Source organism: Heteronotia binoei, chromosome 20 (assembly GCF_032191835.1).
Source record: "Heteronotia binoei isolate CCM8104 ecotype False Entrance Well chromosome 20, APGP_CSIRO_Hbin_v1, whole genome shotgun sequence".
Classification (NCBI taxonomy): Eukaryota; Metazoa; Chordata; class Lepidosauria; order Squamata; family Gekkonidae; genus Heteronotia; species Heteronotia binoei.
The window spans coordinates 1,936,918-2,174,997 of NC_083242.1; the positions used below are offsets into that span (position 1 = coordinate 1,936,918).

The 238,080-nt window shown below is 50.9% G+C and overlaps 4 protein-coding genes across 6 annotated transcripts; 1 reads left to right on the forward strand and 3 right to left on the reverse strand.

The window, feature by feature from the left end:
• Window positions 1-3,971: 3,971 nt before the first annotated feature.
• TSC2 (TSC complex subunit 2) lies at window positions 3,972-74,209 on the reverse strand. The gene is made up of 42 exons (XM_060260963.1): window positions 74,166-74,209; window positions 69,103-69,266; window positions 68,110-68,196; window positions 66,444-66,554; window positions 65,588-65,732; window positions 65,357-65,474; window positions 64,997-65,045; window positions 64,339-64,464; window positions 63,167-63,240; window positions 61,339-61,465; window positions 60,512-60,655; window positions 59,599-59,736; window positions 58,831-58,934; window positions 57,086-57,167; window positions 56,336-56,491; window positions 54,817-54,933; window positions 54,595-54,717; window positions 53,195-53,301; window positions 50,768-50,906; window positions 48,491-48,613; window positions 46,310-46,444; window positions 44,138-44,327; window positions 43,311-43,404; window positions 41,625-41,727; window positions 38,255-38,349; window positions 35,925-36,056; window positions 31,881-32,045; window positions 30,665-30,817; window positions 28,254-28,366; window positions 25,967-26,182; window positions 24,285-24,500; window positions 19,976-20,044; window positions 16,087-16,247; window positions 13,895-14,400; window positions 10,776-10,851; window positions 10,353-10,439; window positions 9,007-9,193; window positions 8,740-8,879; window positions 7,285-7,363; window positions 6,991-7,082; window positions 6,256-6,354; window positions 3,972-5,641 (listed from the first exon to the last, which is right to left on the reverse strand). Exons 2-42 carry the CDS (start codon window positions 69,238-69,240, stop codon window positions 5,477-5,479), a joined length of 5,481 nt encoding a protein of 1,826 aa, XP_060116946.1. The 5' UTR covers window positions 69,241-69,266; window positions 74,166-74,209; the 3' UTR covers window positions 3,972-5,476.
• A 24-nt stretch (window positions 74,210-74,233) lies between these two features.
• Window positions 74,234-88,234, forward strand: NTHL1 (nth like DNA glycosylase 1). Its single transcript, XM_060260960.1, has 6 exons — window positions 74,234-74,357; window positions 77,982-78,238; window positions 78,364-78,534; window positions 82,994-83,153; window positions 86,337-86,442; window positions 87,778-88,234. The coding sequence occupies exons 1-6, from the start codon at window positions 74,252-74,254 to the stop codon at window positions 87,899-87,901; spliced, it is 924 nt and encodes a 307-aa protein (XP_060116943.1). The 5' UTR covers window positions 74,234-74,251; the 3' UTR covers window positions 87,902-88,234.
• A 5,865-nt stretch (window positions 88,235-94,099) lies between these two features.
• Window positions 94,100-198,951, reverse strand: NHERF2 (NHERF family PDZ scaffold protein 2). 2 transcript variants are annotated; one of them, XM_060260893.1, is made up of 7 exons: window positions 198,737-198,951; window positions 176,257-176,514; window positions 110,442-110,621; window positions 102,033-102,186; window positions 98,450-98,493; window positions 97,431-97,493; window positions 94,100-94,569 (listed from the first exon to the last, which is right to left on the reverse strand). In XM_060260893.1, exons 1-7 carry the CDS (start codon window positions 198,908-198,910, stop codon window positions 94,411-94,413), a joined length of 1,032 nt encoding a protein of 343 aa, XP_060116876.1. In that variant the 5' UTR covers window positions 198,911-198,951; the 3' UTR covers window positions 94,100-94,410. The 2 variants fall into 2 exon arrangements, with proteins under 2 accessions (XP_060116876.1, XP_060116877.1); XM_060260894.1 differs by lacking the exon at window positions 97,431-97,493 and having other exon boundaries at window positions 94,408-94,569.
• Window positions 198,952-215,743: 16,792 nt separating this feature from the next.
• On the reverse strand, window positions 215,744-219,489 carry MSRB1 (methionine sulfoxide reductase B1). Of its 2 annotated transcripts, XM_060260717.1 has the most exons (4): window positions 219,385-219,489; window positions 217,964-218,106; window positions 217,671-217,785; window positions 215,744-216,029 (listed from the first exon to the last, which is right to left on the reverse strand). In XM_060260717.1, exons 1-4 carry the CDS (start codon window positions 219,437-219,439, stop codon window positions 216,007-216,009), a joined length of 336 nt encoding a protein of 111 aa, XP_060116700.1. In that variant the 5' UTR covers window positions 219,440-219,489; the 3' UTR covers window positions 215,744-216,006. The 2 variants fall into 2 exon arrangements, with proteins under 2 accessions (XP_060116700.1, XP_060116701.1); XM_060260718.1 differs by lacking the exon at window positions 215,744-216,029 and having other exon boundaries at window positions 217,673-217,785; window positions 217,981-218,106; window positions 219,385-219,439.
• Between the last annotated feature and the right edge of the window lie 18,591 nt (window positions 219,490-238,080).

The following is a 238,080-nucleotide window of genomic DNA, read 5'->3' on the forward strand; positions in this document are numbered from 1 at the left end:
TTTCACCTTAGCTAATTTTTAAAAAGAAATGTACTGTCAGATGGAGGGGTTGTTCTCCCCCACCCCAGGGATCTGCTCCATATTGGGCTGACGGCTCAGTTCAAAACGGTGCTCCGCCGTGCCTGAAGATGGCAAAGCACCCAAGGTCAGCCAGGGCCTAGAAATTTGGAACTTGGGGGGAGGGCTGGGGGAGGGGCTTGCTGGTTGAGCAGGGGCCCCAAGAGCTGGCCTCGCTGGGTGAACCCGCCAACTCGCTGTGCTCCTCCCCTAGGACAGGCAAAGGGGTGTTGTATAATGTTATAGTTCTATTTTATATATATATATGTGGGTTTGTGTGTGTGTGTGTGTGTGTATATATATATATATATATATATTTGGTTTACAATCTGCATGTACTGCCTAGCACTTTAATCAGCGCTTTCCTTAGCTAACGGCACATGCAGCTTTTGAAAACAAGAGCAGGATAATATATCACGGAAGCAGTATTTTGTCGTTGAGCATAAAATCGAACAGGCCGGCGGAATAGGAGCGCAGACTCGCGGCTCGCTGTATTCGTTTACCCTGCCTGCCTGGCCCGTGTCAGAAGGCGCTCAAGCGCATGGAACGAAGCCCCATCACAAGGGGAACTGAGCTCAGGCAAAAGCGCACGGGGACAACCTGCACCTTGGTTAAATTCATTTGCCGCTTTTGCAAAGTGGCAACGCAAGAACTGTGCAAATTTGGCAACACAGCCCTGTGTAAGGTGAGAGCCAGTCTGGTGTAGTGGTGAAGTGTGTGGACTCTTATCTGGGAGAACCGGGTTTGATTCCCCACTCCTCCACTTGTACCTGCTGGAATGGCCTTGGGTCAGCCATAGCTCTGGCAGAGGTTATCCTTGAAAGGGCAGCTGCTGGGAGAGCTCTCTCAGCCCCACCCACTTCACAGGGTGTCTGTTGTGAAAGAGGAAGGGAAAGGAGATTGTGAGCTGCTCTGAGACTCTGTCCTTGAAAGGGCAGCTTCTGGGAGAGCTCTCTCAGCCCCACTCACCCCACAGGGTGTCCGTTCTGGGGGGAGAAGATATAGGAGATTGTAAGCCGTTCTGATTCAGAGAGAAGGGCGGGGTATAAATCTGCACTTCTGTATATGAGGTGCCTTGTGGGGGCCACGTTCCCCCAGGCCAATTCTTTTGTGGTGTGGGGGGATGTATGGCAAAGTCTAACCATGGGCCATCTGTGCAGCTGATTTCTATGCCAAGTTAACTTCCTTGAAAACGTTGGAAGGCCAAAATGAACCATTTGGATGAAGAGCGCCCCCCAAAAAGAGATCTCCGAGCGATCCAATGGGCGGAGCCCACAAAAAACTGCCTGGAAGTTCCAGTTTTACTTGCTGACTTTGTGGACTCCAGAGAGAAGACACAGCGGACTTCGGAATGAAACGCAGACGGAACGTGGTTTCAAAAGGTAGCCACATTGGCCTGAAGTTAGAACAGCAGGACTCAAGTCCTGTTGTCCCTTGAAGACCAATAGCGTAATCAGTTTTTGAGAGTCGAAGGACACCCAGCAAAGGGATATCTGAGAAGGGGAGTGTCACCTTTCGAGAGCTCTTACCCCCCAAAATCTTGGTTGATCTTTTAAGGTGTGCCCTGGACTCGAATCTTGCTGTACAGGCTGAACGTGGCTGCTCCTTTTGGAGGCCAGAATTCGTTCTGGTCGTTCTGCTTTGATAAAAACCAGCAGGACTCACTGAGACCCTGTGCCACTGGGTCTCTTCTTTCTCTGTCCCGCTTAAGAGACTCCCTCTCCCGTGTGCTTCCAAGCAAGGAAAAGTCTCCCTGAAGGACAGAACAGCAGGAGCAAATGAGCAGAGAGGTCTCCTTCCCAAAACAGAGAAACAGCAGTGTTTCTGTACCTGGAGAGTGTCAAAAAAACTCTGGTGCAAGATTGATCATTTCCCAATCGATCCCCCCTCTTAAAAGAATCCTTCCCTGGGGAGATGCAGCTGGTCTGCGTACATCCTCGGTCACCCCTTCATTCACCTCTCTTGCCTCTTTTGGGGGGGGGGGGGCTTCCTCTCCACCCCCCCATGATAATCCTGTCTGCATATTCCACCGGCCAGTTTAATTTTATGCCTATTGTAAGTAATTTATACAGGATTTTTACAAGAAGAAAAATAATGTATATTTTTGTATATTTGCTATATTTTTATAGCGTTGGTACCTTTGTTGCTTGACATGTATAGGATATGACTTTATTTAAAAGGAAAAAAGGAAAAGGTGTGAAAGGCTTGAAGACGTGTTGGCGGGTGTGTGGGTGTGTGGATTTGTGCCAAAGGAGACTTGGGAGGGGGCGGGGAAATCTTGTTCCCCATTACCTACGGCGGGGGGCAGGATCTCCCACAATGCACTAGGCCGTAACTTCTCCAAAACCTTTACTAAATCGAAAAGGATGGCAGAAATCTGAGTGGGTTTCCGCGTGTTCGCCTGTCGTCATTGGCCAGAGCCACAAACGTGGATTTTTTTTTTTTTTAAAGACAGATGGCAGGTTTGTTTGTTTGTTGTTTAAAAAGCTAGGATTTTGGCTATCTGGATCCATCGCGAAACAACAACAAAAAGCGGTTAATCTTTTGATTATGTTCCATTATTTATAAGGGTGCTATTTTAAAACGAAGACTCTTTTTTTATATATACTATTCCAAGCTGCTTTTATTATCGGGTACGGAGAAAAAGGGCACTTGCTTCCTTCTCTGATGGGACCAGGAAATGTTTGCAGGAGGTCGGTGGGGGGGGGAAGGCAGCTGGGGAAGAGGAAGGGGGCGGCAGGTGAGGGGGGATGACTATGCTCAGGGGGGTGACGTCACCGAGGGAGAAAAGAAGAAAGGGAACGAATGGTGGGCCAGGTTGGGCCTCAGCTGGTGCAAGTGGAGCAGGGGTCCCCAGCCTTTTTGGACCAATGGGCCTTTCTGGAATTCTGGCCTATTGCAGTGGGCACAGCCACAAAATGGCCGCCTGAGGGGGCGGAGCCAGCCACAAAAAAATGGCTCCTGCAATAGGCCACCTTTCAGTCCCACGGTGAAGATCCTTGTGCTGTGGGGGAAGCCGTGTTTTTAAGAATCTGTGCAGCCAATCAAACATCCGGTGGCCAATTAGAAGCTTGTCTTTGCAAAAGCCCCACCCACTTCCTAATAAGACTTGGCGGGCCCCAGGAAAGGTGTAGTTGGGCTACGTAGCCCCCAAGGCACCACACGGACGACACCTGGACTAGAGAAACATAAAGTTAGACTTTGGATCCAGGGAGGGGGGGGGATGCTCCTAAAATCCTGCAGGCAACCAGGGGTCTGACTTGAACTCAACGAAGGATTTTGGCCCCCGTTGGTTCTGCCAAAATCGAGAGTTCTCCGTGGGGTTTTGCTTTGCTCACCCCCCCCCCCCAAATGGTGGGATTTAGGAGGGCTAACAGAGTGATGTCAGGGAAGCAGGTGCCTTTCGCACAACAGCTGAGCGGGTGGGGAGAGAAACTTGTGTACGTTGTGCGTGTGTGTCCGTGGCGCTGAGCGCCTCGTCCGAAAGGAGCAGAAAACGCTTTTTTTGGAGCAAAAGGGATGATTGCGAAGGGGCTTGGGCTGTTTTGGGGCAAAGGTTTTGGAAAGATGTTCTCCAAACATGTGAGTTTTTGGTGCCTTGTGGCAGATGGCACTCTTGAACATCAACTCTTGGTCCCCCCCCTTGCAGCCAAATGGGGCCTTGAAGCCCCCCTCTCTGAAGGCCGGCAGATTTGTGCTGCTTGAGGGAACCTCTGGTGTCGGGTGGGGTGGGGGGATGCTTTGTCAAAGCCCCCTCTAGCAATGACACAAGAAGAAACAGATGAGCTTCGATGGTAAACATTCACAAACGAAATAACTTTTTCTTTCCTCCCCCCTCTAATGGTGGAGAACGTTTCCTTTAAAAGAAAAATGACAAAGTCAAATTAAAAAAAAAAATCATTGACGGCTAAATCAATGTTTGTGTGTTTTATTTACCTCAGTGCGACGGCTTTAGTTCACTTCATTCGATTTCTTCGAATAAACCAGGAGATCATTAAGAGTAGGAGCTTTTGGGGGGGGGGGTTGTTTTAAAAAGTCAGTGCAGGGACGGGAAAGGGGGGTTGTCATGGGAAGGGATCCCAGGCCCAGGAAACTTGTCCCACTTGGCCCAGTAGCCCCCCTTGATCCCCACCCCCAAAGGCATACAAGAAAGGGCGCTCAGGAACCGGCCTTCTCTCAGCCGGAAGCCAGGAAGCCATACAAATGCTTTATTCCATTGCAAACTTCTTTTGTACGATACTCGGCAGCGACACAGACACAAGGAACGGGAAGGACATCTTCAGCTGGCAGGGAGGGGTCTCTCCTGCTCCCTCCCCACACAAATCTGCCTTTCATGCCACAAGGGGGGATTTCACCAGGCCCCACTGGCCTGCCGCAGCAGCATGAACCTCCCCGTATGCTCCATGGAAAACGGTGGGGTCCTCAGTAGGTGACGCCCACTGCAAATCCCCCTGCTCAGTTGGGATTCCAGCAAACAGGCAAAGAGACGCCCTAAGACTGCAGTGAGTCCCGCGTGCAGTACAGAGAGAGGCCGACTGCTCTGTCGTCCATCCAGGCAAGGAACAGGCTTCAGCCTGGAAATGACTTTGTCCTGTGGCCAAATGTCACTAAGACCCCTTTCAGACCACGTGGGCCCCACGCATAGCACAGCTTAGAGCTGGCGACAAAGCCTCTGCCCACACGGAGAAGGCCGTTTTCTGCTTCTCGCCCGATGAGCGAAGAGAAGACGTGCAAAAGAGAAAGGGGATGGACTTCCTGTCCCCCAGCCCTCCTTCCTCTTCTCTTCACCTACCTGTAGGTGGCAAAGGTGGGTGTCGACATGTCTGAGATCTGCCCTGAGCAAAAAAGCCTTCTCAGAGTCAGGCCAAATGTCTCTTTGAGTGGGGGCAGGAAGACAGTCCATCGACTTTCATCATCTCTGTCAGCCTCACAGGGCAAAGGTCTCTCTAGGAGGGCCTGCAGAGCCAAACACTTCCCCCCGCCCACCCCCACTGGCCAGCTGCCCACAGAAAGAGAAAGAAACCTGCCAAGCTGCTCTACAGAAACTGCGAGTCCTTCAGAGGGCCTGCTGAAACAAAGTCTCTCCTTCCAGGATGCAGAAAATACCTTCCCGGCTGGCACGTCTTCAGCCTGTCTCCATTGATGAATCCCAAATGTTTGATGGGGGGAAAAAAACAGAAATGGAAGAGCAAGGGCTCCTCCTCTGGTCAACAGGGCAGTGGTGTTCCAAGCCACCATTCCTGGGCCGTCAAGGGTTCTGCCACCGCAGCTGGAGAGAGGGGGGTGCCAAAAGCGCAATCTTCTCTTCATAGCCACCGGCCAGAAGGAGAAAGACAAGTTCAATGCCTCTCAGGGCAGATGGATGAGTGGGCAGACAGACAGGCAAGACGGGGTGGGGGGAGGGGGGCAGTGTCCGGCCTCACACAAACTCCGTGAAGTCGTCCACAGAGGAGATGAGCCGTTTCCTCTGCCCCGTCTCGTAGGAGGGCGCTGGGTCTTGGGCAGCGTGGGCCGATACTTTGGCGGGCGCGGGGGGATGCATGGTGGGGAAGCCGGATGACTGGTACTGGGTTTCTTCTCGGATCTGAAAAGAGGAAGAAATATTTCTTAAGCGTTTCACAGGGATTTCCCTCACAGAAACATACATAAGAGAAGCCATGTTGGATCAGGCCAGTGGCCCCTCCAGTCCAACACTTTGTGTCACACATAAGAACCTTAGAGAAGCCATGTTGGATCAGGCCAATGGCCCCTCCAGTCCAACACTCTGTGTCACACGTAAGAACATAAGAGAAGCCATGTTGGATCAGGCCAGTGGCCCATCCAGTCCAACACTCTGTGTCACATAAGAACATAAGAGAAGCCCTGTTGGATCAGGCCAATGGCCCATCCAGTCCAACACTCTGTGTCACATAAGAACATAAGAGAAGCCATGTTGGATCAGGCCAGTGGCCCATCCAGTCCAACACTCTGTCACACATAAGATGCCCAACCAAGCGCAGGATGGAGGGAGCGACGTTTCCAAGGTCACTTTGAGACTCAGTTTCCTCAGCTGGGGTCCTCCGTGGTCACTTCTCTCCCCCGACCCCCGCTTCTGATTTTGGGTGCCAGGAATGCAAAGAATCACATGCGGGCAAAAGCCTCCAAGATGGGGAAGAAGCAGGGAAACGAGACCCCCCCTTCCCCCCTCTCCCCACTTACCCTGTGGCGAAGCCTTTTGATGTGGCGCAGTCGGGCGATCCACTTGGAGGGGTAGGTGTCCGTGGGGTTGGAGCGGCTGTGGTGGACCTGGGAGGCCATCTGAGGGGGGAGGAGAAAGCGGGGTCAGCACTGGCCGGCCTGCGTGGCAAGATATATATATATATCCCTACTGTGGCTAATAGCCACTGATGGACCTCTACGCCATATTTTTATCCAATCCCCTCTTGAAGGTGACTATGCTTGTAGCCGCCACCACCTCCTGTGGCAGTGAATTCCACATGTTCATCACCCTTTGGGTGAAGGACTTCCTTTTATCCGTTTTAACCCGACTGCTCAGCAATTACATTGAATGCCCACGAATTCTTGTATTGTGAGAAAAGAAGAAAAGTACTTCTTTCTCTACTTTCTCCATCCCATGCATAACCTTGTAAACCTCTCTCATGTCACGTTTCTCCGAGCTAAAGAGCCCCAAGCGTTTTAACCTTTCTTCATAGGGAAAGCGTTCCAAACCTTTCATCGTTCTAGTTGCCCTTTTCTGGACTTTCTCCAATGCTATAATATCCTTTTGGAGGAGCGGTGACCAGAATTGTACACAGTATTCCAAATGAGGCCGCACCATCGATTTATACAGGGGACTGGCCAAGGCAACCTGCTGAGCGACCAATCCTTGGCTTAGCCTGTGTGCATGGTGCCCCTCCTCCCCCCCCACCCCCCTCGTGTGCCAGGGGCACTCACGTTGGCATGCAGGGCCATCTGCCGGGCCACAAACGGGAGGTTCTTGTCCAGGACAATCTTGGCCACGCTGGTGTCCACCAGCCCTTCCATGTCTGCATGCGGGGAGAGAGACAGGAGGAGATTACAGCTTGCCTTTCTTTTCAACTGGCTCAACCAGCGGAGTAGAGCAGGCAGAAAGCCCCACAGGACCATGAGCTCCCAGCCCAGCCCCACCAAGGCCTCTGAGAGAATGGGGCACAGGGGGTCGTCCTCCCAGTCCGGCGAGGGGCCCACAGAGAACAGCCCCGCCCTTACCCTTCCGGCACTGCAGCGTGATCAGGTTACAGCTGTAGTCCAGCGGCTTGATAACCACGTGTACGAAGTTGAACTGGCCCTAGAAGGGAAGATGAAGAAGAGGATATTGGATTTATATCCCGCCCTCCACTCCGAAGAGTCTCACAGCGGCTCACAATCTCCTTTCCCTTCCTCCCCCACAACAGACACCCTGTGAGGTAGATGAAGATATTGGATTTATATCCCGCCCTCCACTCCGAAGAGTCTCAGAGCGGCTCACAATCTCCTTTCCCTTCCTCCCCCACAACAGACACCCTGTGAGGTAGATGAAGATATTGGATTTATATCCCGCCCTCCACTCCGAAGAGTCTCAGAGCGGCTCACAATTTCCTTTCCCTTCCTCCCCCACAACAGACACCCTGTGAGGTAGATGAAGATGTTGGATTTATATCCCGCCCTCCACTCCGAAGAGGCTCAGAGCGGCTCACAATCTCCTTTCCCTTCCTCCCCCACAACAGACACCCTGTGAGGTAGATGAAGATATTGGATTTATATCCCGCCCTCCACTCCGAAGAGTCTCACAGCGGCTCACAATCTCCTTTCCCTTCCTCCCCCACAACAGACACCCTGTGAGGTAGATGAAGATATTGGATTTATATCCCGCCCTCCACTCCGAAGAGGCTCAGAGCAGGTCACAATCTCCTTTCCCTTCCTCCCCCACAACAGACACCCTGTGAGGTAGATGAAGATACTGGATTTATATCCCGCCCTCCACTCCGAAGAGTCTCAGAGCGACTCACAATCTCCTTTCCCCTCCTCCCCCACAACAGACACCCTGTGAGGTAGATGAAGATATTGGATTTATATCCCGCCCTCCACTCCGAAGAGTCTCAGAGCGGCTCACAATCTCCTTTCCCTTCCTCCCCCACAACAGACACCCTGTGAGGTGGGTGGGGCTGAGAGGACTCCCACAGCAGCTGCCCTTTCAAGGACAACCTCTGCCAGAGCTATGGCTGACCCAAGGCCATTCCAGCAGGTGCAAGTGGAGGAGTGGGGAATCAAACCTGGTTCTCCCAGATAAGAGTCCGCACACTTAACCACTACACCAAACTGACTCTCCAGTTTGAGAGAACGCGAGTGGGTCAGAAGGAAGGCCAGGCCAAGAAGTTCTGCCTCGCGGGCCCTCGCTCGGTAGGCAGGGCCGAGGGAGCTCTTGGAGAACTGCTCCAGAGAGAACAGCTCTGAGAGAACCCAGCTGCCTGCATGTGGAGGAGGAGCGGGGAATCAAAAACCCAGTTCTCTAAGTCCGCCGCTCTCAAACACTACATCACACTGGCTTTTCACAAGCCAAGCTGCCACCGCAGCCAGCATCAGGGAAGCTCCCGCGGGCATGAAACATGGGCTGCCAGGACAGGCGGAAAACCTGGTCCCAAGGAGGCCACCCCCTTCAGGCCCTGCCCAGACGCCCCCCATCACCTTGATGGTCCCCAGCTTGAATTCTTCCCCCGAGTCATTGTAGATGATGGAGACGAAGTCGTTCCCCAGGTGGCGCTTCTTGTCGCAGCGGTATTTGTCCAGGTCTTTGGTGGGCATCAGAGTGGCGATGTGGAAAATGGCTGGAACCCCAAGCGAGGACTGGGGGTCAGTCGGGAACGGCAAAGCACAGACCCTGGGAACTCCGCCCGGGGCTCTTCCGGTCCCCAAAGGGAAGGGAGACGGGAGGGAGAAGGTGGCGGGCCGCACCTTGCATGATATCGTCGTGCCAGCAGTAGGTGAACTGCCCGTCCTCCCCGCACACGTCCAGGCCGCCGAGGTAGATCTTGTCCGGCTGGCAGTCCTTGAGCTCAATCAGTTTGCCCAGCCCCGTCAGGAACTCCGTGTAGCGGTAGGAGCCGTGCTCGTTGGACAGGATGGCCAGTTCCTGGTTGCTCTGTGGAGACAAACAGCGGCTGGGGCCAGGGGAGGCGCCTCGGAGCAGAACCCGGGGGGCTCACGCTGCAGCAGGGCTGTCTCAAGCTGCTTCGTAGGAAATGGCACACGCGAAGCCCCTCCCCCCCCAAAGAAGCTGAAAAGATTCCTGCATGTAGAAAGCTAAATGTGCAGGGACACAGGTGTAACCTCACCTGCCTCCCTCCCAAACTTAGATGGGCGGCCCTATTTAATCACATCCAGGGAGGGGGCAGAAACAAAACCAGACCTTGACCCGCCCAGCCATCCTCTCTTGGCCTAACCTACTTTGCAGGGTTGTTGTGTACAGGGGTGAACCATGTACACTTCCCCGAGCAATACAAACGTTAACTATTTGGGGAGGTGACCATTTGCGACCTTATCGCATGACGGTCCTTTTACAAGACCAACCTGTCAGGCGGAGTGGATGGGATACCCAGAGAAACTGGTTTCAAACAAAGACGGGTATCCCGACTTGAAAGACAGGCTAATCTCACACCATAAATCAGGGGTGGTCGACGGTAGCTCTCCAGATGTTTTTTTTGCCTACAACTCCCATCAGCCCCAGCCAGCATGGCCAATGGCTGGGGCTGATGGGAGTTGTAGGCAAAAAACATCTGGAGAGCTACCGTTGGCCACCCCTGCCACAAATGAATGCACATGCAGAATTAATACAGTGATATGTATATTACTCATAGACATCTTGCTGTACTTATTGCAATTATATATCCGTAGAGTTGGATGATAAAAATCCAAGTGAGCTATGCAATCTAAAAACTTTTCCTTCCTTCCTTCCTTTCTTCCTTCCTTCCCTCTTCCTCCTTTTTCTTCCCTCGCGCCCCCCCTCCCCCGACCCTTTGGAAAACTCAGTAAAATCTGTGTTAAAAAAAAAACCCCTGAAGGGAGGACATCAGAGAGGATAGCCAGTGGGGCATAGCAGTTTGAGTGCCGGGCTGTGAGCAAAGAGGGCCAAAGGAATGCAGCCACAGACCCAATTCTTTAGCACCACCCCAGGGTGCAAAGCGGCAGGTGACTGCACCGCAGGAGGAGATTTCCCCGGAGGGAGCAGCCTCTTGAATCTCCGTTGCTGACACAGGGTTTGTTTCAGGCACAAGGCTTCACAGCACACACACAGCCCTTACCTGGCCTTCGCCCACGTAGAGGACGGCGATCTTGTGTGTGTCGTAGGGAGGAATCTGATCCAGGAGCTGCACGGACCTCTCAAAGCTCTAAGGGTGCAGACGGAACCAGAGCTCTTGAAGCCCGCCTTGCGGAGCTGCTTTGCGAGGTCACGCCCTCCCTCCCTCCCTCCTTCCTTCCTCCCTGGGACATTTTGTGTGTTTGTGGGGAGTGCTGTCAAGTTGCAGCCAACTTTGGGGGGGCGGGGTTTCGAGGCAAGAGAGAGGTGGTTTGCCATCGCCCGCCTCTGTGTAGCGACCCTGGGATTGGAGCCAGCTGGCATGTTCCATGTTCCGTCCACGGCTGCCGGCGCCCCACTCACCTACAAAACGCATGGCCCTCTGCTGATCTGCCCTCGCACGTCTTTAACGACACACTCGGCTTACCTCGTTGGGCAGCAAGAGCGGCTTGTTGGATTCGTCGCCAAAGAAAGGCGAGTGATACAGCTGCAGGAACACGAAGCTGGGGAGGGAAAAGGAGGTGCCTGTTAGAGAGCCGAGGGTTCCTGCCTTCCTGGCCACCAGAGGGAGGGAGGGAGGGAGGCAGGCAGCCGGCAGACACAGCACTCAGACCCCCCCTGCCCTAACAGGACGAGAAGACCAGAAAAAATATGTCTCTCTCTCAGCACTGCTCAGGAGTTTACAAACCTCCGTCCCATCCCAGCTGCCTTTGACCTTCGTCCCTGGCCCGCAAATCCTTCTATCCCAGCCAGAAGGCAGAAGGGGTGCTGCAAGGAAGGCAGTCAGGGTGCAGAGTTACGAGGCGCATATGACCGAGGACCTGCCTACCTTAGGGACCGTCTCTCCCCATATGTACCCCAGAGGGTGCTGAGGTCAGTTTCACAAAATCTACTGATGATCCCCGGGGCCGAAGGAGGCCAAACTGCAAAACTACAAGGGAAAGGGCCTTCTCGGTCGTGGCTCCCCACCGGTGGAATCAATTACCAGAGGAGGTGCGGGCCCTGCGGAGCCTTGCTCAGTTCCGCAGGGCCTGCAAGACTGCCCTCTTTCAGCCGGCCTTTGCTTAAGGCGGATTCTGCTGTACCGTCGTTACGAAAATCTGTAAATGAGCAAGATCGGAAATTTTTGAAAATGCAGCACCGAGTGCGGTCGCATGAAATGGTTGGTTTTAATTAGAGGGTTTTAAGGGAATTTTAAGGAAATTGTACAGTGTTGCAGATTGTTGTTTTATTATGTAATATTTGTATTTTATATTATGTTGTGAGCTGCCCTGGACCTGCGGGGAGGGCGGGATATAAATTAAATGATGTTATTATAATTATTATTATTATCGCCTTCTGCTTGGTTCGAGGGACACGGGGTTCTTATGAACATATGAAGCTGCCTTCTACTGAATCAGACCCTCGGTCCATCAAAGTCAGTCTTCTCTACTCAGACTGGCAGTGGCTCTCCGGGGTCTCAAGCTGAGGTTTTTCATGACTGCTTGCCTGGACCCTTTTGAGTTGGAGATGCCGGGGATTGAACCTGGGACCTCCTGCTTGCCAAGCAGATGCTCTGCCACTGAGCCACCATCCCTCCCCAATCTCACTACAGAGGCTCGTGTTCTGCCCCCAGCATCTCCTCGCTGGTCTCTTCAAGCTGGTTTCAATGTGTATTGATCAAGAGGGTTGTTTTGAAAAGATTTTAATAAAAAAATTCAGTATCCAGACAGGTTAACCAGAGTCTGATTTTAACACCACCACTTCTTTTTGGGCCAAAAACTACTCTGTGAAATGTGCCCTTTCTGCCAAGGATGCCCTTTATTTAGTTTTATCGTTCTGCTGTTTGGTTTTATTGTGTTGTTTTAAAACTGACTTGTTGGTTTTTATTGTCTAACCTATGCTGTGATCCGCCCTGAGCCCATTAAGGGAAAGGGCGGAGTATAAATTCACTACATTAATCAATTAATTAATTAATCTGACTGTAGCAGCAGAAAAGAGCAAGAGTCAGGCAGCACCTGAAAGACCAGCAACGTTTCTGGCAAGGGAGAAGAGCTTGGGAGATGCGTCTCACTTTGTTAGTCAAGGAGGAGGAGGAAAGATTGGATTTATACCCTGCCCTCTGCTAGCCAAAGGAGCCTCAGAGCGGTTTACAAATCTCCTTTCCCTTCTCCTCCCCGCAGCAGACACTCTGGGAAGTAGGTGGAGCTGAGAGAGCTCTGACAGAAACTGCTCTCAAAAAGAACAGCTCTGCTAGAACTTGCGACTGACTCAAGGTCACCTCAGCAAGTACATGTAGAGCAGTGGGTTCTCCCAGATTCAAGGCTATGCTTTCAACCTCTACAGCAAACTGGCTTAAGGTGCTACTGGGCTCTCGCTCTTTCCTACTACGGCACACACTGGGCCTCTGCATCCTGACACCCTTCTCGGCAAAGCCCCTCCCCCCTTCCAACTGGGACAGAAGGCCTCTGGTGAAGGGAACTCTGGCTCTGGGAAACTCAACTCCCGAGAATTCGGTGGGCTCTAAAGGTGCTCCTGGATGACTCAGCTCTTGCTTTTCTACTTAGAACGACACGGTTCCCTTCCAGGGGTGGAATTCTAGCAGGAGCTCCTTTGCCTATTAGGCCACACACCCCTGATGTAACCCATCCTCCAAGAGCTGACAAGGCTCTTTTTTGTAAGCTCTTGGAGGACTGGCTACATTGGGTGTGTGTGGCCTAATAGGCAAAGGAGCTCCTGCTAGAATTCCACCCCTACTCACAAGTCTTAATGGCACACACAATGTACCACCTGAGAGGACCAATTTACTATACTTGAAGGCAGGGGTGGAATTCTAGCAGGAGCTCCTTTGCCTATTAGGCCACACACCCCTGATGTAACCCATCCTCCAAGAGCTGACAAGGCTCTTTTTTGTAAGCTCTTGGAGGACTGGCTACATTGGGGGTGTGTGGCCTAATAGGCAAAGGAGCTCCTGCTAGAATTCCACCCCTACTCACAAGTCTTAATGGCACACACAATGTACCACCTGAGAGGACCAATTTACTATACTTGAAGGCAGGGGTGGAATTCTAGCAGGAGCTCCTTTGCATATTAGGCCACACACCCCTGATGTAACCCATCCTCCAAGAGCTGACAAGGCTCTTTTTTGTAAGCTCTTGGAGGACTGGCTACATTGGGGGTGTGTGGCCTAATAGGCAAAGGAGCTCCTGCTAGAATTCCACCCCTACTCACAAGTCTTAATGGCACACACAATGTACCACCTGAGAAGACCAATTTACTATACTTGAAGGCAGGGGTGGAATTCTAGCAGGAGCTCCTTTGCATATTAGGCCACACACCCCTGATGCAGCCAATCCTCCAAGAACTGACAAGGCTCTTTTTTGCAAGCTCCAGGAGGACTGGCTACATCGGGGGGGGGGGTGGCCTAATATGCAAAGGAGCTCCCGCTAGAATTCCACCCGTTCCCCTCCAAAAAGAAAACTCGCAGGATTTCCCGAGGACGCCAGACACGCACGCTGGAGGCAACAGGGCTTGACCCAACGGCACCCACCCTGCTGCCTCGCTCACCTGGGGTTGATGCCGGGCACTTTCTCTGCGGCGTTGGAGGCTGCTGCCCTGCCCTGGAAGGGCTCCTTCTCAACCCTCTTGCCCCTCCTCGAGGGCGCCGAGTCCGAGATGGTGTAGCCCCGGGGGCGGTGGCCACTGGGGGAGCGGGGAGAAGAGGCGGGGCCGCTGCCCTCCAGCCTGGCCGCCCCGGGGGCCCGACCCTCCTCTCCTCTTCCCACCCAGCCGCCCACCGCCTCCCCTTCCAGGTGGCCCGACTGGGACTTGGATTTCAGGTCGCTGCTCAGCTTCCCGGCTGCCTCTTCACCGCTGGCGTCTTTGAGGACCTCCTGGAGGGTCTGGAGCTCCGGCGAGGAGCTGGACTTGCTGAGCGGCTGGGAGGGCTGGAAGGAGAGGGCCTCGAAAGCCCGGCTGTCTCCCAGCGGCCGGCTCCTCTCGATGGGGATGCTGACGGAGGCCAAGTCTTCCGGCTTCAGGGCTTTCTCCTCTTGGCTGGACGTCGAGGAGGACTGCGGGGAACAGCGAGGGGAGAAAAGCAGCTCTCTCAAGCAGCCGGTGATCTTGAAGGTGGGGGGGAGGGGGTGGCCACAAGGCCCACCCAGCAAGGCAGCTGGACACCCCCCCCCCTCAAGTGCCTACATCAGACGTCTACAACCTTTCAACGCCTGGAGGCACCTTTGGGATGATCAGTAAACACTGGAAAACTGCGTTGCACAATAATAATGTACCAGTCAAGAACAATTAGGTCAACAAATCCTGTGCCCGACCTCTAGGATATTGTAATAAAGAAAATAAATGTGGCCGGCAATTTGTATATTCGCAGTTTGTATGTTCATAAATGAAGCACTGTCCTTGTGATGAAACAAATAATGTCTGTAAACAACACCAGGGCATAGACATAAGAACAGAAGAGAAGCCCTGCTGGATCAGGCCGGTGGCCCACCCAGTCCAACACTCTGTGTCACACAGTGGCCAAAAAACCCCAGGGGCCACCAGGAGGTCCACCAGTGGGGCCAGGACACTAGAAGTCCTCCCACTGTTGCCCCTCCCAAGCACCAAGAATACAGAGTATCACTGCCCCAGACAGAGAGTTCCAACAATATGCTGTGGCTAATAGCCACTGATGGACCTCTGCTCCAGATGCTGATCCAGTCCCCTCTTGAAGCTGGCTATGCTTACAGGAAGAAAAGTACTTCTTTCTTTGCCTTCTCTATCCCGTGCATAATCTTATAAAACTCTATCACATCACCCTTGAGTTGAAGTTTCTCAAAGCTGAAGAGCCCCAAGTGTTTTAACCTTTCTTCATAGGGAAAGAAGAAGATATTGGATTTAAATCCCGCCCTCAGAGTCTCAGAGCAGCCTACAATCTCCTATACTTTCTCCCCCCACAACAGACACCCTGTGAGGTGGGTGGGGCTGAGAGGGCTCTCCCAGCAGCTGCCCTTTCAAGGACAACTCTTGCAATAGCTATGGCTAACCCAAGGCCATTCCAGCAGGTGCAAGTGGAGGAGTGGGGAATCAAACCCGTTTCTCCCAGATAAGAGTCCGCACACTTCACCACTACACCAAACAGGCTCTCCAAAAGTGTTCCAACCCTTTAACCATTCTAAGTTGCCCCTTTCTGGACTTTTTCCAAAGCTATAATATCTTTTTTGAGGTGTGGTGACCAAGTCCTGTTCCAGAATTGTCCTGAAGTGGATCATAAACATGAAGAAATCACCAAGGAAAGAAACCTGCAGCCAAATGAAGAAACTCAGGACTGGTTTCGGTGAAGACGCCTTCTTCAGCTTTCAGGCTCTACCTGTAGCAATTACAGTTCTGAATAGCTGCTGGCTATGGAACAATTCCAAACTGTGGTTCTTACTTGGTTTTGCTTGACCTTTGGAATTATGACACAGCGTGGTGGGCGCAGCCACAAAATGGCCGCCACGGCTTACCTTCAGTCACACAGTGAAGATCCTTGTGCTGGTGTGTCACAAGGCCAAAAAACAACGTTTTTAAAAACCCTCACAGCCAATCAAATCTACAGTGGCCAATCAGAAACCCTGCCAGGCCAAAGTCCCACACGGACTTGCCCACGTTCTGAAAACACTGGGTGGATCCCAAAAAAAGTGTCCCGTGGGTGTCGTGGTGCCCTCACCCTGAGGTAATTCTTCCCACTGACTTCAGCCCGGGCCAGAGGGGAGTGTTCTTACCCTGCTATACATCCTGTGGGCCTTGCCTGACTTCTCCTCACTCACAACATGATCCGGACACACAGCCTTGAAATCTTTGATCTCCTGAGACTCTGGCAGGGCCTCCCTTTCTTTCAGGTCCGCTGTGGGTGGGCTTCCTTCTTCCGGAACGACAGACGATTCTACCAAAAGACACACAACAGAATGTCTGACCCCCAGAGAAAGAAGAAAGAGGGTCAAGCTCATATCCTCCAACGTCCCAGCCCTTCTCAGACACAGGATTTGAGCAGGCAGCTAATGTCGAAAGAGCTTTGGTGGGTCTCACGTCCCCTCAGAGTCAAGAACGCGTTTCTTTTGGGTCGCTTCGTGCCAAGATATCCAAAGTAGGCCCGAGGCCTGCAAATGTCTAAGGAAATGGCAACAAAAGCGAGGTAGGCTGGTTTCAGCTCGTTTGTTAACTGGCACACAACATTTTTAGGTTTTGAGTGAGTGAAAGGGGCGGGGGGGGGGGGGATAATCTTCAAAGTTATTGGCGTTTGATGCATTTCAGAAAAGAACCCCCAAAGAAACAAGGACAATCCTGAAGATTCTCAAAAGGTTCCCCTCTGAACTTCTACAGGAGCTCCCCACAGATAACAGGCATTATCTGGAGGGACCCAAAAATGATCACAGCACACAAAGATTTATGTCAGTTGTCGGGTGGGAGGTGGGAGCTTCCCATCAGACCCCAGAAGTTACACCTCCCCTCCTAAACCTCTCTCTCCCTCTCTCAAAAAAAGACCCTCGCACTTCATCCAGAGAGGGGGAAATGATATCCCAGTGCCGTTAGCAAGGCTGAGAGAGGCCCAGAAAGGAAGACAGCATTCCTAGAAATGCTGAAAGCACATTTTTCTTAAAAACTGAATGGGCAGCCATCCTCTGCAGTAATTAAGACGCTTGCTGTCCTTTACAGACACACAAGTGTGTGTATGCAAAACAGAAAGAAGGTTCAAGTGCTTTAAGCCTACTCAAAAGCAGCAAGACAACTAGGTTTTATCAAAGTTCAGCCTGCGCTAGAAATCCTTAAGATGTTTCCTAAACTCGACATGTTGTCTTTTGAAGAGACATGAACGGTCAGGTTTGAAAAAGAGAGAGGGCTGCCGTTTGTAAGTCTATTCAAAGGCTTTTAAGCAGCGAGGCAGCTAGCTTGCATTAAAGTTTAGCTCAGGCTAGAAGTCCTTACGAAACTTCCTAAACTCGACAGGTTGTCTTTTAGAGACACACGAGTGAGCATCTGTGAAACAGAAAGAGGGATGCAGTTCTTGAGTCTACACAAAAGCAGCAAGGCAACTAGGTGTCATTAAAGCTTTGTTAAGAAGATGACGACTGCAGATTTATACCCCGCCCTTCTCTCTGAATCAGAGACTCAGAGCGGCTTACAATCTCCTCAATCTTCTCCCCCCACAACAGACACCCTGGGAGGAAGGTGGAGTTCTCTCCCCGCCCCCCCCCCGCCCACTTAAACAACAATTTCTTTCTTATGTACCCTTAGGGCTGCCTGGCAGAACTGCAGATTAGAAAGACAACATTTTTTAAAAGTAGCAGCAGTGCCATGGCGCTCGGAAGCCCTTTGCCTATGTCTTGTGGTGCTCAAGTTGATCGCCAGCCTGCCAGGCAGGCTAGAGGTGCGATCTTCTGCCTAAGAGTTGCTGCCAGCAAGTGAGAGCCAGCCTGGAGCCGGGCCAGCCTAGGATCTCGGGAGACCCAGGTTCGAATCCCCCGCCCTGCCAGGGAAGCTCCCCAAAGTGCCTTCACGCCAGCCACCCCCTCCCACCCTCGCCTGCCCCCAAGGATTGTGGGGAGGAGAACGATGTTAGCTTATCTGCCTCCCCATTGGGGAGAAAGCCGGGGTGAAAAGGAAGTCAAGGAATAAAGAGGCAAGAGCAAGATCTGAACTGGGGCCTTGCTAGAGTTGCCAGGTCTGTGGTGGAAGATACCTGGAGACTTTGGGGGTGGATCTGGGAAAGGGCAGAGTTTGGGGAGGGGTGGGGCCTCAGCATGGCGCAATGCCACGGAGCCCACCCTTCCAAGCAGCCGTTTTCTCCCGGGGAGCTGACCTCTGTCAGCTGGAGCTCAGTTGCAAAAGCAGGAGATCTCCAGGCCCCACCTGGAGGCTGGCAACCCTAGGCCCTGCTGATTCACAGCTCACACATGCCCTGCCCATTCTTCAGCTGAGCAGCACCTGCTGGAGGCAGCGGAGAGGATTCTGCATTGAGCACAAGCAGCTGCCGGCGTGCCTGAGCAGATGGAAGGGCGGGGGGCGAGGCAAGCAGCATTTGAGGAGGGGGGAGATTTTTGTGCAGGTGGGAAAAGGCTGAAGGTACAAGCAGCTGACACCCCCCCCCCACCACCAACAAGGTGCACAAACCAGAACCACAAGCACAAAGGGTTTTTTTAAATTTTCTGCACACACACACGCAAAAAAAGACCAATCCACAAATGAGCAAAATGCCACTGAAGCAGCTTCAGTGGAAATCAGCTTGCAATATCAAGAAAGACTCAGGCCAAAGCAGCAGTTCAGCATTAGCATCGCGCGCCACGTGCAGGCGTCTTCCTCAAGCCTCCAAGCCAGAAGTCTCCTGCCAGCTCCTCTGAGGACACCCCCCGCCCCTTGCCTGGCCTTCCCTCCTCCCTGGATCGAGAACCACAGCCAGTTTAAGCAAAGGACCCCCCCCCCCCCCCCCCGTGGGCAAATGAAATCCCCTCAGCAACTGCAGAGGAATTCTCTGCCTTCGTGGCTTGACCTTTTTACAAGCATCTGGCTGACAATAGAGTGATTAAAAGGACCTGGAAATAATTCCATGCTGGAATTTTACATGGATTTTCTTTTTAAAAGCATTTTGAAAATCAAGTCCGCTGTAGCTTCAACGTGTGTTTTTCACTTTCTGGTCCACTGCTTTCCAGATTTGCCCATAAAATGGCAAGACACCGTTTTCTGAGCTCCTCTGTATTGATTTAGGTAAATCAAATGAACAAACAAAATAAGAGGTAGGCTGTGGCTGGTTGGCTGTGTCAGAGCCGGCTGAAATTATATACCAGGGGTGGCCAAACTGTGGCTCGGGGGGGCCACACGTGGCTCTTTCACACGTATTGCGTGGCTCTTGAAGCCCCCACCGCTCCATCAGCCAGCTTGGAGAAGGCATTTGTCTCTTTGAATCGCTTCTCTGAGGCAAGGCAGCTGGTGGCTTGGAGAATGCACTTAAAGTTGCTTTCTTTCTGCCTCTCTCTCCCTCTCCTTTCCCATCTATTTGCCTCCCTCCCTCGCAGCTCTCAAACATCTGACGTCCATGTCTTGCGGCTCTCAAACATCTGACATTTCTTTTATGTGGCTCTCATGTTAAGCAAGTTTGGCCACCCCTGTTAGATACTGTATGCTTTTATGACGTTTTTACATTTTAATCTGTAGGTGTGTTGAATTTCTGTCGTAAGCCGCCCTGAGCCCGCTTGTGGGACAGGGCGGGATATAAACCTAAAAATTAAATTAAATTAAAAATTGTAGACCTCACGTTTGTGGAGGAGAAAAAGACCAGTTTGAAGGCTCAGAAAAATGGCAGGCCGACAGAAGGATTGTGAGTTTTTTCTCTAGGCAAGGTCATAAAGCTGATCTGTTCTCCGGGACAGAATTCACCTATGAAGACCCCCCCCCCCCACCTCCTTTGCAAAATGAAGCTGGGGCAAAGGAGACCACCTCTGGCTTGGACTGGCTCGTGCTAGTGGAATCCCATCAGCTGTCAAGGGCCACGAGACCACGGTAAGGCAGGGAAACACGGAGGCGGGAGATGGGGGCAGCTTCCACAAGCCAGCGCTGAGTTTCTTTCTCCCCCGCCCTCTCCCTTGTCCGTGAAACTCCTTTAAAGATAGGTGAGTATACCTGCCCAGGATATGCTCCTGTGCAGCCTCTCTTGAGAACTGGTCAGGCACATGGAAGAGAAAGAGGCCACTGCGGAGGGAAAAACCAAGGGAGGCGGCACATTAAAAGAGGGAGGGGGGAGAAAGACACAGAGAGGGAGGGAGAGAGAGAAAGAAACCAGAGGGAGAAAATAATATTTTCAAAACGCAAGAGAGAGAGAAAGAGGTGCGAGCAGGGGGAAGAAATACACCGGAGGAAAAGTGCGTTGGGGGGGGGGAGCATATATTTGGGGCACCAGAGGGGATAGGCAACTCTGACTTGCAGGGCACCATCAGCTAAAGGCAACGCTGACAGCACACGGGGGCGGGGGGAGGAGCCATTTCAAGGCCCCTGGCATCTTGGGCTGGGCCTGAATTGTGCAAAACCTGGACTGGGAAACCGGAGGGGCAGGAGCCAAACACAAGTTCCCTCGTGCTGAGTTGGGAGGTCTGGGTCAGGAAAGGCACAGCGTGGGCAGCACAAGATTCCTTCCACCCCAGCCCTTCAGGCATCCCTGCACAGGGCCTTTGTTTTGTAGCAGGAACTCATTCGCCTATTAGGCCACCCACCCCTGATGGAGCCAGTCCTCCTGGAGCTTACAGGGCTCTTCTGACAGGGCCTACTGCAAACTCTTGGAGCAGGAGTGGCCGAACTTGCTTAAGGTAAGAGCCACACAGAATAAACGCCAGATGTTTGAGAGCTGCAAGATGTGAATGTCAAATGTTTGAGAGCTGCAAGATGGAAGGGAGGGAGGGAGGGAAGAAGGAAGGGAGGAAGGGAGAAAGGAAGGGAGGGAGGCAGGAAGGAAGGAAGGAAGGAAGGAAGGAAGGAAGGAAGGAAGGAAGGAAGGAAGGAAGGAAGGAAGGAAGAGAGGGAGGAAGGGAGGGAGGGAGGGAAGGAGGGAAGGAAGGAAGGAAGGAAGGAAGGAAGGAAGGAAGGAAGGAAGGAAGGAAGGAAGGGAGGGAGGAAGGAAGGGAGGGAGGAAGGAAGGGAGGGGAGGGAGGGAGGGAAGGAAGAGAGGGAGGGAGGGAGGGAGGGAGGGAGGGAGGGAAGGAAGGAAGGAAGGAAGGAAGGAAGGAAGGAAGGAAGGAAGGAAGGAAGGAAGGAAGGAAGGAAGGAAGGAAGGAAGGAAGGAAGGAAGGAAGGAAGGAAGGGAGGGAAATGCGGGAGAGAGGGGGGTGGAAATAAAGCAACTTTAATTTTAAATGCATTCTCCAATTTGCTGGCTTGCTTGGCTAGGCGCAGTGATTGCAAGAGAGCACTGCCTTCTCTGAGCTGGCTGAGAGCGCGGTGGGGCTTCAAGAGCCACACAATATGTGTAAAAGAGCCACTTGCGGCAACCCAGCCACAGTTTGGCCACCCATCTTGGAGGATTGGCTACGTCAGGGAGGTGTGGCCTAATATGCAAAGGAGTTCCTGCTGCAAAAGAAGCCCCGCAGACAAGCGCAGTCCACCACAAATCATGGGGTCGATCTCATCCTGCTAGGCGAGTAAAGACCGGACTGCGGCCGGGGGGGTGGGGGTGGGGTGGGGAGGCTGCTAATTTCTCACGGCCGAGGAGCAGGAAAAGCCTCTTCGCTTGCATTTGTGCATCGCAGCAACGGCTGCCACTGGGCACTGTCAAATCTCCACTTGTGAAGGGGCAGGATTTTGTGCTGAGAATCTCAGTATTTGGTTTTTAAAAACATGGAAGGTACAACCCCACTGGCGTGCAAGCAGAGGCCAGGATTCGGCCAGAGAAGGGAAAGCCTGCAGAATCAAGAACAGTGTTTTGCTTGTGGGGTTTTAACAACCCATAAGCAAGCTTCGAGCTCTTACGCTCACAAAGTTATGCTCTGAAGCATGGAGAGAGTGCCTGGCACAACTGTAGAAGGCAGGGGAGGAAGACGACTTCCGGTGGGTAGGGGGCAGGCAAAGCTCCAGAGCCCCCCGGAGCCGCGGCCCACTAGGCACAGAAGGAAAACTTGCCGGAACACCAGCTGCCGTAGCTTCACCCACACAACTCCCGCAGCTCCCAGGCTCAGAGGGACTTTAGTGTTTAAATAGCCCGGTCCTGTGTATTTCAGGGCTCTGTGCCACTCTCGGCCCATCTTGTTCCCTCTAAGCTGCAGGGTCTTGTGAGCAAAACTGCTGCTTTGTGAGCTACTAGCATTAAAGTTGAGAGCTGCTGCATCCATTAGTGTATTCTGGGGCCATTTCCCCCAAAGTCAAAAACGTGTGAGCCGGAGGCTAAAAATCTGTGAGCTAGCTCACGCTAACTCAGCTTAGAGGGAACACTGCACATCACCAGAATCATTTATTCCAGATGCATTTTTTAAAAAAAAGAAGTGTGGAATATCCTGGACTTATCCCCAACAAACAGGAGAGCCTTTCCCAGGAGAAAAGAGCCAGGCTCCAAGAGCACCATAAAGACCAACAAAATCTGTGGCAGGGCTTCGGGAGTCCCGGCCCACAAAAGCTCCTGTCCTGCCCCAAATTTATTAGTCTTCCAGGTGTTGCTGGACTCTGGCTCTTTCCTTCTGCTCCAGACGGACCAACACGGCCGCCCATCTTGGTCTTTTTCAGGAGAGCATTTCCCGTCTCAAGTTTGCTACTTCCCTCCCCCTGGCGCAGCCTGCCAGTTTTGTGCCCGATAAAGACAGCACAACCGAAGTTATAGTGACCAAATAACTAAGAATGTATCGAAACAATATCACACAAATAGGTTCAATACAAGACTAAATAGCAATAACAATTGCCCAAAAGTCTCACCGTCCCGTCAGTCCCAATGAACAGGAGGTCCACTTGATTATACCTGCTTCAAATCCTCTTCTAGCATAAGGCGCTCCAACCGCATCTCTCAACCAAAGGCAAAAGCTGAGGGAAAGAAATATCAAATTGTTTCTGAGGCATCGATAAGCTGCAAACCCCACAGGATTCTTTTTCACTGCGTCCAGGGACTGCAAGAATTCCCAGTGGACAAATGGGACAGAAAGTCTCCAGTAAGATTTCAAAAGGGCACGACACTCCAAAAGGCTCAAGGCCACTGAAAAAGAATCTGAAAAAGAATCTTGTGGGTTTTGCAGCTTTTTGCAACTTATTGATGCATCAGAAACAATTTGATATTTTTTCTGAGCTTTTGCCTTCGGTTGAGATACGTGATTGGAGCACCCTAGAATCATAAGAGTTGGAAGGGACCTCCAGGGTCATCTAGTCCAACCCCCGGCACAATGCAGGAAACCCACAAATACCTACCCCAAATTCACAGGATCTTCATCGCTGTCAGATGGCCATCTAGCCTCTGTTTAAGAGCCACCAAGGAAGGAGAGTCCACCACCTTCCAAGAAAGCCTGTTCCACTGAGGAATCACTCTAACGGTCAGGAAGTTCTTCCTAATGTTGACCCTATGCTAGAAGAGGATTTGAAGCAGGAAGTCGACCTCTGGAGAGCCAGTTTGGTGTAGTGGTTAAGTGTGCGGACTCTTATCTGGGAGAACCAGGTTTGATTCCCCCCTCCTCCACTTGCACCTGCTGGAATGGCCTTGGGTCAGCCATAGCTCTCTTATCTGGGAGAACCGGGTTTGATTCCCCACTCCTCCGCTTACAGCTGCTGGAATGGCCTTGGGTCAGCCATAGCTCTCTTATCTGGGAGAACCGGGTTTGATTCCCCCCTCCTCCACTTGCACCTGCTAGCATGGCCTTGGGTCAGCCATAGCTCTGGCAGAGGTTGTCCTTGAAAGGGCAGCTTCTGTGAGAGCCCTCTCCAGCCCCACTCACCTCACAGGGTGTCTGTTGTGGAGGAGGAAGGTAAAGGAGATTGTGAGCTGCTCTGAGACTCTTCGGAGCGGAGGACGGGATATAAATCCAATATCATCATCTTCTTCTTCTCCTGTTCATTGGGACTCCTTTGATGGGACTGTGAGACTTTTGGGGAATTGTTAGACCACCCCGTAAAAAAAAAGTCTGCCGTGAAAACGTTCTGAGAGCAACCCCAGAGTCGGAAACGACCAGTGCTTGCACAGGGGACCTTTCCTTTTCCTTTCCTATTGCTATTTAGTCTTCTATTGAACATATTTGTATGATATTGTTTCGATACATTCTTAGCGATTTGGTCACCATAACTTTGGTCGTGCTGCCTTTATCCTACAAGTGAGCTCTCTCCCTTTACCAGTTTTGGGCCTGAGGCAACTAACTTCCACAAAGGCTGCCCGCCCTCCCAACCCCCCCCCCCAGGGCCCCCGTTTTCGCTTGGCCAGAGCGGCTGCGGTCCTGCTGTGCTCCCGTCCTTCCGGCCAGCTGGCGGTGGGGCTCACCTGTGTTGGAGCGCTGCAGGAGGGAGGCTTTGGTGGTCCCGGTGGGGAGGTGGGAGGAGGGCACCGAGAGGGACTTGTAGAGGGCGGTCTCGCGGTGCTCCTTGAAGCGCTCGGCCGCCATCAGCGCGTTGGAGAGCTCCTGCAGGGGCATGTTGTCGATATCGGAAGAGAAGGGGCTGAGCGGGTTCTCCAGGCTCATCAGCCAGCTGGTGTTACCTGCAAGGGCAGCGAGACGGAAACCACTGCTGAACAGGCCACAGGTCAAGTTCGGGCAGAGACAAAGCGCAGACAACCAAAGTGACGGTAAACACGGGGAGCGCTTTTGAGATCCGCAGAGCTCTTAGGCTAGATCACGGGTCACCCGCCCAGTGTTTTTAGAAAGCGGGCGGGGCCTGGTGGGGATTTTGCCCAGCCGGGCTGCCGATCGGCCCCTGGAGCTGCAAAAGGCTGCACGAGTTTTCGGAGATGTCGCTTTGGCAGCAGCTGCCCCCGCAGCACGAGGACCTACAGCGCAAGGATCTTTGCCGAGGGACTGAAGAGGAAGCTGTGGCACTGTTTTGCGGCCGCCTCCGTTTCCTGCAACAGTCCCTGGATGGCAGTAGGGTTGCCAATCCCCAGGTGGGGGCAGGGGATCTCCCGGTTTGGAGACCCTCCCCCCAGCTTCAGGGTCGTCAGAAAGCTGGGGGGGGGGGGAAGTGGAGGGAAATGTCTGCTGGGTACTCCATTATTCCCTATGGAGATTTATTCCCATAGAAAATCATGGAGAATTGATCCGCAAGTATCTGGGGCTCTGGGGGGCCTGTTCATTGGGGTAGAGGCACCAAATTTTCAGTATAGCATCTAGTGCCTCTCCCCAAAATACCCCCCATGTTTCAAAATGATTGGACTAGGGGGTCCAATTCTATGAGCCCCAAAAGAAGGTGCCCCTATCCTTCATTATTTCCTATGGAAGGAAGGCATTGAAAAGGTGTGCCGTCCCTTTAAATGTGATGGCCAGAACTCCCTTTGGAGTTCAATTATGCTTGTCACAGCCTTGATCTTGGCTCCACCCCTAATGTCTCCTGGCCCCACCCCCAAAGTCTCCTGACTCCACCCCCAAAGTCCCCAGATATTTCTTGAATTGGACTTGGCAACCCTAGACGGCAGCCCCAAGGCCTCTCTGCCTGCATCGAAACCACAGCCCAGAAATTCCCCTGCGCCCCTCGGAGGCCTGGTCTGCCTCACAACCGGGGACTGATGCTGCCTCCTGACGCTGGGATTCAGAGACGGACTGCCCCTGAACATGGAGGTTCCCCTCAGACCCCATGGCAAGGAGTCACGGATGGACCCATCCTCCAGGAACCGACCAGTGTCTTCAGCAGGTTGCGAAGGCCGCAGTATCGCTTCACCCCCCCCCCCACCAGGGGGCTCCTATTGCCAGCATTCTTTTGCTGTGAGAGAGGGAAGAGGACCACCACCAAAAAGGCTACGCTGGAGATCGCAGGACCCCAAAGGAAAGAAGCCACCCAAGATGAGAGCTGCCGCGCGGGACGGAAAATCACACACGATGGGGCAGAGCAGTTGGAAGGGGTCAACCCCCTACGTGGCAGCGTTACGACCAGGGCAGTGGATCCAAAGTTACAGAATGGCTGATAAAATGCCCCCACCCCGATAAATGGGGCCCCAGCATCTCTGCTGCCTACCTGTTGGCCTCCGGACCAGGATCTCCGCCCAGCCCTGGGTCAGCAGAGGGACGTAGGCAGCCAGGTTGGCCTTCTCCTTCTGCAGAGGCGGCTGGGGGCTGGGAACGGCCTTTTCTGTCCGAGCGGCGGGAGAACTCTGCACCCCTGGGGGCATCGAGCTGGCAGGGAAATGAGGGGCGGAGCCATCGAGTGCCCCAACCCGCAATGCGTGGCCACCTGTGCGGCAAGAGAACGTCTGGGCTGAGCAAGAGAGGCGAATTCTCAGAGCACACTGGGGGGGGGGGGTTGAGCCCAGGGTGAGCTGCAGTCTCTAGAAAGCATCGTCTTCCCTTTCATCCCCAAGAAGTTCGAGGTCAAGGTCCCCAGTGTGGGGCCCATGGAAGCCATGGTGCTAGCCAGCAAACACCGGGAGAGGCCAGGTGGGGCTTCTAATGGGGCACGGAGCACCCGATTAGCTGTGCAGAGAATAACAACGACATCGTTTCAGTCAGAGCTGCCAGCAGGGCGTTGGTTTCATTTTCTCTCACTCCTCTTTCCCAGAGCATTTTTTAACTTATCCCTTTTATCCCCTGCACTTGGGCCTCCTTTCTGGGTTTGGCTCTACCTGGCCATTTTGTGTATGGCTCCGTCTCCTCTTGTTGCCATTTTGTCTAGGCTCCGCCTCCTCTAGAGGCCATTTTGTGTATGGCTCCACCTTCTCTAGTGGCCATTTTGTGTATGGCTCCGCCTCCTCTAGTGGCCATTTTGTGTATGGCTCCGCCTCTAGTGGCCATTTTATGTATGGCTCCACCTTCTCTAGTGGCCATTTTGTGTATGGCTCCACCTTCTCTAGTGGCCATTTTGTGTATGGCTCCGCCTCCTCTAGAGGCCATTTTGTGTATGGCTCCGCCTCCTCTAGTGGCCATTTTGTGTATGGCTCCGCCTCTAGTGGCCATTTTATGTATGGCTCCACCTTCTCTAGTGGCCATTTTATGTATGGCTCCACCTTCTCTAGTGGTCATTTTGTGTATGGCTCCGCCTCCTCTAGTGGCCATTTTGTGTATGGCTCCGCCTCTAGTGGCCATTTTATGTATGGCTCCACCTTCTCTAGTGGCCATTTTATGTATGGCTCCACCTTCTCTAGTGGCCATTTTGTGTATGGCTCCGCCTTCTCTAGAGGCCATTTTGTGTATGGCTCCGCCTCCTCTAGTGGCCATTTTGTGTATGGCTCCGCCTCTAGTGGCCATTTTATGTATGGCTCCACCTTCTCTAGTGGCCATTTTATGTATGGCTCCACCTTCTCTAGTGGTCATTTTGTGTATGGCTCCGCCTCCTCTAGTGGCCATTTTGTGTATGGCTCCGCCTCTAGTGGCCATTTTATGTATGGCTCCACCTTCTCTAGTGGCCATTTTATGTATGGCTCCACCTTCTCTAGTGGTCATTTTGTGTATGGCTCCGCCTCCTCTAGTGGCCATTTTGTGTATGGCTCCGCCTCCTCTAGTGGCCATTTTGTGTATGGCTCCGCCTCCTCTAGTGGCCATTTTATGTATGGCTCCGCCTCCTCTAGTGGCCATTTTGTGTATGGCTCCGCCTCCTCTAGTGGCCATTTTGTGTATGGCTCCGCCTCCTCTAGTGGCCATTTTGTGTATGGCTCCGCCTCCTCTGGTGTTCATTTTGTGTATGGCTCCGCCTCCTTTAGTGGCCATTTTGTGTATGGCTCCGCCTCCTGCGGCAGTCATACTGTGGTTGGCTCCACCTCCTGCGGCAGCTAGTTTGCAGTTGCACCCACTGCCCTTGGTCAGAATTCAAAGGCCCCTCTCTGTTCTAGGCAACCCAGGGGTTTCTACTCTATGATACCTGAAACACTGGCAGGGGGAGGGGTGGAAATCAGGGGAAAGGAGACAATTAAAGACACCAGCTGCATAATCCTGCCCCAATCCCCACCCCACCCCGATTTCAGGGCTGGCAGAACACCACCCACTGGAGGCTCAAACATGTGCAAACCCACAAATTAAAAGGCATGCGGGGACGCTCAGGGAATATATCCGTCACCACCAACTAACAGGGGAAGGGGCAGAAGGCTGCTGTCGTGGCACCTTTGACTGTTGCCAACAGATGAACGACAGGTCAAGAGTGAAGCCCGTCACTTCCTCACTGGTACCACCCTGGCACTCAGATACAACAAGACCCCCAACAAAGTGGAAGATGCCAGAACCTGGAACTCTGTTCCAGCAAGCACCCAAGCCCCTAAAAGAGAAACCTGGCATCTTTGGTGGTCCTGAACGCCAACTGCAGGGCGGCTCCTTACCAGACATCGACCTGACTCTATTGCGGGATCCTCGAACCACTTGTGGGCCAGCTTGGGACTCCAGTTTGGCTGGGGCTTCTTTCGTCTGCCTCACTTGCGAGACGGGGTCTGGGCTGGGAATCAAAGCACACGTGTCAGAGACTCAGAGTTAATGGGCCCGTCTGCTCTTCTCAAGGTTATTCTCTCTGAAATACGGAGTTCCCCTATGGTTGGGATGTACCTTTACCATTCTCTGATGTGCAACACCCACAAGGCAAAGGAAAGACACAAAATGCAGAACGCCGCGTGAACATATGAGGCTTCCCTGACAGTGAATCAGGCCCTCCATCCACCAAGGACAGTCTTGTCTACTCAGACTGGCAGCAGCTCTCCAGCGTCTCAGGCACTAAACGGTCTTTCCTCTCCCCTACTGCCTTGTTATTTTTAACAGAAAACAAACCGAGAGAGGTCACTATAATGGATAACACAACAAAAAAATACAAACGTGACCAATTTACTAAGAAATATATAAAAACCTGTCCAAATGACCAAAACATGTACATTCAAGTCCCAAAGTAGTGTGGTGACAAGCCAATCAATTAAGTACTTGTTTCTTTCCAGTCTTCATCAGACCTGGGACCGGTATTGATTCAATTATATAGATTCTTTACATAATTTTTAAAAAAGGGAATGCAGAGCATCTCCAACAGCAATTTCACAACGGCTACAGCTCAGTATAAAGCTTCGTTATTTTTAACTGCAGAGGCCAGGGAGTGAACTTGGGACCTTCTGCATGCCAAACGGAGGCTCTGCCACTGAGCCACAGCCCCTCCCTAATCTTATGAAGAAGAAGATATTGGATTTATATTCCGCCCTCCACTCCGAAGAGTCTCAGAGGGGCTCACAATCCCCTTTACCCTCCTCCCCCACAATAGACACCCTGTGAGGTAGATGAAGATATTGGATTTATATCCCGCCCTCCACTCCGAAGAGTCTCAGAGCAGCTCACAATCTCCTTTACCTTTCTCCCCCACAACAGACACCCTGTGAGGTGGGTGGGGCTGGAGAGGGCTCTCACAGCAGCTGCCCTTTCAAGGACAACCTCTGCCAGAGCTATGGCTGACCCAAGGCCATGCTAGCAGGTGCTAGTGGAGGAGTGGGGAATCAAACCCGGTTCCCCCAGATAAGAGAGCTCTGGCTGACCCAAGGCCATTCCAGCAGGTGCAAGTGCAGGAGTGGGGAATCAAACCCGGTTCCCCCAGATAAGAGAGCTCTGGCTGACCCAAGGCCATTCCAGCAGGTGAAAGTGGAGGAGTGGGGAATCAAACCCGGTTCTCCCAGATAAGAGAGCTATGGCTGACCCAAGGCCATTCCAGCAGGTGCAAGTGGAGGAGTGGGGAATCAAACCCGGTTCTCCCAGATAAGAGAGCTCTGGCTGACCCAAGGCCATTCCAGCAGGTGCAAGTGGAGGAGTGGGGAATCCAACCCGGTTCCCCCAGGTAAGAGAGCTCTGGCTGACCCAAGGCCATTCCAGCAGCTGCAAGTGGAGGAGTGGGGAATCAAACCCGGTTCTCCTAGTAAGAGTCCGCACACTTAACCACTACACCAAACTGGCTCTCCACACATACATGAAGCTGCCTGCACCCTCAATTGCACCGTTGGTCCACCAGTGTCCATCTTGTCTGCCTTTCACATCACCCGAACCCTGAACTTAACTGGAGTTGCTGGGGATTGAACCTGGGACCTTCTGCATGCCAAGCAGAGGTGCTTTCGCTGAACCACAGCCCCACTTCATGGCTCTCCAGGGTCTCAGGCTGAGGTCTTTCCCATCCCCTCCTGCCTGGTCCTTTCAACTGGAGATGCCGGGGATTGAACCTGGGACCTTCTGCATGCCAAGCAGAGGTGCTTCCGCTGAGCCATGCAGCAAAAGCAGCAGCAGGAGGTAGGAGAGAAGAGGGAAGTGACATCAGCACAAGCAAGGCGGCGAGGGAGAAGAGGGGGCACAGCAGTGGCGGCAGCAGCTCCCTCTTTGCCTCTCTTTTTTTTAACAGCCAAGTTCCTGGGCCATCTGGTTGAAAGAGACGCAGGCTTGCAAGCCTGTGAGAGAACCCAGGATGAAATTTCAGAAACGCTGGGGAAGGGGCAGGGAGAGCAAAGACAACTTCCAGAAGCCAAGGGGAAGAGGCGTCAGTCTCCTGACTCTTATTTGGCTCAGAGGTCAGTGCCAGCGACCGTCTCCCCCAGGGCCCAAATCCTGCCAGCCAGCTCACATAACCTGCAACTAAAACTTTTATCGCGGCATCAAAAGACGTTGCGCTGCTCCATCTGGAGCAAGAACATTCTTTTGACTGTGCCAAAATCCCTGGTCCCCTAGCCTCCTCCGTTGCGTTTTCAAAAGCATAAGGGGAGGGGGGGGGGAGACCCGGGCTTACCGTGACTCCGGGCTGCTCTGCTGCTCCCCCAAGTCCAGGCCCAGGAGCGACCTGGTTCCTGTCCCGACGCTCGTCATGATTGTCACAAGTTTGTTGCCCACCAGCCATGTCTTGGTCCTCCCTCCGGCCAGCAGAAACTCCCCCACCGGAGACCTAGAAACACAGACAGGAGGGTCAGAGCAAAAAGCAATGGCGTAAGAAGACGACCGTAGATTTATACCCCGCCCTTCTCTCTGAATCAGAGTCTCAGAGCGGCTCACAATCTCCTTTATTTCCTTCCCCCACAACAGACTCCCTGTGAGAGAGTGTGGGGCTGAGAGAGCTCTCCCTGAAGCTGCCCTTTGAAGGACAACCTCACTGACAGCTATGATCCAAGGCCATTCCAGCAGCTGCAAGAGGAGGAGTGGGGAATCAAACCCGGTTCTCCCAGATAAGAGAGCTCTGGCTGACCCAAGGCCATTCCAGCAGCTGCAAGCGGAGGAGTGGGGCTGCACCCTACACAGCCATTCCACTGACAGCCGTGCCATCCTCTTGTGAGACGCAAAAGGCAACCCACACTGGAGGAAGGCGCCGTTGTTAATGGGATGGATCGAGCCCAAGGGTCCCTCTGAAGGGAGGAAAGAGGTCCAGCTTTGTCTGCCAATTTGGGAGTTCAGGATCAGAATTCTAAGAAATCCCACAGTAATTTTGGGCTGGAAGGAGATTTTGTCCAAGAAGGAGGGGAGGGGAGGAGAGAAGTGGAGGGGAGAAGATGGGAGGGGAAGGAAAGGGAGGAGGGGAGAAGAGGGGAGGGCAGGGGAGAAGGGGATGGGAAAGAAAGGGAGAAGAGGGGAGGGAAGGGAAGGGGAGAAGAAAGGAGGGCAGGGGAGAAGGGGAAGGGAGAAGAAGGGAGGGGAAGGAAAGGAAGAAGAGGGGAGGGAAGGGATGGGGAAAGGGAGGGGAGGAGAGCAGGGGAGGGGAGAAGAGGGGAGAGCAGGGGAGAGGGGAAGGAAAGGGAGAAGAGGGGAGGGAAGGGGAGAAGAAGGGAGGGGAAGGGAGAGCAGGGGAGAAGAGGAGGAGAGAAGAGGGGAGGGGAAGGAATGGGTGAAGAGGGGAGAAAAGGGGGAGAGGGGAGAAGAGGGGAGGGAGGGGAGAAGAGGGGAGGGAAGGGAAGGGGAGAAGGGAGGGGAGAAGAGGGGAGGGAAGGGAGGAAGGAGAGGGAAGAGGGAAAGTTAACCTTTTGGGCACAGCTGTGAAGTTCGAGAAGACGTATCGGGCCATCATATCGAGGCACGTCTCTGTGAGCTCCAGATGGAGGTTCTTCAGGCTGTCGTCTGCCTGGGCCATCGAGTTCTCGTCCGCAGAGCCCAGACTGGAGCTGGTGATGGAGGTCTGGATCCGGCTGCAAAGATGGTGAGGGACGGGGTCAGGGCCAGGTCACGGCAGCAGAGGGCCCCAAAGCCAGTCGGCCGCCTCCATCCGGTCTCCGGCATGCAGCAGGCTAAAGGTGAGCGGGGGGGGGGGGAGGGGGAGGCCTGGCTGTTTCCATGGCTACCCAATCCTGGATCCCTGCTTGCCTGGCCCCACAAAGGACACACCCCAAAGCTGGCCCAGGGGATTTCCCAGGAAGAGGGCAAGAACAGGGTGGTCCGTGCGTCCTGAAGCAGAGCGGGGGGCAGGGCTATCCAATCGTGTCCGTCTAGACTGGTGGTTTGCCAACTGCAGGTGGGGACCCCACGAAGCATCTCTGTTTGCCTTTTCGGAATGTGCAGAAAACCAGCGGAACACAGACTGGTGCTCTGCAACAGTATATAGGTGTATTTATAAATACTAAAAATTATTGGTGGAACCAACTGCCGGAGGCGGTCAGAGCCTTGGGGGGCCTCGGCCAGTTCCGCAAGGCCTGCAAGACGACACTATTCCGACTCGCCTTTAACCGAATTGCCGACAAAGCAGCATAAAAGGATACCTGAGAGCACGGAATGCCGTCGGAAATTAAATGGCATCAGCACCAAATGGTTTTAATCGTCTAAACTGTTTTAATTGTTAAATCGTTGAGCGGATGATTTGTTTAAATGTTTAGTCAACGTTTGATTGAACTGAACTGTGTTGCTGTAACGTATTGCTTTTATTGCTTGTGAGCCGCTCTGAGCCTGCTTCGGCGGGGATGGCAGGATAGAAATCCAATAAATCCAATCCAATCAAAGGTAAATAAACTTAGCTCCGTGTCAACTGATGCAAGATTTTGAGCCAGGAAGGAGGGCGAAAGAAACACGGAGTTACTTTGCGCGTAGGTCCTGAAAAGGTACAACTCATTTAGAAGGGTGTCCTGGCTTTGTGAAGTTTGAGAACCACCAACCTAGATACCGCTACACAACCCATTCCAACACACAGGAAAGGAGGCGTGGGGGAGGACGGAAAGCAGCATCAGGGGGCCACCCCCCCCCCCCGGCCTGGGCTGCATCCCCAAAGGAGCCCAATAAGAGGCCCCTCTGCCAAACAAGGTCTTAGAGTTTAGTTCTACCAGAGCAGACCCACACAGCTACCACAACCACAACCTCGGGAACAACAGCAGCAACAAAATCAATTTCTACTATCGAATATAATGTGGAGCCACCAGACAAGGAATTGTTGGTCTTCAAAATTAATGGTGCCTTCTAGACAAGCGTCCCCATCACTATAAAGAAGAAGACGACGACTGCAGGTTTCTACCCCGCCCTTCTCTCTGAATCAGAGACTCAGAGTGGCTTACAATCTCCTGTATCTCCTTCCCCCACAACAGACACCCTGTGAGGCGGGTGGGGCTGAGAGAGCTCTGACAGAAGCTGCCCTTTCAAGGACAACTCCTACAAGAGCTATGGCTGACCCAAGGCCATTCCAGCAGCTGGAAGCGGAGGAGTGGGGAATCAAACCCCATTCTCCCAGATAAGAGTCCACACACTTCACCACTATGGCTGACCCAAGGCCATTCCAGCAGCTGCAAGTGGAGGAGTGGGGAATCAAACCCCGTTCTCCCAGATAAGAGTCCGCACACTTCACCACTATGGCTGACCCAAGGCCATTCCAGCAGCTGCAAGTGGAGGAGTGGGGAATCAAACCCCATTCTCCCAGATAAGAGTCCACACACTTCACCACTATGGCTGACCCAAGGGCATTCCAGCAGCTGCAAGTGGAGGAGAGGGGAATCAAACCCCGTTCTCCCAGATAAGAGTCCACACACTTCACCACTATGGCTGACCCAAGGCCATTCCAGCAGCTGGAAGCGGAGGAGTGGGAATCAAACCAGGTTCTCCCAGATAAGAGTCTGCACACTTAACCACTACACCAAACTGGCTCTCTAATTCTAAGAACAAACGAACGTCAGAAGTTCAAGGTGTCCAATTCCGCTGATCTCCTTCTTGCAAGAAACTGACTGAACAAGGGAATATACTTGTCTCAGTGGCTTAGCAATCCAAGAAAATTCATTCTTGCAGAGACCCACATTTCAATTTGCGGGGAAGACATTACTTTCCAATCCCTTTCCAAACTAGGTGATCTAACAGCTGGAAGATGTTTTCAGAGGCACTTAAAGGCCAACCTGGGCACCGTTTTCCTGAAAACCAATAAAGGTCCGCAACTGAATTTCAGCAAAATGTGGCCTGCAAATCCAGAACCAGCCTAGGAACAGCATTTCCCTGCTCCAAGCGCTTCCCTCGTCAAGGCAGAAGATTTTCCCTTTCCTTCGTGGCTTTTTCAACCTGGCTGCAGCAAGGCTAACCAGGGGCTTAAAGAGCCCTTTCCAAACCACCGCCTGAAAAACCCCCAGTTAATGGTGATCCTGGTCTAGCAATCCCCTTCTGCCTAGCTCAAATGAGGGCAAACACCCCACCCCCCGCCCCAAGGCTGGCTTCCAGTTACAAGCAATGGTTTGTAGGGAGTGCAGGCTACGTCTAATGCAGAAGGCTTGTAGGCTGTTCACACGATGCTCATGCAACATCATGAACTGTAAAAAATAAGGCACCATACAGTCCACCATACAGAAGAGATGATCAGAGACTACTAAGAGGTTTCTAACTCCATATGGTCAAGGGGAGAGGCTGTGGCTAAGTGGTAGAGGCGTCTGCTTGGAACACAGAAGGTCGCTGGTTTGGCTCCCGGTAGCGGCTCCGCTTTAAATAAACCAATTCATTTGTGGCAGTGACTCTTTGGAATTTGTATGTCTCTACTGACAGCCACGGAGGCACTGGGTTGATGAGAACCCAGAAGAAAAAAGGCCTCCTGCTTAACACAGAATTCAGTGGGAAAGACCCTGAGGAGACACTGCAGGCTGAAATGGACAATTCTGGGCAAAATGGACCAACCGTCTGACTCCACACGAGGTGGCTTCTTTGCTTTTCCACAGCCAAAATAGCCTGGCGACAACTGCTTAAGCTATGCGGCGCTATCCAATTCGGCCTCAAAGCTTGGCTTTTCAGATTAACTCAGGTTTGCTTGAAAAGCGAATACGTGTCAGTGAATCAACACTGTAGCTGCACTGGCAACTCTGCCCCAAGTTTCAGCTTCCAGGTCTGTAAGAAGAAACAGAAGAGCCCCGTGGCGCAGAGTGGTAAAGCTGCAGTACTGCAGTTGGAGCCCTCTGCTCATGCCCTGAGTTCGATCCCAGCGGAAGCTGGTTTCAGGTAGCCGCTCCAGGTTGACTCAGCCTTCCGAGGTGGGTAAATTGAGTACCCAGCTTGCTGGGGGGGGGAAGCGTAGATGACTGGGGAAGGCAATGGCAAACCAACCCGTAAAAAGTCTGCCGTGAAAACGTCGCCCCAGAATCGAAAACGACTGGGGCTTGCACCTTTACCTTTTAAAGAAGAAACAGAGCTATCTTCCTGGGAATTTTTGGAGGATGGATGTACTAAATAGATCTCTAAGATACCACGGTAGTAAAGACAATTATCCACAGCTGGAAACAAGGGTGGCCCTGGAAAAAGAGATCCCTCTCTTAAACCCCCACTGAGCCACAGACTTTTTTGGGGGGGGGGGCGGGAGAGGTCTAAGCAAAACCAGGAGTCGTAGGATAAAGCCAATATTTCTGAGGTAAAAGCGTGCAGGGGAAGGGCTTTCAAAGCTCACGAGGCCAAGCAGGTGGGGCTTCGATTCTCTGCTAAGGGAGTCATGCAAGGATCTCGCCATGCAGGGGCCCCCCCCTCGCCACCCCATCATTGCAAGCAAAGCAGCCAAGAGCCTCCCCATCCCCGTCCTTCCCTCCCTCCCTCCCACCCCTCTTGGCCCTCCCTTTTCCAAGCGTCTCTACCTGCGGGCTGCTTGGTCAGATACGCTGATGCTGCGGGAGCGGAAGGCATCGGCTGCTGCGGAGGAGTCTTTCGTCTCTTTCACGGGCGGGGGGCTATTCAAACCCGGCCGGGCATTTTTGGCTATTTTAAAACTACTAAGGGGGGGAGGAGAAGCAGCAGCAGCACCGAGACCGCCCCCCCCCAGACAAAGAGGGTGTGATTGGCACAGTCAAGAAATCGTTGGAAGGATGGAGGACGGAAGGCCAGAAAAGTCCCGGAGGGTGAGGTGGAAACAAAACCGAAAAGAAAGAATGCGAAAGGAACAAAAAATGAAAGGAAGGGGAGGGGGGGAATTAATAAAAAACAATAAGCAAAACTTGAAAGCAATATAAAACACAAAACAACATTTCGGAAACAAAAAAACAAGCACAACACCAGGAAGACAACACACCTCCCTCCCCTTTTAGAGATTTAAGAAACACTACACACAACTCCCTCCCCCCCTCCAATTAAATCAGCAAGCAAGTTCAACACCAATCGAAAGGGAGGAATTGGAATACGACCGCCTCGTGAGCCGAGAGAGCAAAACACAACAATTGTTCGGCGGGGAGGTCAGGGCACTCCGCATACGCTCAGAGGCACAACTTCCCACCATTCGTCCAGAGTGGGGGGAGAGATGGAACTCCAACCAATTTAGCTGTGAGATTCTGAACACTCTGGTTGGGAAGCCCAGCATCGATTTCGGGAGCAGATTTCAAAAAACAAATCGTGGGTGACCAGAGGTGTTGGAGGAACCCCCAGCCAAAAATATCTGCACGCCTGCTATCTCCCCTTGGCCAAAGGCCTCCAGGAAGACTCTGTTGCTTTGGTAGAGATTTCCATCCCCCAGGGAGTGAGAGAGACATGAGGGGCTGGGAGGGAAAAGGCAGATCCGGTCCATTTCCCTCTGCTGCAAGGAGGCATCAGCGGGAGGCGCTGGGGGAAACGAACAGGCGAGACCCAGCCCCAGGCCACGATGCAGCCAGTTAAACATGCACTCCCAAATTTTGGGCCTGAACCCAGATGGAAAGTGGGTTCCCAGGAAAAGGCCCTGCCTCCAGCCCGGTTCTGGCTGTCCAGTCCCGAACGTGCTTTTGGTTTCCTTTTCATGTTTTCTAAACTATCCGGGTCTGCCGTTAGGGCAACTCTTTAAAAAAAACCCAACAACCCAGGAATATTTGTGGTGCTGTTTTGAAAACAGCCAGCAGGAAGCTTCGGAGAGCCGTCGTATTCCAACTGCGGTGTTAAAAATTAAGAGGCGGTGACCGCGGGAAGGAAAAAACACATAAGGAGAAAATGGTGCATCTCAGACAGCCGATTGAAGGGGGGGGGGAACCAAACCAAAGGGATGATCCGGTGTTGAAGAAATGGAGGGGTTAGGGAAGTCTAGAGAACTTGCAGACAGAAAAACCCATTCACGGTGCAGCACTAGAGGGAACTGACCGCTTTGGATCCTGGCTGGACTCTGTGAGACCCTCTGCCTATGGGGCTGGGGATCCACTCTTGGAAGGGTTTGGGGGCAAAAGACTTGGGAGCAGCAGCCTCACTGAGAAGGAAAGCCCCTCAGCCGTCTCCCGGCGGGGCCCCCAGCTAAGCCGAGATTTGAACCTGGTGTCCAAACTTAGCCTTCTGCCTAGAGCATCACATCGGTTCAGGAAACCGTAGGATGCAACCGCAGGCTTCGGAGAAGAGAACGGAAGGTTCTCGCGCACACAGCCCCTCACGCACGAAAGCACCCCCCACGCGCGACGTTAGCTGCGGCTGAAGCACAGCGGGCTGACCGTTAAAAGAAGCCAGCTTCTGCAGAGCTCCTTGAACGCCGTTCAGTCAGCTATCGAAGGATAACCCCTCGCCAGGATCTTGTTTGCCTCCCTCCCCGCATTTCCCCAACAGCTGGAGCTAAGCTGTTTCTAGCAGTGTGTGGGGAAAACGGAGGATGTGTTCAAAAGTCACAGCAGCGGCAGAAAGGTACGCTCGAGGACCCCTTAATGCACGGCCATTTCAGGATGAAATAAAGGGCCAAAAAAAATAAATAAAAGACTCTTAATCAGCCTAGTCTGCTATTGTCAAAAAAAGGAGAGAGCAAAGCGTTAACGTTATCAAGCGTTCTTTCCTGGCCAGACGGCTTCACTGATACAGATTTCAGGGTAACCTCCAAAGGGAAACTGCAGCAGCCGCATTAGAACGACCGTCAAGCCTCCGGAGGACAAAAAAAGCCTTGGGGCAGAAATTCATCACATTGCAAAATCACTGCAAAGAGCTGTCAAAAGAAACCTTCTCTTCCACATTAAGAAGGGGTTGGTTATCTTACCTCTTGGGTCTTTCGTTCAGACTCGTGCTCCGGGCCCGGAAGCTGTCCTTCTCCGGGGTGTCGTCAAAGGAAAGGAGGACGTTGGACCGCAAGCCCTGCCGGAGAAAGAAACCAAGAAGGCTGATGGGGCAGGGACATGCCCTCTTGGTGCAGCCAGCTTGGTGTAGTGTAGTGGTTAAGTGTGCGGACTATCTGGGAGAACCGGGCTTGATTCCCCACTCCTCCACTTGCAGCTGCTGGAATGGCCTTGGGTCAGCCATAGCTGTCGCAAGAGTTGTCCTTGAAAGGGAAGCTTCTGGAGAGCTCTCTCAGCCCCACCTACCTCATAGGGTGTCTGTTGTTGGGGGAGAAGATATAGGAGACTGTAAGCCACTCTGAGTCTCTGATTCAGAGAGAAAGGCCTCTTCTTCTTCTTCTCTTGCCTCCCAGGCAACCTCCTCTGAGATTTAACATACAGCAAGCAGTGCTGCCGGGTTCTCACGAAGGCCGGATGTGCAAACAACAAGCGAGCTGCCCAAGCATTCTGCCACACTGAGAAATGTGAGCTGTGGGCTCAGTGGCTTTGTGAGCAGAAGGTACCGGGTTCAAAACCCCACATCTCCCGTTACAAGTGCCTGGTTGCAGGTAATTTGAAAATGAACCAAAAATGTAGGGGGAGGGGGGATGATTTCAAACAGGTAAGCAAAAAAGGTGCATAAAAAGAAAAACCTTTTATATGGCTATCTCAGTATCAACTGCAAAAAAAGCTAAAATTATATTTGTGGAGAAACGCCATTTTAGTCAGTGGTGGTGCTTCATTTGGCAGGGGTCAGTAAATCCCTCAGCAGGCTTTGTAGCCTTCCCCTCACTCCCCCCCCTCCCTTCCAGAGCCAAACCAACAACGCTAGGGGGAAAATCTCCTAGAGAGGCAGGAAGTGCTGTTGTTCCTTGCATGTGTTAGGCAGGAAGAGAAGCGAGATTTGAACTGGGGCTCGAGCGAGCATTTGGTGAGCCATGGAGGCTCCTGCCTGGGAGCCCCCAGGCAGGCAGACTAAGTAAGTAATTCACAAGACAGGGCAAGTTTAGATCAGGGCCAGCAGGACGCGTTTATAACACATTTTGTTTGTCAGGCTGTTTGCTGTGCTGTGCTGGGCTAACTTTTTAAACGCAACTGTTTTTGTTTTGTTTTTCTTTTCCTATCCTTTTCTCTTTTAAATAAATGTTTTTTCTGTTTAAAATGCTGGCAGTCAATCTCTGTACCACCTAGATCCCCAGACCGCTTTAGACCACGCTGTGTTAAGAAGGGGGCCCCAGGAGAAGGGGGGAAGGCATGCAGTTGGATAAGGTGCCAATCCTCCAGGGGTGCCCCAAAGAAGCGCTGAGGTCTCTGTGAAACCCAAGTGCAGGGTGGCAGAGGACCTGGAGGCCTAGCCTCACAGCTGGAGAGGGGGATTGGAAGTCCTGTTCCTCTCAATCTGAACCCCGGGACTGAGCAGGTGGTGGCAGCGAGCCCAAGGGGCAGGAGGAGAAATAGCTCCCTCCAGGAGTTGGCGACTCAATAGGGAGCTGACGGGACCGGGTCTGAAGGCAGAATCGGGCCGGTTCCGTCACAATATTAAATGAAAAAATTACAAAGGTTTTAATCAAACTGGAAAAATTGTCACATGCCTAGAGGCATCTTTCCTGGCACAGCTACCAAGAACAGAAAATATATGTAAGCCAAATGCGTATTCGGCGTGCATAAGTTCAATGTTACTAAAAAGGAGGTTTTTCATACTAGAGAAAGTACTTATACGCGTGACCAGAATTGGCAGATTTTGATGCACAGTTTTTAATAATTACAATTTCATTACCGCTTTTGTGATTTAATAAAATTTTAGCTTTTTTTTTTTTTTTGGAACTAACATTGTTATCTCCACACATTGGAGTGAAATGGACAAACTTACAAGAATCTTAAAAGAACAAGATTTAGCGAAGTTTAAAAATGACTGGGAAAAGTTTCAAAAATATATTGAAAAACAATGGAATGTTAAAGGACATTTGGTGATCTTTGACAATGGTTAATTTTTAAAGAAACGATACAAGGATTACAGTTTAAAAAATATGATTATTGGATTATAACTTTTTCTCTTTTTTTCCCCCCAATGAATAAGAAGAAATATCATGAAGAGGGATTATAATTGCAACCTTTGGGTTTTTGGGAGAAAGATTCTTTAATAGATAGAATTTATTACCTTATAACAAATCAGATTAAACAGTAATAAAAGGATGTTTGCCAAGGGGGCATGCACTGCCGGGGGTCACAAAAGAGGAAGGTGGGGTGGAGAAATGTTATATATGTGTACTAACATTTAATAACAAATGACGACACGTTATCACAATACATTACATTAGAATAAATTGTTTTTTTAAACAGACATTGTTATCTCCATGCACCAGGTTTTTCTTCCTCCCCCCCCCCCCACCTTTTTGGTTACCTTGCAAGTCCCCTGAAACACCTCTGTGCTGGAGACCCTGGAGAGCTGCTGCCAGTGAGAGGAGACAAGACTGACTTCCTCCTACTCCGAAGACTCCCAGTCATGGGACTGTGGTGGGGCGGCCAAAACCCTCTCTTCCCCCCTCCCCACACTGTCAGAAGAAAAGGGCCGCTGGGGAGACGCTGCAGCCATGACGGCCCCACCCTTTCCGCTTGCTCTCATAAGAACATAAGAGAAGCCATGTTAGATCAGGCCAACGGCCCATGCAGTCCAACACTCTGTATCACACAGTGGCCAAAAAAAAAATTATATACCGTGTATATATATATATATATATATATATATATATATATATATACACACACACACACACACACACACACACACTGTCGCTAATAGCCACTGATGGACCTCTGCTCCATATTTTTATCTAACCCCCTCTTGAAGGTGGCTATGCTTGTGGCCGCCACCACCTCCTGTGGCAGTGAATTCCACATGTTAATCACCCTTTGGGTGAAGAAAGACTTCCTTTTATCCGTTTTAACCTGTCTGCTCAGCAATTTCATCAAATGCCCACGAGTTCTTGTATTGTGAGAAAGGGAGAAAAGAACTTCTTTCTCTACTTTCTCCATCCCATGCATAATCTTGTCAACCTCTATCATGTCACCCCGCAGTCGACGTTTCTCCAAGCTAAAGAGCCCCAAGCGTTTCAACCTTTCTTCATGGGGAAAATGTTCCAGCCCTTTAATCATTCTAGTTGCCCTTTTCTGGACTTTCTCCAATGCTATAATATCCTTTTTGAGGTGCGGCGACCAGAACTGCACACAGTACTCCAAATGAGACCGCACCATCGATTTATACAGGGGCAACACAGCCCACCTGGTTCCCGACTGCCGGTCCTCAGACATAATTACCTTGGTAATGAAGGGCACAAAGTCTTTCCGGAAGGGAAGACGGCACTTGATAAACCACACCGCTATCACGTGATGCGCCAGGCATACGATGTACTGGTTAAATCTGGGGGGGGAGGAGGGAAAGAGGTAAGAGGGAGAAAGCGAGAGCTCAAGAGACCCGAAAGCAACGGCGGCAGAGGAGAGAACTCACAAGGATGGGTTTCTGTTACAGGCACAAAGGTACCAGCCGGATATTCAGGGAAATGTTTTTTCAGTAAGAGTCGTCCAGCAGTGAAAAGGTTGCCAGGGGAGATGGTGAGCTCTCCCTTGCTGGCAACAGCAGGATGAACATTTCGCAGGGATGCTCTAGGCTCATCCTGCACTGAGCAGGGCATTGGCCTATATCAGGGGTGGCCAACAGTAGCTCTCCAGATGCTTTTTTTGCCTACAACTCCCATCAGCCCTAGCCAGCATGGCCAATGGCTGGGGCTGATGGGAGTTGTAGGCAAAAAAAAGCACCTGGAGAGCTACCGTTGGCCACCCCTGATATAGGAGATTGTAAGCTGCTCTGTCTCTGATTCAGAGAGAAGGGCGGGGTATAAATCTGCAGTTTCCTCCTCCTCCTCCTCCTCCCTCCTTCATTCTTTCTTCTTTCTCCTCCTCTGTAGTGTCCCATCTGGAGAGCCACTGTTCCCCACCCCTGGCCTAGATGGCCCGTACGGCCTCTTCCAACTCTATGATTCTATGAGTTTTTATAATTTGTATTGGTTTTAACTACAAAAAAGATAAAGCAGTGCAAAAGATACATAAAAGGGGGAAAGGGGCATTTACACAATGGGGAAAGCAGAAACAGAAAAAAGTACAAACATATCAATTATAATTCTACCTCCAAATAGACTACCCCGATCATTCTACCTGCAAGTATAAAGATCTCCATGTATTTTACCATCCTTTCTTTCATTACAGAAAATTTTTGACAAACTAATACTAGCAATATGGATCTAAACAAATCTTCTTGAACACAAATAAGTATATAAAGTTAAGAAAAAAAAATTCAAATCCATCTTAGCACCAATTTTGCCTGATTTAGCTTAACCCTATTTAAGCACAAATTAAATTGTTGGTTTAACAAAATCCTTATTAAAATAAACACATCGAAATCATACCTTTATCTTTAACAAATTACAAAAAAATACAACTTAATAATTTGTCTATCTCAGTCTAAACAGTTTCTCCAAAGAGGCATGTTAGAAACAAATCTACCAGATTACAAAACAATTGTGCTGTCTACCTTTTCAACAATTAATCCAACTCTCATATCAATATGAGCATTTTCACCAATTAAACAGACTATGAATAAATCTGATATATATTTAAAAAAATGTGTTATCTGCACTCTTTAGCATTAATCCAAATTAACTATATATTTAATTAAAGTTTTAACAATTCCCTTCCTTCTTTAGTCTCTCCCATGTTCTTTTAAATTCCCAACTCTATGATTCTAATGCAAAACAGAGGAAGAGTGAAAGGAACTGCGGGCTACACAGGGTGCAGTCCTAGACAGACTGAAGAAGAAGACCGCCAACTTACACCCCCCCCCCTTCTCTATGAATCAGAGTCTCAGGGGGAAAATGATGAGCCAGCAAAGGGGTTGGGCAAACTTCAGCCAAGCCCAGCGAGTGCTTCACAGAAAAGCAGCCGACTTACTTGGAGGGGTTTGTGTAGGGCAGGGAGATGGCGAAGACGCTGGCGTACTGTTCGGCTGCAAAGTTCCTGTAGAGGTGCGGCAGGCGGGCCAGGGCTGGAATAATTGAACAAGAAAAAAAAAAGGAACAGAGATTCGGTGAAGAAGAAGAAGAAGAGTTGGTTTTGTACCCTGCTCTTCACTATCCAAAGGAGTCTCGGAGCGGCTTACAACTGCCTTCCCTTCCTCCCAACGGGCACCTTGTGAGGCAGGCAGGACTGAGACAGCTCTCAGGGAACTGGGATTGACCCGAGGTCACCCAGCTGGCTGCATGTGGAGGAGGAGGAGGGGGGAATCCAACCTGGATCTCCAGATTAGACCCCACCACTCTTAACCACCACACCATGCTGGCTCTCCGCTTGACGCTGTTCACATGGGCTGCTTTGCATGTGGGCACCTTGTTTCCTGGGGGGGGGGGAGGGGGAGCTGTGCTGGCCTGGCTGAAAGCCATGAAAGAGTTTTTGCTGCCAGGGCTCCAAAACTCCCTCCAGGGGGAAATTCATCTGCCTCCTTCTATAGTGTCTTTCGCCAGCAGATGAAGACCTTTTGGTTTTGCTTGGCATGCCCCAGTAATAGTCTTGGTCAGGGCCTTTTTTGTAGCAGGAACTCCTTTGCCTATTCGGCTACACACCCCTGATGTAGCCAGTCAGCCTGTGACCCTGGAGAGCCGCTGCTAGTCTGAGGAGACAAGACTGACTTTGATGGACCGAGGGTCTGATTCAGTAGAAGGCAGCTTCATATATGTTCATATCTTGTCCTCATCATCCTGAGAGAGAGGCAGACCACTTACTGGAGAGGAATTCCAGGAGAGGGATAGCCATGTTGGCTGTTGCCGAAATGTGAGTCAGCTTGACAATCAGAACGGGCAAGGCCTTGATGATAATCTCGGGCATCTCGACGCTGCAAATGGAGAGCGCCACGACACACTGGTTGGCGCAGCGGTAGATCAGGCCATGTTCCAGGCAATACACCATCTCCCGCTGGAAAGGGAGAACAAAAAGGGGAAAGAGGGCAGCGAGAGAGGAAAGGCAAAACTGGCACTGACTCACCGGTCATACGGAGGTCTGGCATACAATCATAGCGTTGGAAGGGACCTCCAAAGTCATCGAGGCCAACCCCCTGCAGAATGCAGGAAATTCACAAATACCTCCAAAATTTGCTGCCCCAGAAAAAGCCAGATATATGTGGCTTGCTCCATAAAGGAAAGAAAATGTATTGCAACAATGGGTGATGAGTTTGCTCCCTGTAATAGCTAAATTGCTTGGAGAGAAAAGTTTTGGGTCCTTGAAATGCAGCACATTAGTTCATAAACAACCTGTATTAGAGTTTTGTTATTTATATTTCCAAGGTGGTTCCTTCATGAAGCCTCCGTGCCTCAGTATCCAATTTGTATGAAGAGTATTGCGGCCAGCAACGCAGCGGAAGGCTTGGCTATGCTTCTAGTAAAAGGAACTGGCTGGCTCCCTTGTAATACGCAGTACAAGTGGAAGACATCGTAATACTGACGAGGTGGAACACGAAACGCGTTAATTATTATTAACTAGTGATGTGTATGCCATATCAGTAAATCACTATGGGCTCCGTTGATAAGGACTCAAACGCATTTTACGGTTGTCAATGTGAACTTTTAAAGGGGCAAAGACACTGATTACCGTATTTTTCGGACCATAAGACACACTTCCCCCCCCCCAAAAAAAAAGTGGTGGGGGGGGGAATGTGTGCGTCTTATGGCCCGAAGGTACGTACCTTCGGGGGGCAAGGGGGCGATCTGCTGCCTCTTCCTCCGATCCGGCGCTTCCCCCGCGCCTGCTTGCCTGGCTCCATCTTCTTCAGGCAAGCGTGGGATCGCTCCACGTGGCCCCAGCGCTTCGCAAGTGCCGGCTGCGGAGGGGGCAGCGTGCTTCCTACTTCCCTGTGTGCCTGCCTTCATCTGTGATGTTTAAAGCAAGTGCTGATATCGCTCCCTCCCCCCTCCGATCCCAGCGCTTGCTTTAAACATCACAGATGAAGGCAGGCACACAGGGAAGTAGGAAGCACGCTGCCCCCTCCGCAGCTGGCACTTGCAAAGCGCTGGGGCCATGTGGAGCGATCCCACGCTTGCCTGAAGAAGATGGAGCCAGGCAAGCAGGCACGGGGGAAGCGCCGGATCGGAGGAAGAGGCAGCAGATCGCCCCCCAGGAGGAAGGTGCATCCTATCCTCCGGAGCGCCTTATGGTGCGAAAAATACGGTACGTCTGAAGCAGTTTTACATTTAAAAAGCATGCAAACATATTTAAAAATTATTAAAAAGTCTGGTAGCCTGTTCATGTCACAGACATGTATTTGGGGTTTTTTTGTATCTATCCTCAACTGGCCTGGAGAAAAATGACTGCCCCTGAGCGGGTAAGAAAGGGCTATGAGCTCTAAGCACTGATGCAACCCTTTCTGCTCTCCCTCTCACGATCTGCCCAATTCACAGAATCGGCATTGCTGAAGACAGCCATCTAGCCTCTGGGGCAGGGAAGAAAAGCCATTCTATTCTATTCTATTCTATTCTATTCTATTCTATTCTATTCTATTCTATTCTATTCTATTCTATTCTATTCTATTCTATTCTATTCTATTCTATTCTATTCTATTCTATTCTATTCTATTTAGTATATTTCCATTTCCCCGTAGGGCTCAGGGTGCAGAACGACATATCATAAAACAATAAAATACAATAAAAAACATTTTATGAACAAACAACTCAACAGCACTCAGAAAATTTCCACATCATCACAACATTGCCCAGCCTATAATATTGCCCGTTCTACGTCTGTGTACAGAAAACTTGCTGGACTTGAATATGCCAATCAACCTGTGGCGCTTTATCCTGCAAATCGGTTCCGGTTTTTTTGCTGGAGAGGAAAGAAAGAGACAGAGCTCTTGGCCCCTTCCTGACCACACAAGCCCTGCTGCGACCTCTCCACACGTGCCCTACCTGTTTGGCTTTGTCCAGGTAGCTGTGGTAAGAGATCAAAGCTGTCAGAACGGGGACCACGGCCAGGTGCAGGTCGTTGCGGGAGAATCCTTCCGGGGTGCCCCGCAGCCGCTCTGCCATCTTCTTGTCTGTGAGCTGGCAGAGAGGCAGTTGTGTTACAGAATTACATCGCAGAGCCACGCAGCCTCGGAGGGGCTGGACAGCCCTGTGAACGCATCAAGCTTGTCCCGAATGTCCCTTCAGTTTCAAGACACAGAGCTCTCTCTCAAAAGACAGAGGCTCAACCAGCTGGACCATTTTAGCCTTCCTTCTCTTTGCTTTTTCCAGGTCTCCAATAGTCTCAGTGAGATAGTGGTGGGGCAAAGCACCAACCAGTTGCAGCTGACTCACAGCACTTGGTAGGGCAGGGGTGTTAAACATGCGGTCTGCGGGCTGAATCAGGCCCCTGAGCAAGTGGCTATCATCTGCTTCCTTCTCCCTCTCTCTTGCTTCCTTATGGCTTGCTCAATTGCACAAGAGATACAGAGCAAAGTCTCTGTTTCTCTATTAGCTGAGGCTCCTCCCTTGGGGAGGAAGTGGGGAGGGAGAGCTTGCTTTGCCAGGCTCTCTCAATTGCAAAGCAGAGCTACTGAGCCAAGCCTCTCTTCCTTCTATTGGCTGAGGCTCCTCCCCCTCCTGGTCCCCTGGGGAAGGAAGGAAAGAGCCAGAGCTTCCTTTGCCCGGTTCCCTGGATCCCACGGGAGAAATACAAAGAAAGCACCTTTAAGACCAACAAGTGCTAATGTTTTATGCATATTTTAAGTCTTTTTAAAAAACATTTGTGTTTGTCTGTGTCCTTGAGGAAGTTTCTATCTGTGCTACCTAATCTTAAATAGGTACACACACAGCCCAGCCAGACATGGCCTGGGCCGGCAAGGTCTCATTTATGTCAGATCCGGCCCTCATAACAAATGAGTTTGACACCCCTGCCATAGGTTTCCAAGGTGAGAGATTTCTCTTGCCTGCCTCTGCGTAGCAACCCTGGTCTTCCTTGGGGGTCTCTCAGCCAAGGGCAAGAAGGGCCAACCCTACTTCCTTTTTAAGATCCGATGAGATCGGACTATCTAGGTCAGGGAGGGGAACCTGACCTGTTAACGCTCTGGACTGGAATTCTGCCAGGCAGGAAGCTGGAACCCAGGCCTAGAAAGCACATCCCTCAACCTTGGCATTTGGGTCAACTGAGGGGGGCAGGAGTGGACAGCGAGACCCCCAAAGAAGACAACGACGACAACATCCTGCTCTCCACTCTGAATCAGAGTCTCAGAGCAGCTCACAATCTCCTTTTGTCTTCCTCCCCTACAACAGACACTCTGAGAGGTGGGTGGGGTTGAGAGAGCTCTTACACAGCAACTGCCCTTTCAAGGACAACTCCTGCCAGAGCTCTGGCTGACCCGAGGCCATTCCAGCAGCTGCAAGGGGAGGAGTGGGGAATCGAACCCGGTTCTCCCAGATAAGAGAGCTCTGGCTGACCCGAGGCCATTCCAGCAGGTGCAAGTGGAGGAGTGGGGAATCGAACCCGGTTCTCCCAGATAAGAGAGCTCTGGCTGACCCAAGGCCATTCCAGCAAGTGGAGGAGTGGGGAATCCAACCCGGTTCTCCCAGATAAGAGAGCTCTGGCTGACCCAAGGCCATTCCAGCAGCTGCAAGTGGAGGAGTGGGGGAATCAAACCCAGTTCTCCCAGATAAGAGAGCTATGGCTGACCCAAGGCCATTCCAGCAGCTGCAAGTGGAGGAGTGGGGAATCCAACCCGGTTCTCCCAGATAAGAGAGGTCTGGCTGACCCAAGGCCATTCCAGCAGCTGCAAGTGAAGGAGTGGGGAATCAAACCTGGTTCTCCCAGATAAGAGTCCGCACACTTCACCACCACACCAAACCGGCTCTCAAACTCTCAAAAGGAGAGTTTGAGCAGCATCTTGCATTGTTCCACCAACCAAACTCAGGGCAAAAGAGCCCAACAGGTCAACAGCGAGGCTGCCTCTCTATTGAGGACTGGTACTGCGTGCAAAGGAACGTCCAAAGCTGCAATTCACCAGCTGCAGTAAAAGGCCTCCAGCAGGAAGCGGGGAAGTGGGGGGGGGGCTCCAGGGCTGATGCCAACTTCCCCTGGCAGGGAGGAGGCCCCGGAACCAGCTGTGAGCATACCATGGAGCACAGCGCGGATGACAGCAGATCGACGCTGCAAGGGGAGGTCAGGTACAACACTTTGCACTGCAGGGACTCCGGCAGCTTGTTGAGCACCAGCTTCAGCACCTTCCAGTCTGTCTCCTGGAGACGAAGGAAGGAAGGAAGGAAGTTAAGGGCGTGCCCAGGGCTTTTCTTGTAGCGGGAACTCCTTGGCATATTAGGCCATGCCCCCCTGGTGTAGCCAATCCTCCTGGAGCTTACAGGAGGCCCTGTATAAGAGCCCTGGAAGTTCTTGGAGGATTGGCTACAGGGGTGGCATTTCAGCAGGAGCTCCTTTGCCTATTAGGCCACGCACCCCTGATGTAGCCAATCCTCCTAGAGCGAGGGGGTCAAACATGAGGCCCAGGGGCCATATCAGGCCCCCGGAGGGCTCCTATCAGGCCCCCAAGCAACTGGCTATCATCTTCTGCTTCCTTCTGCATAACAACTTGCTTTGAAAGGCTTGCTCAATCACACAGGCACTACAGAGCAAAACCTTTATTTTCTCCACTGGCTGCAGCTTCTCTCTTGGGGAGGAAGAGGGGAACGCAGAGCTTGTTTTTCCAGGCTCTCTCAATTGCACAGCAGAGCTACTGAGCCAAGCCTCTCTCCCTTCCCCCTCCTGGTCCCCTGAGGAAGGAAGGAAAGAGCCAGAGCTTCCTTTGCCCAGTCCCCTGGATCCCATGGAAGAGATACAAAGAAAGCACCTTTAATACCAAGAAAAGCTAACATTTTAAAGCAAAAATACTGTATTTGTCTGTGTCCTTTATAAAGTTCATATCTCTGTTACCCAGGCCTCGGATTCAGCGGGAGCTCACAGGAGCACAGCTCCTGAACCTTTCGGAGAGTTCCACCTCCTCCTTCCCACCTTGTCCATTGAATAGTAGGTGCAGCTGCATAACAATCCCTAGATCAGCTCCACCACCTATTTTTCTACAAAACGAACCATGCTGTTACCTAATCTTAAATAGGTACACACGGCCTGGCCCAACCTGACATGCCCCGGCCCAACAAGGTCTCACTTATATCAGATCCGGCCCGCATAAGAAGATATTGGATTTATATCCCGCCCTCCACTCCGAAGAGTCTCAGAGCAGCTCACAATCTCCTTTCCCTTCCTCCCCCACAACAGACACCCTGTGAGGTAGATGAAGATATTGGATTTATATCCCACCCTCCACTCCGAAGAGTCTCAGAGCGGCTCACAATCTCCTTTCCCTTCCTCCCCCACAACAGACACCCTGTGAGGTAGATGAAGATATTGGATTTATATCCCGCCCTCCACTCCGAAGAGTCTCAGAGCGGCTCACAATCTCCTTTCCCTTCCTCCCCCACAACAGACACCCTGTGAGGTAGATGAAGATACTGGATTTATATCCCGCCCTCCACTCCGAAGAGTCTCAGAGCGGCTCACAATCTCCTTTCCCTTCCTCCCCCACAACAGACACCCTGTGAGGTAGATGAAGAGATTGGATTTATATCCTGCCCTCCACTCCAAAGAGCCTCAGAGCGGCTCACAATCTCCTTTCCCTTCCTCCCCCACAACAGACACCCTGTGAGGTAGATGAAGATATTGGATTTATATCCCGCCCTCCACTCCGAAGAGTCTCAGAGCGGCTCACAATCTCCTTTCCCTTCCTCCCCCACAACAGGCACCCTGTGAGGTAGATGAAGATATTGGATTTATATCCCGCCCTCCACTCTGAAGAGTCTCAGAGCGGCTCACAATCTCCTTTCCCTTCCTCCCCCACAACAGACACCCTGTGAGGTAGATGAAGATATTGGATTTATATCCCGCCCTCCACTCCGAAGAGTCTCAGAGCGGCTCACAATCTCCTTTCCCTTCCTCCCCCACAACAGACACCCTGTGAGGTAGATGAAGATATTGGATTTATATCCCGCCCTCCACTCCGAAGAGTCTCAGAGAGGCTCACAATCTCTTTTCCCTTCCTCCCCCACAACAGACACCCTGTGAGATGGGTGGGGCTGAGAGGGCCCTCACAGCAGCTGCCCTTTCAAGGACAACCTCTGCCAGAGCTCTGGCTGACCCAAGGCCATTCCAGTAGCTGCAAGTGGAGGAGTGGGGAATCAAACCTGGTTCTCCCAGATAAGAGTCCACACACTTAACCACTACACCAAACTGTCTCTCCCCTGAGCTCCGTCCTCCCCCAACCTCAAGCCCCCTTTCAGCGGTCTGTGCTTGGAGCTGTTCCCTTCCAGTCTCGCTCCTGGCTCAGGAGCCGGGGTGTCACTCACTTGCTTGAGGCACTGCAGGATCACGCCGAAGAGCAGAGAGTAGGGCAGGTGGCCGATCCGGAGAGCGGTGCTCTGAGGGGGCAGGCTGGGGCTGCCGGAGGGAGGGGAGAGGGCGCCTGCTGGTTTCTTCTCCGGCTCCCTAAGACAGGAAGAGGAAATCCGCTCTTGGGTCTCAACGCAGCGAGGCTCCCTGAGAGAGGCACCTGGAACTCTCTTTGCCTTGCCAGCTGGCTCTTTTAATTCTGCACCACCCAGGGACTTCACCACCACCTCTTCCTTTTGTGACACGGTCCCTTCAGGACCCAGGGATTTTACTGAGTAGGGGTGGGATTCCAGTAGGAGCTCCTTTGCATACTAGACCATGCCCCCTGGTGTAGCCAATCCTCCAAGAGCTTACAAGGCTCTTTTTTTGTAAGCTCTTGGAAGACTGGCTACATCCGGGGGGCGTGGCCTAATATGCAAAGGAGCTCCTGCTAGAATTCCACCCCTGCGCTCACCTATGAACAGCAAGGACTCTTCCCTCCAGGTGACCAGGGAAGGAAGAGGTATGCAAACCCAACCTCCACCCTTGGACAGGTAATACTGGAGACTACTTGTGGACTAGCAGCTTGGTTGGATTTTATCTGTATGGCTTTTTTTTTACCAGTTTTTTTTTTTACCAGATTGTTTTACCAGTTTTTTTCAGATCTGCTTCTGTTTTATGGATGGTTTTTGCATCGTTTAATGTTTAGCAACTTGTTTTTAAGGATTTGCTTTGTTTTAATTGCAAGCTGCCTCGAGCAGGACTCTCAAGAAGTGGTACAGAAATACCCCAAATCAATAAATACTCATAAGGGGGGGAGAGGGGGGATTAAATACTGGGCAAACCAAAAACATAAGGATTGAGAGCCCGGCATCTCTTCCTTCTTGCCTCGCGCACACACAGAAATACTCTTCTTTATAACATCTCCGCCAATCCCACATTAGTCACTTCCAGAGGGCTGTTTTAAACCACTGCAAAGGTCACAGACTGGGCAGGCAACCCAGGAGCTCTTAAGTCGGGCACCTACCCCCCAACTGCTGAAGTCTGCCCCGAAATGCTCGAGTCTCTTCCATCAAAGGAAGCCTCTTGGGGTTGGAGAAAGGCCTCCAACCTGGCTGAACGGCAGGAGAAAATGATGCAAAGAGAACGGGGAAAGACGGAGACCCAGCGTGGTGAGTGGGCCTCATTCCGAATACTGTGTACAATTCCGGACACCGCACCTCAAAAAGGATATTATAGCATTGAGAAAAGTCCAGAAAAGGGCAACTAGGATGATTCAAGGGTTGGAACACTTTCCCTAAGAAGAAAGGTTAGAATGCTTGGGGCTCTTTAGCTTGGAGAAACGTTGACTGCGGGGTGACATGATAGAGGTTTACAAGATTATGCATGGGATGGAGAAAGCAGAGAAAGAAGTACTTTTGTCCTTTTCTCACAATACAAGAACTCGTGGGCATTCAATGAAATTGCTGAGCAGTCGGGTTAGAACTGATAAAAGGAAGTCCTTTTTCTCCCGAAGGGTAATTAACACATTAACACTTCTTCTCCCAAAGGAGAAGAGGTGGCAGCGGCTACAAGCATAGACAGCTTCAAGAGGGGATTGGATAAGCATATGGAGCAGAGCTCCATCAGTGGCTATTAGCCACAGCTTATTGTTGGAACTCTCTGTCTGCGGCAGGGATGCTCTCTATTCTGGGTGATTGGGAGGGGCAACAATGTGAGGACTTCTAGTGTCCTGGCCCCACTGATGGACCTCCTGAGGGCACCTGGTTTCTTGGCCATTGTGTGACACAGAATGTTGAAATGGATGGGCCATTGGCTTGATCCAACATGGCTTCTCTTATGTTCTTATGTCTGGGACAGTGATGCTCTGTCTTCATGGTGCTTGGGGGGACACAGTGGGAGGGCTTCTAGTGTCCTGGCCCCACTGATGGACCTCCTGAGGGCACCTGGTTTCTTGGCCACTGTGTGACACAGAATGTTGAAATGGATGGGCCATTGGCTTGATCCAACATGGCTTCTCTTATGTCTGGGACAGTGATGCTCTGTCTTCATAGTGCTTAGGGGGCCAGAGTGGGAGGGCTTCTAGTGTCCTGGCCCCACTGGTGGACCTCCAGAGGGGCCATATCAGGCCCCACTGCCCCATCAGCTGGCTTGGAGAAGGCATTTAAAGTTGCTTTCCTCCCACCCCTTCCTCCCCTGCCTTGCGGCTCTCAAACATCTGACATTTATTCTACGCGGCTCTTACACTAAGCAAGTCTGGTCACCCCCGGACTGGGACTTGGGAGAGAAGGGTTCCAATCCCTGCCCAGCTCTGCATTCATCGGGAGAGGCAGAGGTGGGCCCCAGTGCAGAGCACAACTGCTGCCAAAGCTGTGCAAGCCACAAGGGAACGATACGCCACGTACACAAAGTCGCAGAGGCAGTAGGGGCTGAACCTCACGAGGCCGTCCTTGGTGGCCAGGCCCAGTCGGTGGAGAGAATCGGCCCGAAGCAGCAGCAGGAAGTCAAAGACCTGAGAAAAGAAAAGACACCCAGAAGGAAAAGGCAGACAGGCTCAATGGCCATCCCCAAGCACACAACGATGCATCAAATCAGGCTCGAGTCACTTTGGAAATACTCTTGGGAGCATGGAGATAATACATGGCATTCATCGCCAAAGGACACGGGGCTGACCCCAGGAATAAACAGCTTTGAAGGGGGATTAGATGGAATCATGGAAGACAGGTCTATCAATGGCTGCAAGCCATGGCCTCTATGTTCTGTTGGTGGCTCTCCAGAGGAACTGGCTGGCCCCTGTGTGAGGCAGGAGGCTGGGCTAGATGGACCCTCCCTTGTCTGACCCAGCAGGGCTCTTCTGATGTTCTTCTCAGGGGAAGGCCTCGGCCTCTCTGCCCTGTTGTTGGCCCTCCAGAGGAACTGGGTGGCTACTGTGTGAGACAGGAGGCTGGACTGGATGGACCCTCCCTGGTCTGACCCAGCAGGGCTCTTCTGAGGTTCTTCTCAGGGGAAGGCCTCGGCCTCTCTGCCCTGTTGCTGGCCCTCCAGAGGAACTGGTTGGCCGCTGTGTGAGACAGGAGGCTGGACTAGATGGACCCTCCCTGGTCTGACCCAGCAGGGCTCTTCTGATGTTCTTCTCAGGGGAAGGCCTCGGCTTCTCTGCCCTGTTGTTGGCCCTCCAGAGGAACTGGGTGGCTACTGTGTGAGACAGGAGGCTGGACTAGATGGACCCTCCCTGGTCTGACCCAGCAGGGCTCTTCTGATGCTCTTATCAGGGGAAGGCCTCGGCCTCTCTGCCCTGTTGTTGGGCCTCCAGAGGAACTGGCTGGCCACTGTGTGAGACAGGAGGCTGGACTGGATGGACCCGCCCTGATCTGACCCAGCAGGGCTCTTCTGATGTTCTTCTCAGGGGAAGGCCTCGGCTTCTCTGCCCTGTTGTTGGCCCTCCAGAGGAACTGACTGGTCCCTGTGAGACAGGAGGCTGGACTAAATGGACCCTCCCTGGTCTGACCCAGCAGGGCTCTTCTGATGCTCTTATCAGGGGAAGACCTCGGCCTCTCTGCCCTGTTGTTGGCCCTCCAGAGGAACTGACTGGTCCCTATGTGAGACAGGAGGCTGGACTAGATGGACCCTTCTTGGTCTGCAACAGCAGAGCTCATCCAAGTTTCTTATGCCTGTGGAGTGAGGGGCTGGGAGGAGCATGCACACATGAAAGAGCAGACCTGTCCTTAAAGCCCCTCCCCACGTCTGCTTCTCTCCTTCCTTGCAAGTGTTTTGTTCTAGAGATTGGGGGGGGGGGGTGGCTCACCTGCAGTCGGATGCTGCTGGCAATGGGGAGGGTGTATTTGTGCTTGTAGTGAAGCTGGATGTGGAGGACCAGCATCTCGTAGACGCGAGTGGAGTGGCTGGCGGGCAAGCTGTACAGTTTCGTCTGCAAGGAGGAGAGGAGAGGAAGGCAGGGTCGAGCTGGTGTTGGTGGGAGTTAGACTCTAGAAGAGCATGACGGAGAACCTCGCAGGGGGCTCCTCACCTGGAAAATCACCAGCAGGCCCAGCACGGCTGTCTTCACATCCTCCAAAGAGGCCGAGTAGGAGAGCAGGTCCCTCTCCTCCAGTTCAGGAGGGGGCAGCAAAGAGTGCGAAGCCACCTTTCCGGGAAAAGGAAGAACAACACCAAGCTGGGGCTCACTCTCTGCTTTCGTTTCTTTATCCTGTCCTATCCCAGGAGGGGGCTCGGGGCGGCTCACGACATATAAAATAACAATAAAAACCGGTAATATGAAAACAAACAGAAAATTTAAACCATCAAAACAAGATGGCACTATAAACACTAACAATCCAGTGTCTGCTTTTGGGGTAAGATGCTGTTTGGAAAGAGAGGGGGGTTAGACCTTGTGTAGTGTCAGAAAATGATATTGGATTTATATCCTGCCCTGTACTCTGAATCTCAGAGTCTCAGTGGCTCACAATCTCCTTTACCTTCCTCTCCCACAACAGACACCCTGCGAGGTGGGTGGGGCTGAGAGATCTCTCCCAGAAGCTGCCCTTTCAAGGACAACCTCTGCCAGAGCTATGGCTAACCCAAGGCCATTCAAGCAGGTGCAAGTGGAGGAGTGGGGAATCAAGCCCTGTGAGGTAGCTGGGGCTGAGATCTCTCCCAGAAGCTGCCCTTTCAAGGACAACCTCTGCCAGAGCTATGGCTAACCCAAGGCCATTCAAGCAGGTGCAAGTGGAGTAGTGGGGAATCAAGCCCTGTGAGGTAGCTGGGGCTGAGAGCTCTCTCGCAGAAGCTGCCCTTTCAAGGACAACCTCTGCTAGAGCTTTGGCTGACCCAAGGCCATTCCAGCAGCTGCAAGTGGAGGAGTGGGGAATCAAACCCGGGTCTCCCAGATACGAGTCCATGCACTTAACCACTACACCAAACTGGCTCTCTATTAGGGCTACAGCTGACCCAAGGCCATTCCAGCAGCTGCAAGGGGAAGAGTGGGGAATCACGCCCTGTGAGGTAGCTGGGGCTGAGAGAGCTCTCTCAGAATCTGCCCTTTCAAGGACAACCTCTGGCAGAGCTATGGCTGACCCAAGGCCATTCCAGCAGCTGCAAATGGAGGAGTGGGGAATCAAACCCGGTTCCCCCAGATAAGAGAGCTATGGCTGACCCAAGGCCATTCCAGCAGGTGCAAGTGGAGGAGTGGGGAATCAAACCCGGGTCTCCCAGATAAGAGTCCGCTCACTTAACCACTACACCAAACTGGCTCTGGGAGAGGTTGGCAAAGCCAGAGAGTGGAGGAATTGTGGGTCCAGGACGCCCCACTGTGTCACCCCTGCCTGGGATGAGCTCAGAGGTTGGTCAGGTAGAAAGGGGCAACCCCCCCGCCCCTTTCCTTCCCTAGTCAAACCCCGTATGATTCTCCCTCCTTCTCTGCACAAGGAGAAAGCGGGTGCCGAGAAGCACACTGCAGCACCCCCAAGTGCCGCACTGGAGATTAACGCCCTGCCTCGAGCGCGGTTTCCTCCCCTGTTCTCTCCGCTTCCTGGGCAGGGGCCGCTCACCTTCTCTATGATGTCCAGCAAGCTATTGAAGTGGTGGGTGTTGCAGCCCTCGGCCAGGTCCACCAGCAGCTGGGTGGCCAGTTTGCGGACTTGGTGGTCCTTGTCCTCGGGGATGTGCGCCAGCTGGGAGATGACCACGAGGTTGATCAGTTCCTCCTGCGAGACGGGAAGGCGATCCGGTGAGGCAGCAGGCAAAGGCTGGCCTGGGGACTGCTCACTTTGAATTGGCCGGGCAAAACAAGAGAAGAGCCCTCAGGCGGAGGGTGCCGAGAGGTTCTCTTTCACACGCTCTTCTCCCTCCGTGCGGCCGAGGAACAAGCCTGATCTTTCGCACACAAGACCACCCTGTGGAACTGAACCACGCAAGTACCCAGCCTGGAACTGGGCACAGAACTCCCCCCTCACCACCCCGCCCTCAGCTTCTAGTAGGGCTACCAAACTCCACGCGGCAAGATCCGGGAGATAATCGTGTGGAACTTTTGCCGCGTTTTTCCTGTTGGCTTGCCAAAACTCCAGGTGGCAACTGGAGATCTCGCCCTATTACAACTGGTCTCCAGACAACCAAGAGCAATTTCCCTGGAGAAAATGGCTGCTTTGGGGGGTGGACTCTCTGCCACTGTACCCTGCTGTGCCCCCCCACACACACACACACCCCGACACTCACTCTCTCTCGAAGGTTCAGAGAAATGCCACGAACCTGCCAGCCAGGCCCGGGCCAGGCCACCAAGAATTAAAACTAGGAGCACCAACCTCATAAAACTGCCTGTTAACGCTCAGAACAAAGGAGAGGACGTGCAAGACTTTGATGCGCACAACACTCCGGTTCTCGTTTCTGAAGAGAAAAAGCAGGAGAGGGGGGTTTCCAAAGCAGGGGAGGGATAAACGTTTGGTGGAAATTGATTTGAGCTGTTTGTGGGCCGATTTGCAAACCCTCTTAGCACATGGAATTGCAGAGAGAGAAGAACCACAGAATCATAGAGCTGGAAGGGTCATCTAGCCCTACCCCCTGCACAATGCAGGAAACTCACAAACGCCTCCCCCTAAATTCACAGGATCTTTATTGCTGTCAGAGGGCCCTCTAGCCTCTGTTTCAAAACCTCCAAGGAAGGAGAGCCCACCACCTCCCGAGGAGGAAGCCTGTTCCACTGAGGAACCGCTCTAAACTCACAAACACCTCCCCCTAAATTCACAGGATCTTCATTGCTGTCAGATGGCCATCTAGCCTCTGTTGAAAAACCTGCAAGGAAGGAGAGCCCACCACCTCCCGAGGAGGAAGCCTGTTCCACTGAGGAACCACTCTAAACTCACAAACGCCTCCCCCTAAATTCACAGGATCCTCATTGCTGTCAGATGGCCATCTAGCCTCTGTTGAAAAACCTGCAAGGAAGGAGAGCCCACCACCTCCCCAGGAGGAAGCCTGTTCCACTGAGGAACCGCTCTAAACTCACAAACACCTCCCCCTAAATTCACAGGATCTTCATTGCTGTCAGATGGCCATCTAGCCTCTGTTGAAAAACCTGCAAGGAAGGAGAGCCCACCACCTCCCGAGGAGGAAGCCTGTTCCACTGAGGAACCACTCTAAACTCACAAACGCCTCCCCCTAAATTCACAGGATCCTCATTGCTGTCAGATGGCCATCTAGCCTCTGTTGAAAAACCTCCAAGGAAGGAGAGCCCACCACCTCCCGAGGAGGAAGCCTGTTCCACTGAGGAACCGCTCTTAACAAAAAGAGTCACAGAGATGAAAGGGACCTACAGGGTCATCAAGTCCAACCCCCTGGACAATGCAGGAAACTCACAAACCCCTCCGCCTAAATTCACAGGATCAGCATTGCTGCCAGATGGCCATCTAGCCTCTGCTTAAAAACCTGCAAGGAAGGAGAGCCCACCACCATCTGAGGAAGCCTGTTCCACTGAGGAACCACTCTTAACAGTCATAGAGTCACAGAGCTGAAAGGGACCTCCAGGGTCATCTAGTCCAACCCCCTGCACAATGCAGGAAATTCACAAATACCTCCCCCTAAGTTCACAGGATCAGCTTTGCTGTCAGAGGGCCATCTAGCCTCTGGTGAAACCTCCAAGGAAGGAGAGCCCACCACCTCCTGAGGAAGCCTGTTCCACTGAGGAATCGCTTTAACGGTCAGGAAGAGTAGCTCTTTATACCCTGCTTTTTCTCAAAGCGGCTTAGTCGCTTCTCCCTTCCTTTCCCCACAACAGACACCCTGGGAGGCAAGTGAGGCTGAGGGAGTTCCGAGAGTAGAACCGTGACTGGCCCAAGCTCACCCAGCAGGCTTCATTCATATGTGGGGGAGGAAGAGTGGGGAATCAAAGCCGGTTCTCCAGGTTAGAGTCCATGACCACGCTGGGTCTCACAGGAGGGTGACATGGGGACGTCCACAAGATTTTTAAGCCTCCTGCCCCGCTGTTGTGCTTAAGGGGCTGCTCCTCTGGACAGCGACCAAAGCAAGGAATGGCTGAGGCCAGCGAGGGACTCACCTGAAGAACCGCTCCATCAGCCCCTGCAGCTTGTGGATCCAGCCGTCCTTGGCAGGGTGGATGGACTGAGCTCGGTAGGTGATCAAGTTCAGAACGGAAGACTCCTGTCAAACAAAAGCAACGGGGAAAGGGCAGCCTTCTTACATTTAGATATCCAATCCCAACAGGAAGAGACCTCAACCGTTTTCGCACACAGCTCACCTCGCAGTCACAATCTTGTTCCCTCCGCAGTGTCCGGTCGGATTTCCCACCATCTGCGCCGGAGTTACAGGAAGTGCCGCGGCTTTTGCGTAGCAAACGTAAACTGGGTTTTAGCGGTTTACGTTTGCTACGCAAAAGCTGCGGAACTTCCTGTAACTTCGGCGCAGATGGTGGGAAATCAGACCAGACGCTGCGGAGGGAACAGGATTGTGACTGCGAGGTGAGCTGTGTGCGAAAACGGTTCTCCTTTGCCCAGCAGGAGGGTAACGCAGGAAAAAGCTGATGAACTCCGTATCGGAAACCAAAGAAATTCCTTCTACGGTCGGTGTTCTGGAGGCTCAAAACCCCACAAGGTCCCGTTTATTGACCAGTATCTTCTCCCTGATCATCAGCTAAAAGCAGCAGTCTTCATCCGGGGGGCTGCGCCATGTTTCCAGAGCCTGCTGGGCACTCCTGGCTTCAGGCAAACTGCCCGCCCCAGGCAGCAGAAGGCAGGGATGGGCCTGCTCAACAGACGCCCTGCCAAGAGCTGCCTGAAGGATGTGCCGGGAGGTTCCCCCGCCTTACCGGTCGTTGATCGGCGCATCTTTCCACGAGCTCAAAGTATCTCTCCTTGGAGCCGTGGAAGTCGTTGTGGTCGCACAGCTCCTCCACGGTGGTCAGCAGGTCGTGGACGATGGATTTCAGCTCCTGGCTCTCCAAGGCCTGCAAGGTGGAAATGGCCACTTCAGCCACCAGCCCTTGGCGCCTTGCCAGGCTGGCCAGAGCATAACGCCTTAGAACAGGGGTGTCAAACTCATTTGTTATGGGGCCAGATCCGATTGAAATGGACCTTGCTAGGACCGGGCCATGTGGGTCATGAAATGTAAGGCCAGGAAGCAAACTTTATAAAGGACACACAAGCCTGCCTTTCTTTCTTTCTCTCTTATTTTCTTTCTTTCTCTCTTCCTTTCTCTCTTCCTTCCTTTCTCCCTTCCTCTCTTTCTCTCTCTCTCTCTCTCTCTCTCTCTCTTCTTTCTTTCTTTCTTTCTTTCTTTCTTTCTCTCTCTCTCTCTCTCTTACTCTTGTAACCCCCCTTTTCATCTCAGCTATTTTCTTCCTTTCCCATGTACTGTAGCAAATGTAAGAATGCAACGCTTTGAAGGTAGAAGGCGCCAAACCTGTTCCCAGGCTTTAGCCTGGGAGACAGGATACTGTAACCACAAGAGATAGCTCAGTGCATAAACTCTAACAATTCACAGGCTTGTGTGACATTCTTCTGTTATCTCCCCTTGCTTCTTTGATGTACTCAAGACTGTATGCTAGGCAAAGAAGTGTATCACTTTCAATAAGTCCGTCCACAGAGCAACAATGGATCATCAATAAACGAAGACTTTTGCAACACTGCTCGGTTATTTGAACACTCCATGCTTGACACTGGACTGCCCATCACACTGTGCCTTGCCAAGTCAGGGAGAAATGGGGGAGGGGGGGCACTCGCCTGTAGCTGCTGCAGCAGCCGCTCGATAAGATCCAGCAGGATGTCCCAGGTGACGGCCTGCAGCTCCTTGCCGTACTTCTTGATCAGTCTCGTGATGGAGAGCACAATTTCGTAGGACACGACAGCGTTTGGGCAGCTCATGGCCTGTGGGGAAGGAAAGGACCTCGGGGGTCAAGAGGTGGGCCTCACAGAAGCCTGCACTGAGGAGGGCTGATGTCCTATTTGAAGCAGGCCAGTTGAGGGTAGAACGGAAGAGAACGAGAAGCTACTTCCAAACGAGGGCCTGCAAGGATGCTAGGTGCTGCGCAAAGACAAAACGTGCCCCCTTGACAACGTCTCAGAGACAAGCCTGCAGGTTCCCAGGGAGGGGTTTAAAATGCTGGGAGGGGCTTCCAAGTCTCTTATGCAGGTCAGCCTGGCAGTCGAGGGGACCGCAGCCAGGGCCGAGGAGACTGTAGTGGTACAGCCCCGCTCGGTTTCGTGAACGACCTTGCGCCTCAAGGGCAGTGTAATCACCCTCCTGTCCTCCCTCCCAGCTACTGGCAATATTTGCAATCTCTCAAGAAAGGAGGCTGCTCCCATGGGATCGTGGGACTCCCCCCCCCCACTCCCCAAGTTCAATCATTCCTTTTCTCCCACCCTTCCTCCAAGGGACCAAGAGCAGAGCTCTCCCACCTTCTCTTGATGCCCACAGCAACTCTGTGAGGCAGCTGAGGTGGAGAACCAGCAACTGGCTTAAAACGAACCTGGATTTGCAATCTTAAATCGGCCTTACTCCGCCAGTGGTGCAGAGAGAGAGAGAGAGAGAGAGAGAGAGAGAGGTTTACCTTCAGAAAGGAGGGCAGCACCGACGTGGGTGAATTTTTGAGCGACTGCAGCCTGTGTGCCCCCCAGAGGGCCATGCCCACAAAGAACACCGCTCCTCTCAGCAGCGCCGCATCTGTCATGTAAGCCCTAAAGACAAGGATTATTTTTTTTTCAAGCCATAATAATAATAATAAAGTGTGCACAACTAAGAAGCCAGAATGACACCCAGATTTATGGCACTTCAGACCTATGGCGTGTCTGCTTTTTATCACCCTCCACTGCTGTTGCAGCCCGGTGAACAATACTAAACAAACACAGACCCCAATTTGTGATTCTTTTCATCTGCTAAAAAAATTCCCCGTGACTACACACCAACCCCCTGCCCACTTTCTCTGTATTTAAAAACGGCTTGCTGTTCCATTTTGTCTGATGAAGTCGGCTTAAAGCATACAAAAGCTTACGTTCTGAATAAAACTTAGTTGGTCTTAAAGGTGCCGCTTGTCTATTATTTATTATTTATTTATTTATTAATTTCATTTATATCCCGCCCTCCCCCACCTTGGCAGGCTCAGGGCGGCTAACAACAATCCATAAAAACACACCATAATAAATAAAACATTAGAATTACAATATAGAACAATAAAACATTAAAAAAAACCAGTCTACTGCTTTGTTCTATTGCTTCAGACCGACACGGCTGCCCACCTGGATCCATCAAGATGACCGGCTCTCTGGTTTGGCCTAAGGAGCCTGATAGCCACACCTGGGGATCACCACTGAGCATCGGCCTTCAAGCACCAGCGACACAGCTACTTGCATGAACATATGAAGCTGCCTTATACTGAATCAGACCCTGGGTCCATCAAAGTCAGTATTGTCTTCTCAGACTGGCAGCAGCTCTCCAAGGTCTCAAGCTGAGGTTTTCCACACCTATTTGCCTGGACCCTTTTGAGTTGGAGATGCCGGGGATTGAACCTGGGACCTTCTGCTTCCAAGCAGATGCTCTACCCCTGAGCCACCGTCCCTCCCCAAGTTAGCCTGCGCAACTACATTTTTACTGTGTAAGAACGGCAAAATCCACTTGCAAACAGCCTCCACGTGAACGCACCCAGAGACTTTGCACCACCCGAGGTTCCCCACAGTAGGCGCATTGCGGTATTGCAGAGAACTGAGCCGTATCTCTGGCTCCTTTTGCCGTTTTATTGTTTCCAACAGGTTCTTTCAGCCCAGAGCGGCCTTAAAAAGGGCAGCAGAGACACCCGGGAACCTGGCCCAGGCAATCCCAATCTCGTCAAATTCCAAAAGTTAAGCAGGGCCAACTCTGGCAAGTACTTAGACGGGAGACCTCCAAGGAATACCAGCAGTTGGGAGGCAGAGACAGGCTTTAATCAGCCTCCTCTCTGAAAACTGTCCAGGTCCCCAGTAGAGGACAGTCCCCTGTGCAAGCACCAGACGTTTCCAACTCTGGGGTGACGTTGCTTTCACAACGTTTTCACGGCAGACTTTTTTACGGGGTGGTTTGCCATTGCCTTCCCCAGTCATCTACACTTTCCCCCCAGCAAGCTGGAGACTCATTTTACCGACCTCGGAAGGATGGAAGGCTGAGTGAACCTCGAGCCAGCTACCTAAAAAACTCAGCTACTGCCGGGGATCGAACTCAGGTCGTGAGCAGAGCTTAGGACTGCAGTACTGCAGCTTTAACCCTCTGCGCCATGGGGCTCCTTCCTATCAGTCACCAGAGGTCACCATTATTTCCAGGAGCACACATACACACAGAGAACCTGGCTACTCCCTGCAACAACAACCAGCATTGGGAAAGGGAGCCCTCACAAGGCTTACTGGGCATACCTGTCTTCCATGATACGGCACATGTTGTAAATGGCACTGTGGCCCAAATGAGTGCCCAGCAGATTGCGCATGAGCTGGAGGGAGAAACGCCAGAGAAAACAGCATTTGAAAGGAATGGCCTGATGTTTACATGTAGAAAAGACCTGAGACTTATGCATCGAGCCCTCCCCAAATTTTAAAACATGGAAATGAAAGGCAGGGGAGGGGAGGGGAGACCAAGCAAACAGACAGTGTGGTGCCCAAGAGCGTGGTCTGTTGCACATTGAGCATCACTCCAGCTGCAGAAGTCACACTACCAAGTCACAGAAGCTCTGGAGAATCCTAGAGTTGGAAGGGACCTCCAGAGTCATCTAGCCCAACCCCCTGCACAAGAAGGAAACTCACAAACACCTCCCCCTAAATTCACAGGACCTTCATTGCTGTCAGAGGGCCATCTAGCCTCTGTTGAAAAACCTCCAAGGAAGGAGAGCCCACCACCTCCCCAGGAGGAAGCCTGTTCCAGTGAGGAACCGCTCTAAACTCACAAACGCCTCCCCCTAAATTCACAGGATCCTCATTGCTGTCAGATGGCCACCTAGTCTCTGTTTCAAAACTCCAAGGAAGGAGAGCCCACCACCTCCGAGGAAACTTGTTCCACTGAGGAACCGCTCTAAACTCACAAACACCTCCCCCTAAATTCACAGGATCTTCATCGCTGTCAGATGGCCATCTAGCCTCTGTTGAAAAACCTCCAAGGAAGGAGAGCCCACCACCTCCAAGGAGGAAGCCTCTTCCACTGAGGAGCCACTCTAAACTCACAAACCCCTCCCCCTAAATTCACAGGATCTTCATTGCTGTCAGATGGCCCTCTAGCCTCTGTTGAAAAAGCTCCAAGGAAGGAGAGCCCACCACCTCCCGAGGAGGAAGCCTGTTCAACTGAGGAACTGCTCTAGTCATAGAATCCTAGAGTTGGAAGAGACGTCCCGGGTCATCTAGCCCAACCCCCTGCACAAGGCAGGAAACTCACAAACTCCTCCCCACGCCAAAGGAGGCACAGCAGAGGGACTCTCACGGAGGGTCCTACAAAGTGCAATCTCTTCCCAGCAACCTCCTTGGAGTGCGGGAGTCACGCATGGACAACAGAAGCCCCCGGGAGCTGCAAGGCCCGTCTTCCCCCAGCCTCTGGGGCTGACCTTCCAGCAAGGCTCGCAGAGCTCCTTCACGTTGATGGTGCGGCACAGGGTGATGATGAAGACAGGGAGCGTCTCCGAGGGCAGGCAGTTGTAGCACACCACGGCATCCAGGACTTGCAGGGACACCTGGGGAGAGAGACGCGAGAGCAGCCTCCAGCACCCACAAGGACTCACAACGGGACATCAGCAAGGAAAGGAACCGCCGTATAGACGTGCTGATTGCGTCTGGGGGAGGTGGGGGGCAGAGGCAACACTTATAGGGCAGGGAAAAGAGGAGTGGGAGAGAGAAGGGCAGCAAGGAGCTCAGGCTGGTGGATGTGAGGCTTTGCTTCAAGAGGCAGGGGTCTCCAACCTTTATCTCAGCCAATGAGCTCCTATGGAATTCTATAACAGCCTGGTGGGCACAGCCACAAAATGGCTGCTGTAAGAGGCGGAGCCAGCTGCAAAACGGCTGCTGCAGGAGGCGGAGCCAGCCACAAAATGGTTGCTGCGGGAGGGGGGGCCAGCCGCAAAATGACTGCTGCAGGAGGCAGGGCCAGCCACAAAATGGCTGCTGCAGGAGGCGGGGCCAGCCAAAAATGGCTGCTGCAGGAGGCGGGGCCAGCCGCAAAAGGCCTGTTTGTCCTCTCAAACCCACAATGTCCATGCAACCACTGACCTCAATGTCCACCGCAGATGACGTCTGAATGCACAAGAGGCAGATCATGCTGCAGAGAAGGAAAAGGAGTTCAGTTCCCTTTCTTTAAAAGCAAAAAGGAACAAGATCTCCCCTACTAATTTCTAACAAGCCTGCCCGGTCTAAGCACCTCTCCCCCAGCCACGGAAGTCCAACAATCATGGCCTGTTCTTTCACCACTACGGTTCTCCCCTGCTTCCCTGCTGCTATTTCTGCTGAAGCCGCTCCCTGTACTACACACAAAGCATTCAAAACGGTACAGGCAGAAGCGTGTTTCCAGCAGAAAGGCCAGGCCAGCAGTTTAACCAGAGTAGCTTTAGAAGTCCAAAATGCCGGCCTTACTGGACCATGTCAGCGACGTAGTCATCCAGGTAGCAGCTGTTGAACTTGACCAAGTTGACCAGGACGAGCAGGAACTCGGACGTCAAGCCCACTTCCATCCACTGGAGGACAAATTCAGCTGCCGGGGGAGGAAAGGAAGAGTGAGGCACAGCAGCCTGGAGGGAAACTGCAGCCTCCCAGTACAAGAATTCAGCCCTGCCACCAATCAGTTAGTGCGTGGAGGAGGCGTACCCAGTTCCTCTTCCAAGTACGTGATGTATCTTCCGTTATCTGTAAGAGCCTTGAAGACCTCCAGCCGCTCGTGCAGGTCTTCGTTGGAAGGGTAGTCCTTGATGACTTTGAAGAAGTGAGCCCGCAAGATCCCCAGCCTCTCACCCTGCAAGACGAAAGAATGGCTGCTGGCGGGGAGGGCGGAACATACATTTGAATTTGAATAATCCGAAAAGGAAGCCGGAGGGCGCAATTGACTTTTAGAAATGGCACTTCAGGAGCCCAAAAGAGCCAGATATGTTTCTAGGCTTTGCGCTGCTTAGGTGTGTTTTTAAACCAGGGGTCTCCAATTGTTTTGACCCTGTAGGCACCTTGGGATTCTGACACAGGGCGATGGGAGCGACCACAAAATGGATGCCACACAGTTTGGTGTAGTGGTTAAGTGCGCGGACTCTTCTCTGGGAGAACCGGGTTTGATTCCCCACTCCTCCACTTGCAGCTGCTGGAATGGCCTTGGGTCAGCCAGAGCTCTCATGGGAGTTGTCCTCGAAAGGGCAGCTTCTGGGAGAGCCCTCCCAGCCCCGCCCACCTCACAGGGTGTCTGTTGTGGGGGAGGAAGGGAAAGGAGATGGTGAGCCGCTCTGAGACTCAGATTCAGCGCGGAGGGCAGGATATAAATCCAATTTCATCATCACAAAATGGATGCCATAGAAAGAGCGGCCAGCGACAAAATGGCTACTATATAAGCTTACTTAAAAAGCTGCACAGCCGATCAAATCTCCAACGGCAATCAGAAGCTTTGCTGGAGAATAGCCCCGCCTGACTAGAAGCCAAGAAAAGTGTCCGGAGGGGGGAGAGGCCTTGCGCTTAGCCTTACCTGTCCTTGAATAATTGCCTTCAGCAGGTGCAACACAGCGTGGCGGGCCTCGAGGGGTCGGTCCGGCTGCAGCATGTCCTCTATCGCTTTCCAGATGGCTTCCACCGCGTGCTGAAGGAGGTGCCAGAAGCAGAAAGAGTTGTCCCACGTGCATGACTCATTGTCTAAGAGTGCTGATGCACGCCACGCCTCATCTCCCACCATCCGACCAAAAATTCCACCACTCTTGCTTCCACAGTGCCCACCCACTCACTCTGAGGACAACGGGGAAGCTGCAACTCCTATAACAACGAGGATGGGGCTTGGGGAGAGGGTTGCCAATCCCCAGGTGGGGCAGGAGGCTCTCCTCCCGCTTCAGGGCCATCAGAAAGCACTGCAGGGGGAGGGAAATGTCTGCTGGGCACTCCATGATTCCATAGGGAGACCCATTCCCTTAGGGGATAATGGAGAATTGATCCGTGGATATCTTCGGGGGTTGTTTTTTGAGGTAGAGTCACCACATTTGCAGTATAGCATCTAGTGCCTCTCCCAAAATACCCCCAAGTTTCAAAAGGATTGGACCAGGGGGTCCAATTCTAGGAGCCCCCAAAAAGGTGCCCCTATCCTTCATTATTTCCTATGGAAGGAAGGCATTTTAGAAGGCATGCATTCCCCTTAAATGTGAGGGCCAGAACTCCCTTTGGAGTTCAATTAGGCTTGTCACACCCTGGCTCCTGGCTCCATCCCCAAAGTCTCCTGGCTCCACCCCCAAAGTCTCCTGGCTCCACCCCCAACGTCCCCAGATATTTCTTGAATTGGACTTGGCAACCTTACTTGGGGATCCCTGGAATTACAGCTCCTCTCCAGACTAGAGAGCAGTTCTCCCAGCCCCCCCTGCTCAGGAGGGTGGGCTCCACAGGACTGTACCCTGTGGTCCTTTCCCTCCCCAGGCTCCACCCCCCCCCCCCCAAATCTCCGGTATTTCCCAATCCGAGCTGGCAAAGACTGAGAAGCACAAAAGCAGTTGTAGGCTTTATCTGGCTGCCGGTGGAAACAGAGGCCAGGGTGCCTTAAATTCTAAATACAGCCGGCTTTGGGTTTCTGTTGCTCAAATAATAGCAACTTCTGACCCTCCAGCCGCACCCAGTTTGTTTCAGTTCCCTCCTATTGAAGCAACACAAACCACAATTGTTGGCTCAGTTCAACCATCTTCTCCCCCCACCCCTTTTCCCTGCCACTCAGCCAGAAAGGGTCAGAAATAACCAAGAGGGATAGGTATTTCTGCTCTTCTTCCCCTCAGAGAGCCAGTTTGGTGTAGTGGTGAAGTGTGCGGACTCTTATCTGGGAGAACCGGGTTTGATCCCCCACCCCTCCACTTGCACCTGCTGGAATGGCCTTGGGTCAGCCATAGTTCTTGCAGAGTTGTCCTTGAAAGGGCAGCTGCTGTGAGAGCCCTCTCAGCTCCACCCACCTCACAAGGTGTCTGTTGTGGGGTGGGGGGGGGGGAAGGTAGAGGAGATTGTGACCACTCTGAGACTCTGAGATTCAGAGTATAGGGTGGGTATAAATCCAATTGTAAGCCACCTCAAGCAGGAGCCCCAAGAAGCGATACAGAGATATTCTAAATAAATCAGCTAATTGCAGCCCTGCCTTCCAGCCAAGCCTTTGCCCTTTTGCACCAACCTACCTCTTCAAACTTTTTCGTTTTCGCGACCTCACAAATCTGACCGATTGTCCGTATCCGGTTGTTCAAGCCACATTCTATGCTCAGTTCCTAGAAGAAGACGACAGAACAGCATTAGACTTGCCTGATTTCACAGTGCTGCTCCAGGGTGCAGCGATTCTGGGCGATTCCAGGCAAGGCAGAGCCAGACGGAGCCCTGCTGTTGCCACTTCATCAACCTCCCCCGCAACTGTCCCACAACAGGACTTGCAGACACCAGACATCTGCGGCATGTTTTCTCTGCCACCTGCTCCCACAGTATTTTCCCTCTAACCCATGATGTTGTGGGGGTCTGTGTGCCCCAAACAACACAGCAAAAGGATCTTCACTTTGGGACGGAAGGTCAGCTGTGGCTGCCATTTTGTGGCTGGCTTTACTTCCTGTGGCAGCCCCATGGCGCAGGGTGGTAAAGCAGCAGTACAGCAGTATTGTGATCTGAACTCTCTGCTCACGACCTGAGTTCTATCCCAGCGGAAGTTGGTTCAGGTAGCCGGCCCAAGGTTGACTCAGCCTTCCATCATTCTGAGGTCAGTCAAATGAGTCCCCAGCTTGCTGGGGGGGCGGAATGTAGATGACTGTGTTGAACTGGCTATTAGCCACAGTGTGTGTGTGTGTGTATATATATATAATTTTTTGGGGCCATTGTGTGACACAGAGTGTTAGACTAGATGGGCCATTGGCCTGATCCAATATGGCTTCTCTTATGTTCTTATGACTGGGGAAGGCAATGGCAAACCACCCCATGAAAAGTCTGCCGTGAAAATGTTGTGAAAGCAACATCACCCCAGAGTCGGAAACGACTGCTGCTTGCACAGGGGACCTTTTCTTTCCTTACTTCCTGTGGCAGCCATTTTGTGGCTGTGCCCACCATGCTATGTCGGCATCCCAAAGAGGGCCACAGGCCTAGAAAGACTGGGGACCTTCCCACCCCTCTCTAGCCCAGTCCCAACAGTCTACCTTGAGTATCTCCGCAGTGATGATGAATTCTGTCTGCTTCCCTTCCGACGACTTGGAGTTGGGCCGGGATTGCCCAAATCCCAGGAGATTTTTAAATTTCTCCTTTAAACCAGGATCCTTGCCCTGAAGTTTCGCCATCGTTAACTAGGAACGCACCAAGGGACCTGCGCAGAGAGAAGACAGAGAGAAGACAGCAAGTTCGATGCGGCCACCTCAGTTCAGATTCTCAGCGGAAAACCAAGCATACAAAGGAGAGTCAGTTTGGTGTAGTGGTTAAGCGTGCAAACTCTTATGCGGGAGAACCGGGTTTGAATCTCCGCTCCTCCAATTGCAGTCGCTGGAATGGCCTTGGGTCAGCCAGAGCTCTCGTAGGAGTTGTCATGGATAGGGCAGCTTCTGGGAGAGCTCTCTCAGCCCCACCCACTTCACAGGGTGTCTGTTGTGGGGGAAGAAGATAAAGGAGATTGTAAGAATTGTCCTTGAAAGGGCAGCTTCTGGGAGAGCTCTCTCGGCCTCACCCACCTCACAGGGTGTCTGTTGTGGGGGAAGAAGGTAAAGGAGGTTGTAAGCCGCTTTGAAACTCTGATTCAGAGAGAAGGGCGGGGTATAAATCTGCAGACTTCTTCTTCTTCCCCCTCCTCACTGAGGACGCCCTACTCAAGCACCCCCACCAAACTGCTCCAATGACAGCAATGTGCGGGAAAGCCCACACTTGCTGGGAACTCCACACGCCCACTGGAGCACCTGCCCCAACTCCAGCTGCAGACAAAGGGCAGGAATGGTTCATTTGCCGACCGCAGTATGAATTTATAGCACCTTGAGTTTTCTTTGCATTGCAACGGAACAACTGGGCACAGTAAAGGCAGCTCTGAAACAACTAACCTGGCTGGCACAACCACGTCAAGACAAGAAGTCTCTTGGAAAACAGTAAGAGTGACCCAATTTCACACACTTTGTGAAACTTTTTTAAATGTCCTGACCCGGATGGCCCAGGCGAAGCCTGATTGGATCAGATTCCAAGCTAAGAAAGGCCAATGGTGGGAGACCAGCAAGGAAGTCCAGAGTCGCTACGCAGAGACAGGCAAGGGCCAAGGGAAGCTCGGGGAGAAAGCGAGGGTAGAAATCCAACAAATAAATTAATAAATCTGGCAATAAATTAAGACAGGTAAATAGGTAACCTGCAAATAAAGCAGGTTATGAAGGGTTAAGCGGATACAATGCAACAGCAATAGGAAGGAATGTTGCTCCCTCAAACCTATAGTTAAGGAGCTCCCCCTTCTCTCAGGTAGCCAAGTCTCTGGGGGAAAACCCACCTTTGCATGCAAATCCACTCCCATACCATTCAGAGCTCCGAATCCCTTAATTACAGAGATCCCCTCTTCCTCAGGCAGCCTGGTCTTGGGGGAAGCCCCCCCCCCCTTTGAGAGAGCCAGTTTGGTGTAGTGGTCAAGTGCGTGAACTCCTATCTGGGAGAACCAGGTTTGATTCACTCCTCCACTTGCACCTGCTGGAATGGCCTTGGGTCAGGCACAGCTATCGCAGGAGTTGTCCTTGAAAGGGCAGCTGCTGGGAGAGCTCTCTCAGCCCCACCCACCTCACAGGGTGTCTGTTGTGGGGGGAGAAGATAAAGGAGATTGTAAGTCGCTCTGAGTCTCTGATTCAGAGAGAAGGGTGGGGTATAAATCTGCAATTCTTCTTCTTCTTTGCATGAAAGCCCACCCCCACCTCCCCCCACCTTTCAGGGCCCCCAGCCCCTTAGTGAAGAAGCCCCCTCCTTTAGACAACCTGGTCTTTGGGGGAGCCCCCCTCCATTGCATGCAAGCGCACCCAAATCTCCCCCCACCTTTCAGAGCCCCCCTCAATTGGGAAAGCCGGTCTTTGGGGGAGGCCCCCCCCTTTGCATGCAAGACCCCCCCCCCATCTCTCCCATTCCCTTAGTTAAGAAGCCCCTCTCCTTCAGGCAGCCTGGTCTTTGCGGAAGCCCCCTCCCTCTTTTCCATGCATGCCCACCCAAATCTCCCCCCACCTTTCAGGGCCCTCAACCCCTTTGTTAAGGTGCCCCCCCTTCCTGAGACAGCCTGGGGAGCTCCCCACCTTTGCACGCAAGCCCGACCCCCCCATCTCTCCTACCCTTTAGTGAAGAAGCACCCCCTCCCTCAGGCAGCCAGGTCTTTGGGGTAGCCCCCCCCTCTTTGCATGCATGCCTTGCCCACCCAAATCTCTCCCCAACTTTCAGAGACCCCCTCCCTCAGGAAAGCAGGTCTTTGGGGAGCCCCCCCTCTTTGCATGCATGCCTTGCCCACCCAAATCTCTCCCCACCTTTCAGAGACCCCCTCCCTCAGGAAAGCAGGTCTTTGGGGGAGGCACCCCCTCTTTGCATGCATGCCCACCCAAATCTCTCCCCGCCTTTCAGAGCCCCCCTCCCTCAGGCAGCCTGGTCTTTGGGGGAGCCCCCCCTTCTTGCATGCATGCCCACCCAAATCTCTCCCCGCCTTTCAGAGCCCCCCTCCCTCAGGCAGCCTGGTCTTTGGGGGAGCCCCCCCTTCTTGCATGCATGCCCACCCAAATCTCTCCCCGCCTTTCAGAGCCCCCCTCCCTCAGGCAGCCTGGTCTTTGGGGGAGCCCCCCCTCTTTGCATGCATGCCTTGCCCGCCCAAATCTCTCCCCACCTTTCAGAGCCCCCCTCCCTCAGGAAAGCAGGTCTTTGGGGGAGCCCCCCCTCTTTGCATGCATGCCTTGCCCACCCAAATCTCTCCCCAACTTTCAGAGACCCCCTCCCTCAGGAAAGCAGGTCTTTGGGGAGGCACCCCCTCTTTGCATGCATGCCCACCCAAATCTCTCCCTGCATTTCAGAGCCCCCCTCCCTCAGGCAGCCTAGTCTTTGGGCAGCCCCCCCTCTTTGCATGCATGCCTTGCCACCCAAATCTCTCCCACCTTTCAGAGCCCCCCTCCCTCAGGAAAGCAGGTCTTTGGGGAGGCACCCCTCTTTGCATGCATGTCCACCCAAATCTCTCCCCACCTTTCAGAGCCCCCCTCCCTCAGGCAGCCTGGTCTTTGGGGGGCCCCCTCTTTGCATGCATGCCTTGGCCACCCAAATCTCTCCCCACTTTTCAGGGCCCTCAACCCCTTTGTTAAGGTGCCCCCCCTTCCTGAGACAGCCTGGGGAGCTCCCCGCCTTTGCACGCAAGCCCAACCCCCCCCCCATCTCTCCCACCCCCTTAGTGAAGAAGCACCCCCTCCCTCAGACAGCCAGGTCTTTGGGTAGCCCCCCCTCTTTGCATGCATGCCTTGCCCACCCAAATCTCTCCCCAACTTTCAGAGACCCCCTCCCTCAGGAAAGCAGGTCTTTGGGGGAGGCACCCCCTCTTTGCATGCATGCCCACCCAAATCTCTCCCCAGCCTTTCAGAGCCCCCCTCCTCAGGCAGCCTGGTCTTTGGGGGGCCCCCTCTTTGCATGCATGCCCACCCAAATCTCTCCCCACTTTTCAGGGCCCTCAACCCCTTTGTTAAGGTGCCCCCCCTTCCTGAGACAGCCTGGGGGAGCTCCCCACCTTTGCACGCAAGCCCAACCCCCCCCATCTCTCCCACCCCCTTAGTGAAGAAGCACCCCCTCCCTCAGACAGCCAGGTCTTTGGGGTAGCCCCCCCTCTTTGCATGCATGCCTTGCCCACCCAAATCTCTCCCCAACTTTCAGAGACCCCCTCCCTCAGGAAAGCAGGTCTTTGGGGAGGCACCCCCTCTTTGCAGGCAAGCCCACCCCCCATCTCTCCCCCCCCTTTGTGAAGAAGCCCCCCCCTCCCTCAGGCAGCCAGAACTTCGGCGGAGCCCCCCTTCTTTGCATGCATGCCCACCCAAATCTTGCCCCACCTTTCAGAGCCCCCCTCCCTCAGGCAGCCAGGTCTTTGGGGGAGCCCCCCCTCTTTGCATGCATGCCTTGCCCACCCAAATCTCTCCCCACCTTTCAGAGCCCCCCTCCCTCAGAAAAGCAGGTCTTTGGGGGAGCCCCCCCTCTTTGCATGCATGCATACCCACCCAAATCTTTCCCCACCTTTCAGAGCCCCCCTCCCTCAGGCAGCCAGGTCTTTGGGAGCCCCCCCTCTTTGCATGCATGCCTTGCCCACCCAAATCTCTCCCCACCTTTCAGAGCCCCCCTCCCTCAGGAAAGCAGGTCTTTGGGGAGGCACCCCCTCTTTGCAGGCAAGCCCACCCCCCATCTCTCCCCCCCCTTTGTGAAGAAGCCCCCCCCTCCCTCAGGCAGCCAGAACTTCGGCGGAGCCCCCCTTCTTTGCATGCATGCCCACCCAAATCTTGCCCCACCTTTCAGAGCCCCCCTCCCTCAGGCAGCCAGGTCTTTGGGGGAGCCCCCCCTTCTTGCATGCATGCCCACCCAAATCTTTCCCCACCTTTCAGAGCCCCCCTCCCTCAGACAGCCTGGTCTTTGGGGGAGCCCCCCCTTCTTGCATGCATGCCCACCCAAATCTCTCCCCACCTTTCAGAGCCCCCCTCCCTCAGACAGCCTGGTCTTTGGGGGAGCCCCCCCTTCTTGCATGCATGCCCACCCAAATCTTTCCCCACCTTTCAGAGCCCCCCTCCCTCAGGCAGCCTGGTCTTTGGGGGAGCCCCCCCTTCTTGCATGCATGCCCACCCAAATCTTTCCCCACCTTTCAGAGCCCCCCTCCCTCAGACAGCCTGGTCTTTGGGGGAGCCCCCCCTTCTTGCATGCATGCCCACCCAAATCTCTCCCCACCTTTCAGAGCCCCCCTCCCTCAGACAGCCTGGTCTTTGGGGGAGCCCCCCCTTCTTGCATGCATGCCCACCCAAATCTCTCCCCACCTTTCAGAGCCCCCCTCCCTCAGACAGCCTGGTCTTTGGGGGAGCCCCCCCTTCTTGCATGCATGCCCACCCAAATCTTTCCCCACCTTTCAGAGCCCCCCTCCCTCAGGCAGCCAGGTCTTTGGGGAGCACCCCCCCTGCCAGGGGGAAGGAGTGGAGCCCCCTCCCCATTCCCCACCCCCTGAGGTGTCTCCAGCCGCCCCCCGCCTTGGAGGACAGCCCCCCCTCACCTGGCTGGCCCGGCGCCCCTCCTCCCTCGCCTCAGCTGAGCGCCCCGCCCCCCGCCGGAAGCGCCTCTCGAGCCCTTTCCGGGGGAATGCAGGCGGCCGCGCGGGGCATTGTGGGGCTTGTAGTTCCCGGTGGGGGCTGCGGAGCCATGTGTGCCGCGCGGAGGGTCTCGCAGAGGCTGAGCGGAGCCCGAGGTGAGGAGGAGGCGGCGGCGGCGGGGGGTCCCCCGCTTTGGGCCCTGCTCCTCTGCAAAGGGGTCTCTTGCACGGGGCGCTTTCCCAGCAGCAGGGCTGCAGAGAGGGTTGCCAATCCCCAGGCGGGATAAACAAAGCAGGAGTCAAGTGGCGCCTCTAGGACCAGCCCGTTTTTATTGAGAACGTCAGCTTCCGTGTGCTCTTAAGCACGCTTCCTCAGAGCCATACACAGCTGGTAGGCAGTGGCCCAGAATGCAACATGGGACAGATTTAAGAACCAATGACAGGGAAGTGAAAGCATGATGCTCATGCTATTCAGAGCAAAAGTTTGCTCAATTTGTTAACTTGACTATCCTGTCATTGTACCATTTTACATTCTAAACCACCGCCTACTAGATAATTTTAATTCACTGTCATTGGTTCTTAAATCTGTGCCATGTTGCATTCTGGGCCACTGCCTACCAGCTCTGGATGGCTCTGCTCAGCTCTGTATGGCTTTGCTCCCTGTGCTGGAGTCCTCGCCCGATGAAGTGTGCTTAAGAGCACATGAAAGCTTCCATTCCAAATAAAAACTGGTTGGTGCCACTGGACTCCGGCTTTGTTCAACTGCTTCAGACCAACACGGCTGCCCGCTTGGATCTTGCAGGATAAAGACAGCACAACTGAGGTTATAGGGACCAAATAGCCTTTTGGGGTTTTGTGCCCTTTTGAAATCTTACTGGAGACTTTCTGTCCCATTTGTCCCTTGGGAATTCGAGGTGCAGTCCTGGGACGCGCCAGAAAAAAAAAGAACCTTGTGGGTTTTGCAACTTTTTGCAACTTATCGATGCATCAGAAACACTGATATTTTTTCTGAGCTTTTGCCTTTGGTTGAGAGATGTGGCTGGAGCGCCTTGTGCTAGAAGAGGATTCGAAGTAGGACTAAATCAAGTCAACCTCCTGTTCATTGGGACTCCTTTGAGGGGACGGTGAGACTTTGGGGGAATGGTTATTGCTGTTTAGTCTTCCGTTGAACATATTCGTAGGATTTTGTTTCGATACATTCTTCGTTAATCGGTTAAACTTCTGTTGTGCTGTCTTAATCCCCAGGTGGGGGCGGGAGATCCCCCGGTTTGGAGGCCCTCTCCCCATTTCAGGATCATCAGAAACTTTCTGCCAGAGATCCAAGTAGTCAGCCGTGTTGGTCTGAAGTAGTAGAACAAATCAGAAGTCGATTGCACCTTTAAGACCAACTTAGTTTTATTCAGAACGTAAGCTTTCGTGTGCACCCACACTTCTTCAGACGAGGAATGAGGTACAGTAAGTAGAGCCACACATAGCTGGTGGGGTTTGGAATGCCAGGTGGTACAAAGTTAAATGCCAAGAGCAGAATAGTAAAATTAACAAATTCAGAAAACCTTTGATCTGGGTTGCCTTAGCGTGGGAAACCATAAAAGAGTAACATGTCAGAATGTGGGAATGCCTGTTAATTATTCTATTGCTAATAAACCTGGGTCAAAAAGAAGGCATTTCTTTCCTATAAGTTTTTCCTGTCCAACTAATCTACGTACCTTTCAACATGTAACATAAATATATACGTCATTCTAGTTTGCCATTAGGAAAAAATACATTAAAATATAGTGGAAGATGGGTTTAATATATGTAATGAGATAAACAGCCAATATCCTTAGTCTGAGTATGTCAATACAAAAGCATTATTCTGATACACTATCCTAAAAGAGAAATACATTGGAATACTGTGGATATATCACCCTACTTGGTGAAGGTGGGTTTAGCATCTGTAATGAGATAAAAGGCCAATATCCCTGTTCAGTCCTGGGGAGGTGTTTGTTCCAAGTTCCATAATAGTTTGTAATTCAGCAATTCCCCTCTCCATTCCGTTCTTGAAGTTCTGAGAATGGGTTTAGCATCTGTAATGAGATAAAAAAAAGCCAATATCCCTGTTCAGTCCTGGGGAGGTGTTTGTTCCAAGTTTCATAATAATTTGTAATTCAGCAATTTCTCTCTCCATCCTGTTCTGCCAGAGACTCGCTGAGCTGAAGGTTCCATCGCAGTAGCCCCGCCCCTGGACTCTGGGTGGTGGCCAATGGGGGACCAATGGCTTAGCTATTGTACCAATAGTTGGGTGTAATTGGGAACTGGGTGTGGCTTTGCCTGCTACTTAAGCAGGGCCAGTTGCCCTCAGTCTTCAAGCTGGTTGCTGATTTCACTCAGTAAAGCAGAGCTGTTCACTGCAATGTGTCTTGAACCCAGTACTTAATAGGCAGGCAGCTTGATACCTGCATTTTCTATGCACGCCAGAAGTGCCCCTGTGTCTTGGCACGGACTGGCCTCCCAGGAGCTCTGGGCTGGGGGGGTTCCTAGAGATTTGGGGATGGGACACATGTGAAGCTGCCCTATGCCAAATCAGACCCTGGGTCACTTGAGGCCCTTGCTGTCTACTCTGCCTGGCAACCCAACCTACTCCCTTTCCATGGAGATGCTCAGCTTCAGGGGATTGAACCTGGGACTTTCTGCATGCCCAGCAGAGGCCTGGCCCCTCCCCCAGGCATGGGCGGGGTTTGGGGAGGGGCTTCAGTGGGGTATAAATGCCGTAAAGCAGGGGTGGCCAAACTTGCTTAACTAAGAGCCGCATAGAATAAACGTCAGATGTTTGAGAGCCGCTCCTCCACTTGCCGAAACCACAACAAAGATAAACCTCTCCGTGTTAAAACACAATTCTGACTGTGTGAGGAGTATCAAAATGCAAAAAGAATATCTTCGATACAAAACATATCAGCCATTTTGTTGTTGTTGTTCAGTCGCACAGTCGAGTCCGACTCTTTGCGACCCTCTGGACCGAGTCACGCCAGGCCCTCCTGTCTTCCACCATCCTCCGAAGTGTGCTCAAATTCGTGTTTGTTGCGTCAGTAACGGTGCCCAGCCATCTCCACTTTTGCCGTCCCCTTCTTTTTTTGCCTTCTGTCTTTCCCAGCATCAGAATCTTCTCCAGGGAGTGCTCCTCTCTCATTTGGGGGCCAAAGTATTGGAGCTTCAGCGTCTGACCTTCCAGGGAACAGTTGGTTGATTTCCCTTAGGACTGACTGATTGGATCTTCTTGCAGTCCAAGGGACTCTCAAGAGTCTTCTCCAGCACTACAGTCATACAGAAAGTCATATTAGTCATACAGAAAGTTAAAACCTCACTAATTCCACAATGCTACTACTGTCCTAATATGGCACAAAGCCGCTACATTATATTCCAGCGCTATATTTTGAGAAAAGGTTTTAACTTTCTGCATGACTGTTATGTTTTGTATTGATTATACCCTTTTTGTATTTTGATACCATATACTCATCACACAGAACTGTGTTTTAACACGGAGAGTGTTATCTTTGTTGTGGTTTAGCAGCCCCTCCAGCAATACCGTGCTCTTCCGCTTGCAGCTGTTGGAATGGCCTTGGGCCAGCCATAGCCCTCGTAAGAGTTGTCCTTGAAAGGGCAGCTTCTAGGAGAGCTCTCTCAGCCGCACCCACCTCACAGGGTGTCTGTTGTGGGGGGGAGAAGATATAGGAGATTGTGAGCCGCTCTGAGATTTGGAGTGGAGGGCGGGATATAAATCCAGTATCGTTATCATCTTTCCAGCCACAAATGAAACCTTCAGTACAGCAACCGTCTCTCCAAAGAGCCTCCAGAGGCGAAGGAAACTCCATGTGGCATACGAAGCACCAGCCAGCAGCGATGGAGAGAAATCAACCGAAACGGAGGCCAAGAAGCAGAAATGGGAGCCGAAGAACTGGCAGCGGCAGCTGGACAACATCCGGGAGATGAGGAAGGCGAGAGATGCCCCCGTGGACCAGATGGGGGCGGAGAAATGCTTCGACAGCGAGGCCCCTCCCAAGGTGAGGCAAGCGCCCCCAGGGGCCGGTCTGTGATGCCAGGCAGGGTGCCTTAGACGGTCTCCCTGTCCTGGCGCAGGACCGTCCCTAGGGCTCACCTGCCAGGTGTCCCTGGCTCTGCCCTGCAGGTGAAGCGGTACCAGGTGCTCCTCTCGCTGATGCTGTCCAGCCAGACGAAAGACCAGGTGACCTCGGTGGCCATGATGCGACTGAGGGAACACGGCCTGACCGTGGACAACATTCTGGACATGGACGATGCAACTCTAGGCCAGCTCATTTACCCCGTGGGGTTCTGGAAGGTACGTGGGCGATTGACCCTCCCCTGCCCTCCCCTCTGCCCCTTCAGGCCCGGGGGCTGCAGCAGAGAGAGCAAGTTTGGAGAGCCAGTTTGGTGTAGTGGTCAAGTGTGCGGACTCTTATTTGGGAGAACCGGGTTTGATTCCCCACTCCTTCACTTGCAGCTGCTGGAATGGCCTTGGGTCAGCTAGAGCTCTCTTATCTGGGAGAACCAGGTTTGATTCCCCACTCCTCCACTTGCACCTGCTGGAATGGCCTTGGGTCAGCCAGAGCTCTCTTATCTGGGAGAACCGGGTTTGATTCCCCACTCCTCCACTTGCACCTGCTGGAATGGCCTTGGGTCAGCCAGAGCTCTCTTATCTGGGAGAACCGGGTTTGATTCCCCACTCCTCCACTTGCACCTGCTGGAATGGCCTTGGGTCAGCCATAGCTCTGGCAGAGGTTGTCCTTGAAAGGGCAGCTTCTGTCAGAGCTCTCTCAGCCCCACCCACCTCACAGGGTGTCTGTTGTGGGGGGAGAAGATAAAGGAGATTGTGAGCCGCTCTGAGACTCTTTGGAGTGGAGGGCGGGATATAAATCCAATATCTTCTTCTTCTTTCCCCCCCCCCCCACCGCCCCTGGCTGCTTCTCCCATGACTGCTTGATGGTGCGTAGGCGGGGGAGAAGTCTCCCCAAAAACTCCCCCTCGAAGAAACATTTCAAGCTGCCTCACCCCATTGGTCTGTTGAGTTCATTATTGTCCCCTCGGATTGGCCACAGCTCTCCAAGATTCCCTGCGGCTCAGCAAAGTGGTTCTCGGTGCCAGAGATCCTTTAGCACAAAGGTCTTCAGCAGGGTGCCCACAGGCTCCGTGGGGCCTGCCCGTCCCGTTCCTGGCACCCAGAAAGTGGGTGGGACCAGGGCTTTTTTTTGTAGCAAGAACTCCTTTGCATGTTACCCCACACACCCCTGATGCAGCCAGTTCTCCACGAGCTTACAGGGCTCTTCGTACAGGGCCTACTGTAAGCTCCGGGAGGATTGGCTACATCAGGGGTGTGGTGGCCTAATATGCAAAGGAGTCCCTGCTACAAAAAAAAAGCCCTGGGTGAAGCTTTTGCCCAGCACAGCTTCTAACTGGCCATCAGAGATTTGATTGGCTGTACAGATTAAAGCAATACTGTTTCGGCCACCGCAGGGTTGGTTTTATTCTCTCTCTTTCCCCCCAGTGTGTTTTTTTTTTAAACTGGCCCCTTGTCCCTTCCACTTGGAGCTCCTCTGGGTGTGTGTTTGGCTCCACCTCCTGCAGCAGCCATTTTGCGGTTGTGCCCCCCACCCTGTGTCAGAATTCCAAAAGTGCTGGAAAAACTTTGGGGTCCGTTGCTTTAGGTGGTGTCAGAAACTGAACCCTCCAGAGGAGGACTTCGGGCACTGAACCTCCGCCCCTCCTAGGACCCCCGCAAAACTTTCGTTGCCTGGGGGGGGTATGGACACCCTTACTGGCATGGTCTGACTTCAGTTCTGGAGGGCTCACTTCAAGAAGGCTGTGGACAGAACGGAATGGGTGCAGAGGAGTGACCAGGATTAGGGCTTTTTTGGTAGCAGGCACTCCTTTGCATATTTGGCCACACCCCCTTGATGTAGCCAATCCTCCTGGAGCTTACAGTAGGCCCTGTGAGAAGAGCCCTGTAAGGAATTCTAGCAGGACCTCCTTTGCCTATTAGGCCACACCCCCTCATGCAGCCAATCCTCCTGGAGCTTCCAGCAGGCCCTGCACTGAGAGCCCTGTAAGGAATTCTAGCAGGACCTCCTTTGCCTATTAGGCCACACCCCCTTGATGTAGCCAATCCTCCTGGAGCTTCCAGTAGGCCCTGTACGAAGAGCCCTGTAAGGAATTCTAGCAGGACCTCCTTTGCCTATTAGGCCACACACCCCTCATGCAGCCAATCCTCCTGGAGCTTCCAGCAGGCCCTGTGAGAAGAGCCCTGTAAGGAATTCTAGCAGGGCCTCCTCTGCCTATTAGGCCACACCCCCTCATGCAGCCAATCCTCCTGGAGCTTCCAGCAGGCCCTGTACGAAGAGCCCTGTAAGGAATTCTAGCAGGACCTCCTTTGCATATTAGGCCACACACCCCTGATGCAGCCAATCCTCCTGGAGCTTCCAGCAGGCCCTGTACTGAGAGCCCTGTAAGGAATTCTAGCAGGACCTCCTTTGCCTATTAGGCCACACCCCCCTTATGCAGCCAATCCTCCTGGAGCTTCCAGCAGGCCCTGTACGAAGAGCCCTGTAAGGAATTCTAGCAGGACCTCCTTTGCCTATTAGGCCACACCCCCTTGATGTAGCCAATCCTCCTGGAGCTTACAGTAGGCCCTGTACAAAGAGCCCTGTAAGCTCTTGGAGGACTGGCTACATCAGGGGGGGCATGGCCTAATATGCATATGAGTCCCCACCTTTCCTCCTGGGGCCTGGAGACTAAGTAGCCCCAGGAGGAAAGGTGGAGGGACTTGGGAAGTTTCAGTCTGGAGAATTGGAGGTTGACGAGGTACAGGATTGCCCTCTTTAAGCATTTGAAAGGCTCTCACTCAGAGGAGAGCAGCGAACTGTTCCCATAGGCAGCAGAGGAGAGGACTCTCTCAAATGGGTTGAAATGAAGGGCAGGGAGGTATTGGCTGGATTGGGACAAACTTTTTAACAGGAAGAGTTGTTCAGCAGTGGAATCAGCTATCGAGGGAGGCGGTGAACTCCCCTCACTGGCGGTCTTGAAGCAGCAGCTGGACAAAAACCTGTCAGGGATGCACACAGATAAGAACATAAGAGAAGCCATGTTGGATCAGGCCAAAGGCCCATCCAGTCCAACACTCTGTGTCACACAGTAGTCAAAAAAAAAAACCCAGGTGCCATCAGGAGGTCCATCAGTGGGGCCAAGACCACTAGAAGCCCTCCCACTATTGCCCCCCCAAGCACCAAGAAGACAGAGCATCACTGCCCCAGACATAAGGACATAAGAGAAGCCATGTTGGGTCAGGCCAATGGCCCATCTAGTCCAACACTGTGTCACATAAGAGAAGCCATGTTGGATCAGGCCAATGGCCCATCTAGTCCAACACTGTGTCACATAAGAGAAGCCATGTTGGGTCAGGCCAATGGCCCATCTAGTCCAACACTGTGTCACATAAGAGAAGCCATGTTGGATCAGGCCAATGGCCCATCCAGTCCAACACTCTGTGTCACACAGTAGCCAAAAAAAAAACCCAGGTGCCATCAGGAGGTCCATCAGTGGGGCCAAGACCACTAGAAGCCCTCCCACTATTGCCCTCCCCAAGCACCAAAAAGACAGAGCATCACTGCCCCAGACATAAGGACATAAGAGAAGCCATGTTGGATCAGGCCAAAGGCCCATCCAGTCCAACACTCTGTGTCACACAGTAGTCAAAAAAAAAAAACCAGGTGCCATCAGGAGGTCCATCAGTGGGGCCAAGACCACTAGAAGCCCTCCCACTATTGCCCCCCCAAGCACCAAGAAGACAGAGCATCACTGCCCCAGACATAAGGACATAAGAGAAGCCATGTTGGGTCAGGCCAATGGCCCATCTAGTCCAACACTGTGTCACATAAGAGAAGCCATGTTGGATCAGGCCAATGGCCCATCCAGTCCAACACTCTGTGTCACACAGTAGCCAAAAAAAAACCCCAGGTGCCATCAGGAGGTCCATCAGTGGGGCCAAGACCACTAGAAGCCCTCCCACTATTGCCCTCCCCAAGCACCAAGAAGACAGAGCATCACTGCCCCAGACATAAGGACATAAGAGAAGCCATGTTGGGTCAGGCCAATGGCCCATCCAGTCCAACACTCTGTGTCACACAGTGGCCAAAAAACCCCAGGTGCCATCAGGAGGTCCAGCAGTGGGGCCAGGACACTAGAAGCCCTCCCACTGTGCCCCCCAAGCACCAAGAATACAGAGCATCACTGCCCCAGACAGAAAGTTCCAACGATAAGCTGTGGCTAATAGCCACTGATGGACCTCTGCTCCTTATGTTGATCCAATCCCCTCTGGAAGGTTTCTATGCTTGTAGCCGCCAACCACCTCTTGTGGCCTTGAATTCCACGTTAATACCCTTTGGGTGAAGAGGTACTTCCTTTTATCCGTTCTAACCTGACTGCTCAGCAATTTCATTGAATGTCCACGAGTTCTCGTATTGTGAGAAAGGGAGAAAAGGACTTCATTCGCTACCTTCTCTATCCCATGCATAATCTTGTAAACCTCTATCATGTCACTCCACAATCGATGTTTCTCCAGTAAAGGAGATTGTAAGCAGCTCTGAGACTCTGATTCACAGAGAAGGGCGGGGTATAAATCTACAGTCATCATCTTCTTCTTTGCACTGGACTAGATGACCTCTCTGTCTGATCCAGCCTTGTCCCTCCTCCATGCCCATGTGCCCAGGCTGGCTCGCCAGTTAGATCCCCTTTTTCTCTGACTACAGAGCAAAGTGCACTACATCAAGGAAACCTCGGCCATCCTGAAGCGGGATTACGGGGGTGACATCCCGAAGACTGTGGCAGAGTTGGTGAAGCTGCCAGGGGTTGGACCCAAAATGGCACATTTAGCGATGGCAATTGCCTGGCAGAACATCTCTGGAATTGGTACGGTCTCTTGCCATTGTGGGACTTTAGCAGCCAGTGAAAAACCAATATTTTTTTTGGCGGGGGTGGTGGTGGTGGTGGGATTTTCCCTCCCTAGCCCAAATCATCTGTGTGGCTTTTGACAACATTTTGGAGGGCTGCTGCGGCATCTCCCCAAATACTCCGCCTCCCTCTCGTTCTCCCATCTCCTTAAATTGTGGGAAGCCAAAATTTAGTACTGAGTCTGCTTCAGACGCGGGCAAGCTAAAGTGCGCCGTTAGACATGTACAAAGTGTTTTCCCTTTACTGCTTGAATGGAGTGCGCTAGCCCAGAGTTGCTTCAGACGACAAACATGTGTGATGCCGCTCTCAATTTGCGGTGTTTTTATGTTAAAAATTCCTTACAGCTAGAAAGACAAGAAAGCAAGCAAGTAGAAAAGGAGACCCCTTTTCTGGCCAGGTTCCACCCAGAGGCTGAGAGCCAGATTGGTGTAGTGGTTAAAGCATGAAGCTACCTTCTGCTGGTCAGAACATCGGTCCATCTAGGTCAGTCTTGTCAAATTGAAGACAAATCAAAAGTGTTTCCGGCTCGATGTTAGGAAGAACTTCCTGACTGTTAAAGCGGTTCCTCAGTCAAACAGGCTTCCTCAGGAGGTGGTGGGCTCTCCTTCCTTGGAGGTTTTTAAACAGAGGTTAGATGGCCATCTGACAGCAATGAAGATCCTGTGAATTTAGGGGGGGGGGGGGTCAGTATTTGTGAGTTTCCAGCATTGTGCAGGGGGTTGGACTAGATGACCCTGGAGGTGCCTTCCAGGATCATATGATTCTATGATTCTACTCAAGTTGATAGGAATTCTCTGGAGTCTCAGGCAGACTTTCCCATCACCTCCTGACTGGTTCTTTTAACTGGAAATGCTGGGGATTGAACCTGGGACCTTCTGCATGCCAAGCAGAGGATCTGCCAGTGAGCCAGGGTCTCAGGTCAAGGTCTTTCCCCATCACCTTCTGCCTGGTCCTTTTAACTGGAGATGCCGGGGATTGAACCTGGGACCTTCTATATGCCAAGCAGAGGATCTGCCAGTGAGCCAGGGTCTCAGGTCAAGGTCTTTCCCCATCGCCTCCTGCCTCGTCCTTTGAACTGGAGATGCCGGGGATTGAACCTGGGACCTTCTGCATGCCAAGCAGAGGCTCTGCCAGTGAGCCAGGGTCTCAGGTTAAGGTCTTTCCCCATCACCTCCTGCCTGGTCCTTTTAACTGGAGATGCTGGGGATTGAACCTGGGACCTTCTGCATGCCAAGCAGAGGCTCTGCCAGTGAGCCAGGGTCTCAGGTTAAGGTCTTTCCCCATCACCTCCTGCCTGGTCCTTTTAACTGGAGATGCCGGGGATTGAACCTGGGACCTTCTGCATGCCAAGCAGAGGCTCTGCCAGTGAGCCAGGGTCTCAGGTTAAGGTCTTTCCCCATCACCTCCTGCCTGGTCCTTTTAACTGGAGATGCCGGGGATTGAACCTGGGACCTTCTGCATGCCAAGCAGAGGCTCTGCCAGTGAGCTACAGCCCCTCCATCCCCTCTTCATCTCTTGCCTTGAAAACCTCATGAGGAGTTGTAAGTCAGCTTCAATTTGATGGTGCTTTCTTTCTACCACTCCGCTAGGAAGTTAGGGCTTGCAGCTAGATCCTGGCATGACCAGAAGGTGGCGCTGTGATGCCTGCTACCTTGCCCCGGCTAAAGAACAGTTGTCAAATTCTGGTTTGTGTTAAAATATATGCCCGTTGCAGAAAAAATATAGATCACGGGACACTGGGCAGCGCTGATTCATGAACGGCGTCCTTGTGACAGCCTCAGGGGACGGTTGGTGTTAGGGGAAGGAGGCAGCCAAGGTCACTCAGGGGCCCTATGTGCCGGATCCCACCAGCAGCATTTAAGGTTGCTTCCTGGTTAATGTTTCACGTGCCTTTGACCATCCAGGAATCTGTGTGGGCACAAGCAGGAAGGTTTCCCGCAAGCGTTGCTTTCTGGGTGACCATGGGTCCCCCCCTCGCGGGGTGGCAGGAAACAGAAATGCTCAGGTAGATGGGAGACGCGTCGTGACATGAAGTAACGTGAGGTCTCGTGCTCTGGAGGGCGGGGACAAGGACCCTCTCCTCTGACGACCCATCCTTCCATTTTTCTGGGAGCATTAGATGAAAGTTTTAGCCAAGGGGTGTCAAACTCATTTGTTATGAGGGCCATATCTGATATAAATACCTTGCCAGAAATGCAGGAAACAGAAATGCTCAGGTAGATGGGAGAAGCGTCGTGACATGAAGTAACGTGAGGTCTCGTGCTCTGGAGGGCGGGGACAAGGACTCTCTCCTCTGACGACCTATCCTTCCATTTTTCTGGGAGCATTAGATGAAAGTTTTAACCAAGGGGTGTCAAACTCATTTGTTATGAGGGCCGTATCTGATATAAATGAGACCTTGCCGGGTTGGGCCATGTCAGGCCTTGTGTGTACCTATTTAAGATTAGGTAGCAGAGATAGAAACTTTTTAAAGGACACAGACAAACATGACAAAAAAATACCCCCACCTTAAAATAAAACATGCTTAAAACATTAGCACTTGTTGGTTTTAAAAGTGCTTTCTTTGTATTTCTCCCACGGGATCCAGGGAACTGGGCAAAAGCTCTGGCTCTTTTCTCCCTCCCCAGGGGACCAGGAGGGGAAGGAGCCTCAGCCAATGGAGAAAATAGAGGTTTTGCTCTGCAGCTCCTGTGCGATTGAGCAAGCCTTGCAAAGCAAGCTGAGATGAAGAAGGAAGCAAGAGAGAGGGAGAAGGAAGCGGACAAGAGACAGTTGCTCGGAGGCCTGATAGGAGCCCTCCAAGGGCCTGATTCGGCCCCCAGGCCGCATGTTTAATACCCCTATTTTAGCCAGTGTCAAGTGGAGGAAGGATAATTTTGGAAATTGGATCTTGATAGAGTCAGAAAGAGCCAACGGCGAGAACATTCATGTGTAGGCATACGCTTGTGTGCGCCCACAGAACTAGTGCAAAAAACCTGACAGTTCCAAGTGGCCAGCGGAGAACAGAGACGCAGCCAGAGGTGGGACCGCTTAGTCCATGCCAATCTGATAATGTTGGGGAGAGAATGTCTCCCCCCAAGCCCCAAACCAGTTGGCTTCCCCTCTTCTGCCGTGCCTGATCCTGCCTTCTTCCTCTTTCAGGCGTGGACACGCACGTGCACCGCATTTCCAACAGGCTGAAGTGGGTGAAGAAGGAGACGAAGCTCCCGGAGGAGACCAGGCTGCAACTGGAAAACTGGCTGCCCAGGTGAATGCCAAGGGGATTTTCGTTTTTAGCTGACGAATGGGTGGTCTGCAAAATAAATCCTGTGAGAAAGCTGATGTAATTGCTCTTTTGAGGGTGCCTAAAACACTCTTAATTCACTCTAGGGCACGGGTAGCCAAACTTGCTCAATGTAAGAGCCGCATAGAACAAACACCAGAAGTTCAACAGCTGCAAGACATGAGTGTCAGATGTTTGAGAGCCAGGAGGAAGGAAGGAAGGAAGGAAGGAAGGAAGGAAGGAAGGAAGGAAGGAAGGAAGGAAGGAAGGAAGGAAGGAAGGAAGGAAAAAACAGGGAGGTAGAGGTAGAAAGAAAGCAACTTCAAATGCATTCTCCAAGCTGCTGGCTGGCTTGGCTTAGTGAAGTGCTTTAAAGAGAGCGATGCCTTTTCCAAGCCGGCCGATGGGCCAGTGGGGGTACAAGAGCCACACAATATGTGTGAAAGAGCCACACGTTTGGTCACCCCTGATATAGGGCTATTTTAGAAGTTTTTTTTCCCTGTTCCCTCTTGCAGAAAGGCAGTAGAGCCAAAATAGCTCCCAAAAGGAAGGGTTCCCCCTTTGGGACTGGAGCTAAGCTTCGGCTGGGGTAGATGGCTGGGCAAGGCTTTGGTTTTGTCGTTGTGGGATCTCAGTAATCTTCTGAGGAAGCGCTGGGCTTAAAGCCACGGGCCCCAAATGCTCAGCAGCCAGGCGCTCTTTTAAACAGATCCTCCTTTTCCAGACTAAGGTAGCAAACTCCAGGCTAGGAAATTCCTAGAGATTTGAACGTGGCGACTGGGGAGGGCAGGAGGGGACCCCAACTGCATACAGAGCCCCCCCTCCAAAGCAGCCATTTTCTCCAGGGCAACTGATGCCTGGAGTCTGGAGATCAGCTGGGATTCCATGTGAACTCCAGGCCCCACCTGGAGGCTTGGCAACCCCCTTCCGGACCCTGCTTGCAAAATCACACCTCCCTGCTTCCCCATCATCAAATGCAGGAATCTCGCATCAGTTAACACTGAACATTTTTCATTTCTTTAGCATCTTAAGGTACACAACGTTATAAACCAACAGGCCGCCCTTCGTGGCCATTTCATACCTGGAGCAAAAGCAGCGTCCTCAGTTACCCCCTCCTCCTGTCCCACCTCTTCCCTCCTGGCCTACCTGCATGGAGAACCACGACCCACTTCTGGGTTCTGACAGTTTGACGCCCGCGGCCTCCGAGCCAAATTAAGAGTCACCCAGCAGAGCCTGTCCCGGTTTTGTTTTCTTCGATGAATTCTAACCTGCAAGTCTGGGCCTGCGAGTTCTCGTTCCTTCTCTCTCTCTTTCCCCCAGGGAGCTCTGGAGCGAGATCAACTGGATCCTGGTTGGGTTTGGCCAACAGATCTGCTTGCCCGTGAGCCCGCGATGCGGCGGATGCCTCAACCGAGACATCTGCCCGGCTTCCAGGAAGTGCTGAGAAGCCAAACGCTTCCCTTGCCTGTTCCTGTCTGCCCTGTCAAACGTCTGTTGCTTGGGGGAGGAAGACCCCCGTGAAGGTGAGCCCCCTCCTCCTCGTGGACAATGGCCTGGCCAGAGGGGTCAAATCAAATCCCAAAATCTGTAGTTTCCCGCGTTCCCCTCCTATGCGCTGGTGGGAGGGGACCAATGGCAGCCATCCTCCCAGAAGAGGACCATAGAGATGATTCAGGGGTGGTGTCCCAGACTGTACTTGGAGGACTACTCTTTTAGCAAGGAGATATATAATACAGAAAGTGGTTTAATGAATAAAAGGCATTATTTTTCAAGCTCAGATATCCCTCCCTTGGATTCCTTCAGCATGTACAGCCTCACCTCTCCTTCCCAGCGTCTGTGTTCTGAGCTGGGCATTACATGGGATGAGGCCAGGCGAAAACAAGGCGCTTGGTTGTGGGGTGGAAACGGGAGCCGACATATAAATAGAAGGACTAGCAACTTCATTTTGCACGTCTTAAAGGGTAGGAGCTACTGGGTGGAAGCCAGAGCTTGCTGAACCAATGAGCCCAAACTGGTATTTGTCTAACAGCCATTCTTTTGTTTGGGGTCGTGGCAGAGCCTCTGCTTGGCATGCAGAAGGTCCCAGGTTCAATCCCCGGCATCTCCAGTTAAAAGGACCAAGCAGGAGGTGGTGGGAAAGACCTTGACCTGAGCCCCTGGCAGAGCCTCTGCTTGGCATGCAGAAGGTCCCAGGTTCCATCCCCAACATCTCCAGTTAAAAGGACCAGGCAGGAGGTGACAGGAAAGACCTTGGCCTGAGACCCTGGAGAGCCATGGAGAGGGGCCATAGCTCAGTGGCAGAGCCTCTGCTTGGCATGCAGAAGGTCCCAGGTTCAATCCCTGGCATCTCCAGTTAAAAGGACCAAGCAGGAGGTGATGGGAAAGACCTTGACCTGAGACCCTGGCAGAGCCTCTGCTTGGCATGCAGAAGGTCCCAGGTTCCATCCCCAACATCTCCAGTTAAAAGGACCAGGCAGGAGGTGATGGGAAAGACCTTGACCTGAGACCCTGGCTCTGTGGCAGAGCCTCTGCTTTGCATGCAGAAGGTCCCAGGTTCAATCCTGGCATCTCCAGTTAAAAGGACCAGGCAAGACCAGCATCTCCAGGTGATGGTCAAGACCTTGACCTGAGACCCTGGCAGAGCCTCTGCTTGGCATGCAGAAGGTCCCAGGTTCCATCCCCAGCATCTCCAGTTAAAAGGACCAGGCAGGAGGTGATGGCAAAGACCTTGACCTGAGACCCTGGCTCAGTGGCAGAGCCTCTGCTTGCCATGCAGAAGGTCCCAGGTTCAATCCCCGGCATCTCCAGTTGAAAGGACCAGGCAGGAGGGGATGGGAAAGACCCTTCCCGGCCTGAGACCCTGGAGAGCTGCTGCCAGTCTGAGTAGGCGATACTATTCTTAACGGACCAAGGATCCAGTTCAGTCTAAGGAAGCTCCGTATGTGTTCCCGTGTTCGTGCCTGCCTGCTCTGCACAGTGAGGAGGGAGCCTATCCCACTTTTGCAGGGGCCAGGCCTTCCCAGGAAGTGTATGGAATTCCCAGTAGTCTGTTCACCTCCTGGAATGAACCTTGCTAGTCGGCACCGCCCAGGCTAAACACGCCGTGAAGTCTCTGCCCCGAGCCCCAGCTGTCTCATCTTGAACACAGCCCTAGGAATCAAAACAACGTGGGCAAATTTCAGCTTCTTTGCTTGCTCAGGAAGACGTTAGCCCTCAGAGGATACGCTTCTTGTCCCAAGAAGTGTGTGGAATTCACAGCAGTCTGTTCACCAGTTTGGTGAAGAGAGCCAATTCGGTGTAGTGGTGAAATGTGCGGACTCTTCTCTGGGAGAACCGGGTTTGATTCCCCACTCCTCTGCTTGCAGCTGCTGGAATGGCCTTGGGTCAGCCATAGCACTCACAGGAGTTGTCCTTGAAAGGGCAGCTGCTGTGAGAGCCCCCTCAGCCGCACCCACCTCACAGGGTGTCTGTTGTGGTGGGGAGGAGATATGGGAGATTGTAAGCCGCTCTGAGTCTCTGATCCAGAGAGAAGGGCGGGGTATAAATCTGCTGTCTTCTTTTTCTTCTCTTTGCAGGTAAAAAACAACCAATCCCTCCCCACCAGGCCTTTCTAGTAATTGGTGACAGGGCAGGTGCCCAGTTTTAGGGCTTTTATTGTAGCAGGAACTCCTTTGCCTATTAGGCCACACACCCTGATGTAGCCAATCCTCCAAGAGCTTACAGGGTTCTTAATACACGGCCTATTGTAAGCTCCAGGAGGATTGGCTACATCAGGGGGGTGTGGTGTAATATGCAAAGGGATTCCTGCTACAAAACCGTGGGGCTTTCCCTCCTCCACAAGTTAACATCAGAGAAGCCATGTTGGATCAGGCCAGTGGCCCATCCAGTCCAACACTCTGTACACACAGTGGCCAAAAAACCCCAGGTGCCATCAGGAGGTCCATCAGTGTGGCCAGGACGCTAGAAGTCCTCCCACTGTTGCCCCTCCCAGGCACCAAGAATACAGAGCATCACTTGCCCCAGACAGAGAATTGCAACAATACGCTGTGGGTAATAGCCACTGATGGACCTCTGCTCCATATGTTGATCCAATCCCTTCTTGAAGCTGGCAATGCTTGTAGCTGCCACCACCTCCTGTGGCAGTGAATTCCACATGTTAATCACCCTTTGGGTGAAGAAGGACTTCCTTTGATCCATTCTAACCCGACTGCTCAGCAATTTCATGGAGTGCCCACGAGTTCTTGTATTATGAGAAAGGGAGAAACGTACTTTTTTTCTCTGCTTTCTCTATGCCGTGCATAATCTTATGAATTTCTATCGTGTCACCCCTCAGTCGACGTTTCTCCAAGCTAAAGAGCCCCAAGTGTTCCCAAAGAATCTTGATCCCTTTAAGTCAAGCAGGCCCAGCCAAGTGGTCCCTAAAGATGGTTTGAAAGGGGGGGCCACAAGAAGGAGAGGTTCTCGAATTCCAACACCAAGCTCACAGTTACATGAGAAACCAGTTTTTATTATTATTACTATTGACATTTTCAGTATACATTAATTGTTTGTAACAATGCAGGTTTAACAGCTCTTTTATAACTTTTAGTGAGAGTTCTAAATTAGATGTGCAGGATTCTAAATGTTAACAGTTTACAGAATGGCAGAGAAAGAGAGAGAAGCACATGCTGTTGAATTGTTGGGAATCATTCCATGGGATATACAGAAAGAATCTCTCCATGTCCTTTTCTTTTTAAAAAAAATCTGAATACCTAATTTTCAGTTTGGTCACAAGCATCCATACCCATGCGCTTCCCCCGCCCCTCAATCCCTCACCTCGGATAACTTCCAATCTTATTTTAGGAATGCACATTAATGGAATTGAAAATCACGTCTGTTCGCGCCAAGTTCTGAATATAGCAAGGGGGTGGCGGAGAACGGAGAAGGTCTGCTCTACTTCTAGCAACCTCACACACTTTCTCTTTGGCCTAGTTTGTGAATAACCCGCCTCCCCCCCCCCACACACACACACACCAATTAACAAAGAAAAACTGTTTTGAGATGGCTAAGATGATAGAAAAAGAAGATATTGGATTTATATCCCGCCCTTCACTCTGAATCTCAGAGCAGCTCACAATCTCCTTTATCTTCCTCCCCCACAACAAACACCCTCAGAGGTAGGTGGGGCTGAGAGGGCTCTCCCATAAGCTGCCCTTTCAAGGATAACCTCTGCCAGAGCTCCAATGGCTGACCCAAGGCCATTCCAGCAGCTGCAAGTGGAGGAGTGGGGAATCAAACCCGGTTCTCCCGGATAAGAGAGCTCTGGCTGACCCAAGGCCATTCCAGCAGCTGCAAGTGGAGGAGTGGGGAATCAAACCTGGTTCTCCCAGATAAGAGAGCTATGGCTGACCCAAGGCCATTCCAGCAGCTGCAAGTGGAGGAGTGGAGAATCAAACCCGGTTCTCCCAGATAAGAGTCCGTGCACTTAACCACTACACCAAACTGGCTCTCAAGATGGAAAACCTTCGGGAGATCTCAGTCAGCACTGAGGTCCAGACAGATACGGGACAATCTCAGCAGCAGAGATCAGTCTGTTCCTGACTGTAAAACCTCACGAGTCTCACCAAATAAAGATAGAACAATTTAAGACAAAATCAAGGCACATTCTCTCCAAAGCCACGTTCCCGTTCACCAGCATCCCGGACTCAGTAGCCCCAAATCCAACCAAAAAGACAAGCTGCGGAAGCCACTTAGAGATGCACAGAAGTCGTCTCCTCGTTGCTGAGTTTATTTGGACCCACCGGTGACCAAAAGGCAGGGGGCAAACATCCAAATACTGCAGATTGGATTCTGCAGACCTATCCCCACTCACACAAGCCAGGCAAGCTGCAGCAATTGAGTAGCGTTTTCACAGAATATGGAAGTTGGTGGCAAATTTGGCCAATGGAGGAACGCAGAGAGGGAACTGGAGATATTGCTGAGCTTTCTCCGGCTTGCGCAGCCGAGAAAGCGGCATTTAAAAAGAAAATAATAATAATAGCCCTGATGGTCAAAAAAAGAGATTCCCAAAATGCTCACAAGTCTGTGTTAGAACAGCGAATCCTGGAATGTTGCTAATTATTGCTTACGAAACAGGAATAAATTCAATTGCAGAATTTGGACTGAGGTGGACGAGCATCCCAAGGGCCATGAACTCTTATCTGCATGGGACTACCCGCTTTTCCACCTTCTCCCTCAAAGCCTTCTGGGAATGCCATGTGTGAGTCTACAAAGAAGCCACAACCCCCAGGGAGGGTGAAAATTACCCAGCCTGCTTTGCTCCACCCACCACCATCACCCAAACGAAATAGAAAATGATCTAAGGCACCTTTTTTTACCCCCAATCACATTATTTATGAAATACACACCATGCCCCAAGGCCGCAATTGTGGGGGGGAGCTTGCTCACCAGAGAAACATCTGAACATCATAATTTTTTCCTTAAATACTAATATACGTGCGTGCCCTGACAGAAAGTTTATGTAAATCTGCTCTCTCCTTTTTTCTTCAAGAAAGAAAATAAAAATGGCATCCTATATGTCTCAATGTTTAATTTGGGGGGGGGGGGGCAAGGGGAAGCGGTTAGAAAAAACTCACTTTCACACAGAGCTTTTTTGTAGAAAAAGCCCAGCAAGAACTCATTTGCCTATTAGGCCACACCTCTGATGTCCCCATTGTTTCACATAGAGCTTTTTTTTGCAAAAACAGCCCAGCAGAACTAATCTGCCTATTAGGTCACACCCCCTTACACCAAGCCAACCGGAACTGTGTTCCTGCTCAAAAAAAGGGCTGACCAGCAGAGATAAAAGTGATGCTCAACTAAGTGTGCTGTTTAGAAAAGCAGCCTTTTGTGTGCGTCTGTTTTGCCAGCACAAAACTGGCCCGCAGGGGGAAAGAAATGTGCTCCAGGAACGTCACAGCCTCCCGGGACGACAGGATCCTTTTGCTGTGCTTGCTGGAAAGGATGTTTCCAACCCAAATTAATTCAGATCAGAATTCCTCGTAAATGTTAACATTCATGTTTCTTTTCTCCCCTGCTCCCCCACTCCTTCAGGGGTTGGCAAGGATGCATGCCTTCAACTAATAATTGTGGTATGTTGCAAAACATTGAATCCCCACATTTGCCAGTCTGGAAACCTTTTAAAAATTTCTCAGTGAGCAGAGCAGTTCTAAAAAGGGGTGATGGGGGAGGTACCAGGCACGGAAAAAAAACCTGAAATAGAAAAGGGATTTGTTGTGTAGGAAGCTCGAGGGGAGGGCGTTGGGAGCGTTAACTAAAACCAGATGAAAATTGCGGTTCCTCCCCCCCCAACCCCTTTCTTTTAAAATTCCAAACTTCAAGCAAGAGAGAAAACTGGAACGGTTGGCCAGCACCTTTATGAGTGTGTCAGCACTGTAGCCAGAGAGGTGTAAACCGTAGCCTTCCACAGGGCGGAACAAAAATGTGCTCTCTTCGAGATGTAAAAATACTTTGCAAATATCTAAAAAGGAAGGGGAGGAAAAGGGGGGGGGGGAAGAACCCCCCCAAAATAGTTATATATAAAAATGGACCTATAAATAATATATTCTAAATATTGCAGGTTTTAAGTGATCCATTGTTAAACCAAAAACGCTTCCTTTTCGTCTTTTTGCGCCACCTTTCCTGCTGTTTCTCGAAGCTGAAAGTTCGTGTTTACCAACGCTGAACTCAGCAGTCCTGGTCTCTTCCCCCTTCTCCCAGCCACTTTTGCAAAAAGAGAAGAGACATTTTTTTAAAAAAAAAGGCCTTGTACGAAGCAATGCAAACCTATGGAGGAAAACGCGGAGCGTGGAGTGCCCTGAAGCTATGCCCAGAGAGGGGTGAGCAGGATTCGTGCACGTCGCAAAAGTCTGGTGGCTGCAGTTGGAGGGGGGGAGGCAGAAAGGAAGGGAGTCCTGGGTCGACAACAGGGGGGGCTCAGAAGTTGCTGAAAATCTCCCGTTTCTTGTTCCAGTCCATTTGGGGGGCTCGCTTGTTCACCCGCTTGGCCCGGACTTTCTCTTTGGCTTCTGCCGCCGTTGGACTCAAATCCAAGCCGCTCTCTTCGAAAGGATCCTTTATGCCAGGTTCTCCCACCTAAAAGGGGGGAGGGCCAGTGGGGGAGAGCCAGGAAAAATTAGGGTTGAGTTAGTCGTGGAAAAAAAAATTAACACCGACACAAAATACATTCGCGTTCTCCAACAAAACATTTCCCCACTGTTGCATTTGCCAGGAATCCCCAACAAGGGCCTGTGAGCACCACAGTGCCACTGATACTTTTATTGGTGCCCCCCAAGTGTTTTTAGAAAGTGGGTGAGGCTTCTGCCAAGCAGGACTTATGACTGGCTGTTGGGGATTGGCTGGACAGTTTAAAATCGGATTTCAGCGGCAGTTGCCACTACAGTGTTGGTTGTATTCTCTCTCTTCTTCCCCAGTGTACTTTTCTAAAATGACCTCTCTTCTCCCCAGAATTCAGGCCTCCTCTGTGTGTGGCTCCGCCTCCAGTGGCAGCCATTTTGTGGTTGGCTCCACCTCCAATGGCAGCCATTTTGGGCTTGCACCCACCACCTGGTATCGGAATTCCAAAAATGCCCACAGGTTCAAAAAGTTTGGGGACCCCTGACATATTTCTCCAGATTCTGTACAGCTTGCTCTGTTCTGTATAGCATCTAGTGCCCCTCCCCAAAATACCCCCCAAGTTTCAAAACGATTGGACCAGGGGGTCCAATTCTATGAGCCCCAAAAGAAGGTGCCCCTATCCTTCATTCTTTCCTATGGAAGGAAGGCATTTAAAAAGGTGTGCTGTCCCTGGAAATGTGATGGCTGGGACTCCCTTGGAGTTCAATTATGCTTGTCACACCCTTGCTCCTGGCTCCGCCCCCAATGTCTCCTGGCTCCACCCCCAAAGTCTCCTGGCTCCACCCCCAAAGTCCCCAGATATTTCTTGAATTGGACTTGGCAACCCTAGACAGTGATGCTCTGTCTTCTTGGTGTTTGTGGGGGGGCACAGTGGGAGGGCTTCTAAGGTCCTGGCCCCACTAGTGGACCTCCTGATGGCACCTGGGATTTTTGGCCACTGTGTGACACAGAGTGTTGGACAGGATAGGCCATTGGCCTGATCCAACATGGCTTCTCTTGTGTTCCTATGTTCTTAAGTATTTCCTTTTAGCCGTCCTCAATCCACTGCCCATCAAATTCACTGGATCCAACGACATAAAACCACGAAAGGCCCTTGGTACAACCGAGGCAGTGCCTGCCCTAACAGCTGTTGCATCTGGCAAAATCCGTACAAAACCAGAAAAGCAAACCCCCCCCCCCATACACGCACTCCACTTTAAAAGTATGGAAAGAATGCAAGAGTTTGGACTCCAAACAACTCAAGAGCTCTCTTTTCTTCCCCACAAGAGCCCGAAGCTATCGGCTATAATTCAAGCCCTCTCTGTGGTCTTTGTAAAAGTCTTTCTAATCAAGGCCTGCTCATTTTTCCCCCTTTAAAAGAAAAGGGGAGTAGGGGGGACACATAAGCCGTGTGGCATTTCTATATTTTCCCTCGCATTTGAATGCAATTAAGTTTATTAACCAGAGTTTGGAGAGGGGAGGGGGGAGTTATTTGCTTGCAAGCTTGCAGAGGCGGAAAAATAAATTTGTGTTGCCGATGTAATTTCTCCAGATTCAAATCAGCTTGCTTTGTTCTAGCCTCTTTCATCCCAAGGAGGTCCCTGAAGAATAACTTGAGAAAAGACAGTTTCACTCACTTGGGCCACCTTTGGGGGTGGAACACAGCAGATGTTTGGGGAGGGGGTATAAATAGCTAAGCCTGGAGCCAAGGAGACAGGGGGAAATTCTGCATATGGCATAGAAGAAAGGGGGGATGTCTTCTAGAACAGATCAGGAGCGGGGGGGGGGGGGAGTAAACACAAGGATTCTACAGGGTGGGGTGGGGGATGGGGTAGCAGAAGAGGCTTAAAACAGAAAAAAGATTGTCCAAAGTTAAATACGATGCAGCAAAAATTTTCCAGCAGAGCCTTAGCATGTGAAATAATTCTTCATGAGGGACATGTCCCCCCCCCACCCCCGGCTGCAATCTATAAATATGGAGGGCAGAAGGGGTAGAATTTTAGCAGGAGCTCCTTTGCATATTAGGCCACACACCCCTGATGTAGCCAATCCTCCAAGAGCTTGAAGGGTGCGGCCTAATATGCAAAAAGGTGTGTGGCCTAATATGCAAAGGAGCTCCTGCTAGAATTCCACGCCTGGGGGGCGGTCAGAATTTATGGGGAGGGGGAATTCTAGGAAGTCTTTCCCCTTGCTTGCAATGGCTTCCAACTGCCAGCAGAGGGCGTGCAGCTTTATATCGCTCTCTGCCCGGAATATAAAATCCGGGATTTCTCCCCTTTAAACAGGAACTGAGAGCAAACAAAAAATCCAGCCTAACGTTCAGGAGTCGCCCAATGTCCATCAGGCACAAAGCTTTCCTTGCCTGCACCCCTAAGATCTATTCTGTACATCCTAATTTTCTACTTGCCGCTCAGGGGACAGTCGATGATAACACTGTGGTTAACTGGCAGACAGCAAAAGTAGATTGCAAAGAGGTAGAACAGAAGCCTGAAAAAGAGACGCAGGAAGGAATCAGGAGCTGACGAAGGAACAGAAAGAGAAGGGGCTGTGGAATTTCCCGGGCTGGAGAGAGGCAGCCAGATAAAAGCCAGCAGAGAAAGGAATAACCCTTGTCTACGTAGAGAAGGGAGCGCTCAAGAGAAGAGGGAGCGTGTCTTGAAGATGCTAAAGGGGTGGGCTGGGGTGGGGTGAGGCCGAGCTTGGATCAGGGAAAAGCAGAAAGCAAGGAAGGTGTGTAGATTTGCACAACTGAGAGGGTGAAGAAAATCCCAAAGCAGAAGGGGCAAAGGGCCTTCCTACTCAGTACCGAAGCAGGATAAGAAAAACGTCGTTTGTGTTACCTCCGAATCTTTCTCAGGACTTTGGCAATTGCTGTGGAACGAAGACACAGATCCGCCGTTCAGCTGTTAGAAAGGGAAACACGTTTATTACCGGGTGGATAAAAGCGCCATTGGGCCAGATGGACCAAGAGCCTTTTGAGGCTTTAGTGAACCTCGAGGGGTAGGGGGCCTAAACAGGAAGGGAAATATGCAGCCAAGGGACATGGGGGAAAAGAGAGGTTGGCCAGTTTCTCACTTATGGTGTTCCCCTGGGTGCCAACTAGAAATGCCTTCTACGGCAGCACCCAACGGCTTGCAGGGGACAAGAGAGAAGGAAGCGTTGGAAGGAATGCTTTCTGTCCAGCTGGACTGGTTTGACATGTGTTTTTCCCCACCACAATATGCTACTGACCTCATAACATTTGCTATGAGGAACAGGTATTTACCTTGTCCGGCTGGGCCAAGTATGTCATAAAATGTAATGCCAGGAAGCAGAGATACAAACCTTATAAAGGACACAGACACTCAGTCTAATCCACCTTACTGGCTTGCTGAGCCTCAGCCAACAGAAGGAAGAGAGACTTGGCTCAGTAGCTCTGCTGTGCAACTGAGAGAGCCTGGCAAAGTTAGCTCTCCTTCCCCCACTTCGTCCCCAAGGGAGAAGCTTTGCTCTGTTGCTCCTGTGCGATTGAGCAAGCCTGAAAAAGCAAGTTGTGATGCAGAAGGAAGCAAGAGAGGGAGACGGAAGCAGATGACAGCCAGTTGCTTGCAGGCTTGATAGGAGCTCTCCGGGGGCCTGATTCGGCCCCTGGGTCACATGTTTGACACCCCTGCGGACATAACTGGACCTACAAGAGGTCTGTTTCATTTTCTTGCCTACCAAAGAAAGGACACAAAGTATCTGGGCAATGTTGGCTGAAAGGCAGGGTTGCCCGTGGTCAGGGACTATCTCCCTTGGAAAAAAAAACCTGAAATCACGCACATCGAGAAAAAATTCTCTTAAGTTTCACTGAACCTCCAAGCAGGGTTAGCTCCCTTACCTGTGTTTGTGCTGACCCATTGGTCAAGGGCAGAGGAACTCCACCTGAAGACAAAGCAGAGAGACAGCCTGATAAGAACATAATAATAGCCTTGCAGGATCAGACCAGGGAGGGTCCATCTAGTCCTGCCTCCTGTCTCACACGGGCCAACCAGTTCCTCTGGAGGGCCAACAACAGAGCAGAGAGGCTGAGGCCTTCCCCTGAGAAGAACCTCAGAAGAGCCCTGCTGGATCAGACCAGGGAGGGTCCATCTAGTCCAGCATCCTGTCTCACACAAGGGCCAACCAGTTCCTCTGGAGGGGCAACAATAGGGCAGAGAGGCCGAGGTCTTCCCCTGAGGAGAACATCAGAAGAGCCCTGCTGGGTCAGACCAGGGAGGGTCCATCTAGCCCAGCCTCCTGTCTCACACAGCGGCCACCTAGTTCCTCTGGAGGGCCAACAACAGAGCAGAAAGGCCGAGGCCTTTCCCTGAGAAGAACCTCAGAAGAGCCCTGCTGGATCAGACCAGGGAGGGTCCATCTAGTCCAGCCTCCTGTCTCACACAGGGGCCAGTCATTTTCTCTGGAGGGCCAACAACAGGACAGAAAGGCCAAGGCGTTCCCCGGATGATGCCTCCTGGCTCTGGGATTCAGGGATTGACTGCCTCTGAACATGCAGGTTTCCCTAAGCCACCATGGCTAGTAGCCACTGGTAGACTTCTCCTCCATGAATCTAATCCCCTTTTAAGGCTGTTTATTCCTGTGGCCATCACTACATCCTCTAGTAGCAAACTCCATAATTTCAATGCTCATTGTGTAAAGCGGTATTCTTTTGCATGCAGAATGCAATTCTACACAGATCCAGACAGCACAGTGTAGAAAATTAAAGAATTAGCTGTGTGTTCATGGCCTTCACCAGGGTCAGCTCCTGGTAATGCCAAGCCTGGGCAAGTTGGTACAAGATGGAGGGCTTCCATAGATGAGGGGAAGAGCCCACCTTCCGCTAAAACCACAGCAAATATGGTATTTAATTCCCCCAAGCCTGCAAGCCAGCACAAGCTGTAGCCCGCTGGGGTGGGAATCTGGACACAGATCTTCAAATATCCTATGTGCAAAGCCACCCCATTACACCCTCCTCCAGTCTCCCACATCTCAGACAGTTACCACATCAAAAGCAAATTTGGGAACTGGGTCATTTGCCTGAACAAAAGTTCATATGTCTGCCTTTTTGCAAACCACCTCTCTACACCTTCCCCCACCACCACCTCCTCCGAGAACAGCAGAGCAGCATGCGTGACTCTGTTCCCTGTTTTGTTTTCGCAACAACCCTGCGAGGTAGGCCAGGCGGAGGGAGAAGGCGATGGGCCCAAAGGCAGCGTGCGGGTTCGAACCAGGGTTTCTCACCAATCCTACCCCAACATTTGAACCACATCCTCATAATGGCTTTCTAATAAGAAGGAAACATATGGGAAGCCTGTGGATCGATCCTTACTCTAGAGCAGGAGTGACCAAACTTAACGTAAGACCCACAAAGTTTAGTTTAGTTTATTTGATTCACATCCCCTCCTCCCCGCCGAAACAGGCTCAGAGCGGCTCACAAACATAATAGAATAACAATAAAAACAGCTAAATTAAACATTAAAAGAAACAGTTGAAACAATTTGGTGCTAATTCCATATGATTGAGGATGGCATTCTGTGTTCTTGGGCATCCAATCGGATCTAACATCGTGGCGGTGGTCGCCATTCAGTTAAAAGCCAACTGAAATAATATTGTCTCGCTAGCCTTGCGGAAGAATAAATGTCAGGTGTTTGAGAGCTGCAAGACTTGAACAGATGTTTGAGAGCCACAAAACAGGAAGGAAGGAAGGAAGGAAGGAAGGAAGGAAGGAAGGAAGGAAGGAAGGAAGGAAGGAAGGAAGGAAGGAAGGAAGGAAGGAAGGAAGGAAGGAAGGAAGGAAAGCAAATAGGGGAGGAGGAAGGGAGAGGTGGAAGAAAGCAATTTTAAATGCATTCTCCAAGCCACTGGCTGGCTTGGAGAAGTGTTCTAAAGAGACAAATACTTTATCCCAACCAGCTGACAAGACAGTGGGGGCTTTGTGAGCCACACAATATGTGTGAAAGAGCCACGTGTGGCTCCCGAGCCATAGTTTGGCCACTCCTGCGCTAGAGGGGTTTTTGTCCCCCCCACCTTTTTTTCTTTGCTTTGGCGCAAAGTCCTCACAGCTCTCAAGCAAACCCAAAAAATTAAGAATAACAAAGGCGGGACTGGGAAAGCGGATTTCATTCCTGCTGCTCGCCTTTCCCAAACCAGACCCCAGTCCTCAAAGAGACGCCCAGTCGTTCAGGCTCGCTTTTGTCGTGCTGGCCGGCGTCTCCTCGAGAGGAGAACAACAGGGTCGATTATCCCCCGTGCCAAGAAGGAAAGCATCCCTGGCTCCTATCTCTGGTTAGCTCGGGAGCATCTGAAACCAGTCTCTCTCCCCACCCCACACCCCCCATCTCTGAATTGTTCCAAGTCGTTCTTTTGGATTCCTCTCTCTGCTGAAGGCCAGGAAAAGACAATCCAGCACTGGAGACAAGAAAGTCGCTTAGATAAGAAACAGCTGGGTTAGAGACACAGAGCTCTTCATTCAGCTCAGCCATGGAGGAAAGGCCGGGGGGGGGGTGTTTAGTGGAACACGGTGATCTGCCCCCCTACGATGCCCCAGCGGGGGGGGGACTTCTGTTGCTGGCTCAAAGCAGCAAGGACCGTGGGTAAAAGTGCCAATTAGCAGGACTAATTATTTCTGTCTCAGGAAATGACCGCCCTTTGCTTGTGACTGAACCCCCCCCCCTCCCCGTGGTGTCAAGAGACCAGCCAAGCCAATGCCTTTTGTTAAATGCCCATTCCTACCCCTTAATGCCCTACATCAGTTTGGTGTCATGGTTAAGTGTGCGGACTCTTATCTGGGAGAACCGGGTTTGATTCCCCACTCCTCCACTTGCAGCTGCTGGAATGGCCTTGGGTCAGCCGTAGCTCTTGTAGGAGTTGTCCTTGAAAGGGCAGCTGCTGGGAGAGCCCTCTCAGCCCCACCCACCTCACAGGGTATTTGCTGAGGGGGGAGAAGATACAGGAGATGGTAAGCCGCTCTGAGACTCTGATTCAGAGAGAAGGGTGGGGTATAAATCTAAAGTCTTCTTCTTTGATTCACCTCTCCTCCACTTGCAGCTGCTGGAATGGCCTTGGGTCAGCCATAGCTCTGGCAGGAGTTGTCCTTGAAAGGGCAGCTGCTGGGAGAGCCCTTTCAGCCCCACCCACCTCACAGGGTATCTGCTGTAGGGGGAGAAGATACAGGAGATGGTAAGCCACTCTGAGACTCTGATTCAGAGAGAAGGGCGGGGTATAAATCTGCAGTGCTCTTCTTCTTCACTGATCCATGTTTTTGGAGGGAATAACCCACAGCTGACATTTCTAACGTTTTACTGCATCTCGTGCAGGAGCACAGATATGGGGGCGGGAAGGACCTAATGCATGGCTACTGGCCATAGTGCGAAATGCACAGAGCTCCATCTCTCCTTTCTGCTCTTCACCACTGAGCCAATTCTTGGCACAGGCAGCCTCACCTCTGACGTGTTCCTCGGTAGGAACGATGCCCAGTTTCTTGAAGTGTTCGTCTGTCTCGGGATCCACCACCAGTAACTTGGCTTCGCTCTCCTTGGATTTGATGTGGGCCACAACCTCCGAATGCTTCATGCCCTCCACGTTGATCCCATTGACCTGAAGGAGAGAGAGAACACAGGAACATAAGAACATAAGAGAAGCCATGTTGGATCAGGCTAACGGCCCATCCAGTCCAACACTCTGTGTCACACCAGGCACCATCAGGAGGTCCATCAGTGGGGCCAGGACACTAGAAGTCCTCCCACTGTTGCCCTCCCCCAAACACCAAGAATACAGAGCATCCCTGCCCCAAACATAAGAACATAAGAGAAGCCATGTTGGATCAGGCCAAGGGCCCATTCAGTCCAACACTCTGTGCCACACAGTGGCCAAAAAACCCAGGAGATCCACCAGTGGGGCCAGGACACTAGAAGCCCCCCACTGTGCCCCCCAAGCACCCAGAATACAGAGCATCCCTGCCCCAGACTGAGAGCTCCAACAATACATAAGAACATAAGAGAAGCCATGTTAGATCAGGCCAATGGCCCATCCAGTCCAACATTCTGTGTCACACAGCGGCCAAATATACACACACACACACACACACACTGTGGCTAATAGCCACTGATGGACCTCTGCTCCATATTTTTATCTAACCCCCTCTTGAAGGTGGCCATGCTTGTGGCCGCCACCACCTCCTGTGGCAGTGAATACCCTGTGGCTAAGAGCCACTGATGGACCTCTGCTCCATATGTTGATCCAATCTCCTCTTTGGTAATTAACAATTTATTGGCGTTTTCCAATACAAAAAACAAACAAGAATGCAAAGGAACAAGGAGGTAAATAACACTGCAGCGTAGTAAATAATATCGACTATAGCTGAGTAAGAAGTATGTGTAAACAAGCTGTAAACCGTGTTGGATAAGCACATAACAGTCACATTATGTATAAAAAGGAAAAGAAAAGATAGGAAACATAGCAAAAAGGCTAACAGCAAGTGATGTAAGATGCCATAATCAATCAATTACAGAATTTAAAGAATATCAGCATCAAGAGTCATTACTATTATAAAGTGTACCTTCGGCAACACTTGCGCAAGATGTAGACCGCGACTAGCACAAACAGAGGAGGAAAGATATTTTAAAGGGGGAAAAAAATAGAGATAGAATATGCTGTCTGGGTTAAGCGCAAGCTGAGCGACAGCAAAGAAGCAGAACTCGGCTTTTGTTTTGCAAACTTCAGAATGACTAAATCTACTGCTGGTTCTACGGTCCTTCCTTCCGCCCAGGGAAACCAGAGAACTTTAGCTCAGGCAGGGTCGGAGAGCAACATCCCTCCAAAACTACAATTCCCAGGATGCTTTAGAAGGAAGCCGTGGCAGTCAAAGATATCGGTCAGTTGTAAAGCTAGGTCCTCAGAGGTGTGGGGAAATCTGAATTGTCCTAGACTGATGACTGATACAATATATAGGGCAAAGCTTGACTCCATTGGCACCTTTAAAACCCACAAAGTAATTCAAAGTTTGACCACGAAAGCATATGCCCAGAATTAAACTTTGTTGGTCTTAAAGGTGACGCAAAATTTGTTTTATTGCTTCAGACCAGGAGTGGCCAAACTGCAGCTCGAGAGTCACATGTGGCTCTTTCACACATATTGTGTGGCTCTCAGAGCCCCCCCACCCCCCCGCACTCCATCAGCCAGCTTGGAGAAGGCCTTTGTCTCTTTACATCACTTCTCTGAGGCAAGGCAGCTGGAGGCTTGGAGAATGCATTTAAAGTTAAAGCTGATTTCTTTCCACCTCTCCCTCCCTCTTCCCTCCTCCCACCCCTTCATCTATCTTCCTTCCTTCCTTCCTTCCTTCCTTCCTTCCTTCCTTCCTTCCTTCCTTCCTTCCTTCCTTCCTTCCAAACCAGTTTGATGTACTTTACTCAAGTTTATTCACAGCAGAAGCCAGCAAAAAACAATACAGATAAAACCAATGTCACAAGAGAAGCCATATTGGATAGAAATTGTGCTGAGAGAACAGAGGTAAAATTGCTACAGTCAATTATAAAACATGCATACAGTTTATAATGGGATTAAACATTTTAAAAACTACCAACTAAGAGAGAGAGAAAGAAAATGCCTAGCTATTACCCTTCAGAGCTACAAGTGACTTCCTAGTTCTGGTGGCAAGCCAGCCAAATTTTGTTTGGTGTAGTGGTTAAGCGCACAGACTCTTATTTGGGAGAACTGGGTTTGATTCCCTACCCCCTCCACTTGCAGCTGATGGAATGGCCTTGGGTCAGCCATAGCTCTTGCAGAGCTATCCTTGAAAGGGCAGCTTCTGTCAGAGCTCTCTCAGCCCCACCCACCTCACAGGGTGTCTGTTGTGGGGGGAGAAGATAAAGGAGATTGTGAGCCGCTCTGAGACTCTGATATTCGGAGTTGAGGGCAGGATATAAATCCAGTATCATCTTCTCCTCCTCCTCCTTTCTTCCTTCCTTTTCTTGCAGCTCTCAAACACCTGACATTTACATCTTGTGGGTGGCTCTCAAACATTTATTCCATGTGGCAACTTGGGCCACCCCTGCTTCAGACCAACATGGCTTCTCACTTGAATCTGTCAATGTATAGGAGTTAACCCTTCCCCTGTTCCGTACACAGCTGCCAAGATTAAATCAACGTGCCAGATTTTAAAAATCTTGCGGCCAAACAGAGCAGGGGAGAGAGATTCCCAGCTCCGACATTTTTAGTAAAAGGAAGCACCAGGCCTTATTTTGTTAATGAAAATGTACTTTGTAAAAAACATGCACGTGTGTTTAGAAAAGAGGGGAAAGGGGTTGGTTGCTGGGGCAAAGCGGAGGGAATAGCTGGGCAAGCGATCAGGCTGTTTCAAATACAGACAAAGGGAGAATTCACTGGAGACCAGCCGCCCGGGCAAACAATGGCCAGCCCTTTGTCAGGCTGAATAATGATCCTCTCCTTCATGTACAGGGGCTAATTGTCAGCTGACAATGAAAAGCAGCCACCTCAGTTCATCATGATGCGCCCTGTAAAAACAAAATACAGTGCTGGAACCAGGGAAGTTCCTTATTCGAATCTCACCTGAGCCCCAAATGCATTCGGCAGGACCTCTCCGGTTCAGCCCCCTGCCCCCACCCACATCCTCAAGACGGGGCTGACCACACTGACTGGTCCATCCGAAGCAGAGCTGTGTCCTTCCAAGTCCATTGATCTTGCTGGGCTCAGGAGGAAGCAATTCTTCTTAGGACCGCACTGTGGACTACAATTGCAGGGCTGTTGCGAAAGCGATGGGAGGCCAGACTTGAACAAACGGGTCTGCTTCCTTCAGATCGGGTCTGTCTAGGATTGCCAAGTCCGACTCAAGAAATACATTTTATTCAAGGCAGGGCCAGAGAGTCAGTTGGTGTTGGAGAGTCAGTTTGGTGTAGTGGTTAAGTGTGCGGACTCTTATCTGGGAGAACCGGGTTTGATTCCCCCACTCCTCCACTTGCACCTGCTAGCATGGCCTTGGGTCAGCCACAGCTCTCTTATCTGGGAGAACCGGGTTTGATTTCCCCACCCCTCCACTTGCACCTGCTAGCATGGCCTTGGGTCAGCCATAGCTCTGGCAGAGGTTGTCCTTGAAAGGGCAGCTGCTGTGGGAGCCCTCTCCAGCCCCACCCACCTCACAGGGTGTCTGTTGTGGGGGAGGAAGGGAAAGGAGATTGTGAGCCGCTCTGAGACTCTTTGGAGTGGAGGGCGGGATATAAATCCAATATCTTCATCTACCTCACATGGTCTGTTGTGGGGGAGGAAGGGAAAGGAGATTGTGAGCCGCTCTGAGACTCTTCGGAGTAGAGGGTGGGATATAAATCCAGTATCTTCTTCTACCTCACAGGGTGTCTGTTGTGGGGGAGGGAGGGAAAGGAGATTGTGAGCCGCCCTGAGTGGAGGACGGGATATAAATCCAATCTCTTCTTCTTCTTCTTCAGCCCTAGACTGTCTGGGACCCCAGACAAGGCTAACTTCTGCTGTCCTCCTCCCACATTGATAGCATGACCGAGTCACATGGGGCACCCAATTCGGCGTCCCCTAAAGGCTGGCGCCCTAAACTGTCCCCTAGTATGCCTAGTAGAAGGGCAAGCCCTGATTCAAGGTATGAGCTTTTGTGTGCACAATCATGCACCGCTGAGGTATCTGAAATGCACACACAGAGGTATCTGAGGAAGCGAGCGGGCACACAAAAGCTCGTACCTTGAATAAAACTTTGTTGGTCTTAAAGAGGCCGCTGGATATTAACGTGGTTTTAAAGCACCTGAAAAAGCTACAGAAAGGTAGCAGAGTGCAATGAAGCGCTGATATAATGTTTGTGGAGAGTGTGTAATTCTTTTATTAAGCTGTGTTGCACGAGTTGTAATTGTTCTTTGCACAGTAATTTTCCACAGCCTCCTACGTTTTTCTCAGTCTCCAGGTGGGGCCTGGAGATCTCCTGCCTTTCCAACTGATCTCCAGCTGGCAGAGATCAGCTCCCCTGGAGAAAACGGCTGCTTTGAAGGGTGGGCTTTAGGGCATTGGACCATGTTGAGGCCCCTCCCCTTTCCAAACCCCACCCTCTCCTCTCTCCTGGCTCCACCTCCAAAGTCTCCAGGTATTTTCCAGCCCAGACCTGGCAAACCTATCTGCAGTGCATGCACACACCCACCCACACCCTAGAGGCAAGTAACCTGGAAAGGAAAGGAAAGGAAAGGTCCCCTGTGCAAGCACCAGTCATTTCCAACTTTGGGGTGACGTTGCTTTCACAACGTTTTCACGGCAGACTTTTTACAGGGTGGTTTGCCATTGCCTTCCCCAGTCATCTACGCTTTCCTCCCAGCAAGCTGGGGACTCCTTTGACCGACCTCGGAAGGGTGGAAGGCTGAGTCAACCTGGAGCCGGCTACCTGAAAACCCAGCTTCCGCCGGGGATCGAATTTAGGTCGTGAGCAGAGCTTAGGACTGCAGTTACTGCAAGTAACCTGAGCAGTACCCAAATTCCTCCTTGGAAAAGGCCCCTTGGGGTGGACCCTACACCAGCAAGGCTTCCAACAAGATGGGACTGGCGACGCAGGAGCTAAGAGAAGTCCAGGCCTACCCAAGTCATTGGGCTCCAGGGACAGAAAGCAGGTCCCGTTTTCACCAGAGATTTCCCATAAACAACTCTCGCAAAAGGCCAAAAGAGCACCTGGGAATACAAAACCGCAGGCCGGCTCTTTCGATGGCCTCTGTTTCCTAGCAACGCTTTAACCGGAGGTTCCTCAGAGGCCTCCCTGTAGGTCGAGCAAGACCAAGCAAGAGCTCAACAGGAAGAAAGGGCTGGAGAGATGCCAGCTGAGCCCCTCATTTCTAGCCCTCTCGGAGCCCTGGAGACAGGCCGTGGCATTTCTCCCCGTGCCCATCGCCACCGCCTGTTAATGTGCATATTTTCAAGTTGTTCCTGGCACTGCTGTGTACGGGTGGAGCGCAAAGCGGCGCCCTGGGGAGGGGGAGGAACAGACCAAACAAAACATGCCCCTCCCAGAGAGGCAAAACCCCTCCACTGATGACGCTCCCTGCGGAGCATCAAACATTCATGCCCTTGCGCTTGGATCGGGTTTCTGGATTCCGCAGGTCACTCTCTTCCCTCTTTGTGGCTCCAGGAAATGCGCCAGGGGTGGCTAAATTAATCATGACCGGCCCCTATCGGTGACACACTGAGCAGCCAGAGAAAGAAGGCTGGTCTTCTCTCCGCCCCCCCCCCCCTCCGCCAAGGCCTCTCTCTCGTTCCCTCGCTTATGCCCAGGTGCAGCTGCGGGCGCATTAAAGATTCAGGTGCCAGGAGCAAACGGATGCAGCGCCACAAAAGCAAATTCTGGCACGGTGTGGCTGCACAACGTGTCAATGCGGCAGGAGCAAGCAAAGGTCACAGCAGGGGGGGGAGGGGGGGGTGTTGCATATTTTCTGGAACCGCAATAAGGCCCCCCCCAGCCCCACCTCCTTCAAGTCTCTGCTTCCACCAGAGGTTTTAATATGACTTCCTCCGTTCTGTAAGCCGGAACTGAATGGGTGACCTAATTTGTCTCAATCATTCCCTGCTCTGGGTACTAAAATTTGCTAGGGGGGGGGAGGGGGTGGGGGTGAAGGTGGGGTTGTTGAATCACAGGACTGGCCCGGCTATGAGGGACACTGAGGCCCAGGTTGCAAGCTGTTGAATGCTGTGTTAAAGGAAAAATAATAGGAAGAAGGAGAAGGAGAAGGAGAAGAAGAAGAAGAAGAAGAAGAAGAAGAAGAAGAAGAAGAAGAAGAAGAAGAAGAAGAAGAAGAAGAAGAAGAAGAAGAAGAAGAAGAAGAAGAAGAAGAAGAAGAAGAAGAAGAAGAAGAAGAAGAAGAAGAAGAAGAAGAAGAAGAAGAAGAAGTGCAGATTTGTACCCTACCCTTCTCTCTGAGTCAAGATTATATAAAGGAGATTGTAAGCCTCTCTGAGTCAAGAGACTCAGAGTGGTTTACAATCTCCTTTATCTTAACCCACCACAACAGACACAACAGGTGGGTGGGGCTGAGAGAGCTCTCATGGAAGCTGCCCTTTCAAGGGCAACTCTGCCAGAGCTATGACTGATCCAAGGCCATTCCAGCAGCTGCAAGTGGCGGAGTGGGGAATCAAACCCGGTTCTCCCAGATAAGAGAGCTCTGGCTGACCCAAGGCCATTCCAGCAGCTGCAAGTGGAGGAGTGGGGAATCAAACCCGGTTCTCCCAGATAAGAGAGCTCTGGCTGACCCAAGGCCATTCCAGCAGCTGCAAGTGGAGGAGGGGGGAATCCAACCCGGTTCTCCCAGATAAGAGAGCTCTGGCTGACCCAAGGCCATTCCAGCAGCTGCAAGTGGAGGAGGGGGGAATCCAACCCGGTTCTCCCAGATAAGAGAGCTCTGGCTGACCCAAGGCCATTCCAGCAGCTGCAAGTGGAGGAGTGGGGAATCAAACCCGGTTCTCCCAGATAAGAGAGCTCTGGCTGACCCAAGGCCATTCCAGCAGCTGCAAGTGGAGGAGGGGGGAATCCAACCCGGTTCTCCCAGATAAGAGAGCTCTGGCTGACCCAAGGCCATTCCAGCAGCTGCAAGTGGAGGAGGGGGGAATCCAACCCGGTTCTCCCAGATAAGAGAGCTCTGGCTGACCCAAGGCCATTCCAGCAGCTGCAAGTGGAGGAGTGGGGAATCAAACTTGGTTCTCCCAGATAAGAGAGCTGTGGCTGACCCAAGGCCCTTCCAGCAGCTGCAAGTGGCGGAGTGGGGAATCCAACCCGGTTCTCCCAGATAAGAGTCTGTGCACTTAACCACTACACCAAACTGGCTCTCGTTTGTTTGTTTTCTATTTTACTTTATTTTTTATTTTAAAAATGGGGCTCCGTTGCATTTTCTGCCTTCTGTCAAAAATCATTTCTATGTATCTGAAGCAGTGTGCGTAGCACACAAAAGCTCATACCTTGCATAAACTTTTGTTTGCCAGTTTGGTGCAGTGGTTAAGTGCGCGGACTCTTATTTGGGAGAACCAGGTTTGATTCCCCACTCCTTCACTTGCAGCTGCTGGAATGGCCTTGGGTTGGCCATAGCTCTCGTAGGAGTTGTCCTTGAAAGGGCAGCTGCTGTAAACGCTCTCTCTGCCCCACCTACCTCGCAGGCAGTTTTCCCTCTAAGCTGAGTTAGCGCGAGCTAGCTCACAGATTTTTAGCCTCCAGCTCACATATTTTTGTCTTAGCTCAGGAAGGATGACCCCAGAGCACAATAATTTATGCAGGAGCTCACAACTTTAATGCCAGTAGCTCACAACTGTAATACCAGTAGCTCACAACGTAGAATTTTTGCTCACAAGACTCTGCAGCTTAGAGGAAACTTTGCTCACAGGGTATCAGTTTTTTTTGGGGGGGGGGAGGGGGGAAGGAGCTTGTAACCGCTCTGGGACTCTGAGATTCAGAGTATAGGGTGGGATATAAATCCGATATCTTCTTCTTCTTAAAGGTACCACTGGACTCAAAGTCTGTTCTGCTGCTTCGAACCAACATAGCTGCCCAACTGGATCTGTCAAAAATATCTTGACTGTGGCAACAGCGAGCTCGGTAAAGGGGCTACAGTTTTGCTCTTGTGTCCCAAAGCCGAACTGTGAATGATCCATGTGAGATTACTGGTGCCCGCGTTGTCTCTCTCAGAGGGGAAACAGAGACTCAAATTCACATGCCTTCCTATAATCCCAGATGTGAGAAGAGCCACGGTGGTCACTTAGTAGCCAGAGTGGGAAAAGTCCAGGGATGGTGCTTTTGAAGGCATGACCACCATGGGGTCTGGTCCCCGGGCCTCGCCACACCTGGAAACCCCTTTGCTTACCTCCACGAGTTTATCCTGTGCTTTGAGTCCCGCTTTCGATGCTGGCGAATCTGGGTCGACTGACCGGATGAACTGCCCAGGGCGGGACTTCTCGCTGTGGAGGTTGAACCCATAGCCGGTGGGGCCCTTTTTGAGGTGACAGAGCCGTGGACACAGTTCCTTGGCTTGGCCGTTCAAATCCTAGAAGTTAAAAAAAGTAAAAATGGCATTGTGACGTTTACTTCTCTCTTTAAAAAAAAAAAAGTAGGTAACAAAGAGAAGAAATAAAACAAGGAAACGTCCCTAAACAGAATACCCACCCGTCCCCGTCCCCAAGGACAAGCAGGGGCAAATTAACAAATGCGTTTCCTCTAATTGAGTCTATTTTTAAAAGCCAATTGTCCTATTCTTGGTAGGATACATTTAATATGTTTGCTAAATGACAAAAGGGATAAAATTAGAAGCTCCCCCATGGACTCCCTCTCCCAGTTCAATGTGAGGGGCAAACAGATGGTAAACTGACGGAATATCCCAAAACACAACAATTTGAGGAGCTGGGAATGAACACACAAGGGCACGCCATCTGTCCTGCCTGGAATGTGTGTTGTGTGCGTGGGGGGCGGCCGTTTTCAAGGCACGAGACTAGGGGCGGCCAAACTTGCTTAATGTAAGAGCCCTATAGAATAAATGTTAGATGTCTGAGAGCCACAAATAGATGGGGAGAGGTGGAAAGAAAGCAACCTTAACTTTAAATGCATTCTCCAAGCTACTGGTTGGCTTGGCTTGCAGAAGTGATTTAAAGAGACAAATGATGAGGCAGTGGAAGCTTTGAGAGCAACACAATATGTGTGAAAGAGCCACATGTGACTCCCGAGCCAGAGTTTGGCCACCCCTGCAAGAGACTGACACAGTGACCCTAGACTTCCTTGGCAGTCTCCAACAAGAACAAAAGAGAAGCCATGTTGGATCCGGCCAATGGCCCATCCAGTCCAGCACTGTTTCACACAGTGGACAAAAACCAGGAGGTCCATCAGTGGAGCCAGGACACTAGAAGCCCTCCCACTGTTGCCCCTCCCAAGCACTAAAAATACAGAGCATCACTTGCCCCAGAATTCCAACAATACACTGTGACTAATAGCCACCGATAGACCTCTGCTCTATATGTTCACCCAATCCCCTCTTGAAGCTGTCTATGCTTGTAGCTGCCACCACCTCCTGTGCAAGTGAATTGCATGTGTTTAATCACCCTTTGGGAGAAGAAGGACTTCCTTTTATCCGTTCTAACCTGCCTGCTCAGCCATTTCACTGAATATCCACGAGTTCTCGTATTGTGAGAACGGGAGAAAAGTACAATGCCAGGACTAACCAGAGCTGACCCTGCCTAGCTCCCAAGATTTGATGAGAGCAGGTTAGCCTGGGTTATCCGGGTCACGAACACGGGAACCTTTCAACCAAATCTCATTTCTACCCTTCAGGGTTACAGGAAAACCTCCATGCCTTTTGCCTCCCCTTGCAAATACCCGAAATATGGAAGCAAAGTAAACCATGCAAAGCCCAACCTATGTCGTGCAATTGCTCCTGACTGGAATAATATCTTCTAACCAGAAGAGAGCCAGTGAGAGACTTGCAGGAGACGGTAGGCCACATTTGCCTCCCGCTAACCCCACTCCCCCACACATACCGTTCCAAAACTGTTCTCCTCTTTTCCAAGGACTCTACCTCCCCCCCCCCCTTTCTTTCTCTTCCTCTTCCTCTTGCTGATGGCCACCGTCACAATGTCAGCTGCCATTTTGGGTTGCTACAGCAACCGAGAACACAGTCCAAACTCCAGAGGTTGGGAGGGGGGTGTTTGGTTGTTCTTTTGTGCCTATGTGCAGACATCACTCATACCAGTGGGGGGGGGGGGTTGTGTGATTTTTTTAGAAAAGAAGAAATAGATTTTTGAAAACAAATTGAGCTTCCCACCACCACCAAGTCTGCAAACTCTGAAGCGACAGCCGTAGCTGGCCCTACTGTGTGTGTTTTTGCATCCACATGGGAGCCAGGCCAGCATTTAGCTATCAGATATGGTGGCTCAGATAGAGCCCTGATTTATATAAGCAATGCAGAATTCAGAATATGATAAAATTCCACTTCCCTTAAAGCTAACAATATTAGGACCGCCAGGGATTAGCATCCGCCAAATTAAATAGCCAGCACTACCAGGAAAAAGAAAGGACTAAATAAAAGACAGGGAACTTTTTTGGGGGGAGATGAGTTTCTAAGCAAGGGCGGCTTCGTGTGGCCTCTTGTTTTGTTCTTCCGGGGGGCACTGAGGTTCCCCTGCAAGAACACTGAGGCAAACCACAGGGCCACAAATGGCGCCTGTCGATCAGAAGCATTCATAACCCGTTCTGTTTCGTTTATTGTCAGCATGCATGGAAACGAATGCCTTTCCCTCTTCCTCCTGCATTTTAGCCATCTCCCTGTTCGAAATTCTGACTTTTCAAAAAGTCCCAAGTTAGTGGGAGCAATATTTTTCCAGGAAATGAAGAAGTGAAGCCACGGCTGTGGTTTGTCGCCTGTTCGGTGGAGAGCCTGTTTGGTGTAGTGGAGAAGTGCACGAACTCTTATCTGGGAGAACCGGGTTGGATTCCCCACTCCTCCACTTGCACCTGCTGGAATGGCCTTGGGTTAGCCAGAGCTCTCTTATCTGGGAGAACCGGGTTTGATTCCCCACTCCTCCACTTGCACCTGCTGGAATGGCCTTGGGTTAGCCAGAGCTCTCTTATCTGGGAAAACCGAGTTGGATTCCCCACTCCTCCACTTGCACCTGCTGGAATGGCCTTGGGTCAGCCATAGCTCTCTTATCTGGGAGAACTGGGTTTGATTCCCCACTCCTCCACTTGCACCTGCTGGAATGGCCGTGGGTCAGCCATTGCTCTGCCAGAGGTTATCCTTGAAAGGGCAGCTGCTGCAAGAGCTCTCAGCCCCACCCACCTCACAGGGTGTCTGTTGTGGGGGGAGAAGATAAAGGAGATTGTAAACTGCTCTGAGTCTCTGATTCAGAGAGAAGGGCGGGGTATAAATTCTTCTTTTTCTTAAACTATGCTCTCTCACACCTCCCTCCCTCCAAAGACACTGGGGGAATGTCACCACAAGGTTGGAAAAGCATACTGCCAAAGGCTGGTAGAGAAAATCTGCAATCTTCCAGGATGAGACAGACATCTTCGTAAAGGGTGGGGGGGGGTAGCATGCACAGAGCGCTTCTGCACAGCAAACAGCGTTTCCGAGGTTGAGGAACTTTGGACATCTCGGTGGTTGCTATGTCCTTTTCAAAGGAACGCTAACAAAAATCCCTGATTAAAGGTTACCATACAATCTATTGGTATGGAGGATCTATACATGGAGAATGCCCACTGGCTACCTCCTAATTCAGAGGCAGTGTACCTTGGAATACCACTGCCAGGAGGCCACAGCAGGTGGAGCCTTCAGCTTCTGTGCTCAGCTTGTGAGCTTTCGGGGGTTCATCCAATGCATGAAACAAAATGCAGAACTGGATGGATTGAACATGGACACGCTACTGTTAGACATAAACATATGAAGCTCCCTTATACTGAATCAGACCCCCCTGGGTCCATCAAAGTCAGTATTGTCTACTCAGACTGGCAGCGGCTCTCCAGGGTCTCAAGCTGAGGTTTTTCACACGTACTTGCCTGGACCCTTTTTAGTTGGAGATGCCGGGGATTGAACCTGGGACCTTCTGCTTACCAAACAGATGCTCTACCACTGAGCCACCGTCCCTCCCTCCAGAAAAGTCTACTCAGACTGGCAGTGGCTCTCCAGGGTCTCAAGCTGAGGTTTTTCACACCTACTTGCCTGGACCCTTTTTAGTTGGAGATGCCGGGGACTGAACCTGGGACCTTCTGCTTATCAAGCAGATGCTCTACCGCTGAGCCACCATCCCTCCCCAGCTCTCCAGGGTCTACTCAGACTGGCAGTGGCTCTCCAGGGTCTCAAGCAGAGGTTTTTCACACCTACTTGCCTGGACCCTTTTTAGTTGGAGATGCCGGGGATTGAACCTGGGACCTTCTGCTTACCAAGCAGATGCTCTACCACTGAGCCACCGTCCCTCCCCTATGTTTTTATGCCCAGGCCCAGCGCTTGGGGTTCTGCTGCTCCAAGCAGCTCCCTGCGCTGAGCCTCCCCTCACCAGTTCTAGTCAATTTTGCACGCGTGGCACAATCACGTCACAAAGTGACGTCATCGTACAGGGCTGCCTGGCTCTTCAGAGGCTTTGTTGGAATCCTCCAAAGAGCTCGGGGTTTTAGCGGCGTCCAGCCACTTTTGGATTGAAAGCAGCCGGGCGCCACTAAAACACGGTCCTCCAGAGGAACTGGCTGGCTACTGTATGAGACAGGAGGCTGGACTAAATGGACCCTCCCTGGTCTGACCCAGCAGGGCTCTTCTGATGTTCCTCTCAGGGGAAGGCCTCAGCCTCTCTGCCCTGTTGTTGGCCCTCCAGAGGAACTGGCTGGCCCCTGTGTGAGACAGGAGGCTGGACTAGATGGACCCTCCCTGGTCTGACCCAGCAGGGCTCTTCTGATGTTCTTCTCAGGGGAAGGCCTCGGCCTCTCTGCCCTGTTGTTGGCCCTCCAGAGGAACTGGCTGGCCACTGTGTAAGACAGGAGGCTGGACTAGATGGACCCTCCCTGGTCTGACCAAGAAGGGCTCTTCTGATGTTCTTCTCAGGGGAAGGCCTCGGCCTCTCTGCCCTGTTGTTGGCCCTCCAGAGGAACTGGCTGGCCTCTGTGTGAGACAGGAGGCTGGACTAGATGGACCCTCCCTGGTCTGACTCAGCAGAGCTCTTCTGATGTTTTAATGAAGGCCTTGGCCTCTCTGCCCTGTTGTTGGCCCTCCAGAGGAACTAGTTGGCCACTTTGTGTGACAGGAGGCTGGACTAGATGGACCCTCCCTGGTCTGATCCAGCAGGACTCTGCTGATGCTCTTCTCAGGGGAAGGCCTGAGGCTCTCTGCCCTGTTGTTGGCCCTCCAGAGGAACTAGCTGGCCACTGTGAAAGACAGGAGGCTGGACTAGATGGACCCTCCCTGGTCTGACTCAGCAGGGCTCTTCTGATGTTTTAATGAAGGCCTCAGCCTCCCTGCCCTGCTGTTGGCCCTCCAGAGGAACTGGTTGGCCACTGTGTGAGGCAGGAGGCTGGACTAGATGGACCCTCCCTGATCCGATCCAGCAGGCCTCTTCTGTTGTTCAAACTCCATAGGCTCCATGCAGTTACCTGTGTTGGAGGCTTTCTCTGCACCAGAATGCAAACATCATCATGCGCACTCATGCCAAAGGATCCGGAGAGTCTGCTCAGCTCCGCAGAAGAAGAGAAGCTGGATGCACGCCCAGCGGTCATGCTGACCTCAGGGACCCACAGGCAGCTTCAGCCCCCGAAGAGCATCTGTAGACAGACGACTTTCCCCAGCTGTCTTAATCACATTTGATACGTCTCCCTCGATTAACACAAACAGAATGCCTGGAAATGAAACGCTGCCAAAAATCGCTGGCAGGTATCGCAGCTGCCACTGCCTCCCGAACTGAGAGCGGAGTGATGACACACCAATGATAATTCCATTTGCTGGATCATACCAAACCCACCTGCCTCGATTGGCACCAGATGGATTGCCCGGCTGCTGCTCAAGCTGCCGGCGGAGAGGGACCATTCGGGGATAAGTACAAGAGACTGCACGGCACTACAGGAAGAGACAATAAGATTCTGGTCCGGCCTCCCATCCTCGCTTGGTCCCTGAAGGACTCTCTCTTTTCTCGAACATACCAGTAGCAAAAATGTTTTCTGTGCCGCAATTCAAGAAGCACAGGAACCTGGCTTTCCTGCTCAGCAACTGTGATCATGACATGTCGGGTTCCAAGGACCTGTTTGTCCTGCACAAGTTGCAGTTTTCTTGCACTGCTGTTTGCAGAACAGATCTGCAAGATCCAATTCCTTCTTTGGTAGATATTTCAGAACTAGCTTTTATTGCCAGCGGTCCCCTCTTCTCCTTGCTCTCCCCCCGCCCACAACATTTGCAAGCCTCATTTTAACACGACTTTGTCGTTGTTCAGTCACACAGTCCAACTCTTTGTGACCCCATAAACCAAGTCACACCAGGCCCTCCTGTCTTCCACCATCCTCTGAAGTCTGCTCAAATTCTTGTTAGTTACATCAACGACGCCGTCCCAGCCATCTCCTCTTTAGCCATCCCCTTTTTCTTTCCCAGTATCAGGATCTTCTCCAGTAAGGGCTCCCTTCTCATTTGGTGGCCAAAGTATTTGAGCTTCAGCTTCAGCATCTGACTTTCCAGGGAACAGTCAGGGTTGATTTCCCTTAGGACTGACTGATTGGATCTTCTTGCAGTCCAAGAGACTCTCAAGAGTCTTCTCCAGCACCACAGCTCAAAAGCACCACACGGATACTCACCTGCAATCTCGGGGAATGAGGTGGGCTGATAACTCTTAAAACGAAAACATAGTTGGATCAAACTACCAGCCGAATTAAAGCCCTTTTTCAGATGGTGGACTGCGTGTTTGAAAAGCAAGCTGGGACAAGCAGAAAACTAGCTTGTCGGGCCAGGGGACGTTCAAGCTTGCTTTCTCCCTGACGTTATTTTTCTAATGTGTGGGGAATGTTTTCCACCTCCTGAGGGGCCATTTTAAAAACATGCAATCCCCTAATCTGAGGCTTGACACGGCACAGTCTGGAGAAAGCTTAATCCCCTTGGTATTGAACTGACCCCTTGTCTAAGGCCAAAATACATGATATGACAGATACCCGCCAAGTCACGAGTACACTTCCTGACTCACAGCCAGAGGTACATCAGGAGAACTCATCTTTAACAGTGTTCATTCACTGTGAGTAGTAAGAAGGAGCTGCCAGTTTTATCCCACCCTTCTTTTGCCAGTGGAAACAGCAAATGAAGAAGAATTGCAGATTTATACCCCGTCCTTCTCTTTGAATCTCAGAATGGCTTACAATCTTTTTTATCTCCTTCCTCCACAACAGACACCCTGTGAGGTGGGTGGGGCTGAGAGGGCTCTCCCAGCAGCTGCCCTTTCAAGGACAGCTCCTATGAGAGCTATGGCTGACCCAAGGCCATTCCAGCAGCTGCGAGTGGAAGAGTGGGGAATCCAACCCGGTTCTCCCAGATAAGAGTCCGCGCACTTAACCACTACACTGAACTGTTCAGGATCCTCTCAATATACTTTGTAGCACAATTCAGGTAGCATACCTGTGACCCAGCATGTGTGGGGTGTATTGTGCATTTTAATCATACACAGATACCGTGTACTAGAAAAGCAGAGATCAATCACATAGACCAAGCCTCCTCTTCTTTCCTTCCAAACAGCTATGCCGGAGAAAATAATTACGAAGCCATCTCCCGAAGGGTTGACTGCTGATTCCCACCTCACAGGGGGAAAAGAACACGACATGTAAGCACTTCGACTATCAGAAGGGTCTCTGAAAGATTATCTCCAGGAAGCAGGGGTGATCCTCAGTGAAATCCATTTCCCATTAACCTCCCTTCCCCTTTTCAAAGACGGTCTTCTTCCTCAAGAGACATGCTCAAGGAAGGCCTTTCAGATATATACTGAAACTTTCCTCCGAGGTTATATCCAGTTAGATTTTCATATGCTTTATAATCCCCCATTGTTCTTGTACAGAAGGGAGAATTCAAGAAATATGGCTTCGCCCATCAACTGGGTGAGGGGGCACATTACAGTCACGTGGATTTTCCTGCACCCCCAAGATAGCGTGGACAGGGGTCAACCCCAGAGCCGCCCCACCTTCTGTTCTGCTCTACTTCTGACCTCCCACGCGGGGTCTTCCCTCAAAGGAAGCCACACTTTCGCCAGTCGCAAAAGCACTTTGTATGCATTTTTGTATTTTTGAGCATTTGACTCTATCAGAAACCTAACGGCATCAGTCTGCGAAGGGCTGTCACTAAGGGACGATAGTACACCCTTGGCGACTCCTGCTAAAAGGTGAGAGAATTAGGAAATATCTCTGTATGGAGCCTGGTGGAGCAACTACCAGTCAAAAGAGTCACTTCGAGGCTAGAAGAACCAAGGAAGAAGAAGAAGAAGATGATGATGATATTGGATTTATATCCCGCCCTCCACTCCGAAGAGTCTCAGAGCGGCTCACAATCTCCTTTACCTTCCTCCCCCACAACAGACACCCTGTGAGGTAGGTGGGGCTGGAGAGGGCTCTCACAGCAGCTGCCCTTTCAAGGACAACCTCTGCCAGAGCTCTGGCTGACCCAAGGCCGTTCCAGCAGGTGCAAGTGGAGGAGTGGGGAATCAAACCCGGTTCTCCCAGATAAGAGAGCTCTGGCTGACCCAAGGCCGTTCCAGCAGGTGCAAGTGGAGGAGTGGGGAATCAAACCCGGTTCTCCCAGATAAGAGAGCTCCGGCTGACCCAAGGCCATTCCAGCAGGTGCAAGTGCAGGAGTGGGGAATCAAACCCGGTTCTCCCAGATAAGAGAGCTATGGCTGACCCAAGGCCATTTCAGCAGGTGCAAGTGCAGGAGTGGGGAATCCAACCCGGTTCTCCCAGATAAGAGTCCACACACTTAACCACTACACCAAACTGGCTCTCCAACTGACCCTCAGGGCTTGTTCACAGATTGTACAATGAGCTGTCTCTGTATACCAGGGCTGTCAAACTCATTTGTTATGAGGGCCGGATTGGACATCAATGAGACCGTGTCAGGCCGGGCCGGGTGTGTCATTAAATGTAATGCCAGATAGCAGAAATATAAATTTTATAAAGGACACAAACACAAAGATTTTTTTAAAAGTTTAAAATAAAACATGCTTAAAACATTAGCACTCGTTGGTCTTAAAGACGCTTTCTTTGTATCTCTCCTGTGTGATCCAGGGAATCAGACAAAGGAAGCTCTTGGGGGATGAGCCTCAGCCAATAGAAGGAAGAGAGGCTTGGCTCAGTAGCTCTGCTGTGCAATTGAAACAGCCTGACAAAGCGAGCTATTCCTTCCCCCCCTTCCTCTTCAAGGGAGAAGCCTCAGCCAGTGGAGAAAACAGAGGCTTTGCTCTGTAGCTCCTGTGCGGTTGAGCAAGCCTTGCAAAGCAAGCTGTGATGCAGAAGGAAGCAAGAGAGAGGGAGAAGGAAGCAGATGACAGCCAGCTGCTCTGGGGCCTGATAGGAGCCCTCTGAGGGCCTGATTCAGCCCCTGGGCCGCATGTTTGACACCCCTGCTGTATACAGTTTCTCTTTTTAATGAGGCCTAAGGTGCAGAGAAGCCTCTCCGTGGCTGCACCGAAGCAGCTATGCTTCAAGATTTTCCCTCTTCCCAATGCCCTTTCCCAAACTGCAGCACAACAACCCAGATTTTTTTTTAGATGGAATGAGGAAATCTCAAGAGGCAAAAGAGGAAGAAAGATCTGGAAGCCGCCCAATAGCTGCCCTGGGGGCCAGCATCTGCTAAGAGCAGCGAGGGGAACTTCTTCAGATGCCTTGCATCGTTAAAAGGCAAATCAGACCTTGGGAAGCTGATTTTATGAATATCTTTCTAGGCATCGACGATATCCTTTCAACCAACGGAACCCCTGGGCATTACTGCCGTGGTGACATCGTAAGAGCCGAATAACACACCATTATCTCATCTCAAGCGGATCTCTGTATTCCATAGGCTGACGGCGTTGCCCAGTAAAACAGGATGTCGTGTTATTTCATCCTAGCCGTCCAGATTAAATCTGGATTGCGTTCAAAATTTTTGCTCTTTGCCATGTGACTTCCGGCAGGAGCGCTCGCCCTTAATAAAAAAATATGCTAGGCATGAAGTCGGACGAGTCCAAGGCAGCCTCCAAGGAAAGGCCGAGCAGTTTAAGATGAAAGTAAACACGAAAAGCAGTTTGCGTGTTTTTTCTCCAAATGGCAGAACGACGCAGCGATACTCACCCATTCAAAAACATGGGGATGCACACACATGCGCACAGGTTCTGATGTTTTCTGAAAACTGCTCTAACTGCACAAAAGTCAAACTTAGATCAGGGGTCTCCAAGATGACGCCCGAGGGCACCCACCAACACATTTCCTAGGGTCTACCAAATCTTTTTAGAAAGCGGGTGGGGCCATATGTGGCTTCTATCGAGCATGGCTTCTGATTGGTCACTGGCAGGGCTTACTTTGTAGCAGGAGCTCGTTTGCATATAAGGCCACACACCCGATTGTAGCCAATCCTACAAGAGCTTACAGTAAGCCCTGTAAGAAGAGCCCTGTAAGCTCTTAGAGGATTGGCTGCTACAGGGGTGTGTGGCCTAATATGCAAAGGAGCTCCTGCTACAAAGTGAGCCCCGGTCACTGGAGATCTGATTGGCTGGACAGGTGAATACAATGGTGTTGAGTTGAAGCTGCCACCACAGCGTTGGTTTTCTTCTTTCCCGCTGCTCTTTGTATATTTTAAATGAGCCCTCTTGCTCCCTGTGCGGGTGTTTCTCCACCTCCTGTGGAAGCCATTTTGTGATTAGCTCCACCTCCTGCAGCAGACATTTTGAGTTGTGCCCACCACCCAGAGTTGGAGTTCCAAAGGTGCGCACGGGCTCAAAAAGGTGGAGGACCCCAAAGTAGATTCTATAGGTCAGCTGAACTTGGAATATATGGTACAGTTTTGTTTTTGTTTTGTTTTGCTTTTTGGCCACTGTGTGACACAGAGTGTTGGACTGGATGGCCCACTGGCCTAATCCAACATGGCTTCTCTTCTGTTTTATATGACACAGAGTGTTGGACTGGGTGGGCCATTGGCCTGATCCAACATGGCTTCTCTTATGTTCTTATGTGACATCCAGTGGACTGGATGGGCCACTGGCCTGATCCAACATGGCTTCTCTTATGTTCTTATGTGACACAGAGTGTTGGACTGGATGGGCCACTGGCCTGATCCAACAGGGCTTCTCGTATGTTCTTCTGTGACACAGAGTGTTGGACTGGATGGGCCATTGGCCTGATCCAACAGGGCTTCTCTTCTGTTTTATATGACACAGAGTGTTGGACTGGGTGGGCCATTGGCCTGATCCAACATGGCTTCTCTTATGTTCTTATGTGACACAGAGTGTTGGACTGAATGGGCCATTGGCCTGATCCAACATGGCTTCTGTTATGTTCTTCTGTGACACAGAGTGTTGGACTGGATGGGCCATTGGCCTGATCCAGCAGGGCTTCTCTTATGTTCTTATGTGACACAGAGTGTTGGACTGGAGGGGCCTGATCCAACATGGCTTCTCTTATGTTCTTATGTGACACAGAGTGTTGGACTGGATGGGCCATTGGCCTGATCCAACATGGCTTCTCTTATGTTCTTATGTGACAGAGTGTTGGACTGGATGGGCCATTGGCCTGATCCAACTGGGCTTCTCTTATGTTAGTTCTGCCCTTTGCATTTCAAAAAAAGATACTTTCGATCTGGGAAAGGTGCAGAAAAGGATAATCAAGGAAACAGAAGGGGAAGTATAAAGAATTTGGGCTTTTCATGGTTCTAGAAAAGATTATCAGGGAGCAGATTAAGGAGGCTAATGAAATTATGTATGGAACCTGGGAGACATTGGGGTAGGCTTCTGTGTCCGGTTTGCTGGCCCTCCCAGGGAACCAGCTGGCGTCTGTGTGGAAGAGAATGCTGGAATGTTCTTATGTTGATAAATATTAAGGTAGGTCTCGTATAGGGTGGCCATAATGTCTGAAGGCCAGCCAGGGACACCTTGGGGGGGGGGAAGGCAGGAGTGCGCGCGCGCGAAGCGCGCGCGCCGCCGGAAACAGGAAGTGACGTCACTTCCGGCGACGTCACTTCCGGCGACGTCATACCACCGCCGGAAACAGGAAGTGACATCACTTCCTGTGACATCATTTCCCCCGCGCCACCTGCCGGAAACGGGAAGTGACATCACTTCCTGTGACATCATTTCCCCCGCGCCACCTGCCGGAAGCAGGAAGTGACATCACTTCCTGTGACATCATTTCCCCCAAATGGCATCATTTCCCCCAAATGCCACTGCCGGAAACAGGAAGTGACTTCACAGCACTTCCTGTGACGTCCCCAAAAATCCCCCAAATATCACCGCCGGAAACAATTTTGTTCTCAAATCCTGTATATACTTCATCAGTATATGGGATAAGGCACTTTCTCAACTGTGCTGCATAATGCAGCCTATTTATTTTGTCCTGTTGGCTCTGTTGGCTCTGTTGGCTCTATCTGCGTCTGTTGTGGGGGAGGGGCTCCCCCGCAACAGAGCCCCTCCCTGTGGCATTGCGCCCTCCCTCCACTTCAGGGTCATCAGAAAGGGGGGGGGAATGTCTGCTGGGCACTCCATTATTCCCTTTGGAGATCAATTCCCATAGGGTACAATGGAGAATTGATCCACAAGTATCTGGAGCTCTGGAGGGGCTGTTTTTTGAGGTAGAGGCACCAAATTTTCAGCATAGCATCCAGTGCCTCTCCCCAAAATACCCTCCAAGTTTCAAAAGCATTGGACTATGAGGTTCCAATTCTAGGAGCCCCCAAAGAAGGTGCCCCATCCATTATTTCCAGTGGAGAGAAGGCCTTTAAAAGGTGTGTGGTCCCTTTAAATGTGATGGCCAGAACGCCCTATGGAGTTTAGTTGTGCTTGTCACAACCTTGCTCCTGGCTCCACCCCCAATGTCTTCTGGCTCCACCCCCAAAGTCCCCAGATATTTCTTGAATTGGACTTGGCAACCCTAGAAGTGATCCCACAGTGGTTTTTTGGTTTTTATTGCAAGAGACCACTTGGGAAGCAGAAAGTGGCTGCAAAAGATAAATTACATATTTACAGAGATAAACATTATACGAAAAGTGAGACAGCAACAACCAGGGTAATGAAATCTCAGAGGAGAGTCTAGGAGGGAGGGCAATTATTAAAAGCTCGTCTCAATTCCGCAAATGGTGGGTGGCAACTGCTCTTCTGATTGCCCTTCCAACAGGAGCAGAGTTAAGGCTAGGCTAGGCTTTCCCAGAGAAGTTTCCAGAAGGCTGCCAACAACCCCATCGGGTGCCCGAGAATCTGCCTGGTTTTCTGACTACCGAAAGAGAGGACCAGCAAGCGCCAGAAAGCCGATGGAGCAGACTCTGTTCAGTTTGGAAAGTTGAGCGAGCTACAAGCTGCCACACAGCAAGGAGAAAGGGCCTTTTTTTGTCCTTAAATAGGTGTGCTGAAGACACCCCCCCCACACAGCACACCCTGCCTGCACTTCTCATAAGAACATAAGAGAAGCCATGTTGGATCAGGCCCATCCAGTCCAACACTCTGTATCACACAGTGGCCAAAATACACACAAAGACTGTGGCTAATAGCCACTGATGGACCTCTGCTCCATATGTTTATCCAATCCCCTCTTGAAGCTGTCTGTACTTGTAGCCGCCACCACCTCCTGTGGCAGTGCATTCCATGTGTTAATCACCCTTTGGGTGAAGAAGTACTTCCTTTCATCCGTTTTAACCTGACTGCTCAGCAATTTCATCGAATGCCCAGGAGTTCTTGTATTCTCCTTCCTCTACCTGCAGGCCCAGGGTTCAAGGGAACACAGCTCTTTTGCCTAATCCAGCCAGCATTTGTGAGAGCCAGTTTGGTGTAGCAGTTAAGTGTGCAGACTCTTATCTGGGAGAACCAGGTTTGATTCCCCACTCCTCCACTTGCAGCTGCTGGAATGGCCTTGGGTCAGCCAGAGCTCTTACAGAGGTTGTCCTTGAAAGGGCAGCTGCTGTGAGAGCCCTCTCAGCTCCACCCACCTCACAGGGTGCCTGTTGTGGGGGGAGAAGATATAGGAGATTGTAAGCCACTCTGAGTCTCTGATTCAGAGAGAAGGGCAGGGTACAAATCTGCAGTCTTCTTCTTCTAAGGGAAAAGTATAACATGCTGAAATTTCAACCTATTGGGCTTTGGTGAAAATTTCTCCTTAAATTATGGCCTGACACAATTCAGTGAAACTGTTCCCTTAAATTCCATCATGTAGGGGTCTTTGGCAAAGCTTTCCCCTTAAATTTTGGCATGTTGGCCTCTGGTGATGTTTCCCCCTTAAATTTTGGCATGTCAGCCTTTGATGAAGCTTTCCCCTTAAATTTCGGCATGTCAGGATTCGGTGAAGCCTTTTCCTTCGATTTGGAGCGTGTCAGGCTTCAGTGAAGTTTTCCCTCAAATTTTGGCGCATCAAACTTCAGTGAAGTGTTTCCCTTCAAGCTGCAAGCCCCAAAGGGAGGGGGTGTTGACCTTGAAACGGGTAACAGAGAACTTGGACTCCAGGAAATGAAACGCTCGGACCATCCTTGATTCAATAGGATATGACTTTTTAGCACCAGGCCTGCACTGTCTGACAAACACATTTCTCCATGGGTCAGCTGCAGCTGGCTTATCGGGAGTCAAGGAGGCTGCTTAATAAAACATCATCCTAGATACGACACATCCAGCACAAACAAACACACGGACGCACACACACAGCTGGCTCATCTTCTCAACAAATCATAACCAATCCAGGATATTTCCCAGGGCCTCGGAGCCAGCAAAGTTCGCAAGTATCTGCAAATATTTCCAGCTAGCCTTAGAGAATTCTTCAAAAAAAAGGCAGAAAACAGGAAATGATCCAACGGGTTGAATAATATCAGCACTCTGGGCTTTCTCAGCTGACCCGAAAAAGGACCTATTTCCATATGGGGGGAGGCGCTTTGAACCTGGGCTTATGGGAGGGGGTAATATAGATTATCAAAATGGATACATATGGATCCCTTTTTGGGGAAACGACTTAATTGCCTTTTTAAAAAATTGTTGCTTTAGATGAGGGCTGTCGCAAAATGGTATCAAAACGGTTGCAAAACTTTGCTGTTGCAAAATTGTAGAGGGGATCAGATCAACATATGGAGCAGAGGTCCATCAGTGGCCATTAGTCACACTGTATTGTTGGAACTCTGTCTGGGGCAGTGATGCTCTGCATTCTTGGTGCTTGGGGGGAGCAACAGTGGGAGGGCTTCTAGTGTCCTGGCCCCACTGGTGGACCTCCTGATGGCACCTGGTTTTTTTGGCCACTGTGTGGCACAAGGTGTTGAACTGGATGGGCCACTGGCCTGATCCAACATGGCTTCTCTTATGTTATTATGTTCACGGCTGACTACTGGAATACAGGGATTCAGCAGAAAACGGCGCTGATCCTCCAATCACTTCAGTGCTCCACAAAATGCAGTTTACAGTCTTGGGAACCTCCCTTTCTGTAGACCTTGCTCCCCAGCCCTCCCCACAATGCTCTTTCACACAACACGAGGAAACGTGAGCCAGATTCTCTTTTGCCAGTGGAGAACCACACAGGAAAAGCACCAGCTCAATCTCCTTTGAAGACGCCCAGGCTCACACAAACAGAAGGGAAATACTTAATGGTTCAGGCTGATGCCCACCAAGATGGCCGGGGGAGTGGGGAGGGTAGAGAAGAACTCAAAACTGCCAACATGCACAGGGCACAGCAGAAGAAGAATACAGCAGTAAAAGGCACTGTGGTCGCAGGAATTAGTGCCATCTCGACAATCAGTCCCAGCAGAATCTTGAGATGAGAAGTGAGAGTTTGGATCAAAAGATTTATATCCCTATACTCTCAATCAGAGTCTCAGAGCGGTCACAATCTCTTTTCCCTTCCCTTCCCCCCAACAGACACCCTGTGAGGCGGGTGGGGCTGAGAGGGCTCTCACAGCAGCTGCCCTTTCAAGGACAGCTCTGCGAGAGCTATGGCTGACCCAAGGCCATTCCAGCAGCTGCAAGCGGAGGAGGGGGGAAATCCAACCTGGTTCTCCCAGATAAGAGAGCTCTGGCTGACCCAAGGCCATTGCAGCAGCTGCAAGCGGAGGAGTGGGGAATCAAACCCAGTTCTCCCAGATAAGAGAGCTATGGCTGACCCAAGGTCATTCCAGCAGCTGCAAGTGGTGGAGTGGGGAATCCAACCCAGTTCTCCCAGGTAAGAGAGCTATGGCTGATCCAAGGCCATTCCAGCAGCTGCAAGCGGAGGAGGGGGGAATCAAACCTGGTTCTCCCAGATAAGAGAGCTCTGGCTGACCCAAGGTCATTCCAGCAGCTGCAAGTGGAGGAGTGGGGAATCAAACCCGGTTCTCCCAGATAAGAGAGCTCTGGCTGACCCAAGGCCATTCCAGCAGCTGCAAGCGAAGGAGGGGGGAAATCAAACCTGGTTCTCCCAGATAAGAGAGCTCTGGCTGACCCAAGGCCATTCCAGCAGCTGCAAGCGAAGGAGGGGGGAAATCAAACCCGGTTCTCCCAAATAAGAGAGCTCTGGCTGACCCAAGGCCATTCCAGCAGCTGCAAGCGGAGGAGTGGGGAATCAAACCCAGTTCTCCCAGATAAGAGAGCTATGGCTGACCCAAGGTCATTCCAGCAGCTGCAAGTGGTGGAGTGGGGAATCCAACCCAGTTCTCCCAGGTAAGAGAGCTCTGGCTGATCCAAGGCCATTCCAGCAGCTGCAAGCGGAGGAGGGGGGAATCAAACCCGGTTCTCCCAGATAAGAGAGCTCTGGCTGACCCAAGGCCATTCCAGCAGCTGCAAGCGGAGGAGGGGGGAAATCAAACCTGGTTCTCCCAGATAAGAGTCCACGCACTTAACCAGTACACCAAACTGGCTCTCTGGGTGCAAAGTTGGGTGGCTGAGATTCTGCCTAGGTTGTCAACCTCCAGGTGGAGCCAGGAGATCTCCAGCTTTTACAACTGATCTCCAGGCAGCAGAAAGCAGTTCCCCTGGAGAAAGGGGCTGCTTTGGAGGGCAGACTCTTTGGCATTGTACCATGCTGAAGCCCCTCCCCAAACGCTGCCCCCCCCAATCTCCATGAATTTCTCAACCTAGGCCTGGCAACCCCAGATCCACCCTTTTCACAGGCCCGATCTTAGTAACTTGGCTTCTTTGCTGCTGTTCTGTTCCCATGAAGCACATGCAAAAAAACCCCAATCAGCACATTTTTCTGTTGAGTCACAGCATCATAAAACATCCCCTACTTAAATTAACTAGACAACCTCACTAGACAATTAATTAACCCAGCGCCAGCCCTTGAGCAAAAAGGATCAGTTTTCTGGATCGACAGCAGCCATCTTTGCAAAGGCTTCAAAAGAAAAACCCCGCGACATAAATATTTTCCCCTCCAGCTTTCACTGCCTGCGGAAATGTCTTGTTCCGCAGCTGAGGGACACCAGGTATTTCTGCAGAGAGTAGCCAGGCCTTCCCAGATTAAATAAATTATCCAATCCTGGCACCAGGGAAACTCCCCAGTTTGCCAGGAACTAGGCACTGTGCGCATGAAGAAAAAGATGTGTTGATTTGCTCAGCCTCGCAAAAAACTTTGCTTGGCTTCTGGCTTCATTCCAAGGACAATCTTTTTTGGAGAATCCGAGGTTTCCGGGGAAGCAACAGAAGCGACACGGGGAACCAGCTCCTCTAATCAAAACTGGACCAGCAGCGAAGTTCTAGAAAAGCTGTTTCTTTTGCACCACCCGCCTCAGCCATTGCCCAAGAAGACACAACTTGACAGAAGTGAGGCCACGAAACGGGGGAAGCTAGGGGTGCCAATCCCCAGGTGGGGGCAGGGGATCCCCCGGTTTGGAGGCCCTCCCCCCGCTTCAGGGTCATCAGAAAGCGGAAGGGGAAAGGGGACATGTCTGCAGATATCTGGGGCACTGAGGGGGGCTGTTTTTTGAGACAGAGGCACCAAATTTGCAGCATAGTATCCAATGCCTCTCCTCAAAATACCCTCCAAGTTTCAAAAAGATTGAACAGAGAGGTCCAATTCTATGAGCCCTAAAAGAAGGTGCCCCTATCCGTCCTTATTTCCAATGGAGGGAAGGCATTTAAAAGGTGTGCGGTCCCTTTAAATGTGATGGCCAGAACTCCCTTTGGAGTTCAATTGTGTTTGTCACAACCTGGCTCCACCCCCAAAAGTCCCCAGATATTTCTTAAATTGGACTTGGCAACCCTAGGAGGAAGCTGAGAAGTCTTCATTGCCCCTGCAGCCCTGAAAAACAACATCGCAAGGGCTGGAGAAGGTGAAATGGGACCCCCTCTATTCTAAGCAGAGGCCATATTAAGCTCTTTCAGGGCTGCTCTAAATCGGGGGTCCCCAGTCCTTTGCAGCCTGTGGGCACCTGTGCAATTCTGACGGAAGGAAGAGGGCGCAAACACAAAATGGCTGCCAGAGGAGGCGGAGCCAATCACAAAATGTCAGGGACTGAGGTGATATGTATTACTCCAACAGCACTTATTCAACATTTTAGGCAGAGGCTCTGTTTAACGGGATGCCTTTTAATCTGCACAGCCAATCAGAAGCCATGCTGGGCAACACCCCAACGTAAGAAGAAGAAGACTGCAGATTTATATCCCACCCTTCTCCCTGAATCAGAGACTCAGAGCGGCTTACAATCTCCTATATCTTTTCCCCCCACAACAGACACCCTGTGAGGTGGGTGGGGCTGAGAGGGCTCTCAGAGCAGCTGCCCTTTCAAGGACAACTTCTGCCAGAGCTATGGCTGACCCAAGGCCATTCCAGCAGCTGCAAGTGGAGGAGTGGGGAATCAAACCCGGTTCTCCCAGATAAGAGAGCTCTGGCTGACCCAAGGCCCACTCCAGCAGCTGCAAGTGGAGGAGTGGGGAATCAAACCCTGTTCTCCCAGATAAGAGAGCTCTGGCTGACCCAAGGCCATTCCAGCAGCTGCAAGTGGAGACGTGGGGAATCAAACCCGGTTCTCCCAGATAAGAGAGCTCTGGCTGACCCCAGGCCATTCCAGCAGGTGCAAGTGGAGGAGTGGGGAATCAAACCCGGTTCTCCCAGAAAAAAGTCCGCGCACTTAACCAATACACCAAACTGGACCCCATGACAACGCACCAGGGGAGTCTCCTTCAAGCACACCCTGTCTCTTCCTTTTCCCTCAAGGGCTTGCATCGGGAAGCAGGCTGCTGTGCCGTGTGCCCTGGCAGCTGCCCCATGCCATCCAATGCCAGCCCACCTAAAATGCCCACCCCACCACTGAACTCGCAAGTCCCCGACTGGCGCTTCTAGACGACAACAGAGGGCAATCTCAGGAACCCGATTGTGCTTTTAGCACTCTGGATTTTGCCCAAAGGGAATCAGACTGAAAATCCCAGCGGTGGGCATTGAACTGTGAAGACCCTGCAATTCTGATCCCTCTCCGGAGACAGAATGACGGAATGACGTGGTCATAAATCCTCTGCTGAGCCGTGGCATTTTGGAGGGGATAATATTGGACAGAGAGGCTTTCAGTGGTCCACTGAGGCCCTGTGAAAACTTGTAGCAATGCCAGCCAAAGAACAGTTTCCTTTTTTTTTGGTCTTTTCTGCCATTCTTTGACTCCACAGGTCCCCAAGAGCAATAATACCAGCTTGTCCGTTTTGATCCCATTTTCTTACCCAGGGAGTGTTCTGGAAAAGACTACAAGCCGAGTGCAAAAGTGTCCTGTTTGCTTTGGGGAAATGAGCAACACTCTAGATTCCCAGCCTCAAAGACTTTGTGAGTTTTTGATGACCGAAATGACCCTAGAAGCTTGACTGTAAATTAATATGTGTCATTCTGGCTTCGATCCATCCCATCCCAGGCGTGTTATAATAAACAAAGATGGGCGGTGTCCCCGGCTTCCGAACCCAAGCCGTCAAATTCTGTGCCAAGAAAAAAAATCAAATATTTTCCCCGAATAAATGGAAGGAGCAACAAAAGATGTCCAACTCCACATACCAAGAAGAAGTAGAAGAATTGCAGATTTATACCCCACCCTTCTCCCTGAATCAGAGACTCAGAGCGCCTTACAATCTCCCATATCTTCTCCTCCCACAACAGACACCCTATGAGGTGGGTGGGGCTGAGAGGGCTCTCACAGCAGCTGCCCTTTCAAGGACAACCTCTGCCAGAGCTATGGCTGACCCAAGGCCATTCCAGCAGCTGCAAGTGGAGGAGCGGGGAATCAAACCCGGTTCTCCCAGGTAAGAGACCACACACTTAACCACTACACCAAACTGGCTTTCCAAACATACCAAGAAGCCGTTAGGCAGGTGAGATATTCAGCCCTATAACCAGGAGGTAAAAACCCCAAACTCAATGTGCTACCATCTGTGAAACTTCTTGGAAGATTCCATAAAACTCCCTATGCTAACAGACTGTACACTTGTGCATGTCCAGAGGTAGAAACTTTAGCACATGTGTTCCTAAACTGCACTTTTTACTCTGACCTTTGCTCCATACTCATTGACCCCTGTCTCAGTGAGCAAACAGCGAAGCCCGACAAATATAAAATTGTCTTCCTGTTGTCAACTCGGAACCAACTGGTAATTGAAACGGTTGCAAAAATTTTATATTTAGCATCTAGAAGGCGCTTCGTGTATTTGCAAATTGCCACTTGGTGGATGGATTGGTTCCTTGTTATGTTCGATATCATGCCAATAACGGTTATTGCATTTGTAACTCCACATACAACACCTGACAGTATCAAGGTGACAATCCACAGTCCAGAGGTCTAGAACCTTGCCTTTAAAAAATAGCAAAGATTGTCACAACATCAAGTTCTGCTTTGGGGACAACATTCCATTCTTGGTTTGTAGTACATATTTCCCCCAATTTGGGGAAAGCTCAGAGCAGCTTACAGGAAACTTCAGCTTCCCAGTCACATCAGATGCTCAGAGAACAGTGACTGTGGAATATGAGAATATCCAAAGAGCCCTGTTCAATCAAACCAATGGTCCATCAAGTCCAGCATCCTGCCTCACACAGTGATTAACCAGTTCTTCTGGAGGGCCCACAACAGGACAGAGAGGCTGAGTTCCCCAGAGAACCTCAGAAGGACCCTGCTGAATCAGACCAGTGAAGGTCCATCTAGTCCAGCATCCTGTCTCACACAGTGGCCAACCTGTTCCTCTGGAGGGCCAACAACAGGGCAGAGAGGCTGAGGCCTTCCCTGAGAAGAACATCAGAAGAGCCCTGCTGGGTCAGACCAGTGAGGGTCCATGTAGTCCAGCCTCCTGTCTCACACAGTGGCCAACGTGTTCCTCTGGAGGGCCAACAACAGGGTACAGAGATTGATGCCTTCTCTTGAGAAGAGCATCAGAAGAGCCCTGCTGGGTCAGACCAATTAGGGTCCATCTAGTCCACCATCCCATCTCACACAGTAGCCAGCCAGTTCCTCTGGAGGGCCAGCAGCAGGGCAGAGAGGCTGAGGACTTCCCCTGAGAAGAACAACAGAAGAGCCCTGCTAGATCAGACCATTGTGGGTCTACCTACTCCAGCATCCTGTCTCACAGAGTGGCCAACCAGTTCCTATGGAGGGCCAGCAACAGGGCAGAGGCCGAGGCCTTCCCCTGAGAAGAACATCAGAAGAGCCCTGCTGGATCAGACCGTTGGGAGTCCATCTAGTCCAGCCTCCTGTGTCACACAGTGGTCAACCAGCTCCTCTGGAGGGCCAACAACAGGGTAAAGAGGTCGAGGCCTTCCCCTGAGAAGAACATCAGAAGAGCCCTGCTGGATCAGACCGTTGGGAGTCCATCTAGTCCAGCCTCCTGTGTCACACAGTGGCCAACCAGTTCCTCTGGAGGGCCAACAACAGGGTAAAGAGGTCGAGGCCTTCCCCTGAGAAGAACTTCAGAGGAGCCCTGCTGGATCAGACACAGTGGCCAACACCTTGGAAAATGCCACAAGCAGGGTTTGACGGCCAAAGCCCTCAGGCAGTTCACATGCAGAGGCAGACTGCTTTTTGAACATGGCATCTTTATTCATTTGCAAAATATCTAGAGTGCTTTCCCAGTCGCACAAGATGCTGGCAATCAAAAATGGTTAATCAAGAGACTGGCCCCTTTTTGGTTACCGCTCTTAATAGCAAATGGGTATTTTGTCCAGTTGGAATTCATTTCATCTTCTTTTGAAGATATCCAACCAGCTGGCCACCTCTACAGTTTGTGGCAACGAACATTCATAGTCCCTGGCCTGTCACTCCATGCCCAGTACACTCTGAAGCATCGCGTAGACAGCTCTAGCTTGAAATTGCTGGGGTGGTGGGTAGGGGGGTTCAGTTTTAATAAAGAAATCCTCTCAGTGCATAGAAATTAGATCTGAACAATAACTTTTGTGTGCCCAGCAAGAGGCTCAGGTTGCAGGTAACCCGAGAGCTCCATGCAATTTAAGAGGAAACCGCAAGCAGTGTTCTGAACAGTGGGGAGGGAAGGTGGCCCGTATACCAAGCCGCGGGGACAGGCGGGTGGGCTCTCCCCCGGCCAAAATCAGAAAGGGCGCTGTAACTGCAAGTGGCAAGAGGGAATTCTCTCAGAGGCAGAAATGTCCCTCCTAGAAGAAGTCTAGGCAGTATAATAAAAAGTAGAGACATCACCCTGCCAACAAAAGCCCGTATAGTCAAAGCGATGGTATTCCCAGTAGTAATGTACGGCTGTGAGAGTTGGACCATAAGGAAGGCCGAGCGCAGAAGAATAGATGCTTTCGAGCTGTGGTGCTGGAGAAGACTCTTGAGAGTCCCTTGGACTGCAAGAAGATCCAATCAGTCAGTCCTAAGGGAAATCAACCCAGACTGTTCACTGGAAGGTCAGATGCTGAAGCTGAAGCTCAAATACTTTGGCCAGCAAATGAGAAGGGAGCCCTCCCTGGAGAAGATGCTGATGCTGGGAAAGACAGAAGACAAAAGAAGAAGGGGATGGCAAAAGATGAGATGGCTGGGCAGCGTTTCTGATGCAACTAACACAAATTTGAGCAGACTTCAGTGGATGGTGGAAGACAGGAGGGCCTGGCGTGACTTGGTCCATGGGGTCGCAAAGAGTTGGAGTCGACTGTGCAACTGAACAACAACAACAACAACAAAAATACACCACTACTGTGCCCCACAGAGTTATGTTGGAATGAACGGCCAAGACCGCCCTATAAACACCTTTGCCGTTTCTCCAAATGCTCTCCCTGTAGGACCCCCCCAGTACTGATTGCCTGTGGGGGGGGGGGGTTTCTCTCCTCCAAGTCTTCTGTTTCTTCTCGAGTACAATGGGAAGGGAACCTCCCCCCCCCTTCTTTCCAACATTCAAGGGACTAGCAGTGTAGAAACAAAACTCCCCAAAGTTGCATTCCAGAACTTACAAAAGTTTATGTTTTTATTTTATTAGATTTATATCCCACCCTCCCCTTAGCAAGCTCAGAGTGAAATATAAATCTAATAAAATAAAAAGTTCTAATAAATCTAATAAAAAGATCAGTGGATCAGCATCTAGGGGAACTCCATTCCCTTTCTCTGTCCGCACAGAAGACAAAAATTGTCAGTCCTACACTCGGGGTTTTTTTGTAGCAGGAACTCCTTTGCCTATCAGGCCACACACCCCTGTTGTAGCCAATCCTCCAAGAGCTTCCAGGGCTCTTCGTACAGGGCCTATTGTAAGCTCTTGGAGGTTTGGCTACACCATGGGGGTGTGGCCTAATAGGCAAAGGAGTCCCTGCTACAAAAAAAGCCCTGCAGGCTACAATTATCGTTTGAATGCAACAACTGAATACAGCCAGAAGTCTTTGAGAGAGGGAAGACGGCATGGAACAGTCTGATTTTGGAAGCTAAGCTGGGTTGGCGCTTGGATGGGAGGCAGCTAAGAAGACCCTGTAGAGGAAGGTGACGGGAAACCACTTCACTGGCCTCAAAAGCCTCTTACGGGAACTGCCATAAGTGGGTTGCAACCCAACACCACTTCTGTATCCAGGGGGCCTGGAGTTCAAATTCTACCACCAATTAAATCTCGAGATCTAGGCCCTGTGTTTTCCTTGCAGAATGAAGATGGAAAAAAGGACTCAATCTTGCTAGAGGTACTGGGGGTTGGCTCTCCTAGGCTGGAGCTCTTCCAACAAAGGCTGGACGGTTTAACCCTGTGGTCATCTTGAGAATGATCTACATCTGGACTTCTGCAGTAAGCAGGAGGTTGGACTAGATGGCCTCTAAATAGACAATTCCAACTCTGCGGTTGTGTTTTTACTTGATGTAAGCTGCCCTGAGCCCTGCTCGCAGGGAAGAGCGGCCTGAATGTTTAAATAACAAATAAATAAAAATAAAATATTAAACTAAAGGTTAGTTTGTTGTCTTAGACGTGTACAAACACAGCTCCAGAGAGAAGGCAGAGAATATAAGAGAAGCCAATGGCCAATGGCCCCTCCAGTCCAACACTCTGTGTCACATGAGAACATAAGAGAAGCCATGTTGGATCAGGCCAGTGGCCCATCCAGTTCAACACTCTGTGTCACATAAGAACATAAGAGAAGCCCTGTTGGATCAGGCCAATGGTCCCTCCAGTCCAACACTCTGTGTCACATAAGAACATAAGAGAAGCCATGTTGGATCAGGCCAATGGCCCCTCCAGTCCAACACTCTGTGTCACATAAGAACCTAAGAGAAGCCATGTTGGATCAGGCCAATGGCCCATCCAGTCCAACACTCTGTGTCACAGAAGAACATAAGAGAAGCCATGTTGGATCAGGCCAGTGGCCCATCCAGTTCAACACTCTGTGTCACATAAGAACATAAGAGAAGCCCTGTTGGATCAGGCCAATGGCCCCTCCAGTCCAACACTCTGTGTCACAGAAGAACATAAGAGAAGCCCTGTTGGATCAGGCCAATGGCCCCTCCAGTCCAACACTCTGTGTCACAGAAGAACATAAGAGAAGCCCTGTTGGATCAGGCCAATGGCCCATCCAGTCCAACACTCTGTGTCACAGAAGAACATAAGAGAAGCCCTGTTGGATCAGGCCAATGGCCCCTCCAGTCCAACACTCTGTGTCACAGAAGAACATAAGAGAAGCCCTGTTGGATCAGGCCAATGGCCCCTCCAGTCCAACACTCTGTGTCACAGAAGAACATAAGAGAAGCCCTGTTGGATCAGGCCAATGGCCCCTCCAGTCCAACACTCTGTGTCACAGAAGAACATAAGAGAAGCCCTGTTGGATCAGGCCAATGGCCCATCCAGTCCAACACCCTGTGTCACACAGTGTCCAAAAAAACCCAAGTGCCATCAGAAGGTCCACCAGTGGGGCCAGGACTCCAGAAGCCCTCCCACTGTGCCCCCCCCCCCCACAAGCATCAAGAATACAGAGCATCAGTGCCCCAGACAGAGAGTTCCATCTACACCCTGTGGCTAATAGCTACTGAAAGACTTCTACTCCATATGTTTATCCAATCCCCTCTTGGCTTTCTATGCTGTAGCTGCAGTCACTTCTTGCAGCAGTGAATTCCACACGTTAACGACTCTTTGGGTGGAGAGGTTTGCAAAGTCACAGTTGCCAACCAATCAGCACCTGTGCGCGACCAGCATTTATTGCTAAAAATAAAAAAGTACCTATGTTTTAAACACAGGGAGGGTACTTCCTAACTATCCCCACTACTATTAAAAAATCATTTCTTTCTTAGTGAACGGGGAACTTCAGATCATGCCAAGCCAGCCTGATTTGTCATCTTGGTGCAATGCGAAGGCGAGCGCAGAATTGCTTCCGGGACTCTTCCTAAATACGTACACACAGGAGCCGCCGGCTCAGTCCTTCTCCCTCTTTCTCTCTCTCTCTCTCTCTCACGCACTTGGCAAAACAGAAATTCTTAAACGCTCTCTGGTGAGAGAGCGCAAAGCAGCAATGGCAAATTGCCAGAAGATCACACAACATTAAATACGATGAGTCACACTCCTCCCAAGTCAGAGACGGCAGCAAATCCAGTCATTCCTCAGCGCTGAAGCCAGGGGATCTTTCAGGCTGGTGCCGCACCAGAGAGGTTTCTACCACACTGCGGCTCGCAAACAAACAAAAATCGGAGGCGGCAGAGTTCCTTCAGAGGAGGCACCACTGACCACGCCGGCTGACACGGCTTTGAGGTTCGGCTGCAGCATAGAGGGATATCCACACTGGGCAGCAGATTCGGAACCGACAGAAGGAAATGATTCTTCGCACAAGGGATTAAAAAGTGGAATTTGCTGCCAAAGGATGTGGTGATGGCCACAAGGATAAACAGCTTTCAAAGGGGATTAGAGAGGTTCATGGGGGAGAGGTCGATCAGTGGCTTCTAGCCATGGAGACTGAGGGGAAACTCCATGTTCAGAGGCAGTCAAGCTCTGAAGCCCAGAGCCAGGAGGCAACATCAGGGAAAGGCCTCAGCCCCTATGCCCTGTTGTTGGCCCTCCAGAGGAACTAATTGGCCACTCTGTGAGACAGGAGGCTGGACTAGATGGACCATAACTGGTCTGACCCAGCAGGGCTCTTCTAAGGTTCTTCTCAGGGGAAGGCCTCAGCCTCTCTGCCCTGTTTCTGGCCCTCCAGAGGAACTGGCTGGCCCCTGTGTGAGACAGGATGCTGGACTAGATGGACCCTCCCTGGTCTGATCCAGCAGGGCTCTTCTGATGTTCTTCTCAGGGGAAGGCCTCAGCCTCTCTGCTTTGTTGTTGGCTCTCCAAAGGAACTGGTTGGCCACTGTGTGAGACAGGAGGCTGGACTAGATGGACCCTCACTGGTCTGATCCAGCAGGGCTCTTCTGATGTTCTCCTCAGGGGAAGGCCTCGGCCTCTATGCCCTGTTGTTGGCCCTCCAGAGGAACTGGTTGGCCACTGTGTGAGGCAGGAGGCTGGACTAGATGGACCCTCCCTGGTCTGACCCAGCAGGGCTCTTCTGATGTTCTTCTCAGGGGAAGGCCTTGGCCTCCCTGCCCTGTTGTTGGCTCTCCAGAGGAACTGGCTGGCCCCTGTGTGAGACAGGAGGCTGGACTAGATGGACCCTCCCTGGTCTGACCCAGCAGGGCTCTTCTGATGTTCTTCTCAGGGGAAGGCCTCAGCCTCTCTGCTTTGTTGTTGGCCCTCCAGAGGAACTGGTTGGCCACTGTCTGAGACAGGAGGCTGGAATAGGTAGACCCTCACTGGTCTGATCCAGGAGCACTCTTCTGAGGTTCCTCTTAGGGGAAATCCTTGGCCTTTCCGTCCTGTCATTGGGCCTCCAGAGGAACTGGTTGGCCACTAGGAAGATCAGGGTGCTGGACTATCTGGACCACTAGAGGGCCAACAACAGGGCACAGGGGCTGAGGCCTTCCCCTGATGTTGCCTCCTGGTTCTGGGCTTCAGAGCTTGATTGCCTCTAGGTATGAAGGTTCCTTTCAGCCACCACAGCTAGCAGCCACTGATAGACTCACCCTCCATGAATCTCTCTAATCCCCTTTTAAAGCTATGTGTTGGTCATAGGGTTGCCAATCTCCAGTTCCCCTCCAGAATTCCAGCTCCTCTCCAGACTATAGAGATCAGTTCCCCTGGAGAAAATGGCTGCTTTGGAGGGGGGTGGTCCGTATGGCATTCTACCCTGCTGAAGTCCCTGTCCTTCCCAGGCTCCATCCCCAAATCTCCAGGAAGTTCCCAACCTGGATCTGGCAACCCCACCCCCTGCTAGTGGCAAAGGGGGACCTACCCAGATCCCAGCACACGGTTAAGGAGGCTCGTTCAAGGCTGACCCAGACTGCACCCAACAGACTTGATACCTCTCCCGCCTCCCTCTGTCACCAAGTCCCCAAATCCATTCCAAAACACAACACAACAATCCTTTGCACACTTACTAAGGGGATGGGGGAAGTCCTGTTCAGTTCAGTGCAAATTATTCCCATGTAAGCACTAGCTGATACAGCCCAGAACCTTCCAGAAAGACTTGTCGCCGTGCACTTTTACAGAGCTTTTTAAAATTTTGAAGCGACAAAGGGGAAATCCTGGCTCCTCCCGCACCCGCAAACAACTTGTGAGTAAAACTGTGATTGCAGCTGCCCCGGCTCCTTAGGCGAAGTTGGCTCCCTGCCGCTGAAAAGAGCTGCGCTCATTGTCTCCATCCCGAACCAACGCCAGCGCTCTGTGAAGAGCAGAGGGGGAAGCAGACTCCCCTCCTCGGTGCCGGAGTGATTCAGAACAGCTCCCATTAAACGTCTTGGTTGTTCTGCAGAGCACAAAAGCCAGTTTCGCTGTTGCACTGGGGGAGCTTCCGACAACTTAAGTTCCCAAACTCAAAAGGGGCCACAAAAGCAACTCAATTCAAGGGGTTCAGGCCTTGGATGCAAAAGAAGCCCTCGCTCCACACTATACAAATAGCCTCGGGCTAACCTACTTTGCAAGGTTGTTGTATGAGTGTGCAGGATACAACGAAAATTGTTGGGCTGGATTCCACAAATCCATTCCACTAACTGCGGTACTTTCCTCTGGTCCAAATGGTGTTTCGCTGGCAGTAGAATTAGGTGGCTACTTGCAAGGCTGTGCAGCTTAAAGGGAATTTTGTTAAATGGAGCTTCTGTCGGAATGCTGAAGAGTTCCAGTTACAGATAACCTTTCTTTCCTGACATTTGGTGATTGGCTCCGCCTCCAGTGGCAGCCATTTTGTGACTGTGTCCAAATTATAAGGTGCCTGCTCAAAGATGAAGCCGCTGCTCGACAGGATGGGAAGAAACCGGCTAGGGCCACAAAACTGGCCCCATTCGGGTCCCAGTATTGATTCTGGACCACGGGTGGCCAAACTGTGGCTCGGGAACCACATGTGGCTCCTTCACACATATTGCTGCAACTCTCGAAACCCGCACTGCCCCGTTGGCCAGACTGGAGAAGGTATTTCTCTATTAAAACACTTCACCAACCCAAGCCAGCTGGTGGCTTGGAGAATGCATTTAAAGTTAAAGTTGCTTTCTTTCCACCTCTCCCTCCCCAATCTATTTTCCTTTCTTCCTCCCTCCCTCGCACCTCTCAAACATCTGACATTCATGTCTCACGGCTCTCAAACATCTGACGTTTATTCTATGCAGCTCTTAGAAGAAGAAGACTGCAGAGTTATACGCCGCCCTTCTCTCTGAATCAGAGACTCATCAGAGTGGCTTACAATCTCCTATATCTTCTCCCCCCACAACAGACACCCTGTGAGGCGGGTGGGGCTGAGAGAGCTCTTGCAGCAGCTGCCCTTTCAAGGACAACTCCGCAAGAGCTATGGCTGACCCAAGGCCATTCCAGCAGCTGCAAGTAGAGGAGTGGGGAATCAAACCTGGTTCTCCCAGATAAGAGAGCTCTGGCTGACCCAAGGCCATTCCAGCAGCTGCAAGTGGAGGAGTGGGGAATCAAACCCGGTTCTCCCAGATAAGAGAGCTATGGCTGACCCAAGGCCATTCCAGCAGCTGCAAGTGGAGGAGTGGGGAATCTCCCAGATAAGAGAGCTCTGGCTGACCCAAGGCCATTCCAGCAGCTGCAAGTAGAGGAGTGGGGAATCAAACCTGGTTCTCCCAGATAAGAGAGCTCTGGCTGACCCAAGGCCATTCCAGCAGCTGCAAGTAGAGGAGTGGGGAATCAAACCTGGTTCTCCCAGATAAGAGAGCTCTGGCTGACCCAAGGCCATTCCAGCAGCTGCAAGTAGAGGAGTGGGGAATCAAACCTGGTTCTCTCAGATAAGAGAGCTCTGGCTGACCCAAGACCATTCCAGCAGCTGCAAGTAGAGGAGTGGGGAATCAAACCCGGTTCTCCCAGATAAGAGAGCTCTGGCTGACCCAAGGCCATTCCAGCAGCTGCAAGTGGAGGAGTGGGGAATCAAACCCGGTTCTCCCAGATAAGAGAGCTATGGCTGACCCAAGGCCATTCCAGCAGCTGCAAGTGGAGGAGTGGGGAATCTAACCCGGTTCTCCCTGATAAGAGAGCTATGGCTGACCCAAGGCCATTCCAGCAGGTGCAAGTGGAGGAGTGGGGAATCAAACCCGGTTCTCCCAGATAAGAGAGCTATGGCTGACCCAAGGCCATTCCAGCAGCTGCAAGTGGAGGAGTGGGGAATCAAACCCGGTTCTCCCAGATAAGAGAGCTATGGCTGACCCAAGGCCATTCCAGCAGCTGCAAGTGGAGGAGTGGGGAATCAAACCCGGTTCTCCCAGATAAGAGAGCTATGGCTGACCCAAGGCCATTCCAGCAGCTGCAAGTGGAGGAGTGGGGAATCAAACCCAGTTCTCCCAAATAAGAGAGCTCTGGCTGACCCAAGGCCATTCTAGCAGCTGCAAGTGGAGGAGGGGGGAATCAAACCCGGTTCTTCCAGGTAAGAGAGCTCTGGCTGACCCAAGGCCATACCAGCAGCTGCAAGTGGAGGAGTGGGGAATCAAACCCGGTTCTCCCAGATAAGAGAGCTATGGCTGACCCAAGGCCATTCCAGCAGCTGCAAGTGGAGGAGTGGTGAATCAAACCCGGTTCTCCCAGATAAGAGAGCTATGGCTGACCCAAGGCCATTCCAGCAGCTGCAAGTGGAGGAGTGGGGAATCAAACCCAGTTCTCCCAAATAAGAGAGCTCTGGCTGACCCAAGGCCATTCTAGCAGCTGCAAGTGGAGGAGGGGGGAATCAAACCCGGTTCTTCCAGGTAAGAGAGCTCTGGCTGACCCAAGGCCATTCCAGCAGCTGCAAGTGGAGGAGTGGGGAATCAAACCCAGTTCTCCCAAATAAGAGAGCTCTGGCTGACCCAAGGCCATTCTAGCAGCTGCAAGTGGAGGAGGGGGGAATCAAACCCGGTTCTTCCAGGTAAGAGAGCTCTGGCTGACCCAAGGCCATTCCAGCAGCTGCAAGGGGAGGAGTGGGGAATCAAACCCGGTTCTCCCAGATAAGAGAGCTATGGCTGACCCAAGGCCATTCCAGCAGCTGCAAGTGGAGGAGTGGGGAATCAAACCCAGTTCTCCCAAATAAGAGAGCTCTGGCTGACCCAAGGCCATTCTAGCAGCTGCAAGTGGAGGAGGGGGGAATCAAACCCGGTTCTTCCAGGTAAGAGAGCTCTGGCTGACCCAAGGCCATTCCAGCAGCTGCAAGTGGAGGAGTGGGGAATCAAACCCGGTTCTCCCAGATAAGAGAGCTATGGCTGACCCAAGGCCATTCCAGCAGCTGCAAGTGGAGGAGTGGTGAATCAAACCCGGTTCTCCCAGATAAGAGAGCTATGGCTGACCCAAGGCCATTCCAGCAGCTGCAAGTGGAGGAGTGGTGAATCAAACCCGGTTCTCCCAGATAAGAGAGCTCTGGCTGACCCAAGGCCATTCCAGCAGCTGCAAGTAGAGGAGTGGGGAATCAAACCTGGTTCTCCCAGATAAGAGAGCTCTGGCTGACCCAAGGCCATTCCAGCAGCTGCAAGTAGAGGAGTGGGGAATCAAACCTGGTTCTCCCAGATAAGAGAGCTCTGGCTGACCCAAGGCCATTCCAGCAGCTGCAAGTAGAGGAGTGGGGAATCAAACCTGGTTCTCTCAGATAAGAGAGCTCTGGCTGACCCAAGGCCATTCCAGCAGCTGCAAGTAGAGGAGTGGGGAATCAAACCTGGTTCTCCCAGATAAGAGAGCTCTGGCTGACCCAAGGCCATTCCAGCAGCTGCAAGTGGAGGAGTGGGGAATCAAACCCGGTTCTCCCAGATAAGAGAGCTATGGCTGACCCAAGGCCATTCCAGCAGCTGCAAGTGGAGGAGTGGGGAATCTAACCCGGTTCTCCCTGATAAGAGAGCTATGGCTGACCCAAGGCCATTCCAGCAGCTGCAAGTGGAGGAGTGGGGAATCAAACCCGGTTCTCCCAGATAAGAGAGCTATGGCTGACCCAAGGCCATTCCAGCAGCTGCAAGTGGAGGAGTGGGGAATCAAACCCGGTTCTCCCAGATAAGAGAGCTATGGCTGACCCAAGGCCATTCCAGCAGCTGCAAGTGGAGGAGTGGGGAATCAAACCCGGTTCTCCCAGATAAGAGAGCTATGGCTGACCCAAGGCCATTCCAGCAGCTGCAAGTGGAGGAGTGGGGAATCAAACCCAGTTCTCCCAAATAAGAGAGCTCTGGCTGACCCAAGGCCATTCTAGCAGCTGCAAGTGGAGGAGGGGGGAATCAAACCCGGTTCTTCCAGGTAAGAGAGCTCTGGCTGACCCAAGGCCATTCCAGCAGCTGCAAGTGGAGGAGTGGGGAATCAAACCCGGTTCTCCCAGATAAGAGAGCTATGGCTGACCCAAGGCCATTCCAGCAGCTGCAAGTGGAGGAGTGGTGAATCAAACCCGGTTCTCCCAGATAAGAGAGCTATGGCTGACCCAAGGCCATTCCATCAGCTGCAAGTGGAGGAGTGGGGAATCAAACCCAGTTCTCCCAAATAAGAGAGCTCTGGCTGACCCAAGGCCATTCTAGCAGCTGCAAGTGGAGGAGGGGGGAATCAAACCCGGTTCTTCCAGGTAAGAGAGCTCTGGCTGACCCAAGGCCATTCCAGCAGCTGCAAGTGGAGGAGTGGGGAATCAAACCCAGTTCTCCCAAATAAGAGAGCTCTGGCTGACCCAAGGCCATTCTAGCAGCTGCAAGTGGAGGAGGGGGGAATCAAACCCGGTTCTTCCAGGTAAGAGAGCTCTGGCTGACCCAAGGCCATTCCAGCAGCTGCAAGGGGAGGAGTGGGGAATCAAACCCGGTTCTCCCAGATAAGAGAGCTATGGCTGACCCAAGGCCATTCCAGCAGCTGCAAGTGGAGGAGTGGGGAATCAAACCCAGTTCTCCCAAATAAGAGAGCTCTGGCTGACCCAAGGCCATTCTAGCAGCTGCAAGTGGAGGAGGGGGGAATCAAACCCGGTTCTTCCAGGTAAGAGAGCTCTGGCTGACCCAAGGCCATTCCAGCAGCTGCAAGTGGAGGAGGGGGGAATCAAACCCGGTTCTTCCAGGTAAGAGAGCTCTGGCTGACCCAAGGCCATTCCAGCAGCTGCAAGGGGAGGAGTGGGGAATCAAACCCGGTTCTCCCAGATAAGAGAGCTATGGCTGACCCAAGGCCATTCCAGCAGCTGCAAGTGGAGGAGTGGGGAATCAAACCCAGTTCTCCCAAATAAGAGAGCTCTGGCTGACCCAAGGCCATTCTAGCAGCTGCAAGTGGAGGAGGGGGGAATCAAACCCGGTTCTTCCAGGTAAGAGAGCTCTGGCTGACCCAAGGCCATTCCAGCAGCTGCAAGTGGAGGAGTGGGGAATCAAACCCGGTTCTCCCAGATAAGAGAGCTATGGCTGACCCAAGGCCATTCCAGCAGCTGCAAGTGGAGGAGTGGTGAATCAAACCCGGTTCTCCCAGATAAGAGAGCTATGGCTGACCCAAGGCCATTCCAGCAGCTGCAAGTGGAGGAGTGGTGAATCAAACCCGGTTCTCCCAGATAAGAGAGCTCTGGCTGACCCAAGGCCATTCCAGCAGCTGCAAGTAGAGGAGTGGGGAATCAAACCTGGTTCTCCCAGATAAGAGAGCTCTGGCTGACCCAAGGCCATTCCAGCAGCTGCAAGTAGAGGAGTGGGGAATCAAACCTGGTTCTCCCAGATAAGAGAGCTCTGGCTGACCCAAGGCCATTCCAGCAGCTGCAAGTAGAGGAGTGGGGAATCAAACCTGGTTCTCTCAGATAAGAGAGCTCTGGCTGACCCAAGGCCATTCCAGCAGCTGCAAGTAGAGGAGTGGGGAATCAAACCTGGTTCTCCCAGATAAGAGAGCTCTGGCTGACCCAAGGCCATTCCAGCAGCTGCAAGTGGAGGAGTGGGGAATCAAACCCGGTTCTCCCAGATAAGAGAGCTATGGCTGACCCAAGGCCATTCTAGCAGCTGCAAGTGGAGGAGTGGGGAATCTAACCCGGTTCTCCCTGATAAGAGAGCTATGGCTGACCCAAGGCCATTCCAGCAGCTGCAAGTGGAGGAGTGGGGAATCAAACCCGGTTCTCCCAGATAAGAGAGCTATGGCTGACCCAAGGCCATTCCAGCAGCTGCAAGTGGAGGAGTGGGGAATCAAACCCGGTTCTCCCAGATAAGAGAGCTATGGCTGACCCAAGGCCATTCCAGCAGCTGCAAGTGGAGGAGTGGGGAATCAAACCCGGTTCTCCCAGATAAGAGAGCTATGGCTGACCCAAGGCCATTCCAGCAGCTGCAAGTGGAGGAGTGGGGAATCAAACCCAGTTCTCCCAAATAAGAGAGCTCTGGCTGACCCAAGGCCATTCTAGCAGCTGCAAGTGGAGGAGGGGGGAATCAAACCCGGTTCTTCCAGGTAAGAGAGCTCTGGCTGACCCAAGGCCATTCCAGCAGCTGCAAGTGGAGGAGTGGGGAATCAAACCCGGTTCTCCCAGATAAGAGAGCTATGGCTGACCCAAGGCCATTCCAGCAGCTGCAAGTGGAGGAGTGGTGAATCAAACCCGGTTCTCCCAGATAAGAGAGCTATGGCTGACCCAAGGCCATTCCAGCAGCTGCAAGTGGAGGAGTGGGGAATCAAACCCAGTTCTCCCAAATAAGAGAGCTCTGGCTGACCCAAGGCCATTCTAGCAGCTGCAAGTGGAGGAGGGGGGAATCAAACCCGGTTCTTCCAGGTAAGAGAGCTCTGGCTGACCCAAGGCCATTCCAGCAGCTGCAAGTGGAGGAGTGGGGAATCAAACCCAGTTCTCCCAAATAAGAGAGCTCTGGCTGACCCAAGGCCATTCTAGCAGCTGCAAGTGGAGGAGGGGGGAATCAAACCCGGTTCTTCCAGGTAAGAGAGCTCTGGCTGACCCAAGGCCATTCCAGCAGCTGCAAGGGGAGGAGTGGGGAATCAAACCCGGTTCTCCCAGATAAGAGAGCTATGGCTGACCCAAGGCCATTCCAGCAGCTGCAAGTGGAGGAGTGGGGAATCAAACCCAGTTCTCCCAAATAAGAGAGCTCTGGCTGACCCAAGGCCATTCTAGCAGCTGCAAGTGGAGGAGGGGGGAATCAAACCCGGTTCTTCCAGGTAAGAGAGCTCTGGCTGACCCAAGGCCATTCCAGCAGCTGCAAGTGGAGGAGTGGGGAATCAAACCCGGTTCTCCCAGATAAGAGAGCTATGGCTGACCCAAGGCCATTCCAGCAGCTGCAAGTGGAGGAGTGGTGAATCAAACCCGGTTCTCCCAGATAAGAGAGCTATGGCTGACCCAAGGCCATTCCAGCAGCTGCAAGTGGAGGAGTGGGGAATCAAACCCAGTTCTCCCAAATAAGAGAGCTCTGGCTGACCCAAGGCCATTCTAGCAGCTGCAAGTGGAGGAGGGGGGAATCAAACCCGGTTCTTCCAGGTAAGAGAGCTCTGGCTGACCCAAGGCCATTCCAGCAGCTGCAAGTGGAGGAGTGGGGAATCAAACCCAGTTCTCCCAAATAAGAGAGCTCTGGCTGACCCAAGGCCATTCTAGCAGCTGCAAGTGGAGGAGGGGGGAATCAAACCCGGTTCTTCCAGGTAAGAGAGCTCTGGCTGACCCAAGGCCATTCCAGCAGCTGCAAGGGGAGGAGTGGGGAATCAAACCCGGTTCTCCCAGATAAGAGAGCTATGGCTGACCCAAGGCCATTCCAGCAGCTGCAAGTGGAGGAGTGGGGAATCAAACCCAGTTCTCCCAAATAAGAGAGCTCTGGCTGACCCAAGGCCATTCTAGCAGCTGCAAGTGGAGGAGGGGGGAATCAAACCCGGTTCTTCCAGGTAAGAGAGCTCTGGCTGACCCAAGGCCATTCCAGCAGCTGCAAGTGGAGGAGTGGGGAATCAAAGCCAGTTCTCCCAAATAAGAGAGCTCTGGCTGACCCAAGGCCATTCTAGCAGCTGCAAGTGGAGGAGGGGGGAATCAAACCCGGTTCTTCCAGGTAAGAGAGCTCTGGCTGACCCAAGGCCATTCCAGCAGCTGCAAGGGGAGGAGTGGGGAATCAAACCCAGTTCTCCCAGATAAGAGTCCGCGCACTTACCCACTACACCAAACTGGCTCTCTAACATTAAGCAAGTTTGGCCACCCCTATTGACGCCTCTCCCTCCTTACCAAAGGCTTGCCTTATGCTTCCTGCCAGAGCCAAGTAAGAAGGAGATGATGGGTGAAGGTGAATCCACTGATCAGAAGGGTGGGAGGGACCGGCTGGTCCCATTTGGGTCCCGGCACGGTCTCTGAGCCAAGCCAATGCAGCATCTGTTCCTTAGCGAGGCCAGGCTGGAAAGCTAGCTGACAGCCACATAGTAGAAAGAGAAACAGCCAGGCCCAGATGCCAGAAGCTTTTGCACTGCTTTCTTCAGCATTGACATCGTCAGTAATTTTCGGGAATGTACAGCACCGAGTTCAGGCATCCACCGGCTGCAAAAAGGCCACGGAGAACTCGAAGGGATTTCCTTCAGGAGAGCAGATGCTCCGTTTCCCTTTTTAACGCCACCACGTCTGTTTCTTCCACCCACGAGAGCCAAGCTGTCTCCACTCCGATTCCGTGTTTGGGAGGTTTGGGCAAAACCGGCAGGATGCCATCTGCCCCAGACAGCATTGCTCTGTCTCTCGGGTTCGCTCAACCACAAAAATCACGTCAGCTTCACGGAGAATGTGAGAACGGCTGTGAAAAAGTCAATGCTCGAACGCAACAGCTTATGAAAGACTGGAACATATGGGGAAAGGGGAAAGAAACAGAACATTCTGTGGATACATAAAGGTAGGGGATACTTACTGGAAGAAGGTGTTTAAAGGATATGAAACTTGGAGACCTGTCCTTCACAAAAAAGGGAAGACAGATGATGAGTATTCACAAATATTTAGCTCCCTGGAAACACTCAAAAAGTCACTCCAAGAGATGGGCCACAAACCCTTTCCTCTGGTCCCATTTGAATGTGTTATTAACTGCAAACTGATGTGAGACAGAATCCACACTGGAAAACTTCATGGGGGAGGGGGGCAAGAGGGGGCTGTTGGCTTGAAATAAGCCCCTTTTGGCTGAAACTCACATGAAAACGCACAAAGTTGCCTCATACTGAATCAGACTTTTTTGTTCGTCAGAGTTAGCATTGTCTACTCAGACTGGCAGCCGCTCTCCAGGGTCTTAGGCAGAGGTCTTCCACATCACCCTCCTGTCTGATCCTGGAATTGGAGATGCTGGGGATTGAACCTGGGACCTTCTGCATGCCAAGCAGATGCTCTACCCCTGAGCCACCGTCCCTCTATCCTCACGTAGTCCTATCAATTGCAACACCATTCAGATTTTTTAAAAAAAACTGTATTCCAGGTCCCAGCACAAAGACTGCAAACTGCCCCATGCATGTACTGAGTGTATATCCCAAAATAAAGCATGCAAACAGAGATGAACTCTGCAAAAAAACAAATGCGCTATTTGCACGGTGCATTTAAAATGCTTCACGTAAGTCTGTTACAAGAACCCTAAACGACAGTCTAGTCTGAACAGTCCCTATATTTCAGATTTGGGGGTCAGTGACCAAGAAGAGACCACTTCACCCGAGGCTGTGACAGAAGAGAGAGCTGACCCAGACATTTCCCTAGCTGACAAACCTCCCCTCCGAATGAAACAGAGTTCCATATCCTGCAACATAATTTAGGCAGGGAACATCTGTACCAAATATGATACTTTTGATGTAACAGCTTCTAGTTTCATACCCTTGGTTGTTTTAAAATGGCTAAAACTGTTTAAAATATAAACAGCTGGGAGAGCAGCACGGAAACCCCCTCCCCCCGAAAAAATATTGCAACTTACAACATTTGCAGTTGTGTTGCTCAACAAAATCAGGTTGCCTTGATGCAAAATTGGGGGTGGGGGGAGTTTCCCCCCCTACACAGCATAATTCCTGCTCAAGATGCACAGTATCCACTCCTGCAGGAACAGCACAGGGTCACAGGAAAAATGAGGCTGGGGGCCACTGACCTAGGATGTAAGTTCCATCACTGTTGAAATGGAAGAATCAAGTTTGAGTCCAGCGGCAACTTTAAGACCAACAAAGTTTTATTCGAAGGTATAAGCCAGGGGTCCTCAAACTACGGCCCGCGGGCCAGATGCGGCCCGCTGAGGATGTCTATGCGGCCCGCCGGGTTATGGCAAAATTAGACCGGAAGTGACGTTCGACCTAAACTCGCGTTAGCAATGCACACTTCCGGCACTGGGCTGAGGCGGCAGAGACAGAGTGTGAGGCGATACCGAGGTGAGGTGAGTTCCCAGGCTGGGGTGTGTGGTGTGGGGAAGGGAGAGAGATGCAGAAGACAGAGAACTGACGGCCCGCGTCCTTGTACAGTAACGGCAGCCACCACAAAAGTCCGGCCCTCCAACAGTCCGAGGGACAGTGAACTGGCCCCCTATTTAAAAAGTTTGAGGACCCCTGGTATAAGCTTTCGTGTGCGCGTGAAAGCTTATACCTTGAATAAAACTTTGTTGGTCTTAACGGTGCCGCTAGACTCGAACTCTGAGCTGCTGCGTCAGACCAACATGGCAACCTGCTCTGTTAAAACTGAGACATTTATCCAATATGCTTCTTTGACTACCCTGGGAATTAGAGAAGGGGGAAAGACCCAACTCCAGGTAAGGGAAGGGCCGGGCAGAGAAGAACAAAATGGATTGCCAAGAAAGTTGACAACCAGCATGGGAACCATCCCTCACTCACTCTGGACTTCATAGGGACCCACCTCATCTTTTCTGGCCTATGGCAACTACAACACTTTATTGCCGGACTTGGATGGTCTCTCGGCAGTTTCTCCAGAACTGGTTTCATGGTGAGAAAGGCTGAAACCTACCCTCCATCACTCAGGTCTTGGATTCAAGCCCTGCTGTAAGTTTTAGCCATGACCCCACCCACAGGTCAACCGCAACGTGTCTGCGGACAGCTCCAGCAAGTGAGCCAAGCCACATCTGATGAGCAGAAATGTGACCAGTTGTTTTGTGATGTTCTTGCCCTTGCACAGGCAGGTAAGCTAAGGAGAAAAGGGCTGTTCTTCTCAGGGGACAAACAGCTCATAAAGGACGCTTTCATTCTAGCTTCTCCCCTGCTTCTAACAATGCAACTGTGGAGCTTCCCTTCAAACAACACTGATTATGATTAAACAGAGACGGTTCGTGATGCAGGATTGAAAGAAACCCCTTGTCCCTGCAGGGCCCAAAACAATTCGTCTGCTGTCTTGGGGTGCATCACTGTGCCCAAAGAGCACCACCGATTGCCCAGTGAAAGATATTCTTCTAAGTGCCAGACACCATCTTTATCAGCAATATTGTATTTGTGTATGCAATATATAATATTTTGTGCTTTAAAATTTTGTCTTTTTAAGATAAGACGCGTGGAAAGGTTCAAGCTGTAACTGGTTTTGGAATGCAACACCCAAGGAAATGAACAGTGGCAGTTAAGTCCAAAGTTAGAAACTTTTGGCTCGCTTCATAACAGAAACCTTCCTGAATCCAGGCGGAACTCTGCAACAGAAAAAAAAGCAACCATTCATAGAGAGAGAGTTCACATCAGGCTATTTTCTGCCACAGAGTTTTCCAAGCTTTGGCAAATCTCTGTCAAATGTCAAAAGAGGATTTCTATTCTACGGAGAGGGGAGGAGAAAGACTAGGCCTTTCTGAAAATCTGAGCCAGCTATTTAGCCGTATGCAACTCCCCCAAAGCCTACAGTGGTTGTTTTGGATGAAAGCCTTCTCCTGGAAAAGCAAAATCCATTGGGCAAAACTGCTCATTGATTATAAACAAACATCACGTCTTCCCTGTGTCCTCTCCTGGGTCACAAAATCAAATCCACAAATATGTGAGTTCTATCCTGGCAACTTAATCTAGGGGTATCAAACTTAAACTATTCTTCTCAAGGCTGAGCGCAGAAGAATAGATGCTTTTGAGCTGCGGTGCTGGAGAAGAATCCTGAGAGTCCCTTGGACTGCAAGAAGATCCAATCAGTAAGTCCTAAGGGAAATCAACCCTGACTGTTCCCTGGAAGGTCAGATGCTGAAGCTGAAGCTCAAATACTTTGGCCACCTAATGAGAAGGGAGCACTCCCTGGAGAAGATCCTGATGCTGGTAAAGACAGAAGGTAAAAGAAGAAGGGGACGGCAAAAGATGAGATGGCTGGACAGTGTTACTAATGCAACAAACACGAATTTGAGCAGTCTTTGGAGGTTGGTAGAAGACAGGAGGGCCTGGTGTGACTTAGTCCATGGGGTCGCAAAGAGTCAGACTCGACTGTGCGACTGAACAACAAATCAAATGTGCCGCCTGAGAGCCAAATCAGGCCCCTGGATGGCGCCTATCAAGCCCTCGAGCAACTGGCTGTCATCTGCTTGCTTCTCTCTCTCTCTCTTTTGCTTTCTTCAGTTCTAAAATATTGCAAGAGTGCTAATCTTTTAAGCATGTTTTATTTAGAGTTCTTTAAAAAAACCCATTTAATTCTGTCTGTCTGCAACCTTTATAAAGTTTATGTCTCTGCTTCCGGGCATTACATTTTACGACTCGTGTGGCCCGGCCTGCCAAGGTCTTATTTTTGTCAGTTCCGTCCCTCGTAACAATTGAGTTTCGCACCCCTGGCTTAATCCCAGGCATGCAGAGATCTGATCTGGATTGGGACCATGACACATAAGAATAGGAGGCTTAAATCTCTCACCCCACCCCCCGCCACCATTTTCCTGAAACAGACCAGGTGTGTGGGGGGGGGGGTTCTACTTGTCCCACTGGGAAAACCCAAGTGCGTGACAGGGCAAATAGTGCAACCTGGCAAGGGGGGGGGGAGGGGGACGCTGAAATTTGGGGTGCCAGCCTCCAGGTGGGACCTAGGGATCCCCTGGAATTACAAAGCATCTCCAGATTACAAAGAAAAGTTCCCCTGGAGGAAATGGCTACTTTGGAGGGTGGACTCTTTGCTAGTGTACCCCAATGAGGTATCAATCCTCTCTAGACTCCACCCTCAAATCTCCTGGAGTTTCCCAACCTGGAGTTGGCAACCCTAAGCCCCGCACCAGCAGCCTACTGAAGCTCCCTCTCCATACAGTCCTAATCCAAGAGGTGAGCCACACAAACCAGGAATTAAGGTCCTAGCACAAAATGCGAGATACAAGTCTGGCCAAGCAAACCTTGGGAGCAACATTACTGAGTAGTTGGGGCCCCTCTAGGACAGGGAGATTCCCCCGGTGCAGGCTGCTTGGGTGATCTTGTGCCAGTCATGCTCTCTCAACCCAACCCAGGTGGCAGGGAATGCGAATCTTGCGTACGCGGTGTCAGGATTCTACCCCGACTTCTGCTTCAGGCTGGGAAAGAAGCCAGCGTCCCAAGAATGTTATCTGCGAGGAACACAGTTCCTCTCCACCGTTTTATCTCGGGTTCTCCCTGGTGCAGCGAGTTCTAAAGCCGCTGCCCCAGCAGCGAGGAGACATTCCCAGCACTGACGCATCTGTTATCTCCTGGAGTGAAAACAACTTGATAAAGAGGGTAACAAAGTATTTTTGGGATGGTCAACGGGGCGAGGGAGGAGGGACCAGCTGGGCAGAGACCAGGAGAAAACCCAAGCCACCTGCTGCCTGCTTCCAGCCAGGAGAGAGAGACAGAAAGAGGCTAGCGGTGTGTCGACAAAGAATCCAGGAAGGGGGAACTAAAACACCCCTGCAGTGTCGGGCACTTCCAATTGGGCAGCTACTACCCATAAGAACATAAGAGAAGCCATGTTAGATCAGGCCAATGGCCCATCCAGTCCAACACTCTGCGTCACACAGTGGCCAAAAATTTTATATATATATTTTATATATATATATATATATAAGAGCCGGTTTGGTGTAGTGGTTAAGTGTGCGGACTCTTATCTGGGAGAACCGGGTTCGATTCCCCACTCCTCCACTTGCACCTGCTGGAATGGCCTTGGGTCAGCCATAGCTCTGGCAGAGGTTGTCCTTGAAAGGGCAGCTGCTGTGAGAGCCCTCTCCAGCCCCACCCACCTCACAGAGTGTCTGTTGTGGGGGAGGAAGGTAAAGGAGATTGTGAGTGGCTCTGAGACTCTTCGGAGTGGAGGGCGGGATATAAATCCAATATCTTCTTCTTCATCATCATCATCATCATCTTCTTCTTCTAAATCATTTATGAACGAGTTGAAGAGCATGGGACCCAGTACCGAGCCCTGCGGCACCCCACTGCTTACCGTCCTCCACTGCAAAGACTGCCCATTTATACTCACTCTCTGCTTCCTATTACACAGCCAGTTTTTGATCCACAAGAGGACCTGTCCTTTTACTCCATGACTCTCAAGCTTTCTAAGGAGCCTTTGATGAGGAACTTTATCAAAAGCTTTCTGGAAGTCAAGGTAAATAACATCTATCGGGTCTCCTTTGTCCACATGTTTGTTCACCCCCTCAAAGAAATGTAACAGGTTAGTGAGGCAAGATCTTCCCTTACAGAACCCATGCTGAGTCTTCCTCAATACCCATTCTGGAGTCAGGAAGCAGAGAGCCAAATATTCCCCAAGGGTTTATTTATTCCCTCATTTTGAAAGAATCTGTGCCACTTTCCCACCCAATCGACAACATTAAACAAATTAAGCAATTAAAATACAACTGAAGTTTAAAAATAAATTCTAAAATAATACAACTGAACACAGCGAGCTAGAAACCATTATTGATTGGGGGTACACCAGACGAAATGAAAGAAGTCTTCACCTGCTGGTAAAAGGCAGCACTAGAGGGAGACAAATAAATCTGCCTGGTGTGGTTTGAGCCAAAGATTTGGTGCCACAACCAAGGAGGCCTTTTCTAAGGTTGCCACCTGTCTAGCTTCAGACGGCGGGAGCAACCGAAGCACAGTTTTTGAAGGAGACTGGAGTGAATGGGAAGGCTGATACAATAGGAGGTAGTTCTTAAGATATGTTGGTCTCGGACCGTACGGGGATTGAAGGGTCAATACAAGAACCTTCAATTCAGCTTGGAGGCAAGCTAGAAGCCAGTGTAGGCGGAGTGACACGTAGAAAACAGCGAGAGTCCACAAACACCTTAAAGCCTAACAAAATTTGTGGCAGGGGAGCAGCTTTCGGGAGTCGCCGCGGACTTCTTAGACAAGAAGTGGAGCGGTCTGGTTCTTTCATAGGACGGACATATTTATTCATTATTTGGAATCAAGGGTAAGAGAAAGGGGTGGGAACAATTCTGGTGCGCAAGAGTGATACGAGAGTTTCCATTTTTGCATTCAGAAAAGGTGGACATCTAACTCAGAACTGGGAAGGGAACACAGTCTGTCATCGAAGCCGGCGAGCAAACACACCTGCCTTTCAAACTGCACCTTCTTTGCAGTGTCAAGCTCCGCCTCATGAATAAATAACTATTATTACTAATAACAAAGGTAGTTGATGTTTGTCGAGAATGGCAGCTGGCCCCGGTATCGGCTTCGGCAGGTGTCTCTGTATAAAGTCACAACACCTTTTCTTCCCTGCCGGGCTCGGCTCAGAAGTATGGGAAATGATTTTTTAGGTTTTTTCCAAGGATACAGAACTTCAGAGATCACGGGGCTTTTTTTATCTTTCCAGTGGTGTCAAACTCATTTTCTGCAAGGGGCTGGATCTGACCTAAAGGAGAAATAGTTTGGTGTAGTGGTTAAGTGCGCGGACTCTTATCTGGGAGAATCGGGTTTGATTCCCCACTCCTCCACTTGAACCTGCTGGAATGGCCTTGGGTCAGCCACAGCTCTCTTATCAGGGAGAACCAGGTTGGATTCCCCACTCCTCCACTTGCAGCTGCTGGAATGGCCTTGGGTCAGCCAGAGCTCTCTTATCAGGGAGAACCGGGTTTGATTCCCCACTCCTCCACTTGCAGCTGCTGGAATGGCCTTGGGTCAGCCAGAGCTCTCTTATCAGGGAGAACCAGGTTTGATTCCCCACTCCTCCACTTGCAGCTGCTGGAATGGCCTTGGGTCAGCCAGAGCTCTCTTATCTGGGAGAACCAGGTTTGATTCCCCACTCCTCCACTTGAACCTGCTGGAATGGCCTTGGGTCAGCCAGAGCTCTCTTATCAGGGAGAACCAGGTTGGATTCCCCACTCCTCCACTTGCAGCTGCTGGAATGGCCTTGGGTCACCCAGAGCTCTCTTATCTGGGAGAACCGGGTCTGATTCCCCACTCCTCCACTTGCAGCTGCTGGAATGGCCTTGGGTCAGCCAGAGCTCTCTTATCAGGGAGAACCAGGTTTGATTCCCCACTCCTCCACTTGCAGCTGCTGGGATGGCTTTGGGTCAGCCAGAGCTCTCTTATCTGGGAGACTCGGGTTTGATTCCCCACTCCTCCAGTTGCAGCTGCTGGAATGGCCTGGGGTCAGCCATAGCTCTCTTATCTGGGAGAACTGGGTTTGATTCCCCACTCCTCCACTTGCAGCTGCTGGAATGGCCTTGGGTCAGCCAGAGCTCTCTTATCTGGGAGAACCGGGTTGGATTCCCCACTCCTCCACTTGCACCTGCTGGAATGGCCTTGGGTCAGCCAGAGCTCTCTTATCTGGGAGAACCGGGTTGGATTCTCCACTCCTCCACTTGCACCTGCTGGAGTGCCCTTGGTCAGCCATGGCTTTTGTAGGAGTTGTCCTTGAAAGGGCAGCTTCTGGGAGAGCTCTCTCTGCCCCACCCACCTCACAGGGTGTCTGTTGTGGGGGAGGAAGGGAAAGGAGATTGTGAGCCGCTCTGAGACTCTTTGGAGTGGAGGGCAGGGTATAAATCCTATATCTTCTTCTTCTTCACTCTGTCGGGCTGGGCAATATGTGCCATAAGACATAACATCAGGTAAAAAGGTAAAAGTAGTCCCCTGTGCAAGCACCAGCCATTTCCAACTCTGGGGTGACATCGCATGATGACGTTTTCACAGCGGACTTTTTACGGGGTGGTTTGCCATTGCCTTCCCCAGTCATCTACACTTCCCCCCCAGCAAGCTGGGGACTCATTTGACTGACCTCGGAAGGATGGAAGGCTGAGTCAACCTTGAGCCGGCTACCTGAACCCAGCTTCTGCCGGGATCGAACTCAGGTCGTGAGCAGAGAGCTCGGACTGCAGTACTGCAGCTTTACCACTCTGCGCCAGGTACCAGAGATCTAAACTTTACAAAGGACACAGGCAAACCCAATTAATGATATTATTCTTTACTCCAAATACAAACAAAAGCAATTGATTCCTAGCAGTGAAAGCGTTTACTGGAGAACTCACAAAAGCCTCAATAAATGTCTTTATTCATATGCAAGACTAGGTTTTTCTCAAGGAATACCATAAAAGGAGGAGCACCCTATATTTCCATATATCCCAGTTGTTTGAGGGCCCGGATGGGCCAGTTCCTGCCCCTAGACCTTATATTTGACACCCCTGTTCTATACGTTCCCCTTGAAGCTGAATACAGACAAGGGAAAGAGCTGGGAGAAGGGTTTGGCTCAGGGGCGCAGCCCTTTTTGCATGCAGACGGTTCCCGGTTCAGTCATCTGCATTTTCCAAAATCTCAGGAAATGGTACTTGGGGAAGGCATGAACTCTGGAGAGTGCTGTCAGTCCAGGAGGACAAGGACCAGTATGGACCAGTGATCTGACTAGGAAAAAGGCAGCGTCCCGTGCTCGGTGCTGGAAAGAACGTATTCCAGTAGGGTAAGGTTGTGGTGCCCTGCCTCACCAGGCCAAGGGATTTCGGTTAATCAGAAGAAGTTGTGTATATTACGGCAGGAAGGGTGTTTGCGGCGGACCCAGATTCAGCCATCTCCGCCCAGTTTATCAACACACAGCAGTAGACGGAGAAGAGCGGGCAGCAGAGCTCTGATAAGGACAGCAACAGCCTACCTTGGGTTTGCCCGCCTGCAGCGGCACCCCTAAGACTGAGGTCTCAGCATCTGGGATTCATTCGACACCGTCCCTCCGGTCTGTTGGCATAGGTGCCAAGTTCCTCTTCTCAGAGTGCAATCTGCTCTTGGTCTTTTTAAAAAATGCACATAGACATCTATTTGCTGACGAGTCGTTAATGTATGGAATTCCCCGCCGCAGGAAGTGGTGGCAGCTGCAAGCACAGACCGCTTCAAGAGGGGATTGGACAAAGGAATGGAGCCCAGGTCCATGAGTGGCTCTCAGCCACAATATGCAGAGGAAACAGTCTGTCTGGGACAGTGATACGCTGTATTCTTGGCACTTGGGGGACAACAGTGGAGGTGTTTTCTGGAGCTCTGGCCCTGCTGGTGGACCTCCTGATGTCACCTGGGTTTTTTGGCCACTGTGTGACACAGAATGTTGGACTAGATGGGCCACTGGCCTGATCCAACATGGCCTCTCTTATGTTCCCACATCGGGGGCACTGATGCTCTGTCTTCTTGGTGCTTGGGAGGCAAGAGTGGGAGGCCTTCTGGAGTTCTGGCCCTGCTGGTGGACCTCCTGATGTCAGTGGGTTTTTTGGCCACTGTGTGACACAGAATGTTGGATTAGATGGGCCACTGGCCTAATCCAACATGGCTTCTCTTATGTTCCCATATCGGGGGCACTGATGCTCTGTCTTCTTGGTGCTTGGGGGGCAAGAGTGGGAGGCCTTCTGGAGTTCTGGCCCTGCTGGTGGACCTCCTGATGTCACCTGGGCTTTGGTCACTGTGTGACACAGAGTGTTGGACTGGATGAGCCACTGGCCTGATCCAGCATGGCTTCTCTCATGTTTTTATGCCCCTTTATGAACCAATAAACAACGCCAGGCTGTACAGATGGATATGGGCATTGGGGAAGGGCATCACAGTGGGGCTGATTCAGGTCTGCCCAGGACAGGAAAGAGAGAAAGAGAAAGAAAGGCTGGTGGCTTTCCATTGGAGAACAGAGTCTTGCATAACCACCAACATGGAGAGTGGGAAAGGCACAGACACAGAGAAAACCGACTGCAGCCATAGCACATGATAGAGCAAAGTAGAAGTCAAGTTGCACTTTTAAGACCACCCAAGTTTTATTCAGAACGTAAGCTTTCGTATGCTAGAAGCACACTTCATCAGACAATAGGCTGGAATGGCAAACAGTCTTTAATATAGAGAGAGTGGGCAGTGAATTAGTATGCAAAATCATGGAAATGTTTGTTAGCAGATTAAGAGAAGCACAATTTGGGGTCTGGCGATTGTTGGTTTATGTTAACGGGGCTGCATCAACAAGGGGGCAATAAAAGTCAGAATAGCAGATCGATGTCTATGCGAAGTGCCATAAATAAGAGTCTGTTGCGATAGAACAAAGCAATAGACAAGTGCCCCTTTAAGACCAACTAAGTTTTATTTAGAATGTAAGCTTTCGTGTGCTCTTAAGCAGACTTCATCAGACAAAATGGCAAGCAGCAATACCTAATATAAGCGGGCAGTGTGGAACCATGGGAACGTTTTTAGCAGATTAAAAGAATCACAAATAGGGATCTGTGTTTGTTAGTGTTAGGACAAAACAGGGTTGAAAAAAACACTGGAGGGTGATAAAAAGCAGACTGCTATCGTAGGTGCGAAGTGCCATAAATCTAGGTAACATTCTGGCTTTGTTAGTTTAAATAGAGGGCATGGTTTCTCAAGAGGTTATAACATCTATTATAGTTTGCCATTAGACAAAAAGGAAGACATTAAAATACAGCGGAGGATGGGTTGGTATATGCAATAAGGCAAACAGCCAATATCCCCCATTTGAGTATGTCGATACAAAAAACACAAAAAAAACCCACAAATATTCTGATACAGTGTTCTAAAAGAGAAATAATATAAGTTAGCCCTTGGAAAAAACAGGGTGCATTAAAGTATAGTGGAAGGTGGTTTAGTATATGTAATGAGACAAACAGCCCACATCCCTCATTTGAGCATGTCAACAGACACACACTAGGGTTGCCAAGTCCAATTTAAGAAATATCTGGGGACTTTGGGGGTGGAGCCAGGAGACATTGGGGGTGAAGCCAGGAGGCATTGGGGGCGGAGCCGAGAGCAAGGGTGTGACAAGCATAATTGAACTTCAAGGGAGTTCTGGCCATCACATTTAAAAGGACTGCACAAATTTTTAAATGCCTTCCTTCCATAGGAAATAATGAAGCATAGGGGCACCTTCTTTTGGGGCTCATAGAATTGGATCCCCTGGTCCAAACTTTTTGAAACTTGGGAGGTATTTTGGGGAGAGGCACTAGATGCTATACTGAAAATTTGGTGCCTCTATCTCAAATAACAGCCCCCCCCAGAGCCCCCGATACCTGCGGATCAACTCCCCATCATTCCCTATGGGAATCATTCATAGAGGTGCATGATGGCTCTGGAGGCGGGGCTTCCCCCGCTGGCCAGCTGGCTGGGGGAGGGGGGAAGCCTGTAAAACCGGGGGATCCCCCGCTGGGACCTGGGGATTGGGAAGCCTAACACACACACACAAAATTAGCAATGTGTTGTGATGTTAGCTCTGGGTTTAAAATGACGCCATTAGTTTCTCAAGAGGTTTAATTTAAACGTGTAACATAGCAGATGATGTTTTTGTGACCAATGCATACAGTTCCAACAATGCACGGCAACTTCTGGCTCAAACACATCAGGGGATTTTTGGCACATCCCTGTCTCTGCGCCATCTTCAGAATCTAAATCGTGGAAAATCAGATGAGTCAGAGAGAAAAGCCATGTCCAGAAGACCACCACCCCCTGTGGGGGATGATGGAAGGAGGACTTCTTGGGTTTGGGTTTCAGCTCAGCAGCCAAAGAAAATCCAGGCCTGCTCTTTGTTGGGAGAGAGGCTGTGAAGGAATCTAATCCGTCTCGATGCAGCACAAAATGACGAGAAAAGAACACGACCGAGAGCCAGTTTCCTTCTATTCACTCTGAAAACAGTCGCTGTGGTCTAAAATTTCTCCTCTTGGAACAATGTTCCGCTAGCAAAGGTGTGAGAAAAGTGCCGCTTTGTTTTGCAAAGGACATTTGTTCAAAAAGGAGGGGGAAGTTAAAAGCCTGTGAGAGGGACCCATCTGAAGATCTGGTACTCAACGCAAGCCCAAATTAGACTGGAAGAAAACTTTGAGGCAGAAACTAAAAACCTAGGAAAAGCCAAAAAGTGACACCTCCGACAACAGAACAGCTTTCACGGCAGCCAGACGGCCAAACCCCCCAAAATGGGTTATTTATTTGTGGAGGGAGACAATGGCCGCTGAAAACCTAGTGTGAAAGGCATAAAACTCACAACTTAGGGGCATTTATACCTTTTTATGCAGTGCAGGTTTTCCAAAAGCAGGTTCAGAAATACCTGGATATTTGAAGGTGGAGCCTGGGAGAATGGGGGAGCGTACGATGCCACACAGCCCACCTTTACCAAAGCAGCAAATTTCTCCAAAAGAAGTGGAATAAATGTTTTAAATAAATGAAGAAGTGATTCATGTTGTCTGGAAACCAGTTAATTCTATAAGATCTCCAGCCTCACCGGGGGCAGGGGGGGTTGACAACCATATGAGACATACACCAGATCATAAGAACATAAGAGAAGCCAGGCTGGATCGAGCCAACGGCCCATCCAGTCCAAAACTCTGTGTCACATAGAAGAACATAAGAGAAGCCATGTTGGATCAGGCCAGTGGCCCATCCAGTCCAACACTCTGTGTCACATAAGAACATAAGAGAAGCCATGTTGGATCAGGTCAATGGCCCATCCAGTCCGACACTCTGTGTCACATAAGAACGTAAAAGAAGCCAGGCTGGATCGAGCCAACGGCCCATCCAGTCCAAAACTCTGTGTCACACAGTGGCTAAAACCTAGGCGTCATCAGGACCAGAACTTCAGAAGCCCACCCACTGTGGGCCCCCTCCCAAGCACCAAGAAGACACCATCCATCTCAGCCAGTTTGGTGTAGTGGTTAAGTGCGCGGACCCTTATCTGGGAGAACCGGGTTTGATTCCCCACTCCTCCACTTGCACTGGCTGGAATGGCCTTGGGTCAGCCAGAGCTCTGGCAGAGGTTGCCCTTGAAAGGGGAGCTTTCTCAGCCCCACCCACCTCACAGGGTGTCTGTGGTGGGGGGAGAAGATATAGAAGATTGTAAGCAGCTCTGAGTCTCTGATTCGGAGAGAAGGGCGGGGTATAAATTTGCAATTCTTCTTCTTCTTCTTTTAACTACTATGAGAACCAGGACAAGTTGGTTAACAGTGAGTGGTTCCTGAATTTTTTCCTTCTCCTCAATTCACACAAATAACTGTGTGTGTGTGTCCCATACCTTATGTACCTGGCCCACAATCTGGAACAAGCTCATATATAACACATGCTTTTCCTCTTGAATCACAGCCATCTACAAGATTATGAAGCCAAACAGGAGAGGCACACAGCTGTTGACAATCTGTGGCAGTTTTGGCCAGCAAGAACTCAGATGTTTCTTCCGAAGGCCCATTTTTCCACCGGGAAGAGGACGTCCGACATGATCATGCACGCCACATGCGAGCCAACGTGTGTGTTTTCACCTAATTGGACTCAACAGCAGTCTGTGAAGGAGGTCTCTTCTGAAAGAAGGTTATGGGCAAACATCTCTGGTGTGTTGCTGACAGATGGGGAAGCCCACGATTAGGATACAGCCTACTTCACTAGCTCGTTGGCCTGACTTTCACTGGGCATTCCTGTTCTTTTCCTCCTAGCAATAGCTGGAGAACCCAGTGGGGCTGTTATGCACATGCACAGAATCCTTTCTAGTGCCACTGCTCATCTGTACAAAACTACAGTTCCGTCAGGCTCTCACACTAGGGAAAGCGCACTTTCCAAGAACAGTTCTCCCATTTCAAAACATCACTGTTCTAACATCAAAGTTTCTTCTGGCACGATTTTAGTCTGCTCTTGTACATGTCTTTGGCCCAGCCAGAATCCAGAGGAGTGGTTTAAAATACTGTTTTCTAATCTTCCTGTGACCGGAGTTACCTCAGAAGAGCCCTCTTGGGTCAGACAGTGGTCCATGTAGTCCAGCCTCCTATCTCACATGGCGGCCAAACATGGCAGCCAAACTGTCCTCCTTGACCTCTCATAATATGAGCCCTGCTGAATTAGCCCAGTGGACCATCTAGTCCAGCATCCCATTTCACACGGTGGCCAGCCAGTTCCTCTGGAGGGCCAACAACAGGGCAGAGAGGCCGAGGCCTTTCCCTGAGAAGAACATCAGAAGAGCCCTGCTGGGTCAGACCAGGGAGGGTCCATCCAGTCCAGCCTCCTGTCTCACACAGTGGCCAACCAGTTCCTCTGGAGGGCCAATAACAGGGCAGAGAGGCTGAGGCCTTCCCCTGAGAAGAACATCAGAAGAGCCCTGCTGGGTCAGACCAGAGGGTCCATCTAGTCCAGCCTCCTGTCTCTCACAGTGGCCAACCAGTTCCTCTGGAGGAACAACACCCAAGCAGAGAGGCTGAGGCCTTCCCCTGAGAAGAACATCAGAAGAACCCTGCTGGGTCAGACCAGAGAGGGTCCACCTAGTCCAGCCTTCTGTCTCTCACAGTGGCCAACCAGTTCCTCTGGAGGGACAACAACAGGGCAGAGAGGCTGAGGCCTTCCCCTGAGAAGAACATCAGAAGAGCCCTGCTGGATCAGACCAGAGGGTCCATCTAGTCCAGCCTCCTGTCTCTCACAGTGGCCAACCAGTTCCTCTGGAGGAACAACAACCAAGCAGAGAGGCTGAGGCCTTCCCCTGAGAAGAACATCAGAAGACCCCTGCTGGGTCAGACCAGTGAGGATCCACCTAGTCCAGCCTTCTGTCTCTCACAGTGGCCAACCAGTTCCTCTGGAGGGACAACAACCGGGCAGAGAGGCTGAGGCCTTCCCCTGAGAAGAACATCAGAAGAGCCCTGCTGGATCAGACCAGAGGGTCCATCTAGTCCAGCCTCCTGTCTCTCACAGTGGCCAACCAGTTCCTCTGGAGGAACAACAACCAAGCAGAGAGGCTGAGGCCTTCCCCTGAGAAGAATATCAGAAGAACCCTGCTGGGTCAGACCAGAGAGGGTCCATCTAGTCCAGCCTTCTGTCTCTCACAGTGGCCAACCAGTTCCTATGGAGGGACAACAACAGGGCAGAGAGGCTGAGGCCTTCCCCTGAGAAGAACATCAGAAGAGCCCTGCTGGATCAGACCAGAGGGTCCATCTAGTCCAGCCTCCTGTCTCACACAGTGGCCACCCAGTTCCTCTGGAGGGTCAACAACAGAGCAGAGAGGCTGAGGCCTTCCCCTGAGAAGAACATCAGAAGAGCCCTGCTGGGTCAGACAAGGGAGGGTCCATCTAGTCCAGCCTCCTGTCTCACACAGTGGCCAGCCAGTTCGTCTGAAGGGCCAGCAACAGGGCAGAGAGGCTGAGGCCTTCCCCTGAGAAGAACATCAGAAGAGCCCTGCTGGGTCAGACCAGGGAGGGTCCATTTAGTCCAGCCTCCTGCCTCACACAGTGGCCAACCAGTTCCTCTGGAGGGTCAACAACAGAGCAGAGAGGCTGAGGCCCTTCCCTGATAAGAGCATAAGAAAAGCCCTGGTGGACCAAACCAGTGAAGGTTCAGCATCCTGTTTCACACTGCGGACCCTTAACATTAGCAACAGCCTGGCTGAAGTATGTCGCAAACCACTCTGAATTGTACCGTTCACAACCCTGGCTACCACAAAGGCCTGGGGTTGAGCAGTCAAACACGCCTCCAGAGCTTTGTGCACTCACAAGCACTAATTAGATATTATTAATAAGATATGGTGTTAATTAGCAACATTATTTATGAAAACGAGACTACTGGTCTTGGAGCTCTTTCCAGGGCGTGTGCTTTTAAACTGTGGATGTTTTCGTTTTCTGTGCATCCTGGAGTTTTCAAAAGACAATCTGATTTATAGAAGGAAAAGCAGGGTCTAAATAGAATCAGGAAGAGGGATTCCTGTCTCTGCCCCCCCCAACAGCACTCACATTAGGGTTCCCCCTATCCAAAGGGGGGGGGAAGGGAGCAAGGTTGCCAGATCCAGATGGAAAACTCCTGGAGATCTGGGGGTGGAGCTCTGCATGTCCTTTTTGCAAAAAACTGGAAGCAAAAATGTGCCAAATATGGAAGAGTTAATAGAATTTTTTTTTTTTAATATAGCTGTTAGGTATTTTAACGGCCCTTATGAATGAGAAATTGAAAAAAAAAGAGCAAAAGATAAATAGGTAAAATTTTGTAACTGGCTTCAAGAGACTGGGAGTGAAAAACTATTCTGCAAATAAGCGAAATGGGTATAAATGAGAAGGTGAGATGTGACGTGCAGACTGTAAAATTCTGTATAAAACCACCTTCATTCTCTGTTATTTATTCTGTATTATGTTCTGTGTGTGTGTGTATTCTTTTCAACTAATCAACTAGAAATACAAATTGCAAAAAAATAAAAATAAAACTTAGATGGTCTTAAAGGTGCCACTGGACTTTGTTCTATCACTTACTCTACTTTGCTTGAGAGAGTGGAAGGCAATTTCCACCACAACTAAAATGTTTCACACCTATAACCCACCCTGACAGCTTTCTGGTCAATCTCTAGAAGCTCCCACATTTGGGCCTGTAGAACAACAGTAAGTTAACGTGCTCAGCACAGAAGAAATTCCACCTTCCTTCTCCAACTCCAATCCCCTCTCAAGTGGCTCTTCTCCAAGGGGCAGACACCAGAGATGCCCCCAAATTTTGCAAAGAAAAAAAAAACAACTGGAAAAATTCCCCATTTCATAAGAACATAAGAGACGCCATGTTGGATCAGGCCAATGGCCCATCCAGTCCAACACTCTGTGTCACATAAGAACATAAGAGAAGCCCTGTTGGATCAGGCCAATGGCCCATCCTGTCCAACACTGTGTCACATAAGAACATAAGAGAAGCCATGTTGGATCAGGCCAATGGCCCCTCCAGTCCAACACTCTGTGTCACATAAGAACATAAGAGAAGCCCTGTTAGATCAGGCCAGTGGCCCCTCCAGTCCAACACTCTGTGTCACAGAAGAACATAAGAGAAGCCCTGTTAGATCAGGCCAGTGGCCCCTCCAGTCCAACACTCTGTGTCACAGAAGAACATCAGAGAAGCCCTGTTGGATCAGGCCAATGGCCCCTCCAGTCCAACACTCTGTGTCACGCAGTGGCCAAAAAACCAGGTGCCATCCGGAGGTCCATCAGTGGGGCCAGGACACTAGAAGCCCTCCCACTTTTGCCCCCCTCAAAGCACCAAGAATTCAGAGCATCCCTGCCCCAGACAGTTCCATCAATACGCTGCAGCTAATAGCCACTGATCCATATGCTTATCGAATCCCCTCTTTAAGCTGTTTCATTTTCCCTTTGTGCAAATCGAACCAAATGTTTAACTTCTCCAGGTCCCCTGCAGCGAAGGGTCCCAGTGAAAACAGACTAAGAGCCTGTTGCTTACCTATCTGGAACTGTAAAAAACTGAAGCTCCAGATCTTAGTGAGAAGTGCCTTGTCATGATTGGAGCTTAGAGAAAGCCTGGAAGGCGAAAACGGGTTCTGAATTTTCCAGATTCCTCATTTCACTCATATGCAGTAAAAATATTTTAGACATTTTCTGCACGTCTAAGAATCTCCATTGACCAGCCGATGTTCCCCCGTTCCCCCTGGCGTTCTTAAGGCGGTCCTTCGTTCTCTTTGCTTCCCAGGAGACGGAACCTGCACCTTCTATGGAATTGACTTAAGAAAAAGGACAACTGCCTCTGTGGACTTTTTATATATATATATATATATATATATATATATACACACACACACACACACACACACACACATCCTTAGGCGTTTGGCTCTTCTCCTGCTGATGTTTCGTTTGCTATAATGTATTTTGATAAGGGCCAGTTATAGTTTTGCGTTAAGAGTCCCTTTATTTGTGTTAGCTTTCCGAAGCACAACTGAGATTAATTTATACACGGAAGCGTTGCTTTGTATCTCTGCCCACTCTTATCTGTGTTTCACTTTGGTTGCTTAATCCCCAGGTGGAGGCAGGGAATCCCCTGGTTTGGAAGCCCTCCCCCTACTTCACCGGTCATCAGAAAACGGGGGGGGGGGGGAATGTCTGCTGGGCACTCCATTATTCCCTATGGAGACTCTGGGGCTCTAAGGGGGCCTGGTTTTTTAGGCAGAGGCACCAAATTTGCAGCATAGCATCCAGTGTGTCTCCTCAAAACACCCTCCAAGTTTCAAAAAGGTTAGACAAGGGGGTTGAATTCTATCTGCCCTGAAAGAATGTGCCCCATCCTTCATTATTCCGAATGAAGGGAAGGCATTTAAAAGGTGTGCGGTCCCTTTAAACGTGATGGCCAGAGCTCCCTTTGGGATTCAGTGGTGCTTGTCACACCCTTGCTCCTGGCTCCACCCCCAAAGTCTCCTGGCTCCACCCCCAAAGTCCCCAGATATTTTGAGTCAGACTTAACAAACGTAGACTGACAAAGCAACCTGGTGAAACTAGAAAGCTTGCAAACTATTTTGTGTCCTTGTGGCTGGTCCTAATAAAAGGTATCAGGTGCTTCATTATAATTTGTATTTCGGAGCAGCACAGCTACAGACAACCCCTGTTATCTTCATGCAGCACAAACCATCCATACACCTTTGTGAGCCCATGAACACATCTGGAATTCTGACACAGCGTGGTTGGCAGAGCAACAAAATGGCTACCATAGGAGGCGGAGCCAGCCACAAAATGACGGCCACAGCTTCACTTAGTCCCACAGTGCAGATCGTTGGGCTGCGGTGGCAGTTGAGGGCCAAAGCATTTTTAAAAACCTGTCCGGCTAACCGCATCTCCAGTAGCCATTCAGAAGTCTTACTGGGCAAAAACCTTACCTCTAGCCCCACCCGCTTCCCAAAAACACTTGGCAGGCACTAGCAAAGGTGGGGTGTGTGGGAAGATTTCCTGCATTGTGCAGGGGTCTGGACTAGATGACCCTGCAGGTCGCTTCCAATTCTAAGATTCCATGGTTCTATGACCCCTGTGCCAGAATCTCCAAAAAACTGAGACAAGATTTTCTCTCTCTCTCTCTCTCTCTCTCTCTCTCTCACACACACACACACACACACAGACACACAACTACAACAAGTTTGTAGCAAGAATAAAACAGGTAGGGAACAGCCGTGTGCGGTGACCTGAAAGTCTTGAAAGAAAAGCAGGATAAAAATAAGATTGGTTTTTTTGCTGGATTCTGACAAATTCATCAGCCGAACCGTCCATCCTCAGAACGTTAAAGGAGAATGCTGCAAGAACTTGAATCCTGACAAGAAACGCACATCTGCGCACACGGATTCATTCCCTTCCATCCTCCACAATCCCCCATCCCCCAGTTGCAGCATAAACAATCCCCTCCAACCCAGGCTATGCGCTCCGGTACATAAACACAGCTGCTTACACTGGGGAGAACTCCCCAGCAGGTCATTCCCAGAAAGCCACTCTGGTTCTGAGAACGCCAAAGGAGACTGAAAACGCACAACGGCAGATGCAGAAAAGGAAGTCACGCCGCTCTGGTGCGGCCAGAAGTCCTCAGAGGGGCCACCAGTCAATCTTGCGCATTGAATGGGCCAAGAGTCTTTGCAATTCTCTTCCATGCCAAAGGAAAGGGGGAGCGTTCAGGATTCATGGTGTGTCTGTCCTCCCCTGCAAGCGTGGGAAGGGGCAGGGTGAGGAAAAGGAACTCCATGCATGCTCAGAGTTACCATCTTCTACGTGACTTCACACGCTCCAAAGCAGAGGCCCAACACAGGTTCAAGGGGCCAAATCCTAGTTCAATTTAATTCCACCCTGTGAGGTAGGCCTCGCCAAGAGTGTGTGACTGGCCCAAGGTCATCCAACAAGCTCCCAAGACAGTGGAAATTCGAACCTGGGTCTCCAGATACCCGCACGACACTCTTAACCGCTTAACACTTAAGATGTGTTGTTAGAACGAAGGCAACATTTTTAACATTTGTTGTCTTTCCAAGCCACAGCCAACCCCCGGCTCAGCCCTTGCCTTTGGCCTTAAAACTCCCCAGTGATCGTCTCTGAGGCTCAACACCCTCCGCAAAAGAAGCTGGGCCCATCCGAAGGTTTTTATTCCCTAGAGCTCCTTTACAGGAAATCCCTCTGATACTTATCAAGAGAAGCTCGGGTGTTCTGAAACGACCCCGTAAAACCCCACATTCCCCAGCCTGCCACACATTTTGAGAACCTCAAATCCCGCACTCAAAGCTTCCCCTCCTAGTATGAATGCAAGTCCTGTTTGTCTGACAAATTCGTAAGGGGTCAGACGTAGAAGATTAAGGGGAAGGAGTTGGTGCCTAGTGCACCCAAAGCCCACATCGAATCTTGGTTCTTGCCAGCCGGCCCCTAATTGGTTTAATGCTATTTAGCATTCTTACGGAGGTGTCCAATGGCCCCAAAGTCCCTGGTTTATCAATTAATCCCCCAAAGGATGGGGATTCAGGGTTTAGAAGCAGACAGGATATTCAGGAGGAAAAGGGTCCTGTGTTAGGGAGAGGGACACACAGAATGGGGACACGAACAAGCATTTTCCAGCCCTCTCACCACTGGCTTATGGGGTGCTCACTCACGATCACCTAAATAATGTATATCTAATAAATGTACTTAAGAACCCCGTGGCATAGAGTGGTAAAGCTACGACGTCACCCCAGAGTCGGAAACGACTGGTGCTTGCACTGGGGACCTTTCCTTTTCTTCCTTTTTCAGAAGAGCCCCGTGGCGCAGAGTGGGAAAGCTGCAGTACTGCAGTTCTAAGCTCTGCTCATGACCTGAGTTCGATCCCAGCGGAAGCTGGTTCAGGTAGCCGACTCCAAGTTGACTCATCCTTCCATCCCTCCGAGGTTGGTGAAATGAGTCCCCAGCTTGCTGGGGGGAAAGCGTCGAGGACTGGGGAAGGCAATGGCAAACCACCCCGTCAAAAGTCTGCCATGAAAACGTTGTGAAAGCAGCGTCACCCCAGAGTCGGAAACGACTGGTGCTTGCACAGGGGATACCTTTAATAAATGTACTGCCTCAAGATAAACCTTGGGGGATGATTTTTTTTTTTAAAATGGATTCATTTATACCCTGCCTTTCCCCCAAAAGCAGCTTTCACCCTTCTCCTCTCTTCCATTTTATCTTCACCGCAACCCTGTGAGGTAGGCCAGGCCAAGAGTATGTGACTGGCCCAAGGTCATCCAGCAAGCTCCCAAGACAGTGTAAATTCGAACCTGGGTCTCCAGATACCTGTCTGACACTCTTAACAGCTACACCACCCTGGCTCCATCCAGAGAGGCAACATGAGGTCTAGTGACATGGTTTATATGTTTTATTTAGTTTCTTTCTTTCCAAAGGGCTGTCACCCGTGGAGACATCCCCGCCACATCCCCAAAGCCTCTTGCCGAAAAGTCGCCTGCTCTTTCTTCCCCTGGGAGCCTGAGGTCCCTCCAGTCCAGAAGCCCCCCAGTCCCGGGTGTCCCGAAACAAACGCAAGCCCAGCCCAGCCTTTCCTGAGCCTAATCTTTTCCCCGCCCCCCCCCTTCCCACTCATTTCCACTTGCTTTGTGTTTCACTAAAAATACCACCCCAGAGGAAACTTTGGCCGTGGGGTGGATCCCTTCCTTCCCAGGAGGGGCTTCCGGACAACTCCCAAAACAAAACTGGGCGGCTCAAGAAGTTCCCAAGCAGGAAGGTGAAAGGTTGGGAGGGGGGAGGAGAGAGAGAGATGGGTACCTTGAGAAAATGCACGAGGTTCTCGGGAGCACACTTTGATCCTGCACAACCTTACAGGGAAGCCGGAGTTAGGATACATTATTCGTTAGCCCGTGCTGCTTTCAATCAGGGTCCCCCAACCTTGTACCTGCGGCCACCAAGAAGCCCCCCAACACTCTTCCTGGTGCCAGCCAAACAGTTTTAGGAAACGGGTGGGGCCCACTGAGGCTTTTGATTGGCTGTGAAGATCAAAAGGCATTCTTTTAAACAAGAGCTGCTCACCAAAGAGGTGGTGTAAGGCTGCAATGACACACGTGGAATAATGCACTTTTAATCCACTTTCAAGAGTCCCGTGGCACAGAGTGGGAAAGCTGCAGTACTGCAGTCCTAAGCTCTGCTCACGAACTGAGTTCGATCCCAGAAGAAGTTGGGTTCAAGTAGCCAGGTCCAGGTTGAGTCAGCCTTCCATCCTTCTGAGGTCGGTCAAATGAGCACCCAGCTTGCTGGGGGGAAGCGTAGATGACTGGGGAAGGCAATGGCAAACCACCCTGTAAAAAGTCTGCCGTGAAAACGTTGTGAAAGCAACGTCACCCAGAGTCAGAAATGACTGGTGCTTGCACAGGGGACTACCTTTACTTTTTAATCCACTTTCAATGAACTTTCCGACTGGATTTTGCCAGTTCACACAGTAAAATCCAGTTGTAAAGTGCACCAAGGGTGGATTGAAAGTGCATTACTTAGTGTGTGCGATTGCAGCCCAGGAGTTAGTTTGTGGTGGTGCTCACCAACCTGCGTCAGAGTTCCAAAGGTGCCCACGGGCTCAAAAAGATTGGGGGACCCCCGATTTCAATCTAGGCAGCCTCCGAAAAGCAAGAACCTATGAACACACAAAGCCGTCTTTGGCCAAGTCCAACAATCCCAGTCCTCCGATTTGCATCGGCTCTGCAGAGTCACGGTGCAGCAAGAACTATTCCGGCACTTGAAAGGGCAGGAATCGAACCCAGGACCCTCTGCTGACAAAGCTGATGCTCTTAGCACTCAGTAAAATTTCTATGGGACGTGTTAGCCTTTAGCATTTGCAGTCTTTGTCTTCTTGAGAACAAGTCTCCAGCCGTTGAGGCAATGAAGGTAAGCAAGTGTACAGTGTCTTGCGAAATCTCAAAAGGACTTCCCAGGTTGGGGTGAGGCTTCAAGGCCCTCTCCTCCGGCTTTCCTCTACGGACCAGCCAACCCAAAATTAGCCAAATGAGATGCAAACATTCTGGATTTGCACAGTTCTTGCAGGCTGCAGCAATGAACTTCTGCGGGGGGGGGGCAGCATCCCACGTTGCTTTCTCCCGCAAGGCACGCAGCCCCCACCCGCTTGCTCTTTGCACGCAGCCCTCTGCGCACGCACCAGAGCTGTGAATCGTGCTTCCCCTTTGCAAGAATCGCAAGCCAGCGAATGAGTTCTGGGAACTGCGAATCCTGTCCCCTCTTCAACAGATAAGTGTTCTAAGGACTGTAATTCAAGCTGCCTAAACCTGACCGGTCAGTGACCCGCCGGGATGTTTGCTGGCAAGGGCTGCAAGCAGTGGCAGTTCCCAGCCGGGCCAGAAACAAATCACCAAAGGACAAGAGAGGGCAGACATGCAAAGGCCTGGCTGAATGAAGCAGAGATGGAGCCACCCAGCAGTCAGGATGTCTCCCACTCAAAGGTGCCTTTCATTGGACTGCAGGTAAAGGGGAAAAGGGAAAGGTCCCCTGTGCAGAGTCGTTTCCGACTCTGGGGTGACGTTGCTTTCACAACGTTTCCACGGCAGACCTTTTTACGGGGTGGTTTGCCATTGCCTTCCCCAGTCATCTCCGCTTTCCCCCCCAGCAAGCTGGGGACTCATTTGACCGACCTCGGAAGGATGGAAGGCTGAGTCAACCTCGAGCCGGCAACCTGAAAACCCAGCTTCCGCCGGGGATCGAACACAGGTCGTGAGCAGAGCTTAGGACTGCAGTACTGCGGCTTTAACACTCTGCGCCACGGGATACAAAATTAGTCCATGGACCTCCAGCTCTTGGTCTCTGTGTCTCTTGTATTTGATCAAGAGTATGGGATAGCCAGCTCCTGGTTAAGAGAACGTAAGAACTACGCCCTCTATTTAAACCCAGAACTGACAAAGCCAGAATGATACCCGGATTTATGGCACTTCAACACCTACGACATCAGTCTGCTTTTTATCACCCTCCACTGTTGTTTCAGCCCAGTTCAGCACTAACAAACACAGACCCCACTTTGTGATTCTTTTAATCTGCTAAAAACATTCCCATGACTCTACATATCAACTCACTGCCCACTTTCTCTATATTAAGTTTGGTGTAGTGGTTAAGTGCATGGACTCTTATCTGGGAGAACCCGGTTTGATTCCCCACTCCTCCACTTGCAGCTGCTGCAATGGCCTTGGGTCAGCCAGAGCTCTCTTATCTGGGAGAACCGGGTTTGATTCCCCACTCCTCCACTTGCAGCTGCTGGAATGGCCTTGGGTCAGCCAGAGCTCTCTTATCTGGGAGAACCGGGTTTGATTCCCCACTCCTCCACTTGCAGCTGCTGGAATGGCCTTGGGTCAGCCAGAGCTCTCTTATCTGGGAGAACCGGGTTTGATTCCCCACTCCTCCACTTGCAGCTGCTGGAATGGCCTTGGGTCAGCCAGAGCTCTCTTATCTGGGAGAACCGGGTTTGATTCCCCACTCCTCCACTTGCAGCTGCTGGAATGGCCTTGGGTCAGCCAGAGCTCTCTTATCTGGGAGAACCGGGTTGGATTCCCCCCTCCTCCACTTGCAGCTGCTGGAATGGCCTTGGGTCAGCCAGAGCTCTCTTATCTGGGAAAACCAGGTTTGATTTCCCACTCCTCCACTTGCAGCTGCTGGAATGGCCTTGGGTCAGCCAGAGCTCTCTTATCAGGGAGAACCGGGTTTGATTCCCCACTCCTCCACTTGCACCTGCTGGAATGGTCTTGGGTCAGCCACAGCTCTTTTATCTGGGAGAACCGGGTTGGATTCCCCCCTCCTCCACTTGCAGCTGCTGGAATGGCCTTGGGTCAGCCAGAGCTCTCTTATCTGGGAAAACCAGGTTTGATTTCCCACTCCTCCACTTGCAGCTGCTGGAATGGCCTTGGGTCAGCCAGAGCTCTCTTATCTGGGAGAACCGGGTTTGATTCCCCACTCCTCCACTTGCAGCTGCTGGAATGGCCTTGGGTCAGCCACAGCTCTCTTATCTGGGAGAACCGGGTTGGATTCCCCCCTCCTCCACTTGCAGCTGCTGGAATGGACTTGGGTCAGCCAGAGCTCTCTTATCTGGGAGAACCGGGTGTGATTCCCCACTCTGTCACTTGCAGCTGCTGAAATGGCCTTGGGTCAGCCAGAGCTCGCTTATCTGGGAGAACCGGGTTTGATTCCCCACTCCTCCACTTGCAGCTGCTGGAATAGCCTTGGGTCAGCCAGAGCTCGCTTATCTGGGAGAACCGGGTTTGATTCCCCACTCCTCCATTTGCACCTACTAGAATGGCCTTGGGTCAGCCGTAGCCCTCACATTGCCCTTGAAAGGGCAGCTTCTGGGAGAGCCAATTTGGTGCAGTGGTTAAGTGTGCGGACTCTTATCTGGGAGAACCGGGTTGGATTCCCCACTCCTCCACCTGCAGCTGCTGGAATGGTCTTGGGTCAGCCATAGCTCTGGCAGAGGTTGTCCTTGAAAGGGCAGCTGCTGTGAGAACCCTCTCAGCCCCACCCACCTCACGGGGTGCCTGTTGTCGGGGGAGAAGATATAAGAGATTGTGAGCTGCTCTCTGATTCAGAGAGAAGGGCGGGGTATATATCTGCAATTAAGGACTGCTTGCCATTCCATTTTTGTCTGATGAAGTCTGCTTAGAGCTTACAAAAGCTTACATTCTGAATAGAACTTAGCTGGTCTTAAAGGTGCACTTGTCTACTGCTTTGTTATAAAAGAACATAAGAGAAGCCATGTTGGATCAGGCAAATGGCCCATCCAGTCCAACACTCTGTGCCACACAATGGCCAAAAGAACCAGGTGCCATCAGGAGGTCCATCAGTGGGGCCAGGACACTAGAAGTCTTCACTATGTTGTCCCTCCCAAGCATCAAGAATACAGAGCATCTCTGCCCCAGACACAGAGTTCCAACAATACGCTGTGGCTAGTAGCCACTGACGGACCTCTGCTCCAGATGTTTATCCAATCCCCTCTTGAAGCTGGCTATGCTTGCAGATGCCGCCACCTCCTGTGGCAGTGAATTCCAGGTGTGAATCACCCTTTGGGTGAAGAAGGACTTCCTTATTTAGTGTACAGTGAATGCACCCAAAGATTCATAACTCTCCCCCCCCCCCGCCCCGTTATACCTGCCCCAAACTTTTTAACTTGGTTGGGAAATACCTGGCTATTGCGGGGGTAGAATTTAGGGAGGGTGGGATTTGGGGGAGGAGGAGGGACACAAGATAACACCAGCGTGTCCACCCCCCCAAAACAGCCATTTTCTCTAGGACAGATTTTGAGTCCTTTAAGTGGCACCTTGAAGACCAACAAAAGTTTATTCAAGGTACAAAGAAGTTTTGACAAAAGCAAAGGCTAAAGAGTAATAACGAGCTAAGTTTGTAGATCACAACCTTCACTGCCACAAAACATCTTCATTGAGTTGTGTGCTAATTTGCTTCTCACCTATGTAGAGGCACCTATATATGTAATTTGTTTCTCACCTATGTAGAGGCATATATATATATGAAATGTTAACTTCCATTTTTAAAGTATCTGAGGAAGTGTGCATAAATGCGAAAGCTCATACCTCCAATAAAACTTTTCTTGGTCTTAAAGGTGCCTGGCTAGACTCTTGCTTTGTTCTGCTGCTGCAGAGCGACACGGCTGCCCCCCCTGGATCTATTTTGTCTAGGGAAAGCAGTCCCTGGAGCTCAGCTATAATTCCCGGAGACCTCCAGACATCACCTGGAGGTTGGCAACTCTACCATGAGGGTGTTCTGTGCCAAGGCCGTCCATTTTTGAGGGCTGTTTTGAACAACAAACTTAAACTCCGTTCGACGGTCTTCCTATTCTTCCTAAAAGCACCTCTGACTTCACACAAGCGTAAAGAATTATTCCCATGAGAAGACCCTGCCAGAGCTACAACTCCTGAGACTTTTTGCAAGGAAACCACCAAGGAGAAGCCGGTTTTGCTCTGCTGGGGGGCAGCCATGCCCTCAGCCTCCCCGACCACAGGAGGAGCCCAGTCAAAAGGATGCACCCGGACACAGGCTTTGGCTTCTGGGCGGAGACACGGAAACAAACAAGTCTCTTCCAAGACATTCCTGCAAAGCCACGCTTCAAAATTAAACCAAGCGAGTGGCTTTCTCCAGAGCAAGAGAGAATCCGTTGGCAAACTTGGGAAGTCTTTAAAGACCAAGGATCAGTTCATTAAAAGCTCCCCCAACTCTGTACTGGTTCATCCACCTGGCAGAACAGCCTTTGTGCCAAACAAGACCCTCTCCTCGGCTTCCTGCAATGCCTTTTCCAAAAGGACCCCTGCTTGCACACACTATTTCCTATGGAAGGAAGGCATTGAAAAGGTGTGCCGTCCCTTTAAATGCAATGGCCAGAACTCCCTTTGGAGTTCAATTATGCTTGTCACAGCCTTGATCTTGGCTCCACCCCTAATGACTCCTGGCTCCACCCCCAAAGTCTCCTGGCTCCACCCCCAAAGTCCCCAGATATTTCTTAAATTGGACTTGGCAACCCTAACACTAGCACTCCATTTTATTCTCAGTAAGCAAAGCTCCTTTGCTCCACAATTCAATCTAGGTGTTGCTTTTGGCTTTGCCTGACACTCACTGCCCTCATCCAGGCCCAGTCTGTCCACACAATATCCCAACAAGCCACAAACAACAGCGATTCTTTTAGCCGTGGTTTGATTTGAGGCCTGCTTCATCAGATCTTGGAAACGAAGCACAGTCAGCCCTGGTTAGTACTTGGATGGGAACAGGGGTGGAATTCTAGCAGGAGCTCCTTTGCATATTAGGCCACACCCCCTGATCTAGCCAATCCTATAAGAGCTTACAAAAAAAGAGCCTTGTAAGCTCTTGGAGGATTGGCGACATCAGGGTGTGTGGCCTCATATGCAAAACAGCTCCTGCTAGAATTCCACCCCTGGAGAAGAAGAATTGCAGTTTTATACCCCGCCCTTCTCTCTGAATCAGAGACTCTGAGCAGCTTACAATCTCCTTTCTCTTCTCCCCCCACAACAGGCACCCTGTGAGGTGGGTGGGGCTGAGAGGGCTCTCACAGCAGCTGCCCTTTCAAGGACAGCTCTGCCAGAGCTATGGCTGACCCAAGGCCATTCCAGCAGGTGCAAGTGGAGGAGTGGGGGAATCAAACCCGGTTCTCCCAGATGAGAGTCCACACCCTTAACCACTACACCAAACTGGCTCCAAACTGGAGGAGACCTCCAAGGAATACCAGGGCTGTGACATGGAGGCTGTTGTTCAGTCACACAGTCGAGTCCGACTCTTTGCGACCCCATGGGCAAAATCACACCAGGCCCTACATGGAGGTAGGCCGTGGTAAACCATCTCTGAAAGTCTCTGGCCTTGAAAACCTCATGAGGTGTTGCCGCAACTCAGTTGTGACTTGACAGCAAAAAGAATCCTAAGACACCGAATCGCAGAGCTGGAAGGGATCTCGAGGACATTTCGCCCAACCCCAAGCACAACGCAGGAAATCCACACATTCCCTCCCCCACTCCACGCCCCTTGTGAAAGCAAAACACCCGGCAAGGATCCCTGGACCAACCTGGATGAGAATTTTTATGACCCCGCCCCCAAGTGGTGATTGGCATCACCCTGGGCGTGTAAGAAAGGGCACGAGAGCCCAGATTTGGCTTGTCCCTTCCCCACACCATTCGTCTAAATGCACAGAATCTGCATTGCTGTCGGATGGCTACCTCACCTCTGTTTAGAAGCCTCCAAAGAGGGAGAAGTCCACCACCTCCTGAGGAAGCCTATTCCTGTGAGGAATGGCTTTGTCAGGAAGCTCTTCAGAATGTTTTGCTGAAAACTCTTTTGATTCAATTTCAACCCATCGCTTCTGGTCCGACCTTCAGGGGCAACAGAAAACAACTCCATCCCATTCCAGAAAACAACTCCATTCCATCCTCTGTAGGACGGCCAAATACTTGGAAGATACCCCTTTGTCAGTCGTCTCCTCTCCAGGCTGAACACACCCATCTCCTTCAGCTTTTCCTCCTAGGACTTGGTCCCCAGATCCCACCCCCCACCCCCCATCTTTGCCGCTCTTCTCTGGGCATGTTCCAGAGCTGTGCCACTTAAGAGGAGCGAGAAAGAGCCACTGGGCTTGGAGAAGACCATAACAGCTCAGAGAAGTCCAAGACAAAACCCTGCACCAAAACCACCATCGTGGGAAGCCGCAAGGACTCTGAGATCGCCTTACCTTCTTCCCGTTGTCGGAACTCAGACTGTGTTTGTGCCTTTTGAGGTTCCGGCTGCTCAGCTCTGCCTGGGGCTTCCAAACGTCTCCGTTGTCACTGGCGGGCGATTTGACAGGCGACGCGTCAGGGTTGGCTGGGATGCCCGCGTGCACCATCTCCTCCGTGCAGGTTATTCGCAAGCTCCGGAGGTACTCGTCCGTGTCCTTGTCCACCACCAGCAAGCGGGTCTCGGTTTCGACCGCTTTGATCCGTTGCACCACCTGGCGCGGGGGGTGAGGAAAAGGAAGAAAGAGAATGATGGAAGAGTCATTCTGGAAGGAACCAAAAGGCTGCCACCAAAACAGCTATCAAATGCCAGCAGGATGCCAAGCTGCGGCAGCTGGAACCCACTTAAGAAGTCACAGACTTCTGTCAGTCAAATGGGCAGGGCTTTTTTTTGCAGCAGGGACTCCTTTGCATATTAGGCCACACACCCCTGATGTAGCCAATCCTCCTGGAGCTTACAGTAGGCCCTGTGCTATGAGCCCTGTAAGGAATTCTAGCAGGACCTCCTTTGCATATTAGGCCCCACCCCCCTGATGTAGCCAATCCTTCTGGAGCTTACAGTAGGCCCTGTGCTAAGAGCCCTGTAAGGAATTCTAGCAGGACCTCCTTTGCATATTAGGCCACACACCCCTGATGTAGCCAATCCTTCTGGAGCTTACAGTAGGCCCTGTGCTAAGAGCCCTGTAAGGAATTCTAGCAGGACCTCCTTTGCATATTAGGCCACACACCCCTGATGTAGCCAATCCTCCTGGAGCTTACAGTAGGCCCTGGACTAAGAGCCCTGTAAGCTCTTTCAGGATTGGCTGCATCGGGGTGTGTGGCCTAAAACGCAAAGGAGTTCCCGCTGCTGCAAAAAGTCCTGCAAAGGGGAATGCTGTAGGCCTACCTGGTTGCAGAACAATGTCTCTCCCCAGGTGGAAAAGGGATATAGGATTCGTATGATCTAGGTTTGCCAACCTCCAGGTGGTGGCTAGAGACCACTTGGGATTATAACTGATCTCCAGGCGACAGAAATCTGTTCACCTGGGAAGATGGCTGCTTTGGAACGTGGACTCTACCGCGTTAAAGAGTCCTTCCCTCCCTCAAATCCTCAGGCTCCACCCCCAAAATCTCCAGGTATTTCACAACTGGAGCTGGCAACCCTATTTGTATCTTGCAACAGATGCTTCTTTTCTGCCCCTGAGCATTTCTCCTCTAATCGAAGGAGGAAGAGGAGGAGGAGACAGGGAAGAAGAAGATATTGGATTCATATCCTGCCCTATACTTTGAATCTCAGAGCAGCTTACAATCTCCTTTATCTTCTCCCCCCACAACAGACACCCTGTGAGGTAGGTGGGGCTGAGAGGACTCTCGCAGTAGCTGCCCTTTCAAGGACAACTTTCAAGGAGAGCTCTGGCTGACCCAAGGCCATTCCAGCAGCTGCAAGGAGAGGAGCGGGGAATCGAACCCAGTCCTCCCAGATAAGAGCCCACGTCCTTCACCACTACACCACACTGGCTCTCGAGCAGGTTCCATTTTGCGTTGGACCTTTGCCTCCTGACTCCTTTCTCTGCAGCCCCCCTCCCCGCTCAGGCTGAGGTATAAGGGCACAGGGATCCGCATTCCTACTCGAATCTGATGAAGGAGCTGTGACACTCAGAAGTTCATACCCTGGGAATCTTCTGCCCTGACCTGGAGAGCCCAGACCTCAGAAGCAAAGCAGGCTGAGCCCTGCCTCGTGTTTGGATGGGAGACTCCCAAGGAACAGCAAGTGCAGAGGAGAACAACGAGGATGACCAGGGGCCTGGAGACCAAGCCCTGTGCGGAAAAGCTGCGGGACTTGGGAATGTTCAGTCTGGAGAAGAGGAAGTTAAGGAGGACAGGATGGCTCTCTTGGTGTTTGAAGGACTGTCACATAGAGAAGAAGAAGAGGATGATGGATTCATACCCCGCCCTATACTCCGAATCTCAGAGTCTCAGAGTGGCTCACAAGCTCCTGAGAGCCAGTTTGGTATAGTGGTGAAGTGCACAGACTCTTATCTGGGAGAACCGGGTTTAATTCCCCACTCCTCCACTTGCAGCTGCTGGAATGGCCTTGGGTCAGCCATGGGTCTCGTACAAGTGGTCCTTGAAAGGGCAGCTGCTGCAAGAGCTCTCTCAGCCCCACAGGGTGTCGGTTATGGGGGAGGGGGAGGTAAAGGAGATTGGGATCGCCCTGAGACTCTGAGATTCAGAGTACAGGGCGGGATATAAATCCAATATCATCTTCTTCTTCTACCTTCCTATCCCCCAAAACAGACATCCTGTGAGGTGGGTGGGGCTGAGAGAGCTCTCTCAGATGCTGCCCTTTCAAGGACAACTCCCATGAGAGCTATGGCTAACCCAAGGCCATTCCAGCAATTGCAAGTGGAGGAGTGGGGAATGAAACCCGGTTCTCCCAGATAAGAGTCTGTGCGCTTCACCACTACACCAAGCTGTCTCTCAGGAGATTGTGAGCCACTCTGAGACTCTGGATTCATACCCCACCCTATACTCCAAATCTCAGAGTCTCAGAGTGTGTTAAACAGAGGGCTGGACCGGATGGCCTCGGTGGACCCTTCCAAGTCTGTGTGATTCTCTGATTCTGTGGTCATGACAGGGAGGCAGGCAAGGATAACCCACCTCTGAATGTCCCCCCGGTGGTCTCCTTAGGGCAGCTCAGAGCCCCTTTCTACCACCACCAAGGCAATCCTGGACTCAAATCTGCAGATTACCTTGCAGAGCTGTTACCAGAGCTGTTTTTTTTCCTGGTTTAAAACAATTTTATTTAGTAACATATGGTAACGATATCTATTTCTTGCATCATTAATAACTTCTTTTTATCTATCCCATATATTACTTTCTAACCACCCCTCCCCCCGTTACTTGACCCCCGCCGGTGTTATTTACTTAAAATACTAATATTTAAAGGTACCCTTAACTAATAAAAACAAAGATTAATATTCTTTTTCCTTCTAAGACTTAATCATTATCAAAAATTGTCCAATGTCCTTTTGTTTTCCACTCTTTTTCTACATATCTCCTAAACTTTTTCCACTCCATTTTAAAAACTTCTAAATTATAGTCTCTTAAAATTCTTGTTAATTTGTCCATTTCACTCCATGGCATAACTTTTACAATCCAATCCTATTTTTCTGGTATTTTTTCTTGTTTCCAAAACTGCGCATACAATGTCCTAGCAGCTGAAAGCAAGTACCAAATTATAGTTCTATCTTCTTTCGGAAATTTTTCCATTTGTAATCCCAACAGAAAAGTCTCTGCAACTTTCTTAAATTCGTATCCCAAGATCCTAGAAATTTCTTGTTGAATCATCTGCCAATACTTTTTTGCTCTTTCACAAGTCCACCACATATGGTAGAAAGAACCTTCATGTTTTTTACATTTCCAACATCTATCTGGCATCTTATTGTTCATCTTTGCCAACTTTTTAGGAGTCATATACCATCTATACTGTTGGAGCAAGAATCTACATAAACCCAGTCTGACAGCTACAGTATGACAGCTGGTGATCTAGCTGCCAGGCTAGGTCACAGTGACCTGATCAGCAGACCGGCTTGAGCCGGCAGAAGCCAAGTGATGCAATCTGCTGAGTCAGCATGGCCAGGATTGGCTGCTTGGACTATATATGATCTGTGTGTGCATCACACAGGTCTCTCCCTGTGAGATGGTGGTTAGGCGAAGCACTTTGTCCGTGGAGGTGATATTGTATAGACTGCACAAGAGAGCACTTGTTGTGTATATATGTTAATACACCTTTTGGCACTAGTTGCACGTGTCTGCCTGATTTTCTTTCCTGAAGCCCTGTGTCGGGCAAGTCATCTCCCTCACTCTGCTACTCCCGCTCCGACAGGGTTATGGGCCCAGCACGCTTCCGCTGCGCGGAGGAGAGAGTTGAGAGTTGAGCTGACTGTGAGGTTGGAAAGAGCCGGAGGCGAGGAACGCCGGTGAAGGACACAGAAGCACCACCGTTCTCTGTTTGAGAGCCAGAGGGACGTCGGCAGCCAGCCGTGAGGAGGAGTCGGCACGATGGCTCAGCAACAGCTTGGAGTAGCCGTTGAGAAGCTCACCTCAGCCAACTACGCGGTGTGGAGCCTGAGAATGCAACACTACCTCAAGCGTGAAGGGCAATGGCTGTTCGTGAGTAACCCCCCTGCTGACTTATCTCCTGCCGAGACTGTGTTATCGGATAAGGCACTGGCCAACATAGTGCTGTCTATAGGAGATGACCAGCTGGTTTATGTGCGAGGGAAGGACACTCCCAAGGCTGCCTGGGACGCGTTGAGTGCGGTGCATGTTAGCACCACTGCTGGTTCCCTCATGGCCTTGACAAGGAGGATGTTCCGCACCGTTATGCCGGCTGGAGGGTGTGTGAAAGATCACATCAAACGGCTAACGGACTGTTTCGTTGAGCTGGAGGCAAGAGGCAAGACTGTAGCTCCAGACGACAGAGTGTACATTTTGCTGTCGTCGTTGCCACCTGAGTACACTCCCCTGATAACTTCTCTGGAGACGGTGGACGTAGCGACCCTGACCATGGAATACGTCTGTGCCCACCTGCTTGACTTCCAAGAGAGAATTGCGGCCGTGAGCTGTCCGGGGGTGTCGGCCGGGCAGCGTGCTGTTATCGGTGTGTCCGGGAAGACAGCCAAGAATGAGCCAGCTTTTGCTGCTGGCAGGCGTCCGAAGGTGGAGGAAGTGGAGCCGACTGCGTTTGCAGTCCGTCGCTGCTATGGATGCGGGTCGTCGCAGCACCTGCTCCGAGCTTGCCCTGAGAGGGAGAAGCGGCGAGAGCGGAGGACCGCCAGCCCGTGTGAGGAAGCAACCCGGCTGGTCACGTCTGCAGTAGAGAGCACAGGGTCTGCTTGGATTTTAGACTCCGGGGCAACGAGCCATCTCTGCTGCGAGAAGGAGTTGTTGAAAAACATTGACAGTCCTGAGCATAAGTATGTGAGATTGGCTGATGGGACCACTGCCAATTCTGTTTGCTCAGGCAATGTGGAATTTCCTGCACTGAAATGTATGTTGCAAAATGTGTTGTATGTACCCTCACTGCAGTCTAACCTGTTGAGTGTTAGCACACTGTTTGACCAGGGATACCAGGTGAGATTTGAGAAAACCTGCTGCAAAATCCTGGGAGGTGGGGGAAAGTTGCTTGTGACAGGAAAGAGGGAAGGTAAACTGTATGTGATCCAGAGTGATTGTGCCCAGGTGGCTCAGGTGTCGAATGAGCCTGTGCACAATAATTGTATACATTTGCTCCATAGGAGACTTGGGCACTGCGGATTTAGGGCGTTAAAGAAAACCCTGGAGCTTGTGCCTAGTTTGAAAGTAAATCCTTGCAAATGTTACTTGGATTGCCAGGTCTGCAAGAAGACCAAAAGCAAGGCGTGTGCTGTTGCTAAAGAAAGCTCAAGGGAAAGCACACGAGCCCTGGAACTAGTCCATTTAGACGTTATTGGCCCATTGCCAAAGAGTCTGTCGGGGAGGAGATACTGCTTGGTGGCCACCGACGACCACACGAGGTACGCGTGGGTTTTCACCATGGTGCATAAGTCTGAGGTGTATAAGACATTCACCAAGTGGGTCAAAGCAGTGGAGAGACAATTAGGGGTTAATCTCCTAGCTGTACAAACCGACAGAGGGGGGGAATTCTTATCTAACCAGATGAAACGTTGGCTGGAGAACAAGGGCATTGCCCACCGTCTGACGAACCCGGCAACGCCCCGAGAAAATGGGCATGGGGCTGTATTGCAGAATGTGATGTATTGCATGTTAGAGGATGCACAACTGCCAATGACCTATTGGGCAGAAACCATACATGCGGCTGTTTTTTTGCAAAATAGGGTTTGGTGTAATACTGTGAAAAATGTGCCTTACAGGTTACTGTTGAACAAGACCCCAGATTTGAGTTCTTTAAAAGTCTTTGGGTCACGGGCTCGGGTTGGCATCCACTCCACGAGTAGCGGGGAGGGGGATGTCCGGGCAGAGAGCCTAATTTTTCTGGGCTACAAGCCAAGGGCCAGGTGTTATCGTTTCTGCAATAGCAAAAGCAAGATAACACTTAGTAAGAGTGCCCAGTTCAATGAAGAAAGCAGCTGGCCAAGGTTGCACTCCTTGCAGAAACAATTTGTCCTGCTGCCAAGTAGCGATAACGATGTTGGAGCGCAGCCCAGAACTCCAGCCCAGGAGGTGGCACCCAGTGGGGCTGGAGAAGGTGAGCCGAATGCTGGCACAGAGCCTGACGAGCAGAGTCAGGAGGCAGAGCCTCAAATGCAGGAACTGGAGGTAAAGTGTGAGAGTCAGGAGGTTCAACACCCAATTACAGGGGCAGAGCAACCAGCCCAGGAGGTGGGAACAGAGCAACCCGAAGAAGACAAAGCTGGTCCAAGCACAGGGCCACGGGTGTCTGCCAGGTCCACCAAAGGCCAACGTCCCGCTAGGTACAAGTGTCCCTATGTCACTCTGACTGTCAATCCAGACCCACCCGGATTTGAGGAAATGTTAAAAGAAAAGGCTAAGAAATGGAAAGCCTGGGTGGCAGAGTGCGAGGCAAGGGAGAAGGAGGCTGAAGCCAAGCGTCTGAAAGAGCTGGCTGAACAGGAACACGATGATGTGTTTTACAATCATGATGAGTTCCTGAACGAATTCCGGAAAGGGTTCCGAGCTACGTAAATATGAACTGTAATGTTGCTGGTGGACATGTATGTAAACTGTGTAAAGTGTTTTGGTGCACTGGGTTTAAATAGATTAGGAGGTGTGTTGGAGCAAGAATCTACATAAACCCAGTCTGACAGCTACAGTATGACAGCTGGTGATCTAGCTGCCAGGCTAGGTCACAGTGACCTGATCAGCAGACCGGCTTGAGCCGGCAGAAGCCAAGTGATGCAATCTGCTGAGTCAGCATGGCCAGGATTGGCTGCTTGGACTATATATGATCTGTGTGTGCATCACACAGGTCTCTCCCTGTGAGATGGTGGTTAGGCGAAGCACTTTGTCCGTGGAGGTGATATTGTATAGACTGCACAAGAGAGCACTTGTTGTGTATATATGTTAATACACCTTTTGGCACTAGTTGCACGTGTCTGCCTGATTTTCTTTCCTGAAGCCCTGTGTCGGGCAAGTCATCTCCCTCACTCTGCTACTCCCGCTCCGACATTTTAAAACAGTTCTCTTTAATACTATGACACATCGAAACTTTATAGAATTCTTCCACAAATATTCCCAAGTTTCCATCTGTATTTCTTTATTTACATTAATTGCCCACTTAACCATTTGAGATTTCACTACTTCATCTTCCGTAGACCATTTTAAGAGTAATTTGTATAATTTTGAAATTAATTTTTCATTGTCTCCAAGCAGAACTTTTTCCATTTCTGTTTGCTCTTTTCTTATTTTTTCAGTTTTAATATCATTTTCCACCAAGCTCTTTATTTGTTGAATTTGGAACCAATCATATTTATTATTCAGCTCTTCAGCAGTTTTCAATTCTATTTTGCCACTTTGTATTTTTAATAGTTGATTATATGACAACCACTTTTCTTTACCCATCTCAGCTGTTATTTTTATTACTTTTGCTGGCACTATCCATAATGGTTTTCTCTCATCCCCATATTTCTTATATTTCATCCATGTATTTAGCAAATTGTTTCTTATATAATGGTGAGAGAAAAAAAAATCCATCTTTTTTTCCCTATAATACATATAAGCGTGCCAGTCAAATTTATTTCCATGACCTTCCAACACTAAGAGTTTTTTGTTTAACAGCGTCACCCATTCTTTTATCCACACTAAACAAACTGCTTCATGATATAGTTTTAAATCTGGTGATTGGAATCCTCCTCTCTCTTTTGCATCTGTTAAAATTTTCATTTTGATCCTTGGTTTCTTCCCAGCCCACACAAACTCTGAAATTTTCCTTTGCCATTTATTAAACTGCTTACTGTCTTTCACAATCGGAATAGTTTGAAACAAATACATTATTCTTGGCAGAATATTCATCTTAATTGCGGCTATTCTGCCAAGAATAATGTATTTGTTTCAAACTATGCCCCTATTTCAGGTAAAATCTCTATTTTCTTTGTTATAAGGCCTAAATCCTTAGTGCCCCACAACATGTCAATTTTGGAAAAAGTATTATGTCTTGCTGAAAAAAAGGTATAGTCCCGTACTTCAGGGTTACATTTTCTCCATATATCCTCCAAGTTTTCTTGTTTGACCAATTCAAAAAAAGACTTTGGCATTTTTCCTTCCTTATTATTTTTCCCCCAGACCTATCCAATGTATTCTGGATTGTTCCATTAAAATCCCCCATTATCAAAACTTGATCATATGTCACTTCATCAAACTGTTGTATAATGTCTTTAAAAAAAACATCCTTTGCTCCATTTGGTGCATACAGTCCCAATAACAATGGGTTTTTTGCATTTAATATTATTTCTACTACTACAAATCTTCCATTTTTGTCTTTAAACACTAATTTCGGCTCCAATTCTTGTTTAATATAAAAAATCATTCCCCTTTTCTTCTGTTCAGCCAATGAATGAAATTCTAGTCCCAATTGCTTATTCCATAAAAATTTATAATCCTTTTGTTTGATATGTACCTCTTGTAAACAAATTATATTACAATTCTGCTTTTTAATCCAATGAAACATTGCCTTTCTTTTTTGTGGTGAATTTAGTCCGTTTACATTCCAAGATAATAATTTGTAATCCACCATGGTGCAAATTCTTTATGTTCTTCACAAAATCTATGTAGTTCCTGTGTGTTTGTAATTGTAATCCTTTTTCCTTGAAGTTCAAAGCTCAAACCTTCAGGTATTATCCATCTATACCTCATTTCATTGTCCCGTAATTTTTCTGTCAGTTTCTTGTATGCTCTTCTGTCATTTATCACTTGTCTTGGCAACTCCTTCATAATTCTTACTCTGCTGCCTCCCACTATCAATATCTTTTCAAAGTTTTTATTCATGATCTTTCCCACCATTTCTTTTGTCATATATCTTATAACCACATCTCTTGGTAGATTTTTTTTTTTTGCATAAAGTGAATTCACTCTATACATATAGTCATACATATTTCTAGTCCCTTCAGGATCTTCCTCCAAAAATTCTGCAATTATTTTTATTATATATTCTTTCAAATCAGTTTCTTCATCTTCAGGTACTTCTCTCAGACAAATCTGGGTCTCCATCAATTTGCAGTCATGAACTGCCACTTTTTCTTGTATTTTTAACAAGGTGGAATCACGTACTTTCACTCTCCCTTCCACCTCTTGCACTTTCTTTGCTGTTACCACAGTCTCATTTCTGAGATCTTCTATATATTTTCTTAGCTCTTCAATGTCTTTTGTAATTTCTTTTTTGGAAGCAGTTATCATCTCTATTAGGGTTTGTAGAATCTTTCGGGATCAAGTGCCGTGTTCTACTGGAGAAAGTTTTCCTTCCAGACGTTTCGTTCGTCTGGAAGGAAAACTTTCTCCAGTAGAACACGGCACTTGATCCCGAAAGATTCTACAAACCCTAATGATGTTACCAGCCGTGAAAACCTGAAATCTTTGATAGTTATCATCTCCTTCATCCATTTCATTATCCTGGCTTCTATTGCATCTAATTGGTCCTGCATTTTCTCCAGTGAAGCAGTCCTTGCTCGGGTTTGCTTGTGGTCTGACATATAAAAACACCGAAAATTTTGACCTCGCCAAATTAAATTTCAACTATCAGGTTTAAAAGAGTGAAGCTTGGTTTCTTCAATAAGCCTAATTTCGCCGTCCTCAGAGCCTCCTGACCTCAGATATTAATTTTTAAAGTTTTTATTTTCTCCAAAATGGAAGTTGCCACTTTCTGCCTCACTTAAAGAAAAAAAATTCTTTTTTCTCTAGAGGCTTCTAAAATAGTTATTAACAATAATGTCCAATAGCATTTACCTTATAAACATCACCTCTGTCGGCTCCCCAATTTTTAATGTCCCGGACACTTAAAAAATTTTATTTAAACTTTAGCCTCCTTGCAATGGCCGCCGATGTTTTTCTATGATATTATAGTCCTAGAGTAAGCTAGCTGCTTCGATGATTTCCCTTTTCCATCCAATGCTTCCTGCTTTACTTGCCACCAAATCCCGTTTTCGCTGGTAGAGAGATCTCACGATACTTGACGTATTTCCTGTGTTGACTGTGGGAGCTGCAATTCTATGACGATGGGGCTTTTTCTCAAAAACTGCAAGTAGACCAAACAATAAATTCCTTTCCACTTTTTAGCACTGTCCTTTAAATTTACAAAGTCCAAATTTTGCCCCTTCTCCCCTTCTTCTTCCAAGCTTTCTAGATTTCAATTTCCCACCTTCTGGTTTTATTTTGTTTAACTTTAATTAGTCCCAGAATGAAAGATAGCGATCTGTACCTTTTCTGTAGTTATCTAGATCAACACCGGTCTTGTGTAGCTTTAGATGTTTAGTAGTATCAAAGAAGATTAGGATCCTGTCGAGCTTATGTCAAATAAATGACTCTGGAAACTTCTGCAGATGATGAAAATGCAACTCGTCTCCGGAGACCCCTCAAAGCCTCAAAGGAGACCCCCCCCCCCCGGGTCTCCCTTTTAGCCAAGGTAAATCTCCTCAAAGTTTCCTGTGCATATCTTGGACTGATCTCTGACTGAGAAAAGTAGGCAGTGGGCATTAAATTGCCTTCCACTACCCCGAACAGAAGTTCTAGCCTGCTCCCCTTCTGAGAAGCAGTTCAGCTCGGCATTTTCCAACCCCGGAAGTCCTATCAGGGCTTTTTCTGTAGCAGGAACTCCTTTGCAGATTAGGCCACGCACCCCAGATGCAGCCAATTGTCCAAGAGCTTACAGGGCTCTTCTTACAGGTCCCACTGCAAGCTCTTGGAGGATTGGCTACATCCAGGGGGTGTGGCCTAATCTGCAAAGGAGTTCCTGCTACAAAACAAAAGCCCTGGTTGTTACCAAAACAATAAAATCCCCAAAGAGCACTAGAGGAACGTCTTTAAAGGCAGACAAGTGTATCATTGCAGAAACCTCTGGGGCCGGCAGGCTATGTTGGCAGAGGCCCCAGGTCTAATTTCTGCAGCCCCAGAAGACCCCAAACCACAAAAGGACCAGCTCCCTCTAGCCAGCAGGGCCAGAGAACAACAGCCCAAATCCACAAAGCCACAATTCACATCCGGACTTGCTTTAATGCCGCTGTGTTCTTTGTCTGCCCTGTGTCCTGGCTCACTGGGGGTTTTTCAATTTCATTCATCCCAACGTCCTGTGAATGTCCCCCTCTGGCACGCAAAACGCCTTTGCAAATTATACATAATGGCTAAACTTACAAATAACATCAAAACCCAATCTCAACCACAACCTATATATATATATATATATATATATACTGATTTTTTCACGATATGGAATCCAATTCTTGAACATTTACAATATCAAAATGAAATTCCTAAAATGATAACAGATATGCAACTCTGGTAAAAACAGATCATAAGTTATCTGAACTGGTAACAGTTAATATTGTAGTTTTTGTTATGCTTAAATACTAACTAAACTTCCTAAGTAGGAAGGGAATTGAAAACAAATCAGCCAGTATCATAATGCCCCTGTATAAATCGATGGTGCGGTCTCATTTGGAGTACTGTGTGCAGTTCTGGTCACCGCACCTCAAAAAGGATATTATAGCATTGGAAAAAGTCCAGAAAAGGGCAAGTAGAACGATTAAAGGTTTGGAACACTTTCCCTATGAAGAAAGATATTGAAGATGATAGAAGATATTGGATTTATATCCCGCCCTCCACTCCGAAGAGTCTCAGAGCGGCTCACAATCTCCTTTACCTTCCTCCCCCACAACAGACACCCTGTGAGGTAGATGAAGATATTGGATTTATAATCCCGCCCTCCACTCCAAAAAAAGTCTCAGAGCGGCTCACAATCTCCTTTCCCTTCCTCCCCCACAACAGACACCCTGTGATGTGGGTGGGGCTGGAGAGGGCTCTCACAGCAGCTGCCATTTCAAGGACAACCTCTGCCAGAGAGATGGCTGACCCAAGGCCATGCTAGCAGGTGCAAGTGGAGGAGTGGGGAAACAAACTTGGTTCTCCCAGATAAGAGTCCGCACACTTAACCACTACACCAAACTGGCTCTCCTAGGTTAAAACGCTTGGGGCTCTTTAGCTTGGAGAAATGTCGACTGCGGGGTGACATGATAGAGGTTTACAAGATTATGCATGGGATGGAGAAAGTAGAGAAAGAAGTCCTTTTCTCCCTTTCTCGCAATACAAGAACTCATGGACATTCAATGAAATTGCTGAGCAGTCAGGTTAAAACGGATAAAGGGAAGTACTACTTCACCCAAAGGGTGATTAACATGTGGAATTCACTGCCACAGGAGGTGGTGGCGGCTACAAGCATAGCCAGCTTTAAGAGGGGAATGAATAAAAATATGGAGCAGAGATCCATCAGTGGCTATTAGCCACAGTGTATATATATATGTGTGTGTGTGTATAGTAGCCAATATATATGTGTGTGTATATACACACACACATATATTGGCCACTGTGTGACACAGAGTGTTGGACTAGAAGGGCCATTGGCCTGATACAACAGGACTTCTCTTATGCTCTTATGTGATATAGAGTGTTGGACTGGATGGGCCATTGGCCTGATCCAACAGGACTTCTCTTATGTTCTTATGTGATATAGAGTGTTGGACTGGATGGGCCATTGGCCTGATCCAACATGGCTTCTCTTATGTTCTTAAGTATGTATTCTGTAGCTAGACCAAGGAATACTAGATATGTAGGATAAGGATAGCATTATAGTATCTCAACAAAGTTGCAAGTATATAAATATTATTATATTACCTTGGATTATTATTCTTTTTAACATATGCATTGCTCTATTCACTGATGTTGTTTATCGACACTTATAGAAGCTTAAATTTTTTCAGGAACAACTCGGCAACTGTAAATTCTGCAAGTACTCTCAATTTTCCTTTGCAGTTTTTTTTTCTGTTTAGTTCGCTTTATTATATTTATATTTTTGTATTTCTGTACTCTTGAAGGACTACTGCTATGGTTATGGCAATGACGATAATGCAGGTTAAAATAAATAAAACATATTTGGGAAAAAAAATGGCTTTGCAAGGCCCCGATCCCTTGCAATGCTGCAAAGGGCGCTGGAGAGCTCCCCAGGGGGGAGGGGCAGAGCTGCATCTTCACAGCTGCCTTCAGATCCAGGGCAGCCACCGGCAACCAGCCCTGGCACAGAGCAAGGATCTCAGCAGTGGCTGCGAGGTCTTCCCTGGGATTTTTCTGCCTGCAGTTAACGCTTTTTGCAAGGGGGTGTGTGTCCAAACCGCCCAGGTAGCAAATGACAAACGGTCCTCACTCCACCTCACTGCCTTCTCATTCATCTCCCCAAGAAAGGGTCAGGGAGCAGGCCTCCTCAACGGTTGAGTGCCCCATCAGAAATTTATAGACCACAGGCTCGGATCTTCCGCCCTGTCTTTTTGCAACCTCCCCAGGCACAAAACCCACATGCCACAGCCCGGAAGAGGTGAGGGCCCTGCGGGACCTTGGGCAGTTCCGCAGGGCCTGCAAGACAGTCCTTTTCCAGCTGGCTTACAACTAACCGACACTGGGAATTTTGGATGGTGGTAGGGTGCATTTTGATAGACTGCTGGTTTTATGTTTTATTAACTTACTGTTTTAAACTGTTGCTAATTGATGTTTTAAAGCTAAACCTATGTTAGATTTTATATGCTGTAAGCTGCCCTGAGCCACTTCGGTGGGAAGGGCGGGATATAAATCGAAATATAAATAAATAAATCTTCCGCCCTGTCTTTTTGCAACCTCCCCAGGCACAAAACCCACATGCCACAGCCTGGATCTTCCGTCCTGTCTTTTTGCAACCTCCCCAGGCACAAAACCCACATGCCACAGCCCGGATCCTGCCAGGACAGGGCCTCCTGTTTCCTATCAGATTTGTTTAGCTGCCAGTCTGAGACAGGGTGCTCTCCCAAGTGGCTGCACTGCATGATGGGAAAGGAAACACTCAAGGGCCCCGAAGCGAGGCATCCCATGTCTCTGGTCCCAGAAGCTGTGTTTCTGGCCATCACAAGCAATGTAGGTGCAGCCTCACTGGGTCTAAACAGTGGTCCATCCAAGCCACCATCCTCAGAAGAGGCCATGGCTCAGTGGAAGAACCTCTGCTTGGCACGCAGAAGGTCCCAGGTTCAATCCCCGGCATCTCAAGTTAAAAGGCTCAGGCTGTAAGCAAAAGAAGAAGGGGATGGCAAAAGATGAGACGGCTGGACAGCTTTACTGATGTAACTAACACGAATTTGAGCAGACTTTGGAGGATGGTGGAAGACAGGAGGGCCTGGCGTGACTTGGTCCAGGGGGTCACAAAGAATAATAGAATCATAGAGTTGGAAGGGACCTCCAGGGTCATCTAGTCCGACCTCCTGCACAAGGCAGGAAACTCACAAACACCTCCCCTTAAATTCACAGGATCTTCATTGCCTTCAGATGGCCATCTAGCCTCTGTTTCAAAACCTCCAAGGAAGGAGAGCCCACCACCTCCCAAGGAGGAAGCCTGTTCCACCGAGGAATCACTCTTAACGGTCAGGAAGTTCTTCCTCATGTTGAGCCAAAAATTCTTCTGATTCAATTGCAACCCATTGGTTATGGTCCTACTTTCTGGGCCCACAGAAAACAATTCCACACCATCCTCTATATGACAGCCCTTCAAGAACTTGAAGATGGTGATCATATCATCTCTCAGTTGAGTCAAACTTGACGGTGTGACTGAACAACAACAAAAGTAGGTGGCGTGGAAGACCTCTGCTTGAGACCCTGGAGAGCAGCTGCCACTCTGAGTAGTCAATATGACCCTGATGGACCAACGACCTGATTCAGTATAGGGTGGATTCTCGTGTTCATGCTCACAGTTCACTAACTGAGATATTCTGCCTCTGGACTCAGAGACAGTTGCTAACCGACCTCTTGTCCACAAATCCCCTTTTACGTCTGCCTTAGCCAATGGCTAACACTGCATCTTGTGGCAGTGAGTTCCGCAAGACAAAACCCCATAAATACCTGCAAGACAACACAGATTGGCAAGTCAACAAAAACAGGAAGACCTAGTCTCTCTCTCTCTCTCTCTCTCTCCCTTCCTTTTTTAAATGTGTTGAACCCTTTTTAAGAGCTGTCTTTCTGCCCCATCGGGCATCTCCACATCCTGTAACAAAAGACTTCCACGGGTTTATGACTATTATTATGGCTTGGGTTGAATGGCTTGTTTTCCCTGGCGTTTTTTAAATGGCTTCTTTGCTTTAATTGTGAGCAGTTTGGAGAAGATATAGGGAGAAGCGGCATATTAAAAAAAACACATTAATTTATACAGCCCTCATCTATATGCAATGAGCCCCGTGGCACAGAGTGTTAGAGCTGCAGTACTGCAGTCCTAAGCTCTGCTCATGACCTGAGTTCAATCCCCAGCAGAAGCTGGGTTTTCAGGTAGCCGGCTCGAGGTTAACTCAGCCTTCCCTCCTTCTGAGGTCGGTAAAAGGAGTCCCCAGCTTGCTGGGGGGAAAGTGTAAAAGACTGGGGAACGCAATGGCAAACCATCCCGTAAAAAATCTGCCGTGAAAAAGTTGCAAAAGCAACATTACCCCAGAGTTGGAAACGACTGGCGCTTGCACAGGGGACCTTTCCTTTCCCCATCTATGTGCAAAGCAAAGCAAAACACCACCAGTTCCATGCCCCATGGAGATATTTACATTTTAGCTATGGGGAAGGGAACAGAAGGAGGGGGCAGGGTAAAGGGGGGGGGCGGGGTAAACATGGTAAAAACCCCTTATACCAATTCGTCCCAGAACCATTTCACCCTGGGAAGAGGATGAAGGGCTTATGGGAGGGGGGAGTCTTTCTGCGGGGGGGGGGGAGTGGATGTGAAGGAGGGATTGAAAGGAAGAGAGAGAATGCAGTTCTGGGCTAGGAGAGGTTTATCAGTAGCTACTAGCCATGGTGACTAAGGAGAACCTCCACATTCACAGGCACTAAGTCTCTGGATCCCAGAGCCAGAAGGCAACTTCAAAGGAAAGCCTCGGCCTCTATGCCCTGTTGTTTGGTGTCCTGGGGAACTGGTTGGCAGTGTGTGGGACAGGAGGCTGGACTGGATGGCCCCTCATTGGTCTGACCCAGCAGGGCTCTTCTGATGTTCTTATGAATACTTCAGCCTCTCTGCCCTGTTGTTGGCCCTCCAGAGGAACTGGTTGGCCCCTGTGTGAGACAGGAGGCTGGACTAGATGGACCCTCCCTAGTCTGACCCAGCAGGGCTCTTCTGATGTTCTTATGAACATCTCTGTTGTTGGCCCTCCAGAGGAACTGGCTGGCCTCTGTGTGAGACAGGAGGCTGGACTAGATGGACCCTCCCTGGTCTGATCCAGCAGGGCTCTTCTAATATTCTCCTCAGGGCCTTGGCCTCTCTGCCCTGTTGTTGGCCCTCCAGAGGAACCTGTTGGCCACTGTGTGAGGTAGGACTAGATGGACCCTTCCTGGTCTGATCCAGCAGGGCTCTTCTGATGTTCTTCTCAGGGGAAGGCCTCGGCCTCTCTGCCGTGTTGCTGGCCCTTCAGAGGAACCGGTTGGCCCCTGTGTGAGGCAGGAGGCTGGACTAGATGGACCTTCACAAGTCTGATCCAGCAGGGCTCTTCTGATGCTCTTCTCAGGGGAAGGCCTCGGCCTCTCTGCCCTGTTGTTGGCCCTCCAGAGCAACTGGTTGGCCACTGTGTGAGACAGGAGGCTGGACTAGATGGACCTTCACAAGTCTGATCCAGCAGGGCTCTTCTGATGCTCTTCTCAGGGGAAGGCCTCGGCCTCTCTGCCCTGTTGTTGGCCCTCCAGAGGAACTGGTTGGTCCCTGTGTGAGACAGGAGGCTGGACTGAATGGACCCTCACTAATCTGACCCAGCAGGGCTCTTCTGATGTTCTTGGAGCACTTGTAGGGTTGCAACACACGTGGGAATTCTCAGATTTTCTGATTGGGGCCAAAAACAAGGAAATGACTAGGCAGACCGCAGCCCTCTGAATGTCCCTGCCCCCAAGCTCTGCTTTGCCCAGATGAAAGTGTTTGTTACAGGGCTGTTTGTGCCTTGAAACATGAAGTCCCGAGTTCAAATCTACCATCTTCCCTTGACTCAACTCTCCTTAGGCAAAGCACCACTTCCAGTCTGCAATAATGTTAGAATGCCTTGTAGGCATTCAACAGGGTTCAATCCTTAGAGAGCACCCCATAAACACTACATATTATAACCGCGAACCGGCTTTTCCTGATGTTAATTCGCTCAAGATGGGTATTCTGCCCATCCCTTCCTATTTGCATCCTGGCATCTGAAAAACAAGAAACAATAGCAACAACAAACCTTTTCTTCCCATTAACAGGAGTGTCTTTGCCTGGTCACCTGCAAGTGATTTCCTCCTAGCCATAGAGGATAAGGCCATTTGCAAACTTTGCGTTGATCTACAGCAGGGGTCCTCAACCTACGGCCCGCGGGCCAGATGCGGCCCACTGAGGACGTTTATGCGGCCCGCCGGGTTATGGCAAAATCAGACCGGAAGTGACGTTCGACCTAAACTTGCGTTAGCAACGCACACTTCCGGCACTGGGCTGAGGCGGCGGAGACAGAGTGTGAGGTGATACTGAGGTGAGGTGAGTTCCCAGGCCAGGGTGTGTGGTGTGGGGAAGGGAGAGAGATGCAGAAGACGGAGAACTGACGGCCCGCGGCCTTCTACAGTAACGGCAGTCCGGCCCTCCAACAGTCTGAGGGACAGTGAACTGGCCCCCTATTTAAAAAGGTTGAGGACCCCTGATCTACAGTCTAGTGGTAAGAAACCTAAAAGGTTAATATGCAACTAAAGGGTCGAACATTAGAAACAAAGTGTAAAAAAATCATAAATCAACATACATGCATTTATTGTTGAAAGCTAAAACCGTTTAAGGGCCCATCATAAGCCTCCATCCTATGTAAAATCATAAAACCTCAATGGGAACCCACTCAACTCGACCTGACGCGTTTCGACCTAGATTAGTCTTCTTCAGACGTCAGAAAGGTAAGTACACATATTGGTAAGCTCATCATACAGAACAGAATAAAACAATAGAACAATGCTGGAGCACAAGGAAATTCCTGTAATATAAAAGAGAAAAACGATAAATTTGCAAAAATATTTTTTCATGCTATTTAAGGATAATATTTAGAATCAATTACTTACAGTGAAGTGACAAAGGCTTAGAGAGATATTCTTGAGGCCTCTTGTTCTATAGCCTTATGTCTTAATCAAGGGCATACCTATAGCATTCAGCGTTTTTTTGTATGCCGAAAAACAAAATATAAACCTGGAAGGAAAACTTTCTCCAGTAGAACACGGCACTTGAGCCCGAAAGATTCTACAATCTCTAATGATGTTACCAGCCGTGAAAACCTGAAATCTTTGATAAAATATTAACCAAAATATAAAAGTTAAACCACACTAAAAATAATACCAAATAAAACCAGAAATTTCAAATTTGTGGTCCGGCATTGTTCTATTGTTTTATTGTGTTCTCTATTAGGAGCCAATATGTGTACTTACCTTTCTGACGTCTGAAGAAGACCAATCTAGGTCGAAACGCGTCAGGTCGAGTTGAGTGGGTTCCCATTGAGGTTTTATGATTTTACATAGGACAGAGGCTTATGATGGGCCCTTAAATGGTTTTAGCTTTCTGCAATAAATGCATGTATGTTGATTTATGATTTTTTTTACACTTTGTTTTTAATGTTCGGCCCTTTAATTGCATATTAACCTTTTAGGTTTCTTACTCCAGTTTTTGGGTTAAGTTTCTTTCCCGTCTTTGTTTTTCTTTTCTACAGTCTAGGGGTGTCAAACATGCAGTTCGGGGGCCGAATTAGGCCCCCTGAGGCCTCCTATCAGACCCCTGAGCAACTGGCTGTCATCTGCTTCCTTCTCCCTCTCTCTTGCTTCCTTCTGCATCTCAGCTTACTTTGACAGGCTCTCTCAATCCCACAGCAGAGCTTCTGAGCCAAGCCTCTCTTCCTTCTACTGGCTGAGGCTCCTCCCCCTCCTGGTCCCCTGGGGAGGGAGGGAAAGAGCCAGAGCTTCCTTTGCCCAGTTCCCTGGATCCCATGGGAGAAATACAAAGAAAGCACCTTGAAGACCAATGAGTGCTAACGTTTTAAGCATGTTTTAAGGTTTTTTTTTTAAAATGTATTTGTGTTTGTCTGTGTTCTTTATAAAATTTATCTCTCTGCTACCTAATCTTAAATAGGTCCACACATGCCCCAGCCCGACAAGGTCTCATTTATGTCAGATCCGGCCCTCATAACAAATGAGTTTGACACCCCGATCTACACAATTGAAAACACTGGTGGTGGGGGGCATGATTTTAGCTTTTCTGCCAATGGCACAGGGAGGATTAGGACCTTAAATGCATGCACGCACACACACCCCACAAACGCAGAACCCAAACGGCTCCTTCCTTTTCTGTCGCTCCCAAGCCCGTATACACCACTTCAGCTATGCAGTATTTGCAGTTACGGCTTCGTACTAACGGGGATCTTCCAGCGCAAAAGGAAGAGAAATCCCTCTGCATTTCGAGAGAAGTAGACACAGCCAAAAGGAAGGGCAGCTGCAATGCAGTGTCGGACCAGGTTTTAGAAGCTCTGGGTGCGAAGCACCACTTGTCAAACACACACTCGCCTACCTCAAAGGGATGTTGTGAGAGGGAAACAGAGGAGAAGAGAGTCATGCGCACCAGCACAGACTCGTGAAGGAAAGACGAGATGAAAACAAACTAGACAGACAGCCGTGAGCAGGCTGTGCCCACAGAGAAAGGGGAACGGGCTTTGGAAGAGGGCAGAAGATGACAGGGCCCTCGAGTCCTGGGAGAAGTCATACTTTGGAGCAGGAAAGAACAGCAAATGGGGTTACCTTCCAGCCCACCTCTCTGCCTGGACCAATGTTCCCTCTAAGCTGCAGAGTCTTGTGAGCAAAAATGCTACTTGGTGAGCTGCTGGCATTCAAGCTGTGAGCCACTGCATAAATTAGTGTGCTCTAAGGTCATCCTTCCTGAGCGAAGACAAAAAAACCTGTGAGCTGGAGGCTCCAAATCTGTGAGCTAGCTCACGCTAGAGGGAACACTGGCCTGGACTCAGAAGTACGTCCAACAGGACTTCTTCCCGCAGAGGCACCCCAAACGCCATTTCCACGCTCTGCAGATCTGTCTCTTCCAAACCGATCCACGCAGTCCGCGCATGGCACCCGGGAAGGCTGCGCTGCCACGAATTCATTTGGCAGAGCATCGGAGATAAGCTCTGCTCTCCCCCTCCCCTGCAAAAGAGAAGATCCTCATACACCCCCCCCCAGTCCAACACAACACATCTATATGCGTCTCATGTCTCCATCGATTCTCATCAATACATCCGGCTCCCTTGGAAACCTTTAAAGTCAGCCTGAGGGCCATTTATTATCATCTTCATCTAGAATGCCTTTAATTACAGGACGCTTCACCCAAAAGAGGCAGGTGGTTACAAGCGAGACCTCAGAGACCAGACCGTGCTCCCCGTGGCCGATGGGATGCGTCTCCGGCTCTAAGTGGCATCTTCCTCCACTGGTTCAAAAGCAGGCCCCAACCGCCGAAGCCAGAAAAGAACTGAGCCAGCTAGCTACGGTTCCAGGGAGGGAAAGGAGCCCTCAATTTCACACCCAGGGAAAGCCAGCTTCTGCAAGCAATCTTTAATTGTACAGATCTGCGTATGGTGCAGGACTCAGATCGACTCTTGTGCAAATCCAGAGCAGGAACAAGGGGGCTCTTTTCCAACCTCTGGTCACCGGAAACCTGACTGAGGGCCCCCCTCTCCCCACACACACACACAGTCTTTGGCAGCCCTGACTACACACAATCCCCCCGCCCAGTGAGGTTCAGAAAGAAAGAAAGAAAAAGACAGACAGAAAGAAAGAAAGAACCGAATAGTGCGCCGATTCTGCAGCTGATCTGAAACGCAGCACATAAACCGAATGCTGGCTCACTCCCAAGTCCCTGCAACCCACCTCCTCTGGCAGATCCCCAAACCTGGACCCCCCCCCCCCAGCTCGGTTTGCTGGACAGTCACCGGGAAAAGGGAGCAGGCCCAGGGCCCGACAATCCCCTCCCCAACGGGCCGGCTGCCAAGTCCCACCAGACGCAGCAGTTTTATTTTTTATTGCACCAAACTGCAGGGAGAATGAATTCGGGCCAAAGGCTGCTGGTTGCTAAACCCCCCCCCCCCCGGCCCCTCCACCATGGCACATTCGTTCCCCCTCCAGGCTGCTGGCTGCTTCATCAACTTCTTTTGGGTTCCTCTTTGGGCGACGCCAACGGGGCCCGAACAACCGACTCCCCCCCCCCCCCCCGGTCCCTTCCCCAGCTCTTCTATGCCCTTTTGAAGATGGGTGACAACCACGGCTGCCCTTACGGCTTCTGAGGCTGCCACCTGGGTTCCCCCTCCGCAACATGGGCACACTTGGAGGTGTGCCAGTCTTGGAGGGTGGCAGCCAAAAGACACCCCCCAGCCCACCCCCGGCCGTCTCCAGGGCCTCAAGACACGGCGGCCCAGCTTGGCAGAAGTGGCCCATTCATCCCTAAGGCCTGGCCGCTGGTCCCAATGAACGTCCTTCAAGCCAGGGGTGGGCAAGGGTAGCTCTCCAGATGTTTTTTGCCTCCAACTCCCATCAGCCCCAGCCATTGGCCATGCTGGCAGGGGCTGATGGGAGTTGTAGGCAAAAAAACATCTGGAGAGCTATCGTTGCCCACCCCTGGCTTAAGCCACAAACCACCACAGAGGGAGCAGGTTGCCAGGTACCTCCCCCGCTCCCGGCCAACAGCAGGGCATGGGGGGCAAAGTTGCCAGTTCCAGGTTGGAAAACTCCTGGAGATCTGGGGGGTGGAAGCTGGGGAGGCAAAGGGCTTCAGTGGGGGGCAATGCCCTAGAGCCGCCCCCCTCCAAAGCACCTCTTGCCCTGCAGGGGAACAGACCTTTGTGGTCTGGGGGGTGAGCTAAAATTCCCGGGGATCCCACCTGGAGGCTGGCATCCGTAGCTCGGGGAACCCGGGGCCGAGATGGGAAGGTGCCACAGAGCCCGGTGGGCCCCCGAAGTGCCCAGGCCGAGCGCGGCTTTTGCAGGGGCCAGCGTGTAGCGCGTCAGGTCTGAAAGGGCCCCTTCTCCACCTCCGGTGCCCCCCCCCCCGGGAGCAGGGGCCACCCCTCGAAAGGCGGCCAGCCCCGGGACCCCTGCAGCCCTCGCCCACCCGGGGGGCCCCCTGTCCCCACGTGGGTCCCTCCCGGCTCCCGCCCCGAGGCAGGCTGCTCGCTGGCGTACCTGGTGGTGCGTCTCCTTCTCCACGTTGGCGCCGTTGACTTCGACGACGCGGTCCCCGGCGCGCAGCCCGGCCGCCTCGGCGGGGGAGTCGGGCTCGACCTTGCGGATGAACTGGCCGCTCTTGCCCTTCTCGCCGTGCAGGTGGAAGCCGTAGCCGCCCTCGCCCTTCTGCATGGCGCACAGCCGCGGCGCCCGCCAGCCCCCCGCCCCAGACCCCGCCGAGGCCGCCTCCTTCGCCATCCCGCCGCCCCGGCAGCCCCCCGACGGCTCCCTCCGCGCACCGCCCCGGCCCCGCTCGCCAGCCCGCACAGCCTCGCACAGCGCGCCGCCCCCGCCACGCCCCGACGGCCGCCCCGCTGCCTGCCTTGCAGCGCCGCCCTCCAGCGCAGCCCGGCCCGGGAAGCGGCAGCGGCGGGGCTCGAGGAGGAGGCGGAGCGGTGGCCAGCCTCCAGGCGGGGGACCGGGAGGATGCGCTGCCCGCCCCAGCTGGCCTGGCCCCGTTCAGGGAGACGGGGTGGGATCAGCATCTGGAGCAGAGGTCCCGCGGGGGCTCGGAGCCACAGCCTATTGTTGGAACTCTCTGTCGGGGGCTAGGGATGCTCTGTCTTCTTGGCGCCTGGGAGGGCTTCTAGTGTCCTGGCCCCACTGATGGATCTCCTGGTGGCACCTGGGGGGTTTTGGCCACTGTGGGACACCGAGTGTTGCCCTGGAGGGGCCTTTGGCCTGATCCACCATGGCTTCTCTTATGGTCTTATGTCTGGGGCTGGGATGCTCTGTCTTCTCATGCTTAGGGGGCAAGAGTAGGAGATTTCTGGAGTCTTGGCCCTGCTGGTGGACCTCCTGATGGTCTCTGGGTTTTTTTGGCCACTGTGTGACGCAGAGTATTGGCCTGGAGGGGCCTTTGGCCTGATCCAGCATGGCTTCCCTTATGGTCTTATGTCTGGGGCAGGGATGCTCTGCCTTCTCATGCTTAGAGGGCAAGAGTAGGAGATTTCTGGAGTCTTGGCCCTGCTGGTGGACCTCCTGATGGTCTCTGGGTTTTTTTGGCCACTGTGTGACGCAGAGTATTGGCCTGGAGGGGCCTTTGGCCTGATCCAATATGGCTTCTCTTATGGTCTTATGTCTGGAGCAGGGATGCTCTGTCTTCTCATGCTTAGGGGGCAAGAGTAGGAGGATTTCTGGAATCTTGGCCCAGGTGGACCTCCTGATGGTCTCTGTTTTGTTTTTGGTTTTTTTTGCCATCGTGTGACACAGAGTGTTGAACTGGATGGGCCATTGGCTTCAACCAACATGGCTTCTCTTCTATTCTTATGTCTGGGGCTGGGATGCTCTCTTTTTGGTGCTTGGGGGGCACAGTGGGAGGGCTTCTAGCATCCTGGCCCCATTGATGTACCTCCTGATGGCACCTGAGCTATTTTGCCCATTGTGTGACACAGAGTGTTGGACTGAATGGGCCATTAGACTGATCCAACATGGCTTCTCTTATGTTCTTATGTCTGGGGCAGGGATGCTCTGTCTTCTTGCTGCTTGGGGGGGGGGGCAAAGTGGAAGGGCTTCTAGCCCCACTTGTGAACCTCCTGATGGCACTGTGGCAGGTGTTAATTAAGGATCAAAACTGATAGCTAAAAGATTGAGATCAAACTGAGTAGGCCAAAGAGAAGCAAATAAGCTTGCTTGAAGGGCAGTGTAAAAGGCACTTCAAGTGATGTGAAATGTGTCTGTTGTGTTGCATAAAGCGGGCCTTGCTTGGAAAGTCCCAAAGGACCCCAGGAAATGAGACTGTGGTTAGCTAGCTAGCAAATTGATGTCACGAAAGACAGCTGGATGAAACATGAGTATATGGAGAGCCAGTTTGGTGTAGTGGTTAAGTGCGTGGACTCTTATCTGAGAGAACTGGGTTTGATTCCCCACTCCTCCACTTGCACCTGCTGGAATGGTTGTGGGTCAGCCATAACTCGGGCAGAGGTTGTCCTTGAGAGGACAGCTGCTGCGAGAGCCCTCACCAGCCCCACCTACCTCACAGGGTGTCTGTTGTGGGGGAGGAAGATAAAGGAGATTGTGAGCTGCTCTGAGACTCTTCAGACTAGAGGGCAGAATATAAATCCAATATCTTCTTCTTCTATATGTATTGCATTCTGGGAGCAGATTCCTGGAGAATCCCAAAGATGCTGTTTACTGAACTGGAAAGTTGCAGTTTAGCTTGTCTTGTGACTGCAAATAATGCTGCCAAGTAAAGCCATGTATGGAAAGTACTTAAAGGGACCAATTGTGTCCCGCCTGTGTCTTGACACGTTTCCAGTTTAGTTGATTCTGCTGATGTATAACTTTAAGCAGTATAAAACCTTGTGTTCTTTCGTTACTCGGGGTCAGACTCATATCTCCTGGCATGAGCCACATGGGCCTGATCCATGCGCATGTCATTTCAACAAACACAAAGCTGTTTTCCTGATCCTGCCTCAGGCATCATCTGTCATTGAACCAACCATCAATTGCCTACTGCAGGGGTCTTCCTGCTACAGCACCTGGGTTTTTTTGGCAACTGTGTGACTTAGGGCGTTTTCGCACTTACCTTTTACTGGCGCGAACACCCTCCTCACGCCGGCGGATCTGCAGGGATTTCCCACCAGAAGCGCCGGCGCAGCCAAAAGAGCCGGCAGCTTCCGTCGCGGAGCCAGCTCAAACGTTTTCCTGCTTCTTGGCGGTTTCCAATTGAGCTGGCTCCGCGACGGAAGTTGCCGGCTCTTTTGGCTGCGCCGGCGCTTCTGGTGGGAAATCCCTGCAGATCCGCCGGCGTGAGGAGGGTGTTCGCGCCAGTAAAAGGTAAGTGCGAAAACGCCCACAGAGTTTTGGGCTGGATGGGCCATTGGCCTGACCCAGCATGGCTTCTCTTATGTTCTTATGTGACAGAGTGTTGGACTGGATGGGCCACCGGGCTGATCCAACATGGTTTCTCTTCTGTTCTTATGTGACACAGAGTATTGGACTGGATGGGCCATTGGCCTGATCCAACATGGCTTCTCTTATGTTCTTATGTGACACAGAGTGTTGGGACTGGATGGGCCACTGGCCTGATCCAACATGGTTTCTCTTATGTGACACAGAGTATTGGACTGGATGGGCCATTGGCCTGATGCAACATGGCTTCTCTTATATGACACAGAGTGTTGGACTGGATGGGCCATTGGCCTGATCCAACATGGTTTCTCTTATGTTCTTATGTGACACAGAGTGTTGGACTGGATGGGCCATTGGCCTGATGCAACATGGCTTCTCTTATGTTCTTATGTGACACAGAGTGTTGGACTGGATGGGCCATTGGCCTGATCCAACATGGCTTCTCTTATGTTCTTATGTGACACAGAGTGTTGGACTGGATGGGCCATTGGCCTGATCCAACATGGCTTCTCTTATGTTCTTATGTGACACAGAGTGTTGGATTGGATAGGCCACTGGCCTGATCCCACAGGGCTTCTCTTATGTTCTTATGTGACACAGAGTGTTGGACTGGATGGGCCACTGGCCTGATCCCACAGGGCTTCTCTTATGTTCTTATGTGACACAGAGTGTTGGACTGGATGGGCCACTGGCCTGATCCCACAGGGCTTCTCTTATGTTCTTATGTGACACAGAGTGTTGGACTGGATGGGCCACTGGCCTGATCCAACATGGCTTCTCTTCTGTTCTTATGTTCTTAATGAAGCACCAGCCTGCATCCAGCACTCCTCCAGTGCTGCAAAATAGGCCTTCAGCCACTCCTGGGTTCCAGCTGCTGGAATGGCCTTGGGTCAGCCAGAGCTCTTATCTGGGAGAACCGGGTTGGATTCCCCACTTCTCCACCTGCACCTGCTGGAATGGCCTTGGGTCAGCCAGAGCTCTCTTATCTGGGAGAACCGGGTTGGATTCCCCACTCCTCCACTTGCAGCTGCTGGAATGGCCTTGGGTCAGCCAGAGCTCTCTTATCTGGGAGAACCGCGTTTGATTCCCCACTCCTCCACATGCAGCTGCTGGAATGGCCTTGGGTCAGCCATAGCTCTCGTAGGAGTTGTCCTTGAAATATCCAGTCAGCCCAACCAGATCTCACTCCCCTGGGGCTCTCCTTGGCCGCTCCCCCCCCAGTCAAAAGGCCAGGAAGCCACCTGCCACCCAAAATCACATAAGACAGGGGTGTCAGACATGCTGCCCAGGGGATGGATTAGGCCCATGAACAACTCTCTGTTGCCTGCTTCCTTCTCCCTCTCTTGCTTCCTTCTGCATTGCAGCTTGCTTTGCCAGGTTTGTTAAGTCACGCTACAGAGCAAAGCCTCAGTTTCCTCCATCGGCAGGCCAGCACATGAAGCAACTTATGTACAAAAGCTTGCAATGCCCAGCCATTTCATGCTTCCCTCTGCATCTTAGGCTCAAAGCACTGACTGTGAGATTTCTTTAAATGAACGCCAGTAAATCAAAAGAAGGTTTGCAACTTACATATACACACCTGAACGCCACCTGAAAGATTGGTACAGCACAGACATGGTCGCCAGAGTCTGAAGCAGTAATCCAGAGCAAGAGGGGTCAGTTATCAGAGACGGTTCGATAAAAAAACATATTGCAAAAATGCTAATGTTTTAAGCATATTTTATTTAAAGGGGTTTTTTTCTTAAATTTAATCATGTTTTTCTGTGTCCTTTGTAAAGTTTATATCTCTGCTACCTGGCATTATATTTTCTAACGCACATCGCTCGGCTCGAGGAGGTCGAATTTTTGTAAGATCCGGCCCTCGTAACCAATGAGTTTGATGCTTCTGGCATAAGAAGTGGAGAAAGGGTGGTGTGGGCTTCTCCAGGGGTTCATGAGGCCTGCTGGGGGTGTGGCAAAGCCCCTAGTGGCTGGCTGGCTGCCCGCTCTCCTAATCCAGGGATTGTTATGCAGCTGCACCTCCTATTCAATGGACAAGGTAGGTGGGGAGGAAGAGGGGGAACCCTCAGAAAGGTTCAGGAGCTGTGCTCCTGTGAGCTCCAGCTGAATTCAAGGCCTGCTTGCAACTATCAAAATGGCCATGTGAGTGACAGGCACATCAAGTCACCATGGACAGACCTGCTGAATTTGGGCCGCTTGAAATTCTGCTCGCCTCTGGGAGAGCCAGTTCAGTGTAGTGGTTAAATGTGCGGACTCTTATCTGGGAGAACCGGGTTTGATTCCCCACTCCTCCACTTGCACGTGCTAGAAGAAGAAGAATTGCAGATTTATACCCCGCCCTTCTCTCTGAATCAGACACTCAGAGCGGCTTACAATCTCCTGTATCTTCTCCCCCCACAACAGACATCCTGTGAGGTGGATGGGGCTGAGAGGGCTCTCACAGTAGCTGCCCTTTCAAGGACAACCTCTGCCAGAGCTAATGGTGAACCCAAGGCCAATCCAACAGGTGCAAGTGGAGGAGTGGGGAATCAAACCCGGTTCTTCCAGATAAGAGTCCACACACTTAACCACTACACCAAACTGGCTCTCTAGCATGGCCTTGGGTCAGCCAGAACTCTGGCAGAGGTTGTCCTTGGAAGGGCAGCTTCTGGGAGAGCTCTCTCAGCCCCACCCACCTCACAGGGTGTCTGCTGTGGGGGAGGAAGGGAAAGGAGATTGTGAGTCGCTCTGAGACTCTTCGGAGTGGAGGGCGGGTTATAAATCCAATCTCTTCATCTACCTCACAGGGTGTTTGTTGCAGGGGAGGAAGGGAAAGGAGATTGTGAGCCACTCTGAGACTCTTCGGAGTGGAGGGTGGGATATAAATCCAATATCTTATTGTTCTTCTTCTTCTCTCTTCTCTTTGGCACAGCACGGCCGCTGGCACACAGCAACCCCCCCCCCCCCCCACTGTCCTGCTGGGAGATCTCCCATGGCGGGCAGCCTCACATTCGAACTCTGAGCAGCTCTGGCTCCCTTTTGGAGAAAGTCACGGCTGAGCAGGAGCAGTTTCCCTTGGCTTTGGGGGGTTTGGTTTTTTGCGCCGCTCTCTGCCGCGGCAGCGAAAATCAGGTGACTCCAGGTTGACTCCAAAGCGGCCCGTTAGCAGCCCTCCTGGAGAGCAAGGCGTGGGCGCTTCGTTAGCACGCAGCCATGGAGTGGCCTATAATTAACGCGAGGGACTGAATGCTGCAAGAAGCCTCTAATGCCGGGAACGAGGGAAGGCCCGGCTGGGGAGCACTTAACGGATAAGAGCACATTCTGTTTTGAACGGCAGCTCGGGGGCTGGAGTGGCCAAATCTGGAGGGCTGACGGCAGGGTGGTTCTGTTATAAAAGCTAAAGAGCAAGTTCATGGTACATCGAAAGTGGAAGTCCTTTTTCCCTGGCTATTTTTTTGTAAAACCAATAAAATGGTACCCTTACCAGGCCTTGATCTGAAAACCCCAGTGCATGGGTGTCAAACTCAGGGCCGGATCTGATATAAATGAGACTTTATCAGGCCGGGCCATGTCAGGCCAGGCCTTGTGTGTACCTGTTTAAGATTAGCAGAGATATAAATTTTTTAAAGGACACAGACAAGCACAGACAGAAAAACCCCACCTTAAAATAAAACATGCTTAAAACATTAGCACTTCTTGGTCTTAAAAGGTGTTTCCTTTGTATTTCTCCCAGGAGATCCAGGGAACTGGGCAAAGGAAGCTCTGGCTCTTTCCTCCCTTCCCCAGGGGACCAGGAGGGAAAGGAGCCTCAGCCAATGGAGAAAATTGAGGTTTTGCTCTGTAGCTCCTGTGCCATTGAGCAAGCCTGGCAAAGCAAGCTGAGATGAAGAAGGAAGCAAGAGAGAAAGAGAAGGATGCGGGTGAGAGCCAGTTGCTCGGGGCCTGATAGGAGCCCTCCGAGGTTCTGATTTGGTCCCCGGGCAGCATGTCAGACACTTGTCCAAGAGGACAACGGTCACTGGGGTGTGAGCCATCGCTGCCCCCACCTGGCCGAGGCTGGAACGTCTTGTGATGCGCAACACTTTCGCTGTCGCAACAGCTAATGCATCTCCCATTGCAGTCTTTAATATTGTTAATGCATTGGTTTCCAAAGCACCAACAATGCGCAGCCTTTACTGCATCCAGATCCTAGTGTACCTCTCCTGGGAACAACTCCGCACATGCTCAAAGATGCTCTTTCCTCAGGGCTCAACTTTGTATCTGGTTCTGAACACTTGTGCTCAGCAGACCAACAAGGGTGCCCCTGGGCATGTGCAGACTGCCTATCTCTCAGCACCAAGCAACTTCAGCAGACACAGATACCTTTGGGAGGAAGGGACGGGTTCTGGATGACACTGAGCCAGGCTGTAGGGAGGGCCTGTTGTCTGAGCCCCAGAAGCTATCTCGAAAAATTAAGTAGGTTCAAGAGCTCGTCTTGAATTTAGTGGTTGTGGCTTTAGTCCCACTGCTCAGCAGATTATTACAGAATAGCTCCAGCACCTAACAATTGCCCCTGGAGAAAATCCAGGTGTCATGCACAGCGACCGTCTTCTGCCTACAAATCAACTCTGCATTTATCCGGTAAATCCTCCGGAGCCAATATATGTTGTGGTTCACAACATACTTTCCTGCTTACCCGTTCGAGCTGAGCTTTGAATGGAAAAAAAACAATCCATTGTGCTAAACCACAATATTTGCAAACAGGGCACGAGAAAATGAAGCGTTCCCTGGGCTGGTCCAGAGCTTTTCAAGAGCACGCAGCCTCCGTTTTGGAGCCAGCCCGGTTAATCTTTTCCCACAGCTCCTGGAGGAAATTTGGCCGCGCTGAATTCCCCTGGATCTTGACTCTGGAAGGCTGCGAGGGCTCCCGCTAGAACCCACATGTGACGTCGCTTTTATTCTGATTTTTTATTTTTTTTTGGCCTGGCCTTATGATTACCCAAAAATACACCCAAGGAGCTCTGCAGGTGACAATCACGCGGGAAACGTTGCAGGATAGCTTCAAGCCAATGGGCCCTTGTGACCACACAACTTCGCATGACCATTTGGGTGCTCACAGGAGCACCACAGAAGTCCTCCAGGGCTATCAACGCGCAGTTGCTAGAGGGACTTCTATTCTTGGGTTTGGGTTTTGTTTTTTTTTTAAAAGCTCATTGTGGCTAGAACCCACATGTGACGTCTGACAATGAAATGTCCTGTCTGTGTGCATTTGCTAGGAAACTAGCATTTATATCATTTTTCACTACCCTGGCTGAGAAAGTATCCTAAGTAGGGTGGCCAAGTCCAACTCAGGATATATCTGGGGACTTTGGGGGTGGAGCCAGGAGACATTGGGGGTGGAGCCAGGAACAAGGGTATGACAAGTATGATTAAACTCTGAAGGGAATTCTGGCCATCACATTTAAGGGCCCACACACTTTTAAATGCCTTCCCTCCGTTTGGAAATAATGAAGGATAGGGGCACCTTCTTTTGGGGCTCATAGAATTGGACCCCCTGGTCCAATCTTTTGGAAACCTTTTTAAAGGAGAGGTACCAGATGCTATAAATGGTAAATTTGGTGCCTCTGTCTCAAAAAACGGGGGCCTCCAGAGACCCAGAAACACATGGATCAATTATCCATTATACCCTATGGGGACTGGGGTGCCCAGCAGACATTCATGCACCCACCCCTGCTTTCTGATAACCCTGAAGTGAGGGCAGGGCCTCCAAACCAGGGGATCCTCTGACTTTTTAGAAGAAGAAGACGACGACGACTGCAGATTTATACTCTGCCCTTCTCTCTGAATCCGATTCAGAGCGGCTTACAATCTCCTATATCTTCTCCCCCCACAACAGACACCCTGTGAGGTGGGTGGGGCTGAGAGAGCTCTGATTAGAAGCTGCCCTTTCAAGCACAACTCCTACGGGAGCTCTGGCTGACCCAAGGCCATTCCAGCAGCTGCAAGTGGAGGAGTGGGGAATCAACCCCGGTTCTCCCAGATAAGAGAGCTCTGGCAGACCCAAGGCCATTCCAGCAGCTGCAAGTGGAGGAGTGGGGAATCAACCCCGGTTCTCCCAGATAAGAGAGCTCTGGCTGACCCAAGGCCATTCCAGCAGCTGCAAGTGGAGGAGGGGGGAATCAAACCTGGTTCTCCCAGATAAGAGAGCTCTGGCTGACCCAAGGCCATTCCAGCAGCTGCAAGTGGAGGAGTGGGGAATCCAACCCGGTTCTCCCAGATAAGAGAGCTATGGCTGACCCAAGGCCATTCCAGCAGGTGCAAGTGGAGGAGTGGGGAATCAAACCCGGTTCTCCCAGATAAGAGAGCTCTGGCTGACCCAAGGCCATGCTAGCAGGTGCAAGTGGAGGAGTGGGGAATCCAACCCGGTTCTCCCAGATAAGAGAGCTATGGCTGACCCAAGGCCATTCCAGCAGGTGCAAGTGGAGGAGTGGGGAATCAAACCTGGTTCTCCCAGATAAGAGAGCTCTGGCTGACCCAAGGCCATGCTAGCAGCTGCAAGCGGAGGAGTGGGGAATCAAACCTGGTTCTCCCAGATAAGAGTCCGCACACTTAACCACTACACCAAACTGGCTCTCGAACGGCATGGGGAACCCCCTGCTTGTAAGACCTTTGAGGACCTTAAATATTGCCAGAAGATGTCCTATGGACAGAATGAGCCACACAGAGAAACCTTTGCCCCAAGTCCACTGTGGGTCAGCCCATCAATTTGTGGGCTCAAGAATCGCTTAGGCTGTCATTTCTGGGACCCACTCAAAGCATCGTCCGCTTTGAAAGGCAACACGATGAGGGATTCTTGGTGCGCTTCTCAAACTGTGCTTAAAGAGCAAAAGGTTATCAACAGTCCACCCCCGTGAGATCCAGCAAGAGAGGATCGGGCCTGAATCGACCCTCTTGTCTGAGGCCTCTGCTGAATGTTGGCGTGGTTCAGGATAAGGGGGTGAGGGGAGGGAATCGCCATTTATTTCATTTTATCAAATTTATATCCCGCCCTCCCCTACGGGCTCATGGTGGCTAACAGTTAAAAACAACGTAAAATATTAAAAACAGAATGTGCAATAAAATCATTTCCATACATTTTACAGCCGTTAAAAATCCCAGATGCACGTTGCTGTTCTGGTGAAATTATATTCATTGGTTCAGTGAGATTGCCGGGGCTCCCCTTCAATGCTTGCTTCTACATTTCTTGCTCCTTTCTCAACCAAAGCAAAACCGATCCTGTACTGCCCCCTGCTGAGCGATTGCAGAACATCTATGAACCAGGCCAACATTTTAATCCTTATTCTGCAAGCTTTGTAGAACTTCTCCAGTGCAATCTAATGCATGGTTATAGGATGGGGGAGACTTGTCTTAGCAGGAGTCTGTGCAAAAAGGATCTAGGGGTCTTAGTGGATCATACGCTGAATGTGAGTCAACAGTGTGATGCGGTGGCTAAAAAGGCAAATGCAATTTTGGGCCCTATCAACAGAAGTATAGTGTCCAGTGATGGTATCCCTTTACTCTGCTCTGGTAAGACCTCACCTGGAGTCTTGTGTTCAGTTTTGGGCACCACATTTTAAGAAGGATATAGACAAGCTGGAATGGGTCCAGACGAAGATGATGAGGGGTCTGGAGACCAAGTCCTATGAAGAAAGGTTGAAGGAGCTGGGGTTGTTTAGCCTGGAGAGGAGACGGCTTAGAGGTGATAAGATCACCATCTTCAAGTACTTGAAGGGCTATCATATAGAGGATGGTGCAGAATTGTTTTCTGGGGCCCCAGAAGGTAGGACCAGAACCAATGGCTTGAAATTAAATCAAGTTTCCAGCTCAACATTAGAAGAACATATTGGATTTCTATCCTGCCCTCCACACTGAATTTCAGAGTCTCAGAGTGGCTTACAATCTCCTTTATCTTCCTCCCCCACAACAGACACCCTGTGAGGTGGGTGGGGCTGAGAGGGTTCTCACAGCAGCTGCCCTTTCAAGGACAACCACTGCCAGAGCTATGGCTGACCCAAGGCCATTCCAGCAGCTGCAAGTGAAGGTGTGGAGAATCAAACCCGATTCTCCCAGATAAGAGTCCACACACTTAACCACTACACCAAACTGGCTCTCTCCAGAACATCCTGACCATTAGAGCGGTTCCTCCGTGGAACAGGCTTCCTCGGGAGGTGGTGGGCTCTCCTTCCTTGGAGGTTTTTAAACAGAGACTGGATGGCCATCTGACAGCAATGAAGATCCTATGAATTTAGGGGGAGGCATTTGTGAGTTTCCTGCATTGTGCATGGGGGTCGGACTAGATGACCCTGGAGGTCCCTTCCAACTCTGTGATTCTATAATTCTCTACAAAGCATGTGCTTGAGAAAGAGCATCTAATGCTTTGTAGAGAAGTTCTTGTGAGTGAGCAAACTATGATATCATGTAAGTGGAGGATTTATTTCTGATAAATCCCTGGTGTGAAACGCCATCACAAGCCAGCGGGAGTATAATATTGGCGGTTTACTGAGGAGCGGCTTGAATCAGCGGCTTATGGACTAGCTTTGGAAGCATTATTGGAAGAGCGGTTGTCACGTTCTTGGAGCAAATACTGAGAATATCACATCATAATCATTTTTTGAGCAGACTTATCTTCAGGTATCACAGGTGAAAGCAGCATTAGCACAAGTGAAAAGTTGAGATTTCACCTGGTTTGTCAATTGTAAGACTACGGAGTCCGGGAGAATCACTGTTTTAGAATACACAGTGAATTTATTGTTATTGGTGCTTGTGTGTGAATATTTGTGAAGTGTGTGTGTGTGTGTGAAATTCTATATTGATTATGTATGAACATTAATGAATATATTTTGGAGTAATCAGTTCTGATTGTGCACAGTTTTGTTCGCTTTATTCCAGTTTGCACTGTGCGTTCCTTGCTCAGACGTTCCTTGAGAGCCAGTTTGGTGCAGTGGTTAAATGCGTGGACTCTTATCTGGGAGAACCAGGTTTGATTCCTCACTCGCAGCTGCTGAAATGGCCTTGGGTCAGCCATAGCTCTTGCAGAGATGTCCTTGAAAGGGCAGCTTCTGGGAGAGCTCTCTCAGCCCCACCCACCTCACAGGGTGTCTGTTGTGGGGGAGAAAGGGAAAGGAGATTGTGAGTTGCTCTGAGATTCTGATTCAGAGAGAAGAGCAGGGTATAAATCTGCGGTCTTTTTCTTCTACTATTTAGGTTCGGAACATGCCCCAAGGTGATAGGCGAACCTGGGGGATAGATTCAGAGTAAAAAAAACCCAACTAACAGCTGAAGCTGGAACTTAGGACTGAGAAAGAAGGAAGGGGTGTTGCAGTCTACCTGGGGTTGTGGGTTGCATTTTAAGTTTTGGGGGTTTTTTAATCCCCAAAAATCAGATTGGGGTGGGAGGGAGATGGGGAAATCAACACAGGTGTTGGCTGCGACACCCTCTAGATTCTTCATGACACTGAAGTGACGGGATCCTGCTCATCTCAAGATGAAGTGCGGAAGCAGCCCCAGTCGGCGGGGTTTTCCAGTCTCCACCAGCTGGGCTCAACTTGGATTCCCTCATGACCTCTACTTTGGTCCCGATCCTGCCAAGGCCCTGCAGCTCTCCCCCTGCACCAAGGCAGCCGCTTCCAGTGCAGACTTTGAAATTGAAACATGGCCAGTGGGAGAGCTACAACCAATGTTCCCTCTAAGCTGTGGAGTCTTGTGAGCAAAAATTCTACGTTCTGAGCTACTGGCATTAAAAGCTGTGAGCTACTGCATACATTAGTTTGCTCTGGGGCCATTTTCTCCAGAGTTAAGAGCCAGTTTGGTGTAGTGGTTAAGTGCGTGGACTCTTATCCGAGAGAACTGGGTTTGATTCCCCACTCCCCCACTTGCAGCTGCTGGAACGGCTTTGGGTCAGCCAGAGCTCTCTTATCTGGGAGAACCAGGTTGGATTCCCCACTCCTCCACTTGCACCTGGAATGGCCTTGGGTCAACCAGAGCTCTCTTATCTGGGAGAACCGGGTGTGATTCCCCCCTCCTCCACTTGCAGCTGCTGGAATGGCCTTGGGTCAGAGCTCTCTTATCTGGGAGAACCGGGTTTGATTCCCCACTCCTCCACTTGCAGCTGCTGGAATGGCCTTGGGTCAGCCAGAGCTCTCTTATCTGGGAGAATCGGGTTTGATTCCCCACTTGCAGCTGCTGGAATGGCCTTGGGTCAGCCACGGCTCTCGCAGGAGTTGTTCTTGAAAGGGCAGCTTCTGAGAGAGCTCTCTCAGCCCCACCTACCTCACAGCAGGTGTCTGTTGTGGGGGGGGGGAGAAGGTAGAGGAGATTGTGACTGCTCTGAGATTCAGAGTATAGGGCGGGATATATATCCAATATCTTCAATCTTCAAAAAATCTGTGAGCAGGAGGTTAAAAAACTGTGAACTAGCTCACACTGACTCATCGGGGGAGAGTGGGATATAAGAATAAATTTATTATTATTATTATTATCTTGGACGGAACACTGGCTACAACCCACTTAGAACATCCCAAGACTGTATCAGGAACAGAACAAAAAGCACTTTATATCTCCAAGGCTTTATTATTGGATCCGTATTTATACAGGCAGCAAGAGGTAAGGACATTGGCCGAGTCCAAGGTTGTTAAGCCAGAATGCTACATTCAGACTGGTATCCCCCTCCTTCTGCCTGCATTCTGCCAAAAGAGGCAGCACAAGTGGACAAGATATCCTCAAGTACTCTAGGAGCGCAAATTCACTGTTAACACTGTAGGAGCTCTGCCTTTGAGCCTTCACGCACACAGCGATGTGAATGCGGGAAGGAGGACATTTCCCTTGAACATTCAGCGTGGTCCCAAACAAAATGGTGCAGGCTTTAGCTTTATGCAGAGGGTGCAATCCTGCACAGGACAGGATGGGCCGGAGTCCGAAGACAGGGAGAGTGGAAAGGAGGGCAGCTGCATTGGATGTGCAGGCTTGTCCTGTTCTCGCCTGCCTGCCGCTCAAACCGGTTTGCAGACAAATACTGCTACAAACAGCACCACTGAAAAACAGCAATACATATGCTTAAATCCTTATGTAATTCAAACCAGTGTTATACAATCAGGGAGGGAAGGTATGAGGACATTGTATACAGGGGTGGAATTCTAGCAGGAGCTCCTTTGCATATTAGGCCACACACCCCTGATGTAGCCAATCCTCCAAGAGCTTACAAAAAACGAGCCTTGTAAGCTCTTGGCGGATTGGCTACATCAGGAGGGCATGGCCTAATATGCAAAGGAGCTCCTGCTAGAATTCCACCCCTGTATACAATGTCCTCATACCTTCCCTCCAAAGAAATTACAATTACCATTACAAATCAATTGCTTCCAGTTTCCAATAGAGGGATTAATAGTCTTCAACTATTCCTTCCTTCAATAAATAAAGTTCATAATGCAGCCTTAAGACGTCCCCTCTAGATTTCAAGACGTTTAAATACTGGTCATCTTCAGATATCAGGCTGCCAAACCCGATTTCAGTGACTTGTACCACAGACTCAAGGTTCGTATCTTACAGTAGAATCAATAGGTGTAAATGATATAAGGATTTCAGCATATGTATTATTGCTGTTGTTTTTCAGCGGTTCTGTTTGTAGCAGTATTTATTTGCTTGCATTCATGCTGAAACCCCTTCTTCTGTGATACTCGAATGGGTCTGGCAGGTTTTCATCACTTTTCACAAACCTGGCAAACCTGTTTGACCAAAGGCACTGAGCAAGGCAAAAGAGTGAATCCTCTCCAGTCACTCCCCATTCTGTTTCCTGCCTGTTTACACCACTGGGAACAATCATGCGCCCCTTAATATGCAGCAAGAACAAGCAGATCCCCAAACAATACTGGTGGGATTCTGATTAATATTAACTGGAAGATCCTAAACTGGATTAACCGTTGTGGGTTGCTTCAAGTAAGTCCTGGAAACCGTTTGTGGAGAATTCCAAGTCCTGGTGCTGAACTACAATTCCCAAGGATCTCTGGAAGGGCACCAAAAACTGTTAAGAGGCAAAAAGTGCTGAAATTGGTTGAGCCACTCTGTTCACAACTTCTTTTTTAGGGCTGTTCTGCATTCTAATTCCCCACATTTGTGTTGGGAGTTTTGCTCCCTCTAGTGGCCAATTCAATATTACATTGCTTTATGCCCGGCTTATTTCCCTGCAGATTTAAACCAACAGGGAAACACAAGCGTGGAAAATGAAAATGCGGGGAAACCTTTCGACTGGAAACGACAGAGAAAAGAACCATGCTTGTGCAGCGCAGGAAACGCCTTGGTACTTCTGACTTCTGCTCTCTGACGTCCTCTTTTCTGCCTCAGTGGGGTGGACTTAGATGGACATTCACAGTGTCAGGAGAGGAGGCCCAAGAAGGAAGCTCGCGATGTTAGGCAAAGAGGAAGGAACAGTGAATCAAATGTATTAGCCCTTTTAAGACGAGAGGTAATGCTGTTTACGTAGCTGGTGTCTAAAGCCTGAGCGATATGTTCAGGGATGCCGAATCCCTCCTCCTGATGTCTGGTATGTTCAGACAACAAAAGCTGCAGAAGGTCAGGAACTGCGAGTGCTTCCAGTTCCTCATTCCTAGCTGGGAGTCTCTGGTCTCATCCAGGCCTTAAAGAATCCTTCAAACGTTTCGCAGTTCTCAGCAGAGGGAGGCACTCTGCAATTGCCCCCAATTTTGTGTGCTTTTGTGTAATCCGAAGCAGGGAACTCTCTGCTAGGGCGTGCAAGAACAATCCTGACAACTGCTGAAACAGTTGGTGTGGACCGCAGCTGGTTCTCCATCCAATGCGAAACGTTACAAAAGCGGCTATATGCCAGAAAAAACCTGAATGACAGCCAGATAACCTTGACTGTCTTTCCCCCCCCTGTACCTTCCTCATCTGCCAGACAGGCAGCAGTTCTACAAAGGCGGCTTGTTCTAACACGGAAGGAGGGGTGGGGGTGGGGAAACGACAGTTGAATTTGCACATTCCAGGCAGCTTTTTAAACTTCCCTGCCCAGGAAGAAAAGACCTGCTGTGTGAACTTCCCAGGGGACATTTCCTGAGCTTCTCATCTGGGCTTTCCTCACCCCCGGTCTCCAAGAAGAAGATTTGCAAAGGGCGATTCATACGATGAGTCTGCGTCAAAAAACAGCCACTGGGAGCAGGCCGGAGAGGGGGGGGGCAGCTCTTCAGCACCTCCAGAAGGTGGTTTCAGATGCCCCAGAGTCCTGTTGGCCACTGGGGGGGTGGGCAGAAAGAGGGCCAGAATGTGGGGAGGGGATGAATGGCATGTAAGAACACAAAGCACTTTTGGAGGGTGTGTTGCGAGGAGCCAGAGGGGGCCAGAAGCGGGCCGTTCCAAGGCAGAGTGAGAGTCACAGGCCAGGAGCCTGTGGGAAGTTGGAGAGGCTCCGGGGGACAACATTTAAGGTTACACCTCAACTTCCTTTGCAGAGGATCTTGGGAACTACTTCTCAGATAACCGATTAGGGGGGCGGGGGAAGAAGCCGCTTGGTGACTTCTTGAGGCACCTGGGGCGGGGAGAAAACAGCACCTGTGGCAATGGAACTTGCTAGGTAGCTACTTGGAAGGAGAGGAGGGATTGAGGGGCCGGCCTACTGCGCCTCTCCAAGAAAATGAGAAGTGGCCAAACCCCCCTACAGCACTTGGCGGAAGGGTTCGTGACACCAGAAACCCAGTTCGGGATCTAGTTTCAGGGATCCAGTTTCAGCCACGTTGGTCTGCAGCAAAAGAGCTAGGACCGAATCCAGTAGCACCTTAGAGACAAGCAACGTTTTGGGGGTATGGGCTTTCCAGTCAACGCTCAAAGTATCTGACGAAGGAGCTCTGCTTATCGGAAGCGCATTTCCCCCCCGTGAAATCTCCTTTGTCTCTAAGGTGTTCCTGGATTCGAATCTAACCTTTGGATCTAGTGGCGGTTTCCGCGGCAGCGCTGAATCATCGCTGGCGTTACATTCCAGCAATAGCTGCCCATCTCTGGAGCACAGCAAACCTTTGGACTTTGGCTCCTGGTAAACGAAACGTGACCTTATCATGAACAGCAAAGAGGAAGGAGAAAGAGAAGCACTGGTGGGAAGAAGACAGTGACTCAGGCTGGGGTCAAGATGGAGGTCGAGATGGAAGCAGAAGGGGGCGCTCTCTCTCTCTCTGCTGATGGCATGGTATCAGGCGCCCCCGCGAGCCCTGAAGGTGGTTAGACGATGGCTCTCGTTTCTGTCTCATCCGCCATCCTTTCAGCCTTTGAAAACATCCCCAAGTCGAGCAGAAGAGCCAAGCCGGCTGGTCTCCGTCTGGAGGTGTAGCATCTAAGGGCAGGGAAGTTTAGAAGGCGAGGGGGTGTCTCCGGAAGACAGACGGCTACTCCCTCAAGTTCTTCTTGTCTGGAATCAGAGACAAAGAGAGGGAGAGAAACATGTGAGCTGCTGTTCCGAAATGGCTTTTCAGGAACGATCTGCTTGAGAGTCAGCCTGTGGAACTCCCCGAGACTAACTTCCTAGCCCGTTTCCACAGAAAGAGCATGCTGTTCTTCCAATAGCCTAAATGGAGGTGTTCAAGGCCTGTCTGCTATTTTGAAAAGATAAACCTTTAAAATAAATGCAATCTCTGACAAACAGGGCGAGAAAACCCAGGCTGGCCCTTGGGAGGGCCGGTGGCTCAGTGGTAGAGAATCTGCTAGGTAAGCAGAAGGTTTAAGAACATAAGAACATAAGAGAAGCCATGCTGGATCAGGCCAACGGCCCATCAAGTCCAACACTCTGTGTCACACAGTGGCAAAAAATGTTATATACACACATACACTGTGGCTAATAGCCACTGATGGACTTCTGCTCCATATTTTTATCTAAACCCCTCTTGAAGGTGGCTATACTTGTGGCCGCCACCACCTCCTGTGGCAGTGAATTCCACATGTTAATCACCCTTTGGGTGAAGAAGTACTTCCTTTTATCCGTTTTAACCTGTCTGCTCAGCAATTTCATCGAATGCCCACGAGTTCTTGTATTGTGAGAAAGGGAGAAAAGTACTTCTTTCTCTACTTTCTCCATCCCATGCATTATCTTGTAAACCTCTATCATGTCACCCCGCAGTCGACGTTTCTCCGAGCTAAAGAGTCCCAAGCGTTTCAACCTTTCTTCATAGGGAAAGTGCTCCAGCCCTTTAATCATTCTAGTTGCCCTTCTCTGCACCTTCTCTAATGCTATAATATCCTTTTTGAGGTGCGGCGACCAGAACAGGTTCAGTCCTTGGCATCTCCAACTCAAAAGGGTCCAGGCAGTAGGTGATGGGAGATGGAGGGAGGGTGGCTCAGTGGTAAGAGCATCTGCTTGGTAAGCAGAAGGTCCCAGATTCAGTCCCTGGCATCGCCAACTCAAAAGGGTTCAGGCAAGCAGGTGTGAAAAACCTCAGCTGGAGACCCTGGAGAGCAGCTGCCAGTCTGAATAGACAGTTCTGGAGGGAGGAACGGTGGCTCAGTGGCAAAGCGTCTGCTTGGTAAGCAGAAGGTCCCAGGTTCAATCCCTGGCATCTCCAACTAAAAAGGGCCCAGGCAAATAGGCGTGAAAAACCTCAGCTGGAGACCCTGGAGAGCCGCTGCCAGTCTGAGTAGACAATACTGACTTGATGGACTGAGGGTCTGATTCAGTATAAGGCAGCTTCAGATGTTCTATGATTTGAAGCAGAATGACGTGGCAATTGTTTTTGCCAGAACTGTGCCGCTGAAAGAAATGGAAGCCAGGGGCAGGGCTGGTTGGCTCACAATGGCCCCCATCAAGTTCTATGGGGCAAAGATGGCCAGCTAAGATAAGGTCAAGCCAAGACCAAGCCTTCCCTCAAATAGGAAAAGTGCAGCCTTAATTAGACAACAGGCAGAGCCCAAGTAATTGTGTTAAAATCCTCACCAATTCTGCACTCTCTGGGTAGGGTCACTGCATCTACTCCCTTCCAAATCCCTCAGACGGCACCGGCAAAGAACTTCGCCCCCCTCCTGATTTGCAGAAAGGAATCCAACTCCGCCAGTGACTCACCTTTAGGGACGAACTTGAGGGAGCTGCTGAATATTCAGAAGCGAGACTGGCCCTTCTTCGGGCCGTCGTTGAGGAATTCGTGGCCCAGACCGTTGCCGCACTTCCCACAGCGCACCTAGGAGGAAATCGAAACCCAGGAAGTGGTCACGAGGGACTCAGCCAAACTCCACTCAAGTGCCAGAAAGGTCCTGGCTACAAGTCAGCTTTGTCGCCAGTCTTTCTACAGTGATGGTGGTGGGGGGAAACACTCTGGGTATGCTCAGAGGCACCCTCCTGGACTTGCCTGAGCTCACCTTTAAGGCACCCGGGCGTTCTTCGTGTTTGGAGACGCTGTCGAGGTGGAGGGTTTCGGTGAAAGCCGGCCATGGGGACGAGTGCGCGTATTTCGTTTTGCTGGAGAAGAGTTCGTAACCGCAGCGGGCACAAACGTAGATTCCTGCGCACAAAGATGGGGGGAATTGCCGTTTTTGGTGCATTTGTTTAAAGTTTGCCACACAAACGGCAGACGGCAAACCTAGGCAGAAAGGCTCTTGAAGACTGAGGCATAATAACTTCTGCAGACAGAGACCAGATCTGAACGGAATGCTGGCTTGAGAGATCAACACTCAGCTCCTGGAAACTGCCGGGTGCCGTGTCTCTTGTGTAGGGTGGACAGAAGATTCCTGGGTCACACGATCTATGCGCTCAGCAGCCCAGTTTTAAACTAGTGAGCCATGCAAAGAGAGCTTGACCAGTCAGGGCTGTTTCCAAACAAATCCCCAGCATCTAATCTCCACAATCCTCTCTCCTGAAGTAGCTTTTGCAACACAGACGTTCAGACTTCTCCAGTGCGTCAGCCTCTTGTCTAAAAAGGAGTGGGGGAAAGGCCAGCGTTGCCAGGGTCAGACCTTGGGGGTCTGTGAAAGCAGCCCTTTCCCTTTCTGTCTGTCCAGCCTGGGCCCGGGGGGGGGGAGGGGGGAGGGACTTGCCTTCCCCAAGATCTAGCGACCAAAGTAAACTGGAGGGGGGCATTCGTCACCACGGAACCCCTCTCCCCCTCTCCCCCTACTACCCCCCAAGGAAGGAGATTTGAATCCCCTCTGGAGAGCTATAAGAAGATCACAAGTTAACCACCAAGTTCGAAGAGGGGGGGGGGGCTTTCCTCCTGTTCCTTCCTGTACGGTTGCCATTTCTGGGAAATTGCTGGAGATTTGGGGGTCCAGCCTTGGGAAGGGGAGGTTTGGGGAGGGGAGCGATTCCCGCATCCTACAAACGCCAGAGTGTCGCGCCCCCCCCCCCCCCCCAAGCAGCCGTTTTCTCCCCAAGAACTCTCCAGTCTGGAAATGAGCTGCCGTTCCGGGAGATCTCCAGGCCCCGCCAGGAGGCTGGCAACCCTACGTGCGGCGTCGAGATTGCTCTGAAGGGCCTTTGTGCCTCTGCAGATCCGGGGTCAGCCTTTCTGGAGACCAGGGGTTGGGGGACAGAGAAGGGGAGGGGGGGCTCAAAAGCAGCACCCCCGTTTCCCAGCCTGGGGGGGGGCTTTCCTCATCAGCTGGCGTTGCTGCCAATCCCCCCCCCCCCCGCAGGGCTTGCTGATCCCCCATAGCCGGGGTGGGGGGAGGAAGCAATGGGTTTCCCTCCAGCCCTATAAAAGGAGGGGATTACAGAGCAGAGAAGCTGCGGCCGGCCGGGAACCGGGGTGGGGGGGATTGCTGGAGGGTCTCCCTCCCCTTACCGGCCTCGAAGTGGTTCTGGTAGACCTCCCCCCCGGAGAAGACGCAGAAGGACATGGCTGCTCTCCGCTCCGGCCGCCGCTTCCTTCTCCCTTCTGCAACCGGCCGCCCCCGGGCGCCGCCCGCTCGCCCGCTCGCTCGCTCGCTCGCTCGGCCCTCCTCCTCGCCGCCAGCCCGGCTCCGCCTCCGCCTGCAGTTCCAGCGAGCCGGGCGCCAGGGGGCGCTGTCGGACAACGCGCGGCGGCTCGGCGCGGTCGGCGGGATGCGGGGGCAGCTGAGATGCCGGGTTCACACGTGCGGGGGAACCGGAGGCGCTTGCAGGGGCTGCGCAAATTCGGGCAGGGAGGATGTTTTGGGAATGCGTTTTTGGGTCGTCATATGAACCCCTCCCCCATGTATATTCAAACAAACTCACCCGGCTCCCTCGGGTTACAACGCTTGGGGCTCTTTAGCTTGGAGAAACGTCGACATGATAGAGGTTTACAAGATTATGCATGGGATGGAGAAAGTAGAGAAAGAAGTCCTTTTCTCCCTTTCTCGCAATACGCGAACTCGTGGGCATTCGATGAAACTGCTGAGCAGTCGGGTTAAAACAGATAAAAGGAAGTACTACTTCACCCAAAGGGTGATTAACATGTGGAATTCACTGCCACAGGAGGTGGTGGCAGCTGCAAGCATAGCCAGCTTCAAGAGGGGATTGGATAAAAATATGGAGCAGAGGTCCATCAGTATTTATATATGTGTGTGTGTGTGTATGTATATACATACACGCACACACATATATTGGCCACTGTGTGACACAAAGTGTTGGACTGGATGGGCCACTGACCTGATCCAACATGGCTTCTCTTCTGTTCTTATGTGACACAGAGTGTTGGACTGGATGGGCCATTGGCCTGATCCAACATGGCTTCTCTTATGTTCTTATGTGACACAGAGTGTTGGACTGGATGGGCCATTGGCCTGATCCAACATGGCTTCTTTTATGTTCTTATGTGACACAGAGTGTTGGACTGGATGGGCCATTGGCCTGATCCAACAGGGCTTCTCTTCTGTTCTTATGTGACACAGTGTTGGACTGGATGGGCCTTTGGCCTGATCCAACATGGCTTCTCTTATGTTCTTATGTGACACAGAGTGTTGGACTGGAGGGGCCATTGGCCTGATCCAACATGGCTTCTCTTATGTTCTTATGTGACACAGAGTGTTGGACTGGAGGGGCCATTGGCCTGATCCAACATGGCTTCTCTTATGTTCTTATGTGACACAGAGTGTTGGACTGGAGGGGCCACTGGCCTGATCCAACAGGGCTTCTCTTATGTTCTTATGTGACACAGAGTGTTGGACTGGAGGGGCCATTGGCCTGATGGCTTCTCTTATGTTCTTATGACTTATGTTCTTATGACTTATGATGGCAGGTTGGGAAATACCTGGAGGTCGCCGTTTTCTCCAGGGAAGCTGATCTCTGCCACCTGGACACCAGTTCTGATTCCGGGAGATCTCCATCCACCCTCTGGAGAGGGGAGGGACTTCAGGTGGTAGAAATGCCCTAGAGCAGCGGGGGGGGCGAAACTTGCTTCATGTAAGAGCCTCCTATAATAAACGTCAGATGTTTGAGAGCCGCGAGACGTGAACATCGGATGTTACAGAGAAGGCAGGAAGGCAAAGAGCTGGCTCGGCTCAAATAAGTGATTTTTCCAATTCAGCCAACAGGGCGGTGGGACATTGAGAGCCACGTAATGTGGGTGTGAAAGAGCCACAGTTTGGCCAGCCCTGCCGTAGACCATACTTTCCAAAGCGGCCATTTTCTCCAGGTAAACTAATCTCTGTTGCTGATCCTTTGTAACAGCAGAAGGTCTCCAAACACCACCTGGAGATTCAGCAAGAAAAAGCGGGGAAGCTGCTGACTATGACCACTCATAGTCAAAGGTCCTTTTGACTTTTCATTTCAGCACCTGGAGACTGGCATACACACACACACAAATGCTCTACGTCATATAGGGTTCCCAGGTCTGAAAGAGCTGGAGATGTTGGGGGTGGAGCCTGAGGAGGCAGTGGGGTTTGGGGAGGGGGACTTCCATGCCACAAAGGCCACCTTTCAAAGTGGCCATTTTCTGCAGGGGAACTGGTCTCCATTGCCAGGAGATCAGTTGTAATAGTGGGTGATCTCCAGGCCGCACCTGGGGGCTGGCAACCCCAGCCTCGTAGGGGGCTGCATCCAAGTTAACTTCCAGTGAGCCAGATTAAAACCCTAAGAATAATCAGAATTAACTTGTTAAAAAAACCCCTCGAATAAAGCCAACATACAGTGAGGGGGGCACCCGTTTTAGAATGACAGAAAGACCTGTGACAAGCTACAGCGACCAAAGGGGACCACTGAAACCATAACCAGGCAGGACAAAATTTATAATTGATTTTATGTATTCAGTTCATTTGTCCCCCGCTCTTTCTCACCAACAGGGACTCAAAGTGGCCTACATTGTTGATATGAGATATATATATAGGTGGGGCTGAGAGAACTCTTACAACAGCTGCCCTTGCAAGGACAACTCCTACGAAAGCTATGGCTGACCTCCCAGATAAGAGAGCTCTGGCTGACCCAAGGCCATTCCAGCTGCTGCAAGTGGAGGAGTGGGGAATCCAGCCCGGTTCTCCCAGATAAGAGAGCTCTGGCTGACCCAAGGCCATTCCAGCAGCTGCAAGTGGAGGAGTGGGGAATCAAACCCGGTTCTCCCAGATAAGAGTCCACGCTCTTAACCACTACCCCAAACTGGCTCACCTCTCCTCCATCTTATCCTGGCGTAAGTGGGGATTTGAACGCAGGTCCCTCAGATACTAGTCTGACCAATGCCAGCAATAAGATGGGTGAGGGAAGAGACTGGCTTTGCCCTCTCTTAGGACCAGCCAGTGTTCACTGCAACGGATGTAGCACGCCCCCCCCCCCACTTTAACCCCCTAGGCCAAGGGAGCCAGTGGCCAGAAGGGGATATTCTCAGCTGTCCTGAACTGACCCCTGTTGTGGGAGGGATGGGGGCAGGAAAGCCCGCCTCTTTGCCACCATTGGCCAACTCTGCTTTGTGGTCTCCGGGTGGGAGGCAGGAATGGAGGGGGGGGGCTCTTGAAAAGCTGCAGGCGGGAGTAGAGGCACTGCCTGTCGGCCTCCTTTGTTCAGTGCCGAGCCCTGACTGCAGTGCTGTTGTGCATTTAGTCTCTTTGTCTGGAGGGGTGTGTGTGTGTGTGTGGATGCATGCATGTGTGCGCGCACCAATCCCTCTAGCCGTTCCCCCCACACCCACACTCCAAGGCAGCATGGAGCAAAACCAGCTCCTGGCTGTGGATTTGCTCCCAACCTACCAGGGAAGGGCCTCTCTCTGGGAAACCTCCCTTCCCCCCTGCCATTGGACCACTGCTGCGGCATCAGTAGCCAGAGGAGCGAAGGATGCCACTTCCCCAGCCTCTCCAACGCTGGGTCTCTGATGCTGCTGGCCTGCGGTGCTCTTCTCTGGCTCCCACCGCCTGCCTCCGTCGAGATGGGAAGGGCCGGAGCGACGCTGTCCTTCCAGCTTAAGGCTGGATCAGCTCAAGTGGCCGTCCTCTCCTCCAGGCCGGTAGATAATCTGCTGCCGACAGCTGCTGCCCCACGTGAAAGGGATCACCGCCACAAGCCCAGCTCGGGGTCCCGGAGCCGTTGGGAAGACCAGCACCTGGTTGGGTAAAGGAGGAAGGCCACCCCAGATCGCCTCTGCAGTCTATGTGAGTGTGTTGGGATATGCTCTGCTCAAAGGATGCGTAGCCAGAGGGGGGGGGATGAGTCAGAAAGCCAGGCAGACTTGACCAAACAAAATTCAGGAGGGGGACAACTTCGACCTGGCTCACTTTTGCGGGGCGGGGGGAGAGAGAGAGAGAAAGCAAGAGGGGAGGGGAAATCAGGTAGGGGACCTGAACTAAGGGGTACAATCTGTTGCAGGTAAATGTTCACCTTTTGTGCCGTTCTTGCTGTTTTCTGGTATTGATTCGATGCCCCCGGGCCTTCTCGGGCAGGTCTCTGAAGAGACCCCCCGGGCATCTAAAGACAGCTCGATGCGAAACAGCACAGTATCTGTTGCAAACAGACCCACGGGACTGTCTGATATTCCATCGTAAGAGGATAGAACCGCTGCAGACACTCCAGGAGTTGCACATTTGTAATGACCGAGAAACCCGTGTCAGAGAATTAAAAGGATAACCTGTTCGGTAGGCGGGATAATGCCGGTCTCCCCGCAGGAGAGGTTGGGGGTAGGACCGAGTACGCATGCCCTTTCTTTTTGGCTCGCGCCGCTGGTGCAGAAAAGGTAGTCTGGCTCCAAAGTCAGCGGTGGACATGACAAGTCAGTGGTGACCGTGGCAAAGGCCCTCTTCTCCTGACCCCAGAGCCGGCAGTGCTGTCTGCTTCCCCACCCCCCCACAGCCCCAGCTCCAGTTTGCAGTCTTTGCTTCCCACCTCCACGAGGTTGCCTCTGGCCAGGTATGTGGGCTCTGGCGCATTGATGTCATGCAGGTGACAAGGAGAAGTGCCTTCTGCTTTCCCTCTGGACCGCTTGAGTTGGGAAGATAAGCAGATGAGAAAGGGACTGTGGCACGCCTGGCCAGTTCTGGTGGGCACTAAGCCTGATGAAGACCTCTCTGCCCTGCCGGGGAGAAGAACTGCAACGGGGCAGGAGAGACTGGCGGGCACCTTCTCCACTGGCGCGTTCCCAGGCAGATCAGGTGAGCTGCACCGAAAGTTTGGAGAGGGGGAGAGAGAGACTTTGCATTCAGACAGAGTGGCGTGAGCGTAGGAAACACTGAAGGGGGAGGGGGGGAAACCAACCACCATTACATGGTAGTTTTAGCTATATATGTAATTCATTTCTCCCCAGTGGCCTCCATCTTTCTCCTCTTCTCCATTTTACCCTCACAACAACCCTGGGAGGTGGGTCAGGATGAGAGAGGGTGACTGGATCTAGGTTCCCTCTAAGCTGCAGAGTCTTCTGAGCAAAAATTCTGCTTTGTGAGCTGCTGGCATTAGAGTTGTGAGCTACTGCATAGATTAGTTTGCTCTAGGATCATTTTTCCCGAGCGGAGACAAAAATGTGTGAGCTGGAGGCTAAAAAGTTGTGAGCTAGCTCACACTAACTCAGCTTAGAGGGAACATTGGAAAAAAGGGTTATGGGAAAGGGGAAGTCTGGGAGACATTGTTTCCTGGCAGCATTAAAACACACACACACGCATGCAATGGATTGTAGAGTTCTGCAAAGAGAAGAAGTCTTATTTTTCCCCTGGCTGCACTGAAGGGGGAGGGGGGGAAACCAACCACCATTACATGGTAGTTTTAGCTATATATGTAATTCATTTCTCCCCAGTGGCCTCCATCTTTCTCCTCTTCTCCATTTTACCCTCACAACAACCCTGGGAGGTGGGTCAGGATGAGAGAGGGTGACTGGATCTAGGTCTCCCAGAAACGAAGCCGACGCCCTTAACCACTGCACCGCGCTCAGCGATGGAGCAATAAATCCGCATGTGGAATTGCCCCAGCTAGTTCCAGCCTTCGTGTGCCATCCAGGTGGTAATTGGGGCCCTGTTAGTAGCCTCAGCACTGAAGGGGGGCATTTCATGCAATTAGAACAGAAACCAGCCGGACAGTGTGCAAAACATCATAGAATCCCAGAGTTGGAAGGGACCTCCAGGGTCATCTAGTCCAACCCCCTGCACAATGCTGGAAACTCACAAACGCCTCCCCCTAAATTCACAGGATCTTCATTGCTGTCAGATGGCCATCTAGCCTCTGTTGAAAAACCTCCAAGGAAGGAGAGCCCACCACCTCCCCAGGAGGAAGCCTGTTCCACTGAGGAACTGCTCTAACTGTTAGGAAGTTCTTCCTCATGTTGAGCCGGAAACTCTTCTGATTTAATTTCAACCCGTTGGTTCTGGTCCTACCTTCTGGGGCCACAGAAATCAATTCCACCCCATCCTCTATAGGACAGCCCTTCAAGGACTTGAAGGTGGTGATCCTATCACCTCTCAGCCGCCTCCTCTCCAGGCTAAACATGTCCAATTCCTTTGCAGTCGACCTGAATTTCAAAAATGCTCCCTTCTTATTTAGAGTGCCATTGGCATATGAGAGTCAGTGCCACTTCACTGAAAAATTAGATCTCTTCCCCCAGGAACTTCCAAAAGCAATTTCCAGTGTAGGGACGACAATGGAGGGAGGGGAGAGTCAGCCGTTACAAGGGGAAAACAGAGAGGGGAACCAAGAGGTACTGGGGCTCGTGGTTGCCTGAAATGTACAGTTTTTTTCCTGATCCCAAACATGTTTTCCTTTCCCGTGAGGTGCCCTGTCCTTTGCCCAAAGCTTAATGCTACATTTTCAGGTGTAAAAGATTATACAACTTATACACATTTCCCACGTGCTGCTTAGAACTCTTGTTTCTGTTAAAGAAACCTGACAGCCACGGAATAATAGAGAATAAAGTCCACTGGCACCTTGAATACGAACAAAGCTTTATTCAAGGTATATGCATTTGTGTGCAGAAACCTTATACCTTGTGTGCATGGAGAAAGCTTATGCCAGTTTGGTGTAGTGGTTAAGTGTGTGGACCCTTATCTGGGAGAACCAGGTTTGATTCTCCACTCCTCCACTTGCAGCTGCTGGAATGGCCTTGGGTCAGCCATAGCTCTCTTATCTGGGAGAACCGGGTTGGATTCCCCACTCCTCCACTTGCAGCTGCTGGAATGGCCTTGGGTCAGCCATAGCTCTCTTATCTGGGAGTACCAGGTTTGATTCCCCACTCCTCCACTTGCAGCTGCTGGAATGGCCTTGGGTCAGCCATAGCTCTCACAGGAGTTGTCCTTGAAAGGGCAGCTTCTGGAAGAGCTCTTTCAGCCCCACCCACCTCACAGGTTGTCTGTTGTGGGGGAAGGAGATAAAGGAGATTGTGAGCCACTCTGTGACTGATTCAGAGAGAAGGGCGGGGTATAAATCTGCCGTTTTCTTCTTTCTTGTGCATGTACAGAAAGCTCACACGCCAGATGTTGTTGGTCTCAAAGATGCCACTGGACTCAGACTTTGTTCTGCTGCTTCAGACACACCTGAATCTATCTTCGAAGAGAGCTAGAACAAATGTCGTGTCATATTCCAGGTGCCAAACCTAGCCTGAGACTTTGGTTTTTTGCAGCAAGCAGCCTTCGGGCATCCAAAATCCAAAAGCCGCTTTTTGCAAAGGCAGAGTAAGATTGTAAATATCCCCACAAATGTTAGTATTTATTATTTATTTATTACGTTCAACTTATATCCCGCCCTCTCTCATCAACAAACATTATTAGCCCACCTGCTGCCCAAGTAATGACAGGTTTGATCATCTGTGGCCTAAAGGGAAAATGCAAAAGAAGTCACTGGAGGTGATTCCTGCTCACTGCAAATCACCTAGCTGAGTGGCCTTACAGAAAAGGAATTTCTACCAAGACTCTGAAACAGGATTTAGTTGCCAATGAAAGGGGTTGCCAGCCTCCAGGTGGGGCCTGGAGATCTCCAGGAATTACAATTAATCTCCAGGTGGTGGAGATCGTTCCCCTGGAGGAAGTGGCAGGTTTGAAAGGTAGATTCTGTGGCAGAGCTGGCCAGACTTGCTTAATGTAAGTGCCACATAGAATACACATCATATGTTTGAGAGCCGCAAGACAGGAAGGAAGGAAATAGATGGGAAGAGAGAGCTTGAAAGAAAGCAACTTCAAATGCGTTCTCCAAGCCACCAGCTGGCTTGGCTTGAAGAAGTAATTTAACGAGAGAAATACCCTCTCCAAGCTGTCCAGTGGGGCAGTGGAGACTTCGAGAGCCACACAATGTGTGTGAAAGAGCCACGTGTGGCTCCTGAGTCAAAGTCTGGCCACCCCTGTTCTATGGCATCACATCTCTGCTGAGATTCCCCTCCTCCCCAAATCCTGCCCCCCCCAAATCTCCAGGAATTTCCCAGCATGAAGTTGGCAACCTTGCACAATCAGTATCCTCCAGAACTCATGCCCATTTGCTTCGTCTCCTTGGATATTCAGCTCAGCTCAGCCATGGCAACGTGTTATGGTTTTGCAAAAATCTGCTTGTGGGGGGAAAGAGCGTCACAGTCAATCTAGGCTTTGCACAGTCATGTTAGCCGGCAGAGGTCTTGCAAAGCCAGCCAGAGGTCTTGCAAAGCTGAGGTGCCCTTCCTTTGGCTAGATCCAGCCCTCGCAAAACAACCACATTTGCCGGTCGCTTCTGTTTTCTTAAGAATCATCGGTCTACGGAAGAGGCACAAATGCAGGAGATCCGATTTCAGAACCACGGAGCCCCTCTTCTGCCCAGAGATGGAGCGCTGCCCGATCAATCATACTATTTAACTTCTGTATGCTGCCAAGAGTACATTTGCTGCGCTGGTCCCATTGCAGTCAAGGTCGGAGAAACTGTATTTCATTTAGAACCTCTCGCTCCAACTTTCCCCAAGCAAAGCAGTTTGCAAAAAGCCTACCCCCAAGTCCAGACATCACACAAAGCGGTTAAGAATAGCGTAGAAACACATCCAGGGCAACAGAGGCCCACCACGAAGCCCACCAATACTTTTCTTTGTGTTTTTAGGAAATCGGTGGGCCTCTCGCCCAGAGGCACTTCTGATAGGCCGTGCAGACGAAAAGGACATTTTTACAAATACATTTTTAGTTGACGTTTTCCAATAAACAATCCACAAAGAGCAATAAACAGGAACCAAACAGCAGTGCGGCCGATCAATTAAAGATGGTAAACATGAGGAACAAAATACAGGAATGACGTTTAAGAGCATACGGAAGTATATCCATACAATCATTCAATTAAAATAGGTCTATGATAGCTTATAACAGGGGTAGCCAAACTTGCCACATAAAATGTCAGATTTTTGAGAACTGCAAGGCATGAACGTCAAATATTGGAGGGAGGAGGGAGGGAAGGAAGGAAGAAAGAAAGAAGAAGATATTAGATTTATATCCCGCCCTCCACTCTAAAGAGTCTCAGAGCGGCTCACAATCTTCTTTCCCTTCCTCCCCCACAACAGACACCCTGTGAGATTGATGAAGATATTGGATTTATATCCTGCCCTCCACTCCAAAGAGTCTCAGAGCGGCTCACAATCTCCTTTCCCTTCCTCCCCCACAGCAGACATCCTGTGAGGTAGATGAAGATATTGGATTTATATCCCGCCCTCCACTCCGAAGAGTCTCACAGCGGCTCACAATCTCCTTTCCCTTCCTCCCCCACAACAGACACCCTGTGAGGTAGATGAAGATATTGGATTTATATCCCACCCTCCACTCCGAAGAGTCTCAGAGCGGCTCACAATCTCCTTTCCCTTCCTCCCCCACAACAGACACCCTGTGAGGTAGATGAAGATATTGGATTTATATCCCGCCCTCCACTCCAAAGAGTCTCAGAGCGGCTCACAATCTCCTTTCCCTTCCTCCCCCGCAACAGACACCCTGTGAGGTGGGTGGGGCTGGAGAGGGCTCTCACAGCAGCTGCCCTTTCAAGGACAACCTGTGCCAGAGCTATGGCTGACCCAAAGCCATGCTAGCAGGTGCAAGTGGAGGAGTGGGGAATCAAACCCGGTTCTCCCAGATAAGAGTCCGTACACTTTACCACTACACCAAACTGGCTCTCCAGGAAGGAAGGAAAATAATGGGAGAGAGAGGTGGAAAGAAAGCAACTTTAAAAGCATTCCCCCAAGCCACCAGCTGGCTTGGCTTGGATAGGTGATTTAGAGATAGAAATGCCTTCTCCAAGCTGGTCAATGGGGCAGTGGGAGCTTTGAGAGCTACACAATATGCGTGAAAGCCACAGTTCCAAAGCCACAGTTTGGCCACCCCTGGCTTATAAGGTTAAGGGTATGTAACAGGAAAGGAGATAAGATCGTAGCTTGAATGATTTCTAAGAACAGTGTTACACAAGAGATAAGACAGCTAAAAGGACCATGTGTTCAAAGAGTTTGGGCCTTCAAGGATAATATTGTGATTTGCCGTGTATTCCGGTGTGGGAAACCATTTTTATACAAAGTTGGAATGTATGAGGTAGGCTTCTGATTGAATAAGCTGATGACTTCTTTTCTCAATTCTATATTGGTCCCACGTTTTATTATACCACTGTGAGATCAACTGACTTTTCATGCCATTCAGGTGCAGTGGTGGGTTTGGCTGCTGCGAAGAGTCGAGAAAGTGACATTTTTCAGCGGCAACTGCTGCCACCATATTTGTTCTCTTCTCTTTTTCATACCCTCCCTTGTCCCCTGCGCCTGGGCTTCCGCTGTGTCCATGGCTCCACCTCCCACAACCCACCACCCTGTGCCCACAGACTCAAAAAGGTTGGGGACCCCTGATCTTTAAAAAAAAAAAAAAAGATTCCCAACCATTCTGTCCAGGACCAGGTTTTAAGAAGAAGAAGACTGCAGATTTAAACCCCACTCTTTTCTCTGAATCAGAGACTCAGAGTGGCTTATAATCTCCTTTATCTTCTCCCCCCACAACAGACACCCTGTGAGGTGGGTGGGGCTGAGAGAGCTCTGACAGCAGCTGCCCTTTTAAGGACAACTCTGCGAGAGCTATGGCTGACCCATGGCCATTCCAGCAGGTGCAAGTGGAGGAGTGGGGAATCAGACCTGGTTCTCCCAGATAAGAGAGCTATGGCTGACCCAAGGTCATTCCAGCAGCTGCAAGTGGAGGAGTGGGGAATCAAACCCGGTTCTCCCAGATAAGAAAGCTATGGCTAATCCAAGGCCATTCCAGCAGGTTCAAGTGGAAGAGTGGGAAATCAAACCCGGTTCTCCCAGATAAGAGAGCTCTGACTAACCCAAGGCCATTCCAGCAGGTGCAGGTGGAGGACTGGGGAATCAAACCCGGTTCTCCCAGATAAGAGAGCTCTGGCTGACCCAAGGCCATTCCAGCAGGTGCAAGTGGAGGAGTGGGGAATCAAACCCAGTTCTCCCAGATAAGAGACCTCTGGCTGACCCAGGGCCATTCCAGCAGGTGCAGGTGGAGGAGTGGGGAATCAAACCCGGTTCTCCCAGATAAGAGAGCTCTGGCTGACCCAAGGCCATTCCAGCAGGTGCAAGTGGAGGAGTGGGGAATCAAACCCAGTTCTCCCAGATAAGAGAGCTCTGACTAACCCAAGGCCATTCCAGCAGGTGCAGGTGGAGGAGTGGGGAATCAAACCTGGTTCTCCCAGATAAGAGAGCTCTGGCTGACCCAAGGCCATTCCAGCAGGTGCAAGTGGAGGAGTGGGGAATCAAACCCGGTTCTCCCAGATAAGAGAGCTCTGGCTGACCCAGGGCCATTCCAGCAGGTGCAACTGGAGGAGTGGGGAATCCAACCCAGTTCTCCCAGATAAGAGAGCTCTGGCTGACCCAAGGCCATTCCAGCAGGTGCAAGTGGAGGAGTGGGGAATCAAACCCGGTTCTCCCAGATAAGAGAGCTCTGGCTGACCCAAGGCCATTCCAGCAGGTGCAGGTGGAGGAGTGGGGAATCAAACCCGGTTCTCCCAGATAAGAGAGCTCTGGCTGACCCAAGGCCATTCCAGCAGGTGCAAGTGGAGGAGTGGGGAATCAAACCCGGTTCTCCCAGATAAGAGAGCTCTGACTAACCCAAGGCCATTCCAGCAGGTGCAGGTGGAGGAGTGGGGAATCAAACCCGGTTCTCCCAGATAAGAGAGCTCTGGCTGACCCAAGGCCATTCCAGCAGGTGCAAGTGGAGGAGTGGGGAATCAAACCCGGTTCTCCCAGATAAGAGAGCTCTGGCTGACCCAGGGCCATTCCAGCAGGTGCAACTGGAGGAGTGGGGAATCCAACCCAGTTCTCCCAGCTAAGAGAGCTCTGGCTGACCCAGGGCCATTCCAGCAGGTGCAAGTGGAGGAGTGGGGAATCAAACCCGGTTCTCCCAGATAAGAGAGCTCTGGCTGACCCAGGGCCATTCCAGCAGGTTCAAGTGGAGGAGTGGGGAATCAAACCCGGTTCTCCCAGATAAGAGTCCACACACCATATACCACTGTGTACCGCATATACCACAGATGTACCACAGATGCCAGGAAGGTAGGAGTTCTCTCTTCCAAACCAGTGTCCATTGGCATTTATAAAGTAGAGCAGTGGCATCTATCCAAGGCAGAGAGGAACGTCAACACAATGTTTTGGGGTTGTAGCGTGAGGCAGAAGGATGACTGGCAGGCCTCTCTGGTCTCACCTTTGGAGGCTGAAACGGTTCGTCGTCTGCCCGAGCTAAATCTGTAGGGTGTGGAGACACCTTTTCTACCACTCCCCCCATCCCACCCCTGTATCTCCTCCACCTCCACTCTCCGGCTTTCAGTGTGAAAACGCAGCTTGCAGGTTGCCAAGAACAGCCTGGCTCTGAAATCACATTGAAGTGGGAATGGTTTTAGCGGGATAGAATGAAGCTCTGACAGAAAGAAGAAGAAGACTGCCGATTTATACCCCGCCCTTCTCTCTGAATCAGAGACTCAGAGCGGTTTACAATCTCCTTTATCTTCCTCCCCCCACAACAGACCCCCCTGTGAGGCGGGTGGGGCTGAGAGAGCTCTGACAGCAGCTGCCCTTTCAAGGACAACTCTTGCGAGAGCGACGGCTGACCCAAGGCCATTCCAGCAGCTGCAAGTGGAGGAGTGGGGGATTCTACCGGCTCGCCCAGAAAAGAGTCCGCACACCACCACATCAAACTGAGCGGATCAAATGCCAACCAGATGCCCCGCAAAGCTACAATATGAGCCTCTTCCCCCCCACCCCACCCCTTGGCTCCCTGTTTCCTCTCCGCCCCACAGTCCTGGCCCCTCTGATGCTCTGGCGCTCTCTATTCCGGTGCTATTACAGAGACAGAGGGAAGAGGCCCCTGGCTGGCTCTCAGCAGTCAGAGGCACCTGCCACGGATAATAAATCCCGCTCAGCACGGAGCGTGCCAGGGGAGGTCTGCAGAAATCTCCCCGGGATGAATGGCTGACCTGATTTAAAATAGCAGCATCCAGACGGCCCTGTAGGCTTCGGCTGCCTGCTTCGCTATACGGGTTTCAAACCTTTGCCTGTGTCAGAAAAGATATCGCAGAGCTGGGAAAGGTGTAGGGAGTAGCAGTCCAAACATGTGCCTTTGGGGTGAGGAAAGGGGTCAAGAGGCTGGGGTTTGGGGGTGGTGTCAGAAGGAAGGGGGAAGGAAGAAAGCTGACACGAAGCGGATTCCTTTGAAACGTGGTGTTGGGAAGGGCTTTTACAGATTCCCGCGGACTGCCAAAAAAGACAAATCAGTGGTTTCCAGGCCAAGCCTAAATGCTTCCTAGAGACTGACATGATCATACTTTGGTCATGCAATGAGCAGGGGTCATTTGGCAGAAAAAGAGGTGCCGGAACTCATAAGCACAAACTCTTTTGCATCTGCCATACCCCCCTGACATCATTGGAAGGTGTACTAAATTATATCAGCTGAGCATCTATCTCAAAATGAGAGCCAGTCTGGTGTAGTGGTTAAGTGCGTGGACTCTTATCTGGGAGAACCGGGTTTGATTCCCCACTCCTCCACCTGCAGCTGCTGGAATGGCCTTGGGTCAGCCATCGCTCTGGCAGAGGTTGTCCTTGAAAGGGCAGCTGCTGTGAGAGCCCTCTCAGCCCCACCCACCTCACAGGGTGTCTGTTGTGGGGGAGGAAGATAAAGGGGATTGTGAGCCGCTCTGAGACTCTGAGTGGAGGGCGGAATATAAATCCAATGCCCTCTTCTTCTTCTTCTTGAATTAGAATTGTCATAATAAAACCTTACTCCCATCGTACTTTTAAAATGACTTTCTCCTCCATGGCCCACAGTGGCAGGAGGAAGAATTCCATCTGTCTGCTTGAGACATTTCATGTATTTCCCCAATTTTTGTGGGGGGAAATATAAGAAAGTTTGTCCAGTCTTAGACTTCAGCAAAATTCTTCAGGGTCATCAGAAAGGTGGGTGGGGTGGGTGAAGGGAAATGTCTGCTAGGCACTCCATTATTCTCTAGGGAGACTGATTCCCATAGGGTATAATGGTGAATTGATCTGCAGGTATCTGGGGCTCTGGAGGGCTGTTTTTTGAGGTAGAGGCACCAAATTTGCAGCATACCATCCATTGCCTCTCCTCAAAACACCCTCCCAGTTTCAAAACGATTGGACCAGGGGATCCAATTCTTTGAGCCCCAAAAGAAGGTCCCCCTATCCTTCATTCTTTCCAATGGAGGAAAAGCATTTAAAAGGTGTGCAGTCCCTTTAAAGGTGATGCCCAGAACTCCCTTTGGAGTTCAATTGTGCTTGTCACAACCTTGCTCCTGGCTCCACCCCCAGAGTCCCCAGAAATTTCTTGAATTGGACTTGGTGACCCTAGGTAATTTTCGGTTTTTAGCAAGCATGCAACAGGCTTCCATGAGGACAGTAATGTAATAATACTAGGACTGTCGTTGGTTTTGATATATCTCTCGCCAAAAGAGCACACATCCTTCTTAGCTTTTGAATCATTCCTACCAAGGCAGGTGGTCAACGTCTCCTGGGACTACAATCCCCAGGATCCCTTGGGAAGAGAGTTACAGAGGCTGAACCAGTTTCGGTTTGCCATTTGTGTGCATCTGCCCTTTGTCGAGGGGAAAGGAGACAAGCTTTCGGGGCAGCAATTAAAGCTTTCAGGAAGGATAATGAGATGAGGGAGTTTTCGGATGCTAAAGTCCCTTCAGAGCAAAGGGGAAAACTGGAGCAGAACAGCCTCGAGCCACAGGGACAGCCTTTGCAAAAAGACAAAGGAGTTGCTGGAAATTAGGTTTTCAATGTAGTGCGAAAGGCGAAAGCAGTTCCAACAGTTCACTCAGGATTCAAGTTACGGGATTGTGGAAATGCTGGTCTGCATCACAGGCCTTAAAAACAGAAGAGTGTTGTGGCATCTTAAAGAGTAAGACTTTATTTTGGGCTATGGCTGAATTAAGAGCCCCATGGTGCAGAGTGATAACGCTGCAGTACTGCAGTCCTAAGCTCTGCTCACAACCTGAGTTCGATCCCGGCAGAAGCTGGGTTTTCAGGTAGCCGGCTCAAGGTTGACTCAGCCTTCCATCCTTCCGAGGTCAGTCAAATGAGTGCCCAGCTTGCTGGGGGGAAAGTGTAGAGGACTGGGGAAGGCAATGGCAAACCACCCCGTAAAAAGTCTGCCGGGAAAACGTTGTGATGCGATGTCAGCCCAGAGTCGGAAACCACTGGTGCTTGCACAGGGGACTACCTTGATCTTTACGGCTGAATTAAATATTCATTGTGCCATACTGAATGTTCAACGTGGCCACCAGCTAGTAGGGATGCCAGCAGCCTCCAGGTGGGGCCTGGCGATCCCCCGGAATTACAGCTCATCTCTAGGTTACAGAGACCAGCTCCCCTGGAGAAAACAGCTGCTTTGGAGGGTGGACTCTGGGGCACTGATTTCCCAGTCCTTCCTAAAATCTCCAGGAGTTTTTCAATGGGGAAACTCTACCCTTCCACCCCCTGTCAGTGGCCGGAGGGAGGGGAGGGGAACATGACAACCCTACCAACCAGGTGAAGAGTCACCGAATTTCCCTTCTGATTGTACCTTTGGACCTCTTCCCTGAAGTTATCACCACTGCTCAGCTGAATGGCAATTGCGGAAGAGGGAGGAGGGGGAATAGCTCTTTGACCTCCCAGGCCTCAGATCTTCACACCTACATTCCTCTGTAACATGCACAGTTCAGACAAACGCCTTCTCCAACACACAGTAGGGAAGAGCTTGAATTAGCTGCTTTGCAATGGAGGCTTTTTTTTCTGATTGGCTCAGGCAGAGATTGCTGTGATGTCACGGAACGCTCACTGACATTCCAACTCCAGAAGGAGACCCTTTTGGTCACCGTGAGCCTTCTTGACTACTTCTTTGCAGGTTCTAGGGCAGCAAGTGTATATTTCCAGGCTGAGAACTCGCAAGCCCTGGCTCAAATTATGACATATTTTAAGCATTCTTCAAAAAGAAAGAGTGTCTAAATCAGGGGTGTTAAACATGTGGCCCAGGGGCCAAATCAGGCCCCCGGAGGGATCCTATCAGGCCCCCGAGCAACTGGCTGCCATCTGCTTCCTTCTCCCTCTCTCTTGCTTCCGTCTGCATCACAGCTTGCTTTGCCAGGCTTGCTCAATTGCACAGGAGCTGCAGAGCAAAGCCTCTATTTTCTCCATCGGCTGAGGCTCCTCCCTTGGGGAGGAAGAGGGGGGATAGCTTGCTTTGCCAGGCTCTCTCAATCGCACAGCAGAGCTACTGAGCCAAGCCTCTCTTTCTTCTGTTGGCTGAGGCTCCTCCCCCCCTCCTGGTCCCCTGAGCTTCCTTTGCCCAGTTTCCTGGATCCTTTACACAATTTTCAAAAAAGAGGGACGCAGAGCATCTCCAGCATCAATTTCACATCGGCTACAGCTCTGCGTCCCTCTTTTTTGAAAATTGTGCAAAGAATCTACATAATTGAATCAATACCGGTCCCAAGTCTGATGAAGACTGGAAAGAAACAAGTATTTAATCGATTGGCTTGTCACCACACTACTTTGGGACTTGAATATACATGTTTTGGACATTTGGACTGATTTCTGTATACTTCTTAGTAAATTGGTCACTAGCTGGCATTTTTTGTTGTGTTATCCATTATAGTGACCTCTCTCGGATTGTATTCTAGTCCTTTGAGGCTGGCAGAGGAAGGTAAGGGTTCATTCTAGGGCTGGACGTCTTACCAATTGCAAACCAATGAGGGAAACTCCTGCAAAACTGAGCAACGTGAGCATCCTAGGATCTTGCTGGACAACTCCAGCATCCGCTGTTGAATACGTTCCCTCCCCACATTGTTATAACACCAGATGGCCATGTCCTCATCCCCCCGGGCAAGTTGCTGTATTCTCAGCAACTCCTACACACAACTGTGTACTCTGAGTTCCTTCTGGGCGAAACGAGCTTTCTAAATCTGGACTGGATCATTATTGTGTTATCGATCGGGCTTTTTGGAAAGTTAATAACCTCTCAGGAGACGAAGGCCGCCGTTGGGATATTTGGAAACCACACAATGCAAGATGGCAGCGATCAACGGCAGATAGAAGTGCTGAGGCCGTAGAAGGGAGGGGGGTCTATTATTTTTTTGTTTCCCAGACAGCTGAAGGTTATACGATCAGGACACGAGATAAAAAGAGAGGGGTACGAGAAAATAACAGACAGAGGTCGGACAAAGTCAGACATCTTCTCTTGGGAGACGATCTCTCCCTAAAAACTTGCTGTATTTTAAACGTATTGCAGAGAGTGGGGGAAGCATACCGGTTTTAAAAATAACTCGTCAGTTCATGAGTCGCTCTTTGGTTAAAGTCAATTACAAACACAGAGTCACGAGGCAAAAAGAAAAAAAAATCAGTAATAATCTTGAGTACTTGGCCATCAGCAATGCAATGCCATTAGGCAATGAACAGTGTAAGGAGATTTGCTTCCCTTAATCCCTTGTGCCAGCAATATATCATCTTGCCCCAATACAGAGTATCGTTTTGATACCGGACATGGTTTATTTGCAAGTGCGCGGATTAAAAGTATCGATGGAAAGGACGAGGTGTGTGTGGAGAGAAAACAATTCAGGAGAGCTGCTGATGAAATCTGCTCTGTTGCCAGAATTAAAACCTGGAAGTTCAGCATTGCAAAAACACGCACACAGAGGTACCTTATACTGAACTAGACACTTGGGCCATCCTATGGACATATGAAGCTGCCTTATAGTGAATCAGACTCCCCCCCCCCCCCCCCCCCCCCCCGTCCATCAAAGTCAGTATTGTCTTCTCAGACGGGCAACAGCTCTCCAGGGTCTCAAGCTGAGGTTTTTCACACCTACTTGCCTGGACCCTTTTGAGTTGGAGATGCCCGGGATCTTCTGTTTACCAAGCAGATGCTCTACCACTGAGCCATTGTCCCTCCCTCCAGAACTGGCAGCTGCTCTCCAGGGTCTCAAGCTGAGTTTTTTCACACCTGCTTGCCTGGACCCTTTTGAGTTGGAGATGCCGGGGATTGAACCTGGGACCTTCTGCTTACCAAGCAGATGCTCTGCCATTGAGCCACCCTCCCTCATCAAAGTCAGTATTGTCTACTCAGGCTGGCAGCAGCTCTCCAGGTTCTCAAATTGGGGGCTGCATTCCCTTTAAGCTGAGTTGGTGTGAGCAAGCTCACAGCTTTTTAGCCTCCTGCTTGCCCATTTTTGTCTGAGCTCAGGAAAAATGGCCCCAGAGCAGACTAATTTATGCAGTCGCCGAATCACTCGCTCAGAACTGTAATGCCCGGAGCTCCTGAAGTAGCATTTTTGCTCCCATGACTCCAGATCTTAGAGGGAGCATTGCTTTAGGGGGGGGGAGTGTTTCATATCACCTATTAATTTATCCTTATTTTACAGGAGATGCTGGGGATTGAACCTGGGATCATCTTCATGCCACCCAGATGTTCTACAGTTGAGCCATGGTCTCTCCCCTCGAGGAACATCATGGGTTGGGGCTCCACTAGCCAGAGACTTAAGCTGGTTTCTAGGTCATCCCGTCTCCCCAAAATACTGTCATTGTTCCAACAAGAACCAAGGGATCTCTTATAAAACACTCTCCGCACATTCCCCCGAAATACAACTGCCAGGATTCATTAAGGAGACAGTC

Coding starts and splice junctions, on each gene's coding strand:
- TSC2 (XM_060260963.1), bottom strand. CDS start 69,240: ATGGCGAAACTTCAGGGCAAGGATCCTGGTTTAAAGGAGAAATTTAAA. Junction 28,367..30,664: donor CAGAGCAGCCCGGAGTCACG/GTAAGCCCGGGT, acceptor TTTGATTCCCAG/CCCAGACCCCGTCTCGCAAG. Junction 14,401..16,086: donor CCCACAGGATGTATAGCAGG/GTAAGAACACTC, acceptor TGTTCCCCGCAG/TCCTCCTCGACGTCCAGCCA.
- NTHL1 (XM_060260960.1), top strand. CDS start 74,252: ATGCAGGCGGCCGCGCGGGGCATTGTGGGGCTTGTAGTTCCCGGTGGG. Junction 74,358..77,981: donor GAGGCTGAGCGGAGCCCGAG/GTGAGGAGGAGG, acceptor TCATCTTTCCAG/CCACAAATGAAACCTTCAGT. Junction 83,154..86,336: donor GCAGAACATCTCTGGAATTG/GTACGGTCTCTT, acceptor TTCCTCTTTCAG/GCGTGGACACGCACGTGCAC.
- NHERF2 (XM_060260893.1), bottom strand. CDS start 198,910: ATGCAGAAGGGCGAGGGCGGCTACGGCTTCCACCTGCACGGCGAGAAG. Junction 110,622..176,256: donor GTTCCGACAACGGGAAGAAG/GTAAGGCGATCT, acceptor TTTAACTTCTAG/GATTTGAACGGCCAAGCCAA. Junction 98,494..102,032: donor TACCGAGGAACACGTCAGAG/GTGAGGCTGCCT, acceptor CTTTGTCTTCAG/GTGGAGTTCCTCTGCCCTTG.
- MSRB1 (XM_060260718.1), bottom strand. CDS start 219,439: ATGTCCTTCTGCGTCTTCTCCGGGGGGGAGGTCTACCAGAACCACTTC. Junction 218,107..219,384: donor CCAGAACCACTTCGAGGCCG/GTAAGGGGAGGG, acceptor CTTTGTGCGCAG/GAATCTACGTTTGTGCCCGC. Junction 217,786..217,980: donor CGTCTCCAAACACGAAGAAC/GCCCGGGTGCCT, acceptor ATTTCCTCCTAG/GTGCGCTGTGGGAAGTGCGG.